This window comes from Talpa occidentalis, unplaced genomic scaffold, assembly GCF_014898055.3.
Source record: "Talpa occidentalis isolate TD23 unplaced genomic scaffold, MPIMG_talOcc4v2.1 talOcc4.16, whole genome shotgun sequence".
Lineage (NCBI taxonomy): Eukaryota > Metazoa > Chordata > Mammalia > Eulipotyphla > Talpidae > Talpa > Talpa occidentalis.
This window is the reverse complement of record NW_023601653.1, coordinates 20,072,668-20,361,025: the sequence shown is the minus strand read 5'-3', so window position 1 is coordinate 20,361,025 and position 288,358 is coordinate 20,072,668. Positions and strand designations below refer to the sequence as shown.

The 288,358-nt window shown below is 36.3% G+C and overlaps 5 protein-coding genes and 1 long non-coding RNA gene across 9 annotated transcripts; 1 reads left to right on the top strand and 5 right to left on the bottom strand.

Annotated features, from left to right (window-relative positions):
* Positions 1-53,881: 53,881 nt before the first annotated feature.
* Positions 53,882-55,747, bottom strand: CCER1 (coiled-coil glutamate rich protein 1). The gene has a single exon (XM_037515236.2). The coding sequence runs from the start codon at positions 55,365-55,367 to the stop codon at positions 54,099-54,101; it is 1,269 nt and encodes a 422-aa protein (XP_037371133.1). The 5' UTR covers positions 55,368-55,747; the 3' UTR covers positions 53,882-54,098.
* A 4,818-nt stretch (positions 55,748-60,565) lies between these two features.
* On the bottom strand, positions 60,566-92,599 carry EPYC (epiphycan). The gene is made up of 7 exons (XM_037515235.2): positions 92,453-92,599; positions 89,662-89,837; positions 69,462-69,630; positions 66,473-66,631; positions 64,717-64,919; positions 63,086-63,181; positions 60,566-61,598 (listed from the first exon to the last, which is right to left on the bottom strand). The coding sequence occupies exons 2-7, from the start codon at positions 89,824-89,826 to the stop codon at positions 61,428-61,430; spliced, it is 963 nt and encodes a 320-aa protein (XP_037371132.1). The 5' UTR covers positions 89,827-89,837; positions 92,453-92,599; the 3' UTR covers positions 60,566-61,427.
* A 21,590-nt stretch (positions 92,600-114,189) lies between these two features.
* On the bottom strand, positions 114,190-121,676 carry KERA (keratocan). Of its 2 annotated transcripts, XM_037513888.2 has the most exons (4): positions 121,589-121,676; positions 121,367-121,417; positions 119,209-120,102; positions 114,190-115,237 (listed from the first exon to the last, which is right to left on the bottom strand). In XM_037513888.2, the coding sequence occupies exons 3-4, from the start codon at positions 120,092-120,094 to the stop codon at positions 115,065-115,067; spliced, it is 1,059 nt and encodes a 352-aa protein (XP_037369785.1). In that variant the 5' UTR covers positions 120,095-120,102; positions 121,367-121,417; positions 121,589-121,676; the 3' UTR covers positions 114,190-115,064. The 2 variants fall into 2 exon arrangements, with proteins under 2 accessions (XP_037369785.1, XP_037369787.1); XM_037513890.2 differs by lacking the exon at positions 121,367-121,417.
* On the top strand, positions 120,534-175,473 carry LOC119247442 (uncharacterized). Its single transcript, XR_005125751.1, has 4 exons — positions 120,534-120,681; positions 169,249-169,308; positions 172,006-172,086; positions 175,406-175,473. It is a non-coding gene; the product is annotated as an uncharacterized LOC119247442 (long non-coding RNA).
* LUM (lumican) lies at positions 148,399-155,647 on the bottom strand. The gene is made up of 3 exons (XM_037513891.2): positions 155,293-155,647; positions 151,895-152,780; positions 148,399-149,074 (listed from the first exon to the last, which is right to left on the bottom strand). The coding sequence occupies exons 2-3, from the start codon at positions 152,757-152,759 to the stop codon at positions 148,920-148,922; spliced, it is 1,020 nt and encodes a 339-aa protein (XP_037369788.1). The 5' UTR covers positions 152,760-152,780; positions 155,293-155,647; the 3' UTR covers positions 148,399-148,919.
* Positions 173,818-204,344, bottom strand: DCN (decorin). Of its 3 annotated transcripts, none has more exons than XM_037513885.2 (8): positions 204,033-204,344; positions 199,990-200,245; positions 187,269-187,381; positions 182,381-182,594; positions 181,263-181,376; positions 179,454-179,547; positions 175,911-176,049; positions 173,818-174,325 (listed from the first exon to the last, which is right to left on the bottom strand). In XM_037513885.2, exons 2-8 carry the CDS (start codon positions 200,210-200,212, stop codon positions 174,131-174,133), a joined length of 1,092 nt encoding a protein of 363 aa, XP_037369782.1. In that variant the 5' UTR covers positions 200,213-200,245; positions 204,033-204,344; the 3' UTR covers positions 173,818-174,130. The 3 variants fall into 3 exon arrangements, with proteins under 3 accessions (XP_037369782.1, XP_037369784.1, XP_037369783.1); XM_037513887.2 differs by lacking the exon at positions 204,033-204,344 and adding an exon at positions 203,952-203,976; XM_037513886.2 differs by lacking the exon at positions 204,033-204,344 and adding an exon at positions 201,029-201,189.
* Between the last annotated feature and the right edge of the window lie 84,014 nt (positions 204,345-288,358).

Genomic DNA, 288,358 nt, shown 5'->3' with positions numbered 1-288,358 from the left:
ATAAATCAATAAATCTTTAAAAAATAAAATAAAATAAATATTTGGTAAGATCAGGAGTGTCATGGGTATGATCATGACTATAATAAAACATACCGATATTGGTGCACATGGGTACTTTGGATAGAAGGAAATGATGCACTCATTTAAATTGTGACATTTTAAGTTGAATATTTAATTGAAACTTGAGTCCTGAGTCTTTAGGGCTGCCTCATGCATTTGGTGGTTAACTCCATGAAACATGAAGCAAACAGATCTATTTAATTTGAATTCTAGGCCTGCTATTTAACACCTTTAGCCCTTAATTCAGACAGTTCAAGACTCTGAAGCTGTTTTCCCATTGTAAAATGCTAACTCCCAGGTTATATAAAGGATTGGAGACAAAACATATTGAGAGATTTTGTAGAGAAGACTATATTATAAGAGCTTGGTGAAGGGTGATGCTGTCCTCCAACTCCTCCTCTTCCTTCTTCATAATCAAGATTATTATGACTATAATAATGCTAGAAGAATGAGTATGACAATAAAATAATTTGGTGCAAAGACACCAGCAGGGAGATGAAAGATGAGGGGGAAAGCAGGCAGTCTGACTATCTACTTTGTGAAGAAATGGTATAGTTGGGAGGAATTGAATTCACTGAGTAATTTCTCAGTTTTCCATTTTACTTGGCATATTGGGTCACAGCTTATGGGATTTTTGTTTTGTTTAAGGCTAAGACTTACTCTCAGAAGACTTTGTCATGAGGGAATTTTAAATTTAAGTAGAATTATTAATAAGAGACTAAAAAGTTATTTGAATCTTATGCACTCAATCATGGGAGATACAGAATGCAACTTGGAATGGAATGTGCTATATTTGTAGATTCAGCTGCATTAAGAATGAATTATAATTACCAATTTTTAGAATGAAGCAAACACTTGGTTCTAGAATGATTCTGCCAAAATGATACAGAAGAGGGAAAGATTCCATTATCTTCCTGCTACTCCATCCCCTTAGCAATATCAACCTGCTATTAAGTACAAAAAGTAGAATTGATTTCAAATGTCTCTAAATTTGTTCTCTTTATAGATCTAAGCATCCATCAATGAGCAGTATTGCAAGCTGATTTCATTAAATATAGGGAGTCAAGTAAACAGAAACTTGAAATCCTACAATCTTGAAATTGCCCATTACTCCCTGTACCTACTTCTTTATTATCTTGACAGAAGTCAAATTAAGATGGAATACTCCAGTCTAAATTGAGCAATAATGTATGTAATTAAGATCATAAAATTATTTCCAAGGTGATAATGGTTCCCCTTGGGAGTATTACATATGTATTGAAAGCAAAACCTTGACTTCATAGTAGGACTATCAGGTTTGAGGCAAAAAAATAAATTCCAAAGCTTGAGACTACAACCCACAGCTTAAAGGTCAAAAGATACATAAAGTGCATATTTGCAACACTGCTTTTCATTGAAATAATTATGCAAAGATTAACCTGATAGTAATTTTCTAAAAACAAGATTATAGTCAAATGCATTACACTAGTAATAATGTAAGAGATGGTTTATTTAAGGGTTCTGCAGAAACTGTATTAGATGATGAAATTTTGCAAGTGAATGTTTAGTAAGTTTTGTAATATTTGTTGAGTTCTCAAACTATATTTTCGAAGGTTATCTTTTCTTCTACATACCCCTAATTCTTTAATTGTAATGATTTTGTGGCATAGTTTCTTGAAAGAATGTCAGAACAAGACAAGCACAAACCATATCATCAAGTCAGAAATTTTACCACATTTATTTATTTCTCAATATGAGGAATATGAAAATTGGGAAGAAAAAAATATTAAAGGTTGTGTTAAATAGTGTCCCAATATTTTATTAAAATTGTCCTAGAATTTTTCCCCTCAAATATTCTATACCACCAAATGCTATTTTTTAATATTACTGTTCTCTCACTAATATGAACATTTTTGCTGTTTTATGTGTTCAACATTTTGAAAATAGAACTTACTCAAATTCAAAATTTGCAAATACTGCTTGTGCATGAGTCGTATTTCATTTATGTTACCTATTTATTAGATATTGAAAACAGTGCACACAGCTCATAGGCATATTTGATAGTGATATACCAAACTCTCTTCTGAAAACAGAATGTTATTTTAAAGCCCTTTCTTTTAAATAAACAACAGTGAAGAGGAATGTGTGGATGCAGATGAAAATTCACCACAACTCAGGATAAAAGACATTCCTGGCTCAATATGTTTGTAAAGTTTCACATAAAGAATACTTCAGATTTAATATAACAGTGTACTTTTTGGTTCTTCTCATAATTTGTTTTTAATTATTTATTCAGTGTTTGACACTAGTACTGTTAACATGAGCATAGTAATTCGTTCATTTAACAATGATGGGTTTCTACCTCCTGTGGTCATGGCACAGGACCAGGGAAGATCAAGTCAGCTATACTGTGTTCTGCACCCAAAAGGAGCCTCTAATTCAATGGGGGAAATAAACAGTACATACCTGCTTTAATAGTCGTTTAGACAAAGCACCATAGCGACCTATAAGAGGAAATAATTGTGTGGGGAGTCTGAGTATTCTTCTTCACACATACACAAGGGTGATCTGTGTTTTCATCTATATATGGTTTCAACCACTGCCTATTGGTTTGCTGCTTCTAAATATTTCTCTTTTGTTCTGACACTCCTGAGTTCAAGATGTAAATATTTAATTCTCTGCTTGCATCTCCACCTAAGTCTTACAGGCAAAATTCAAGTTACTAAAAAGTTTGTCCCTACCAGATAGGAAGGCTTATTCATTTGGGTGAAATAGTATACTAGGAAAACATTCAAAGTTGTGATATCAAACATGAGACAGCCATCTGTGGTTTCAAGTGGAAGATTTTTCCCTATGCAGGCATTTGCAGTCAAGGTGGACACTTTTGATAAAGACACATGAACAGTGACTTTCCTTTTTTTTTTTTTAAAGATTTATTTTTTATTTATGCATACAAGAGCTGGGATATAGGCCAGAGGTGTGGGGGGTGAGAAGATTCACCAGAGACAGAATGGGAAACAGAACAGGCAGTTTGGCTGAAATACACTGCCCAGGGGAGCAGCGGGTGAGACTGGAGAGGTCTGCTGTGCCATGTGGGTCACCTTCCTGGCTGGGATTGAACTTGTGTTGCAGTGGCTACTTCATAGTGCTGTGTCTTAACCCCTTGTGCCATCAGGGAGGCCCCAACAGTGACTTTCTTATAACAGGACTTGAATAATTGGGATCCACTTTTATTTGGGGTTTGTTCTTACAGGAAAAAGGAGTATTGAGTAGTAGATTTGATTTCAAAAGATGATGTAATGGAGACAGCCATTCACCATATCCTCCCTACTCCCTGGCTCTGATTCAGTATGTTTTTGGGTACTCCCACAGAGCCTGACTCCCATTCCTGTCCACTTGGGGTATATCTGTCTTTTTTCCTGTATATTTATCTCCTGAAAATATATTTTGTTTGGAAGATATTTTTCAAGTAAGTGGAAGTTTATTTTTCATTGACTTATTTCCACCTAAGACCAAGTCTAGGGAGTGAAAATCAATAAACTATTGGCTCAACCATTTATCTGACTCAGAGCGACAAGATAATTTAAAGTAAAATGTTTTTTTGACAAGATCAAGCTATTTACCTCCAAATCCACCAAAAATTTATGATAACACACTATATCTAAGTAATAAAAATTATTATGAGCTACCTCTGATTTAAGCAGATTCGTTTTCTTTTTGTCAAATGTACTCTAATTTCCTATGTCTTACAATCCTTCTTCCACACTGAATTTCAAAGCAGTCCCAAATTTCTTATGACCTTTAAGGTCATAAAAGAGTTTTAGTGATTACATTGGAAAGATCATCAACTATGCAACAAAATTGAAGATACTGGTAATTTCTAGTTGCAAATACATCCTACACAGAATAGGAAATAAGTAAGAGACAATTTCTTAGGAAGATGGTAGCAGAAGATAGAGGTCAGGCTTGGATGCTGGAAGACTGAAATTTTGTACTGCTGGGGAAAAAAGTTTATGAAAACCCAAAATGAATATTCTAGGTTTAAAGAGTGACCTGGAGCTGATATTGGTAATGCTGCAAAGAATTTTATATCTGTATGTAATATAGATAGTATGTGTACCATACAGAAAGTCGTATATATTAAGGCAGTTGTAATGATTGTGGAAAGCAGGTAAAATCCAAAGGATGTTGAGAAATATATGTATTACTTTCTATTCTGTATTCATTAATGAAATGACAAATATGAGCAAAGATGTCAAAAATGATTTTTATACTTTTGACTTGGGCACATGAGTATGCTTCCTTCAGTGGTGCCATCCACTGTGTTTGGTTTTGTGCTCTTTTTTTAAGGGACAGAGGAGGGAAAATTAACCCATATTAAGATATGTTGTTTTGATGTCTAATGAGACAATAAGATTACGTATTTAGTTGAGACTTGTTACTTAGGAGAAAGACTGCATTTAAATTAGATATGTGTCAGATCATTTAGTTTGGAAAGACAAGAAATTAAGGAAAGATGGCATCAAGATTTAAGGTGGGGATTAGGGCACAAAGGAAGACAAATAGATTGGATGTAGAAGGAACTATCAGAGAGGCAGAAGGAGGAACATAAAATAGGATAAAAATAGAAGGTGCCTATGTAGTGATCATTATGTGGCAGGCACTATTCTAAATACTTTATAAATATAAATATTTAACCATCAAAAAAGGCTTGTAAAGTGGACATAAAGATTATCACCATTTTATAGACTGGAGTCTGAGTCACAAAGAGGTGAGGAAAATTGCCAAAGTCCTCTCATATCAATCAGTGCTAGAACTGGTATTTGAGTTTGAGTATATAACCCACAGACTTAGTAACTGTTAGCACATGATCTAGGGGCACCCTGTACCCCCAGACTAGCACGTTTTTAAAGATCTGGTCATTTGTGTTCTAAAAGATGAAGCGGACACTTGGGTGAAAGAACTTTAATAGAATTAGTGTCTATAGAGAGGGGCGAAAAGACAATTCCTGTGGCCCAATAAAACACCCCAAATTACCCATCCCCTTGTGTGGAAATGTCCAGTCTAACAGGGTTGACAAAAAGCAGGGGCTCTGAGGCCTAAAAACTTGCCACAAGTGTAAGTTACCTTCTGGCAGAGAACCTTAGGAAAAGGGGTTCTGAAACAGGTTGCAGAAAGCTGGGACAAAGGGAGATACCACAGCAAGATCATGGCTGCCATTATCAGTCTCCCTACTTATCTCTCACTGCGCGTCACTTTCAAGTGACTCTACATGTCTCTTCTCGTGTTTCTTTCCATGTTTCCTTCCCAACAGTAACAGGATTCAAGGGGGCAGTTGTAAAAAGACTTTCTTCTTCTTCTCTTCCACTGCTCCCAGCCCACCTGCCTTCTGAGTTACATTATCTGGCCACCCAGTTCTGTCGTCATTAAGTGGGGCAGGGAACATGGCACCTCCCCTTTACGAAGATGTTTCTGTAACATAACCACAGGCATAGGGGGAGAAACAGATTTGAGAAAAAAGGAATAGTCAGCAGCATCAATTCCCACAAGTTAAATGGAGGACTGAAAGAAACTCATTGGTTTCAGCAACAGGAAATCATTAATATTTTTTGTTAGAGCAGTTGCAATTGGGAGATGAAGACAAAAAAACAAGCTTTGGCTTTGCCAGCTGATATCTTCTCTGGCAACATTTCTGACTTGGAATCCCCCAGTTCTTCCATCCAGGTAGGGGCTTTCCAGACTCAGACACTGAGTCTATATTTAGGATGCAAGCTGTTTATCACAGATTCACTGTGCAAGGAGGAGGGAAAAATCACTATAGGGGGAAAAAGAAATCAAATTGCAAAGCAGAACTAGAGCAGTTTTATCCAATCCCATAGGGAGATGTGGAGGGATTATTACTATTAAAGTTGTTCTACCTCAGGTTAAAATAGTTAAACTTTCTAACCACTCTCAGCGCAGTCGCCAGATGTGGTTCTATGGCATGACCATGCAGAAGGGTGGAGAGGGGGCTCATAACTGAAACAGACCTTAAAAGAACTAACAGCTGGAAGTCATTCCTGACTGAACTATCTGTAGAAGTTCTTTGAATCACCTAGCAATGATTTTTTAAGCTTCTATTTCCTTATATTAAACCTTCATTGTTGGATAATTCAAATTGCTTTCTTTAACCTGACTGATAAATACACCTTAAGCAACTTTCTCATTATATATTAATTGTTTCCTTGATAGCTATCTTTGTAATAGATCAGTAGAATTATGAGATAAAAGGACCTTGTATTTTCATCTTGTCCTTTTTCAGTACCTCACAGAGCATATGATTCATAATAAAATGTGTTAGCAATTGAATAGGAGGGACATTAAGAAAGATTCTAAAGGATGACTAAGAGTTTGCCAGTCAGAGCACAGGACCAAATACTTAACAGCTTGCATGCTAATTAAACTTGCAATCACTATTTTATTTTCCTTTGTGTTTTTTTTTAATATATAAAGGAAATAAATATATATCATTCACTGCACTGTAAAAGCTTACTCACTTCCCCAAACAGAAGTCTCTACAGAAACAATTGGGAGAATGAATAAAATGTACTTCTTTATTTTTAGATAATTCACTTAAAAAAAAAATTTCCATGTGTGCACCATGTCCAGTGAATATTTTGAAAAGTTTTAATTGCATTTGTAATTTTATAAGTTTAAATTTAATATAAAATGGGAAAATAAAAATGACCACATTAAAGATGGTTTTTAAAAAATATTTCTCTATCTTTATTATATAAGAAATTATACATTCTTTACTGCATAATATTTTTGTGGGATTTATTCTATAATAGGCATTATTTCAGTTGCTCTTCTATAAATGGAATAATAATTTATATATTTTTATGAGAGTTAAGTAACATAAAGTACTTTGAGTATAGTGGTTCCTAAAAGATTCCTTATCTTTATAACTTAATTATCTTCAGTTTATTTAAGGAAGGGACTACTTTCTGTCACCATGTTTTCAGTACTTAGATAACTGAACCAGAGTATGTGATAAATAAAATGAAAAACACTGCATGAATCAATAAAAAAATCATTTAAAAGAGTATCTGATCATGATAAGAATTTAAACAATTAGAAATCAAAGAAAAAATCTAGCATCAAGTATCTAAAATAAGCACTGAAGATGTCAATTGTACTATAGTTTCATCAAATATTAGCTCTCAAATGATGCTTGTCCATCATCCAAACAGATTTTCATTCATAAAGTGTGAAACATGACTCAGAAAGGGAATCTGGCATTTACCTACTCTGCTTTCCTCCTGAGAATTTAAGGTCATACAACCAATTTGTGGTAGACTGAGGGTTAGAAATTTAATCTTCAAACATGTAACTCACAACCTTTCTTTCTCAAATATAGTGATTCTAAGGCTACTAAAGTTTCTGTCATCTACCTTTCTAGGGTTGTAAAGTCCCAAGATTTGAGAGGTGTGTGGAATTATCAAAAGTTTCCATTGCTTTCTCCCATTAAACTGAGTTCACCAGAAACAGAGACAGAAAAAAACAATTGGGGGAAATGGTAATTTGGCGACAAATGGTGTAAGAGTGTTCTCTTTATGCCACCTCTTCTTCTCCCTACCAATGAATCTGGCTTAGTTTTCCTCATATGTGTATGTCATTCTCTCTTAGATTTTCCCCCAACCCTGCAGAAGGTTCAGAAATGATTTTTAATGGAAGTCTGACTAACATTTCTGAGTTTATGGTCTTAACAGATCCTCCTAAGAACCTTATGAAGTTCAAAATAGAGTGTCTGGTGCAAAGTGAAATAATTGAGAGTTGGAGTGATTGTAAGGGAACTGAGGACAGAAACCAGATCTCCTGAGGCAAAGTCCTTGAAGTAATTATATAAAACTGGGAGCCAGATAATAGTAGCATGTCCTTCTTCCCCACTTGAATCTGATTTTCTTTCTTTTTAATTTTTTTACTTGAAATCTCCTTCCTATTTCCCTGAGTTTGTTTAATTTTATGGCAAAAAATTGGAGACACTGAAGACAAAAAAAAAAAAAGACACATAGAGACAACTTTAAAAAAATTGTTTGGGGGCCTCCCTGGTGGCTCAAGGGGTTAAACACAGCACTGTGAAGCTGTCCGCAGCCTCTGCAGCATGAGTTTGATCTCTGGCCTGCCAGGGAGCTACCCACAGGGCACAGCAGACCTCTCCTGTCTCACCCGCTGCTCCCCTCAGCAGTGTATTTCAGTCCCTCTGCCTCTTCTGCTCCCCACTCTGTCTCTGGTGAATCCTCTCACCTCCCGCACCTTTGGCCTGTATCCAAGATTTTGTATGCATAAATAAATAAATCTTTAAAAAAAGTTATGTTCGGGCCTCCCAGATGCGCTAGAAGTGAAACCTCACCGCTACCACCTGATTTCCATCCCCAGCCAGGGAGCTAACCCACATATGGCACAGCAGACCTCTCCTGTCTCTCCTGCTGCTCCCCTCAGCAGTGTATTTCAGTACATCCACCTGTTCTGCTTTGCCACTGTCTCTAGTGAAACCTCTAAGTCCCACACCACTGACCTATACCCCAGTTCTTCTACCCCCCCAAAAAAAAGATTCATATTCTCATTATGTGAATAAAATGAGTGTACCTATGTACTATAATGTGAATGATACCTTAAAAAGAATATTGGTGGGTTTCATTAATACAAATATTCCCCAAATTGGTAAAATACTTAGGGAAGAAACTTATTTTTCAAATGTTGGAGGCAATTTTCTATCTTTCTTCCATTTTGCTAGGTTTTCAAGGATTTTGTCCCAGAACTGGGACAAGAGGACGATGAAATCCCATCTTGTCCACACTCATGACTTCAGCTTCTTTGAATATCAGATTTCTTTTTAAACACTCTGCAATTAATCAAGTATAACCAATTTAATTTTGAAGAGCATATGCCAAATATTTCCCATAATTTGCGATGTTCTCCTTATACCCAGTTGAGTTGTGATCTTCAAACTGATTAAGTTTGCCCTTTTCTTCTTGTGAAGCCTGCAGGTAGGTACTGATCCATTCCAATTAATATCTAATGATGATAAACCAAAGACAAAATCCCAGCTAACAGCTTCCATCTGTGGTTATGCATAAAATATCTGCTTCTGGCAAGTGGTACTATATGCAAATTTAAAAAAATTTAGTGCTGCCAGAGTTACATAATGTATTCCTATGTGCCTAAAATAGAGATTTCCCCACTTTTCACCACCTTTCATTTCTGTAATTCTCAGGAACCCTATAAATACAGTTAGAAATACATTTTCATCTTACTTCTTTTTATTGGTATGCTTGTTTTAAGTTTCTCTTGTCATGGTTGCCAATATCAATGAATACATAATATTTTGGCTCTCACAGTAAAAAATATTTTATAAAATATGTTCAACTTAACAAGTATTAATTAAAGAAATTGATATTTTCAGTATCATTGTAACATTCTTAAGACTGGTGCCCATATGTATACTGTGTTCCCATAGGACCTAATATTTAGCATATACTTGCTGCCTTAAAGCCTCTCTATATTGGCTGCCAGAAAAACTGTCCATCCATATGACTCACTCTACTCAGATTTAAAAATGGATGTAAGTAGGGGCCTCCCCTGTGGCGCAGCAGTTGAGCCCTGGCCTGTGAAGTTGCCTGCAGCCTCTGCAGCACCAGTTTGATCCCCGGCCACGGACGAGGGTCCCACATGGTGCGAAGGACTCTCCTGCCATGCCCACTGCTCCCCTCAGCAGTGTACTATGTCAGTCTGCCTGTTCTGCTCCCCACTCTGGCTCTGGTGAATTATCTCACCCTCCCGCACTTCTGACTGTACCCAGTGCTTGTATAAATAAATAAATAAACCTTAAACAAACAAATAAATAAATAAATAAATAAAAATGGATGTAAGTAATGTATGCCATGTGCAACTACACAGCTTTTTAATTTAATTCCTATTAATTCAGAAAGGAAATCGCTCTCTCTCTCTCTCTCTGTCTCTCTCTCTCTCTCTTTCTCTCCCCCTCCCCATCCTCTTCTTTCTTCTCCCCTTCCTTTCCCTTTCTGTCTTTTCCCTCCCTCCCTCCTCCCTCTGTTCTCTGGAGAAAGATTCTACTTGATATTAAGTTGCTCCAGTTTTGGTGACTATGTATTTATATAGTTGCCTAGTGTTCATTCCAAGAGAGCATCATCCTTAGGGAGCCCTGTACTTAAGAGTGGATTATGAAATTGATAAGTTAACTTGACATTAAATGGATGCATCTTGGTGGTATATCAGGACAGAAAAGGAATGTTAGCAACTTGGGAAGTTTCACTGATAAAGGCTTTTATAGCCAGTATATTCTGTATGAGTATATTACTGTGCACCGTGTGTCTAACATCAAGAAACCAGACAGGGTCTCCCTGGTGGCACAGGGGTAAAAGTCTAAGCACTATCAAGCTATTGCCTGCCACTGCAGCATGAGTTCAATCCTCGGCCAGGGAGCTACCCTCATGGCATAGCAGACCTCTCCTGTCTCACCTGCTGCTCCCCTCAGCAGAGTATTTCAGTCAGTCTGCCTGTTCTGCTCCCCACTCTGTCTCTGGTGAATCTTCTCACCCCTGTCCCCTGCACTCTGGCCTACACCCCAGCTCTTGTATGCATAAATAAATAAAAAATAAAGTCTTGTAAAAAAAAAAAACTAGACAGTTATCCTTTAACAAAATAGTTCCACTGTCTGGCAAAAATTATGCCATCTTACTTTACTTGGAAGTGGGTAAACTAGAAATTAGAGTAAATGTGGGGGAAAGTGAGGGGATTTCTATTTAGGCCTATAGGACAAACTATAAAACTTCTACAGTATCTCAGTTTTTTTAAAAGTTAAGTTGGAGATAGATAAGTTTCCGTTGTCTTTTGATAAGATGAAATGATAAAATGATATAGTTTTAAAAATTCATCTCATGGGAAAGTTTATATATTCCTCACATATCATTAACTCCTGAAGTGTATATTTTAACTTGTAAACCATTTGGGCTAATTCTTCTCTCACTTGAGGGGTTCAAATACAAACATTGCTCCAAATGAGAGGAGTAATTTTAAAGGTATATTTGCATAGGTATTGTGTTATATCTGTGTTCACCTTTATTTTATTCATTTTAGATATTCACTGAATATAGGGAGGTGCTCTAGGTTTCCCAGGTATTACAGTGATTTCATGATTAGTAAATGTTCCAGGAATAGAAAATGTGAGCTTTGAGAAGCAAGGGTAAGGCCCATAATGAAAAATCCCCATGGGTAAATGTTATTAGTCTATGGAAATTTTGAAAGGAACAATTCTCTAAGATATATGATTCTCTAAGACATATCATACTTATCATCATACCTTAGATTCAGTGAATATGGAGAGAGTAACTCTGGATATGATGAATAAAGAATTAATGAGTATAATGTTAGAGGAATTAAACAAAAGCTACTGGGCAAAATAATATATCATAGATGTGGTTCAGATGATAGACCTGCAAACCTTCAGCAAATAGAAACCAGTCAATCTCATTGACAGGCAGAAATGCTACTTTATTGGTGAACAGAAATCCATGTTCAGTGTCTTCCTAACCTTCATAGAACTCACTTTTGGAGATACTGCTCAGTCATAACCATCATTTCTTTACTGAGTGATTCCTCCACGATGATCAGACCTGACAGGAATTTAGATCAGGCTCTCGTTTGGCTTATAGACTTGGTTGATTCGATCTGAGTCTCTGAGAATGTATATGTGGAAAAAATTGTTAGTTTAAGTGACTGAACCAGTAAAGCACAAGTTCAGGAAGCATAGAACAAACATCTTTTATCAGTTTTATGAATTAGAGAGGCCAAGTGGGAAAAATAAAGAAGGCTCAGAGAGAACAGAGATGTAAAAACACATCAAGATGGCGCAGCGTGTCTTCATTTCAGTCTGCTGCTGAACTTGTTCCCTGACTTCCTCCTTCAGTTTCCTGTGAGACTGTTCTGCTATAAGCCACCTCTAACTTCTCTCCTTCCCCTCAGGCTCATCTATGTAGGTCACTGCCAGCTAAATCCTAAAGCATAACTCAAGTATGTCTTCTGCTAGACAATTAACTGTTCCAAATTATATATACCCTAAGTATTACATTTACAAGTATTAATAAGTAGAGTCTGCAGAGGTGGACAATATAACCTACTTACATTCTAAGTGAGAAATTTATTACTTGTTATTAACAAAAAGAAATGAAATGCAGAAAAAATATTGTTGTGTTGTTGCAATGCTATTTACATCCCTTTTATTACAGATCAGTCTCAAAATTAAAGTTAATATAAACTTCATTTAATTTTAATACTAAGTATTAAATATTTAAAATACAAAACCCACAGAATTATGATCCTTTTAAGAAACAGATATTTTAATCTTATAAAGGAATAAAAAGTGAATATGATTAAATTCAGAAATTATTTATTCAGTGTAGATAACCCATTTTGTCACTTTGATATGTACCAGAAGCACCTGAGTTTTCAGAGAAAATGTAGAAGGGGAGATACAGGTTACCAATTCTGATATTGCCATACAATTACACTGGTGTTTAATAATTCAATAAATCAATGCTTAATGGTAGGTACCAGGTTTCTCAATATTGGAACAGGAATCTATAGGCAGGCGAGAAGAGGCTAGAATATATTCTATACATGCGGTCACGTATTAGAGTTGGGGCACCAATAAGAAACCATAGATAGCTTAATGTAATATTTTATATATTATGTATGTCATGCATGAAAATACTTTTGTATGTGTGTATGTATGTATGCATGCATGTATGTATGTGTATATACATACATACATATATACATGGGTAGGATGAATATTTATAGTCCCTTGCTCTGTTGACTGAGAGTAACTATAGAAATGATACTACAAAAGCAGTGAGCACCCTTTGCACAGAGACCTTGCTGTCTTATAACATTTCCCAATAAAATGAAAGAAGGCCCCTTAGAGGAGTAATTGATGCTTGATCTGGACAGGAAAAATGAGCCCAGAATATCTCGTAATGCTAGAAAGTAAGGAAATGCTAAAAACAAACAAAATTTCCCATTTTAATGGAGAACATCAAAGGGACATGGAAAATAACTGAGACTTCTCCATGGTCAAATCAGTAATAATTTGAACAAACAAAATATAGCAGTATTAGATTATAGTGTAAAGTATAAAATAAAAGTTTTTATCATAAATAGCTGTTGAATCTTGTGAAATGCTTTCTATGAATCTACTGATATGATCCTATGATTTTTGTCTTTCTGTTTGTTGATGTGAATTGCATTAGCTGATTTACATATTTTGAACCATCCCATTTGGTCATGGTATATGATCCTTTTAAATTAATGTTCATCAGGGATTTTGGTCCATAGTGTTTGTGTGATAATTTCTGCTTTTGGTATCAGGGTAGTGTTGCCCTCATGTGTTTAGAGGCATTCCTGTCTCTTCAAATTTTTGAAAGAGTTTGAGAAGAATAGGTATTGGTTTGTCTTTGAAGGCTTTGTGGACCTCACTAAGGAGTAAAACCTTCTGGTCCAGGAACTTTTATTTTATGGGAGACTGGTTACTGTTTCAATTTCCTTGCTTTTAATTGGTCTTTCAAGTTTTCTCTTTTTTCCCAATGCAGCCTTGGAAGGTTGTATGCTTATAACATTTTTTCTCTTTCTTTAAGATTATCCAATTATTGGCAAAATGATGTCCATAATAGTTTCTTATGACCCTCTGCCTTTTAGAGATGTCAGTTGTAACTTCTCTTTCAGATTCCTGTTCAATTATCACTTCTTTGTGAAGACTTGTTTAACTCCTAAAGGTAAATAGCATTTCCTGTTACAAACTTTCTTAACACAATTAATCTTAACACAATGGAATCTTTGCAGCATCCTTGAAGATGATGGTAATAATCTCCATTTCATAGGGCAGGAAACTGAGAGTCCAAATGAATCAACATCAGATTCCAGAGTTGAATCCTCATCTCAGTCCAATGTCCTTTTTCTCCATGTTAGGCCAAGTTAGTCACCGCTTGCCTTCGGGGTTTCTCTACCACCCCATCAAAATACAAGCAAATTTTTCTCTATTTCCCAAAATCTAATTCATACTTTTACTAAAATAATTTCAAAACCTTTGATTGCTTAAGACAAGACATACTCATTTTAAGTTTCCTATATTCCTGTAATCTGAGAGAGTTAAAGAATTCCAATTTAGTGAAGGAATTTCAGACTTCTGCTAAGCTACAGAGGATCTGGTCCTTTCTCCACCAGCTTCTCTAAAGGATATTAGAGGCATCTTTCTGTATTTGCAAGCAGAATGAAATCTCCCAGAAAAACAAATAATCCTCAGAATGAGGGTTTTCTTTATCAAGCACTGAGTTGATTTTGGTAGTTGTGACCCAAGAATCACACTTTGAGAAAACTTAACTTGGAGACAGTCCTTTCTGACTGTACACTGGCTGACAAATGTGCGTTGTGCAAATTTCCCTTCACCTCTTTTTGCTAAACTCCCCCAACTTTCCTTCCCCTCTTTGTCAATCCATTGACATTAATTAGCAATATATTATTAATAGATGTTATTTATCTGCATTGCCTCCCTATACATTATATATTATTTGTTATATCTCTGGTGATACAGGTCTTCACAACAATGTAGTAAATGTGAGGGTAGGCTTTCTTTAGTAAAAAATAAAAAAGCATTACTCTATTGGCAAAGCATATCCCCAGGCTGTTTATACAGAAAGACGTATCAGTTGTATCAGTTGTCATATTAGTATGGCAAATCAATATTTTTGATCTGCAAGAAACAGAAAGCAAGTGTGTTGGCAAAGAGAACAGAAAAACAATTTTTTTTTTTGGTCAGGCTTGACCTTTATCAAGATGATGGATTGAAATGACCCAAAATGTTAACAGAATACTTTTGTTGAGATGACCAGATAGCACAGTCATAGAAGTAATTACAGCTCAGAACCAAAGCTGATTGAAGTTAGGCCATTTCCCTAATAAAGATGGGACAGGAGGAACATTGTTACATTTATTTCATCTTATATGGATGGGTTTTGGAAGAGTGGTTGAATGAGTTAATTTACCATTTCCCTCTTTTATTAGCAAGTTTTCCAAATAAAAACATTACCATATATGGCGTTTTAAGAACTATCTCTGGTGGAGTCTTTCAAAACATTTGACTATAACCTCTCTCAGGAACTTTACCTTGTTTCTTGAATAACCCCTAAAATAAATACAATAATGTAAGCCAACTTTACCTCAATAAACATAATTAGGAAATAAAAGACTCTCAAATCTATATTTTAAATTCTTATTATTTTCTGAGGATAATCCTCAATCTCTAACACAAATACAGTATACTCCACAAAAAAAAAAAAAAAAAAAAAATTAATTGCCTTCTCAGAATAACTCCCTCTGGACTTAATTCTGAAAATGCTGCTAACATTCTCACAGTAACTAATGTTTAAAATCTGAGGGGAATGCTTAACTTGTCCTACATTAATAACCACACACATCTAATTTTTCATCAAATTATTTAACGCTTTGCCTCATAATATTTTTCTGATTTCATAATCCTGAACTAAGTCTTAACTTCACTGTCAGTTTCTACACATATTATCTAAGTAGTGTTTTATTTTTAGTTCCTTTCTGCTAACAAATTCTCTATACTGTCACTAGATTAGTCTTTCTAGACCATGATCCTTATCTTGTCGCTCAAGTTTTGGATGACTTGCCAATGTCTATAAAATAAATGATTAACCTCATTCCCAGATATCAAAAGCTACTTCTTACTATCCCAACTTTATTCTTTAGCTCCCTTGTATGTAATATTGACAACTATTTAGTAGATATATTAGGTTGAATGGTGACCCTATAAAAGATACCTACCTGGAACTTGTGAATGGAAACTTATTTGGAAAAAGGGCTTTGCAGATGTGCTTAAGTTAAAGATCTACAGATGAGATCATTGTGGGATCAGGGAAGAGAGAAAAGCCATGTGAAAATGTAGACAGAGAGCAGCATTAGCTAAACCAAGAAACATGAAGAGCCCCCAGAGGATGGACAAAGTAAGGAAGGATTCTCCTTAGGGCTTCAGAGGGAGTATGGCCCTGCAGACCACTTGATTATGGACTTAGTGCCTCCAAAACTGATATTGAAGAAGTATCCTTATTTTAAGTCATGTACTTTGGGGTAAAGAGTTGTATTAAAAACAAATAGAATAGGTGAACTGAGTCTTCCTGAAAGTATCTGCTCTTGAGGTTTACCTTGCTTGGGATAATCACCATATTAAATGATAGTTAAAAATGTTAAATGTGGGCCTCCCTGGTGGTGCAGGGGTTAAACAAAACACTATCAAACTGTAGACAGCCACTGCAGCATGAGTTCTATCCCCAGCAGGCCAGGGAGCAACCCACATGGCGCAGCAGACCTCTCCTGCCTTGCCCACTGCTCCCCTCAGCAGTGTATTTCAGTAGACCCGCCTGTTCTGCTCTCCACTCTCTCTGGTGAATTCTCTCATCTCCTGCACCTCTGGCTTACACCCCAGTTCTTGTATGCAAAAATAAATCTTTAAAAAAAATGTTAAGAGCATGTGGTATGCTTTTCAAGCGTATTGAGATTTGATAGCTAATAATTTTTCATTACTAGGTGGTAACACCTAGTAAATGACGTTAAATAATTCACAGTAAAAGCTATTGTTTTCCATTGTGATTTTATAGAAGACATTATTTGGGATGTTTGGATGATCCAACTCCTACATTCTATGGCCTCCTCCCGGAGGTGGCCACATGATACAACTCCGCTAACTAAAATATTAGTTAGCATTTTAAAGCACATAAATATAAGACACTCATCTAAAAATCACATATATTAAATTTTTAAAAGCTTTCACAAATCCTATAAAATACATATTGTTGTGTCTATAGATACGTGGGCATACATTCCATTCCACATGATTTCAAATTTGAGCAGAAGCAGGCTTATTCTGGAACCCATGCTCTTAACACCTTAAAAACATCAAGGTCAGCCTCCCTGATGATGCAAGGGGTTAAGCACCACACTATGAAGCAATCCACAGCCTCTGCAGCATGAGTTTGATCCCCAGCCTGCCAGGGAGAAACCCACATGGCGAGGCAGACCTCTCTTGTCTCACCTACTGCTCCCCTCAGCAGTGTATTTCATTCCATCTGCATGTTCGGTTCCCCACTCTGTCTCTGGTGGATCCTCTCACCACCACCCCTACCCCCACATCTCTGGCCTGTACCCCAGCTGTTGTATGCATAAATAAATAAATCTTTTTTAAAAAATCAAGGTCAAAATTCAAAATATAACTCTTCCATGAAGACTTTCCCAGTCCCCTGAAACTAGAAGAAATCTTTATGACTTCCTAGTTATTTCAGTATGCAGCACTCATGAATAGCATGGACTGACTCATATATACTTTATTCACTCAGCTAGATTGCAAAATGCTTAAGTGAAGTGAATGTATTTTTTTAAAAAATTCTTCTATAGGCACTGGCATAGCATTTTTTAGGTTCAAAATAGATAAGTCATCGAATGAGTACATCTGGTGAAAAACAAAATCAAATATCCATATTTAACACAAATTTAACTGAGGGTGAAATCATTTGGTAAAGGTTATTAAAAAAGAAATTGAAAGAGACCAGCCTTCAGATTTCTGACTCACCAGTGCATTATTCTCTCATCACTGGGTGTCCTTTCACTTTATCCAACACTCTTACAATTTGAAAGAAATGTGTCTGCAATATTTGGTCTTGGTAACCCTTATAAACAATAATTTCCATAAAGAAGAAATGTAAAATAATTAAATCTGAATAAACCCGTATTATATTAAATATTACAACTAAAGTGAAGATTATGTTAATACTGGCTATTTGGTTTAATTTCCAAATTTCAATATGAAAAGACACACTTAGAAAGTTTTAAACTTTGGGAAAACCAAATCGAGGTGCTAAATTCAGTGACTTATTCTATGCAGAGAGAATGACTCACCTCCCCCCTCACTTCCTAGGTTCAGTCATCCTTCTTGAACAACAATTTGTGTGAAAGCAGAATTCTCAAGTAATATGCAAAACCTAAACTAAATCATTTTTTCATGAATTTTAGAGAAAGGTTTTTCCTAGATCCAAATTCATAATCTTTGAAATTTCAAATGATGATGGAGATATATGGGGGGGAAATCTAAAATTAATATTATTCTTATGTTTTTCTTTGTAGAATAAAAAAAAATCTATAGAAAACATTTTAATAAAATAATTCACAAAGAAACAGTATTATCTATCAAATCAGAGTATAAACGAAAAGTGTAGTGTTAAATATTTCTCCCTAAGATGCAAGTCCCTATCAAAAAAGAAGAAATTGTTTGATGAAAGTGAGAACTAACCAAGTATGTTTGAATAGAAGCCATAGAAAGCAATCAAGATCAGAACAAAGCACATCCTTGTAACCAGCTAGGAATGTTTCAGCTGCAAGTAACAGACCTGGGTAATAATAGCAGTTTAAAGAAAGGGTTTTTTTTTGTGTTTACATGTAATATGACATCTGAAGTTTGACAACTATTTGTGATGGTTTTTCAGCTTAGCAGTATCCAGAATTCCATGATTCTCTTGGCTTTTTCCCATATTTCTGATCTTAAACCTAAGGCTTCAATGATCTTCTAAAAGAATACGTGCTAAATGAGCAAGAACCCCTTATCAGACAAGTAAAATTCTTCTAGGAAGTTTCATTTAGTTTGTTCCTTTGGCTTTTATTGGGCAGGTCTTGTCACATGGTCACTGGGGAAGAGGCCATAGAAAGTAGTGACTCAATCATCTATATGTCCAAAAAGTGCTAAAAACCCACAAACTTTAAAAACAACCCTTGAAGATTGACCATAGATATGAAGCATCCAGGAGGGGAGGGGAAAAGAGTGGGGGAAAGGAAAAAAGGGGGTTGGTGAATGATCCACTTGTCAAACTCTTATGTTTCTCCTGTGCCCTTGGATTACTCCTGGTGACAGTTTTCCCAGGTTGAATTCTCTAGTAAGTAGACTCTAAGATGGAGTATTTCCTCCAGATCATTAGGCTGTGCCTAGATGTCAACGCCAGGGAAAGTGTGGGTAAGGAGAAGGGATTAGGCTGAGAAAACTCAAGACACATTATATGCCCAACAACTGTATTGATTATTCCAGCGTGATGCTCTAAACCTAGACTGGCCTTTAGAGTTGTTGCAATGTGAAGCAAGATAGCCAGGTTCTTTTCCCCTTTTATTGAATATTTATTGTATGAGGAACCCCTGAAAGGGGTATGACCTTGGTAACAGTGGCTTTCTGTATCTGAGTTAACTTCTAAAAGGGCTGACAACTAAACTGTTTTTCTCCAGCACAAGTCCTTCAATGAAGGATATAAGCTGACTAAGAGCACAAAGGTAGTAAGAATGTCAGGCTTTTTGGGAGGAAGATCTCAAAATGATGATATCAGAATAATGATTAAATGAAACACAAGTGGCAGGGGGAGGGGATCATCCTGATCTTAAATACTGAGGCATGAGAAGGAATTACCCAAGAAAGGGAAACAATTTTTCTGACTAATGTTCATCATGAAAATTGGAATAAAACCTCTTTTGAGAGGTGTATCATAAGGTATCTCATATTGTGGATAGTTTTGCATGGGCTTCAGTGTCATTACTGAAGAGATGTTGGCAGTAACTAAAGAATTAGCTCAAACTGGTAATAAATGGTGCGGTTTTAATTTTAAAGAGACCTTGTGGGTACAGTCTAGAGAATAGATTAGTCAAAATGCCCTTGATACACATGACAACCTTGCTTGGTTAAAGAAACCACTGCAGGTTTTTGAAGAAGGAACTTACCTGGACTCCTCTGTGTTGGGAAAAAGCACAATACCATGTTGTTATAACAAACACCTATGGGACTCTTCACTTAAGCTTTTCTAGTATATTCAAAGTTAAGGATGAAAGTGTATTATGTGAATCTTGAATCTGCAATAAGTGAGCTAATCTCTCTTTCTATGGAAAGAAGTGGGGTGAAATAAACTGTAACTCTTGGCCAGTTCATGCAACATCTGAGAGGATGGATTGCCAATGGACTCCTTAGAGCAAGCCAGCTTTAAAGAGAAGACCATTCCAGGAGCTAGGCATCAAAGAGAGAGGTGGACTAAGAGACTCCTACTTGGGATATCACCAGGAAAGAGGACTCTCTTGTGATGGGTCAAGCAAACCTTTTATTACTGGGGTACAAAGAGTCTTAAGTCTTTCTTGACCAGGGCATTTGACAAGGACAGGAGCAGAGTGATGAGAATTTGGTGCTGTTATCAGTCTAAGATAAATGTCTTCAAGAGTCTTTAACTAGAGGGAAGACCTGTGTCAGGTTGAGAACACTAAGAGCACTCCACACTGTGTAAGGAACAAGAAGAACTTGGTAGAAAACAACTTCAAATGTGTAAAATGATTATTTGAAAATATAACAAAAAAATTTTAAATCAAAATGGAGGATGCATATCTTGTTATCTAAAAGGGCATACACTGGAGATCACCTGTTTTCTCCTTCCTCTGGTGTATCTGCTTCTCTACAACATAGCAACTTTCTCATTTTATGCTCCTTCATAACTTGAGTTAGTTTATGGATTTTTTTTATTTTCTTTATATCATAACATTTTACCTTAAACTCTGCTAACTGGAATATATTTCATGTGTTTCTTATTCAAAGTTTAAGTTAATAGATGCAATAATTGGCCAAGCCAGGTATAACTTGTCAAGTCAGGCCACAGAGATCACTGTTGTCTGAGCACCTGTCATCGAGGAAGCAGGGGTTGCTACATGCAGCTCAGGTAGCCTGTGCTGCCACAAAGGTAGATTCTGTTAGAAGTAATTGTGGTCAAGGAAGGTGTTGCAGCCAGTATCTAGGTATCAACCAGTTGAAATGTTCAGATAATTTACTCAGAACCCTTTGAGTATGCTCAATGCACCCATAAATTCATTTGCTCATACTCTGGGCTTTGTAGGTAGAAAAAAATGGTTAGATCTTAAGAATGCAGTATTCAAAAAGATGGATGGTTATATTGCATCTGGTTCATCCTCCCAAATGCACTCCTGGCCTTTTCTGGAACCCTTTGTAGAATGAGCCACCAGGAAGCCGAGACCCTGCAGAAGTTACTAAGCTATAGGCTTTAAGAAGTCTGATCTTTTACTGCCCTCTAGTGGGAGTGGAGTAAGCAGGTTGGCTGCTTGCAAGAATTGGGGTTCAAATTTGAATGAATATGTAGGATTCTCATTGTCCAAAAAGAATCACTGTGAAAGAAAGGGAGGAAGAACTTGCTGTGTGTATGGGGTCAAAAAGGAGTCTGTGTAGAATGCCAAAGAGTCTGGATAGAAAGGAAGATCAAGGAGGAATACATAACAGCCAGAAGCCCTGAGCTTGAGAGCAAACGTGTGAATATAAGTCCCCCCACGCCCGCCAAGGTATCAGGGAATGAAGAATTATCTGAATCAGGTTATGTGTGTGTGCAGGGAAGTGCAGGAGGGGCAAAGTCCTCCTTAGAAGAAAGCATAATCTTCACTTGAATGTGATCATGTGATCACCGTACCAAGGGACCGTGCGTTTTTAGTATTTGAACCATTTGCACTCAAATGCATGTCTGGTAGCGTGCCAAACCCATGCCACCTCCAAGTTTCCCAGTGGGATGCTTCCTTGCAGTATCTCCTCAGCTCTAGAATCAATATCTGGAACAAAATGATGTGCTCAGGAATTGGTTTCATGAACTTTAATGTCAATAGGGACCTCTAGACACTAAGTACAACAGATAGTTTATGGGAATTTCTGCATAAATATTGGAAGCATACAATAAAAATAGTGCAATATTCTAAATAAGACATTGGAAAATGGATTTGTGTTGTACTTAAAACAAATAGTTTTCTTGGAGAAACTTAACTGAGCGTTATTATTTGAAACCCAAATAGTTAGCTATAGTAGACCTTATTTATAGACCCAATGCAAAACAATAGGTCCTCAATTAATGTCCTGTTGTCCAATGTCTTTTCAATACTAATGAGAAAAAAAAAAAAAACAGTACTGACTAATGTTGAAAAAAGGAAATTTATTTAAGGACTTGCCTCATTTATGTTGTTTTGCTTAAAAGTCATTTTCCAAGTACCTACTGACAATGTTACATGAAGTTCATGCTGAACTTTATAGCAGAAAAGAGTCTATAGTTGAACAGCTCACTTGCAAATTGTCAAGCTATTGAGTTACCTAGATGAGTATGAACTCATTCTTTAAATTAGAGGTCAAATGCCTGGTGATGGGGCCTCCTCTGGTGGCGCAGCGTTTGAGCATTGGGCTGCCAGGCTGCCCGCCGCCTCTGCAGCACCGGTTCGTTCCCCCACCGCCAGCGAGGGTCCCACAAAAAAAAATGCTTGGTGATGTATAACTTTAATGTTATAACCAAGCTAAATCTACCTAAATCTAGAAGGCCTGTCTCTCTACTGGGACTTTGTGATACATTGATTCTGGATACTTACTGTACATGGAAGTGTATAAGCTAGCTGTTGTGGATGGTATCCAGATGTTTGTACTGTCGAGTAGGAGATTCCTATCCTTTGAGAATAAATCAAATATTTAAGATAATATGCTAGAAACATTATCAGAGAAAAGAGATTAAATTGCACTGTCTTCATAGGACAATCCTTAAAATTGACCAAAGTAATCACTAAAAATGACTCAATAATGGGCCTCCCTGATGGCACAGGGATTAGTCTCAGAGCTATCAAGCTATTGCCAGCCACTATGGTATGAGTTTCATCCCCCACCAGGGAGCTGACTCACATGGCACAGCAGACCTCTCCTATCTCGCCTGCTGCTCCCCTTAGCAGTGTATTTCATTAGATCTGCCTGTTCTGCTCCCCACTCCATGTCTGGTGAATCCTCTCACCCAACCCCCCAGCACACCTCTAGCCTACACTCCAGTTCTTGTATGCATACATAAATCTTAAAAAAAAAATTACTCAATGGGGCCTCCCTGGTGGTGCAAGGGGTTAAGCACCGCACAATAGCAGCCTCTGCAGCATGAGTTCGATCCCTGGCTGGCCAGGGAGAAGCCCACATGGCGAGGCAGACCCCTCCTGTCTCACCCACTGCTCCCCTCAGCAGTGATTTTCAGTCAATCTGCCCATTCTGCTCCCCACTCTGTCTCTGGTGAATCGTCTCACCCCCCACATCTCTAGCCTGTACCCCAGCTCTTGTATGCATAAATAAAATAAATCTTTAAAAAAATGACTCAATAACGTGTTCTACTGTTTTATTTTTTAATTAAAATTTTATTGATTTAGTATTGGTTTGCAATACTATGTAAGTTTCAGGAGTACAGCTTCACCTTGATATAGCTCGGTCCCTCATGGTGCCCACCACAAGCAGCCTGTGGTTTTGTCCATTCAAAGAAACATTAGTTTGGTGTCTCTGAAAATTGGTAACAATGCAAACTTTCATTAGATTTTTTTTTCCCTGAAAATGCCAAAATATGAAAAATACTCATCAAATATACCACAAATCTTTCCTCCCCAGCTCTCTCCCTCTCTTTCAATATATTTCAAAGACACATAGCCAATCCTAAAATTTTTATTTGAGACCATGAAAGATTAGGGCTATAAGAGCTCCTGGGAAGAAACAGAAAGAACTTGTTAGCACATTAACTGAGAATCCAAAGACACTGTTTGGGCTTTTACTTATTTGTAAAAATGTGGCTTTGAATTATGTTTACCAAAAAGAAAACAACAACAAATGAAGGTAATTCACTTTTAAGACTCCTCAGTTCTCATGTAGCCAAATCTAGAATCTATCGATACTTCAAAGATGCTTTTTTTTAAAAATTTGGGGAAATCTTAATATCTATCTTGAGGTAGTTTTAGTGAGCCTGATATTTGCTGATGGAAGGCTGTTGTGTGACTCTTGGCTGTTGTGGTCAATCCCCGTACCACATTTCCTTAGGTTATACTAATTTTTTTTTTTTAAGATTTATTTATTTATGCATACAAGAGCTAGGGTACAGGCCAGAGGTGCAGGGGTTGGGGAGGTGAGAGGATTCGCCAGAGACAGAGTGGGGAACAGAACAGGAAGACTGAATGAAATACATTGTGAGGGGAGCAGCGGGCGAGTCAGGAGAGGTCTGCAGTGCCATGTGTTGCTCCCTGGCCGGCCAGGGATGGAACTCAACTCGTGCTGCAGAGGCTGAGGACAGCTTCAAAAGTTGTGTCTTAACACCTTGTGCCACCAGGGAGGCCCCATACTGATTGTTTTAAGCTGATGATATTCCCTCCTGGCATTTTTCACCTGGAAGTAAAAATAATGTTTGTATCTTTTCCATCAAGATTGTGGGTTGCCATCTTGCTGAAGTGAGAGACAGATGATGTTTAAGCTAAGAATCAAGCAAAGCTGGGAGATAGATTGAGATTAAGGATCTTGATGAAAGGCAGAAGAAATCACTCTTAGAAACAAAATCCTGGGCCACATAGCTTGTATTTCAATTGCAAAAATTTCCACATATCTTGGGCAAGTTACTTGACCTATTTGGAATCTAGACTATTCATCTCTAAAACATCTGTTAGGGTTGTTGTGAGGACTGAATGAGACAATAAATGTGTATATATACACATAGTTATTTGAACAGTATCTAACACATAATAAATGCTGTATACATATTGGATGATTTGATGACTTTTGGTCTCTTGTCTCAGTGAAATGAATATATAGGTCAAAATAACTTATACCTGCTACTAACATATAAATATTTACAACTGAAGTGTACATTTCTCAAACTATGGCTTCTGTGCAACAATTACTATTTACTAAATGCATAATAATTTTAAGAAAAGTATACTATTGGTAGAATGGTATTATATTATAAATACTTATAGAACTGTACTTCATTATCTAAAGAACATTAGCTACTGATCCCCATTTACAGATCCCATATATATTGATGAAATGAATTGGAAAGGCATAAATCAATAAGGAAAAATTAGACTATTCAAGCACATATCATATCCTAAGCAATAACTACTTTTTTCATTGTAAAATAGGGAGTTTAACCAAGTTAAACTAAGATCTAAAACTTAGTTTTGGAACTGAGACCTTACATAGATCTTACATAGATCTTAGATCTAAAAATAGTCTAGAATTGTAGCTCTTCAAAAGCTGTTATTTTTAGAATTATAGAACTTTGTTGCAAGAACAATCATTAGGCCAATTTTGTTTTATATTAAAGACAGAGGCCCAATTGAATTAGTATGATATCCTCAAGATCATTGTGCCAATGTCAGGAATCTGATTTTAAGACTGCCAGAAAGAGGAAGGAGAGAGTTAAAATGGAAACACAATCAAGTAAAATAATAGGTTTTATTTAATTCTTAAAAAGGACAATGAGGAAATTGAAAGCAGAAGGTCTGGAAATCATGAGATTGCTAGAAAAAGCATTGTAAGTACAAGCTTCTAGAAAAAAAAAGAAAGAGGTGTGGTTTACAGCCCAGGTGTAGTTGTGACCTTTCTTTTTTTTCTAATACAATACTATGGGTTATACAAATAAAGATTAGGGTTAAGTACAATTGTTGGGACTTCATTTGCTAGAGGCACAGGTATATAAATTTGATCCAATTGTGCTATTATCTTTCAACAAGTATGTCAAATTTTGCAGTGATCTTAATGTTCTGATCTAAGTAAAGGGTGTAAAGTCTTAAAATTCAAATGTATAAAAAGTGGAACGCATCTGAAACCACAGCTAATCTTATGATAAGAGCAATTCAGTGACTAAGCTGAGACCATTAGGTCAATAAAGATGATAATTTGAGAAATGATATCAGTTATGAATGTTAATTATGACAGTAGCAGTTATAAGTAATTTTGATTAGGTTAAATAAGTATTTGAACAGATACCCAGGGTGGAATGGAGATAAAAGATTGTGTGCCATCTTGCTTTTTGGCCTGATTCTCCTCATTTCTTTAGTCTTCTCTATCCTATCACCACCATTGAATTAGTTTTATTATTGTTCAGAACTAGTCATTCCTTGCCTCCTAAGATTGCATTTAGCTCTAGGCTCCTGGCCTCAAAGGACAGCTGGGATTAAGATCATTTCTTGTTCTGGGCCCTATAGCTACTGCTTAAGTTGTGATTAATATTGCATTCCTTTCTTTGGAATTGAGTCTGAAGCGTGTTTTTCCTTGGTCCCTATCACATCTTTCCAAACCTTTCAGATCCCTATGCTATGGCTTTTCAGACTCTCACAAAGTTCCTCAAAATAGTTCTTTACCTTCCTAAACTTCCTTCTTTGCAGTGATACCTAGTATAGTTCTATTCTCTTAATTCTATTCTCTTACTCCCTAAGCGGAAAATTCTCAAGTTATTAGCCTTTAAAGCTGCATCCCAGTCATGACCCTTTTTCTTCATGCTTTGATCATGCGTTAGAATCTTCTCTCAACTGTTTTCCAGTCCTAGCTGCCTGTGGTTGCATACAATAGCATCCCAAGGCTTAGCGTTGATGGATCATGACAAATAGTCTCATCAAAATGTCAACTGTAAAATAAATCTAAATGTCAACTGTAAAGATTGAAGGAAACATGAGAACAGACCTTCCAATCTCACGGATTGAATAGAACAGTATCATCAAGTCATGAATAGAACAGTATCAGGCAGTGGAAAAGACTAGTTGAAAATGGAAGACAAGAAATTTTAATGATTTGGTTCCTCCCTGGTCTTGTATCTTCACTATGACTTGCTCCACGGACTTGTTAAGGGACATTTTAGGCAGTGTTAATTGTGAAGGGAGACTGGTTTGGGATTGACATAGAGGACTTGAAAAGTTTCAGGAAGGTGATGTCATCAATTGTGCTAATAGTAGAGTAGTAATTGAGCCAAAATCTGAAATAGGAAAGGGACTGCTGTCAGTCTATTACTCTAAATGCTTTAATTATATTTTTATGGAGCACTAGGTTATGGAGAAGCTGAGTGGGAGCATTATATTGAATGCAATCTGTAGGTGAAGAGACAAGGTTCTGAATTGGAGGTCTCTGAGAAGAAGTAACATTGTTATGTGGTTACTTCCAGCATGAGGCGAGGTGAGAAGGCAGGCTATGGGGGTTAAGCATTGTTAAGGAATTAGGCCGCTAAAATGGACACTGACACAGTGAACTGTCTGAAAGAGAAATACGTGAAGGGATAATGCCAAGAGTAATTCTAAAAGACTGATGCAGGGAAAAAAAGGCAGAGACTTGATCTGATAAATATGTATGTATTTTTAATATGGTACTTTAAATGTCCTTACAAATGACAATATGAAACAATGAGAAATTTGATTCTCCTCCTTGGCATTATAAAAAAAAAAGCAGAATAGAATGATTCATCTATCTGCAAGATAGATAGAGATGACAAAGGGTAAGATTTCAGAAAAATATGTTTGGGAGAGATGAGGTATTTTTTTACTCTTAGTGCAGCAGGGTGAATAGGAAAAAAGGTGAGATTAATCACTGTGGATTGGATTATTTAGCAAATCTACAATTGCAATTGCTTATTTTTGTAACAGAAATGACAAAAGAATTGAGGTGAATGCATAGTATGAGACAAAAGCAATAATTATGTTGGGGTGACTGGAAACACTTCCACACAATGTGGAAGATCAGAAAATCTGAATAGTGGGAGAAACTAAAGACAAAATAGAAGTTCTATTAAGTTTTCAATTGTGACATTTGTCCAGTGCAGAAATAATGGTTATCAAAATTGTTTCAATGTTCATCTACATTTGAATTAACTTTTTAAGGAAAGTTTATTGCCCTAACCATCAAATTTATTGAATTTGCCCAGTTCCATAACAACAGCACAAAAGAAAAAAATACTGTCTTGGAAAAATGTTTGGAAAGAGAAAGATGCAGCTTATCTTCAGGAACTTAACTATTTTAAATACAGCAGTGGCTGTACAATTTACCAAGCGCATGTAAGTCTTGTTGGGCCATGGGTCAGGGAGCTTGGAAAATCACACTGCCTCAGATGAGGTGGTATGCACTGGATCCCACCTCCATTTTCAAAAGGACAAAAGTGAAATGGAATTTTAATGCCTTGAACCTCTGAAAATTTCTTTTTATTTTAATTATTTTTTATATCATTGTTCATTTTTAAACAATATTTGCTTCCCCTCACCCCCTCAGGTGTTTCCCCCCCACCCCCTCAGGTGTTTCCATAGAGTTTCCTTCACCAATGCACCGTGCACCATCACCTCAGTCCCCTGTGCTCCTCTCTCCTTCCCTCTGATCCCTCTCCCTCCTCCTCCCTGCAGAATACCTCTGATTTATAATTGTCTGTTTTTGTTTTCTTGTGTTTTGTACTGTTACTATTTTTTTACACTGATGTCTTATTTGGTTCCCCTATATTCCTGCTATAAGTCAGAAGGAAAAAGAAAAATATCAGATGGTTTCATTTACAGGAGGAACCTCTGAAAATTTCTCTTGTCTCATCAACGTAGCATTACTTTGTCAGCTTATAATTTCAATTCATAAGCAGTTAGCAAATGGACTTTAGGATCAGACCCTTTGAGTAGTAATTGGAAGTTCCATTTGTGCTTCTGAAACTGCATAATGAGCTTGTCCCAAAGGCATCTAAGTAAACACTGTTATTTTATCAAATCATATCCATACAGTTATTGAAATGCAAATATAACACAGTGTGGAGTGGGGCGAAGGTTTGAATATTGGCAACAAACAAAACAGAATTCCTATTAAATTTGAGCTGTGACCATTTCCTAATGTAGCAATACTGTTTATCAAAATCCTTTCAATGTACTTCAATATTTTGATTAACTTTTTTAGTAAAGCGTATGGACTTATGGACAGAGTTTATAATTAGATTGTGTATATGTAATGAAGAGGGTCTGTTTGAAAGAGCATACTTCACAATCTTTCCACCACAGGCAAGACATTAAATCAGAACCTGGTGTGCAGTGAATATTTGCTGAAGTTGTCATTCTTCTTGACACTTCGCATGTCCAAGCAGATCTATATCATACAGAGCACAAAAATACTGCTTGTATTTTGGTAGGTTTCATATATATCCAAAGAAAGTTTCAGTTAAATTTCCTTTGATGATATTAACATAGATAGGACTTCAAATTTACAAGTGCCCTAATACTTTTGTTAAAAAGAAATAAACCCAGAGTTAGCCCATGGCTGTTTTGCTAATATATATATATATATATATATATATATATATATATATATATAATTTATATAGATATATAATTTTTTACAATACCTTCTAAGGAATCAGCCCTGGCAGGCTCCCATGTGCACAGAGATTAGCTGAAATTGTTAATTGAAGATTAGCCTGGGCCGGCCACTAGGGCAACAAAAGATTGAACATTTGCTTGTTGTATGAGACTCAGGAAAAGGTCTCAGGATATTCCATTAGATCTGTAATGTGTAGGATAAATAAGATTTCTCTAGGTGTATTTGGGAGAAGTTACACTGCAAGACAGCAACAGCAACAGCAGTCTAATTCAGCAGAATTGAATGTAGTCAGCACAGACTCAAGGCAGTCATTTCACCCCAGGATCTCATTTGGGTTAAGCAGGCCATGACGATACTGACTGTACATTTAAATTATGAGATGGGACACCTACAACTACCCATCATATTGATGGAATTCAGACTTTTTGGCTTTGCCATCATTTTCTTTAGAGAGAGAGCTCAGTTTTTGTTAGTATAATCTTATTAATTGCAAAACTTACCTGATACACATCTTTTCCATAAAGTACATCTTAGGCTTCTTGCACTCAGGGAACACTGGGCAGCACTTCAGCTGGCTGCTTTGGGCTCAATTTAATGAACAAAATTACAAAAAGCACATGACACTGAATAGACTTTGAAAAGAATGCTTGTTTCCAGTATGAGAACTAAAATAAGAAGGCAAAGGAGTGGGCTTATTTGATCTTAGTTGGGATTGAACTGGTTGGTTGATGTAAATATTTTACTGTTCTGTGCATGTCTTCAAATGACCAGGAAAGCATCATGAATATTGATTTGGAGGTTACAAGCAAATTTTGGCATGATGACAAATTCACAAGTTTGGAATCTGAAAATAATGAGGATGAACTGTACAGTGGATGATTCAATCACCAAATAAAGATTATCTAATATTTTATTAATTACTTAGTGCGAGGTTGAAATGTTATTCCCCCATTATTCTTCACCATTTTGTACTAGTGATAAAAACTGTTTATTGTCCCCATAAATAATTATTATAAGTATACATTTTTGATTGCATACTTTCCTCTGCCTGAAACACTCAATTTTTTCTTCTTCATTATTTAATTCCTACTCAATCTTCATAGCTCAGGTTAACTTCATCTCCACCATCACACCTACCTCCATGCTAACCAAGCAACCTCCCTCTGATTTTATACATTCCTTTATCTTGGTACTTGGAATTTAATACATTTTCTTCCTACATTGGAAACCTCATAGTAAGTCCCTTTTGTGCCCTTATTGTAGCCTTAATAGCTAGCACAACTCTTGGCCTATAATACTCACTAAATAGCATGTTGAATTAAACTGAATTAGGAAGGGTATGGAGTTGTTAATTTTAAAAGGAATGAACATGTAATTGAATATTTAAAAAAACTTTTCAAAATCTCAGACCAAGTTGAATATGTTTAAATGAAAGATAGTACACTGAGGAATAAAAAGCAAATTGATTTGACTTGAGAAAGGAAGGACTTTATGCATTCACATATTAAGGGGGGAGGGAATGGCTTAAAATTCATACAATGTGAATTGGATGATTCAGCAACATAAAACAATTATTTAAAAAGCTATCATTTTTCTGGAGTATATTAATAGGAGGATGACAAGCTTATCATGAGTAGTAATCTTTCTTCCAAATTTGGCAATAATCATGTCCTTCTTGAAGTATTTATGAGACTTGTAGAGAAATTGGAGCTCATTCAATGAAGACCAATAGAAGTGAATATAAGGCTGTAGAAAAAAATTAAAAGGACTCGGGACTCCAAGGAGGTCAGAGGATGGCAAGGAGGATCATGAATAACAACTTGTCATCAAGCCCAGCCCAATACTTGGCACAAGGTTCAATAAATAACTTTTTGATTAATTAAAGTACTGAAGTTGAGGCGTAAAGGGCAGAGATCAGTGGTCGTGTATTCATGCAGTAGCCAAGGCTGGATGAAATGGATTAAAATTCTAGAAATAGATGAAAAGTGATTTGAAGGTGAATCTGATAGTACCGAGTAATTAAACATGGGAATGAACTTCAGCGGGAGACATTGAAATATTCTTTCATGTGTATCTGTTAGAATCACTTATGTGATAAACTGCTTTGAATTGCTTCTTTAAGTCCAGCCTACAAACAGAGGACTAGATTAATTGCTCTTTTATATATTTATCTATTTAAAAAAAAAACATTTTATTTATGCATATAAGAACTGAGTGTAGGGCCTCCCTGGTGGCCCAGTGGTTGAGCGCTGGATAGTGAAGCTGCCTGCAGCCTCTGCAGCATCAGTTTGATCCTCGGTCCCGGGCGAGGGTCCCACATGGCACGCAGACCTCTCCTGCCGCCCACTGCTCCCCTCAGCAGTGTACCTTGTCAGTCTACCAGCTCTGCTCCCCGCCCCCCCACCTCCTCTCTGGCTCTGGTGAATTCTCTCACCCTCCTGCGCTTCTGACTGTACCCAGTGCTTGTAAAAATAAATAAATCTTAAAAAAAAAACAAAAAACCTGGGTGTAGGCCAGAGGTGTAGGGGTTGGGGGAGTGATAGGATTTACCAGAGACAGAGTGGGGAGCAGAACAGGTCGATCTACTGAAATGCACTGCTAAGTGGAGCAGCAGGTGACACAGGAGAGGTCTGCTGCACCATGTGGGTTAGTTCCCTGGCCAGGGCTCGAACTCATGCAGCAGTGACTGGATAGCTTGATAGTGCAGTCCTGTGGGCCACCAGGGTTTTAACCACACTAATAGAATTCTAGTATTTACTGCTATATTATCTTTTTAATCTAGAAATCTTGGAATATAGTTTTATTTCATCTATTTAACCTTTATCCATCATGGTTATTTTCATATTTCTCACTTTCACTCACATATATTTTCAGTATGATGAAGAAATAATCTCCATTTTTTTCTTTCTTATTCTCACTTGATAATAGAGTTGAACTAAGGTACATAAAGAAAGAAATCTTCAGTTAGGGAGTTGGCTGCATTTCTTGTATACAGAATAACAATAATAATTTTTATAACTTCTATTAAGAACTTAAATGTCCCAAGCGCTAGGATGGAAACTTTATTTCATTTATCCCAACTGCAGTTCTCTGAAGAAGATACTATTGTAAGTCTTTCATGGATGAAGAAAAAACACTTTTTAGTGCATCAGTAAATAACATTAAGTCACAGGAATTATGAAGTATAGTGGGGGTTTAAATACAGATATTTCTGAGTCCAGAACACAAATTCTTTACTATTATTCCATTCTATTTGTTTATTCATTCATTCATTGATTCATTCATTTAGGATTCAAAATATATTTGTCAAACAACCTACTGTGTGCTATGATTTTTGTAGGTGAGGGGCATAGATTGGGTTTCTCAGGAAATAAACATAGGAGATGGAGGTTTGCTTGCAGGAATTTTATTAGGGTGTGCTCTCAGAAACATTTGACAGGAGTGAAAGAAGCAGAATTGGCAGTGAAAGAAACTGAATTGTAACACAGTTGAAAATAAAATGATATTTGTCTTATCATGAGGAAACTCTAAAACTGGATGGCCTTTATGTAGTGACAAGGGACCTGGGGCTTCACCCTCACCCAACAGTCACCAAGTGAAGACTTCCCTAGGGAAGATGCCTAACTTGATGAGGAGGATCTCATTCCTCCAAGGGCACATTCTGGAAAGGGATTCAGCTTTGGGCAGGTCCCACTTGGAATGCAGCAGTGTGACGCTCATAAGAATATCACCTTCATGGTGCTTCAATGTGTTGTGTGAAAATGGGAGCAACTATCAATGATATTTTTTCCTGCTGCAAGTCATGATGCTTGATAAGGAGAAAAATAAAGAAGGGACGGTCCTCCCTGTTGGCACAAGGGGTTAAGCACAGCACTATGAAGCAATGCACAGCCCCTGCAGCACGAGTTCAATCCCCGGCTGATGAGGGAGCAACCCACATGGCACAGCAGACCTCTCCTGTCTCACCCACTGCTCCCTTCAGCAGTGTATTTTAGTCAGTCTGCCTCTTCTGTTCCCCACTCTGTCTCTGGTGAATCCTCTCACCCCCTGCATCTCTGGCCTGTACCCCAGCTCTTATATGCACAAATAAATAAGTCTTTAAAAAAAAAAATAAAGAAAGAAGGGAAGCAGGAGCTCCAAAGAACAGGATGATGACAGTGAAGTTAAAGAAATGAGGACATAGGAGCCCAGATAATGCAGGGCCTCTGTGATTCATTACAGACTTTGGTATTTATTCTGAATGACTTAGAAGATTGTTTGGAGGTTTTGAAGAGAGGTGTGAATGACAAATTTTAAAAGGCTCCCTATTCTGTGTTAAGAACAGACTGTAGGGAGACAGAGGCAAAAACAACAGGGTAAGAGTTAAGTTTATTGCATGCAGTCCAGGCAAAAATTGGGGGTAGCTTGGACTAAGGTGATGAAAAGTGCTTGGATTCAGGATACATGTGAAAGGTAGAACCAGAGGAATTTGTTAAACTACAGTGTAACAATTTGACCTTCAGCAAACTATTTTATTTCTTATAGCCTTATTGTCCTTTCATAAAATAGGGGAGGAAAAAATCTATTCTATTGAGCAGCTTGTGAGGATTAATGAAAAAATGCATGTGATGTGCTTGGCAGAGTGCCCAGAACACATGGGTCCCCCCCCCAACACACACATTTCTCCTGCTCCCTCCCCTTGCCTCCCACCTTTATCAATGTGCTTTTCCTTTCATAACTACATTTGGTCCTAAAAAATATACTGTAACACAACAGGCCAAGTATTATTAACTCTGACTTATAAATGAAGATTTATGTAAGTAATTTGCATATAATGCCATTCATTTAAATTTTATTCATATGAAACTCCACCCGGAGTTCATGAAAACATCTCAGAACTTAACTCCAATTGCAGTATACCTTCAAGTGTAGAGCGAGGCTTCTTGCATGAGCTGTTTGAAGCCTTCCAGATATCTCCTAAGTCTCACAAGAAACAAAAATCATCCTACTTGTTGGTGAATTTAAAAAGTGTGCTCTCCAAATTTCCAATTGGAAAGGTTTCTTTTAAAGAAACATATGCTATCCCAGCTGTCTGCATTTAATAAAGCAGCCACTGACTTAAGGAAAATAAAGGAATGGAATATAACATTTCAGAGGTTCTTCAGATGCACTGGAGAGTTTTGAATAATGTGAATCAAGTTAAATAAAGTTAGGATGCATGTAGAGAAATTGCAGAAGAGTGAGGGGCCCTATAATATATGTAGAATGCAGGCTTTTGAAGGCAATGCTATTCACAACACCAACATCATTAACAAGTCAGACAAATCACAGGCTATTAAAGAGAAACAAAATGCTATTTCTGTTATTGATGTATATTAAATCACATGCTTATTTATAAGATATTAATATAAGATTTATTTATAACAATATTCATAATGTTGTTCTTCTAGCTCATATCATTATGTGAATAATTATACAAAGACGTCAGTACTTGTCTCTTTATGTTTTACTTCCTCATAATCAAAAGTGGAAATATTTCAGCAGTTTATTGGTGCTGTTGAAAGTTTTATTAAACAGCTTAAAAGTCAAAATCAGTAAAACAGAGAGATCAATAAAAAAACAAAGTACTAAGTTATTAATAGTTACATGGTACTTTTGAGTCAATGACTTGAAATATTTTTCCTATAATTGACTGAGGTGATAGATATTTTATGTTGTTACATGACTTATTTTTTAAAGTAAACATGGTTTTGGACACAGATCGTTCTAATCTCACAGTGCCCACTGAGGGTAATAGTAATAGAACTACTAGGGCGCAAAGGAAGTAACAGGACTTACCTCCCTGCCTTCTTCTCCCAGAGAGTCTCCCCTCTACCGGGGAGGAATATATAAAGTCTTCCCCCAAAAGACAGTGTGAGAACCTCTAGTGAGTTTTAGGGTCAGAATCGTCAGGGGAGCCTGTTTAACCCTCTTGCTTCTATTCACAAACTTTCAGAATGACCAAGGAGGGACAAAAAACCTTAAGTCTTCTGCAATAAGATCTCTCGATGTTATTTTCACAAACTAATGTTTGAGAACCACAAACTTTAACTTTGGGAATAACATGAACAAGTTGTTGAAACTTGCTGACTTTAGGCTACCTGATATGTAAATTGAGGATCAAGACATTACTCCCAAAGTCATTGTGAAGGTTAAAACTGATAAACCTAAAAGAAACATGAATCATGCAATGCTTATTACTATCATTTATCATTATTATTTACTAGAATCCATAGTTATCTGGGCTGGTTCAGTGAAGAAACAAAACATATGAAGATATTTTCAAGAATATATATGTTTATGTAATAGATCATGAAATGCAGACATATTACTGATGTAAATGAAGTCAGAAAAATCTTGGCGGAATGAAAGAAAAATGAGTGTTGGAGGGTCTGGGCATCTCAGTGCAAAGAAAAATGTGTCATGAACCTCCCTGGAGTGTTGGCAGGATGCAGAGTGGAAAAGGAAGCTGTGTTCACTTTCCTCAAATTTCAAAAATGGAAATGTGCTTGTGTGTGTGTAAAATTTTTGGATTGTGCAATATTATCAAAAGTATGTGACATTTACTACAAGAAGGGTGAAACATAGACACAGGGCCATTTAAAATTCTCAAGGCAAAATTGAAACCTGTGTCTACATCCAAAAAATTTATTCCTCTTCCCTGAGAAGGATGTCACTCTTCATGAGAGTAAGGGGTAAGAAAACAGAATTAAAAATGAAGGGGACCAGTGGGCCTCCCTCGTGGTGCAGGGGTTAAAGACACAGAGCTATCAAGCTATCACCAGACACTGCAGCCTGAGTTCGATCCCCAGCCAGGGAGCTAACCCACATATGGTGCAGCAGACCTCTCCTGTCTCACCAGCTGCTCCCCTCACCAGTGTATTTCAGGAGATCTACCTGTTCTGTTCCTCACTTTGTCTCTGGTGAATCCTCTCACCTCCCTCCCCATACCTCTGGCCTACACCCCTGTTCTTGTATGCATAAATAAATATTCAAAAAAGAAATGGGCCAGAGAACAGAGACTTAAATTTAAGTTTCCATTAGTCTGTTGACTCCCAGTTATGACAACAGTCAGAATGGGATCACAAAATAAAGTATTTGAGATGGAGTTGTATGCCAGTGGGGTTAAGTTCAAGAGCCTGCGAAACAGTGAGTGTAGTATGAATTTTCGACACAGCTGAAACAAATGCAGAGTTTAAAGGTGGAGAAGGAGGTAGTGCTGCAGAGACAATGAAGCAATCAGTGGAAAGTTGATAGCAGCCAGGAGGCTGGTAGATGGAGAGAGAAGTGTAGCTGATTCTTGTTCCTCCCACCCTCACCCAGTTCCTTGAGCTCGAGAATAATCAGTGTATGCTCAGGTGGCTTCGAAGGGAGTCACATTCTTCGGAACAGCACAGGATTTAGAAAGACAGAAAGTTCGTTCTATAAAACGGTTGAGAATTCTGGGAAAGCATTTACCATGGTAGGGGCAGGAGGGACTTCTAGGTGTACTCGGTGCCCTCAAACAGGGCATTGCTCTCGAAGGGTACTGGGCACTTGGGGTTAATGCTCTGTGTGCAATACCTACCTCTTATCAGTTTTTTCTTAAAATTTGTTTTGTAAGGGAAATTTGCTGGGAAGATGGAGAATTCCTGAGGGCTTACCTGTTGTCCTGCCTCCCTTGAGTTACCCACTGCTCCCCTTTCTCCCACTGCCCATCAACTGTAGTTACCCCAAGGGGGGGGGGCTAGGCCTGTGCTTGAGGAAGATAAGTCCCAAGGGCATCAGGGAGTGAGGCTTGGGTTCCTGTAAATGTTTGCACTTCCCAGTGGCTTGAGGGAGCAGGCCATATCAAACACAACAAAACGGTGTGACTGGTTGAGAGAGAGAACACAGAAGAAAATATTTTTTCCCTGTTTTCTTGCACAAGGGGCCCTGCATTTCACACTGGGCTCTAGAAATCATGCAGCTGGCCCTGACTGGAGGCTGCTAAAGATAACAGGGGCAAAGAGCAAGGGAGAACAATGTTGAGAAGAGGGTTGGAGACACGCACATCAAGGCGAATTTAGGGGAGGACCATTGAAAACCATGTAACAGGGGTAGGAAGCATTTGCATTTCGAGCAGTGGTCAAGGATGAGATGGTGACATGGAAGTTACTCTGTCCAAGATCCAAGTGGAACTCTGGTTTTTGTTATTTATTTATTTATTTAAATATTTTATTTTATATAATTCTCACATCTTTTTTCGTCTTTGCACAATGTATGCATTTTCATTTTGGTTATATTAACCATACAATTGCAGCCCCCCGCCCCCCTTATTTTGACTCTAGTCCTTCCTTTCCCCACCCCTGATCCCCCCACCACCCGTAGTGTGTCTCTGGTTTATAGTTGCTTGTTGATTTTGATTTTTACTTTGTATTGATTAGTCTTTTTCCTGGTCTCTTATTTGGGTTTTCTAAATTCCTGCTATGAGTGAGACCATCCAGTATTTTTCTTTTTCTTTATGGCTTATTTCGCTGAACATGATCCCTTCTAGCTCTATCCATGTTGCTGCAAACTGCATGTGTTATCTTTTTTGATTGCTGAGTAATATTTCATTGTGTATATGTACCACATTTTCTTGATCCAGTCATCTATTTTTGGGCATTTGGGTTGCTTCCATAGCTTAGCTGTTGTAAATAGTGCTGCTATAAACATAAGGGTGCAGGGTTACTGTTTCTGTGTCATTTGGGTAAATACCTAGGAGTGGAATTGCTGGATCATATGGAAGCTCTATGTTTAGTAGTTCAAGAAATCTCCACACAGCTCTCCATAGTGGTTGGACCAGTTTGCACTCCCACCAACAGTGCAGGAGAGTTCCTTTTTCTCCACAATCTCACCAACATTTGTTGTTGCTAGTTTTTTTAATATGTGCCATTCTCACTGGTGTGAGATGGTATCTCACTGTAGTTTTGATTTGCATTTCCCTGATTACAAGTGATGTTGAACATTTTTTCATATGCCTGTTGGCCATTTGCATTTCTTCTTCAGAGAAGTTTCTTTTTAGCTCTTCTGCCCATTTTTTGACTGGATTATTTTCTTTGTTTTTGTTGAGTCTCATCAGCTCTTTGTAGATTTTTGTGATCAGTCCTTTATCATTTATGTTGTGTGCAAAAATTTTCTCCCATGACCAAGTAGGATTCATTCCAGGGTCACAAGGATGGTTCAACATCCGAAAATCAATCAACGTCATCCAACACATCAACAAAAAGAAATATAAAAAACATATGATAATATCAATAGATGCTGAGAAAGCTTTCGACAAAGTACAACACCCATTCATGATAAAAGCCCTTGAAATTCTTGGGATACAAGGAACATACCTCAACATCATAAAGGCCATATATGACAAGCCAACAGCCAGTATCATTCTCAATGGCAAAAAGCTGAAAGCATTCCCATTAAGATCTGGAACAAGACAAGGATGTCCACTCTCACCACTGCTTTTCAATATAATACTGGAAGTCCTAGCCAGAGCAATAAGACAAGAGAAAGGCATACAAGGAATCCAAATAGGAAAAGAAGAAGTTAAACTATCGCTATTTGCAGAGGATATGATAATATACATAGAGACCCACAAAAACTCCACAAAAATACTAATTCAACTAATCAATCAGTTCAGTAAAGTGGCAGGATACAAAATCAACATGCAAAAAATCAGTAGCCTTCCTATACACAAACAATAAATCTGAAGAAGAAGAAATAAAAAAAAATCCCTTTTATTATCGAAACAAAAAAAAAATCAAATACTTGGGAATAAATCTAACAAAAGAGGTAAAGGACCTATACAAAGAAAACTATAAAACACTGTTAAAAGAAATAGAAGAAGACACAAAGAAATAGAAAGACATCCCCTGCTCATGGATTGGAAGAATTAACATCATCAAAATGGCCATCCTACCAAAAGCAATATACAGATTCAATGCTATTCCAATAAAAATTTCAATGACATTCTTCAAAGAAATAGAACAATTAGTGATGAAATTCATAAGGAATCACCAAAAACCCTGAATAGCCAAAGCTCTTCTGAAAAAAAAAAAGAAGGGAGGGCCTCCCCAGTGGCGCAGCGGTTGAGCTCTGGGTTGCGAAGCTGCCCGCAGCCTCTGCAGTGCCGGTTCGATCCCCGGCTGCTCCCGGCCACTGGAGGCGGGTCCCACATGGCGCGCAGACCTCTCCTGCCGCCCGCTGCTCCCCTCAGCAGTGTGCTTCAGTCCTTCTGCCTGCTCTGCTTCCCGCTCTGGCTCTGGTGAATTCTCTCACCCTCCCACGCTTCTGACTGTACCCAGTGCTTGTATAAATAAATAAATAAATCTTTAAAAAAAAAAAAAAAGAAGGGAATGGAGGCATCCCACTCCCAGACTTCAAACTAAACTACAAAGCCATAATCATGAAAACTGCATGGTATTGGAACAAGAACAGACACACAGACCAATGGAATCAAATAGAAAATCCAGAAATAAACCCACAGATTTATGGTCAACTAATATTTGACAAAGGAGCAAAGAATATGCACTGGAGCAAAGAAAGTTTGTTCAATAAATGGTACTGGGAAAACTGGGTCACTACATGCAAAAGAATGAAGCTTGACCACTACCTCGCACCATGCACAAAAACCAACTCAAAAATGGATTAAAGAACTAGACATAAGAAATGAAACCATAAAATACATAGAAGGAAATATAGGCAAAACACTACATGACATGCACCTCAAAGACATCGTTACAGACACATCACCCAAAGCAGTGATAGTGAAGGCAAAGATAAACAGCTGGGACTACATCAAATTAAAGAGCTTCTGCACAGCAAAAGAGACAATAACCAAAACAAAGAGAAACCCCAAGTGGAACTCTGGCAAAAGCTGTAGTGTGAGCCCTGAATTTCAATGCTTAACTACTGCAGCTGGCCTCTGCCCCTGGTGCCAAATAGAAAGGTGAAAGCTTTTCATAAGTTGGTCTGATAAATCCCACCCCAGGGGCTATTTACTTAGATTTCACTTTAGGTTTGAAAAAGCTCCTTATGTTGAATGCAGCAAGACACTCCTCATATTGGGAGGGTGGAGTGGGCAGAGGAGAGAAGTGCATCTCATTCTAAAAGCAGGATATAGTCAAAACCTATTGAACTCACAAAGGAAAAAAGAAAAGACTTTGATTCCTGACTTTTTGATGAGCAATTGAAGACCTTAATTTGAGGTGTATCTGTAAAATGGGGAGGATGTTGTACCTGTGCTATTTATTTTTACTGCTCAAGGTACTTCATTGTCAAAATATATAGTAAACGTGAAATTGTGTTTCAAATTGTTACATAAACATTAACTGGTACTTTAATTCTATATATTTTAAGGATGCTATGGTACTTAAATTATTTTGTGATGGTGTTAGGAGAGAAACACTGAATTATGCTTCATCTTTGCCAGTGCCAGAGTTGGCACTTGGGGTGAAGAAATGATAAATGTAAATGCAATCAAAGCAAAAGCAAAAGGTGAAGTTCCAAGCAGAGGAAAGCTAAGTTTATATATTAAAATACTGAGTGTGAATGGGTGCGTATCCTAGAAGATATATCTTTTAAAAATGAGAACAGATTAAGAAAAGTTATTTTCTGAATTTTAGAATTTTACTGTATGATTTAATCTACAACTAAGAAATGCCTTCCTTATGTTATTTTCTTTCTCTTTTTTAATATCTTATAGAAGAGTTTAAATGTTAGTGGGCTTAGCTCTATTCACCCCCCTTTCTTCAATTGCCAGTGGGATACTCACAAAATAACTATTGCAGATTGTGGGAAAAGAATAAGTACCAATTTAAAGAGAGCAGTGAAGCAATATTACTAAACAATGCTGCCAGGATTTTAGGAAAGAAAACTATAGACAGTCAAGAAACTAAAATTCCAGTAAAATGTTTCAGTTCCCTTCATTACTAACTGAAACCCCAGCTTATTTCAAACCAATGTTTTTGGGTACTTTTCTCAAATATGTTTTTAAAATATTAAAGTAGATAAATCTACCTATCCAATTTTTCAAGATTTTGGAAACAGAAATTAAAATCATATTGTGTGCCAAACTGTATCCCTATACCCCACGACGCCCTTTCTGCAGATGAAAACTGTAACTAAGATAGGGGAGAAATATCAGGTAAAGGCACTTGGTCAATTCTCTTAGGAAGTGCATCGCTTCTTTGAAAAGATTGCCACCTAGAGGAAATTATGAGTCAATGCAACATCTGCAATGCACCACGCATGCTGCATAATACCAAATGACAGATTTAAGAAGAAAACCATGTAAAATGTTCTCATATGTCAGTAATGAAGTAGGCCACCTAGGAGACACATATTATTGGGCCTAGCATGTGTATTTGTGCACAATTTTGTTTTCATTCTTAATTAGCACTAGAACTGTATATTGTTCTTGCTAATACATTTGGACTTGACTTAAATTTTTTCCTCTATATCTAGAAATATTTTTAGAACAAATATCCTTAGACTGTCTTACAGGGATAAAAATTATATTTTGTGCAAATTTTGCTATTTGAAAATAATCAGCGATTTTTTAAAAAAGATTTGTTTGTGCATATAAGAACTGGAGTACAGGCCAGAGGTGCGGGGGGTGAGAGGATTCACCAGAGAAAGTGGGGAGCAGAACAGGCAGATCTACTAAAACATACTGCTGAGGGGAGCATCGGGTGATGCAGGAGAGGTTTGCTTGCACAATGTGGGCTGCTCCCTAGCCAGTAGGGGAATCAAACTCATGCTGCAGTGGCTGGCAACAGCTTTATAGTGCTGTCTTTAACCCCTGCACCATCAGGGAGGTCCCAATAATCATCAATTTTATTTAGTACCCTGAAAATGTTTAAGAGCCCAACAGGTATACACATTTTTATTTGAATTGTCTTTGAAATTAACAAAATATTTCAAATGTCCCCAATTGAGACCGAGTGGGCTGGGAGGATACTTTGGTTGGTTGGTTCAGGTGAAAATGGACTATTTTTGGATAAATGTCTTAGAGAATCACTCCATTGCCTGAAAGCATATTAATGTGAAATATGATCCATCTACTGATCTTTATAAATTATGTCTTTTACAGACACATGTTACAGATATGGGAGCTTGAAAGAAAGCAAGACATCTTTAAGGTAAGTTTAAATATGATTTAGCAGTCATGACAAATTTTATGTTTTTTAAAAATTACTAACTTGAAAAGTTAACTCTTTAAAAAGTCCCTAAAAATGATTTTAAATTAAATCATATGTTCTGAAGGAAACAATTTTTGCTTAATTCTATGCCACTGCACTGTGAATTTTCACTATGTCAAGAATTATAGAGTAGATAAGAATATAAATGAAAAACAATTTTATGGATTATTTGAAGTTTTCTTGTCTGTGTCTACACTTAATTAGATCAGTTGTCATACTGTTTGGTGATTGGCTATTAACCCATCAATCTTCCCAACTAAATGGTTAATTCCTCAGGGGCAGATAACATGCCTTATATTCAGTCATTTTCAGGTTTCTATTTGGACAATGTTGGATCTGATTAATCTGTACCCATAGAAATAAAGGTTAAATATTTTGAATATATCCTTATATGTATCTATAGCACTTAGAATCATGCTTGACATTTAGGAGGGACACAAAACATGATGGATGAGTGAATGAAAGACCTCTCAATTTGGATCTGCCCTCTGCTTTCAATGTATGTGGATGAACTATAACTCTCTCTCACCAAATAAATAAATAAGAAGCTAATCTACTAGAGAAGGCAAAGGCAGACAAATTGTTCTTATTCCTTTTTAGATTAGCTTATGCATCTTTATAGGTGATCAATAGTGACACACAATGTAGCTAATTTGTCATTTGAAATTATATAATTATATATATATATCTTAGAAATAAGTAACATTTGCTAATAGAAAATATTTTTGGATGCATTAAGAAGAATGATAAATTTATTTACCTGGATAAGTGAACTTGATGTTCAACCACTGCGTAGTTATTTAAATTACCTGGCAGGGCACAGGTAATACTTGCAAGCTATATTAAATTCAATTAGCACTAATTATCTTCATTTTGCAAAATAACTGTGTTTGAGTGGAAACTTTAGTTTTCTATCATACTGCATAAAAATGAGTAATAATGGATTTTCCAACTGCTGAAAAACTCTACATCCTGAAACATATTTGACCTCAGGAATTTTATCTTCAAGGATCTCCCTTGGTGTACATAATCTAGATCAATCCACACCTCTGTCTAGTTCCTATCAACAATGCCTCACCACATTTAAATCCCCATCAAATCATACCTTGTTTTATTTCCTATAAGACCTCTTTCCCCCTAAGTCTACAACTTTGCGAAACTGGCTAAATTAACCCCTGTTCAAAAAGTTTACTGGTCATTACTCATTGTCAACTCTCTTCTAAAAAGTGTGGAATTTGAGAGTGGATTTACAGGGGGGAAAACTGTCTTAAACTAAATGAGTGGAGAGGCTTACAGGGAAGTGTTTTAAGTTAGAGAGACATGAACATGCCATTAGCCAGTAGAAATTATTTTGAAGGAAATATAGCTTCAAGGTATACCGAAATTTAAACTCCTTGCTTTTGTTCATACTTGTGGCTGATTCTGATGCTTGCTCTAGTGACATAGGACCCACAATACTTTACATGATACTATTCCTAATTAAATTTCCTTGTAAGTTTCATCCACATTTCCTATTTGTATTTCTTGCCTGCTTTAATTCCTGATACTTTCCTGTATGGGTGAACTTTTCGCAACTTAAAACACTTAGACTCTTCATTATACCTATCACTGACCTCTTGATGTTGACCACTGCTTTTAGTTTTTATACTGTGTACCCTCCCCCAAACTGTGACTGCCATGTGCCAGCCCTCAGGCTCTCGTCCTACCAATAGCTAGCAATTTTCCATTTCCACCCACTTCCATTAGTGACAGCTGATTCCTAATTTAGAGAACTAAGAACTCTGTAATCAGAGCAAGCTTTATACTTTCACCTTAGAAGAAAGGGGAAACGCACTAGCAAATCACTCTAATAACATGCATATCCCAGCACAGTTTTGCACTTTGCTTCTTTTCTCCCTTGAAAACTTCTCATTGTATAAATAATTTATCACAGAACCTTTGGACATCAATTACTGAGACTCAGCATTTTCCAATAGATTACAATATGCAGTATAGGTGTACAAGTTTGACTTTGGTTATTAACACAAAGTTATGTCCTTAAATAATTAAAACTGAATCTAAAATTTCATCCTACTCCCTCCCATTTCATAGAGTAGAGTTAAGGATATAAGGAAACAGACTGTGTGACCTCCAACCTCTGTCACCTCCGAGCTGATTGATCTTGAGTTCCTCAGCAGCACTTAGCTTCAACTTTCTCAATGGTTAACCAAGTGCAAGGGCTCACACAGGCCCCGGCACAAGGGTAAGGGCTCAGCAAAAATGAAACGAGGAATGAAATAAGTATTGGTTGTTTTCAATTTCTAACCCAGTCACATTAAATTGTAGAATTACAAGAAAATACATTTTCAGTTGCATTAAGAATCGTTGATGTGAACATTAGCAAGGTAGTTCATACACATGATTCTGTGACCCAGCAAATTGGAGCCAAGAGCTTCCTTGTAAAAAGATTCTGTGTGCAGTTCTTATGAGGTTCTACATGCCAACAAGGACATGTCTCTGATATGACATAAGGTGCACTGCAGGGTGAAAGTGAAGCAGTTGAATATATGCTAACCTAACAGTTCCTTCCTTGCTTGGTCTTCTCTAAGTTTTCATACTGAATGTGGCTTTAGTACAAATAACATGAATAATTTGCTATAGTTCCCTGTTATAACTAATAATCACTGTTTCTTCACAGTTCATTTTATTTTTTCATGCCATTTAAAATATTCATGCAAGGGTTCTGATGTACAGGACTCTGCAATGGAAATAGAAAATCAGTTCCTAACTCTATAGAATTTATTAGACAGACAAGAACCCCAAACAGTTAACTATCATTTAAAATGGATAGTGGCGGTAAAGTGTTAATAAGGAGGTAAAGCAGAAATACCCACTACTTCTAGAGGTGCAATGGAGCGAATAATGAATGCATTACTAAGAAAGTTGTAAATGTGGAAACTGCCTCTCAGGCTAAGGCAGAGCCAATCCTTAGTGGCTGATTTATGTTTCCAATGGAAGTGGTTAAGCAGCTGGAAAGAGCTGGAAATGGGAGAGTAATAAAAATATTAATTATCCTCTGGATGCCAGACCAACAAATAAGCAGGTTTTTCTCTTCCTGTAACATGCTGTGCTCTCATTAGTGACTGTGACCATTAATAAATTAAATGATACTCAAGTCTCAGGAGGTAATTGTCTGTATCACAAGTTCTAGCAATGGACAGGTATTCTCATTTTTATTTCTCAGGATTAAAATAGTAAGAATGATTTAGTTGGACAATTTGGACATACAATTTAACCATATAAAGATAAATTCTAAATTTGTTAATTGTCTTCTCTGCTGTCAGTATCAAAAGAAAAACAAAACAGATGTACTGCCGGTGGAGAATGCTAATGTTAATTTGTGGTGTTAATGTGAAAAGGAACTCAAAATAGATTTATTATAGTAATGCCTTGAGATAAGCTTTTCTAATAGTATAAAATTATTATAACTGTATAAAGTTAATAAACCATGGACCTCCAAGGACTCTTTTGGCTCTATATTTTTTCTCTTTATAAACTTAGGTAGTTTGTATTTATGGCTTTATCTCCTAGGTCAAATAAATACTAATTATTAAACACCAAGGTATACGGTGCTTATATTAAAATAAGCAATTATCTTAATATGGTTCCTGGTGCAACACACTTGAAATACTCCTTTTCTATGTTTTAATGTATTAGCAATATATTAATGTCCCAAAAATGCATGCGTAAGTAAAACAAAAATGACCATAAATTTTGGTTCACATGTGAATGTTTTACCTTTGCCACTAGGTGGCGTCTGAACGCTCGTAGTTGTAGCACAAACATTCTGCAGAAGGCAAAACAAAGTGTACAGAAAGGAAAGATAGTTTTATTATCTTTGCTTTGTATTTAAATGTTTGTGTTAGTATTTATCTATCTTGAGGGTATGGGTTTATTACATAAAATGTTGTGGAATTCACAAAAAAATTAAGGAAAGGGAAAACATTAATATTTCTTTTTTAAAGAAAAAAAAGATAAACATTGACAGAAATGTATTCTGGGAATATTATGTAGAGTTACCTCATATTGAATTCAGTTTTCCATTTTATAAAATAATCACTCAGTTCAAGGGAATTCTACAATCAATAGAGAATTGACAATAATTACAATACATAGCAGCATTAAAATTTTGCTTTTGGTGGAATTATTTAATGGCAAATGGCATATGAAATGTTTAATCTAATAATGACTTTGGTAAAATCCACTGTAAATTAACACCAGTTAAAAGTCTTAAATTACTAGAACTAAAAGTGACATGTTAAAAGTTAAAGTTACTCATAGGAAAGAATATTCAAATATTTTAATATAGAAATATCAATTATTATAAAAAGTTCAAGTGCCAATGAAAATATTTCTAAGTAGTATCATCAGTTTTAGTTAAAAGTTGCCTGAGGAATGAGTTAGTTATTCAAGTTTTTCCCTCACAATTTTCCTCCAGATTTGTGAACGTTAATATCCAAATTTACAGGACTGTTCTGAAATGGAGTAATGCATATGTCTGTACTGAAACACAAAGTGTTGTAAATAGTTAGGTGGTGTTATTTCTTAATCATTGTGTGTACATTACAAGCAAGTGCAAAATTCAAGTATTGCAGACAATCCCTAGCCAATGTGTAAAGTCATTCTAAATGTTGTATACAAACTATTAAGGCCTCCAAATATAATACCCCATCCTTGAGATACAGATCAATGGAAACAAACCAGTGACTAGTTAATGCCACAGCAAGGAAGACAATGAGATAATCTGTCTCCTGTGCATCTTTTTACCATTCTGATCTCAAAACTAATAGAAAAAGCCTCAAGTACATTATTCTAGGTACTCACACACTGCATTTAACATTATAAATCTGACCCAATATATATGTTTAAGCATTAAAAACAAAACATTCAAATGTGATATGAAAACATTAGAAGATGCCAATATTAATAGCTTGTCTTTGAATATTGTGAGACAAAACCTTCAATAATGTGGGAGTATTATAAATGATATCCTGTTATCTTACGCACCTTTAAAATTATCCATAAATATTGTATTTTCCAAAGTCAAGTTTTGATTTTAATTACAAATTAAAAGCAACACATTATCTTACCTTTATTTATTCCACTTATTTTTCCACTATACATGTATATATATTTCCACAAATACATAAACATATTGACCAACCTTTTGTTTAGATTGCCATCCTTTGACCGGTATAAACTATTACGTGTTGCGTCGAGCAACACCACAGTGATAAAGACATGGGAGTGGCGGAGCAGGCTGCACAAGGCAGGATGCTGCTGAGAGCAAGATCCTGGCCGTTTTTATTGATATAATAATCATAGAGAATCAGCTACGTGCATTAGGACAAGGAGAAAAGCATGGGTGAAACTCAGGAATGTCATCTAGCTCTTGGGGGACATGAGTCTGCTGAACATGTTATCAGCTTGATGATCAAGTGTCGTAATCAAAACTAGACCCCAGACCCCAGGCCACGGTCCTAATTTTATCAACAAGGCATTCCACTGATCAGCTTCTGGGGCCCCTTGTCATACATCGGTCCTTGGCCTCCCCAGGCGTTTCCAGTCATACCTCATGATGTATGAGTTGGAAGTAAGTTTATGCATCCGTCCTCAGTCTCCCGGGCATTCCCGGTCATACCTCTTGATGCATACCCTTCCCAGAGTGGTCAAGTTTTCTTCTCTTGATTGTATGAAAGGCACTTTGTAAGGTTTGGCTCATATGACTGTGACTGGACAGTTCTGACCTTTGTATAGGAATGCAGGACTGCAGGTAACCATAATGGTGGCTGAATAGGCCACTTAAGTCTAGCAGCCACTTAAGTCTAACAGACCCACAATTAAGCTTTCAGTAAGGATTACAATCGAGACTGGGAAAAAAGAATCTCTTCCTCAGGTGCCACGTTATCAACAACATATAAAGGAAATTCCTTGGAACTCAGGCCAAACTTACTGAAGGAAATCGGGTTCCCAGAGAGATTATTCTAAATAAGACAATGGGGAGATAACACAGTGGATAAACAATTTTGAACTCAAAGTTGTTTTCTAGGGTCTTGTAACAATTTACTTATTAGAATTTCAGGTTATTTTTTTGTAAAAGGAAAATAAAGCATTAGTTTATGGGATGTTATATGTTTATATAACACGTGATGCTGTGTTAAGAATTTTCTGTACCCTCACATTTTTTGAAAGCTTAGTTCTCTGTTCTGAGTTATGTGTATACATACCTGGCTTATTTCAGCTATATAATATTTATAGGAACTTTTACAATCTCTAGGTATAGCATAAGGCAGAACCTTCTTCTGTAAGAATTATGATGCATACATTTTGATTTTGAAAATACACAGTCTAATATCCAGTGCTTGGATAAGAAAGACTGATCCTGACTTGAGTGGGGACTTCCAGCACTAGCCATAAGGCTATTAGTGTCGACCATAAGAAAGGAAACATGGACTGGGTAGATGGGGAAGAGCAGGAAGAGAAAGTGTATTCTGGCAATGAATCAGCTCTAGAAATTTGGTTTCTTCACAGTGTCTATACAGTGTGTGGCTCAAAGCAGTGTATCTGGTAAGACTTGTTCAAGAGCAATCTCACTGTGTTAATGAATCCTTCTGCTAATCATCTTGTGAGATTTTACATGAATAGCTGCTCTAATCACTAACAAGTGACTTTAGGTCAAGGGTCTCTTCTGTGCATTATTAAGTAATAATTATAATTACTAAGTATTGAATATCACTATTCTGAATGTTTGATCAGTATTGGTACATTGTCTTCATAAACTTATTTAATGCCATGAGGTCTGGTCTGCAGAAGAGGAAAATGAGAAACCAAAATATCAGTAACATGCCTCAGGCCACACCATTAGAAATTAATAGAAGTTTTGATTCCATAAACCATAATCTTCATCACTAAATTCCCATGAGTACTCTGCAGTAGGTCTAATCCCTACAGCACAGAGCTTCTAAATCTTTACTGGGTCTGTAGCTTACTCAGATGTATTGCGCCAAAGTAGATTCTAACTCAGTGGGTCCGGGTGGAGCCTGGGCTTTGGCATTTCTAAGAAGCACTCAGGTGGTGCCAATCCCTGGCATGTGAACCCCACTTTCAACATCAAGGCACTAGATCAACAGATTTGCACCATTTTTACTATTTTTTCCCCAGAAGCCAAAATTAAATTTCAAGACAAGTGAGTTTCTGTGGTTACAACTGCAGTATCGCAGTACAGCAGTATTTCCCTAGTTCTATGCATGCCTCTAATCTCACGTTCAGAAATTGAGATGATTTAAACTCTAACATGCAGTTCAGGATATAGTGATATACAGTAGACAGAGTGATTCTTCTTAAGTATAGGGTTATTTGAACTTCACAATAGGCCTGAGTGGTGGTGGAGCCTGATAAGAAAACAAGTGGCTTCCACTGTAGGTCCTAAGCAGAGACAAGACACAGATGCCCACATTTTTCTCCACCAGCTGACTCTGAGGTCAGGCATGTCTCATCAACTGGCTAAAGGTAAATAGGTGGAGAAAAGCCAAAATTAAAAAAAAAATGTTTTTCTTTTTCACTTCCTCCCCCCAAGACCACCTGCAGGGTGAAATTGTATCATTTTCTTCCCAGGGTCTGGAGATTAGGTGTTGCTGGGAAGAGGGTGGTCATTCTTGTATTTATTTTAATGGGACTAGTATGTTGGAATTAGTGTCTTCTTTCTATGTAGATGTTATAGAATTTTTTGAAAACATACTCAGAATTCAGAGTTGATCCTCTAAATGTATTTCATCCTTAAAGGGCTTATATTTTCATAGACCAAAAAAAATCCCTTTATGTTACTATGAAAACAAAGTAATGACAATAAACCAAGAAATGATGTCAGTCACTGGGAAAGGAAAATCCCAGAATCTCTGCATGTTAAAACATCTGAGAATAGACAGCGAATGTGCTTATCAAGCATAGGCTTTCTACATATATTTATAATTTACACTGCTATTTTTCTGACAGTTCTCAAAGGAGGGTCATTCTAGAATTGGCTGTGGTGCTTCATGTCACTGTGTTCAGTCATCAGATTTGACATGTCTTGAAGAAGAATAATGAATGAATTTCAGAAAGTTGTGTGTTGTTGTCAAGTGTACACTTACCTTTAAAACCAAAGACTGGGTTTATTCTGAGCCATGTTGGTACTGGTGCTATTGTGTCATGGAGTTGTGCTGAACAAGTTGTAGAGCTGTCTCCATGGGAACGGAGGACCTCGGAGCTCTGGGCACGCTGGGCAGCAGTGCCAAGAACCACTCCATGACATGTGGTGGGTGGGAAGGTCTCTGGAAAAGTGAAAAGGGTATACTGGGGTGTCCAGCCCACCCACCCATCACTGACAGGATTTAATAAATTTTAGCCTTCGGGATTAGTAAAGGGACTATCACAAAAGCTGGTTTATAAAATAAATGAGGTTGGGTGGAAAATTGGTGATTAATTTCTTCATTTATTTTTGCTGGTGCCTGCTTTAGAAGGTAGGGGTTGTTTAGAAGTGAGCAGATGTGGGCCTTCCTGATGGTGCAAGGGGTTAAGTCTCAGCACTATGAAGCTATGTGCAGCCACCGCAGCATGAGTTGATCCCCAGCCAGGGAGCTACTCACATGGCGCAGCAGACCTCTCCTAACTCGCTCGCTACCCCCCTCAGCAGTGTATTTCAGTCAGTCTGCCTGTTCTGCTCCCCACTCTCTCTGGTAAATCCTCTCATTCCCCCCACCCCACACCTATGGCCTACACCCCTGCTCTTATATGCATATATAAATAAAATAAATCTTTAAAAAACAAAAGTGAGCAGATAACATGGTTGCTGCCAACCTCTCTCATTTCTGATTGGTTGCTCCTTCAGGACACTCTGGTCCTTTTGTCTTCAGTTCTTCAAAGATGCCAAGCTCCTCCCAGCTCTCAGCATTCAGTGTCACAGCTCTGTCTACCCACAGGAAACATCCCCTGCTTCACCGTGGAGTGCTCTTATGTTACACATTTTCATAGTGGTGCATTTCCTTTAGAATATTTGATGTCACTAACTTCTCTAACTCTTCTTTGACTGTCTTTACTATTATACTCAAAAGCAACATGAGAGAAGGGATTTTGCTTATTCGCTAAGGATCCTTAGTTTCCTAAACAGTTGACTCCTAGTAGTTTAGTAAAAAAATGTTGCATAATGGTTCATGAATTAAACTCCTGAGGTATTACTCGTGTTTACAGCCCTTAAATGACTAATGGTTAAAGCTTTATGCATGTGGGGGCAATTAATGTGCTGAGTTATTTTTATGTAAAAGTAGAATCTTCTGCAAGATTATGGAGAAATTCAATCCTCAATGAAAGGATTTTTCAAATGAGAACATACTTGAGATTTAGTGATGAAGTGTCTTTAGATAAAGGACATAAGGGTTATGATTTTCAAGGATTTACTGACTCATCTTATGGGGAGCCAATTTTAAAGAATTTTTACAGGTCACTTGAAACTGCATCTTGTAGAAAATAATTTCTTAGACTATAATTAAATGTTTGACATTCACTGCTGGAGTTTGGAGTGGTGTGTCATTTTAAAATTCCTGTGATGTTTGCATTTTCTTTTTCTTCTATTCATTCTTTTGGTCACTGAAATATTTAAATTTTATAAATATCTAAATTTATTTCTGATATTTAGATAAGAAAGGAGAAAGAGTGCTTTCATTTAACACTTTTAATTTTAATTTAATAGCTCAAGTTTATTGCTGTGATTAAGTTTCAAGGCAAGGAATATAGGAGTAAAATCAACATCCAGCTTAGGTATCACCAGATAGTCTTCAACAAGGAAATAGTAAATTGTGCTTCAAACTATACTTAGAAGTACAGCTTGTCAAAGGTGTAATTTTGTGAAGCCAGGTTCAAATTCTTCATCTGGGGATATTCTGGGAAAGTGCCATAAATGCTATAAACCTTCTAAGTTATGAGAATTGGGTGCCCAAGAAGAAATGTATTACTACATATTAGAATGATGTATTCTTCACATGCAATTGTTTATTGTTTAGACATTAGAAAGTAGCTTACCCAAGCTTGCACTTACACATCTTTCTTTACTGTCCTTTCTTTACAAGGAAGACAAACTGGGAAAGAAAATATCCCACCCCCAAAAGGCCAATAATCTTTTTGAAAAAAAAAATCTAACCTGCAAAAAGTATTTGTATGATTCCTGTGACTTTATGACAAGGAATATATTTAGGAACAAGGCTTAAAAATCTAAGCTATGTTCCACTGTTTGCAGTTACCTTGGATTTTAACTAGCTGTGCAAGTTGACTTCTGCCCATGGGGAATCCTCTCCATGCATGGATTTATGGATTGTTGAGCCATGGCAGAGAACCAGTTCCACAGAAGCAACTTCATGTTCTGAGGAAGATCCATAGTGCTGTGGAACAAGGAATATAAATGAGAGATGCCACAAGAGACCGCAAGTGGGGTTACCAAATACAACTCTCAAAAATGAATTCTGAAGGTGGAAAATCTACAAGGAAAAAAAGATTGTTTAAAAAAGGCATTTAAGGGGGGCCTCCCTGGTGGTGCAAGGGATTAAGCCACAACCTATGAAGCTGTCTGCAGTTCAATCCCTGGACAGGGAGCTACCCACATGGCGCAGCAGACCTCTCCTGCCTCGCTCGCTGCTCCCCTCAGCAGTGTATTTCAGTAGATCTGCCTGTTCTGCTATCTACTCTGTCTCTTGTGAATCCTCTGACACCCCCCACACACCTCTGACCTACACCCCAGTTCTTGTATGCATAAATAAATCTTTTTTTTTTTTTAAAGGCATTTAGGGCCTCCTTGGTGGCACAGGTGTTAAAAACACAGCACTATCAAGGGAACCCCCGCCCCTGCAGCATGAGTTCCATCCCTGGCCAGACCGCTCCTGTCTCACCGTCTGCTCCCCTCAGCAGTGTATTTCAGTAGATTTGCCTGTTCTGTTCTCCACTCTGTCTCTGGTGACTCCTCACCCCTCAGCACCTCTAGCCTACACTCCAGTTCTTGACTGAATAAATAAATCTTTTAAAAATATAAAAACAAAATAAAAAGAGGCATTTAAAAACTGGTCTGTCAGGTAAAGCGCCCTGGCGCACAATCCATAGCCATGACAAACGCTCAAGCGTGGAACAGTCAAAACACGTGGATGTCAAAAATACTAATTGTTTACATTTTGTATAAAAAATATTTTCAGCATTGCCAAAAGCAAAAAAGAAAAAAATCCCCAGTGTCTAGAGGAGAAAACACCAAATGAATATATTCAAAGTGTAGTCACAAAATATTTGGTATTTAATCGTTTCCACGTATACTGGAATCGGAAAGCTTCCTCTCCCCCACCCCCAGTCATACACAAACACAACGATTTTCAAACATTTTATAATGGCCGAAGAAGGGCTGCAGAGGTAGCTTTATTACTGGAACTCACTTTTTAACAAGCTGATAATCTACTTTTGCCTCAAGTCAGTTCCATCCCATTCCTCAGTCCCTTTCCTGAGGTCTAACAGTTCATGTCCTGTGCCGTGAGGAGACCTTCCTGCGGCCCTTTGGGGAGCATCCGTTCCGGGCTTAAATAAGCGCAGGTTAGAAAGTTCTCTCTCTCTTCTTCAGCCCCAATGAGGAAGGACAAAGGCATTTCCAGAGGTAAATGATTTTCTTCCTCTCTCGGCTCTCCCTCCTCCAGGCCCTGGTCTAACTCCTCCTCATCACCCTCGCCTTCCTGCCCCTCCTGCACATAGTCAGCCTCTTCCACGTCCACTTGGTCAGCCTCTGCTCCTTCCCCGCCATATTCCTCCTCCTCAGACTCCTCCTCAGACTCTTCCTCAGGCTCCTCCTCAGACTCCTCCTCAGGCTCCTCCTCAGACACCTCCTCAGGCTCCTCCTCAGACACTGCCTCACACTCCACCTCACACCCCTCCTCACACCCCTCATTTTTCTCCTCTTCCTCCGCCAGCTGTGGGATGGGAGACGAGTTTTCCTCGTCGGGGTCAGGGCTGAAGACCAGCGAGGGATTCTCCACGAAGCTGTACAACGTTTCGGGCAGGTCCGCCTCTTCCTCGCCGCCGCTGGGGGACTCGTTTCCGGGAAAGGCGCCCGTCGGGGAGCCGCCATCTCCCTGGGCCTGCTGCTCGCGCAGCGCCCCCTGCTGGCGCTCCAGCTCCTCCTGCTGCCGCATGTCCTCGTAGATCTGGTTCATGATGAACTGGGTGGTGTTGCGCGGCGCCCGCATGCCCGGCGCCCGCCACCCGTACAGGTTGACGGGCCGCAGCAGCGTGCTCAGATCCACGGGCGGGCTCCTGGGGCAGGAGCGGCGAGGATGGCGGCGCAGCCCGCGGCCCCTGCGCCCCCAGCGCTTCTTCCATCCGGGGGGCCGCGCCCAGCCGGGGATCCAGGGCCCGCGCAAGCAGGAGCAGCAGCACAGGCAGAAGGGGTGCAGGCCATACACCCGGATCAGCTGCACCGGACGGGGGGGCTTCCGGAACCCCAACGGAGGTGGGCGCCAGGGCCCTCCCCAGGGCCTCCAGTTGGAGTACACGTCCCAAGAGGGCCGTCGGGGTGGTTGGAACCAAGGGCCAGGGCCGTGCTGTTGTCTTGGCTGCTTCCTCGGGGGCTCATAGTCGGCCTTGGGGCCATAGCGGTACCGCCGCTTGTAAATCGGGGCGCCTCTGTGCCTTCGGTGGCAGGAAGACCAGGTGCCCAAGTGGGCCGAGGATGCCCAGCCGCCGCCCAGGTTGAGGGGGTCCTCCCTGGTGTCCAGGGTCTCGGTCATGGTTCAGCGAGCCCCGGTGTTCTGGAAGCTGGCCTCGACTTTGGTCAGATGCGACGGCCTGGAGAGCTTGGGCACCCCGACTGTCTGCACGCAGCGCCACGTGTCCGCCGCTGGGGTGGCGCGCCCGCCTCTCCAGGAGGCCCCCTTTTCTTCCCTCCCTTGCTTGCGCACTCGCTCTTCCGTCGGAATCTCTGTCCTTCGCACCAGGGTTGTCTCGCCCAGGTGGGCTGGGTGGAACTGGGGCTGGGTAAGGATGGTGCGGGAGGAAGGTGTTGGTGGGCGACGCGCAGTGGGACCCGCTCCCAGGTGCCACGCACACACACCCGCCTCGGCGGAGGCACGGGCTGCGGCGGGGCAGCAGGGGTCGCGCGTACCTGGCTGCTCCCTTTCACAACCTAGGTGCTTCCCCGTCGCCGTCCTGGCCCGACTGAGGTGGTGCGGGCAGCGGCGGCCTTTAAATACCGGCCGGAGCCCCCTCGTGCCCACCGCGTCCTGGGTTGCCCTGGGCAACAGCCAATTAGGATGGAGATCGTTCTCTCTCTGCGTGGGGGCCAGGTTCTGGCCAGAACCAGGTACCCAGTGAACATTCGCCTGGGGCTTGTGACGCAGTTTTTGAGAGAGGCCAAGCCAGGGGGGACTAGGGGTTATGCTGCCCAATGCAAGCAACGTCTGTAACAGTTTATCTGAACCCTCTGTGCTAGTCTAACATGCGAGAATGTAGGAGATGGACATTCGGCCTAACCCCACTGAAAGGGGCAGGTGGGAGAACCCCAGAACAGCTTGTGAGAGTGGGTGGATAGGAGAGTGGGTAGAGAGTAGGTAGACTGGAAAACAGCACATAGCCTACATCTTTGGGGAGATGGAGGGGGTTATGAGGAAGCTGCTAGGGTCAGAGAAGTGGGCGCCCGCCTTGGCTTATGTCCAGTGCGCCCTGGAACTGCCGGGAAAGTTATCAAGGACGCGAAGGCTTACTGCGTTGGCCCAGGGAGGTGGGCTCGTGACACCTGATGCTCTCCCCTACCCCAAGAGGTAGGGATCATTTCTGCCTCCCAGAGTAGGATGTTGAGTGGGTAAATTGCCTAAATCATGGGACTGATGAACTTCAGGGTTAATATTTAAAGTTAGGCATGTTTGACTCCAGAGCCGAAATTCTTGATAGCGTTGCTACACTCTACTGACCACTCTCTCTAAATCGCACTCTAAAATGAATAAATGAAATCTGTGTGAAAAAGCAGTTTTCTAATTAAAATGCCATGCAAATGTCCATTCGCTACGCAAATGTCCATTCACTGCATTCATTACCAGAATGTAGCATTACCATAGGTTCTTTTTTTTTTTTTAAGATTTATTTATTTTATACAAGCACTGGGTACAGTCAGAAGTGCAGGAGGGTGAGAGAATTCACCAGAGCCAGAGCGGGGAACAGAACAGACAAAACGACAAAATGCACTGCTGAGGGGAGCAGCGGACGGCAGGAGGGGTCTGCGCGCCATGTGGGACCCTCCTCCCGTGGCCGGGGAGCAGCCGGGGATGGAACTGGCGCTACAGAGGCTGCGGGCAGCTTCACAGCCCAGCGCTCAACTGCTGCGCCACCAGGGGAGGCCCTACTATAGGCTCTTAAGAATGAAACTATGCTGTAGTGAAATTTGCCTGTTTCTTCTTTTTTTTAAAAAAGATGAACTCGCGGGTAATTAGGATATCATTTTTTGATCTGTTGATGTGAGCTTTACACAAATAATTTTGGCTGCATATGCTTTCTCTGGGGTGAGAGACATATCTTTCACATTCATCCTTCCTTTTAAATTCATTGACACTATATCGTCTTGCTCTACCCTTCCTCTTCTCAAGCAGCAAAGAGTAATTTATGATTTTTAGTTTTATCAATGAATTGGCAAATTGTTCACCTATAGTAAATCACCCCCCAAAATTGCTACCATATTTTGTTAAACACAGCCATCAGAAATGCAATGAAAGGTTTTTAAAGAATTTTTAATTGGCCTGTAGTTTTTAAAAACTGCAGAATAAAAATGCTCTTATTCAATGCTAAAATACAACATACTTATCACCTTTTAATAAATTGTATTTGTTTTCTATTTTTGCACAACAAATTCCCACTAACTTAGTTACTTAAAAGAACAACCATTTGTTAGTCCAGAGCTTCCTGGTGTCATGGGTCCAGGAACAGCTTAGTTGGGTCCTTTGGGTCCTTAGCCTCTCTTGAGGCTGTGATCAAGGCATCTGGCTGGTTTGGGTTCTCATCCAAGGACTTAATTCAAGAAGCTCTGTTCCCAAGACTTTCATGTTTTTGGCAGAATTCATTTCCTTGTGCCTGTATGACTAAGGGATCTGCCTATTGCCTGGAGAATATCTTCAGTGTTTAGAGGTCACCCACAGGTTCTAGGTTTCAAGAGCAATTTTTTTAGAAGATTTATTTATTTATGCATACAAGAGCTGGGGTACAGGTCAGAGATGTGGGGGTGAGGGTGAGGGAGCGGTGAGAGGATTCACCAGAGACAGAGTGGGGAACAGAACAGGCAGATTGAATGAAATACACTGCTGAGTGGAGCAGTGGGCGAGACCGGAGAGGTCGGCTGTGCCATGTAGGTTGCTCCCTGGCTGGCTGGGGGTCGACCTCGTGATGCAGAGGCTGCGGATAGCATCACAGTGTTGTGCTTAACCCCTTGTGCCACCAGAAAGGCCCAGCCAAGAGCAATTCTTAGAGACTGACCTCACTTCCCTGCCATGGGCTGCTTCATCATGACTGCTCAGATCAGCCAAGAGGGCCTCTGTAGTGCTTTCTAGCACAATGAACACACACACACACACACCTGTATTATAGTTATAAACTTGACAGTGGGAATTTGCAACATCCATCACCTTAGGCCCAGGTCCTAAAATTTTTCAAGAGAAGAGCATTATGCAAAAGCATGAATACTATGAGATGGAAAATCACAGAGGCATGACCTGAGAGTCTGTGTGCCACATATTTCATGTAAATTTAGTATAATATGCCTTATTAACTAGTCATAATTTTGGCTGATTTTAATGACATTGTTGCATTTTGAAATTCTGATAAGTGCCATGTATGATGACATTGGTTATACCTTGCTTTATGTTATGCAGAACCTTATGTTGAGAACACACTGCAAACTTAATGGTTTATTTTGTGCATTTGTGTGACTTGAAAAGAATGAATTCTAACACTTGATGGCAGTAGTAACTCATTCAAGATTAGTCTGCAGGAATCCCTACACAAAACAAACTATGGCACTTAGCTTTTATATTTTATCATGAATACCACATGTAAACTATCTAGAATTGTCAGTATTAATTATTCTTTGTTCTGGTGCAGTGCATTTACATATATTCATTATTTTTTAGCACTTTTTCAATTAGCTTTTAGAAGCCAAACCTCAGGTAATTAAAATTATAAATAAGGTTTTTTTTAAAAATTGGAAATACTTGATACATTTGATCAGAGAAATAAAATTTAACAATTATCTTAAGTGTATATTTGTAATCAATAAATTGCTGTGGAAAATAATATTAATAAATCATATTTTATGCTCTCTCAAAGACGTGACTTTTTCCATCCTGCAGATCAGTACCCATATTTTGTAATGTAAAATCAAAAGTAGTCACCATCTAATGGTCACCCAAGCTACATACCAAGTATTTTTTCCATTTTTTCAAAGGTGAATTAAAGGGATTTTAAATTATTCATTGTTTTCTCTTGATGATTTGGGAAGGTGTTTGGTTTGTAAATTGAGGGGTTCTGTGCATCAGAGTACCATAGTGCTACATTTCTGCTTATGAATCCTTGTGTCATTTAAGCAAACTATGAAAAGAAAGTTAATGTTGTAACAAGGTAACTACACATAAATGTTTCTACACATTTTAAAGAGGATTAAGGATGAGGATTTTACATTCTTAATAGTACTAAGTTTAGATATTAACTACCACCTTTTGAAAAGATTATTAATGCCATCACAATTTAGGATTATTAGAGAATTAGCACATCGTATTGTAGTCACATCTGAAAAACTTGTGTAATTGGTACTGATTAGATAAGAATTATTAGCATGGAAAGGTTTGTTATCAATAGTTTAAAGTCCAATCACTATGGGGAAAGAGAATGCAATGTCCCCCATTTTCTTGGTGAAAATGTAAGTGGGTATAAATCTTTGAGAGTAATTTAATAACATGCATTAAAATACTATTCTTTGACTCAGAATTTCACTTCTATGAATTTATCCATCTACAAAAATCATATATTTATGTTCATGCAAAGGCATTCTTTGCAATGTTATTGTAACTAACTACTAAAAAGTTAAATGTACATCTATGTAATAATCAGGTATGTATTTTTCAGAAACAGTAGAGTTGTCTGTGCTGATATGGAAAAAATCATCAAGAAATGTTTTGAGGGCCTCCCCAGTGGTGCAGCGGTTGAGCGCTGGGTTGCGAAGCTGCCTGCAGCCTCTGCAGCACCAGTTCGATCCCCAGTCACCGGGCGAGGGTCCCACATGGCGCTCAGACCGCTCCTGCCGCTCGCTGCTCCCCTTAGCAGTGTACTTCGTCAATCTGCCTGTTCTGTTCCCCGCTCTGGCTCTGGTGAATTTTCTCACCCTCCTACGCTTCTGACTGTACCCAGTGCTTGTATAAATAAATAAAATAAATCTTTAAAAAAAAAGACAATTAAAAAAAAAAGAAATGTTTTGAAACAAACCAGGTTCAGAATAGTAATATTTTGTATTTTATAATCTATGTTCACACTCACACACACACACACACACAGTGGTGACATTTATATTCGTGTAGAACATACACATATCAATATATATTTATGTAAAAATGGGAAATTATTTCTGAGTAGTTTTTGTTTCTCATGGAAAACTTCATAAAGCTATGCAAGAAGCCATTGTCTAGTTATTTCTAAAAGTGCAGTTTGTGGATTGCAATTGGATGAAACTTAATTTTTATTTTTTTAATTTAATTTTATTTTTTTACAAATTTATTCATTCATACAAGCACTGGGTACAGTCAGAAGTGAGGGTGGGTGAGAGAATTCACCAGAGCCAGAGCGGGGAACAGAACAGGCAGACTGATGAAGTACACTGCTAAGGGGAGCAGCGATCGGCAGGAGAGGTCTGAGCGCCATGGCAGATAGAGAGGTCATCCTCGCCTGGCAGCCGGGGATCAAACTGGCGCTGCAGAGGCTGCAGGCAGCTTGGCAACCCAGCGCTCAACCACTGTGCCACCCGGGAGGCCCTGAAACTTAATTTTTATTGTGTATTCTTTTGTTGCCTTTCAGTTTTTCACCATGTGTCTGTGTGATGATCATACATTTTCTAAAAGATATTAATTTCTTCCCTAATGCGGATATAGTGTCATTGCCTACATTTTCCATTCTCTATATTTTTTTTCACAAGCACATAAATTATACTGATAGCTAAGCAAAGGTCTAAAATGAGTTGAAATGTATTTTTGATGATAAAATATGATTCAAAAAACTGAAGCTAGGTACATTACTGTTGGATGTGGTTATTTGCATGTTGTGACTATAATTAATATTTTCCCACAAGGTCATTTTAATTTTTAAATATTTTTATTATTTTCTCAATCTCTCTAATGGATTTGGAGACAGAAACATGCTTTAGTGGAAAAGAGAAATAGAAAAAAAACTTAATTAAAACACCTAAATCTTGGCAATTTGCCTAGTGTTCATTTTTAATTTTCCTAATTTTCTACGTAGTTTGAAATTGTATAGGATAGGAATCCCTAAATTTACAACTTATATGTGATTTACAGGAGCGTTTATGAAATATATTTTCTATCATTTTGTTTTGCTTTTTCTATACATCTTTTAGTTTACTCCTGACATGTCTTTTTTGTAGATTACTAAATTGCCATCATAGCTTCAATTTTTAGTTATATTGTATGCAATCATGTCTCTTTTAGAATACAATTTGAAAATATCATGCTGAGTTTTGTTTTTGAAGAAAGTAGTAAGAATTGTATTGTTATAGTAGCCACTGGCATGCTAACTGTTATGTGAGATTAGACAAGACTTCCGATAGGCAAACGAGGTAGGCACATATATGCTTGAGGAGTTTTGCTGAGATTGATAGGATTTCCATCCAATCGGATATCTTCGAGTGCCTTTCGAATATAAGTCAAATTTTTAACATTGCAGAAGGTATCTTCATGCATTTCCAGAATGTTGTTATTCTAAAAAAAAATAAGACAAGAGATAACATACCCTTAGTTTTGACTGATAACATAGTTTATTTTGCATCAAACTCATCCAAAAGTGCACCTTACATGATTATTACAGATGTATTTTATTATGCATCTAGTACTTTCTAAGCCTCACCTAACAAAATAGACCTTCTCTTGTTCTTATGAAACTTTTATTTCAATAATGGAAAAATGAGACAAGAAAGTGAAAAAATAAGTTAAAAATTTATTTTCAAAAATAATAACTACTATGAAGCAAGGACAGTGACTGAAAAGTTATCTTAAGAGATAGTTCTGAAGCTGAGACTGGAAGAACAAGAAGACATAAGTATGACAGAGCCGAGGTAAGAAAATCCCAGCGAGAACACCAAGTGCAAATTCTGAGTATTTATTGTGGAATGTTCAAGAATGGAAAGTCAACAAGGCTAAATTGAATTGAGGGAGCATAAGCATTTATCAGTAAGATAAATGGGGTTCAAAACATGATTTTGAAAAATACACTGAATATATTTCCCATTCCATAAAAACACCCATTTTAAGTCTCCAGTTCTGTGGCTTTTAATATTCTCACAGAGTTGTACAATCATCACCACAATTTAAAACATTTTAAACATCTGCCCCCAAACCCATAGATATTAGAAACAATCCCCCATGTTCTTTAGTCCCTGGCAACTTTTAATTTAGTTTTATTTATATGGACTTCCCTATTCTGGACATTTCACATAAATGGGATCAAATACCATCCGTGTTCTACCTGCTAGAATTATATTTTCAAGCTTCATACATGGTGTCAAGTATATTATTGTGTTTAATTGAACATATTTTAATATATTTAAATAAAATATAATTAGAAAATGTTAGATGATACCATATTTGAAAATGGATTTTCACTCGTTACTTCAAAGATGACGTGTATCTTAATGGAATTTAAAATAATGTGAATTTTTAAATAATATTGGCTGAGGAAAAAAAAGAAGTATAATCTTAATCCAGAGAGATGGAAGTCTGTCGTCTCTCAGCAGATAGGAAGCCCTAGGATTAAATTTAATTTTATATAAAACCTAACATCAAATTTAAAATGGATGTTTTTCCCCCTTAAAGCTAGAAATCAAATTAAGTTTTCTCTCTTTCCTCCTTTTCTATTTCCAAGCCTTATGTATTTCTTCAGCAGATGAAGTTTTCAAATTTTTTTCAATCTTTTTGAAAAATAGTCTTTGGAAAAGCTTCTTGACTTGTGTGATAAAATGAGGCATTTTTATTTGGCAAAGAAGGAAAATAAAAGTAAGGTTATCAGAAATAAATTACGGTAGATAGGATCATAAATTTACAAGTATCTTGTACTGAGATTGAGAGAATGAGAGAGAAAAAAAAGATGACATGTGTAGTGTGATATAACAAAGTGCTTTTAGCTTCCCAGTTTCCCCGTTTGCTTTTATTTCCCATGGGGCTGTAGGACACACCCTCATAAGGAATCCTACCTGGAGGTGAAGCGCCCTTAAGTTTTCTGGGAGTGGCAGAGGGATGTGATCCAAGTTGTTATCGGTGAGGTAAAGATGATGTAGATCATACATATCCTGTAAATATTCCAGACACAGGGACTTACTAGAAAGTAGTTGTTTCACAGTTGGTATTTTCCATCACCCTGTCCATGCAACCATTTGTAAAAGAATACCTGCTTGTCTAGGTCTTGTTTTATAAAGTTGAAGCAGATCTGTTTTCAAAGTTAATATACGATTCAAATGAACTTTGGAGGAATTGACTGGAACTAAATATTTCTGGATAAAATAAGTCTTAATTTCTAAGAAGAACCTTGCTTTGTCAACTCTAAGTTTCTTGATTTAAGTAAAGTAGCTACTTCCCACGGAAAGTATTCTGCAATAGGATTTTTGAGGACTTTGCTGAGGCATAGTCAAACTTGCTTTCATGTTATAGGGATGGAGAAATAGGAGTTTCACCCATCAAAAAGCTGGCTCTCTAACCCAAGGACCAAGAAAAGGGCCGCCTCATAAGACAGAAAGCATTTAAACAATAGCAGGTCTACTCCAGGCAAACACACAGAACAAACAGATTCACCATCACCTATGATGACCTCAGCAGAGTGGGGAAACTGGACTTAGACCCTTAAAGGTTGTAATGAGGTGGCCTAGCTCCCTTGCCCATCACGATGGTGTCTCGGGAAGGCTAGTGGAGAGACAGGACTTTGCCTAGTGCCCAGTGTTAATGGATTTATACAGTCCCTGTGATCTCCCTGAGACTAAAATGCTGTCCTTTCAAACAGTATACTAAATTGGTCAACATGTATTTAGAGGAATAGCCTGTCTGGAGTAAGATTGAACAAGGAAACCGGTTAGTTATTGTTTATATACTCTATGCTGTTAATTTCAAGCAATTCATTCTGGCCCCCAACTTTCTTCCTTCCCTTAAAAAACAGAATTCTTAAGTTGAAGTGAATCCATTCTCCTTACAAAATAATTTAGAATGCTCCAAGCATCATCACACCCTGTACAAGAAGTTATTTTAACCACATAAAATGCTCTCCTTAAGTAGAGTTCTTGGAAATATAAAATTGCCAAGCTTTATAGATTATTAGTGATCCAGGCAGCCCCACCACTTCTTACCCCAGTTCAGCTTTCTGTTCTTAATGCTTCACCAGGTTCAGAGTTTACAAAGGCTGTAAATGATGGTGCAAGGGGTTAAGTCTCAGCACTATGAAGTTATCCGCAGCCACTGCAGCACAAGTTCCACCCCTGGCTAGGGAGCTACCCAAATGGCATGGCAGACCTCTCCTGTCTTGCCTGCTGCTCCCCTCAGCAGTGTATTCAGTAGATCTGCCTGTTCTGCTCCTCACTCTGTCTCTGGTGAATCCTCCCCCACACCCTTGCACTCTGGCCTACACCCAGTTCTTGCATGCATAAACAAATAAATCTTTAAAAAAAAGAATTTACAAAAACACAATGTTTTGCCAAAACATGATTAATCATATTGTAAGGTTTATTTTAGCAGTTAAAGTTTTATCAAATGGAATCCCTTTAGAGAAATAAAAAAGACTAGCATTGACAACAAATGGACTGGAAGATGAAAGTCTTTCATATACAAACTTAAAACTTACTTTAAATGCTTCTTGCTTTATTCCTTTCCTTCCAAGTCTATTGTTGCTAATATCTATAAATGTCAGGGTGTTTGGCAATTCTGGGAGCTGCCTTATTTTGTTGTCACGCAGGACAAGCTCTTGAAGCTGAGGCAGCTTTCTAAATGCATCTTCATCAATCTCAGATATTAAATTTGATGTTAGATCAATTCTTCTTAAATCATCTAGAAAATAAAAAGAATGCTCTCGATCATGTTTGCTTGCATAAATCTAAGATCATAAATTTTCCCACATCTAAGCGCATTTAAAAATGAACTTAATTAGGAATGGAAAGTTAATGAAATATTTCTAACTACTTTATAAATATTTGTTTATTTTCAATAGTATTCATATTTATAGGAAAGTGTAACTTTAGCAAGTGGCACATATATTTAAAATAACTTTTTTTGTTTTCCTATATTCCTTATACATTTCATTTAGATTTTCCTCTTTAAAGGTTCTTCTTCCGGGCCTCCCCTGGTGGTGCAGCAGTTGAGCACTGGGCTGCGAAGCTGCCCACAGCCTCTGCAGCACTGGTTCGATCCCTGGCTGCCAGCGAGGGTGCCACATGGTGCACAGACCTCTCCTGCCGTGCCTGCTGTTCCCCTCAGCAGTGTATTTCGTCGGTCTGCCTGTTCTGTTCCCTGCTCTGGCTCTGGTGAATTCTCTCACCCTCCCGTGCTTCTGACTACACCCAATGCTTGTATAAATAAATAAATAAATAAATCTTAAAAAAAAAAAAAAGTTTCTTCCTCCATAATGGGACATTGTGTATTTTTTAAAACCCCAAGATCCATAAAAATCAAAATACACAAACATTTAAGGGAATTTTCAAATGACTGAAATAATTATGAGGACAGTTACCAAAAATCTTCTAAGTTGGCAATAATTATAGTCAGAATTTAGGCTTGGATTCATCAATCAGAAAGAACTGTGCTTTAATGGAAGTTTATTCACACGAGCCAAATCCTACTAAATATTATAGCATAAAAATGCATTCTAACATGTAAAATATAATTATTTTGTTAGGGGGAAAAGGATGTCCTAAAGCTAATTCCATATAGGCTTTGTGGACTCCACCCCCACCCCAGGCCAAAGCCAAAGTCACTGGGAACTCCAAATCCCATCACCACCAAAGGGAAGGTGGCTGAGACCTGAGGGTGGGGTTAAGCAGCCAGGTGGATACAAAAGGCAGACACGTGGGGTTTGGGGATCCCCCATTTTTGGCTCTCCGCCAGCTTGCAGCATCCGGCCAGCTCTGAGAGTGACTTTGGGTTTCCAGGTCGGCGGATCGGGTAGGACGCATTAAAGACTTTATTTCCCTATTTTCTCCCTGAGTTGTACATTTTCCTTATTTCCTCTTCCCTTGTAAATAAACCTTTTATTAACCTTTTGTGTGTGCCCGTAGTGGAGTATTAATAAGTCCCTTTTAAGCGCGCGGTTGAGGACCCACAGCTAGGAACCCGTTCAATATCGGGGCTGCCCTATAACAATTTATGCTTTCTTTTTAATGAAAAATAGTTTATTTGAAAACTTCAGCTATAGATTCTCACAATGACCTTTCATGATTCACTAATTTATCATAATCCAAACAAACCTTCAATTATATAAACAGGAAAAATAATTGATTTATGAGCCCTATTTTGATATTCATTTTCTCTACCAATATTTGACAAAGTGGCAAAGGTTTTAAAACAGTCTGCAAAGAAGAAAAGGACATGGATGTTGTCTTCCATACTTAGGCTTGCAAAATCATCCTTGTTGATCTTCTTAATTCTGTTAAAGCGGGAATAGAAATAAGCAGTGTTCTTGGGCAGTGGTGGAATGGCATCAAGTTCATGGTCATCACAGTATACAGTGGTACTTATACAAGTACACAGAAGGCAGGTTGGAAAGTCTAAAAGAGAGAAGCAAATAAGTTCATGTAAGTCACAAAAGACATTTCTAGGAAATGTGATTAGTCCAGTTTTTAAACAACTTCGGACTCCCACAGAGTATTCTGGTATACTTCCTATTTTCTTCTATCATTTCTTGTACTTAAAATAACTGTTTTTTCCTTTTTCCTATATTCTTTATACATTTCATTTAGATTTTACTCTTTTACTCCCATGATGGGAGAATGTATATTTTCTAAAAACTCAAGATCCATAAATATCAAAATATACAAACTTTTTTTTTTTTGAAAGATTTCATTTATCTATGCATACAAGAACTGGGGTACAGGCCAGAGGCATGGGGGTTGGGGAGTGAGAGGATTCACAAGAGACAGAGCGAGGAACGAGGAACAGAACAGGCAGACTGACGAAATACACTGCTATGGGGAGCAGCGGGCGAGTCAGGACAAGTCTGCTGCACCATGTGGGTTTCCTCCCTGGGTGGGGCTCAAACTCGTGCTGCAGTGGCTGCTGACAGCCTCATAGGTTGTGTCTTAACCTCTTGCGCCACCAGGGAGGCCCCCAAATTATACAAACTTTTAATGGAATTTTCAAATGATTGAAGTAATTATGATGACACAATGAGTCAAACATGCCAATTAAAGCTGTCCCAATAATTAATATATTCTCTATAATCTTTGAAATTTTTATATTAAAGTACTGAATGGATACAGCATGGTTGTTATTTTTATACCTGTTAGAAATTGTTTCAAATGTACATACTAAATTGTGCTTGTTATAAAGTTAAAGCATTTCATCATATTTTTATTAGGTCTTTGGTTCAATATTTAAACACCCCACTAACCAAAATCTGCTTCAAGAAAAAAATTAGAGTAATAATCATTAATATTAATTTACTCTACATGTACTTTTTCGATCCTTTCTATATAAATAACATTGTGCTAACAAATGAAACAGTGGCGTGTGTACAGAGAAGTTCAATTTTATGATCTGATATGTGAGATGAATATTAATCATACATATAAAATGATGTCTATGGTATATGTAATGAAATATCACATGAGCATAAAATAGGGCAATGTGGGCCTCCTTGGTGACGCAAGGGGCTAAGACGCAACCTATGAAACTATCTGCAGCCACTGCAGCATGAGTTCGAGCCCCAGCCAGGGAGCTACCCTCATGGTGCAGCAGACCTCTCCTGACCCGCCCGCTGCTCCCCTCAGCAGTGTATTTCAGTCAGTCTGCCTGTTCTGTTCCCCATTCACCCCATACACCTCTGGCCTTTACCCCATTTCTTGTATGCATAAATAAATCTTTTTTTAAAAAAAGAGAAATCTCTTTAAAAAAAAATAGGGCAATGTGACTCAGTCTGAGCATCAGTTATGATTATTTGAGGACATGATCATTGAGTTGAGACCCACAGGAGATCTTCAGGAAGAGAAAAAGTTGGCCATGCAGTTGGGAGGGAGGAGTATATAGAAGGAAGCAGCAGCTCTGTGTACCAAGTGCCTTCCTTTTGGAGCAACAGGCAAAGGCCCTTGTGCCAGAGCACGAGGCACTGGGGTGTGTAGATATAACACGCACAGGCCCTTGTCTGTGCAACAGCTTCTGTTCCCTATTTTAAGGATGGGAAGGGTTTCCGTGCCTGTTAAGATTGCTGTGCTTGGAGATGTGATGGGAGACTGAAGGAGGACCTCTGGGGAGAGTGGAAATGAATTGTAGTCTAGATTAAAGATGGCAGTAGCTTGGCTACGTAGTGGTAATAAAAAAGCAGCAGGTCTGAAGATACTTGTGAAGCTGGATTATACTAAACATTGATCTCCAACTCTCACTCTTACACACACACACACACACACACACACACACACACACACACACACACACATAGCACCTCCTTCACTAAGGAAGGAAGCAAACAAGATGGTGCAATATTATGGAGGCTTAGTGGACAGCAAGTTTGAAGCAGAAGGGAATAGAAAATTATATAAGGTAGCAGAGATAGCATGTTAAGTTAAGGGCTGAAAAATGGTGCTTGGCTTAGTTGTCTTGGTGATAATAAGAAACTTCATTGACAGGTGTGGTCCTGCTAGGGCCAGAGTCAGATTGTAGTCAATGAGAAGGAAGTCATAGGTGAGAAAATAGTTACAGCAAATACAGACCATGGTGTTGAGATGCTTGACAGTGAAGGACAACATGGGTGATAACTATAAGAAAGATGTGTCTGTGGTGTATGTAATGAGGGAAATTGACTAAGGTGTAGGAAGCAAAAAAGCCATTTCTGCTGTGGAGGACTGAGAGGAAGCCTGTTTTCCATTAAATGCACAGACAAGAATCAGGGCAACTTCAAACCAGTGTTGAGAACACTAACACCGTTGACCTGTGGCAAGTTATATCCATTTTGATCTAATTTCCTGTGTACAGGGAGGTTGCAATAGTCAAATGAGATTATATGAAGTGCTTACCATTATGGAACACAGATCATAAATGCTCATTCAGGGCAAAGTAGTAGTATTGTCATCACCACCATCTACGTCACCTTATTGCCTTGAACTGCTGGGGCCTGATCTTCTACACAGACTCTGATCTTTCTAGTACTGTATCCTTTGCTCTAGAAATGCTTTCTACCACAAAGGCTTTGTGTTATAACACCATTCCAAATTTTGGTTATTTGATTATTTCCACCAGTCCGAAGTGGAATTATTAAAACTGATTTATATTCTAATATGAAATACATTTATATCCCATTCCAAAACTTTCTCTTTGGGCCATGTGGGTTGGCTGTGTAGTTGTAGCTCCTGGTCTCAATTACAGTTCAGGTTGGATGGACCTGACCTTCATTGGTGTGGGGACCCAGAACCCCGGTGAATTCAGGTTCCTGTGGGGAAGAGCCATCGATCAGCCTGGGGGTGGATTCCTCCTCTTCTTCTCCATCCTCCTCTAGCTGTGGGGACGGGGTGAGGAGCTCTCTGTTCCCAGATGGCATCATGGTCGCTATTTCAATCTGGAAGAGAAGTAGAATTTCATCAAGCAGCCTTGTCAATCATACCCTGCATGGCTGAGGCACGAATTTAAAATTTATACCCTGTGGCCACAAGAGGTCGCTCGTGTTCTAAAATTTAACTCAGTAAACCTGCCTGCCTGGAAAAGCACATATGATTCCAGTTACTCTTATTATTTTAAATTCAATTCGTTTCTCAAATCGTAGTAATAGTTTCCAATACTCTTTAAAAACTCCTCTTGCTGTTTTATGCATCTTTATATGCTTGTTCATATCTTAGATTTTAAAAAAATATTATCATTTCTTTTAGGGTTTACCAAACATTTGAAAGGCACATTATAAGAGTGTATTACTGTGAAAGATTAAAATTAATCCAGAGTGTACATAATATAATCCAGAAGTACCTTTAAATGTTCATCCCAAATTCTGTTCCCTTCGAATATGTTAATCAATAAGAAGTTGATTTTTATGTCCAGTACTTTAATCCTTGGTGTCCTAGATTCAAATTTCTGTTCCAATATTTTTGCTTCCCCCAATTGGATTTTACTTAAAAAGTCTTTCTACTAAAATAAAATGTATGTTGAAATAGAAACTATGATTATTATATGCCATTTCTCATACATTTTTGACATTTTTTTGAATAACAAGTATTACCAACATTTGGACATAAAAGATTGACCTTTTTGAGAATTTTAAAAATTAGGAGGCAATTATATGCTAGAAAAAGAAAACTCAATTTTTTTCAGGAATTATATTTTAAATTATGCTCATTTTTCTTTCATGTATATTTTAAGTACTGTGCTGTTGCCCCTACAAACAGTTTGCATTTATAACAACCCCATTCACTCTAAACACTCTTCCCTGTCTCAGTGTCTATTCCTTTTGTTACTCGGTAAATGTCTACCTCGATGACCTTATAAGCTTTGGTGAGAATTATGTACCAGACAATTGGGTTGTAAATAAGCAGACCCCACTTCTGGGGCATAGGTTCCTTATGAAATCCCAGATTCTTCTTTGATCATGCTTATATGATCTCCCGGTCCTTTCTACCCTTTTACATTGTTTGCTTTTATCAAAAAAAAAAGACACAAAATTTCTTTCTAGCTTATGTAACACCAAAATGACACCTGATACAGTACTTTTATATGTAAAGTAAGTTCATAATTAAGTAGATATTTTGTAGAAGTTATAGATAGATGTTTTAGATAACGAAAACTTCTTAAAGATGTACTTATTTAATGTTACTTTTGATAAATTTGGATTTAATTCTTCACAAATGAAAATTATCCCTTTCCCCCCTGCCTTACTTAAAAATAATTGACACCTAACAGGTCCCATGAAATTTCTGCCTATCCAGACCTACTGGATGGTGAACTCTGAGTTATGGCTTTTACCTTTGTACTTCTAGGCTATAGCAGAATAGGTGATCAACCATCACTTACTGAAGTATAATTTAAAATGTTGCTTGTCCAGAATGTATTTAATTCACATCTCTATGCTTAATTTTAGAGATTTTGCTGAGAAGTATTACTGATTGTAGTGCTTACTTCAATGCATTTAGAGCATCATATTAAACCCAAAGCAAATCATACTATTTGGGTACATTAAGAAGCCATACATGAGGATATAAAACTTGGTCAGAAGTCTCTGGTTGGGCACATTTTCTTAAACAGAGAGACATAAGGTTTCCATCTGTAGGGTCAGAATGAGGCAGATTCAGAAGGAATGGATTTGCACAGAGACCAAAAGGAGGCTCCAGGAAGAGAGGAAATTGAGACAGATGTTTCATGGAACAGAGGCAGCCTAAAGGGAGAAACACATTCCAGACACGTTGCCTTGAATCTTTAGCTTTGTAGGAAAAATGTTTGCACATACTTTTTACAGATAATTGTTTTTCCACTGATTTGATGGAAGCTGTAAGATCTCGCTTGTCATCCAATATAATGAGGCAAAACAGCATTTTCGCTTATCAGAAGCTGTTTTGTTCGTGTTTACTTGCTAATAAAATGTGAGTGATGAACATCTTTTAAACCAAGCTTTAAATTGGTTCAGAAAAATCATAGAACTGAAATTCAGATTGCCTTGAGAACTTTTAGCCTTTACAATTGTATTTATTTCTCCTATTGAAATGAAGCAGTTGAAGCTTCTGTCTTTTTCCCTTTTCTGAAAATTTTCATACTGTGATATGAAGTTGTGAGACAAAGCATCAAAGACATAAGGCTGGGGAAACATGACCACTTCACCTGACAGACTTTTGTGCTTCTGCTGCAGAAAGCTCAATTTGGACATAAACACAAATGGCCAGAAAATATCCCTGCCTCCTTTCATTCAAACTATAATTAATAACATTCAAATGCAAATATAATAGAACTTCTCTTGTAAATATTCATTTTCCTTAGTTTTCTTCCATTCTTTTCCCCTTCACTTTGTTTTATTCTGATTTGCTTCCAACTGAATTGTTTAATCCGTTCATTATTTTCCTCTAGAGTTTAAAAACAAAATACAAAGGTGCATGCCTACATATGACCTTGAACTTAGCCATCACTGTACTTGAAGATCTTCTTGACCTGATACTAGCAGGACAAATCTTGGGGCTGACTGATATGCAGCAAGTTGTCTGTTGCTATGCTTTTGATCACCAGGCCTTAGAGAATAAAATAATTTGTGTTGGGGTAGACTGTTTTAGGAGTACCTTCCATGTGCATGAAGGGTGTATCTCTATCAGAGACTCTACCAGAACCTACAGAGATGGAGGTAGAGGGAGGTCTCAGCAGATATCCATCTGGAGCGATAAAAATGCCTAAAGGAGTCCTCAGACTTGCCTTTACCTCATGCCCTGCAGTATGGATTCCATTAAGCAACCCAGCCCCTTAATATAATCTCAGAGTCAGGGGGCTGAAATGAACTGGAAGAGTCTCAGAGATATGATAAGTAATGTAGATCACAACCTCTTGTCTGGAATATAACAATAGTCTAATTACAGGATGTTGAAATCTCCTCTGGTATATATCTTCACAGTGAGAACAAAGTCATAAAAAGACAAGCTTGAATGTGGTGACTTCTACTTAAAATCCTTGTTTTTTCAATGTTTTTTCAATGTTTTTCAATGTTTTAATAATGTTTTAGTTGCTTAGCAGAACTGCCACACGTTGATGAAGAAGAAAAGATGTGTTTGAATCTATTCTGAGAACGTAGCAAGTTACATTACCTCCTTGAATCTTGCTTTATTTATTTGTGAAATGCTAGTATAAATAGTACAACTGTTTAAAATGTGGCTAAAATGGCTAGAAATGTGAATGCATGTAAAACTCTTAGAATAATACCAAACACATAGTAAGCACCATGGAAATGGTTGCTGTTATCATTACAGTAAATTCAAAACTCTTTGATTTCTAGGGTCTTACATGGCTTAGCCCTTCTAGTATCCCCTTCCCTCATCTCATGTCAATTGTACTCTTGCTGCATTGGTGATCTTTAGTTTCTCATATTATCATTTGTTCTTCTCTAGGACATTGCACATACTAGATATTTCGTTTGGAACTCCCTCGTTCTCCATCTCTTTTTCCAAAATTTATTTCATTTGTTAGCAGCTTTTTCAAATGTGTAATTGATACACAAAGAAATGAACAACTTTAATATGTGCAATTCGATAGATTTGTACGTATGCAATCACCTGTGATGTCATCACTACAATTAGAGACGTAGTCAACACCGCCCAAAGGGTCTTGATGATTAACTAACTATGTATCCTTAATAACCAGTTCAAGTCTTCTGCAGGGAATCCTGCAAGGAATGGGCCGTCTGACTTAGACAAACATAGCATGGCTCTCAGAGAATTAGGTACTTTGTGGGGAAGTAACAATTATCCTTATGAGAAATTGACCTTACATTATTAATCCATGAATCAGCTTTCTTGCACATATTTTAATCTTCAGATGATGTTTGCTTGCCATCACTCATATAAACCTACATTCTGCTCTGATTACAACTGATTGTGTTAGTCAGTTGCAGAACCTGAAGGCTGCAGACCATCCCAGGCCTTGTTGCCCTCAGGGAGTGCTTGGCAACTAGGCAACCGCTGAAACTGACAAGTATGAAAACTACCATATGGCCTTCACGTAGGTAGATTATAAAATTCAAGTGGTATTTATTATAATATTCTCTCACTTTTGTGAGAAATGAGCATTATATCAGGATGAAATTTTAACCTAGTTAAACACAATGGCTGAGAAAATCTCCTGCATTCCACCGAACAGTTTCATTTTCCTCCTGGGCACTCAAGCTAAGTACATTTTTCATTTTCTTTAACTTTCAACCAGGTAATGTGGCTAGTTTTCGCCAACTGAATAGGAGGGGAGGGGATTGTTACAACAGATCTAAATCAGTGAACCCCCAAGTGAAGATGGAAAAGTTTTAGAGTTAAAGAAGTTTGAATTCCTGAATAACCTGCCGGAGGATAGTCAGCTTGTTAGCTCACAATGTATATTCTGTCAGCAAGATATAAATTTTTATTGTGTTAAATCACTGAGATTTTAGAATTGTTTGTTATAACTGCTAGGGTAACGGACTAATATGGACTTTTTCAGTTCTTGTATTTTTAACCATTTCCTAAGTATATTGAGGAAACAACTTTTAATATTTTTATGGGTGAAGATATTTCGCATCTATCATCGACTTCAGAAAAAAAAACAAATGCATATTTTTCTTTTGTTTTTCAATCCTCTTTGATTTTTCTTTTACCAACAGTTGTCCTGTGGTCTTGGTTATTTGGTGGAGTACTTACTAAAATTTTATACCACCAAATTTAAGTGAATTCACTATACTTTGATTTATTTTAAAATATCAGGATTTTATTAAGTCAAAATTAATCTATGTAGTGAATAAACACCTGCAAGTCAAATACCAAATTTACTTAATGACTTTTTGTTTATGTCAAAATAACATCCAATAATCAAAACACTTTATTTGACTTGCTAGAATACTATGCATGCATTTATGAAAACATGAATGTTTTCTTAGGTTTTTTAATCTGTTCTAGTGGATGGATAGTTTTCATAAATTCATAACTCCAAATGGTAATGCTTCTTTGTATCCAAAGCAATGTTTAAGTGAAAAATCCAATGAAAAAAAAATAAGAGAGGATGGTTTGAAGGTTTCATAAGAGGATATAAACCCCCTCTAGTCTGTGCCTGTACTGGGACATTAGCATTCTTTTTTGTTTACATATTTATTTTCTCATTTTCTTTACTTATTGTTCAAAAATGGCAATATTCCATTTTTTGTTGCCAGAAAGATTTTTTTACTTCAGTGTTATCCCAGTTTATTCAGGACTCCATTCACCACTCTCCCCTTAGGCTCCAGAAACTTAATCCTTTCAATATCTTAGTTTTCAATAAATGTATCATCTAGGTCTAATTGAATGTCTCTAAATGATGTTGGTAGGGAACTTTGGCAAAGACTTTAGAAACATTATCTAATAACAAAGTCAGTTCATATTCCTGTTCCCTCACTGCCCTGTTCCCCAAGTAAGGATGCCAGAAAGACAATTTAGTGTAGGCTGAAAACAGTAATCTCATGAGAATGGAGGGAGGAGAAGGAGTCAATCACAGTAATTGGAAACAAAGAAGTTGGACTGAAAACCCAGAGATTTGGAATCTTTCAAACTCCAGCTCTTTATTTTATGCAGGAATAATTTAGTGCTTTTTTCGAGTTCCAATCTTTCCTATTCCAGCACAAAGCAAATTGTTCCTTCTAACCCAGCTTTAGTTGAAGCACAAAGAATAATAAATCATGTCTTTTCATATGTAGAACTTTCTGCATAAAACTGCTATTCACTGATGATGGTGATGAGGATGATGGTGTGATTTATATATTATCCCAGGGTAATTATAGACATTTAAATGGGGAAAAAAAGTGCATTTATAGAAGGTCTCCCACACAGGACCAGTTAATAGCCAAGTGCCTTTCAAAGAGATGATTATAACAGCAACATTTTTTCTTCTGTCTAGTATCAGTGGAAAAGTCTTGCAAAATTCCACATATTGAGAAGACTGTCTTTATTTCTTGGGGTCAAAGTTACTTTTTAAACAGGTTCAAGAATGTATTAAACCAGAATACTGGTCTGAGTCCTCTTACTGCCACCAATATATTCTCTATACATATCCCTACCTTGGATGGTCAATGACACAGAACCACAACAAAGGACTTTAGGTCAGTCAATGCTAGAATAGTATATATCAAAGGAGGAGCTGTTTTCCAAGAGTTCAGACTCTTTCAATTTGTTGATGATTATACATTTTGAAGTCATTACCATGATAGAAAAGTCATCCTACCAATAGGAGAATAAACTATATTGTGGGTAATTGGCTTTGACAATTTTTTAAAGATTGATTTATTTATGCATACAAGAACTGGGGTACAAGCCAGAGGTGTGGGGGGTGAAAGCAGTCACCAGAGACAGAGTGGGAAACAGAACAGGCAGATATACTGAAATACACTACTGAGGGGAGGAGCCGGCGAGTTAGGAGAGGTCTGCTGCACCATGTGGGTAACTCCCTGGCCAGGAATCGAACTCATACTGCAGAGGCTGCAGACAGCCTATTGTGCCACCAGGGAGGCCCTGGCTTTGACAATTTTTGACTCTATAATCATTTTCTCTTACACTTGAAATGTACCAATCGGCTTACTCGTCATTCTCTTTTTATATGTGTTGTAGATTAAATATAGTTATAGTAGAAGTATTCTTTTTAATCTGAAATGTCCTGGATTTGATTTCTTTCATATTTATATGCCTTCAGTCTGAGTTTTGAATTCATAGCTCGAAAGAGAACACTTAGAAAATGATTTGATCCAGCCTCAATATCTTATAGATATATTTGGTCTTTGTTAAGAAATGGGGTATATAATATATATATATATATATATATATTTGTGTACATACTGTTTATGACTTTAAATCCCACATTGCATATTAGCAAAGAGCTTGGCATGATGTCATTGGACTGGCTTTCAGTGTCCACCCATCTGGTTCTCATGCTGTCTGCATTAAAGTCAACAATTGCAAAACCTGATGAATGATAACATTACTATGCAATAACTCATGAATTATTTCACTGTCTGTGTCCATGAACCTTAATGAATACAGGGTAAGTCACTCTGTTCCTAGCCAATGTGAGACAGTTTACTAAAACTTGACCTAGGAGTGTTATAATGAGAAATTGATGAACTTAAGGAAGATACAGTAAAAATTAGGCATATTAAAGAAGGCAGGACAATGAAAGTTCAAGTCCAATCATGGTTTAGAAAATATGATGGGGGCCTCCCCGGTGGCACAGCGGTTGAGCGCTGGGTTGCGAAGCTGCCCGCAGCCTCTGCAGCACCGGTTCGATCCCCGGCTGCTCCCCGGCCACAGGAGGAGGGTCCCACATGGCGCGCAGACCTCTCCTGCCGCCCGCTGCTCCCCTCAGTAGTGTACTTCGGTCCTTCTGCCTGCTCTGCTCCCCGCTCTGGCTCTGGTGAATCCTCTCACCCTCCCAAGCTTCTGACTGTACCCAGTGCTTGTGTAAATAAATAAATAAATCTTAAAAAAATAAATAAAGTATATTAGTTGATTAGTTGATTTGGAAAAATAAATTTCTAAAAAAAAAAAAGAAAATATGATGGGAAAACATGCCCAAGGTGTGTTTATTTAATAAATATGAAGCTTTCCAAAATGTTTTGAATCATATCTATAATCTTATCTTTTTAATCTGTGTCTATGGAAGAGTCACACGAGAAAATCTAGAGGACTATATTAGAGGAACAAAAGTCTGGACCAGGAAGAAAAGAGAAGGCACTTATCTAGAACACAGCAGTAGAGAAGTAAAGGAACCAAATTAAGTTTAGCAAAGTGGGCCTCCCCGGTGGTGCAGCGGTTGAGCGCTGGGCTGCAAAGCTGCCCGCAGCCTCTGCAGCGCCGGTTTGATCCCCGGCTGCTCCCTGGCCACCAGAGGAGGGTCCCGCATGGCACGCAGACCTCTCCTGCCGCCCGCTGCTCCCCTCAGCAGTGTACTTCGGTCCTTCTGCCTGCTCTGCTCCCCGCTCTGGCTCTGGTGAATTCTCTCATCCTCCCGCGCTTCTGACTGTACCCAGTGCTTGTATAAATAAATAAATCTTTAAAAAAAAAAAAAAGATTTAAAAAAAAAGTTTAGCAAAGTGATCAGAAGAAAATAGCAATCGATCCAGACTGAAAGAATGGGTCAGGGAAGTCAAACATTGAATCTGAGTCCCACCCCTAGAGATTCACTGAGGCATTAGGATTTTAAGCTCTACAGGTGATTCAAATATGTGGCCAAGGTTGAAAACCACTGGGACAACCATGGTGCTCGCGCCCGAGGGGAGAAGTCCGATATGTCAAAATATGAACAAGGATGTCGGACAATGTCATGTCATTAAAAATTAATTAAAAACCACCCACATGTGTAAACTACTCTGCAGAATAAACTATAGGAGACAGAAATGTTAATGAAGTCCTAGAACTTTCGAAATGTCAGTCGAGTCTTGATGAGAATGTGGGAGAGGGATCGTTTCTCACTAGGGTCCCAGGGGCCATTGCCTTAAGAAACATCAACAGCTGCTTCATTCACTGGGAAAAAACAAAAGCAATGGTACTAAGGGGAACGCTCTGGGAGGCAGGTTTCTTGAATTCCTCAGTAGGAAGCAAGTCACTGGGGCACATAATAACTGGGTTACAGAACCCTCCCTTGGCTGAAAGTTCTGGTAGCTCCCAAGTAGCTCCTAACAGCACACATGCAATACAGCATCAGGTGCCAGAAACTCAGATCTTAGCCAGAAAATGGGAAATCAAAGACTTTGAATATGAAGAGAGAAAGCAGAAGAAACTTCACGTCAGACTTGTTTACTGGTCCAGTGCAACTGTGTGTGTGTGTGTGTGTGTGTGTGTGTGGTGTTGTGTTGGAAAACTGGAATACAACATAAGAGACATTATATTGGGGAAATTTCCCACTTCAGTGCTTATCAGACCACAGATGGATCAGAATGACCTAGAGGGTTTGTTAAATTACTTAAATTGAGAGCTTGATTAAGGCTTTATATCTTTTAGATATATTTTCTTGGCAATTCTTTGTTAAGAAATGGGGTATATAATACCTATCTGTATATATACCATTTATCTCTTTAAAGCCTATATCGAATATCAGTGAAGTGCTTGACATGATGTCTTTTACTGTCCACTTAGCCACTGAACTCCATCCACCATTAGTGTTTCTGGCTTACTAGGTTTGAATTTGGATTTGAGAATGTACATTTCTGACCAGCATCTAGGTGATACATGAAGCCTGCTCAGCAACCACAACTACTCCACTAATGGTAAAACTGCCCCATAATTTAACTCCAAATTTTATTGGAGTTTAAAATTTTCAGATGGACATATTTGCAATGAACATAAGCTGACCAACATCTAGATGAATCTAAATCAAAAATTTTTCCATTTTCTGACTTCTCATTTACCACCAAATCTCTTATTGTGTGCTTGGCTACACTGTGTACTAATTTGGGGATATATATTAATGTCTGGAATAATTATTTTAGGGACTCAACATTGACTTGTTCTTTAAGTGTGATGGAGTTCGCAATCAACACTGCAGAAAGATGGCATGTGCAATTCATGCTTGATTTCTTTAAACATCAATGACACAAAAGATTTGTAAAGAGCTAAAAACAATGCAGTTCTTCCAAAAGAATGACACCTGTATCTGCAAAACTCCACTTAGGTTGTAGTTACCAAAAAGGTCCAGGTACTAAGAATCCAACCAGATCAGATGAAGTAAAAGGAATTGAGGAACGGGAGTCTTTGGACTTTACATTATGAAGCAAGGAATTCTAATTTTGTAGTGCAAATCTGGATTGAACAGGTTTAAATTTTAATTAGCAAATTGTGCTTATCTGTAGTCCTTTATTTTTCCTCAAATACTTCATAGAACTAAAGGAGTTGTATACACATTCATGGGATTTAATTTTTTTTAATTGTATCATTGGAGTATGTTTACTTAACATTTCATTTCACTGCAAAACCTCTCTTAAATGCTATCCTAGGTAACGGCACTCTATGTAATTTTAGATAGAACATAGACTTGAGAGTGAAAATTCAATCTTGTGTATAGACAGGCTGTTGAGATAAATTTATCAATGCTCTTGGATTCATTATAGAGCCTTCTGGGGTCAGAATCCACAAATGGCTAGTGTGTGCTGCAGCGACCACGGGGTAGTGGTTGCCCTGGGGCTAGGTCTCATGAAGAAGGGAGAATGACTGATCTGAAAATGTGCTGCTTTTCTCTCATAGAGGGGCAGCCATATTGGAGTTAATGGTCAGCTTAATGATGCAAGAGGCCCTGTCCTTTGAGGTGGAACTGCCTTTATTGGCCCCTTTATCACCCCTCCTGAGGAAGAATAAATGAATAGGATAATTGGTGAGTAGAAAGAACTAGGCCTGATGGTTCAGCTTCCCTTTTGGGGAGAGTTACCTGTCTGTCCAGAGCATTTACTCTGGTTTGCCCCTCTAGGTATTGAGATTACTGGACCAGGGACTCTTCAGAGGTCTGTGGTCAACCATCTCCCCTGACATAGTCTATTTCTGAGTTTTGTATTGGGAAACTCATAGTGGCTGCACAACTAAGTCATATATTCAACTTAGTCTTCATCAGGAATAAAGGGAATGTTTTAAATTCTGTCTGTGTCCCATTTAAATTTCTCAATGAGTTCTAAAGTTAGGTAGGACATAGGATAAGCATAGAGGGGTTCCCTTAAAACTTAACATTTATTTGGATCTCCCTTTCATGGTGTAAGGGGTTAAATCTCAACACTTTGAAGCTTTTGGCAGCCACTGCAGCAGGAGTTCAACCCCAGTGCTAAGGAGCTAACCCACATGGTGCAGCAGAACTCTCCTGTCTGGCCTGCTGCTTCCCTCAGCATTCTCTTCCACCTGTTCTGCTCCCCATTCTGTCTCTGTTGAATCCTCCCACCTCCCAGCACCTCTGTCATACACCCCAGCTCTTGTATGCATTTAAGTAAATAAATCTTTAAAAACAAATAAACCAAAAAACCTTAACACTTACTGTCCAGACAAACTTCAATATTTTATGTATCTACATGTGTTATAATACAAAAAAACATGCATTTTTATATACATACCTGACATCTGGTCTCATGTGATGTTCTCAAATCTTATTTTTCCTTTGCTTCACTTTCTTCATTTATGTTGTTATATTACATATAATAATGTAGTAGTATAATACATAATAACAAATAATATATGCTTTGATATTGTAGAGAATACAAATAACATGTTTTTATAAAGTATGAGATAATACAATATATGCATGATATTTCAATCTATATTTATATAAGGTGTCTATTTCTGGACACTCTGTGGCACGTATTCTTGTAAGTGGCCTACAGTACCTTTCAGAAAAGGCAGTGGATAAACATACAAGTAAAATAATTCATTTCAGATTTGCTATAAGGTCTGTGAATCATGAGAGAATTGGGGACATCATTTTTCAACATAGGTAGCTAGTGATTGAACTCACAGAACTCTTATGTCCCAATACTTAACCATAGATGTTGCTTATATTTATCTTTTTCACTCTTTTGCATTGTAGTTATATGTGTTTATAGGACTACTGGGGAGGGGGATGGTGCTGAGGGACAGGAAGTGATTTGCTCTAATTTACCTGGTACCATTCAAAAGACTAATAAGTAAATCTATAGTGAACCCAGACCCAATGGAGTTAGTCTTCATCATATTTCCAATTCCACCCCTTCCTTGATTACTGGTGCATAAGCTTCCATGGCTGTTGATTGAATGAGTGACATGATGGTAAAGCTACTAACATCTATCAAGCAATTGCTATGGTCCAGGCTTTGAGCTAAACAAAAAGTTTATCGTGTTTAAGCCTCACAAGGCATCTCATAAGACAGAAGCTGAGGCTCAGAGGCATTGTACACTTAGGCCATGTAGTTTTTGTGACAGAACTGGGTCTCACACACAAGGGGTTTGACTCCAGAGCCTGTGTCACCCAAGTTTGTTAACTCTATGACAAACTGCCTGCCAAGGATGGGACAGGGAGATACTTGAGCAGCATCCAAAGTCAGCGGTTTCTCCCACTATTCTTCATAGTGTTATATTCGTAGTTTAAGTGTCAAGGCAAATCCTGGCAAAAATCTTCACATTTATTTGCTTAGTTTGGGAGCTCACTGTGCTAGTTAATTCCTACCCAGTAAGCCTAGTGCTGTAACAGATAATATTTAAACCATAGGTCAGTCTCCCATTAAAAAAAAAAAAAAATTGAAATTCAGAATGTTATTTGGAGTTTTACCCTAGCCCAGACTATGGTTTTATTAAACATAACTGATAACGATTTTATCTTTCCCCCCAAACTGTCCCACAAAGTTATAATAACTCTGGAAACTATGGTTTATTCTTAACATATGTCACAGTTGGCTGTCAAAGGTGTGAAAGAACTCTGAACTGTTCAGCATGGGTTACTGAAAAGTAATCTCCTGGGCTCACATACTGGCAGGCTGATAAGTGCCCTGGAATTCTGCTCTGGACGTGAGTCTGTGCTCATATTGATTTGAGTGATCTGTATTAATTATCTAGAAGAATGTAATCATGAGTGCTGGCACTGAAAGTGTGTCTTATTTTCTATTTTATCTTGAAAAGGGATGAGGGAGAAATGTGTTTGGCAAAGATTACTCAGTCCCCATATTTCTGACCAAGCAGCTCTCAGTTCAGAAGTATCATTTTACTACTCACTCCCTAAAATACTTTGACAGCTAAGAGATGCTTAGATAGTGTCTTAATTATAATCACTTAAAAATTATTTTTTTCTCATCCCTAATAATCAAATTACTAAATTTTTGAGAAAAGAAACCTCAGTATTGGACAGAGCTAAAAGAAATAAAGATTAGAGAGAAAAAGCAGAAAATAATGGAGACTTTCAGTGCCAAAGACTTGCGTTTGGCGTTAAAAGAATGATTTAAATTTTGCTCTGGAAATTACTACTTGATAAACCTTGGGCAAAATTCTTATCCTTAGTTGTTTTTATGAATGGTGATGTTGATAATAATAGATAATAATGATGTTTTATTTTGAGGGAAAGAATTAGCTTATATTTGTGGTCTCATAAATAATGTGTAACACAAATTCAAATACAAACAAAGTACTGACAAAGACTACCAGTGTTCTCTTTATTTCTTGATTAACCAGCATAATTATATATTTTTGTTGCTTCATTTTTTAAGGTTTCCAAATAGTTTAAGACTCGAATGATTCAGCATTGTTTTTGAAAAAAGCATATGCAATGTCAGTGATGAGGCAGGGTGAGAAAGAAGAGTAGCATTTTCTTTTTTCTCAGATCCTGAAAAGAAAATTTAATTCAGGCTGACTGCGTTAAAGTTCTTTCCTCCAATTAGGGGTGTTTTATATGCAAATGAGATGCTTGAAAGTTTAAAATATATTGGAGTCATTGACCAAAGTGAGGCATAATTTCAAATATAAAGATGAAAGTATGAATATTTCATGATGTGGTATGGTAGCATACAGTATTGTAAAGCAATGTCACCTAAGAAAGTAAAAAAAAAGAACAAACAAAACATCCAAATGAAACTCGGGGAATTTTTAAAAACAGTACTGCAGCTCTTTTTTCTACCAAAATAAGTAATAGAGATATCACAAAATTAATTACTTTTTGTTCAGAAAGTAGATTAATTTTGATACAAACTGCCATTAGCATTATATAGCAATTAATTAAATTTAGAAAATCTAAGATAATTTTTATAGATCATTATCTAAAGTGGAAATTGACTCTGTATGTACTTGGAAATTACATTGATTCTACTGAAGTGATTTCTAATTCATACGCATTAACACATATTCTAAAATTAATTTAATGACACTCTATTATCATGATGACAACAGAGAATCATCAGTGCTCAATTATTAATCGATACAATGTCCTGCACTGATTCATCTCTCATTCTCACCACTCCACTAAATTTAATTTTCATTTCTATAATGAATTATATATTTCATATCTTTCTTCACCTACAAATGCTAACTTTGAAGATGAATTTGTTTCTCTCTCTGAAAGAGAAAAATTGACTTTAATTTTAAGATCGGTGGAGAGTAAGCAAGGAAAGGATGCTTTGTGTAAGAAATTACCATTCTGTCAGTTACCACCATTATTCATTATTAGTTGCTATTAACTTATGGCTGTATATTCCATCTCATTCCAGAAAGTATATGAGACAGTATCTAAAGAGTGCATCCTAATGCCACAAAAAAAAAAAAAATCTATACGAAAAAATTAAGATGACACAGAATTTAGGAAGGAAATATAATATGGATCTAAGGAAGAAGCAGGCAAAAATTAAGCTCCAGATATCTGAGCAAATTGACAAATCATAGAACATGGTGGAGGAATGTTGGAACCCTAGTGGTGGGCAGGGTATGAAAGTGTCCATTCACATAGGCTGGAACTTATAACCCCTAGAGTAGATATAAAGATGTAAACTGACTATATGTCAACAAACATAATTTGGAAAAAAAATGACTAAGTTATAAATCATAGAAGGTTGCAATACATTCTGATACTGAGGTCTGAGAAAAATTTCTCCTCCACATCTCTGTGAAGAGCCTTGTGATGTCATTGCAATGCTCCACCCGTAACACCCTACAGTAAATTCAGTCAAGCAATAACATTCTTGGTGTTTATTGAAGATGCAGAGACACTTCAGGTACAATTGTGTAAAAGCAAGTATTTAAGAATAAAATAGCATAGTATAGGTAAGGAGAAGTCTAATTGTCTGAGTGGAGCTCAGGTAATTTTACTGGAGAAGCAAACTTCATTATCTTTCAGCAGTCTCTATAAATATTAATACAGCCCTGAGTACTTCTCTGGGCAAGATAAATTACTTATAAGCAGGGCCCAGGTCTTTCTTAGACCTTATAAACATAGATAATCAGTGACCCTAAAATGGTACCATTAAAGTGGAAATATCAAGATCAAATACCTTGATGCAAAACACAATCTCAATTGAAGCCACTCTAAGTATACCAAATTTTGAGCTATGTAATCTTCCAACAAACCCTTTAAGGCAAATAACCAAATATTTTCTTGGATCATAGAGGCCCAGTCATGTGTGCTACATGTTGGAGAATGCCTCGTCACAATTATTCTTTGAAGTGCTAGTTTTAAGCCATTCTCTCTTACGGTAATTAGATAACTTGTCTGTAAAGGTTACTTCTCGGTCGTGTTCACTCATAAGAATACTTACTCTTTTAAGAGCATTGGGGAACCTGGCATTCAGGTCAACTAAAACTCATATCAAGTTAAAAAGACAATTTGGAAAATGGTAGAAAAGGTGGGGAGTATGATACAAACTTTTATTAACCTGAGGGGAATTATTTTCTGATATGAGAAGATAATATCATCTTGATTATATTTCTTAATAACTATAATTGTAGTCAAGTTACTGTTCTTTGTCTAAATACCCTCAGCTATTCAATGGTAGTAATTATAGTGCTACATCATTTTGTTGTGAGAAATAAGTGAGAAAATGCATACAAGGTGCCTAGGACTGTACCTGGTATATAGTAAGTTCTCATTTAGGGTTAGAAACTATTCATCAGAGAACAAAAAAAAAAATTTTTTTCTCTTATAGCCTATAACCAATTCTTATTCCTACCACTATAGGAAAATAAAAAAGTGCAGTAAAAACTCCAATTATTTTATGTTATAACAGCAAATTTTTCCACTGACTAATACAGAACATTATGGTGGAATTGCTGCCCTTAAAACCTGCTCTTAACATAAAATTCAGTGGGTCCTAGATATTCTAGATTATCAAAAATTACATCAATCATCAGTCTGGGATACTATTACTGCATACAATATTCCAAAACTGAAATACTTTGATGATACTTTTCCAACCACTGAGGATGTAATGCAAATGTTACCACTAGTCAAAAATCAGTAAAGCTCTACTGAGATTGTACCTCTAGAATTGGAGGTTGTATGGCTCATTGACTAGAAAAATCATTGGACTCACAAATGCAAGTCTTGCAGCAGCATCAGTGAAATTTAATGTTCAGAAAGAAAGTTTGTTAGTACATATTAATATGAATTTTCTGCTGCTGCACAAATCTGCTCCCATTTCTTATCTCACAGTTTTGTCAGAAGTCCAGGAATTGTCTGAGTTCTCCATTCAAGTACTCACAAGATCAAAATCAAAGTGGTGGTAGATTGTGATCTTGTGTGGAGTTCAGAGTTCCCTGCACCTAGGGTACTAAGTTTCTCATGTGTCTCCTGACTGTTAACTTCTCTCGGCATCTACAGACTTCCTGAATGTCTCAATACATGAGCACAGCCATCTTGAAAGTCAGCCACAACAGCTTCCCTCATTAAATCTCTCTCATGCATCACATATTGACCCTAATCTCAAGACACTGATTTAAGGACTCATGAGTTTGGACCATGCCATCTGAAACTACCTTCCTTATTAAATTTTAAATGTGCCATTTAGCATCATCCAATTATAAAAATGATATCCCAATATATTCATTATGTTAAGGATTATGGAGGGGAAGCATATACCAGGGAATGGACCATCTTAGAATTCTGCCTCCCACCATATCAAAAATTTAAAGTTTAACTGGACAAAACAAAGACCAAGTGTTGTACTATATTGGCCTAAGATGCTAAATCCTAGAATTCATAAGAAAGAAGTGGCATGTCTTTTAGAAGTACCACAATCCCATAAATTTATAATTTTAGAATATAAGATTGCCTTTCTAATCATGATGTATATTTTCCACTAAAGTAGACAGAACCATACTATTGGCACTGAGGATAAAAAATTGAAGACTCTAATTTCACTATCATACTTTTTGAATTTTTTTCAACTGTGCTGTCTATGGGTGTGTTACCAGTGTTCACTCAGAAAGTGTCTCAGAGGATTAAGAATATCTGGACCAACCGACTTTAATTTTATAAGGATGAGATAAATAAGTTTACAAGGAGTCACTGGAATCTGAACTTCCATGACTATATTCAAGAAATTCTAAAATCTTTGTAAGAGTGTATCTATTGGTTTTATTTCATATCTTCTCAAAATGAATTTTATACTAGTTCTTTGCAAAGCAATTTTTATTAATAATTTGTTAAGATCTGATCTAAATGTCTTCTGAATTTTGTTTCTTGGCATATTATTTACTCTATCATTATTTTGGGGTATTTTGTATTTCTCTTTTCATATATGTTGGGTGAGTGGGTTGGTCAACTGCTTTTCTGATGATGACTTTGCTACAAAGGATTTTGTTAAGTCAGGGTGACATATATATATCAATTAACCACAAGGCATCTCTAGGTACTCTCTGAAGCTCTGGGTTGTGAAGGATACTGAGTTTGGCTAGGCCAATGTTAAAGAATTCTGTGGAATGAGGTGCTTGTATCATTTAGAGGCTAGGATGTGTAAGGATACAATGCTACATATTTGGTTACATGTAGGAAAGTTGCTATTCTATAATATCAAATACTGAGGAAAGATGGTATACTATATCATCTTTATAGAGATATATTTATTAGTTTTCATTTCTTGATGGTAGGAAGATCTTCAGAATCTCATGAAAATACCTAGGGCTTCCTAGGTAGCAAAAAAGATCTTGAGTGCACAGAATGGCTTAAGAAGGCTCTTTATGATAAAGCTCACCTTCTTCACAATTTTGCCTAGGGTAAACTTGGTCCAAACTGCATCCTTTTTTTTTAAAGATTTATTTTATTTATTTATATGAGAACTAGGATATAGGCCAAATGCGTGGGAGGGTGATAGGATTCATCAGAGACAGAGTGGGGAACAGAACAGGCATACTGGCGAAGTACACTGCTGAGGGCAGCAGCGGGCGAGACAGGAAAGGTCTGCTGCGCCATGTGGGACTCTCCCCGGCCAGCAGGGATCGAACCGGTGCTGCAGAGGCTGCAGACAGCTTCCCAGCTCGGTGCTCAACCGCCTGTGCCACCAGGGGAGGCCCGAACTGCATTATTTTTGTTGTGCATTTGGTCTTCCAAAGTGGGTAAACAGTTATTTTGAGTTCATTCCCTGACTTTGCTCAAAATAAAGGATTCACTTTTGTAATCATGAAACCTCTCATTCTGTAAAATATTTTCTAAATTATAGAGATGATGGTTTATATCTAGAATATATCTATAAATACATTTTATATTGTGTATGAAATATTTGTTAGAGGAATGACAAGTTTAAAGTAAAATATTGGATTTAGTATATAAATGGTAATATGTGATGAGTTTAAAAATATTTTTTATATATTTGTGTATTTTTTCATATTTAATGTATTCACTTACATAGCTTTATATTTATGCAAGGTAGCTAAAGTAGCAAGGAAGATGAGGTAAGCACTGGAAAACATTCTTCTTATACTCTACATTGAAGTATTAAGTTGGAGCCATAAAGCACATATATTAAGATGGGTATTAAGGGCCTCCCCGGTGGCGCAGTGGTAGAGCGCTGGGTTGCGAAGCTGCCCACAGCCTCTGCAGCGCCAGTTCGATTCCCAGCTGCTCCCCGGCCACCGGAGGAGGGTCCCACATGGCCCGCAGACCTCTCCTGCCGCCCGCTGCTCCCCTCAGCAGTGTACTTCGGTCCTTCTGCCTGCTCTGCTCCCCGCTCTGGCTCTGGTGAATCCTCTCACCCTCCCAAGCTTCTGACTGTACCCAGTGCTTGTATAAACAAAACAAACAAACAAACAAACAAACAAACAAATAAATAAATAAATAAAACATGCCTCTATTTAAAAAAAAAAAAAAAAGGATGGGTATTAATGACCACAAATTGTCAATAGGAAATCCCCCTTAGCAGAACAGAAGAATGTAACCAAATGAATCAGATCATGAATATTAATAAGTACTTAGAAAATAGAGTCATAACTAAATGTCCAGAAGAAAGTGATCTGCTGTCCATACATTCTGAAACCTTACTAAAAAGAAGAGAGAAAGGGAGAGAGGCAGGAAGAGAATAAGAGAGTGAGGGTAGAAAGAGAGAATCATGAAAAGAAAAATGAGTGGGGAGGAGATTTTTAAAAACTATTGTACTTATTCTTGTATTTCATAACGAAATAAATAAAAATGAGATTTTTACTATCTTAATAAAGATACCTTATTTCCACATAATTTAAATATATGCTATTTTTCAAAATATTTCATTTCTCTGGCTATCAAAAATAGTTATTCTAAGAAGATTTACACTGAAAAGACTGCCAAAATATGGTATGATCCTGTAAAGGTGATGTGAATTCCCTTTTGGTTTATTTATACTTAATTAGTTTTTGTCAATGTTGTACATTAATTACACTCCAGTTTTTCAAGGTCTGTTTGTTTTCTGATTCAGAAAAATTAGTCTGTATCCTTTAGTTATGTAAAAAGCCTAGTATTTAATTAGGAACATGTCCTATCAGATTTATGTAATGGGCTGTAACCTTGCCAATACCTACATTGCTTCTGAGAGATAATCAGTCATTTAGGAAAACACTTTTGCTTTTGGAATACAGGGTGTTCCAAACCACAGTCCCTTTGTAAGCTTTTTATTTTCTTCTACTTTATTTGAATTTCACTTTTTCCTTTAACCCAAACTTCTTCATGATTGCCCGCATATTATTTTAGCTTCTCTTTTCTCTGCTGATTGCCTTTTTTCTCATTCTGTCTGTACTAACATGATAGAAAAAAAAATTAATTTAAATTTGATGAGGAGATATGTAGGAAATGAAGCAAACTGGAAGGAAGCAAAAGGTTGTCCCATTGTTAACCTCCAAAGGGTTGAACTTATACTGGAGAAAAACTTACAGTGAAAATATTTAGAACATCTCTACTTAAACGGAAGCAAAATCTATTTGAAAAGAACAAATCCTAATAATCCTTCATACATTTGTTTTTAAAAGTCCCAAGAGCAGAAGGAAACAGTTACCTCTGACTGATCAATAGGTATGTTTTCATAGTTGTATAAATTATCCAGGTCTTCCAAGGTGGTGTCGTAGGTTTCTGAGTCATAGTTGATGAGCTCTGGAGTTGGAGCTGCCACAGCAACATCAAAGATGACAAGTCCCAGAACGAATCTTGCTAATGTTTTCATTTTTTTAATTCCTAATCATAAAATATTAACATGCATAAATATTTAATTGATAACAACTTATGAATAGTTTGCATAAAATAGCAATGATTGATCAATGTCAACACACACTGAGAAACTCAAACTGGTAGCTTTCCTTGCACGGATAATTTATAAACATTAAAACAAGAAATTAGGGCCTCCCTGGTGGTACAAGGGGTTAAGCACAGCACTATGAAGCTGTACTCAGCCTCTGCAGCACGAGTTCGATCCCTGGCCGGCCACAGAGTTACCCTCATGGCACAGCAGACCTCTCCTGTCTCGTCTGCTGCTCCCCTCAGCAATCTGTTTCAGTCAGTCTGCCTGTTCTGTTCCCCACTCTGTCTCTGGTGAATCCTCTCATCCCCACACCTCTTCCCTGTACCCCAGTTCTTGTAAGCATAAATAAATATTTCTAAAAAAAAAGACAAGAAATTGTATGGTTTCTGATGACCAATTATATCTGCTGTTTAAATTCATTCACAAACCTATCCATCCACATTTTAACAGTAGATGCTGTTCTTACAGTGACACTGATTTTATATTATATAGAATCATGAAGAAAATGGGATATAAGATGAAAACAATGGACTTATTTACATGAAAGTCTTTACATTACCTACAAATTTTACCATTTACTAAACATTTTGATTCTTTTATCAACACTGGGATATAGGAATGATGATGATGATGATGACGATGATGACATTGACAATGACTCTATCACACTAGTTTTTAAATGAGAAAATCAAAACACATTGATACAAATAGGACTCATAACTATTCCTTGTACTTTTAAGTTTAGAGCTTTTACCAGACAATAATAATATTTTTTTCTTGTGCTGCTTAGTTGCCTCTGAGTAACATCAACACGTGCATAGTGCAATATGTAATAAATTATTATTTCATGCAGTATTTTTCAAAAAAATCTTGACTAAATGGAGCAGAAAAGAAAAATATATTCTCTCTAGTCCTTAGTGTTTTTTCTTCTCAATTGTTAACAGCCACCCAAAGTATAAACTCAGAATCAGTAGAGTAGATGTGGAAGAGAATATTTGGCTAGATTCCCTGAGAGAAAGACTGGCTACATGTGGGTTAGAGAATTCTTTTGTTTTCTAATTCTTTAATAAGCATCATCTTTATTTTTTTCTGTAATAACATCAAACTGTTTTTGGGGGGTGGGGATTTAATCAAGAGCTTATAAGTTTACTTTAGCTTTCTAAGTATTCCTTTAATTTCAGTTTAGAGAAAAAAAACCCTCATGTTTAATTTTAACCATTTGGGGCCTATAAGAAATGCTACCATCATTCATTAAGGAAGTAAAATATTTGTAAAACTTTTTATCAAGCATATCTAATTTTAAAGCTTTTTGCATTTTGGATATACTTCTTGGGTTTTCTTTCAGAACAGTACATGTGGTGTTTGTACTTAGGCATACATATAAAAGGGAATTCATGATAAATATTACTTTCAAACTTGAATGCTTTCGCAGACAAACTAACCTTCAGTTACTTGAAAGAAAGTCTTTATGAAGCAGGTTTAAGCAGAAGGATGTAAAATTCCCCTGAGAATAAGTAGCAGTACAAGGAGTTCCTTTTTATCCCCCTCCTGTGCTTTCTCAAATAAATTTTTTATTCACAGTGGGTAAAGTAAGGCTCTCTTTTACTTGTCTTTGCAGAAGTCCTTGCAGGATTGCAGATTTGGAACTGTTTTATTCAATTACCAACAAAGTCCTGCTTAATAAAAGAGCATGATTTACAAATCCTCCAGAAACCATTCTCCCATATTCAAGTGGGAAGCATTAATAGTGTCAACCACTAACCTAATATTTTTCCTTAAAAAATATTTTCCTTGTCCATTTTTGGCAACTTTCATTGTTCAAAGAATTTATGCATTTTTAATTTATTCTTTTTTTAAATTCAATAGTAACTTATAAATGCCTACAAATTAGAGTTTATTTGCATTTGGTATATGCCCTCCAGTTATCAGCAATAAGGCAGTCTGTGAACCCTAGAAATATGAAGAACATTTATCTAAGTTTAGTTTTAAAGCATACATTTCCTTTCTTCAAGTGATTATATTAGTATTTAATGTAGTGTCTTTGTTGAAACTTAGAATTTGTTGTTTCAGTTAATGATATTTTGAAAATGTATCTTCTATAAAACTTTAAAATATATAGCTTAAAAAGACATTCTAAATGCATAGTCCTTATCATCATCCATATATTTTTAAACACCTGAAATATCACCATTTTCTTCTTTTGATGATGTCTCAACCAATATCAATCAATAGTTTCTGTCTTTACTGGCAAAGAACGTGGTCTGTGTCAGGGCACTTGATTTAAGGAATATATTGGAAATGATTATAGTTTTATTGGCCTCTGTCATAACTATAAAGATCAACTATTTGTTGCATGTTATTAATTCGTAGGTTAATTCAAAGTTTTGTATTTTCCAAGAATAACATAAATATAAAACAGCAAAATTGAGCTGAATCCATTGAATCTAAGTTCACCATGAGATATTCAAGCAAGTTGAATTATTGTTTTAAAGGTTGTTATAGTAGGAGAAAAAGCCCCTAAATGAAGAAGAAAGCAAGTGTAAAAACTTACCTTTGGCTCCTACTTGATGAAATGGCACAAAATGACTGAGGATGCAGAGCCAGTAGTATTTGCCCCTGACCAATGGTTGTGAATTCTGGTCTGTGGGAGGTGGAATTTACAACACTCAATTTTCTGTTTGGAAAAGCTAACCTTGAGAAATGTTTCTCAGACTTTAAAAAACCCAAATTGCTTTATAGTCATCCAACCTAAACAGTTGACTCCAAACTACATAGTATCAGAAGCTCTTGAAATCATGTAAAAAAAAGTTTTAATTGCCAATGTGTCATCTTGAAATTTTTCAATAAATAAGGCAGATTAACAAAACTCCTCTGGAATAAATGACAAATTAAGAAAAGAATAATGTATGTTGGTGATAGTAGAGTTGGATATTTCAGACATGTTCTATTAAGCAATAATTTTTCTAAATCTTACATATCTTGAATTGCTTTCTTCTCTTTTCACATATGTTAACTGAAGTTCAATAATTATGTAAAACCTTGCCTCTTTAATGTTGGGTCAATAAAAGAAAAAAATCAAATTATTTTGATTGCTGGAATGCTTTGAGAATAATGAAGTAATGAACTTTTTGCATGAAAATTTGCAAAAACTATATCCAGAAATAATGCATAAATATGATGAATGTTTTATAATTTTTTTTAAAAAGACTCCTTCCGCTCTTTTATCTACCAGAGCCAAGCAAATCAAATTACATAGAAAAATTTCCCCAGAACAGAAGATTATTTTAGGCTCTTGGTTCCTAACATGATTTGTAAAATTGAGTTTTATTACAGGTGTGGAGAAAAATAAATTTGTGATATTTTTCACCTCTATTCACAGTATAAGAATTCTAGAGAAATATGAAACTGGTATGTGGTGTGTTTTACATAAATCTAGGAGTCTGTTTCTAATCTGTGCATCAGGAATTTTTCCTCACTACAAGAAGTGAATAACTATTGACCTTTGAAAATGACTTTGGTCTTGGGCAAATTTGAGAGGTGGGTCTGTATTCAGGACTTTCATAGCCCTTTGTGCTTTCCCTCGCACTTTTATCCCCTAAAAATTTCTTTGCTCTACTAGTCAGAGTATGAGCATTCAATTTCCCATCATCCCTAGCGCTTCCAAATAATTTGTTCTTAGTATGGGGCCAGTTTTATTTGTCACAGAAACAGTGATGGAGGGTAGGACTACCATGACCTTTCAAACAAGTGAGCGATCATCCAGAATCCTTGCAATCTGACCACATAAAGCCTATTTTCAGAAGCATTTCTGGAAAGAGGGCTGAATCTGAGTCCCTATGATGCGTCTGTTTAGTAGCAACGTCCCACATTGTGTGTTAAATGAGTTCCTATCATTAATTCTCTCAATACTTCTCAACTAGAGTAGTTTTCAAATTCACAGATGGGTAAACTGACACTCAGACATTAAATTATCCAGGTTCACAGGAGACATAAACCTAGAGAAAAGCAAACTGGGTCAAGTTCCCAGATATTACCAAGCCCATCTGAGGCAAAGTCAGAACTAAAAAGGCATGTTATCTCTCAGTTACTTAGGTTATGTTTCAAGGCTGTTTATCTGTCTCTAGTTTTTAGGCTTTTTCAGATTCTTTAGAACAAAGATAGATAGATAGTTCATAAAAACAGATTTCTTCCTTTTCCTGAATTATTTAATCTGTTTACTTAAACCCATTGTCAAGCGTAAGAAAGGTGAGATCTGCCCTTACTTCTGGAGGATTCTGACTAATACTGTGAGATAATATTTCCAGAAATAACATTTAACACTAAACTTTGGTGAACTGTGAATAATTAAATAAATATCTTCCTTAAGCTTTAGAACACTATCTTAAATGCAGTTCTTTCATAACCATTTAAATACCAATTTTCCCTGTCTTAATATTAGATTTGAAAGCAGAGATTATCATTCCTGTTCCTTCTCTTCTTGAAAATAAATACAACTTTTACATTTCCTTATAAACTGGACAGTTTTTAAAGATCATTTTTCTGGTATTATTTGGACCTCCAATATTTCAAAATCTATTTTGAACTGTGGGAGTTCAATATGTAATAATCTCATGAGGACCTTATTTCTATATAACAGTGAGGCAGGATTAATTACTAGTTCCACCCTTTCTTATCCTAGATAAGTTTCTTATAGTTTCATGATAATTTTAATAGAGTCTGAACTTGGTTATCAGAAACCCTCAGGGAATCAGTTATCATGAATAGTTATATTACCTAGCTAGAATCAGAGGCTTTATGTTCTGACTCCTTTTAACCACTCCCCCAAATTTCTTACAATTGTTTACAAAAGGATTTTAAAAATCCTTTTGATTACAACCCTTTACAAAATTTACCCCATCCTATTTACCTCAACAATTAATTTTAAAATAGGCTCTTAATGATTGCCTCTCTCTTTCTGGAGCAGTGATGAGTATTGAGTAGTTCCTTTGGGGACAACTCACATGCTGATAATGTTTCTCATTATTTGAGTGTGTAGCGTTGGTTTGCTTGTTTTAATTAACATTCTTTGAGGAATTTTCTCTTCTGTACTTTTATTTACATATTATGGGACAGTTACTTTCATAGAAACCTTATGAAATAATTAATCTCATTAATTTATCTATAATTATACACCTAAAATGTTTCAGAATTTAAATGATAAAAATTTGAGTCTAGACCATTCTCTCCATTATACAATACTGTGCAATTGATGTTTGACTATAGGTAAACACACAATGGTATTTAATATTAAATACCATTTTTGTAAATCTGCCTTATTTTTGAATTTACAATTTTGATGCAGTTCTCTTTTTTAGCTATAGTTATTTCTAGATTATTTTTTAAAATATCTCAAATGTGTTATATTCCCTGAGTCCTTGAAGGTTTGAATATATCTGTGAACCTTATACTCTAAGGTTAAGTTGTTTGGTAAGATATTCCCAGTTCACATTTTTCTGAGAAAATTAAGATATTGTTTCATTGTCTTTGGGCGCTAAGGTTGCACTGGAAAAGTGGCAAAAAGGAGTTGGGAATACACTATAGCAGTTTTGTCCATAATCACTAAGAATTGGAAGCAATCAAGATATCCTTCAAAAATGAATGGATCAACTTAGAGTAATATATCCATATACTAGGGTATCAGTCAGGTATTTTAATTTAAAGTTATCAAACCTCAAAACACTTGGAGGAGAGTTGAATACATACTGTTAAATGAAAGTCGACAGTCTTGAAAGTCTACATATTGTATGATTCCAAACATGACATTCTGGAAAATCAAACAATAGATACTTTTTAAAAAATCAATGGTTGCCATGGGTTTAAAGGGAGGGGTAGAGGTGAAATCGATGAAGCACATAGATTTTTAGAGTAGGAAAGCTATTCTGTATAATATTGTAATGTTAGATATATGACATCATGCTTTTGTCAAAAATCCACAGACCTGTCAGACATAGTAAACCTTAATATAATCCACATAATATAAAATATAATATAAACTTATATAATATAAAATAATATATTAGTTCATTAATTATAATAAGTGTTCCACAAAATATGTGATAGAAAAAAAATGTGCAGGGTTGGTTAAAGGGTAATATAGAAACCTCTGTATCATCTGCTCAATTTTTCTGTACATCAAAAGTTGTTCTAAAAAACAAATATTCAGTCTTTTCATCTTCTACCAAGAAGACTAAAATAATCCTTCATTCACTAGTTTGCTTCATTTTTATGTACCTACATTTCGACCTCACCCCATATGTCTTCATGGAATTCTTATAAGAACCTAGACAAAATAACAATATCATACTGGCTCAAGGATAGAACATATTTTAGAATGAGGTAATTATTATTATAGGCACTACCACCTCTATGTCACAACTTCTAATTATGAATGGGCTCCTACTTAAACCTGCAGGGATAACCCACACACTATGTACAGTATGTACATGGTTTGTGCTTTAGCAAATATTTGTTGCTAAAGGAAAACATTTGAAACTCAAAGAGTTTTTTATTGGAACAAGAAACCATATTACACAGTATTTATATATATGTTCTTATATTTGTAATGTTCTTAGTACAGCATATCCTCTGATTTCTAACTTTTAAGGTCTACACATGCCTATAAATGCCAGTAGTCTTAACACTTTGCTCCCAAATTTCCTAACTCTGGTGTTTATTGGCTCAGTTACAATTAATATCCAGTCTTCTCTTGGCTGAAGTTAACTTTATGTTGTCTAACTTGTTTAAATCACTTGTTCTGAATTGAATAAGTTAATTCATGTATTTGTTTACAAGATGATGTGTTTTACATCTTGGCTTTCACAGCTGATGTAAGTGAATGGGCTTTTTGCTTTAAGCTTGAGTCTGATTCCAAAACACCATCCAACCTTTACTCTTTCTATGCCTCAACTATTTATTTCACTTGGTGCTTGCAGCTTGAGCTAGCACCCAATACACCTTTTATTTTTTATTTTTTTAAGTGTCATAATGCAAAGTTGCTTTAATTAAGAAAAAGATAATTTCAGTGTACAGCTCTCATTAGCTCAGTGTGATCCTGTTTATCCAATACACCTTTTAAAAATGGCTACTAAGTTTTTCTCTCCTTGTCTCAGGCTCCTCCAATTATAATGATTTGGGAGGCTGTGGAGTGAATGAAAATTCTCCAAATTGAGAAGGTGATTTGCGTTTGAAGAACAAAGCAGGCATATCTCTTAACTATAATTAAAGCTTCTTAAGGACAACTTTCCTACACCAGTCCTTGACACCAGCTATTGATAGAAATTGGGTCAAGAAGTATACACCCCACAAATGGGAATCTTCCTATACCCTGCCTAATATGGGTGGGCACTCTACTGTGAGACTATTGACACCCCATGACCTGGGGGTAAGGTCATGCACAGTTTGTTCTGCTAAGATACATAGAGTTATGTATGGATCATGAATTCAGGTTGATACAAATGAAAGGAACAAGGTAGAAACTGGCTGTCTTCTCAGGGAGGGCAATTACAGGCCACACGTAAGATGGCACCATGTAGGATAAGATAAAAGTATCAGGCTTTCCTGCCCTCCCGCCATCAGGATAGATGATGGATGCCTGCGGTCCTGAATGCATGCCTGATGGCGGGCACCTGGAGTAGGGTGGGGGGCATATGCAGATGGGATTCACCTGGGCTAAGACTGGGCTTTTAAGGGCGGCGTCACGGGGATGCCAGGAGAAGCAGGAGAGCAGAGAAAATGCAGGAGAGCCCACAAAGAGTGAAGACTTGCTGGGGGCTGGGAGGCCTGCCAGCCTCCCGGTCCCCCAGCACTCCTGCCTGCCATGTACCTGGTAAATCCCAATAAAAGCCTGGAAAGCCACTGAGGGCTCCAGGACTCTGACTCTTCCCTTACCCCGTCTTCTGGGATCATAGAAAATCTGCCCTGTGCCCATTCCTGTCCATTACACACCAATACAAGATGTGGTCGCTTTGGTTTCATTACACCAAGTATGTCTTGTGCAATCTTTGGGATATATTTATACTAAAAACATGAGTTCTTTGGTGGTGAGCATACTATGGCAATGATGCTTGAAGGGGCAGGCAGCCTACACTTCTATAGTGGAAACAACAATGTAAACCAATATTAACTCATTCAAAAAACTAAAAAATAAAAATGAAAAAATTGTTGACCCAAAATTCAAATTAATTGAATGTTGTAGGGTAAAGAAAATGTCAGGCTTTTCTGCCCTTCCGCCATCAGGATAGATGATGGATCCTTGTCCTGAATGCATGCCTGATGGCGGGCACCTGGAATAGGGTGTGAGCATAGGTAGATGGGATTCAGTTGAGCTAAGACTGTGCTTTTTAAGGGCGGCGTCACGGGGACGCCAGCAGCAGCAGCAGCAGCAGCAGAAACCGAAGCAGAAGCCGAAAGAGAAGCCGAGAAGCAGCAGAACGAACGCCAGAGAGCCCAGATAGAGTGAAGACTTGCTGGGGGCTGGGAGGCCTGCCAGCCTCCCAGGCCCCCAGCCAGCACCCCTGCCTGCCATATGCCTGGTGAACCCCAATAAAAAACCTGCAGAACTACTGAGGACTCTGACTCCTCCTTTACCCAGTCTGCATGGGATCAGAAAACCTGCACTGTGTCCAGGTCCGGCCCTTACAAATGTGTTGTGTTTTTAGCTGTCAACCCAACTTTTCAGAACTTGAGCAAGAACTGTGAGAGTGACTCTCTTTAAACCTGAACAAATCATTACAAAGATTTCTCATAGAACCTCTGAATCTCCAGAATGACCAGGAATTTAAAAGTCATCTAGGAAAGCAAATGCACAATTCTTAAATACCTCTCAGGGGATATTCAAATGAAGTCTCACTGAAGGCAACTAAATCCACCTCAATCAAGAAGAATTTGGGAGCATATGTGTGGGGCTTTGTGGCTGATGGGATCATGGGAGGATTATTTATCCTTCGACAACTAATGTGATATCTTGAAGTTACCCAAAATTTTATTTTTCTTTTTAAGATTTATTTATGGGGCCTCTCTGGTGGCGCAGGGGCTTAGGCACGGTGCTGCGAAGCTGTCCACAGCCTCTGCAGCACGAGTTCGATTCCTGGCCAGCCAGGGAGCAACCCACAAGGTGCAGCAGACCTCTCCTGGCTCACCCGCTGCTCCCCTCAGCAGTGTACTTCTGTCTATCTGCCTGGTCTGTTCCCCAACTGTCTCCAGTGAATCCTCTCACCTCCTGCACCTGTGGCCTGTACCCCAATTCTTGTATGAATAAATCTTTAAAAAAATCTTTTAAAAAATTATGCATACAAGAGCTGGGGTGTAGGCCAGAGGTGGGGTGGGGGTGTGTGTGAGAAGATTCACCAGAGACAGAACAGGCAGGTCTACTGAAATACACTGCTGAGGGGGAGCAGTGGGTGAGACAGGAGAGGTCTGCTGCACCATGTGGGTCAGCTCCCTGGCCGGGGATCAAACTCATGATGCAGTGGCTGCTAATAGCTTCATAGTGCTGAGATTTAACCCCTTGTACCACCAAAGGATACAAAGTTGCAGGAAATTTTAAGGGCATGTATAGTTTCAAAAATTAGCAGAGTGTAGGATTTGTGGAAGTACATGAAGAATTTTCTTTGGATTATCATGACAAGAGTCAGCAAGTAGTTTATTCATGGTTCTGTTGTAAGTCTATTGTAAGCAGGTTTGTGGCCAACACCTGGCCTTAAGTGTTACCATACATATGACATAAGTGCAGGCAGGTGTGAGTGCCCGATTCAGCCAGGATTCTGCAGGGAATCAGAAACAAAAGAATGTAGTATATATCCTACAGAGATTTATTTTAAGAAACTGCTGGAAATTCAGGCAGTAGTTGATGTTGTGTCTGAAATTCATAGGACAGAATGGCAAGTTGAAAACTTAGAGAGGATTTCTCAATTATACTTTTGTGTCTGGATTTCTTCTGTTCAAAAATCTCAATTTCCCCTTGAAGACATTTCACTGATGAGATGTAGCCAACTGATCTCTTTTACAAAATGCTTTCAAAGCAACTGTAGGGTAAAGGAATTAATCAGGCTTTTTACACTACTGGCCTCTGTGGCTATCACCTGCAGCCTTGATCATGTTGATGCAGAAGGCTCTTGGGAGTGAGGGCGGAGGGCACACGTGCCTAACTGAGGACACCTGGAGGATGGGTGTGCACGCATGCGTGGTGTGCACACTTGGGCCTAGAGGCCAGGGGACGTAAGGGCGGTGTCTCTCAGAGAAGGTTGGCTCCAGGAGAACAGCTATGAGAGGACAGTAGAATGACTACAGAAGAGGCGAGACCACAAGTCGACCTGCGAGAGAGGTGAGAGAGATCCCAGGTAATAAACCATCACCCCCCAACCCCTCAGACCCCAGCCTCCCTGCCTTGCCAGCCTGCAGGTTTGCCACTGCAACAACATACAGACTAGTGTTTGCCAAACAATTGGACATCATTGCATAATAGTCAACACATATTGTCATCTACCACAACCTCTTATAACTGATGTTTATCTAAGGACTTCAAGGCATTTAATTTTTTATACAGGGTGAAAAGCCCCAGAATTCAATATTCACTGACTAAGTAGCCTTGCAAGTCATTTACTCTCTCTTTACCTCAGCTTTTTACCCCGTAAAACAGGAAAAATAGTACCTTCAAAGAATGAATATGAGGAATTTACAGTTAAGTGATATATTACATGCAAAATTATAAGCACAATTTCTAATGTACCTGAAACATTTAATAAATACTAATATCTTTATATTGATAGCTATTATTAGTAACTTGCCATGATTCTTATTAGAATTGATGCTCTTCCCTGGATTATTTACTGGATATCCCTGTAGTGATGAATTCCTCCTTGACCACTATTGCTAATTCCGGTACACTTTCCAAGGAAGTCCCAGATACTGGGACTGTCAAAATGTAAGAAATTAATTACTCCTTTATTATTAACCATGCAAATTGCTGACGTGTTAAGACAGAGCTCTTTGTGAAGCCTTGTGGGTACACCCAGTTGATATCCTGAAATAAGACTGCTCAGATAAACTAGTTATCACTGGAGACTGAAAGGAGGGGTGGAAGAAAGTATAGGAGAAGCTTCAAATTTTTGTTTTAAGAACAGGTATCTGAGAGTGGGTTTTATCTAGAGGAAAAAAAAAAAAAACTGTGCTTGAAAGGAAAAACAACAACAAAAGTAGAAGCATATTCAAAATCCAACTCTTTTCTGTCTGCCTTTCTCAAGTTCACTACTCCCTTTAAAAAGAAATTAAACACACTTAAAACAAGATAACATACCACCCACCATTTTCCCTGCATTTCCTTTTTTAAGTCAAAGAGCTTATGTGTCGATCTCTGGAGTTCCGGCAGAGGTAACAGCAGCAAGGTAGGGGCTCATCAGGGATATTTGAGAAAGGCTCTGTGAGCAGATGGGAAATTGGAACCATTGCAGTTTGAAGGCTTAGGGAAGGTCACCTGATTTTTAGATTCAGGCTTGTGTGTTCAGTGGGAAACTGGTTAAACATAAGGGAAGGCTCCAACACTGCGGTGGTCACCAGCATACTGGTGCAATCAGAGGAACAAGCTCTATCCTGAGCTCACTTTTTATTTCTCACATGGAATCCTAGATGAAGAGTTAGCAAGTATTATACCTGAGAAACTAAATGATGAATTTGACATCACTGCTGTTTAAAAGGACTTGTATGGAACACAGCCAAGTTAAAAACACTGTGAGGGGAAGTTTGTAGTGACAGTTTGAGTCTTCTGTTGCTCTTTCTTAATGAAGGTAAGAGTTGTGGAATATTTCAAACATGTGCTGATGAGCTTTAAAGCAGGGTGAACTTTTCATGAACTTTATGGAAAAATTGTGTTTACACAGTGTTTACATTAAGTAGATGAGTCCCATCATGTCTGTTATTGTGAGGAATGCATGTGGAAATTTCAATTGAGGAAAGGGAATTTCCTTTTAATTTTACTGCAAAACCTTTAGAATTATTCAATACTTAATTTAGAATTTTCATTTCAAAGTTAAATCTTTTCCTAACACATAGACAGAAAAGGAAAGTCATTGTTTTGTGTTTAGCTTTCTGAATGAAATAATAATTTTATATGGCTTGGTATTTAAATTGTGTATGCCCCAATCGTTATTATTTAAAATACTTAATGAAGACTATCTGTGCCAGTTCATACCCTACTTTAGATTAAATTCAGAATAAAATAAATTTTACAAGGTGTATTTTTTCCTATTTAAAATTTTCTGTAATTTTTTCTTGGCACATTTTGTTGTTTTGAACACTACAAGATTAAGTATAAGGACAGTCAGAATTTAAGCACACACTGAAGTTTAGTACAATAACATAGACCCATTCTGGATGCAATGTTTTCTACAACTTTGCATGTCTAATGATAACTTTTGCATTAAGTATTATCTTTGGTTTCAACAAGGATTTATAACTTCTGGGTGGTTTAATTTTATGAAATGAATCGCCGTCAACCCAAGGCTCCAAATATTTCCTTTAAGAGACAATTTGCTGATTAAAGAAGTTTCTGCTTCCTTAACCCACCTGAATATTAAACCTAATCAAACATAGAATGTGCCAGCATATTTACAAAAATGCCCACATTTTGTAATTTTTGTCATTGTAATAAAAAAATTAAGGCATAGATTTATTTATACATGTATTTGATAGAAATGAAAAAGTTTTAAGTTTATAAAATAAGTATAACTGACTTTCTTCAATTGAAATAATAGTTAATTTTAACTAGATATGACAATTATGATATTTGCCAAGCTCATAAACTCAAAAAAAATTCCACTTAGAGCTTTTATCACAAGATTTCTCTGTAAACCTGGCATTGGGCAATGCAATACCACTCTTAGTACTTCTTCCTAGACCATGATTAAATGCTGCATATAGGAATAGTGCAATTGCACCGGACTAAGGTTTAAGTGGCAAAGTAATTATTGTCAGAAATTTGAACTAGGAATTATTGACCTGCTTTGTGTTTATGTCCATTGCCTTTCCCACATTTCTTCTAGAAGTATAATAAATTTACTTAGCAGAAATCAATTGAAATTTGGGAGGGATTGATACTGTCCCTGCCTCTGCTGGCACATTGATGTCCATAGATCTGACGCACGACCAGTACAGAGATGGGAATATATGTCAAGTAGAGTCAAACTGAGTACTTCTTGTGGATATTTTGTTGGAATTATTAATTATGCATTTTTAAAACTGATTCACTAAGATTATATGATTGCAGCTTCGGACTGGTGATATCAGTGTGGCCCATCGCATGCAACAACTGGTCTGATATAGACATAGATGACAGAGATAAGATAGAGCAGTATCATTTGAACCCCTGCAACAACCACTCCTGAATTCAATGGCAAACTCTTACTATTTTTATTTTATATAAATTTGGTTCAGATTTCTATTATAATTTAAAATATACCAATTAATACAGGAAAAAAATGCTAAAAATTATAAGAAATCTGAAGCTCAACCTCAACAGAGAAGGCATCCTTAAATCAAAGAAAATCATGAGTAACCATAAAGAAATCAAAGTTATGAGGGAGCAAAAACTATGAGGAAACATACTGATTTGAGGAAAAGAATGAAGAACAGATGTTTGGAGGCTTGTAAACTGCTGGTTACCATTGGATCCTCCAGAGCTCCTTAGACTCCAGTTCCAGTCCTGTGGGGCTAAGCACTGCAGTGGTTTTTCCATTGTTCCTCACTTCCAGTTACAAGGCTGAGTGTCAGACTTCTTTGGGTCCATTTGTAGCTGTACAAAATGCTGCATTTTAGTTTATGATAACCTGAATAATTCTATTTCACTTGCATCCACAAGAGACTTATTGAAACAAACTATTAAAAGCTTTAAATGAAACAGTCAAATTTCCAACACTTCTCCAACCAGCACAGCATGGTGCCAGTTACAGAAACATTTTAAATAATGAAATTGACATTTTCATCTGAAGATTTTATTTAATGGCCATGTATAAAGTAAAATTTTAATGTGAAAATTCTGAATCTTGATAATTATATCAAAGAAACAAGAGGGAATTAAAAACAAAAGACACCAGATCTAATGAGTTAAAGTCTCACCCGTATGACATAATTCAGTGTCTGTTACCTCCCTAAAGATCATATTTCTTTTTTTCACATTGGGAATTAGGAATGATAAATGTAAAGAAAAGCATGATAAATGTAAAGAAAAGGAGAGAAAATTTTATCATGCTGAAATTTAATACCAAAAATAAGCAGACAATCTCAAAAAGTAATCAGAAAATAACTACAATAACCATAGGGGATTAATAATACAAATAACAACTGACTTTCCATCAAAAACAATAGAAGTTAGATGATGGTGAAGTGTTATTTTGTAAGTGGTGAAAGGATGTCCACCATGAGGTTTATATTCAGAAAATTAAATTCTTCAAAAATAAAGATAAAGATCATCTCAATAAGTGAAAAATAAGTGTATTTGTATTCCACAAAACTATAAGAAATATGAAAGAAAATCCTTTGAAGGAAAAATTTGAAGCTGGAACATTAGAAATAAATATATAAACAAACATAGACTATATTTCCTTAACTTTATTTTAAAGAACTATATGTTACCATAAAACAAAAATCATTAAACTGTATCATGGGAGATATAACGTGTAGATATATGCAATAATAATAGCACAAAGAATGAGAAATAGCATTAACCTCTTTGAAATATGAATCTATTATTTGGACATGCTATATTTCCCTTGACTTATTCCACTTCTTTTTAAGATTTATTTATGCATACAAGAACTAGGGTACAGGCCAGAGGTGTGGGAGGTTATAGCAGTCACCTGAGACAGAGTGGGGAACAGAACATGCAGAATGGCTGAAATACATTGCTGAGGGGAGCAGCGGGTGAGACAAGTCTGCTGCACCATCTGGGTAGCTCCCTGGCTGGGGATCAAACTCGTGCTACAGAGCCTGTGGATAGCTTCAGAGGCTGCATCGTAACCCCTTGCACCACCAGGGAGGCCCTTCCACCTCCTTTATGCTAGATCATTCCCTGCAAAACTTCACACCTTCAAGATTCAAGTCAAGTGTTTCTATCTGTGGCAGATTTTTAAGTACTTGCAGATTGAAAGAAAGAAGTACGCTGGGGTTCATTAACAGCAATTATAGAATTACTCTTTTATTATATCTACCCTGCATGAAAATTCCCAGACAGACACCCTCAAGAGCAGGCCTATATATGTTTCTTTGTATATTTCTTAATTCCTACCAATGTAATTACTTCCTGGTAAACATTTAAATATACACTGAATGAAGAGATGATGGATGGATGAAGGAATGGTTGAGTGAGAGAATATGTTGATGAATGAGGAGGAAATCAGTAAAGAACTTGTACCAAAAATAAGTGAGGGACTACTACATTGGTGTTTTGTAAAGCAACAATCAGACAAAAATGCTACAAAAGCTATGAAATATGGTTTGGTAGCAAATATGGTTTGATAGCAAATGGTTTGGTAGCAAAAATGGCTTGGTAACAATTATGGTTTGGTAGCAAATATGGTTTGAGAAAGACAGGATTTGGAGCCATAGGTAAACAAATTATAAATGAGACTCTAATCATTGTGGAAAAAGAAAATGTGATAATGGAAAAGCTCCCAGGAATCCCTCAAATGCAACCTTTTTGTCCATTAATTACAAAACTTCTAACCTCTAGCAGTCTAAGTCTTTCATCCAAGAAAGCTACCTATTTCTTCCTGTAAAAAAGCTTTTGACTATATAAATGTTGATTGTGAATAGAAAATATTTTAATATGTTACAGAAGGCTTATTGGCTAACCAGACTTTTACTGACTATTTTCATAAATTAAGTTCCTACTGTTTAAAATGAGACTCTCTCCCTGCAAAAATTCTTTATCTTCTGTTTTCATTAACATTTCATTAACATCTGGCATCAATAATATGGTTATTTAGGAAACAATTTTAACCATAAGGGTGTTTTTTTTTTTTCCTGTCTTTTTTTTTTTTTCTTTAGGATTTAGTTTGGCTGGAATTCTAGGTTTATTACTTACACATGGTATCTCTTTAAAATTCAGAATTAAACATTCACTAACTTCAAATCTTGAAGTAATGTTGCTTATAGGACATGAACTATCATGAAAATTTGTGTGAACTATGTGCAATTACTTTAACAGATAATTTGATTTCTCCTGAAGAAAGATTTTGCTTTAGCCATGTTAATTTATTCCTTTTACAAATGGCTTTCTGGCATTGGAAAGGCATTCTATTTTCTATTTAATGAAAAACGATAAATGTGGCATTGAAGGTTTTTAGTGCCTGACAGGGAAAAGAATAAAGTTATTGTAAACATGATAAAAATGCACTTAATCACATGTTCTTGGAACTTAGAACTGGAAAAACAGTTTCATCAATAATTCAGCTCATCATTTCTCACATGACAAAACTCTAAGGCCCAGACAGAAAGACTATTCCAGGTTGTTGTCAACTAGAGGGCAAAGGCAGGATGAGATAAAACCCATTTTTCCTGATCAGTTCTACACTCTTTACTACCAGGACAAATTTGCAATACTGTACAAACACATGTAGTAAACAGTGCTAAAATGTTCATGACAGTTTTCAAACTGTGTCATCACCAATTATTCACAATGTTCAGTTGCCCAATTCACAGAGATAGAATATTGAATTGGTACGAGTGGGAGTAGTCATGTGAACACCCCAATATCCTCTCCCTTCACCTTAAAATTGCCAGAAGTCTTTTCCGTAGTCTTTCAGAGTCTCCCCACAGTGAGTCCCATTTGCCATCATGGTAATTCCTCATAGCACATCCTTTGTTACCTTCATTCACTTCCTCCCTAAAGCTTTGCCTGAAATTACGTCTAATAATGAGTTACACCAACACCCTTGCCTCAGAATTTGCTGTAGGAACAACTAAAATTAGGACCAAAAAAAAAAAAAAAATGGACAGTGAGTGTTTAGACTTTCCAGTTTCTGTAAAGAATTAGAAATTAGAAAGTTGGATTGGGAATGGATTTCAGCATCACATAGCCATTTCTGTTTTAGCAACTATTATTACTCTCCTTCAACAGAAAAAAAGTTAAAATTAGAGAAAGTTAAAATCTAGCTATGTTGATGCTGGCTGAAATTATGCAAACAGCCAGTGATGTGGCAAAAAATATATAATGTTATTTACTTGTCACCAACTACAGGATGTGAGAGCTTGTTTGCTGTGAATGAAGTAAATCAAAGAGAAGCAGACTGATTTTCTTTTTCTTAGTTGATTCTGCAATCATTCTGCTTTCCAGACTAAGAAATAACATTGATTTTTATTTACTATATATTTGACTGATTTGTTAGCGTAGGTGAAATATCTGTTTACAATTTTACTATTTATTGTTTTCAATGTATTTACTAATTTGGTAATTCAAAGTAATAGCCTTTTTTTTTTTTTCTTGAAGCCTATTTTCCTTCTTAATCTCAGCCATAACTTTAGTGACTAGATTATCCTTGCTTAAACAATGAGCTCATTGATTACAGGAACCTGACTACTAAGATAAGACTCTGGTAGGATTTCTAGTTCTAATTTCTTGTTTTTAAAAAAAAAAAAAAAAAACTCACAATATTCTTGACACATTATTTTCTACTTCAATTAGACTGATATAGTTACTTTGGTATTTTGGCATATTGGGTGCTTTTGAAAATTTTAGCTACTATGATACAGTGCCCCTGACATTCTCCTAAAAAAAAGTACGTAGCTCAATAAATGAACCATGAGTAAAGGCTAGCTTTCCACTTAGCAAAGAATATTAGTGATAACTGAATCTTTGTTGCTTTTCAAAGAAACCATTAGATATAGCATTAACAGAAATTAATACCATCACCCTTTGGGGAAAAAAAAGGGGTGGCGGGGAAATGACAAAATAGTAACTAGTAACTTCAAGAGCACAACATTTTTTTTGCAAGAGTTTTATGTGCTTGGACTCACACAATGTTTAATGAATGATATTGTGTAATATGTACCATCTGGAATTAAAATACTTGTCATTTAGTAAAGTAGATAAAGAACATTTGGATATCTTTACAATATGTTGAAGACTAATCGTGTGATTGCCACAAAAGATATATAGAAAGCATTTTTTTTGTCATTATTTTTTTCCTTATGTGCATGGTTTATGAGACACTAAATGTAAAACTAGTTTTCTTGTGAACTTTTTCTTTGGGTTTGCCAAAAAAGAGATGATTTAATTCTTTCCAGATTTGCATAGTTTGATTCTGTTGTCTCTGTGTATGTGACTGTGTGTGTGTGAACGTGCTAAATAAGCTATCATTTTGGAATATTTGTTCTAATTTACCACCATGCCCAATTTAAATTTAGTAGAATTACAACATACTTTTGGCATTAAAAGCCTGAACTAATTATGTGGTGTATAAATCGCAAAGCTGATTGGTATATATTTACATGGCATCTGTAAAGATCATTTTAAATGGATATGGGCTGATTTTATTTTCTCTTGAACATGTTCAAATTCCTAACTCCATTTTATAAAGATAAACTGAGTATTAATCCGTTGCCCTCAGGGTCCTCAGACACAGCTGTTTCTTTTATAAACATAGAAGCTTTGATGTGGCAATTCTCATTTTATTCTCTTGAGATCTTTTCTCAAACATTTGGAATTATTACTCAGCACCAAAAGATTATGTCAGATAATTTAGAAATTGTTGACCATTTAGTTTTGCTGAGAATTTAGATTGATCATTCAGTTTTTGTGAGGTTTATTTGCTTAGACTCTCAGAGTAAAATCTTTCATTTTCATAAGCAATTAAATAGTGTTATACAACAATTCAAAACTTAGTTTCTTTTTTATCAGGAGTCATATATGTCTATATTTACTTGTTAGTTAAAGTAACACTGCATTATAACACTATATAAGTTTCAGGTATTCACTGTTAAAAATCAATATGTTTATATATTACATTAAATTTATTGCTAAAAGGCCATTCTTTTATGATATATTTTGTAGGGCTGATAATTTAGGATTGACTCTAGGAGTAATAGATGTGTTTCCTTTTTTCTGGACTTAGTTGCATTTAAACTTTTTTGAAAGAACCAATTGGATCCATCTATAGCAACCAATGTGACTGGATTATCTACTCAGCAGTAAAAACCAAGCAGAAATATCTGTCTATATTAGTGAAGTAGTGATGAATATTTAGTATACTGAAATATAAAAAAGCTCACATAATCTACTATTGTATACATTTGCCAGTTATAATGTAAAATTCTTAAAGAGTTAAGAAAAGGAAGTGTTGACTTTCCAGATGACTCCAATTATGGTCTCAATGATATTTCCTTCCAAAATTCATATGTTTAAGCCTTTATTCCCACCATCTGGAATGTGACTACATCAGGAGATAAACTCTTTAGAAGAATGATTAAGTTAAAATTTGGTCTTTAGGATGAGTCTTTAATCTGTCTGGTCTCCTTATAAGAAGAGGAAATTCAAACCATGAGAGAGACGCCAGGGTTGTGTGACACAGAGTAGGACCATGTGAGGACACCAAGAGGTGTCTCCTGTCTACAGGCCAAAGACAGAAGCCTCTGGAGAAACCAACCTGCCAACAACTTGCTCTTGGGCTTCTAGCCTCCAGAACTGCAAGAAAGCAAATTTTTGTTGTCTAAGCTACCCAGTCTGTGGAATTTTGTCGTGGCAGCCCTAGCAATCAAACACAACTACTGATCAGAGAAACATATAAATTGAATGTTTTAAAAAGAGATAAACACATTGAATAGTGAATTTAAAAAGAGTGATAATCACATCTAAGATGTCTGGAGTTCTGTAAATTTGAAAGAAAATGGAAACTACATGGCAATTTTAATATTTACCTAAGGAACAAAATTCGTGAATGGAAAAGGATGCCTACTAACAATAGGGAGGGAGAATATTTGGAGAGGACATTTAGAGATGTTGGTAGATTATCTTCAGTGGGACATTGGAGCAAAGTTGCTTGTTAGACCAAATGAAACAATGGGATGTTATGAAAGCATGCATCAGGACATGTCCAGCAGGACACTGACCTCTGAAAGTGAAATGAGCTCCTACCTTTACCCTTGCAAACCTACATGCAGTCAAAAGTCGCTCAGTCAGGTGCCCCACGGGACCATATGCAAGAGCCATCCTTGCTGTAGTTCCTGTTAGATACTCAACTCCATTCTCCCTTATCTTTCATACACACTTCTGGACACTTTGCACACTTCTTGTTCTGGCTTCTGATTTCACCTTATTCCAGGACTCACACACATACTCTAATAGAAGATTTCAGACAACTCTATGACACTAATCTTTAGTGGTTTAATGATGCACAGAGGAGATGCTAAGTTATCACATTCCTTCCAAGACCCCATTGAAATGGGAATTTCTGTGCAAAATTTCTAAAGGACTGAATCCATGACAGCAAAGAGAATGGAGGAGGCAGCCAAATGCGGATGGTATATTTCAATATCCTTTTGGAATTAAAATGGAAATAAGATGGGTATGTGTTACCCTATGAATCAGTACAAAGTTACAGTTCCATATTTGCTAAGGGATGGGTACAGAAAAGGAGTCAGTCTCTTATTGCAAACCAGGAAAACGTAGTATTTGTATACTCATGATAAACTAATATGAAGGCTGCTATGCCATGATAGCAAATGCCACACATTTCATTGGCTAACTACTGAAAATGTAATTTTCATTCAATGCTATCTCCCTCTATACCAGTTGGAAGGGCAGTTCTGTCCCCATCTAGTTCCCCAGAGACCTGCACTGACAAGTGGAAGATCCTCAGTCACCTGGAATTGCAGCATGCAGACTCTTACCCTCCTCACGACAGTGGAATAGCAAAGAGGGTTGCATCTCGGCAATGAGACCCTTTAGCATGGAAATGATTCCTGTCACCTCTATTTACTCCACAGCAGCATGAGCTTGTGTGAGGCTTCTCTGCTTTCTTTCAAGGACATGGTCAAGTTTAATTTTCAGTGTGTCCAGGAAGAGAGGAAAATGGCACAGCGAACACAGGATCTCTCATCACAGCAATGATTTAGATGGGTTCAGTGTTGTGGTTTGTGTTTGCAGTCTCTACAAACTACTAGGATACTATGAGTGAAAAAGTATTAATGTTAACCCTTTTATATATGTCTCTAGATATTTTTCTAAAATTTTATTATGAAATCATTTTTTAATTTATAAAATTATTTTAAGTTTGAAAGAATTTTATAGTGAGTATCTTTATGCCAAGTCCCCTAAAGTCTATCATTAACATTTTGCTATTTTTACTTCATTACCTGTTTCTTCCAAATACATTATTGTCTAAAAAATTCTTTAATGTGTCTTTGCTTAAGAACCTCAAATAATAAAATCAATGATACCAAAGATGATAATCTTATTTAATGAACACCTGTTATATTCTAAGCATCTTAAAGACACTATTTCTTGTTCTCAGAGAAATAAGTGTGCATTTTCTCTGCCTGCTATAAAGAACCATTGATCAAAATGCAATGAGTGATGTGCTAAGCTTCCCTTAGCAGATATACGATTCAAACTCATATCTGCATCTCTATCCTCAGTGCTTTTACCACTGTATCTCGTCATCCTTTGATTTCAATACATCAGAACTACCAAGTCATCCAAATCACTTTCTGTCTTATTCCTCCAACCTATATAATAACAGTGCATGTGATCTAAATTTGTAAAGGTAACTAATCTTGTCTAGAAAATGTTCACTTCATCTTCTATCCATTTCCCTGAAGGCAATATGCCAATTTCTGGATAGCATTCTCAGCCTTTATTCTTACTAACCAACAGCTTTGTAATGTCACTCTTAATGCAAGCAGGAGACCAGTGAGTGGAATACATGGCACAGCTCTTGTCCTGTTGGAAACAAACCCTGGCACCATAACATACGTTATGGATAGTTTTTCAGATGGGTTTTGCAAAAGTCATTCCTGCTAGTCATTTTAGTGTTCTGATCTTTTTCCAGGACACTTTTAGCTTGTCTTCATAAACCTTTAAGAACTCAGGCAATAAGTCTCTTTTCACACGTGAATTTTGTTTACTCAGTTGAATGTCACAAAGTAAGTGGTATTTTTCAAAGATAGAACAATAAATTCAAACTTCAAAATAATAGTGCTGTGATCTTGCAAATTATCTTGTATATTTGCTTTAACATTTTTAAATTCTACAATGTGCTTATTATTTTCCTTCTTTTCCTGGTGCAGAAATATTCTGAGCAAGAAATTCCTGAGCTCTCTCTCATGTGAATAAAGAACAAAATTTTTCTACAGGTTTTGGTAAACATTTATCAATGTTTGCTAAATTGTATATTGTCTTTTATACCAGTCATGCTTCACATATTATAGACATGATCATTCTAAAGGGCACAGTAACTTTTTTAACCTGGGTATGTTAATAGCCAATTGCTACAGGTATATATGTATTATCTAGACTACTCTTTTAAAAAAAGATTTTATTTTATTTTATTTTTTTTATACAAGCACTGGGTACAGTCAGAAGTGCAGGAGGGTGAGAGAATTCACCAGAGACAGAGCAGGGAGCAGAACAAGCCTAAGAACCGAAGTTCACTGCTGAGGGGAGCAGTGGGCACAGCAGGAGAGGTCTGTCGCACCATGCAGGACCCTCGCCGGCAGCCAGGGATGGAACCGGCGCTGCGGAGGCTGCAGGCAGCTTCACAGCTCAGAGCTCAACCACAGCGCCACTAGGGAGGCCCAAAAAATATTTTATTTTTATGCATATAAGAACGGGGGTCTAGGCCAGAGGTGCGGGGGGAAGGTGGTGAGAGGATTCTCCAGAGACAGAGTGAGGAGCAGAACAGGCAGATTTACTGAAATATGCTGCTGAGAGGAGCAGCAGGTGAGACAGGAGAGGTCTGCTACACCATGTGGGTTAGCTCCCTGGAGGGGGTGGATCAAACTCATGATGCAGTGGCTGGCAATAGCTTCATTGTGCTGAGACTTTAACCCCTGTGCCACCAGGGAGGCCTTAAAATACTCTTGTCATTTTTCCACTATAATGGTATATTTATCATGAGAATTATTATCATGTAGTGGTTGAAAGCAGAAACTCTGAAGGCAGGCTACCTGAATTTGAATCCAGGTTGCTATTCAGCAACGACAGGCCCTTGACCAAGGTAAAAATATTTTTAGTGTTCAAAATTTTTACCATTTTGCCCTGGCCCTTTACCCCAGGGTGCTAAAATGAACTGGAGGGAATTCTTAGAGTCGAGAAGGTCTGCAAGCAACATTCATAATTTAGCTTTCAGATCAGGAATGCTTTATGTATCCTTTCTCTTGAATCATCTATCGCTCTGTTTAAAGAGCTCCAGTGGGTAATTCTACCTAAAGTTAAGCTGTCTCCATTGCTGGAAGACTCTGAACAACTATTTGAACATTCTCCTTTAGCTAGAATAAAAATAGTGCTCTTATTAAATATCACCCTTATGTACCCTTCATTTTTCAGCTTCCTAGAATATGTTGTCACCCTGTTCAAATGGCAAGTTTTAAAATATTTATTATGTTTCTCCCAATATATTATTTTCCTTCAGCATTTAGATATCTGATTACCTGTGTTTTATGACAATTTTTATGACATTATTTTCATGAATTTCTTTATGAGATTTTGAAGTTTTTGTAAGAAGTTACTTTTTTTCAATACAACCAATTAATTTGATTTCTTGCTTCTGGCCAACATTTTTTTTAGAACTATGCTCAAATATATGTTATTTATCACTTCTCTCCCACCCCCAAATAAATTTTGGTGTTAATTTTAAGTAGGCAATTATGTACATTATATGCTCTTGTTGGGAATTCTCATCATATTAAGTTTCTCAGAAGCCTTGAACTTGGACTTGAATATTGGAGTTTTATCTAGTGTGTCACAAAAGGCATTTAAGCCTATTTTTCCGAGGAAATATGTATATCAAATATATCAAATTTTATATTTTTTCAGAATATCATTGGAAAATATTTTTAAAAGGCATGTATTATTATCTGAGGGATATTATCCAGATGTCTTACAAAATCAGAAGTCTAAAGAAAATTTTGTTAATTAAATTGTATTTTTTTAACTCAAAATACAGATGTGTTTTTTCAAGTGATGAAAATATAATCTTTTATGTTTACTGGCTGAAAAGGAAAAACAAGGTAGGGAAAACATTTGCATATATTCATGCTATACAAATGGAGATCCTTGTTACCATAACGTTTTTTATTAAAATATATTATTAATAAAACTTATGAGCAATTCCCCTGAAATAAATATTGTGCTTCTGTTTTGTTAGAAATCATTCACTCCTTTTATTGAAAAATGTCCCCAAATTCTGGCAAATATAAAAACTGAACAATTTGCAATGTAAGTGGACTTCAAGTGTTAAAACACTAAGATGGTGTCAGGAATGTATTATAATAAATGTAAAATTTGGGTCTTGTTTAATTGATAGAGAATATTGCTCTATGTCTGAAACAACAGCTATAAAAATAGTAGTGGACTATAAATGGCTATTGCATTGTTATTTGGTATTAAATGACTAGAAATCTCTTACTATGTAGTATTTGATATATGTCATACTCAAGCAACACACCAAATTTGCACCTACAAAAATCATTTAACCATCTGCAATTCATTCTCTTAAGAGGTATGATTAAGAACAATCTCATTTTTCTATTTTCTTCAGATCTTCTTAGCTCATGCTACATTAGTAGTTATCCTGTAAATATATTATCTGCATAAGCAATTCTGAACATGAGCAAATATGTTCTTTCTGCTATACAACAATGCAACTGCATTATTTGGCATTACTAAACTGTGAAAGAGAAAAAAAATATCTTTGAGTTGAAAATCTTAACTCTGTGTCTGTTTTATTAAAGAAAAGCAGACTTTGCTATATATCATCAGCAAAGCATCTTTGAATGGGGAAAAATAAGCTGAACTAATGAAAACGAGAGCCAAGAACAGCTGGAAATGTGATTTTTTTCCTTAAATCTATGAATAATATTCAAATTTCTTGTTAGAAATATTCATTCAATAAACCTATTTGTGATTGCTGAAGTTATTTTTAAATAATGACAGCCTGAAGGAACCTAAAACAAGTCATTAAATCCATTGGGATTGGTGGCTTGATCTCATTTCCATCCAGACGGAGATAGCTAAGATGAGGTCCATAGTGGAAGGAATCTTGTTCTGCAGCCAGTGTGCCAGGGGTAGGGCATATTACTGAGACATTCACACCTGTGGAGGCAAAAGGAGCATGAATGAATGAATTGGAACACAAGAGTCTAAGGGTGGGAAGACCAAAAAACATAAGAAATGGTTCTATGAGAGGGTTAGTCTCCTGGACTGTGAAACTAGAAGAAATAAAACTATTTTTGCCCACCTTGGAGGTTGTGCAAATCTATTTTATAAAAGTTACCCTGAAAAAAAATCAGCAATTTATGTCTAGTCATCTCACTCCATATTCAATCATACTTAGAGCACTAGAAAGGACATATTGTTTAATGCTGTTATGAAAATAAAGGGGTATAAGTTATATCACTTTTCTTCTAGCTTGCAGGAAAGATAAGGCATGCATGGATTACTTAGGATGAGACAGGTAGTATTTAGGGCCATAGCTAGAGATATTTCATGACTGATAATGAATGAGTAGGTGTCTGGGTGGATGGATGGATAGATGGATGGATGGGTACAAAATCAGTCTATTATTAAAGCAAATGTTTGAAAATTATGGTGGGTGGGCTATGATGACTACAACTGAGAGGGGGATCCTACGCTTCTGAAATACAATCTATATGAATGTAAACTCAAGAAATATCTTAAAAAGGCAACATTTCAAATTAACAGTATATGATAACAAGATTTTGAAAAAGTACAACTAATATAACTTTAAATGTGTGATACTTGTAGAAAACAACCTTAAATTTCCACATTTAAAAGTGTTTAATTGGAAAGGAAACATTTGCCAAGGATTGAATTACAAAGAATGTAAGCCAGGAAATATCCCATCAGCCTTTTCGGATGGTTAAGATGTGAGAAATCGTGCACCTGCCTTGGATCAGAGCCTTTGGATCAGTGCCTATGCTGAGATTGAGGAGTATTCAGGAGAGAAGACTGCTAAACAAGCCAAATTTAGCAAAATGTGTGAAATAGCTGATCTTACCCTCAAAATGTATATATACTGCCTTTAAATCTCATTTTAAACTATATTTGTGCAAGAGATCTTCTTTCAGGAGATAAGCCCTGCCAACATGGGTTATGACCCTCCTTTGTATTATGTTGGTACATGGAGAGTCATAATCTATTGAACGTTTCATGCTTACAGCAAGGGTATTTTGCCAGTCTGATCTGATGTCATTTTGTGGATTCAATTTGCTAAAAGTAATGACATTTGTATAGCAGATTTATATTCATTGATCCTTTTTTTCTTTCCCACAAACACCATCACCCCTGACATCACAAAGCCTTTGTCAGGTAATAGTGTCCTCCCTACTTGGACACTGTGATAATGTTGGTCAGACAGGTAGGCTGGGTGCACAGGAAAGTGGCAGGGCTGAGTATCATTCTAACCCTTTTCTTACCACACCAGGTCTCTTCCCTACTAGAGAGAATGGATCTCTTTAGTCTTTAAGGTGTTCAAGCAGATAAATACGTATTTTCATAATTTTGAGTAAGAAAAGTTAACTGTCCTGTAAATTCTGAGAACTCTTCATATAAAAGCTATGTTTCTTGGAAACCACTCTTTAACAACTGGAGTAGATCATGTGGCCAGAAGAACTGAGCACTTTAACAGTTATAACACAGTATGATATAATGTTTGCCAATAATGCTAGCCAGGCAAATTTTTCTTTTGCGTTTGTTTTCTTGCAATATAGAAATGACTGTGCTTGATATCTCTATTAAGAGGAAAATGTATTGATTTCTCTTTGTTGATGTTGCTGCTGTTAAAATTATTTTTACCTCTATGAACTGGTATTTTTCTTAAGTATTGATTCTGAGCAATGAAGAAAAATGTGCTGAGATAGATGAGTGAGAGAAAGGAAAAAAAAATAAAAACCCTAAACTGGGAAGCCCTGGCTGGGCTCAGGTCCTGGCTAGTCTATTTGCCCTCAAGCCTTGAGCAAATGGCTTTACCTGTTTGAGCCTCAGTTTCTTTTTCTTCAGAAATTACTAATCATACACAGACGGTTCTTGCAAGGATTAGTTCTGGTTCTCCAGCAGCACCAATACCACCTAGTAACTAAATGTGTGGGTCCCGTGCCCCTCTGGAGCAACTGAGTCAGAAACTAAGGGTGGCATCCACAAGCCCACATTACAGAAGTTCCCAGAGGATTTTGATATACAGAAAGGTCTGAGAACAATTAAAAAATACAAATACATGAGAAAAACACTGAAAAACTCTCTGAAACGTGATTAGAGGAAGAAGGATCTAGTCTTTGTGTAACTGTATGTGATTATATAATAGCCCAGAGGATCTGCTCCATTGCCTGCTGAATTTTTCTACCTCCCCTCCAAAGCATCCTCATTCTCAAATTCTCAAAGGAAACCCTAATCCACAAATAGGGCTTTGTGTAAAGTCACTTTGAATGAACTTCACACATTAAATGTCTATGGGGAAGACATTTGTTGTTGTCAAATAAGGAAGGCACCTGTAGAAACAGAACTGTCATTAGGAAAACAATACACATATTTAGATCAATATTGACTGTTGTTCTATTTGGTTCTAAGAAACAGACTCAACAATTTCCAACTTTTTTCTCTGTTACATCTTTTGCTTTTGACTACAGGATTCAACAATGTGTCCCATCACCATGGAAAAAGAACTGCAGTGGCAGCAACTGGCTTGTTAGTTCCTGGATTTTGTACTCAAGTGTGCTGTTAGGAAAAAAAAAATCTTGAATAACTGAGTCGTATCCAGTGGAAAAATAGTCTATCCCTATAAATGGGATGTTTATGTGATTATTTGCTTAAAGGGAATTTTAGTGTACAATAACCAGGCAGCACAAGCTTCTGACTATTTTGTGGTATTTTCCTATAAACCATCTGACTTGTCCTCACTTTAGAAATGTATTTTACAAGGTTGTTGGGGAGAAGTCTCCTCAAAATTATCTTCTATTTTGTTTTTTGTTTTTTTATTAGGTTTTTTAAGTCTTATTTATACATACAAGAACTGGGATATAGGCCAGAGGTGTGTGTGTGGGGGGGGGGGGTGAAAGGATTCACCAGAGACAGAATGGGGAACAGAACAGGCAGACTGGCTGAAATACACTGCTGAGGGGAGCAGCGGGTGAGTCGAGAGGTCTGATCCATGTGGGTAGCTCCCGGGCCGGGGATCAAACTCATGCTGCAGAGGCTGTGGATAGCTTCACAGTGCTGTGCTTAACACCTTGCACCACCAGGGAAGCCCTATCTTCCTATTTTGAATCCTTGCCAGATGTGTACCACTGCCTCATGTGAGCAGACCAGGCCACTGCCCACTATGGAGATGCCAAGTTTGTCTTTCCAGGGCTCTAGTCTCTCCTCTCTGTAACCTTACTTCCCTTGATGATTTCTCATCTCTCTCTCCCTCTCAAAAGCTATTTGCAGAAAAGAAACAGGCAACCTTGATAATTACTGTTATTTCTGAGGAATTACCACATTCCAGCGGCATTTGTTCCCCTGAGCAAAGTCTTAACAGGATGTGTCCTCATCACATGGTCCCCGGGTTAGCAATCCCCCTGCCCCCTGAATACAATGTGCTCCAAAGCTGGAGAAATCCATGATCTAATATCAGAGCCTCTAACTAAGGTGGCACCTGTAGCAGCTGTGCCTCAGTTTCTAGGACCTAGGTGCCCCTCTGAAACCACCTTAATGACAATTCTATTACTATTTATGAGGTTGACTATGCCTGAAACACTTTCTTAAATAAATCTACCCAGAGAGACAGAGATACTAGTGTCTCTTCAAAGTAACAGAAGATAGAGACCTATAATTTCTCCAGTAGACAATGGCCTTCTGTTATTTTCCATTTTTTCAATCTGCAATTTGAAGGTTTGGAATTTTGAGTTCATTGAGACTGCCTGAAAATAGAAAAATTTGAAGATACACTGCAAAAAAACTAATCCTGTTAGTTGGGGGAAAATAACTCAAGTACTAATCTTAAAGAGAACATAGAATCAAGGTAATGATCATGAGTATATCATCAAAGACACACCCTCATAGTCACTTACTTTTAATTCTGTTATGATCGAGGTGGAGGTGCTGCAGGCGGGTGCTGATTCGGGGAACCTTTGTGAGTTGATTGTGAGACAGCTGAAGATCTAGAATCGATGATACATCAAAACCTCTTGAAGGGAGACCTGCATCTGATAATTTGTTGTGATTTAGTCTCAGGAAAGCCACTTTGGGAATCACATTGAAATAATTTTCTGGTATTTCTTCAATGGAATTGTTGTCTAGAAACAGTTGCATTGTATTAGCTGGTAATCTTGGTGGCATATTCCTCAGGGCATTCTTGGCCATATTTAGCTGCATGAGGTTCTTGAGACCCTTAAAGGTGTCTCTCTGAAAGGCATTGTCCAATAGTTTATTGTGCTGCAGGTCAAGAAGGGTCAGGTTCTCCAGATTGCTGAAAGTTCCTTGAGGAATTCGGGACACCTTGTTTCTAGCTAATTGCAATTGTTCTAAACTTCTTGGCAAAGGAGAAGGTACCTCCTCTAGCTCATTATCTTCCAGAAATAAGAAAAGTAGCTTTTTCAGTTGACTCAGAGCTCCTTTCTCAATTCCATAGTTAGTTATTTTATTCTTGTTTAGATTTATCCATCTGAGTTGGGTGGCATTCTCAAATGGCTTCTCAGGAATGGTCTCTATCAGGTTGTTTTCAAGATAAAGATACCAGATCCTTGAAGGAATAGCAGGGATTTCTTTGAGACCTCGATTTTCACAGTATAAAGCAGTAGGGAAACTCGGGGGACAGAAACATTCCCTAGGACAATCAAAGTCATTTTCATTGAAATCCTCTGGATCGTTTACCTCATAGACCTGTCTCACACTTCGAGTCCATACACTATCTGTTATAAATAACACCCACAGGATGAAACAGATTGTGGTTGCCATTATAGTACCTAGGATAAGGGATAAAACTGTGAGATGTTTGAAAATAGTGACCTCCAGATAACCATACACCAAAATGATCAGTTAACAACACTTTGGGGAATAGATAAACACGTCAACATTTCATACATAGATATCAGTGAACAAAATTTTATTTAGTAGGGGCTATATGCAAAGCACATTTTGCACACTGAAAATGACTCACCAACTTGTAGCTCTCTAGTTTCAAATTGAATTACAATGAAAACAGAAATGGAAAGTGAATTTTAGGAACTCTAAGTGCTTTTTCCATTTCCAGCTGTTTAATGCAAGGAAGTTAACCAAAACCCATAGCTGAATATGAGTAGCCAAAAGTGATCTTTTAATAACTCAAATTGAGAGTCTGTGTTGCTGCTAAGAAGTAAGCATATGCTTTTACTTTTCCTCCTAGATGAGAGGAACATCTGGATGAGATTTCCCAGGCTCTTTGGCCCCTAAACCAAAGAAATCGAGAGATCAAAGAACGTTTTAGCAGCTGTGGTAAAGGAAGGTTTTCCAGATCTGAAGAAAAGTGTTTGATTAATCTCTTGCTCTTCTGCTCAACTTCTTAGGTAAGTCTTATTTTGGGGTGCAGGGAAAGAATTCTAGTAGAAGTACAGAATAAAGTTGTTCAGCCAAGAAGTTTGAATTATGAACTCTGTATATTTCACAATGAGTTAAGTCATGTATTCAGCTATGGCTTTACTATGGTTGATAAACAACAAAACAAAGCAAAACATGTTTTGAATACAGGTAGAGTCCATATTTTCTGTAAGAAGGCAAACAAAACTAGGCTAACAACAAAACTAGGCTAACACTTACTAATTTATGATACTTCTAGAAGACATAAACCATCTCTAGTAGATAGCAACAATGTTATGAATACAATGAACTCTTCTAATAGGAAAAACTAATCTATACATATAACAGCAGATTTCATTCAACCAGTTAATAATAATGACAGAATAAATTTAACTGATTCCTTAGGAAAAGCAAAATATCACTTCATTTATGAAATGCTGATCTTTCAATTTTGCCACTGCATTCAGATCACTCACAAATGCAGAGCTGTTTCTGCAACTGTCAACGTTCTTACAACTTCAGAATTCTGCTCTGGTCATCTTCCAATAGAGACACATTAAAACAGTCCTTTGTTCAGAATAGGAATTTCCTTTAGTTATTGAGGCTGTCATCCTGCCTCTGATGAATCAGAACAATGAATTCTTTAAGAGTTTATAAAAATGCAAAATAGTTTACCTTACTGTCCAGGAATACACCGTTGAGTTCTGTATCTGGGTCTGTCGTTTGCTAAAAATCAGTTAAGGGAAAAAAAAAAAAAAAAAACCTTTAACTAAAATAACTTGCTTTTCTTTTATCCTTTCGAGTGTCTCATAAGAAAAAATAAATCCTACTCTGACCAGGAACACTTTTGATCTATGGCTTCCACTTTGACAGGGATTCAGGAGCCTGCTTGCTTACCTCAGTCCTCTTGGATCTTCTTCTTCCTTTGCTATTGGTCACTGCTCGTTCATGGTAATGGTTTGACCCAAGTTCCACTGCCAGGCTTTTATGAATCCTTCCTACTCTATATGCATCAGAGACTCCAACTTTAACCCCTCCAGTAACCACTGTACCTTGGTACCAGGCAGTCCAGCACAGAAAATTCTAATTTGAATCCCAAGAACCAATAGCAAAAATTCAGCACAATTTTCTCTGAATTCACATCTCTAAAGATGCTGCATTTTACTGATATGTAAGCTTCATCTACTAGCAGATTACTGAAGGCAGTTTTGATTTCACCTATAACACCAAGAGATTTTAAAGCATTTTCCCTAGATGCTCTTTTTAAAAAACTTAGATGCCAAGAGGTAAAGGTCAGTGTCTCTTGTTTGTATGGAAATTTGTTATTCTTCATATAAAATGGATGCTGGAATTATATTTAACTATAGTATGCTTGATGAAGGAAAAAATATATTTGAAAAACTTTAAATGAAAGCTGGTAAGCTATAGCTGATGCTGGCATGAAACATGGGATTATGCTTTATTTTATGGAAATACATTTTTGTACTGGGATCTTTAATCCAAGTAATTATTAAAATACTATTTTCTCATTAGAACATATGTTTTACATTTAGTCCTTTAAAGACTTTCCTACTGCTGCATGGCTACTTTCACTCCTTTAAAACACAAAGCCAAGATTATGTGTCCCTTCTAGTTCTCATATTTGAGGGGAAAAGTTATGCTTTTTGAGGAAAGACATAAAAGTAAAAATTTTATTTTTTCAACTATTAATTATAAACACTTAGTTTTTCAAAATTTCTCTATTCTGGGATCAGAAAGATTCATTTGTATGACTTATTCAGCATTGTTCACAAAATTATTATCAAGGACAGAAGACAATGAAGAAAAGAAAGCACTGTACTTCAAGAATCTTTTGTGAGCATTACCTCCTTCCTATCCTAAGGCAGGTCAATCAGAGCTCAGTTCTGCCATCTCTAAAGCAGTAGTGGACTACCTCACTGACCTGACTTCATCATAATGATTATGGAAATGTTAGTTTTTCTTAAGTATTAGACTTATACACTCAACTGGGAAATACATTTAAGTTTATGGACTTTCATAGATTAGATATGATTCAAACATGATCGCCTAGTCACTTTGAAGGCACACTCACATTTGAAGGGGATAAAAAAAAGTTACTGCCATACAACAATTATCTATCTCTACTACGTTTTTTTCCTTTTCCTTTTTTTTCTAAATCCTCAGGATATCAACAACAGATGATCTTCAAATCTGTACACCCCACTTCAGCTACTCCCTTGTCTAAATTTCCTGTTTGAGCCAAACTCTCATTTCTAAACTCTACATGTTCATTGTAGGAATATAGAAGAGCACACTGACATCCTCCAGTCTTTATTTCCTGTTCCCATTCCATTCATGACCCACCCACCAATATATGACTTCTAATCTCTGCACTTCCCTAAAGTATCTCTGATAAAAATCAACAGAGATCTTCATATTTATGAATCTATTGACGTCTTTTAGAGTTAGATTACTTCACGTGTGACCTTTGGTAATGTTGACCTTCCAATTTATTAGATGTGTCTCTAGCAACATTTGCTCCTAGTTCACCTTTAGTGACATCTATTTATATCCTGAAGCTGTTTCCACTATCATTTTTTAAAATATTTATTTATTTATGCATATAAGAACTGGGGTACAAGCCAGAGGTGCAGGGGGTGAGAGGATTCACCAGAGACAGAGTGGGGAACAGAACAGGCAGACTGACTGAAATATACCACTGAGGGAAGCAGTGGGCAAAGCAAGAGAGATCTGCTGCATCATGTGGGTAGCTCCCTGCCAGGCCGGGGGTCAAACTCTGTCTGCAGTCTGCAGATAGCTTTACAGTGCTGTGCTTAACCCCTTGTGCCACCAAGGAGACCCCTCTATAATTTTTTTGAAAAGTGTTTGTAGTGTTTAGCGATGTTATTCTGTGCCCCATGCACTTCTTGCTCTATATACATGCCCTATGCAATTTCAGTGTGTTAACTATACCAGCCCAGCCTCTAGAAGACCTGTACTCCATTACATATATATCCCTGCTTTCTAGTAAGCTCCGTCACATCTTTTGAAGGTGTATATCCCAAATAAAATTCCCTATACCCTTTTACTTCTAATTACTCTTGCCATTTTATACCTTTGAGTGATGCTCTCATCTTATTTGGTCTCCCGAATCAATCAGAAATCTGGAAATCATTCTTAATTCTTGCTTATCATTGTATGAACATATGATAACAGTCACATTTGAAAGACTTTAGTTGACATAAATAAAAATGACCATCTATAATGCGTGCCAGGTTTGAGATCATTGTTTCCAGACTGATACATAGGATGTTTCCCACTGTTAATATAATCTCTATCTGGATCTTTCTATTTCTAATACTAATTTATCTACCCTTCCCTGAATGCTCATTCTTGGAGGAAGAGTACTTAAATGGCTAATTGAAACTTCTTAAATGGAATTTCCATAAATCAAAAAGATGATGAAGATGTCTGAATCTTGCTGGCTGTTATAAGAATTAATGAAAGATGCTGGTCATTCTCATCTGACTTTACTTAAGAGGGAAAAATCTAGCCATAGGTATAAATGATGTGACTTAGATATTGTCTGTCTAATCATACATTTATATTTTACAAATCTGTGGGACTTTGGACAATAGTAGCTATTTAATAAATGAATCAATGAGTGAATAAACATATAGGCTATCACTTTGATAGCCATAGAATTTTTTATCAGCATAATTATGGAAATGGTAAGAGTGGAGAATCTTAGAAGTAAAAAAATATGTGTTCAAATTTTCCTTCTGTAACTTATTAGCTGGTTGGCCTTGCACAGTCTATTTAACCATCGAGAACCTACATCTACTCACAACACACCTGCCCTAACTACTACGAAGTTCAAGAACTTTCTGAAAGTCGAAATGGAGGTTATCTATGGGAAAATTTTATAATGAGAAAAGCTAAGGAGAACTTTTAATTAATCTTTTCAAACTCTTTCCTTTGACATATGAGGAAAGTGAGACCCAGAAATTCTTTCAGTAAAGAATGTGGTAGTGGGCATTCTGTTCTACCTGAAAGCACACTTTGTAAAACTTGAGATGGGGTTAAAGTATCGTGTTGTTTATGTTGTTTTAACTTTGTTTTCCTTCTTTTAACATTTTGTAATGTTTCCTATTTGTGCTTCTGCTTCTTCATATAAAAACGAGGATATTTTGCTAAACTGTCTTAGACTTATAAGCTTCCATTCCTGAAAATCACTAACATTTTAAAGATGAAGGCAATCCATGAGCATATAAAAGATATGAAACTATAGAAGCATCTACATTTGTTGGTCTAACATGTATTTTAGTAATGATCCCACTACTTGGGTAAGCTGTCAGAAACTATGTTTATGTACAGTGGATTGGACCTGGCTAAGATAATTTTATCTGACTAGAGCAATTTCAATCTTGTTTGATTAAACTCTGCCAAATAATTTAAATACATAAAAGAAGTCCATAATATACATAATTGGCAATATATATATATGCCTGTATAATTTAAAAGCATCAAAACACATTTAAATTATAGTGAGATACATTTAAGAAGACAAAACTACCGTAAAACTTCTGATAAGGAAAATTTCCAATCCTACCCTTTTCAGTGCATGTCTTATCCCCAAGAGGACGTTGTTTTTCAATTGTATTATGATTTCTTTCAGTATTTAATATTCTTGCTTATATACTTTTGTTTATCATCAGCTTAAAGCATCTGCTATTTTCTTATTAGGTAAGGATTTAACACCCTTGTTTAGTCTCACTCCTCATTCAACCGACAACTTATCCCTTCAATAACTTCTAATTTATGCATATCACATCTTTTAGTTAAATATTTATGACTACACTGTTATGTAATGCAAATATTGTTTATGTAAACAATAAACAGTGACTAGAAATAACAGATACTTCCTAAGATGTGAAGAAACCTCAGCCATTTACTAGAGGGGAGACCTTGAACAGATAATTATCTTTGCCTTAGTCTCCTCATCTGTATATTAAAGATAATGATGACAGTAATAATACCCACACACAGAGTTAGGATTAAAATAAAGTTAATATTTTTAAAGCATTTAGATATTAGGTTCACTTTGTTTTCTCCTGGGAGGTACTTTCCCAGGAATTCTGCATCCTCTTGCTGCAATCTAGTTTGCCTGCTATTACAATGAAAGCACATTTGGTGCATATAATTATATGCACTTCATGGCACATTTCAATTGTCACAATTAATAAGGGTGATAGAAATCCCCCCCTTACAATCTATGCAGAGGTGTTATGTTTGATGAGAGTAAGTGCAGCTCAAATATATCTTACATAACTGACATTTATTTGCAAGAGATTTGAAAAATTCATGAAATGAGTTTTTAATGTATGATTTCTTGAAACATTAACTAAGCTTATGGAGAGTATATATTACAAACAACACAAAAATCACATTGTGCTTAAACACTCTTTTAAAGGATATTTATGGAGATTACAACTGTTGCTTTCTGGGCCTGTGGGACTAGACCTTCTTTACCCTTCTCCTGGGTTAGATCCCTCATTACTTCTTGTATCTTGAGTGTTTTGTTCTTTCTGGTTAACTGCAGTGTTGATGGAGCAAACCTCTGATCACTTCTATGCACTGGTGACTTGTCCAGTTTTGATGAGAAGTCACATGTTTATAAATGTGTTTATTTAAATTACCTACTTAAGTACTATTTTAACTGAATAGTTTTCTAAGTTGAAGTAATAGTCCTTCCAAATTGTGAAGATACTTTAAAAAAAAAAAACCTGTTGTTTCTCAAGTTGAAACAGAAAAGATTGATGAAATTCTGATTTTTCAGTTTTCTTTCTCTTGAAAACATCTGAGGGGTTTCTCTTGATCTTCAGTTTCTGAAATTTTACAATATGCTGTTTTTTTTTAAAATCATTTCTATTTTTTTTTAAAAACTTTTTTTTTAGATTTATTTATTCATTTATACATGCACTGGGTACAGTCAGAAGTGCAGGAGGGTGAGAGAATTCACCAGAGCCAGAGCAGGGAGCAGAACAGGCAGATGGACAAAGTACACTGCTGAGGGGAGCAGCGCAGCAGGAGAGGTCCGCGCGCCATGTGGGACTCTTGACCGGAGGCCGGGGATCAAACTGGTGCTGCAGAGGCTGCGGGCGGCTTCGCAACCCAGGGCTCAACCCCTGCGCCACTGGGGACGCCCTAAAATATGCTTTGAAAGGGTGATTGTGCTCACCCATGGTTACTGCAAGGAGTCCTTTCAACTGGGGAGTTCATGTCCATAATGATGCCACTCAAGGTTTACTTTTTCCTCTTTTTGTAACTCAGTCAATGTACCTCCTGATTAGATGGTCTAATTCTCTTTGTCTTCTTTTCTACTTCTCAAATTGTTCAATGTCCTTGATTTTATCCTGTAACTTTTAAAATTTTCAGAGCATACATATTTATTTTGGGGAAATTTCTCCTAGTTACTCTTTCCTTTCCCTTAAAGTATTCTTTTTTCATGTAACTATTATCTTCTTTTATCTCATTCAAACTAATATTTAAAACTACAAATTTTGGTAGTATTGAGTTTTTCACTTTGGTGATAATTTTATTTCCTTTGATTTTTTTCCTGGTTTGATCTGACCTATAGTTGTATTTGATATTGTATTTCCTCATGATGCTTTGCTGAACTTTGACATTTAATAGAAAAATGCTAATAATCTTATCAAAAATCTGAAAATTGATAAATGCACTTGCACTCTAAAATGACCAGGTATTAATTTCTCTCTCTCTAATGTGTATATATATGTTTATATATAAATTTATGTAAATATATGTATATACATAAATATATGTAAATATATGCATATACACTTATATGCCATATATAAGTTTTGTGTATTGGGTACAAATTGACCAAAAAGTAAGCACCTACTCTTCCTAGTGTACTATTCTTACTATATTTTAAATTAATATTGCTAACATGCATTATTTCTGTTATGGTAAGTGGCAAAAACCCCTGTTTATAGTTTAACTTTATGTCTGAAGCATCCTAATTCTATGCTGATTCTAAAATAGACCTATCATATGATCCAGCAATTCCTCTCCTGGGTATGTGACTGAAGAATGCAAAAACGCCACTAATTCAAAGGATATATGCACACCTGTGTTCACTGCAGTGCTATTGACAATAGCCAAGTTACGGAAATGACCTTAGTATCCTAGGACAAATGAGTGGATTAGGAAGGTGCAATATATATACACAACAGACATCAGTGTGAAAAAATAGTAACAGTACAAAACACAACAAAGCAAAAATGGACAATTATAAATCAGAGACACACTGCAGGGGAGGAGGAGGGAGAGGTCTCAAAGGGAGGAGAGAGGAGCACAGGGGACTGAGGCATTGGTGCACGGGTGCATTGGTGAAGGAAACTCTTTGGGGACTACACCTGAGCAGGTAGGGGAAAAGCAAATATTGTTTAAAAATGAACAATGATGTAAAAAATTTAAAAAAAAATTATAAATGTGTATACATATACACACAAATATATGTATATACATATATACATAAATAAAAATAATTTACAAAAAATATATGCACAAAAGAATTCTACTCAGCTATACTAAAAGATAAACTCTTGCCATTTACGACTATATGGATATAACTAGAGGAGATAACATTAAGTGAAATAAAGTGGCAGTGGGGGGGGAGATAAATTGAATAATTGCATTCATATGTGGAATACAGAGGAACAAAACAAAAGGTAAAACAGGGACCCTAGAATTGAGTTTACAAGAGAAGAAGGAGAGGAGAGGAGAGAGAAAAGGGGAGAGGGAAGCCCAGTGAACAACTGTGGAGGATTATGGGTGTCTTGGTGGTGGGTGTGGTGTGGTCACACACATCTGAAAAGGCTTGTTCCTTTACCTCTGAATCATATAGAATATAAATGAATGTTACCTCAATTAAAAAAAAAAAAGAAAAAAGTCATTACTGATTTTTAAAAAACTCAAAGAATTGATCTGAAGCTAGTAATAAATCCTTTTATTTCAATGTTATCTATGATTTGATTCAAATTTGAGTTTATGGCTCTTGTACCCATTGGTCTGAACTCTACAAGAAGATTTTCATTAGCTAATAAAAAATGTAAAACTAAAAATATCTCTCATTCCTGGGTGAGCTCAGTTATCAACTACCTAGAACCACTTTCCTCCAGAGGCATTTTTTTCCAGATTCTCAAGTCCTCTCCATGTCTACCAAAATAACATTAGCACCACTTCCCATCAGAGGATACTAAGATAACAAACATTCAGCAACTTGAAAGCCCATTATTTCAAAGTTCATCTGTAAAATGTTTCAGAAGTGTTCTCTTACTAAATGACTGTTTGTCAGAACTGAACAGAAAAGAACAGAACAGAATAGAATAGAACAAATGTTACTCAACTCATATTGTCTCCAGTCATATTCAGGAAATTCACTAAAAATCACACATAGTCTTAAGGAAAGTTTGTTGAATTTTACATGTATTCTTGTTTTCCTTAACCTCTTTTCAAACTGCCCTTCCAGCCCATTCCAAATTGGAACTGTATTGTTCCAGAAGTTCACATTAGATGAAATGCCAACTATAGTCTGATTATGTTTATATCCTTCTCAATCAGCTGGTTATAGGAAAGACCCCATGAGGTCACAAGTGTGACTGAATGGAGAGACAAGAACAGAACTATTTGGTCCCATTCTCATCATATTATGTACTTGCCAAATGAGCACTGCTGGCAATTTAGACTAGAATAGGTAGATCAAATAATGCTTTATGGGCAGCTAACATCACGCTGTTGTTTAGCTTCCCCTAGGGTCTAATTTCTCAAAAGAATAATTATTTGTTTACTACAGTGTACTCTTGCTTTGATTCTCTTATTATGGTTTGCCACATGGTGCATCTAGCATGCTGATCTGCATTGTACTCTTTAAATATCATTTAGCCTGATGGGTGAAAAATATAGGATCACTGTGGATACCACTATCTGGGAAGCTTTCTCTTGCCATGGGACAGACCCAAAACTTACAACTTTTCAGCACTGATCTCACATCAAATTATATGTGGCATTCAAATTTCAAAGAGACTGGCCATATGTCCTTAATCCTACTGAAAATATTTTAGCAATTTTTCACCACTTTGGAGAGATATCTCAATTTTCCTTAGACCCTTAAACTTCTATAATAAATCTATAATTTGACCATCCTATCATCTTTTATGATATTTGTCCACAGTGTTCTTCTCATTCAATTGTCTAACCAATGTATTTAGCTAATAAAGTTTTCCCTGTGGATCAAATCACATGATGTCTTATGAGATGGTATTTCTGCTGACTAAATGAGGTACAAAGTCAAGGAGTTAACACAATCCAGAAACAGTACGGCAAAATTATATGCTTTTTCTGTCTGTTGAAAGAAAGCAGACTGCTCCTAGTAACTTTGTTTATTGGGATACAGGAAAAAGACATTACTCAGATCAATTACTTCATACAAGGTACAAAGAACGATAATGATTTGGATCACATACGGAACAGAATTTGTAACAGGAGTTGCCATCTAATTAAACTTTGGAAAATCCATTTTTATCATCTTAAACTAGCCTTTCACTGCCAAACACAAAAGGGAATCTGTTGTGAATCATTAACACTGTACTTTTAAGTGATTGAAGGTGACACCAATATTTCTGATTCTGTTATTGAAGAGGTTTTTAACATTTTTATAGGGTTGGAGGGTTTTTGATTTTGGCTTTCTTTTTTGGGGTACAGAGCTGGTATGAGATATTTATCACTTTGAAGGCCATCTGTTCCAACTATCAATATAGACAATCAAGAATCTAGGAGATATATGTGGGGAGGATATTGTCACATTAACATCAGAAAACCCTCACTAGTGGACTGCAAAAGATCTCTGCACCCCCAGAAATTCGTATTGTTTCAGAACCATGTGTTCTTCCTCAAGGCACGGTCACTTTGGTAATGATCTAGTTTTTTTTGTTTGTTTGTTTGTTTTTTAGTGAAAGATTATGTTTAAGAAAAATAGCACACACTTGTAATAGCATCATCACAAGCTATTAGTTAAGACAAGTTTTCTGCAGTTTCCTTCTTAGAACTATAGATTCATGACTTAACTAAGGTTTAAAAATACAGTGAATAGCATCATATGTCATAACGGCTCATCTAAGTCTCTGATATGCAGTTCTGCAAAGTTTTTGATTTTACAAATCAAATAATTGCACGGAGAACGTCACATCTCTTTCATGCTCAGAAAACACATTCTCAACCAGCCATATTTATTTATTTATTTATTTATTTATTTATTTATTTATTTACTAATCAGCCATTATTAAGTTCTCTTTAGGTCAGACCATTCTGATATGTTAATCCTGATATCAGTTAATGGAAAATATATCTTTTTCACTCATTGGTACTTAAATGACACTCCATTCTCTTCCACTACAGATTTCCCCTTCCTATTGAAACCAAGAAATCAATTTTCATTGTAAAGTTTTCCACCAGCAACCAACAGATATAGCTAATGTGTTTTATCACAATATCAATACTCTCATTTCAAATATATATCTCAATGTTTAGTGAAGTTGGATAGTGAATTACACATTATAAATCCATATTTATCATAGACTATGAGAATTCCATTTTTTGAAAATTTTGTATTTGTGTCTAACATATGAGGGGCTCAACTTCATAAAATACAAACTTGAGTTCCATTTTGTGGTAAATGATTAAGTAAACTAACAATAATACTACCAGATGTTTAAACTGATTTAATTAATGTACAATCTCTAGACGCACACTCAAATAACTAATGTAAATCTGATCTTATATTATTCACTCTCCTTGGTTGAAAATCTTCAGAATCTATCATCTATCTTTCATAAGCCTCTATGATTAAGGAAATTTTCTGAATTCATTTAGAGCAATAATTTAATTCCTGGATTTCACTTCTATTTTTCATACAGAAATACGATGATAATTATATTGCCCCTCAAAACATAATCCTCAGGAGATATGACATTTCAGGTAACTAAAAGTACATGTACTACTTTTTGCAGGTCACTCTCTTCCAGACTTTCATCTTTGAATAATTTCAGTGTTTTGACTTTAACTGCAGAGATAACAACTCTTGCATTCCCCACATTTCCCAATAATCTCAAGTGAGTGATGTATTTCTACTATTGGTCTTGTCAACCAGGATATTAGTCTTTAAACACCAGATAGCACTTCTGAATGTTTTAACCAAAAAAAAAAAAAAAAAGGCTTTTTGAATGGGGGTAGTCATTATTGCTGAACATCATTGAAACAAAAGAGTCCCATCAACAGTCTTGAGCAACATTGCAGATAAATTCTGAACCAGGAACAAGCACTTGTTTGGGTGAACCTGCCACAACCGTCATACTGACTTTATGAGTGAAAAGGGGATTCATGAACTATTTGTCAAATACATCTTAATGAAATCAAGAAGCACATTCTATTTATTTAGCCAGACTTCAAATGTTAGTGAATCTATTAATTATTCATATAAGGTCTTTCTTGTGTTACATTGATATTTTTCATCATTTACCATTTACCTTTCTCATGGCTCTACTCATTCACTCTACTTTTAATGTGATTAGTATACATTCTTTTTGTTTGTTTTGTTTGTCTATAATGTGTATTTTCATATAAATTCATTTTAATTTATATAGATGTCATTGGTCATATCTTATTTGTCTTAATTTTAAAATCAGCAATTTAGGGGCCTCCCTGGTGGTGCAAGGGGTTAAGATGTAAACTATGAGACTGTCTCCAGCCACTGCAGAATGAGTTCGATCCCCAGCCAGGGAGGTGACCCACATGGCACAGCGCACTTCTCCTGACTCACCTGCTGCTTCCCTCAGCAGTGTATTTCAGTCAGTCTGCCTGTTCTGTTTCCCACTCTGTCTCTAGTGAATCCTCTCAACCCCCTCTCCCACACCTCTGTCTTGTACCTCAGTTTTAGTGTGCATAAATAAATCTTAAAATAAAATCAGCAATTTATACTTATAACTCAACTTTGCAATTTGCATATCTTCTCCAGAACTTCAGACTGACACCTTACTTTTAGGAGATATTCTTTGAGAAGCAGCTAGAATGTTGTATAACAATGTTCATTTTGTTTTCTTCTTGGAATAGTTATTCATGTTCCTGGCTAGAGAACACATCCATATTTTCCATATTAATAATTTTGGATAAGGTGTTATTTCTTTTTCTATTAAAATGATACTATTCTAACCAAGGCATTAAGAAAGTAGTTGTTTAAGAAATTATAAAGAAAAAATGCTTAGAGCTATTCTATGGCTGCAGTGGCTGAACTGTATCATAATACTGCTTTTCTAAAATGTAGTTCTTGAATAAAACCAAGTAAAATATGTTTGTAATTCTATGTTTGTTGCCAATTTATAGTAATGGAAATTCCAGAAACCACTGTGAATTTCATTTATTGAATCTGCATTGATGGTTATACAGCCAACCTTTCTCCATCCGGCTGCTAAATTAGGGAAGCAGAAATAAAGTAATTGCAGTTATATTATAAATGATTCAATCTGATGTCTTTTATTCTTTATCCAATTTTTTAAAGACACTTGCTAGTCATATGAAGAAAAGATCACCAACTATTATTTGCATTAAAAATAATCTCATCACTAGCTTTTTCCCGGTGAGTTCAACTGGTTTTTACATTTTCTATATAGTGTATTTTAGTTTTTCTTCCACTAGAAATATTAATAAAGCTACTGCTTTATTTAGATGAAGAAAAAACAGGAAAAAGTTCCTATGTGATTCAGGGTCAAAAAAAGTGCAAGAATTGTAATTTACTTCAATTTCCATACCAAGTACCAATCAGTTTTCAATGATTCAGAAAGTCGAAGGATAAATATTTTGAAGTGACCACTGTCTTTAGTCACTTCCTTTGCCTATAATTAAATTCTAACTTGATGTTAATAACAGATGACCCTCACATAATCTGTTATTTGATGAAGAAAAACAATTTGAAAGATTTTAATAGAAAGCAATATTGAGGAATGTTTTCAATTATGTGACCACTGGAAAACAATTTTAAGCAGATTGCAGTTCCAGACCACTATCAATTTAAGTTAACAATTATTTACAAATGGCCACATTATACCTTGTTAAGTGCTACAAAAGCTACAAGTGATATAGAACAATATAGAAGAGATAGTTTACCCCAGAACTCATAAGAACAGAAGTATCAAACTACTTCCCCACCTATCTGCCTGTTACACAATCTCACAAACTCTATCAACTCCATCAAAGCCACTGTTTCATAATGTGTGATTAAAGTTTTAATGAAATAATCATACATGTAGATTTAAAAAATATGTGGTAGGATATTAGAGGAGATTGGTATATATTTTTTCTGAGATTCCTACATTGTGCAACTGAAATGTCACAAAATCAAAACTTTTCCTCCATTTCAAGTATTTGTTATCTCATATTTGGTATTTAAACTGTGGAGATTTCCATGAAATGGTATCTACCACATCATGGTAACCTTCTCTACTGATTCTGAAGAGGTTATATGCAGAATCCTTTGTGTGTGTGTGTGTGTGTGTGTGTGTGTGTGTGTGTGTGAGAGAGAGAGAGAGAGAGAGAGAGAGAGAGAGAGAGAGAGAGAGAGAGAGAGATAGTGAGCGAGAACTATGACTAAAAATGGGTGTACCTTAGTAAAGAAGAAGGAAATGACCAATATCAAAAATTTTTAAAAGTTTACACTACTTAAAAGTTAGAGCCCAAAGGACTATGGTGATGGTACATAGGTGAATTGGTGGTAGGAATTTCATGGGGACTATAACCGAGTTCAGAAAGCATACATTGTACAAAAATGAAGAATGATGTAAAAAATATATTTTAAAAAAAGATAAGTTGGAAACTAAAAAGAAAAAAGTTCTCTGATTCTGCCTGGGAAGTGTGGTATGTGTGCCACATAATATAGCACATTATTAAATGAAGCCCTTGGAAATAGTTGCTAACACCTTAATAAAAGGACTGATAGAGACTGGGTTTTCAAAATGTATTTTACCTTCCTCCCAAACTACATTGGTCACATGTGTTTAAAATTTTGTACTGAGTTCAAAGATTTTTTTTTTTTTTTGGAAAGAGGTCTATCCCCAAAATGATGTGATTATTGTTATTTTCATGTTTGTATATTTTCTTCTATAATCAAAATTATTCTTGCATCTGCTTGGAATCTAACTAAAAATAATTATTAGAGGAAGAAAAAAGGAAATAATTGATCAAGCATACTTTTTTTTATAGAAAAGAATGCTTGTAAAATAAAGCAAAGTTATCGGATTCTACAGTGAGTAGGCCAGGAATATTTGCCACTAGACATTTTTAGATAGAGAATTGCATATTTTATTTGAAATATTAGAAATCTAAAATGAACTTGCCACATAATTTACTATACATTTCACAAATTTCTCCCAAGCCAAAGAACTTACTTCCAAATAATATTTTCAGCCAAGAGACTATAAAAATTTTCACTGTTAAATTCATTTTCAACTGTTCATAAAGCCTCTAACCTGTTGGCTTCATAAGTTGCCAACTCACTCTCTACACTCATTTCTAGGATTTTAGCTCAAGTTCATAAGTTTTATGCAAGAATATATGCATTCTTTTGTAAGTTCTTCAATAGTCAACTAATTGCATTTCTTTTTGACATTTCCTGTGAATATTAGAAATGTATCCAAAAGTAATTTTAAATATACAACTTAGCCTTCTCTAAATTCTTAAAACAATGACCTGAATTCATATTTTTAAAAAAGTTTCATATAAATTATCCAAAAAAGATAAAAAGAAAATTTTAAGTGAAGATTTATTCTAGAAACTTTCAGTTCCCTTACCTAAGGGAATCTTAATATCACTCACGGAGTCTGTCAAAATGTCACTTACCTAAGCCTACATTTCAGAGACTGAGACCTGAAATCTGGAACGTGTCCAGTGACCTATTGATTCAGATTGTCCAAGCATAACACTCAGAACAAATCTGCTCTATATTTTTTAATCAAACTGCGGCTCCTGATCTCATGTCCACCATTTTCATTTTCCACCAGCTCCTGGGTGAGCTGGGTCTATGGCAGGGATACTCAAAGCTGGGTAATTTTTGTTTGTTTTTGCTGTATTATAATGCATTGCTATATTATAATGTGTTACTTAAACAAGTGGATAGAACAGCATAGAATTTCACTGTCACCTCTAAAATATGGCCTTGTTGCCCTTTAAAATTTAGAATTTTCCATAACCTATGAGGAGAGAGAGAAAAATAGAGCAACCTTGAATATACTCTCTGCCAACTGGTTGCTATGCCAATGTGGGGACTGTAACAAAAAACCTGCATCCTTTTCTTTCCATTTTCACCAGATGGATTCTATCATAACAATCATAACCATTTTAAAAGCCCCTCAGGCTGGGTGGGGTTTGCTGTAGACAAACTCGACTTCAGTGTCTGCAGAATCGCTATTTCTAAGATCTATCTCTTGGGAAACAAACATCACTGCAAAAGATATTAATTAGTCTTTATTGATAATTCATATCATTCTTTCCTCTCATCAAGAGCTTATTCCCTCAGCATAGAAAAAGGAAACTTCATTTCCCTGACCTGTCAAGCACAACAGATGCTTTGGCATAGTTAGCAGACTTCAATTGAAGGTGGGTAGCCACTTTGTGTCCCCCAAACTTAGCCCACTTTTTGCCTCAGTAGTCATTTGAATAATGCTCTAGCTAAGAGGTGTATAGTGAAGCTTACTAGATATGCACAATACAAATGGTTATGTTCCATGAGACAGTGGTAGAATTCATAAGGCTTAGATAAGGAAAGAAAGATGAAAGAAGGGGCAAATAGAAGAGCCTGGGGAAAGGAGAGATGGAGAGAGAGAAAGACAGGGAGAGAGAGAGACAAAGTTAAGAAATAAGTTTAGGTAAACAGAAGGAAATTTTATTTCATGATGGCAGATTAATGACTTTATGGGAAAAGTGTGTTATTTAAATGTCCAAAAAGTATTTGGACATGGACATGGGAATGTATGATGACTCTAGTGAGTGGTCAGACTGGGCTTTTAAAGGGGTGTTGTTAGAATTATTCCTGATGAGCACCACACCAGATATTGTATATGGTTAATAGATATTCAGGTAGGGCCTCCCCGGTGGCGCGGCGGTTGAGCGCTGGGTTGCGAAGCTGCCCGCAGCCTCTGCAGCGCCGCTGGTTTGATCCCCGGCCACTGGGTGAGGGTCCCACATGGCGCGCAGACCTCTCCTGCCACCCGCTGCTCCCCTCAGCAGTGTACTTCAGTCCTTCTGCCTGCCCTCCACCCGCTCTGGCTCTGGTGAATTCTCTCACCCTCCCGCGCTTCTGACTGTACCCAGTGCTTGTATAAATAAATAAATAAAATAAATCTTAAAAAAAAATAGATATTCAGGTAGTCTGGGGGTCTCCCTAGTGGTGAAGGGGTTAAAGTCTCATCACTGTCAAGCTATCACCAGCTACTGCAGTAGGAGCTCCATCTCCAGGAAGGTACCTGACAAGGTGCACCAGACCTCTCCTGTCTCATCTGCTGCTCCCTTCAGCAGTGTATTTTAAGTAGACCCGCCTGTTCTGCTCTTCACTCTGTCTCTGGTGAATCTTCTCACCTCCTACGCCTCTGGCCTATACCCCAGTACTTGTATGCATAAATTAAAAAAAAAATCTTTAAATTGATATTCAGCTAGGCAGAAGTCCTCCAGGGCATGGACTAGAGGTTGGAGGGAACTCAAGAGCATTGTCAATGTTGGTAATCATGGCTAAAAATGTGCAATTGTTGCAAAATCTGTGGATAATTTGATCACATTTTACTATTTTAGTGGATGATTTCATATAGTTTTGATATTTCTAGGAAATATCCTTCCTTTCTAGGAAGATTCTTTAAGGATCAGTTTCTTGCAGAATATGGCAAGTACTGAGGGAAAGAATGGATGGGTGCTGAGAAATAAAAATTTCAGTCCAGAAGGACTAAACTAATAATAAAAAGTCCCTTTACTAAGAAAGTATAAGAAACTGTGGGCCTCCCAGGTGGCGCAGCGGTTGAGCGTTGGTCTCTCAGGCTGCCCGCAGCCTCTGCAGAGCCGGTTCAATCCCCGGCTGCTGGGAGGGTCCCATGTGGTGAGCAGACCTTGCCCGCAGCTCCCCTCAGCAGTGTCCTCCACCTGTCTGCCTGCTCTGCTCCCCGCTCTGGCTCTGGTGAATTCTCTCACCCTCCCGTGCTTCTGACCGTACCCAGTGCTTGTATAAATAAATAAATAAATCTTTAAAAAAAAAAACACAAAAACTATAAGAAACTGTGAGTCATTGGTAATATCTAAACATATTTTTCTCTTACCCACTCATTTAAGACACAAAGTGACAAAACTTTTTTTACCCTCTAGTCAAAAGCCTAAATAAAGCAGGGCTAAAATCCAAAGAAAATAGCTTTAAAAAGAGACTTGAAGTTGTTACATTTTTCCACCCTTAATTATAGTTCAACTTTGGACAAAAGATAGATCTCTTGGAAAAACTGTCTTAAATGTCATAATTCATTGATTGTATTGTGGTTTCTGTAAGAAAGGTGGAAAATGACTACAAAACTCTCCCAAAACAAAAGAAAGATTTTTATGTCATCTAGAATTTGTGCATAATTAATTTATACAAATAATACACAATTCTTTGGATGGAATATTGTAGCCTGCTTTTTTAAAATGATATAATAAAAAGTGATGGATTACATAAGGAATGAGGAATCTGGCGTCCATCAAGTTATTTCTGTTTATTGTAATTTCTTGACATTTGTTTTTCTCTTTGCTTTTCAATTTCCTATATCCAAGGAGAAAAACATATTGAGTGATAGTCAAAACCAAAGATCACCACGTCTTCATCCTGTCCTGCTTGCGTTCCTCTTCTCCACTCCATCTGGAGAATAAATGTGCAAAAGTCAAGACCATACAGAAGCAAAATTTATTTGAGACATTTTATCCCTCTCAATGTTACTTTATAACATTATTGGCCCACAGGGAAGAACCACTTTCTCAGGTTAGTCTAGCAAGCCAGCAACACCGAAGGCAGCCTGAGTTGTACTCCAAGCCCACACCCTAATCTTATTTTTCTATTCAACAGATTAGAAGGGTGAGAGCACTGAGTCCTATGCCTGCATCTGGCAGGGGAAATTTTATTCTCTAAGAGCCTATGAATTTGTAAAATAAGAAAAACACAAACCAAAAACAAAAGTGGAAGGAAATCTAGACAGAGAACAGGAGGGGAGAGAAAAGAAGCAAGTTTACTGGGAACGTAAACTCCTGAATGAGAGTGATAAATCATAGTCCAAAAGCTTAAACTCATTGGTGTCCATGAATCCAACAAATAACTACTGTGATCTATGTGTGCCAGGAGCTGTTTTAGATCCAGAAGACAGAGCATTGGAAATAAAAGATCCTCTGCTTCATGGAACTTGTATTCTATTAGTAGTTAATTCAATAAGAGAATACAAATAGTGACATAAAGAGGGCAGGTGATGACACATGCAGGGGAGTGTGATAGGTTTTTTGAAGAGGTTTCAAAAAATTAAGAAAGCTAGAACAAGGTGACACTTTATAAGAATAGAAAAGAGGCAAACCATCCTAAATCAGTTTAGTTTTTTGGAGTTACAACCAAAATCAATGCTGGCTAATTAAAACATAAAGGAAGAGTCTTTAGAGCGATATTAGTATTAAGGAAGAGAAACAAGCAAATATATAATGAACAAAACCAAAACTATGATGTTAGAAACAAAGTATCAAAGAAATGCTCAAGAGCCCCTACCCAGGGATGAAGGACTTCACCCGCATCTTAACCTTTCTGACTGGGAATAACCCTGTTCATCTCCAGGCTTCTTTTGGAGTTTTCATATTCCCAGAGGAGAGAATATTATTGACAGCTCAAGTTATAATAAAATCACCTATGACCAAGTGAAGTAGGAAAAGAGTGTTATGGGAGTTGGGAGATTCTGCAGGGGCGAGGCCCTTGTAAAATGGTGAGCAGTATGGACCGTGTAACTGAATTAAGGAAAGACAGGAACCAATTTCTATTTCTAAAGCTGAGTACCAGGCTTCTTCTTCAGAGTAGAAGAATAGAGATGAGCCCAGGGGGTTATTTCTACCTGGAGTGTCTCTCTTTGTGCTCTGAGCAGATGCCAGTTAGGATCAGGCCCCTGGAGATGGACTGGACAGTCTGGAACTTAGATTGTCGAGACAGTTAAAGTAGCAACAACCCATGATGAGCCAAACATCAACTTTGCTTCCTTTGCAGGATGGCAGATGCAATCAAGCCCTTCTTTCTATACTTGCCCTGGTGGCTGAGGCTTTTTGTAACTGCCCTGAGTTTCTTGTTCATTAATTAGACTCAATAAATAGATACTAAGACATGCAATAATACACAGAGTGGTCACAAGTTCAGCTATAAGGCTTTCAATCAGTTAAAAAGCACAGTCTCACAGCCCAAAAGACAAAGGTTCACTTAGTCCAGTCTTTTTTGACGTGCACATGACTTATGTATACTGGAGTTCAGACAGGGAATTACTTAGCACAAACTTAATGATGTACTCATAACTATTTTCAGGTTTCTTTATTCTGCACTGTGTGTTCTTTCCACCTTATAAAAACACCTGCTTGTCAAGGAATGCTGCTTACTTTCTTCTTTTCAAAAACGGGTATTCTTGTCTACAGAAAAATTCAATCTTTTGGATGAGACAGATTTGGGTATAAGTCTAAGCTGCAAAACTTATCTGTGAGGTTAAGCTGAATAATATAACTTTTCTGGGCCTCAAATTCCTGTTTGTTTGTTTGTTTGTTTTTTTAATGGGGATAGGATTTACCTCATGGCAGTCTGTGACTGTTAGTGGAGATACTTATATGAAGATACTGAGTAAAACTGTGGATGTTTTTAATTGCTTGTCTGGGTTGTTTGCATAAATTTATTTTATTGACATTTATGGATTTTTCATTGTTTTGTTTTGCCACGGCATAATTACATGGCCTTAGTGGTGGTGAAGGCAGTAATCCAATCTTAGAGTTTTGTCCTCACCCCAAAGTTGAGATACAAAAAGTACAAATGAGAGAGGATTCCTTTATCTAAAGCTAAACATTCTCATCCTCTCCAAGAGGGAGATCTTGCTCTCATGCTCCTGGAATTTGTAGATCTGAGGCTTCAGCTCAGCAGGTGCTGGGATGGGTTTACTTGAGAAACAAAGAAAGCATTTCACTTCTACACTAAAAGAATTGCTTGGAACCTGCCAAACTGCTGCCTGATCCTTCATCTCTCAAGAGAGAATTAGATATAGTTTAGAAAAAAATGTACAAAAATGAAAAACTTTTCTGGTACTAAGTGTACAAGCATCTATCACAGTTATAAATAGCAGTAAAGTGTGTCTCCAATTACTTTTTCAGAGTCTAAGTGAAATTTAATTCTATTTGCTTCTTATGTCTTGGAAAGTATAAAGCAACAGGAAGATAGAGATAAAACTCGGAATGATTGCCCCCTTTGAAACTGAGAATATTTAAAAATATATCTATTGCTAAAAGATAAACTAAAAGTTGTTCTACAGTTACTTCCTGGCAGCTGTTAGGTTTACTTTTACTTTTTCATATTATTATTTTTTTAAGTTAATAACTCAGCCAGTGGAATTAGATAAACAGATAGAACACAGTGAAAGTGTTTTTGGGGGAAGAAAGAAAATACAACTGTAGTTAAGAGCTAAGACAAAGCTAGTATGGTTGAGGGGAGCACAACCTTACAGCAGCTGAAAGAACAATGAAAATGGTTGTTAGTTGGGAGTTACAGGTAATTTACAAGATTATAATCTTCAATAAACTTTCCCCCAATTGCCTTTTAAAATTCATATCTGGAATATAGTTTCAGTGGGCACATTAATGTTTGAAAGTGTTGCATTTATTTGTATTGATGACAGCCTTTTCTGTTAAAAATCTTGAATATGTCTATTTACTAGGAGACTATTGCATTAGTTCAGAAGAGAGATGGTTTTGGATTGGACTAGTGGTGGCAAACAATTAGATGTGTCATGAATTTTGAAAGTCTAGCCAAAAAAAAAATGTGCTGATGAATTAAATATTAAGAAATAAACTGATTTCTATATGCAATATCCCAAGTTTTAAGGTATAGATTAGTCTGTTTAAAATAAATTCAACTGAGTAGAGTAAATGGTCCCATGAGTTAAGCAAAAATATTTTCTGTTCAAAGTTAAAGGCACTACTGGGCCTCCCTGGTGGCTCAGGGTTTCAAGGCACAGCACTATCAAGCTACTGCCCATCACTGCAACCCACTGCAACATGAGTTCCATACCTAGCTTCCCATAGGGCTCAGCAGGTCTCTCCTGTCTTGCCCGCTGCTCCCCTCAGCAGTGAATTTCAGTACATCTGCCTGTTCTGACCCTCACTCTGTCTCTGATGAATCCTCTCACCTCCCATACCTCTGGCCTACACCCCAGCTCTTGTATGCATAAATAAATAAATCTTTTTAAAAAAAATTAAAGAAGGTATATATTCCCTGAGGCAAGACTCCACTTTGGCTTCCTTGCCCCTCCCTGGCCTGGTCCCAAAGGCCTGGGAGTCCCACTTCATTTCTGTTTCTTTTCTCCTCAATAAACTTTTTCTTTCTCTAAACAAACCTGCCTCTTCTCGCGTGCTTGCCTGAGCATTTGCGAAGTTCCTGCTGTGGCTTCAAGAGACACCAACCTGTGGTGGTCTGGTGGCTGGGACTCAGCACTGCTACAGCAGCCTGAGACCCATCCCTGGCTGGGAGACTAGGCCTGGAAACCTGCGATTTCAGTATCATTAGAACAGGCTCTCTGATAGTAGAGATCTGGTCTCAAATGAAGGTTGTAATACATAAAATATATTTGAACTTACATCCTGGTTTTGTCCTCCCTGTTAAGTAGAAATGCACTATATAGATATTAATTTATCTATAGCAGTACACAAAGGGCATTCCCTGAAATATCTAACACATAATTTCTTTTTAAAGATTTATTCATTTATGCATACAAGAGCTGGGATACAGGCCAGAAGTGTGGGGGGTGAGAAGATTCATCAGAGACAAGAATGGGGAACAGAACAGGCAGACTAACTGAAATACACTGCTGAGGGGAGCAGAGGGAAAGACAGGAGAGGTCTGCTGCACCACGTGGGTTGCTCCCTGGCCGGCAGGGGATTGAATTCATGCTGCAGAGGCCGCATATTTCTTCATAGTGCTATGCTTAACCCCTCGCGCCACCAGGGAGGCCCTAACACGTAATAAATTTTAAATACAAGTTATAATTAAGTCTTTTCCTCAGGAAGAATTTCCTTATTGTCTAATCAAAAATCATCACTTCCTCCCCTCTCATCAATTTGGGTAGTTTATTTTTCTTCACATGACTTATCACTACCTGTTGTCACTTCATAGAGTATGTGTTTACCTGCTTATTGTTTGAATTCTCTATGAATATCCACTTTGTTAAGAGAGGAACTTGTTGGTCTAATTTACAACTGAATTCCTAACACCTAAACCATTCCTGGGTTATTGCGGAAAATCAATGAATATTTGTTTAATGAATTTGTAGTAAAAGTTAAGATGGCATAACAGTATTGTTATTCTAGCTTATGACTTTGATCTACAGTTTTATTTTTATTCCAAAAGATTTTGCTTTTATAAAAACTGGTAATAGTTCTGAGGATGTTCTTGAAATTTCTGGCAAAGCGTGGAGGTAGCTAGTTGAAGGTGAGTCTTGAAAGTGGCAGGTTTTCTAAGCTTAAGGAAGATAAAGAGATTCTGTTGGGGGAGAGGATGTTCTGAATGAACTCCACAAACACAGGTTTTATGGACCCCACTCCACCACTCCCCCCAGGCCAAAGTGATACAAGGCACCAAGGACTGCAAATCCCATAATGCCAATCACGGTTATGGTGATGGGAGGCTTGCTGGGAACTAAGGGTGGAGTTAAGCAGCCAGGCTTGGTATATAATCAGAGACAGCTTGGCCTTGGGGGTTGTTGGTTTTTCACAGGCCTTCAGCGTGCTGTTGGTATCCCAACTCAGCGGAACTGGTAGGACACATTCAACAATTTATTACTCTCTCTTTCTCCCTGGGTTAGTCCACCCTTTATTTTCCCTTTTTGTAAATAAACCCTTTATTAACCTTTTCTGTGTGCATCTGCAGTTGAGTCTCATTGTAAACCCCTTTTAAATGCATGGGTGAGGACCCACACTCAGGCCAACCCATTTCACATTGGGGTTGCTCTGTAACAATTCTAAGGCCAGAAAACAAACCCAGCTGCAAAATTCTAAGTATGGCTGAAGTGCTTTGTTATGGCTTGTGGTGGGACTTTGGCAAGAGATGAGACTATGGACATAACCAAGGACAAGGTGACATAAGGTCTTTTGTATTCTAAGGTGCTTTATAAGCTGCACTGAGGTGCCTTTATCATATCGTGAAATTGATAGTGATGGATGATAAGAAAACTTGGAAAGGAGGCATCACAAGGCCAGAAGCTGAAGATAGGGGTGAAAATATTTAACATTGTCATTTAACAAGCTATATAAAAAAAGCAAAGAATCCTGAGGCACAGACTGGAGGTGGGGATATGGAGATTGAGGGCCATTGTAAAAGAATCTTCAGTCCTTCCCAATTGACCTATTCAAAGCAAGTAGAGAAAGAACCCCCAGGTGCCAACCCTAGAAATAATTTAAGAGCAGTTAACAATCCAGCAAAGGAATGCGCCCCTCCCAAAGCAAAGAATACTCTAGCATTGCAATCTCTGCACCTGCTCCTGGCAGCAGCCTTTCTGCCCACCTGTGCCTATGCAGGTGTTTCTTTTTACTAACCTTTTCCATCTGCAGGGCATCAGCCCTCCTTCCTGCTTGTGACTCGTACACGCTAGAGTTTCTCTTCATGGACCTCCCTCAGCAGAGTCATCTCTCCTCCCAAGGCTGCCCGCCAGCCACCATGCAGGCCTCTCTTAGCAAACCTGTCCCCTTCAGGGCAGCCCTTTCTGCCTGCTTGCATCTATGCAAGTGTCCTTTATTCTTCTCTCCCTTTATAATAAAAGGGATAAAACTAATGCCTCTGTCCCATGGAGAAATTCACCTGAGAAACCCTCCAGTGCTACTGAAGGGGGAGTACTGGTGAAACTTTTCCCAGCGTTAACCCAAAGACCCCGCTCTTTGAACCTAACATTTCCGAAAACGACTTCAGTAATTAAGTTGCTTTAGAGTTCAATTAAAATCAAATGAAGATTTTCTTGTGAATTAAATGTTAAGCAAGTATTTATGATGATTGCAAAACCCAACCAAAGAATGTTCTAAGGCTCGCATTATGAAAAATTTGCAGCTCTAAAAAAAGGAACTCAAAACTTAGAAGTTCACAGGGAATGACTTCATAGTCCTTTTTAATACCAACCTTTTAAACTCTCCAGTGTTTCTAAATACAGCTATTATCAGTTGGAGAACTTTTAACTTAGTTCTTACATGTTGATTTAAGAAAATCAACATTCCTCTGGCTCATTTAGTGGTCAATCATGTACTTATGATAATTCTTCACAAACTTCAAAGCCTGAGTGCCTTATAGTTCTCGTTCACAAAAAGGCACAACTGAGCCCTGATTTACAAATGGAGATATTAAGAAAAAAAAAGGAACTTCAGTCCTTTTTCATTTTCTCACAAAATCATAGTCTACAATTAAGTGTAAATTGATTCAATTTCATGAAAAGAAGAATCCATATACATCATTGTTTTCATCCATTCATTGGGTTGTCTATCAAGAGAGCTTCCGGTTTTAAATTCACCCTGTGGTTGATCCTTTCCACTAGCTACATTCTTGAAAATGTAATCAAAATGAATCCTAAGTCATTTCTTTTCCTAGAGGATGAGCTGAGTCACTCTCTAGGGAAAAGCAAAATTGGCAAGAAAAAAGTTTCCCTGAAGCTACTCTTGAGCCTGTTTGGTGGTAGAAGTTGCTCATGATATCTTTGTGTAATTAGCATTTTTAATGTCTTATTTATAAGTAATAAAGAAATTAAGGGTTGGAGAGATCAAATAAGTTAGAATAAAAGAAAAAATATTACTCTCATGTATTTATATTACAAAGATCTGGATTTTTTTCTATTCAGCTTCCCTAGAGACAAAGACTCCTACTCTGTTTGGGATGTCAATCTTTTGGTCATAGTGTCCCACTAAGTCTGTGTTTTTAAAGATGTGTCACTGGCCCAGCATAAGATTCATAATGTACAGTCTTTAAGAATGTTGACGTTTCTATTACATGATTTTCAGTGTCTGTGAATCTGGGATGTTGTGTCTGGCAACCCATATTTCAACAGGATGATTATACACTTGAAATTTTGGTGGTAGGGGGCTAAAGGGAGTGAGATAAAATTCTCTATATATCCTTCCCTCCTAGGGCTATCACAGTGAGTGAAGGACCAAGCAGGAAGCTTCTCTTCTCAGGCTTCACCCTGGTGAGATTGTCCAGGAGTTTAGAAAGGAAACCTGTCCCAACAGGAGCTAACTAGTGCCTTCCCAAGATGCTTCTACAAGAGTGTCACTTTGCTTATTTTGACCCTTGTCAATCAGCCTAAACTACAAAGGGAATCCTTTTTATAGAAGTTATAGTTTTGCTTTTTTTAAAAAATTAATTTATTTATGCATATAAGAGCTAGGGTATAGGCCAGAGATGTGGGAGGGTGAGAGGATTAACTAGAGACAGAGTGGGGAGTAGAACAAGCAGACTGACTGAAATACACTGCTGAGGGGAGCAGCGGGCAAGACAGGAGAGGTCTGTTTTGCCATGTGGGTTGCTCCCTGGCCGGGCGGGGATCAAACTCATGCCACAGAGGCTGCAGATTGCCTCATAGTGTGGTGCTTAACCCCTTGCATCACCAGGGAGGCCCTAGTTTTGCTTTTTAAGGCTTAAGAATATTGTGACTTTGGATAAAGATAAATCAAAGGTTTTTAAAGATGTTGAATGTTATCAGACAATATTCTTTCCCCAAGTGATACAGACATGAAGCTCATTGAAATCATTATTCTTTCTAAAGTAAAATTTATAGAGTATTTTCTGTTATCTGAGAGTAGGTTTCAAAGGATTGGTGGTGAATTTTTATAGACATGGGAAGAAAAGTTATTTTCACGACTCCTACATTACAGTTTACTGGTTTTCTATCTATATGTAGAAAAGACAGGAGAATAAAAAACACACAATGTAGTTTTTATAATGAGTATCTCACACATATGCCTGTCAATTCAGTCTTTAGTGATGATAGTCCTTTGTGACAGACTATTTTACTATAAGATAGAGATCATTAAAATTTTCTATTAAAACATATTCTCCTATGCTGAGATGTTTCTTGTCAACTAGATAGTCAAAGTGATTATTTTTCTAAATTTTACACCTTTCTCTTTCCCATTGTATATGTCTGCATATAGGGAAGAATCCCCCCCTTACCTACCCCCTCCGCACCTCAACATTCCAAGCTCTCGGGGTAATCAAAATGGCATTATACTGGTTAGCAAAGTCGAAACCATTTTTATATCATGCATATGGAGAATATACATGTTTTTTTTTTAATTCTAAAGAATAATGAAACATGCAGGGAATATTTATCCTGTGTTTAGGGACCAGAAGCTTCAAGGATTTCATTTATAGCAAGATGGGGTGTCTTCATCCTTATTCTGGGAGTAAAGATGAGATTCTTAGAATCTGTTCACTGATAAGCCTATACTTGGATGAGGCCACTGACTACATTCTTCTGGGTCATAAAAGAGGAGCAGTCATTAATTCTCCAATTACAAAAAATGGTAGAAGGAGTCAGGCGCACTCAGTGTTCTCAACTCTAAAAACAATTTGTCCCATAAGAAATGGTCTTAGACCCCCTGAGGCTCACAGGGCTTGATTGACCTCTAGTGTCCATATATCAAGGAGACAGGAGGCCTGCTCTGGGCACATTGAGGAAAGCCTATATGGCCCTTTTGGGGAGACAACCCACATTTGGATCATGGTGATCCATAATGTAGAAAGTTGAACTGTTATTACTGCATTGTAAACCCTAAATCTTTGCTGCATATGTATTGACTTCAAGATAAGTTGATCGTTTGTCTAAAAGATCATATCCAAAGTCTTTTTTTCATTAAATTTTCTATTATCATGTTCAATCCTGGATTTATCCACTATTTTTGCCTAGCAATCAAGCAGTGATCACTGAGCTCTTATAGCCAGTTCTTTCTTACTAGCATTCCATTGCATATGAATCAGTAAAACCAAAGGGAATGGAAATAATGGAAAATATCCAAGCAAGTTGTGGGATTTAAGAACACATTTCAAGATGTGTTTAATATCTCTATGCAAGTGGATGCTGGAAGAAGACAGTTTATTTAGTGGAAAATTCTATTTGACATCAGTAAAATATTACATAGAGATTTATTTTGAATTCTAATCTATTTTATTTATTTCTACATGAAAGATGTGTCTCAAAAGAAGTCAAGCACAGGAATGTCATTTGCTGTGTTTTATTTTGCTATTAGCTTGTTAAACATAACATGCAAATAATCAAAAAGAAACATACACATGACTTAAAGTAAAAAATAATTCTAGAAAAGTTTTACTAGGTAAACTACATAAATTGTTAATACTAAAAATACTGCTCTAAAGGTATGTGGCTTTCTGAATTTTGTTTAGCATTTTGTAAAATCAGAGGACTCAATTTACCACCTATTTTTCAGCTGAACAAATTTGAATGAATTGAGATCATTTATATAGTCCATGCTTTTGGGCATATTAAGATTTAGAAATTATAAAACTTGGCTGACTTACAATAAACCAGTAAAGCTTTGCATATCGTTTGACATTAGAGATGTTAAAAACACTAAATTTACAAATAAATCATTGAATTTGTTCCCTATGTGTGTATCTATATTTGTGCTTGTGATGAAATAGGCCTGCCTTTCATCTTTTCTCTTTTTTAAAAAGTAGTAAAATGTTTACAAAACATTTTCCCTTGGAATTTAAAATTCATAGAAGTAATAAACAGCAACAAGAAATGAATACTATGAAAACTAACACGCAAAAAGACATAACCATAAAATGTTGTTCCAGGATTCACCTCCATGTGACTGAAATTAGTACCTATTAATTAACTGTGATTTCATTGGCTACACGTAGACATTCATACATATCAGGAGGCAGGCTGCTGTGAGTGAGGGGGTTGCCATCCAAACGCAAATGCTTGATCTTGGAGTAGGATAATGGACCCAGGATCTTACAGAAGCTCTTTACGTCAAACTCTGAAAATTGAAAAACAGATACAATAATCAATGTGTTGTAGAACATGGACTTGAAACAATTATGGAAAAATCCTCAAATCCCTAATAATATCTAATGGGACTTATTCCTATTTAGAAAAAATCACGTAATTTATATTTGAATTTGGTAGAGCTAAAGGAACACATCAGACGACCAAATGACACAGCAATGTTCAGTAACTATGGTAGATTAGGATGTACAGTGGAATTTTTCAAAGCATGGATTTTATTCATTATAAGTTCTTGATTTAGATACACTTGATTTTGGACAAGACATTTATTAGATGTGTCACGTTATTTTAAGACCTTTCTCAAAATATTTAGTCTAGCATGAAGATATGTAATGTGCAGGCTGGCTGTTGTAGGAATAATCTCACTAAGAAAAGCATCCTGGGGTTTTACAATGTAAGATAAGCACTGACTAGATGACCTTTAAAGAGTTTCCCAACAACCATCTACCATAGCAATGATTTAAAATTCAAAATCATGGAGTGTTTACGATCGGAGCCACATTTTTTTTTTCTTCTGTGGCCAAACAAGATGCCACAATGAAACACTAGTTACATTTTTAGTGGAGATTAAGTCAGATACTTTATAACCGTTGTGTGTGCACAAAAACTGCTTAGTTTGCCCAAGTATGTTTTAGATTAATCTTTTTTTAAATTTTGTTATTTGCTTTCATTCTCAAATTCTGGTTATACTGACTTTAGTTCTCTAAAAGGTCATGTGCTTTGGTGGCCTGGTGTGGTAATATACATTTGAAGATATGTAAGCCCATATCCCTAAATCATACAATGATATAAACCAATGTTACCTCCAAAAATAAAACAATCTTTTAAAAATGACACCACACTCTTTTCCTCTAAGATGGTGCCTTAAAGAAATAATCAAATTCCAGGGATCTTTCTTATGATACCTGCCTCTGGAAGGTCTAAAACTAGAGGGAAAAAATGAAAAACATGGGTTTACTCATATGAATTTTCTGTATCTGGCATTTACCAACTGGTTTTGACTTTGGAGATATATCTGATCTTGTTAGAAATAACATTTATCAAATGTCAATATGTGAAGATTAAATTAAGGTATTTATCAATTTAGGTAACACCATATATTGTTTGCACATAATATGTAGTAAACAATTAGTAATTTCCTTTTAAATTTGTTCTCATTTCAAATTACATTAGGAAGAACTGTGATTAGGTAAATGCTTAGAGTTATAAATCTGAAACATGAGAAATAATCTTTGTCTATTTCTTATGTTGAATATTAAGGGGTCTTTTTATGAAGAGAATGTGGACTATTGGTATTTATGACAAAATAAACGGATTTGAAGATATAAATACTACATCAAACTACCAGTCTACCTGACCAAATGTCAAGGATAAGGAAGCAAGGTAGCCACTCATTTTCACATGACCACATGTGCAGAGAACTGTGTTTTTTATCTCAGCTTGGCACGGAGTGGCTATTGTCAATGTTCTGAGAGCATCTTCCTCATTGTCTTCCAGCTTTAGCTAATACAGTAAGACCTGGGCTTAATACTTTAAATTCCCCTACATATAGACCCCTTTATTGTCTAAGAGAAGAGGGAAGGAATATTCAGCTTTGATAACTTGAGTATTTCCTATATAGAAAATTAACATATGGCATTTCAGAATTGGCCACATATTCCTTCACGTGAACACCACAATCCTACCAATAGTACATGGAATTGTTACTATCATAGATATGACACATTTTTGTGTCTTATTCTTGCTTTTGTTTAATTTTTTTCTGACAGCAAATCCAATATCCTTCTCTAGTAGGACAAGGAAACCAACTTTCATGGTGTAAAGGTGTTCAAGTTCAATAGATTAAGTTGCAGATATTATTGCTTTCTGTAAATCCGTGTTTTCCATTTGATTTTTTACTTAAAAAGCATTAGCCATGAATCAAAGATATTTTTTCTGCCAAGCTCTGGGAGAGTAAGTTGGGGAATTATGAATGTCAATTTTCCATCTGAATCTGTATTGCTTAAATTGAAAAATGTCCCAGAAAATGACAAAAAAAAAGTGAGTGTATAAATGGCTCAGTGGGTCAAACTCCCATCCTTAAGATAAAAATAAAGTAAGTCATCAAGAGAAAATTTTGAAGGAGAAACGAAGAATCAAATGAGGTAATGGGGTACATCTGAAGAAAGGGACCCTATAATGCTATTTAATAAAATATTCCAAATCCCATTATATTTCTTTTCTTCATAATCTTCCTCACAGTCCTCTTAAGAACACTGCAAAGACCACACATAACATAACACACATAACACAACAGGACAACAGAGACAGATGATGGTCATGACAGCAAAGTAATATGCTGAGTCCCAAGAAAAGATGTCAGAGAAGACAATGAGAATACATGGAATGATGAGGAGGAAGGCTCAAATCCACTTCTGGTCTCGTTTTTTCCTCCCTCAGCTGGATTTTGCCAAAGAATAAATGTAAGACACAAATATAAATCACGAATTAGGCAAATAATAGATAAGTATTAAGAGTTAACAGAAAAGGTTTAGTTCCAAATATTAAATTTGAAAAAAAAATATTTAAATTCTATGATCCTAACAGTTTATTATCTGAACACTTCAAAGAAAGACCATATCTTGGATATAATGGAGTGAGAATTCTTCTATATTTGAATTGGAGGAATATTTTGTTGGAGTTTTCATTCACTTAAAAATATGGAGCCAAATGAAATATTTGTGTTGCATAGCTCAGCCATTTCAAAAATGTTGGAAACATCACTCACACACAGGCATAGATTTCTACTTACTTTCAAGTTGATTGACCTCCAGATAGTAGTTTTCAAGGTTTTCATTTACAGGGGGTATTTTTTTAAGCTTATTATAGGAGAGATCCAGCTCAAGCAGGGATGATACATTAAAGGAATTTCCATGAATTCCACTATCAGCCAGTTCGTTATGAGATAAACGCAGGTACTGCAATCCATTAAAATTCTTGAAATATTCCTCAGGGATGCTGCCGATCTTATTGTGGTCTAAGTAGAGAGTTAGGAGAGATACTGGGAGACCAGAAGGCAGTTTTGTTAACTGGTTGAAACTCAAGTCAAGGTACTCGAGTGATTTAAGACCTCTAAATGCTGATGAAATGACATCCTCTTTCAGCTGGTTGTGTTGGAGATGAACGAAGGTCAGGTTGACCAGTCCATCAAGGGAGCCAAGCTTGGTGATCTTATTATGAGTGAGCTGCAGATCCTCCAGAGATTTGGGAAGTGGACCCACTAACTCTGTCAGATTGTTGTGGTTTATGTGCAGCTTCTTCAGTTGCTTCAATTTAGAGAAAACATTTCCTTTTATCTTGGAGTTTTCTAGAAGGTTGTGATCAAGAATAAGCCACTGCAGATCAGTTACATTTTCAAAGGCCTTTTCCTCGATATGGTCAATCTGGTTATTTCTAAGGTAAAGGTACTTGATTCCAGGGGGCACCATCGGCACACTTTTCAATTTCAGTTCATCGCAGTACATGGCAGTTGGATAGCTTTCAGGGCAGTTGCATTCTGGGGCGCAATTAGGTGATGAATACCCATAAATGGATAGGGGGGAATCATAATCATAGTAGACGTGGCCACTGGTACCTCTGATTAATGCCACGAGGAGAGTAAACACACTTAGATTCATTTTTGGCAACTGTCTTGAATCCTAAACAAAGTGGAAACATAGACTGTCATAAAATAATATATACTTAGGAAAAAGAAAGTCGATAGTTTTATTATTATGTATTAAATGCATGGAAATGTGTAGTTGTTATTTTTAGTGCATTTAATGGTGTATTTTAAATTTTGATTTAAGTCTAGGGAAAAGGATGTATGCTTGTAACCTACGGGTTACCAGATTTCTAGTTAGATTGCATACAGAGGTACCCCCTTCTGGGTGAGTCAGACCAAATTGCTCAGGTCAATCTCCCTATGTCCTTCCTTCCTTAAATGCTTTCAGTCAAGAAGTTTCTGGGTAGTATTCACTGATCACCCTGTTAGAACACTGGTTCAATACACCCTTTAAAACCAGAAAAAAAAAATGAAAATGAAAAGACAATTTGTAAACTGTATACTCTACCCTACCATTCAACTTCTTTAATACATTTTATAAAGAAGGCCCTTACAGGGAACTTGGACAATCCATGGTTTTCCTGAAGGAAATCTCTTCTCTCCCTTCTCCCCCACCCCTATCACTTTCTCTTTCTCCCTCTCTGCCTCCCTCAGTGTGTATTTTGGGAAGGGGATGTTTTAAAGAATCTGCTTACTGTTGCTTCTGGGAAGGAGAACAAAATTTTGGGTGGAGGTGTGTGCTCATATTACGTCAAGTTTTGTTTAATATTTCATTCATTTAGGCACATTTCTAAGTAATGTTCTAAGTATATTTAGCATACCTGTTGCAGAAAAACTAATGTTTATTAGTCAGGAAAATTTCACAAAATCTAAAAAAAATTTTAAACTTCCACTGGTAGAGAAAGATGTTCTTTCCCAAGTTTTGAATTAAAGTTTTCCTTTCAGTAACTTACAAGTCTTCTACTTTCTTCATGTCAAAATTTAAGAAGACACAACTTACTTATCTGGAGTTTTAGTGCTATCATGGAATGGAAGTGGGAGAGAAGTGACTATGGAGAAACATCTGTATTCAACAGTAGCATTAGGAACCACGTAGAAAAGATAATATTGAGAATATAAATTGAAAACAATTTGTAAATGTGATTTTCAACTTTCTGGTGACGTACAGGGTCAGCAGTGTAGGTAAAGGGAATTAGGATATAAAGTTGGACTTATGTAGCATGAAATGCTATGATGCAGGAGAAACTGGTAACTCTGGGAGGGAAAACAGTGTGAGGAATACTGTACAATATTATATCTCCCTGTGAGAAGTGGGGTACAAGTGTTTGATGAAGGTAGTTTGGGAAGGTTTTGAATGAAGGCAGTTAGGGATAAGTAGCATTTTTAGTATCAGGAATTTAAATGATTTGCTTTAATATGAAATTATAAATAACTTTAATTTAGCAGATGAAACCCCAAAATAATTTATGAGAAATACTGTGATAGCTGACATACTATATACAATATATGCTCAAATACTTAGTAAATTATTACCTAAGGTTTTGATGGAGTTATTTAGTTTACTTGACCAGATTTGGCCATGGAAACTCTTACATAGTGCCAATGTAATTATATGATATTTAGGTGGGGTTTTTTTGCTGTTTTATATGATTTTTATATTAGTTATGACTTTTTAAATAAGGTAACATTGGTTTAGAATACTGCATATGATTCAGAAACATAAAATCCCACCTCTTCATGTGTATGTTACCATTGTATTACAGTATGTTAATGTAGTAAAGATTTGTCTTGCTTCAATTATAAGATTCCACCTTATTTTGAGCATATACCAAAATAGTCATGGTGAGTATCTATAATGTGAGTATTCAATAGTAATGAAAAAATGCCTTTTTTTTTTGAGAGTAAATACTAGGACTCTAAATTCAAAGAGAGTTTGTAACTATATAATGATTCTACTGTGAAGCAAAATTGCACTTCTAGTTTTTTCAAATTCCTGTGGCTATGGAGGAAATATATTTTTTTAAAGTAAATCATATTTCCCAGAATTTCTTTAAAACACACTCCTTTATATATACACTCAAAAATCTACACCCAAAAATCAAATTTTTGAGATTAACAAAATGGAAATAAGTAATGCATAAGTGTCTAAATCCTTTAGCTTACATTTTATAACAACATAAAAATTATCATAAATTGTAACAAGCCATAACAATCTATTTGTTGAAAAATTTGGATACTGATTGAAATGACTTTCTTTGCTCCCAAACTAGGGTCTAACAATACTCACATGTATAACAAATTTGCATGAAGTAACAAACATCTTCATAGCCATACATTTTCACTGTCTAGTTTAAATAGCTTCTCATTCTAACCCTGAAACTTTTTTATTACTTTGTTTGCCAAAAAAACACTATGTAAAATGTATCTCAAATCCATAAATCATGGAAAGCATAGTAGGAAAAATCTGAAAGTAAATGCTCAAAACTGTAGATTTGCTGTTGACTGGCAATTGGCAAAGTTGCTCTGGAATTTTTCCTGTTCCTGTTACAATAAACACTGTCCCAAACAGTCAGCACCCCCAGTGCTATAGTTAAAGCAGCACTTACCTTGCTGTCTTGACACTGCTTTCGTTAATTCTTAAAGCAGATGCACTGTGGACAAGAATCCACCAATATATGCTGTGAACTCTGTCAGGACGAACTGGCTGCCAGATTCTTAGTGATACAAGAGCTGAAGGGGGTGGGGGAGAACTCAGCCTCCTCACGCCAGTCTCTGAATGGAGTTATGTCATTGTGGAGATCTTGTGGTGTGGCATGTGAACGCGCTGCTCTCTAACGAAGTGCAGGTGGACATGAGAAGGAGGGCCGTCTCATTCATTCCCTATGGAATGGGAGCGAGCTCTCTGCTTAACAAGTCCAAACACCATAGCTGTAAACCAGGAATGAAGCAAAGTGGGGCAACTTCAGTGAGACTCATTCTCTTACAAAACATTTTCCTTCTGTAACTCTGGCTACAGTTAAGTGTGATTCTCTCAGCTAACTCTCATGTTCATCGGAGGGTCTCATAAGTCGTAAATAGAGATAGTTCAGGAAAATGCAAATGAGCTGGGACTCAGCGGAATTAAATCATTTTTGCCCATTACTCTTACAATCTATATTGATTTTCTTGGACTAACTTAATTTTTGGCCATGAGGGTAACTTATAGTAGTTTCTAAGCTATGAAAAAATGCTTCATCCACACTCTGAGACAAAAGATAAATATTAACATTTCCTGTTTGCTTGTTATATTAAAGGGGCTCATTTTATGTTGCTCTTGTCTGGAACCAATCAACAATGTCTGCCTGTTTCTTATTTTGTGTACTGAATTTAGGAATTCACCCAAAACCTTACTTGGGGATAGTGTTCTATAATTTAATGCCAAAAAGCATGAAAGAACATGAAAAAAATAATAAATGTATGCTAAAAATATCACAAGGCAATAATCGTCCACTGTCACTGCATGTTGGCAATATTTTTTCAAAAGTAAAAGTTATACAGTGTTTCAGTCTCCTAAAGGCCTGGTTTGATACATGCATGCTTCTAGTAAATGAGAGAACCACTTAATTTATCTTTTATTTTATGATAATATTTTTCCTCCAATATTTTATTGCCTCATCTTTATAATAACTCTTAGAATCAATATTTTAAGCTGCCACATTGGAAGATTTCCTCATTTAAAATTACAAATATATCACTTTTCAGTTGTGAGACCTGTGTAATGTGAATGAATTTTTATGACCACTAATGTGTTTGTCTGAAAAGTTATTAGAATAATAATGTCTTATTTTTGTCATGGAACTATTAAATAACAAAAGATGGTGGAATTGCAGGGTGATGCATAAGCATATCATTTTATTCTTATTTTAAGAGTAATATAAATGTCTTTGATTTATAATAAAGGAAATGAATAAACTTAGAAAATCAAGAACAAGAAAAGACTAGACCAAGCACACATTACTTAATGACTTTTTGTAAGGAGATAATTAAGACAACTTTAAGCACTAACATTGAATGCATCAATTCTATATTCTAAAATTAAAAATATTTCCACCTACTCCTAAAATATTTTTATGAGACTATAAACATGTTGGGGTGTCTGTCATAGAGATTAAGTGCATTAAAATAAATTAAGCTCATTGTGTAACTGATTATCATCAACATATAATTTTCTTCAATAAAACCATTTTGGTCCAACCAATAACTGGACAAAATTGCACATTTTAAAGTTTATTTCTTGGGTGTGTTATAAGTTAAATAAATTCTACAGTATACACTTACAAACTATATTACCCCATGCTTTAGTCTTCAGAATTTTTATATATATTTAACTTTGAGTATCATGCCTTCAAATCTAATAAATTTTCACATTATCAGTAGTAGAAATGGAGACTCAGGGGCCTCCCCTGGTGGTGCAGTGGTTGAGCGCTGGGCTGCGAAGTTGCCTGCAGCCTCTGCAGCGCCTGTTCATTCCCTGGCCGCCAGCGAGGGTCCCACAAAAAAGAAAAAAAAAGAAATGGAGACTCAGGTATAAATGAATTACTAAAAATCACGTAACAAGTCAATGAAAGAAGTATATTGATACAGTATCTTTACTCCCATGAAGAGGGTAAACAGTTTTTAAAGTTTTGTCCAATTATAACCAGTTTGAACTAGTTTGTTCTGGTCAGAACCAATTTTGTCCCATCAGAGCCATTTTGAAATGGATTTCTATGGTCAGAACGTGTCAGAATGGGTGTGAATAGGTTTGAACTGGTTTTTTTCCAGGCAGTAACTGTTTGAACTGGTTTTATTCATAACCTGAGACTTGTTTTGAACCTATTTTATATTGTCAGACTGGTTTTATCTGGTTAGAATTGGTTTGAACAAGTTTTAACCTGTCAGAACTGATTTTTTTTCCTGGCCAGATACAGTCTGAGCAGGTTTTATCCATTTAGGAACCAGTTTGAACCAGGTTTTTTCCTGGCCTGAAGTGGTTTGAACCATCCAGGACCAGTTTGAACCAGTTTTCTTTGGTCAGAACTGGTTTTATCTAGTCAGAAACATTTTGATCGAGTTTTAACTGAACAAGTTAGAACTGGTTTAACTAGAACCAGTTTGAACTTTCTTGAACTGTTTTTATCTGGTCAGGACCAGGTTTATCCTATTTGAACCATTTTAAAGCAGTTTTAACTGGTCAAAACTAGTTTGAACAGATTTTGTCAAGTCAAGATAGGTTTCAACCTATTTTATCAAGTCAGACAATTTTATCTAGTCAGAACCAGTTTCAAACAGTTTGAGCTAATTTTAACAAGTCAGAACTGCTTCGAAAATTATTGAACAGGTCTGAACCAGTTTGAAAGGGTTTTATTCTATCAGAAACAGTTTGAACAGCTTTATCTGGTCAAGTCAATTTTGACCAGTCAGAGCCTATTTTTAACCATTTTGACCCACTAGTCAACACCTGTTTGAATGAGTTTAAACAAGTTTTAGCCAGAGGAAACATGTTTGAACCAATTTTATATGGAAAGAATCAGATTTTTCTGGTCAATACTGATCTGAGCTGGTTTTAGCTAGTCAGCATCAGTTTGGACCAGTCAGAATCTCTTTGAACCATTTGAAGTGCTTTGAAGCAGTTTGAAATAGTGTGAACTGGCTTGATTCCATTTAATCTGGTCAGAACTGACTGAATCATATTATCTGCTTAGAACTACTTTCAACTTGTTCAGCAGGTCAGAACCACTTTCAGCTGGTCAATACCAGTTTGAATCAGAATCAGTTCAAACTGTCTGAAATATTATGAACCAGATTGAGTTTTTAGCTGGTTGAACCTGTTTGAATCAGTGTAAACAGTTTTAACTGCTCAGAACCAATTTAAGCTGATTTTATTTAGTTAAAACCTTTTTTTATCTGCTCAAAATCATATGAATGGGTTTTATTTGGTCAGAACTAGTTTGAACCAGTTTTATCTAGTCAGAATTGGTTTCAAACATTTTATCTGGTCAGCGTGAGTTTTCAGCAAGTCTGAACCAGTTTAGGTCTGAACCAGCTTAATTCAGTTTTCTCCAGTCAGAACCACATTTTACTAGTCAAAAATGGTTTGAGCCAGTTTTATCAGGTCAGAACCAGCTTTAACCCCTTTCAGCAGGTCAGAAACATTTGAACCACCTTGAAACATTTTTATGGGTAAGAACCAGTTTTTACCATTCAGAAATAGTTTGAATCAATTTTGAAATGGCCAGACCCCTTTAAGCCAGTTTTATCCAGTGAGAACAGATTTTAACCATGTGAAGCAGGTTTGAAAAGTTTTGAAATTTTTTGGGGGGGCGGGGACAGAATCAGTTTTAACTAGACAGAATCAGATATAACTGGTTTTAGACAGTTTTGTCCAGTCAGAACTGGTTTAAACTGATTTTATCTGGCAGGGACCAGTTGTGACTAGTCAGTACCATTTTGAGTTGGTTTGAACTGGTTGGTGCTGGTTTGGAACAGTTTCAACTGGTGAGAACTGGTTTACACTTGTCTGAAACAGTTCAAACCATTTTAAACCAGCTTTAACTGGTCAGTACCAATTTTACTGGTTTTAAACAGAAATGGCTTGAACCCCTTTTTTTAAGGTTTATTTAACCCCCTTTTTTAAGGTTTATTTATACAAGAACTGGGGTACAGGTCAGAGGTGTGAGAGGGTGAGAGAATTCACCAGAGAAAGCGAGGAGCAGAATAGGCAGACGGACTGAAGACACTGCTAAGGGGAGCAGCAGGTGAGGCAGGCGAGGTCTACCATGCCATGTGGGTTTCTTCCTGGCTGGCCGGGAATCCATCCCGTGCCACAGGGGCTGTGGGCAGCTTCACAGCAAGCACTCAACCTGCTGCACCACCAGAGAGGCCCTGAACCACTTTTTTTTCCTTAAAGATTTATTTATTTATGCATACAAAAACTGGAGTACATACCAGAGGAATGAGGGTGAGAGGATTCACCAGAGACAGAATGGGGAAAAGAACAAGCAGACTGAAACACACTGCTGAGAGGAGCAGCGGGTGAGTCAGGAGAGGTCTGTTGTGCCATGTGGGTAGCTCCCTGGCCAGGGATCGAACTCATGCTGCAGTGGCTGCAGATAGCTTCATAGGTTGTGTCTTAACCCCTTGTGCCACCAGGGAGGTCCCTTGTTGTTTTTTTTTTTTTTTTTTATAGTTACAACCAGTTAGAACTTGTTTTATTCAGTCAGAACTGGTTTTATACAGTAAGAACCAGTATGAACCTTTTTCTATCTGATCAAAACTGGTTTGAAGTTCGGGAAATGAAAATATGAAATTTTACAGTGAAGTGTGCGTTGGGATTATCGAGACGAAAATTTAGGAAACTTTTTAAAAGGGTAGAACTATACACTGGAAATCTACTGGCTACTTATGACTGAATCCATGAATAGAAGTTGTATAGCAATACCAAAATTAAAAATAAGTTTCTTTTTCTTCTGATGAACTCTATGATGTTTCAGAGCACATAGTTTTCCAAGGAGCGGAAGTAATTAAAGATTTAACTCTGTGTGTATATAACAGTTTTAAAAATATTTTTGGCTTTACCTATTTACAAATGAACATTTTACTAGGAGTTTAGTAGACATATCCTCATAAAACTAAATTTTGAAAATTTTAACAATCACAAAGTGTGATTTATACTACAAAACTTATGAGGCATGTTTTGAAAATGAGATAATGCTGACTCATTATATTCCACTAAAAACACATTTGTTTCTAAATAGCAAATGGTATAAGCACTCATTAGTTTAGTGTTGAAAGTTTAGGTCCTGAAATTTAATAGGTACCTTTCATACCAAATGTCCTTCTTCTATTATAGTTGCAAGGAAGTGGTTGAACGGAAGAATAAGTAGTTAATACACTCAGATGATACACATTTTCCAGAGTTGTATGGTTTTCCCTAAGCTTCAGAGGAGAATTTCAGAAAATAGCTCTGGGGTTTTAAAATACATGTTGTAGTTGACATTTATGAACCACAAAGATTTTTTTTATGATAATTATTTCAATATTGAAAAGTCAAGTGTGCTTCTAAGCTTTCCTTCTGCAGAATATATACTTTTGGATACTCACCCAAGCCTAATATATTCCAAACCATGCCCAATTTCTTCCTTTACACAACAATAGAATTACCATGATGTCAATAAAAGTCCTAAAGTTTCCAAGAAGAAAATTGTCCAGATACATTATAGTAATTTTGGTAATTATTTGTTAGTTTAAATATGTCTGTACTTTTAAAAAAAAGTTGTGCTTTTTTTTTCAGTTCTTCCATGTGTAGTTGGACATAATTAGATTTTTGGAAAAAGTCAATGATTTCCAAAGTTGGCTGCTGATCAAAATCATTCAAAAACTTAAAAACATACATAACTTCCCAAGAGATTTCCCTTGTAGATGATGATTGAATATGTGTGCTGAGAAACCTGGATTTTTAACAAGCTCCAAAAGTGATTACACTGATCATGGGGGAGTAGATGAGTTGTGTTCTATCCATTTTTCTTTTTGCTTCACCTTGAAGTAGGTGATCTCATTATCCTAAGTTTGAGTTCTATTCATTCCTCTGTTTTTCCCTGTCTGTAGTAGAGATCTTCCCATTCAAATTTTGGAGAACTTAGGTTAATATCAAGCATGGAGAACCTAGTACTTGAAATGATTCCTAAAGACCTCAGATTTTAAATACCTTTTTCTTGTGTGCACTGAACTCTAATCGGAGAGTCCCTTTGTAATTTTTGTGTGTTTTTTTTTTTTTCCAATTTTCTCATGGAAATGGTGTCTCTTCTTTTTTTAAAACTGAAAACTGTGTGACTCCAAAGGAGGAGATTAAGGGTTTAAATAGCAGGACTTTATGGGGGAAACAGAGGTGAATTCAGCATGAGCTGCTTCATGTCTATCCGTCAGTCCACAAATAGTGCAAATTTGAAGAAAAAAGATGGCAAATGACTTAGGGTCTTCAGGATCATTCCTATTGGTCAAACATGACTCGGGCATGTGTGTAAGTGGATTAGCCACAGAGCATTTACTCATTTTATGTTGGTTGAAAATTAAATCTCTAAATTCAGATGCACAAAGAAATTTGGAATTATTTTTTCAATTTTGGTTTATGTTCCACAGACATTAGATGGTGGGAAATTTGAATTTACTAATTGGTATTTTGCCTATTTAAATGATTGGTATTTACTAATTGGTATTTTGCCTACTACTAATTGGTATTTACTAATTGGTATTTTGTCTATTTAAATGCTGTCTTTCCCATTTCACAGTTTAATGCCCTCACCATTACCTTCTACAGCATAGAATCTGAGTGTGGGGAAAGCTTAATGTAACTATCTAGATTCAGAGAACTTAGGTGAGGAAGTAGAGGCTTCTGGGCTCGGTACAGCTATTGTTCTCCCTTTTGTTTTCTTCATTGATCAACGTCAGCAACTGAAGACTGTATCTCCTGAGTTTGCGGTGTCTATCTTCAGGGCCAGTCATATTCCCACCAATCATTGATAATGCATCACACACCACCTCTGTTTGGTTTTGAGCAACATCTCCATCTGGTAATGACCCCCAAACAAATCCCTGATCAGGTGGTGTAGTACTGGAACTGAGGTCAGTGTGCCTGGAGGTATATCGAGGTAGGAGGAGAAGAGACCAGATGTGCTCCAGTATTAGTTGACTGCTGCTATAAAAATTACCACCAATTTGGTGGCTCAAAACAGTATGCATTTTGTATCTTTCATTCCTTTTTTTTAAGATTTATTTTATTTATGCATACAAGAGCTGGGGTGTAGGCCAGAGGTGTGTGTGTGTCGGGGGGGAGACATGGAGGGGTGAGAGGATTCACAAGAGACAGAGTGGGGAGCAGAACAGGCAGATCTACTGAAATACACTGCTGAGGGGAGCAGCGGGCAAGACAGGAGAGGTCTGCTGCACCATGTGCATTAACTCCCTGGCCAGGGATCGAACTAGTGCTGTTGTGGGTGCTGATAATTTCAGAGTGCTGAGACTTAACTCCTTGTGCCCCGTACCTTTCATTCTTAAGCTCCGAAATCCAAAATATGCTTCTCTGGTTAAATCATAGTCTCATGAGGACTGCATTGCTTTGGGGGACACTGAAAGAGGATTTATTCCCTTGCCTTTCCAGCTTTTCTAGAATTCTCACAATTCTTGTCTCTTAAGACTACCATCTCTAATGTCAGTAGTGTGCTGGTGGGTCTTTGTCACATCACATCATGCTGACATTGACTGTCCTGGCTCCTATTTCCACTTTCAAGAATGCTGTGACTACTGTAGACCCACCCAGGTAGATTAACCTAGGATAATCTCTGTTTTAAAGTCAGTTGAGTAGCGCACTTAATTACGTAAACTACCTTAACTCCTCAGTTTCACATAATGCAAGGTATTCACAATTTCTGAGAATTAAACTGTGGGCATCTTTGAGAAACCATGAGTCGGCCTACATCCATCTCCAAGATACTTCATGGGACCACAGTTCATTTAAATAAAATCTCCAAGGTGTCTGATTGGAAGAAACTATTCTTTAGATGTGTGAATTCTAATTTGTTTGAGAATAATTTTTCAAATATCAATTAAAACCACCCTACATCTTCTCTCTTAATTTCTGGGCCTCCCTGGTGGCGCAAGGTGTTAAGACATCTTCTCTCTTAATTTAAACTTTCACATTACAGAACTAAATTTTCTATTTTGAAGCCTTTACTGTTCAGCTAGGGAGATGAGTTGAGATTTGATCTTTAGTAGAATAAGTCAGCTATTACATGGCCAAATTGTGAATTTGATATTCCTTTGGAAACCAGGGAAGAAAGTATAATGAATTTATTCTGGGTCAGGTTAATGTCCTTTCTGGGAATAGACTTTGGAGTAACTTAAAAAGTGCACAAAGTGGATTTTTTTTTTATTTTTTGCTGTGGGTGTGCGGTTTGTTCTTCTCAGAAGTGATGCTGTACCCTCAATTGGGCAACCAGAAAGATGGAGGACATGAGTATTAGTAAGTCTGTGTTTATTTTTGTGATCACTGTGATGGTGACTCAGAGCAGAATCCTTGAATCATAATCCCGTTTTGCCACTTTGAGAAGAAAGAAAAAGGTGGGTATCTAAATATAAATCCAGGGCCTCCCTGGTGGCACAAGGGGTTAAGGCACAACCTATGAAGCAATCCACAGTCTCTGCAATATGAGTTCAATCCCCAGCCAGGGAGCTACCCACATGGCTCAGCAGACCTCTCCTGACTCGCCCACTGCTCCCCTCAGCAGTGTATTTTAGTTGATCAGTCTGTTCTGTTCCCCACTCTGTCTCTGGTGAATCCTCTCACCCCCTAAACCTCTGGCCTGTACTCCAGTTCTTGTGTGCATAAATAAATAAATCTTTAAAAAAAAAAAAATAAATATAAATCCAGCAGTGCAGCTGAACAATAGCATGGACCACAGCATTGAAAACACTTTCCATATTTCTTACCATTTTATCCATGAATATTTTCAGGATCCTTATTAACACTGATTCTCCCCTAACCCCCTCTTTTCCTTCCTACTTCCCAATTATATTCCCTTTTACTGTTCTCTGATGTATACTCTGTGTAGTATATAGTATATGCACTGCCCACATAGACAAAACTAAACAGAACAAGGAAATAAACGAATGGTGTGTACCATTCCTTTTAGATTAAGTAGTGTTCCTTGGTGTATATGGACCACATCTCCTTAATCCACTCATCTGTACTTGGATATGGGTTGTTCCCATAATTTGGCTTTTGGAAATAATGCTCCAAAGAACATAGGAGAGTTGGGCCTGCCTGGTGGCTCAAGTGGTTAAGTGTCAACACTATTAAGCTATCAGCAGCCATTGCAGCAAGAGTTCCATCCCTGCCAGGGAGCTGACCCACATGGCGCAGCAGACCTCTCTAGTCTTGCCTGCTGCTCCCCTCAGTAGAGTATTTCAGTGGATCCACCTGTTTTTCTCCCCACTGTCTCTGATGAATCATCTCACCACCCCTCCCCCCACACCTCTGGTCTATACCACAGTTCTTTTTTTAAAAAAAAGATTTATTTATTTATGCATACAAGAACTGAGGGACAGACTGACTGAAATACACTGCTGAGGGGAGCGGTAGGTAAGACAGGAGAGGTCTGTTGTGCCATGGGGATAGCTCCCTGGCTGGCCTGGGATTGAACTGGTGCTGCAGAGGCTGTGGCTAGCTTCACAGTGCTGTGCTTAACCCCTTGTGCCACCAGGGAGGCCCTATACCCCAGTTCCTATATGCATAAATAAATAAGATGAATCTTTTTTAAAAAAACAAAGAACATAGGGGTGCACACATCCCTTCAAGTTAGTGCTTTTGTGTTCTTTGGGTAGATACCTAGGAATAGAACATGGATTATATAATCTAGTTTGCACATTTTGAGAAACCTCTACAGTGTCTTCCATAGGAGATGAACCAGTCTACATACCTATCCACAGAGTACAAGGATTCTTAAGGAACATTTGGCAAAATGTTCTGAAATTTTCACAGCCTTTGATCCAGTAATCCCCATATTTAGATAGCAAAATACTAAGTGATTTTTAATTAGGATATTTTTCAATACTTAAAAATAACAATGTTGGATGAAATTCTAAAGTAGAGGAGCAAGATTTCAAATAAGTATCTATATATGAAATATATCGTAGAAATGTTTTTATTTAAATAAATTAAAGTGAAATATTTTTAATTTATATTTGTAATATTCATAATTTATATTTGCAATGATATATAAAATATTCATAAATTATAACTATTCAAATTTATGATATAAAATATTCATAATTTATATTTGCAATGATATAAAAGTATGCATTTTCATTGTTATATACATTTAACCAAAAAAAATGATTTAACTGAAATCATTGAAACGATTATGTTCTTGTTTGTACGATTCCATTTATGATGAGTTATAGTTTTGCATAATTTAATATCAAAATTATTGTCTCACTAACAGACAATTCCTAATTCCTGAGTAATTATGAATAATTCCTAAATACAGATAAGTGATTCATTACTTTATGGATCGCTTTTGCAATTATGATGTAATTTTCTAATATATGTGGCCTTATACCAACCAGAAATAAAGAAGTTACCATTTAAACTTATTTGGGCACTTTGGACAAAAACATGAAAACCATTTAATTTTCACATTTCAACAATTATAGAAGCTTTAAGAAGTGAAATATACTTTCTGCGTCAGACCTGAGAAAGTATAAGAAAATAAAATTACGTATCTTACATATTCCATCACACATTTAAATAAATGTGACATGATACATTTTGTCAAGCACCTTTCCCTTCATTTTTACACCTATATTTATTCTCAAGAAAATATTCTTGGTATGCAGAAATGATTATATCATCTCAAAAAAATACTGTTTTTAAATAAATGTAAATCCAATGACTATAGATGACTTTAAAGTAAATATGCCTAGTATAAACCTAGGCAAATCACAAATACTGGTTCACTTTGCCAAGAGGAGTCTTTTAGGTGATTGCTTTTAAATTTCATTAGCTCTAATTTTCGATCTTATCAGTAACAATACTTTACAATTCCTGTGGCCTATTGCCCAAGGTATCCATATAACTCACCAACACAACGCAGTGCTATAGATGTGATCTTTCATTTTGCTTGCTGAAAATAATGCACTGTTTCACCACAATTGCAGTTTTCTGAATTCAGAACCTAACCCAGAGAATTTCATTTGGTTTACTAATTTGGTCCAGCTGTTCAAATGCGCGCACACGCTCGCTCTTGCGCTCTCTCTCTCTCTCTCTCTCTCTCTCTCTCTCTCTCTCTCTCCCTCCCTCTCCCTCCCTCCTCCCTCCCTCCCTCCCTCCCTCCCTCCTACTCTTCTCTCTCTCCCCACCCTCCCTCTCCACAAAATGGAAGTAGATTCCATCTTTCATTAACTGTTTTAAGTAACATACATGATAGGTACCTTTATTATTATCCCCCCATTTTGAACTTAATGTCATAAGTGGATACAATGATGTACAGCTTGGAAACATTGGAAACACAAAAACAAAAACTATTCCAGATTGATATGATCACAGCTTTTACTCTTCAAGATTGATTTTCATGCTCTCAAAAGCTGAATCCAAATCTGAAGGTGTATTCAGGCTTCCACTCTGGGTTCCTGGACCATCAAGTAAAATCTCCCTCAGCTCTGAGACCTGGACGTGTACTAGTCTCAGAGTCTGACCAGGGGTTTCCATCTTTGAGTCAGTGCTTTCCTGTTCTGACTCGTGCATGCAGCAAAGGTTGACTCTCTCTGCATAGGAAGGATAATCAGCTTGGTCTCCTGAAACAAAATCCCATGGACTGTGTGACTTATAAACAAAGTAAATTTATTTCTCATAGTTCTAGTGTAGGGGCAAGCTGGCACTGGGCGCAGAGAACAAAGGGATGGTGGGGGTGTCTCCATGTCTTTTTCAGGATTTTAATGCTCTTTTTACACCATTGTATTGAGGCAACAGGCAGGGGGGCAGAGGGCCACAGTGAAGATAACAGAGTCCTCCCTCCCAGCCCCCGCAAACCTTTACTCTCCGGGCTTTCTGGCATGTCTTATGATCTCTTCCTCTTACAGCCTTTCTGCCATTGTCCGCGGCTCTCTGCTGCAAGGTTCTCTGCCCCTCTCTCCTCTGTGATGCCGCCCTTACATGCTCGGTCTCTCAGCTCAGTTGTGCCCACTTAAGCACGCCCACACTATACTCCAGGTGTCCACCATCAGGCTGAGTACCCTGAGCCCATGCTCCCAAGCGCCTCCCGCATTCAAGGCCTCAGGTTGTAACCACAAGGGCCAACAGTACAAAAGCCTGAGCATCTTCATTCACCCTCCATCAAAAGCCTAGAAGTCTCAGATCACAGTATTCATAAAATCAGATTCTAGTGAGGGCCCTCTTCCTGGTTTCAGGTGGCTGACTTCTCTTTGTATCCTCAACAAGGAGAAAGCATAGTGAAGCAAGCTCTTAAAGAGCACTTATCCCATTCATGAGGACGCCAGCCTCATGATTCCATGTAATACTCATCTCCCAAAGAAGGTTTCCTAATAGTATGACACTGGAAAGTAATGTTTGGACAGATGGCTTCTCTAGGACAGAAATATTCAGTCCATAACATGATGGAAAAGATAAATGTTTGGAGAATGACTATGTAAGGAAGCAGTGGGGTAAAAGGAATAAAATAAGACTATGGTGTAGGAATAGAGACCGTTATCTCTCCCAATTCTGTTAGCAACTCAACTCCTCATTCCCTAGCTAATATATTAGGCCTGTGTCTAATCACATGCCATTCTTCAGTTTGTCTTTCAAAGTCCTTTTAAGTTATTTATTATTTCCCATCTCTTTTTATCAGAATATAAACCAAATTTTATTCTTGGTCGTGAAACAGCAATGAGATTATATCAGTGAATGCACTTGTCAAACAAAAGCTGCATCAGTGCAAAGTAGCAGTGCTATGATACTGTTTTTATTGCTTGAAAGAAAACCCAGAGAATGAATATAAACTGATAAATGTTAACTGAATGTATTGTGGTAATCATTTTGAAATACATGTTTTATGAATACCATATCGTGTCATATACTTAAATTTCTACAATATTATATGTCCACCGTATCACAATAAAACTGAAAAATAGACGGCTGGAAATGCGAGGAAAAACAATTAAAACTTTAATCTGTTTGCTCTTTGCAAAAGCCAAAAAGAACCAAAGTCAAGAATCTGTAGCATTTCCACAAAAAGATTCTTGTTTACATTATTACCTGTTTTTCAATTTTTCAAAATAAGGCTGAAGATATTCTTTCTAAGAAAGGAGTTTCAAAATGGACACTAGATAAGTGGAGAAAATGGGTGCTTTGTGAATGCAATAACATTTAAACCTGGGCTAAATATACCAACGTATTGGTGAATAGTTAGAGATTTCTGCACAAACTCCCCCTTTCAGAAATGTACTAAATCTATAGTTACTCGTCATAGGTAAATGCATCTCTAATATATTTATCAATCAGAGTTACCAAGACTAGAAAGGAGTACTCTGAAAAACAACCCATATCAGTCCAGATGGTGTGAAAAGGGCTTAATCATAACAGCATCCAGAAACATCTGCTCTCATGAGCTTTGTTTATCATTTCCAAGATCTCAGTATAAGCTTGTCCTGTGATTTGTAGGTGGCCTGGTATTTCTTACAGGTTCCAGATGTTTTTTCCTGAAGTCAAGGACAGTCACAGGAAATTAGCTTAACATTATAAATTTTAATCATGAGTGGGTATGTAATAAAGTTGAATTTCATTTCCTCAAAAACCCTTCTTGGGACTTACCTTCTTATTTCTTTAGTATTTTTAAAAGTTCATTGAAATAACATGATGTTCACATTTCAAAGTTCTCTACCAGAGGGAAATATGCAACATATAATGTAATCATATATAATGTATATTATGATATATACAATGTGATAATAAATCACATATAGTGCAATAATAAAATCTTTATTTCTTCCAGATCTACCATCGTTCCTGTCATAATCTGAGTCCTGAGTAAATGTATGAATTAAAACAATAAGTGAGTAAATGATCAAATTAATTTCATTTTTATTTTCTCTCATATGAGCATGATAAGATTGCCAGGACACCCACATCACTACCATGCTCCAAACACAACTGGTTTTGTGAAAAGGGGGGGACTATTAAATTATTTCAAAAGAAGTTATTTACATTTTTTCACATATCAATACCAGATCAAGTAACCACATGGATTTTTTTTTATAAAGCAGTGATTGTTGTAAGTTATTACGGAATTATCTATGCTGGGATTTTACGAATAATGGCTTTGGCTGTGGGGTTTATACAGTTTTCCATGGTTTTCTAGCTAATGAGCTGGTACAGTGCCTGAGGTCCAGTAAGACCTCCTGCAGTTTCAGCAACATGCTTTCTTTATTGAACAGGTCTGTTTATTCATAACTGTCAAACCACCAGCAAGTTATCAACCCACATTCAAGGCAGGCATGAAACTGTACTTTTGTTTATGTGAGCTCTTGAAGGAAAAGGAAATGGGACTGTTTTTATACATTTTTAAACTGGTAAGAAAAAAAACACTGGGATTTAAAAAAAAAAATCCAAAGTCCTTTCTCCTCAAGAGGCTTTTCTTTCTTAGTGTTGTTCATGCAGGGACTGTTTTGGAAATGCTGACAGGATCTTAGCAAAGGCCTCCAGAGGGAAACATATAATATGTTTATTTATCTTAGAAACCACAAGAACATTTCAAAAGGCCAGAATTGGCCCTGTTAAATGTGTTGCTAACATGTACAGTATGATTGCTTAGTTTGGATAAATTCAAGTCACTTAGGAGATTAAAAAAAAAAAAATCTGTATTCTGGCATTTTCCAAATATATGTCTACAACCCAACCTCCTCCCTTGAGCTCTAGATTCCTAGAGGCAAAGCTTCATTGATATCTTCACAAGGAAACTGAATGAGTCTTAAAATGAATAGATCCAAAACCAAATTTATTATTTCTACACCCTCTACCTCATGTCCTCAGTCTTTCCCAGTTTCAGTAAATGATGACTCACCTTCCCAGGCTAACATTTGTGAAATCATCCCAATCTCCATTCCTTCTCTTTCATATACCATAGCCTCTCAGCCTTCCTTGTCCTCTTACCCTTCTGAGGACACCACCACTTTCTCTGCTTTATCCAGGTGAAAATTCACCATGGTCTCTTGATAGATTATTGCAGTAACATCCTGATTATCCTTTATGGGTCCTTCTTGACCCCTCCACTATCCATGTGGTCAGAGATTTCCTATCACAGAGAGTTGAATCCAGCCATTCCTCTGATGAGAATCCTTCAATAGCCTCCTGTTTTGCTCATGAGAAAAGCTAATCTTTAAAGTTGCTTAAAAGTTCGGCATGAGTTGGGTTCCCATGAGCTAGATCTCTGATCTCACGTCACACCTTACAGCTTGTGTCTCTGTACTTCACTCAGTTCACATTTGCTCTTTTGGCTGTTACTACAACCCACTATGAATCTTCCTAATTTAGGGCTCCTTTTTTCTTGTTTTCTCCCATCCATGTATCTCTATTCAAACATCATTTTATCTGCATTATCATTCTCTTTTCATCCTACATAAAAATAGCAAGTTCTATCTTGTCACATGCCTTCTTCTCCAGCCTTGTTTTATTTTTCTGCCTTGTATTTGTCCTGATCCAGAACCCCCCCTTCACAGTGATGTCTGCTTCATGAGAGCAAGACTTTCTTTACTGCATAATCTCAACTACTAGGATAGTGTCAGGTACACTGTGGGCCTGAATAAATGTACTGAGTAGATGAAATATTATGCACTAAGAATTTATCAGCCTCGGGCCTCCCCCGGTGGCACAGCGGTTGAGTGCTGGGTTGCGAAGCTGCCCGCAGCCTCTGTAGTGCCAGTTCGATCCCCGGCCACAGGGCGGGTCCCACATGGCGCGCAGACCTCTCTTGCCATGCCCGCTGCTCCCCTCAGCAGTGTACTTTGTCTGCCTGTTCTGTTCTCCACTTTGGCTCTGGTGAATTCTCTCATCCTCCCATGCTTCTGACTGTACCCAGTGCTTGTATAAATAAATAAATAAATAAATAAATAAATAAATAAATAAATAAATAAATAAATAAATAAATCTTAAAAAAAAAGTTAAAAAAAAAAAGAATTTATCAGCCTCAGACAGGTTGATTGAACTATTTTGTCACTTTGGTTGTATTTTAAAACTGATTCACATTCTATGTTTGTCCATGATGGCCTGAAACTATTTTTTTTAAAGATTTATTTTTATTTATATCTGCCTACAAGAACTGGGGTGTAGGCCAGAGGTGCAGGGTGTGAGAGGATTCAGCAGACAAGAGCAGGTGCAAAACAGGCAGATCTGATGAAATACACTGTTGAGGGGAGCAGCAGTGAGGCAGGAGAGGCCTGCTGTTTCATGTGGGTTGGCTCCCTGGTGGGGAATAAAACCTGGGCTACAGTGGCTGGTGATAGCTTGATAGCACTGAAATTTTAATCCCTGAGAGCCACTAGGGAGGCTCTGGGCTGAAAGAATTACTTCAGTCCTCAAATTCTCTATTGGAATAAGTGGGATGATAGAAAGTACCTGAATGATAAGTGAATGTTACATTGATCCTTGTGACTGGAAGAATAGTTCACTATGCCTATCATTATGATTATCGTGGCTCAGCTGGAGTACAAGTGCCCTGGCCAGAGCCAATATGCTCCTTTCTGTCTTGCTTCAGGAGGAGACCTCATCTCCCTGGCTTTCTTGCTGGTTGTCATCGGTTTGATCAGTGAGATTCTGAAGTGGAAGGACATCAGAGGTAGGAGAGACAGCAGACACCCCACAGAGAACCTCACCTGTCGCAGAAGTTGCATTCCTCTGGGATCACAGCCCCCTGGGCTCCGTAGTTGTCCTCTCACCTGGCTCCAGAACCCTAAATTCTTCACTTTTCATTCAGTTACACGGTTAGGAATATCCTCCTATCATTGCCTATGGCTGGGTGCCCCACCACCTCTTGTTTTTTTGGTAAGAGTCCCCTCGCTCAATCCTCTTTAGTTGAACTCTCCTGGGGTAAATTCTGTTACCTCCCAAACTCTGACTTTCACAAAGAAAGGAGAGGTGCCCACCCTTTGTGGCGCAAGGGGTTAAGACGCAGCACTATGAAGCTATCTGTAGCCACTGCAGCACAAGTTCGATCCCCAGCCAGGGAGATGACCCACATGGCGCAGCAGACCTCTCCTGTCTTGTCTGCTGCTCCCCTCAGCAGTGTATTTCAGTCAATCCACCTGTTCTGTTCTCCACTCTGTCTCTGGTGAATCCTGTCACACACATCTCTCCCCCTCCCCCAACCACCACATTTCGGGCCTGCACCCCAGCTGTCATATGCATGAATGAAAAATCTTAAAAAAAAAAAAAAATCCTGATGTGAGATGTTGCCAGGTATGTGATTACAAGAAATCAGGAAAACTATTTAATTTCTCTTCAGTTCACTTTTCTGCAAAATGGGAATAGAATAGAATAATACTTGCACATTAATACAAAGCATTGTGGAGCTGGTATGCAATAGAGAATCTTGTGAGTTTTCCTAGAAATTTTATGTTAATATGTGGCATTATGCTTTTGTGTCCTGAGTAGGGTAATAGGGAAGATTCTATTTTACAAACATGAGGGAAATCACCCTAAAAATTCAATGAAGGGAGGCAAAACTGAAAGGATTGCAGAGAAACTCAGCTAGATCTCTGGTCAAACTATACCTAAAGACTCATCTAGCAGGATTGTTGTATATATCCCTTTATAGTTTAAACCATTTTAGATTTGGTTGTTAGTATTTGAAACCATTAAAGCACCTAGTTGTAGAAGAAGCAAATTATCTTTACCTGTTTGCTTATTAGATATTGACAGCATAAATGTGCTATTTGATAAATGTTTACTTTGGCAAATAAGCCCATTCCAAGGCTTGGTGAATGTTTTGCTTTAATAGCTGTTTCTAAATATTGAAGAAAAAATGTCTAACATCAAATATTTAACCAAAAGCAATAAATATTCCTAATATATCTAGTAATTATAAAACTGTTCAGAAAACAACCTGGTTATGTACATGATAGTTTGATTTAGTATCTTGGTAACTGAAAATATCAGTTTTCCAGACCAACTGAAAAAGATGGCTTTGTGCCTTATCAACTCAACCTTGAACATAGACAATGTCAGTTACCATACACAAATGTCAAGCTTGGGTATAGAAAAAAATATCTGAGTACATACAATGTGTTATTTTTATCAAGAAGGTAATATCTCATCAGAGTATTAAATTTTGGGAAGATTTATAATTACACTTTTATACAATTGTTTTGAAAGCATTAGTGAATTTATTTTTTTTAAATGACATTAGCAAAAATTTTACATAGCCTGTATTGAATTCACATATTCAAAGGAGGCCTTACCAGTAATAATGGGGATTAATACAGAGCTAGAGTTTGATGAGTGACTTTGTCAAAGAAGCTAACCACTCTAAGTAACAGAAGAGTGATACTTTTTATTTCATTCTTTCTGCAAATTGAAAGAAAAAGCTTTACTAAGTTGTTTACATACATATTTACTCCAAATTTTACATTTTGTGAAATAAGAATATCTGTAGTAGTTCAGTTAACATCAACAGAAAGTTTTAAAAAAGAATTCTGAAAATGGCAGGCAAAATATTTTTTTTATTGTAGGCAATTATTTAAACTGCATATTTGGCTTTATGCATAAGTCATGTGGGAAAATCATCCACATTGCAGTTGGGTTTCCAGTATCTTTTTTTTTTTTCCCGAGTAATAACATTAGTGGGATTTGCCAGGTTATGAAAGTGACGGCTTTCTTGGGAGTTACTTATAGTTTCCGATCTGAATGGCAGAGCGCACATAGACACATCGGAAAGTGGATGGTTGGACTTCCCAGTACCGCACTGGGTTGCTAAAAAGGCTCACGCCCGAATAAGAGGCCTTTTTGGTGTTGTATCCAGGTGGACAGAAGTCATTAGGGCCAATTGCGGAGATGTTGTTGTTATGAAGGTAGACAACCTGCAACATAAAGTAGTGGAGAAAGGTTATTTCCCTCTGAATATCTTATTGAGGCCCCCTTGTGTAAATATTTTATTCAGTTTCAGCATTGTCATGCTTCACTTTGAATGGATTAATACTTTTTTTTTATTTTTGTTATAACATTTTAAAACAATATACAGGATTTAGAGCTGTAGGATCACACCTTCTTGGATGTCTGTTACCATGCCACACCCATAATCCTTTACCACACTTTTTATAAAGCTTTATTTGGGGCCTTGCTGGTGGCACAAGGGGTTAAAACACAGCACTATGAAGCTATCTGCAGCCACTGGTTCACGAGTTTGATCCCCAGCCAGGGAGGTGACCCACATGGCACAACAGACCTCTCCTCTTACCTCCCGCATTTCTGGCCTGCACCCCAGCTCTTGTATGCATAAATAAATAATTTCTTAAGATTTATTTATGCATAGAAGAGCTGGAGTATAGGCTAGAGGGGGGTGGGGTGGGTGAGAAGATTCCCCAGAGACAGAGTAGGGAGCAGAATAGGCAGACTGACTGAAATACACTGCTGAAGGGAGCAGTGGGCAAGACAGGAGAGTTCAGTTGTGCTGAACTCAGAGTTCAGGTCAGCTCCCTCGCTAGGGATTGAACTTGTGGTGCAGTGGTGTGGCTAGCTTCATAATGCTGAGACTTAACCCTTTGTGCCACCAGGCAGGCACCATTCAGCACACTTAATCTTTCAATTTCTCTCTTCCTTTTCAAATTTTTCCCTTCCTTAGTATTCCCATCCCAGTTTATGGCATATCAGTAATTCTAGATGTTCAGGCTAAAAGCATCCACTTTGACCTACTTGCCTCAAATCTAGTCCACAAAGCATTGTCCCTGTTCAGATTGGAACACAATATTTTTCTTCACTTAGAAAATCTTCTCCAAGTTGTCTGTAAGGGTTGCTGCCTTATGTCATTCATTTCTTAACAGAGAAATATTTCCTGACCATTCCATGCTGCTATTCTGTGTCTCAATTACATATCTTTATATTCCTTTATAGCAAGTATCACTATATTCATATTATATATTTGTATTTGTTTCCTCTTCTAGAATAAAAGGTCTACAAGAGGAGTGACTGTCCTGTTTTGGTCAAAACTACATTGGCATTGCCTACTAAAACATGGTGAGTGTTCAATAAACATAAGTTGAATGAATACATGAAGTAATGTTTACTTAGTAAATTATGATATTTACATGTAATATTACATTTTCAGGTCAAAGATAAAATGATAGACCTTTTTATAATATTATATAAAAGGAGACTATAAGACAGTAAAAAAAAATGCAGCATAGAGTATTGGAATTGAAATAAAGCCTCAGAAACTGCAACAAATAATTGATTTCCGCAACAACTTGGAATAGTTGATGGAATAGTCTTAACTAAAACATAATTTAAGTGCCTATTTTTCACAAAGGCAGAATTATTATTCATGTGAAAACATTGAAAATATTTTTTGCAGAAAGATTTCTAAAGAGAGTTTCTTGCCTCACAGCATTCCATAAGGAGGATTTATTCCCTAGATATCCCTCACAGTATTTTCTAGAATTGCATTACCTGTATGTACTTATGTTCTGCCAGCCCACCAGGGATTTTGATCAGCTTATTGTGGTCCAAGTGAAGTTCCCGCAGGTGAGGAGTGTTGGCCAAAGAGCCATTGTCCACAGCAGAGATAATGTTGAAACTCAGTCCCAACCTGCAACAGAAACCAGAAATGATTGCTTATAGTTACAGATGGATGCCTGAGTGACTGGTCAATAGAAATAGACTTTTTTTTTTTTTCATTTACTGTTCCCTCTTACTAAAATGCTTTTTTCCAGGGCCTCCCCGGTGGCGCAGCGGTTGAGCGCTGGGTTGTGAAGCTGCGCGCGGCCTCTGCGGCGCCGGTTCGATCCCCGGCTGCTCCCCAGCCACCGGAGGAGGATCCCACATGGCGTGCAGACCTCTCCTGCCGCCCGCTGCTCCCCTCAGCAGTGTGCTTCGGTCCTTCTGCCTGCTCTGCTCCCCGCTCTGGCTCTGGTGAATTCTCTCACCCTCCCTCCCGCACTTCGGACTGTACCCAGTGCATGTATAAACAAAACAAACCAGCAAACAAATAAAGCATGCCTCTATTAAAAAAAAAATAAATAAATAAAATGCTTTTTTCCAAATTTTCTGGGCTTGGATACACCCATTTATTTTTAACACCTCTTGACATTACCAGGCTGGTTAGGTATCCCTAGTAAATGCACCCTATGCCACCCTCTTGTAAAAAGCATGGCACTTTGTGCAGTGCGTGTTTTTCCTTGAGAAGGGTGACCAAGCAGAGCTTGGCATAATCAATGAACACAGTTGAATAGATTTATATGTATTATGAATGTAATGTATTCATGAGCGAAAACTGAAAGGAATACTATTACTTTGGTCACTTTCGAAATCAAGCAATTGTATATCATATATTCACTGGAAATAAAATTTACAAGGTTCTAATGAGTCAATAAAGCTACCTAAGAAAAAGGCTAACACAATTACTGTTTTGCTCTGGTTCATCAAAGATCATCTGTTTCTGTCAGAATTTTCCTGGTTCCAACACGTCTGGCTCCTGATCTGACCTCGGACTAGTCTGTTTCTTGGCTCTGTTGACACTTCTCATACAATACCACTCAAGATTGGTGTTTGTATGCTCAATTAAATGTATAACAAGTGCAATTTCTATAGTTATGGTGTTTTCTTATATTAAACAGATTTCAAAAGTTAGGTGTTGACTTGAAGAAAAAACTGGTGTACTAAGCATTCTAGAGCTGAATCTCTGCTGAAACCAACTGCTGCCAATCTCATAGGACAGAGCTGGAATGCTGGGATAAGGCAACAAGGTAAGGGAAAAGCACCAGCAAGCTCCAGAGGTGAAAGGCTCTATTGGGGTCCTTCAAATACAATGGAAAAGACTTAGACATCTTTTGTAAGATTGTTTCCACTTGCGTTCAGCTACTCCTTCCAGTCCTTTTGAGACTGAGATTCTTGCTTAGGTAACCAAAGTATCCCAATTTTAATAATGAGCTGATATTTGAAATAATTTAGATTATTTTTTACTGGATTTTAAGCTAGTAGTAGCAGAGTTGATTGATTTTAGAATAGTTCTAATAATATATTCAAGGAAACATCATTTTTCCCATGATAAATTTTATATAAGTAACAAGTCTATATATTCAATTTACAAATTAACCTCCTATATTTAGGATATTATCCTAGATTTGTGAGGGTAAGGAACACATGACTCAAAATTAACAATTCTTTCTGTCAAAGAATATTTCACTTAATTATATATAAATAATACTAATAAGTATATATAGAATTATATAATTAAGTATATAAGTCTATATAGAGAGATATATACACATATATTTCATAAGAATATATAAGAATATATTTTTAAATATATATTTAATAAGAAAAGAATAATTTGCCTGATAACCATTTTATATTTTGCAGTGGGATATATAGTATTTTCTCCCCACTAGATCCTAATAACTACTGATATTGAATATTGGCCTACAACAATGTTCTGATGAGCTCAATTTTTTTGATTCTTTTCACAGTTTTGATTTTAACATCAAAATATTTCGCATGATTTAATATCAGTGAGGAGAAAACAACATAAGGATTGGAGGGCGTAATAGATTTTCCTGGATTTTGTTCCATGAAGAAAAGTGTTTGATAAATAGTTAGGAAAGTTTGATTAGCCAATGAGAAAATCTGCTCTAATTTAAGAAATGGATTTCAAAATCCATTTAAAGAAAAATTTTCGTTTTGATTGATCTTTTCCAACTTTATTGGCTCTTTATGACTCTCTTTGATCTAAAATATATTAATATTATAGAATCTCTAAATCTTCATATCACTTTCATTCCCAAATAACTACTTTTCTAAAAAGTACACATATTATGATTTGCTGTTTTTAGAAATTTAGAATAATATTCCCTACTAGTGTTACTGATACTAGCATGACTACTACTATTAATGCTACTACTCCTACTAACTAATCCAATAGTAATAACTGGTTTAAAAACAGCTCTACACAAAAAGCAATGAAACTTTCCTTCCCACATTATTTTGCAGCTAGAGTGACACAATCAGAAAAGTAGATGATGCATAGTATTGCTGCTAAATAAATTTTCTACATTATAGACTGTGATTACAATAGTCTTAAATAAAGGATTCTTCTTCCTTGAGACACCAGGGTATTACACATACATGTGCTCACTTTTAGCCACTGGGTCATCGGAGAGTATCGACGGAAATTGGAAAAGCTGCGTGATATAATCTTCTTGTCTTAGGTATTTCTCAAAGTTAAATGGCATACTTTCAATTTATTTATTTACCATGAAAATTACATAGAGAAAGGAGTAAGCCAATTTGACCTTACTCTGAGATTCTCTGTAAGAACATTCAACAATGGGAGAGAGATGAAGATCAGGAACAGAGTATTCCTTGAAGATTGAAACCGAAATAGCTTGTCAGCACTCTCCTCTTTTTATTACTTAACCAGATTGCAAATATAGAAAGGTTGAAGTTAGGTTGTAAGGCATGATAGTGCTAATAATCATTTATAAGGAAAATAACTAAGAGCCAGAAAAAAAATTCTTTTGGTAATTTGCTTTAAATGTCCAGAGATACTTGATATTCTTCAGAGAATAGTAGCTACACAGTCTCACAACTATTCTAATACTATACTGTGGGATGTCCAGTATTTTCCAATTCCTGGTAGTTTTAAAAATCTAGACACTGTTATAATTTACTTAACCTTCTGTTTGATGCATCTGTGTTAGACTGTATTGAATGAACATACTGATTAAATCAAACACCTTATAAATAGTTTTCCTTAATTTAAAAATTGTATGTATTCATAAAATACTGATATTGGTAGATAAGACAAATATACTATATACTATTTCATTTACTTTTTATAAAGAAATAATTGGGCAAGCTGATATTTAAGTTATTAGAAATTACAATATGTGGCATAGTAAAATGAAATCAATCATGATGTTTCTAATTCTGAGCATGTAAGCTCTAATACACCTAGCTATTTACTAGTAGAATGTCATGAAAGAATATTATTACTTAGCCAGGTTGTTCAGTCCCTTCAGGCTGGCTGCATCAATTTTGGTAATTTTGTTGCCATCAAGATGTAATTCAGTGAGGGAAGAAGGAAGACCTGGAATATGGAAAAATAAGGTGTTATAGACGCATAATTACAGAACTCAGAAAGACTTTATTAGGACATATGTCATGATTTTCAATAAGATATACAATTTCAAAGTATCAGCATTGCTTTTCCCCTCTTTCCTTCATCCCATTTATAGTTATATATACCTTGGAAATGGTGCAAGCACTTTTTCTACTTTTCTCCTAGATTGATCTTAACAAACACATAGCTGTGTTGCTCCTGTAATAGCCTTTTGTCGTAATCATTGTTAGTATCCCATGTAGAACTGAAGTCAAACCCTCCAACTTAGTTTCTCATACCATTAATAGACTAACAGTGCCACTGACAAAGGATGACAATTGGAAAATGAAGAGATGAACATTTGAAATATAACAAAGAAACTATGTATAAATGAAACCTATTCGTGAATTTCACCAGGTATTTCATGAATGGGCCTCATTAATAATTAACAATGATTTAATGTGCTGACCTTTATCTTCACTTTTACATGTTTCCATGCCTCTGCAACATGTGTAGAAAGCTCTAATTTACATGACTTTATATCAAACTGTTTATACAAAAGGAGTGCACAGGCTTATAATCAAGGAATCTACCATATGTTAAAGCACCTGGGGAAATAATTTTAGATCCCAAATATCCACTAAACCTCTGGATAGTATTTCTTGAGTAGCTGTGCTTTCTAAAAATTTAGCAACAAAATATGAAAGTTTAAAGATTTTATTTCGATTTCTTCCTGCCAGCTGAGGACGTATTGTGTTTTTACACAGCTTTTTAAATAGCATATTGCTCCAATTACAAGAATAGCAATGACTTCAAAGAAAATGGCAAATGGGTTACATTTAGAACTAACATCTGCTTAACAGAAAGTGTTGGTTATTTGTCCATGAGGAACTAGAGAGTCACAAATTATATTTGGTGTGAAATTTTAATTGTACCCCACTGAATTCCTTCAACAATGTCTATTTAATGTAAAAGTGTAGCCCATATTTGATTTGAAATTCATTATTGTTTTCTCTGTGGTAGTATATTTTGTATAGGAGATGCTAAGAAAAGAAACTTCTACATATTAGTTATCTGTTATATGCCCCCCAAAACTGATAACAGCACTCTTCCAAACTTAGTTCATTTAATTTTCCATGGATAAATTACATTCAATAATCCCATTTCATAACTGAGAAAGTAGGACTCAAAGTTACACATATTGTATGTTACCTAGCTGCTAAATAGAGAATATAATCTACTCTCAGGTGACCAAAGGAAATTAAAATAACATGTTCTTATCTGAGGAAAATGAAACAATAGATGCATTATTCTTGTGAATAAATATTAGGACATCACAATTATTCTTAGAGATTCAAAGTAAAAGTTGACTCAATTTCAGAGTTACTTCCAAGCATTATCGTCTTTTTTTTTTTTAATTTTTAACAAAGTACCACTAAGGCACTCTATCTTTTAAAAACCTTTACTTTTTGCTTTGGGATATCATAAATTTATAATATGACATTATTGTCTCTTAAGTTTCATCTTAGAAGGAATTTTCTAGGTGAAAAGAGCATGGCCATCTCTACATTGACCTTGGAGGATGCAGGGGTTACTTAGCATCAGTAGACACACTTGAGCCCCATTCAAATTTCCAAAACTGTGTTTTAAATGTAACTTAAATGGAATTAGATATTCAAGTTCCTTTGGAGAACTTTCCATACCTTGAGGGACAGTGTTTATATTGGTGTCAGCGATGCGAATGTAGGAGAGCTTCTTCATTCCCTGGAAGGCTCCGTTTTCAATTCCAGAGCTCTTAAGAGGGTTGGTTCCCAGTTCTATAAAGACAGTAAGTGCAAAGCTTTTAGAGAACAATTTTAGGATATTCCAAGCAGAACTGTTTCAGCATTAACAGAAATTTGTGTCAGTACAACTTGACTGAAAAGCAAAAGAGAAATTAAAGGATATACACTTCACAGGAATAGCAAAATGGGTAAAAATCCCCCTTATTAAATCAATGACCAGGAAACAAAGATTTATGAGGAAAAAATAGTGGCAAAGCTATCAACAACAAAATGATTTAAAAGTGTCAACATAGTTTTGCCTAGAAATCAACGGGATCAGATGTTTACAAGTCACAAGTAATTCCCTTATTAAGATACTTTCAAATATTAACTAATTTGAATCTAACATGTTGAAAGCCAATTAGAAAGTTACTATTTTTTTCCATACATAAAACAAAACACAGGAATGCATGCTTAAAAGGTTCAGAATAGGGGCCTTCCTGGTGGTGCACTATGAAGCAATCACAACTACTGCAGCACAAGCTCGATCCCTGGCGAGGGAGCTGACCAACATGGCGCAGCAGACATATCATATCCTAGATTGCCTGCTACTCTCCTCAGCAGTGTATTTCAGTCAATCCTTCTGTTCTGCTCCCCATTTCGGTGGGTCCTCTCATGCCCACTGCACCACTGGCCAGTTCTTGTGTGCATAAATAAATCAATCTTTATTAAAAAAAGAGGTTCAGAATATAACAAAACCTCACAGTGGAAAAGTATCCCCCCAAAAATCACTCATTAAACACCATTTAATTCTATCCTGCCTCTTGGACATGTAATAAATAGGGGGGGGTAGTGTAGCCCAGAGATTTCTTCACATTATGAGGTTATCAAGAACAAGGAATGCATTCAAAATCCCATTTCTCCTAAACCTGCTATTGTCATTCCTACAGATTTAAGAAATAAATTTCAGCTAATTTACCATCCTGCAGCTAAAAGTTACTTGGGATCTTTTAGGTGAACCTTGAATCCTGGTCTTAGAATTACAAGAATATCTGTACCTATGACAATCATCTGATTCATTCCACTGAACACAGCTTTTCGCACTTTGGTGATCTCGTTCTCATGGGCACGCAGCTCCTGAAGAGTTTTGGGCATTTTTTCTGGCAGTTCCTTCAGCTGATTCTTGGACAGATAAAGTCTTTCCAATTTCACCAATGGTGCAAATGCTCCAGGACTGATCTTGCTAATTTTGTTGTTGACAAGAATCAATGACTGTAGGTAGTAAATAAAAGCATCATCTTAATTCCAAGACCATCCACAAAGAGATAAAACAAAGTATAACAACCTATCCATTGTATTCATGGACTTAACAGAGGAATCCACAAAATTGAGAGTAATCAGAACATAATTAAGCAGATCATGAAGAGTATGAGGATGTGGGTGTCAGGAATAAAGGGGGGAATAGATGAAATATAGTTACTTTTTTATCTATATCTATATATCTATTTATAAAATAACAAATTCTCCTAAAGATTGAAAATGAGAATAACCTGAAGAAAAATCCAGGGTCACAGGCACTCATCACCCAATTAGCTTTTCAACCTAAAAGTCCATCCTTATGGACCACTGTCATGGATTCCACTGTCATGGGTGGCACCAATTTGTACTATCAACAGCAATGCAAGATGATAAAATTTTCTTGCAGTTTCATAAATTTAGTTATAATCCTTACCCCAAAGTTTGCCATTTTAGTAAATTTTAGTGTAGCTCATTGCTGTATCTTGCATCTCCATGTCACTTGGAAGTCTAAACAGGTTTTCCTTTTATTTTGCTACAATTTACTGAATTTTTTGAAAAATTGTTGATCACAACACTTCTCATTTTAATTAAATTGTATGTCTTAATAACTGTCTTACAGAATAAAGATGTAGTTAAATGATATACAGAGCTTTAATATATTTGTATTCTGTTTTAGCCCTTTTTACATATAAAGGTTTTAAGTATTTTCAGCAGTATAAAAATTTGAGTTCTCTGGATATAGGAAATTACTATTAATCCATTATTATTAAATGTATAGCTATTGCTAAGCCTATTTTTGTACTACCACAATCTGTTTCAATGATCTGTATATCTACAGAATTACACATTTTTAAAAATTTTAATATGCCTTATCAACTAATCTTACGGAAGTAGGATAATTTTATCAACGTTATAGAAACTTGCATTTTGAATTTCAACAATATTATGCTTTTATGTATACATGAAAATACAAAAGGACCAAAAGGAAACCAGAGTAAAAAAACAGCAAGAGATTTTAATCTCAGAAATGTAAGAATGTTTTTTGAAGGTAAAAGCTAGCTCATTAACCATGAAAGTTCTCATGCAGCTCATATAGTTGACAAATTAAAACTTATTACAAGCAATATGATCTCTTAACTAGTGCTAAAAGAGGCATTAGTTGATTAAAACCAAATTCTAAGAAATTTCAATGAATATTCCAGAAAGTTAAAAAATAGGAATGCTGAGGTTATAGGAAATTGATATTAACAAGCAAGCTGTTTGGGAAATATCAGTAAAGTTAAAGCCAGAAGAGAAAATTATCAAGTCTGACATGATTATATGCTTCAAATACTTTTTGTAAACATTATTTAATTTTATATAAAATATTGAGTGCTGACTCAATAATATACAATCTTCTCCAATGTCATGTATTCAGGGTTAACACTCTACCAGATATTATTTTAAATATTTTTATGGTTATTAATAGTAATAAGCAATTATTAGTAAACAGACTTTAACTGTTATTAGTAACAGTAAAATGTTAGACTGCTCCTGAGTTTAGATCTTAAACTTTGACTCCGATTTTCCTTGTCACTTTGAGCAAGTAAATGAACCTCTCTGCACGGCTGTTCCCACATGTATAAAGAGGTTAATAATATTGTTAAATATTATTTAAAAATAATATTTGTAAGAAGTAATTTACTAAATGCATATAATGTACCTAGAATAGCGCCTAATATATAACACTTGTTAGGCAAGTGTGTCCTATTATTGAATCTTTGACAATTTTTTGTTGATTTTTAATGAAAAATAACAATTTTCTACTAGATTTATTATGTTTTAATTCAAAGAAAGTTCATATTACCATACTCTATTTTCCATTGTTTCATGATTAGGATTTTTTTTTTTTTTTACTAATACATAGATATAAAACCACTCTTAACACAACATGTACCATACACAGTGAGTCACAGAGTTGTAAATTAGTAAAATTATTGAAAATAAAGAACATTTTGGGCCTCCCTGGTGGTGCAAGGGATTAAGCACCATACTATGAAGGAATCCGCAGCCTCTGCAGCACAAGTTCGAGTCCCAGCTGGCTAGGGAGCAACCCACCTGGTGAAGCAGACCTCTCCCACCTCGCCCGCTGCTCCCCTCAGCAATGTATTTCAGTGGATCTGCCTGTTCTGTTCCCCACTCTGTCTCTGGTGAATCCTCTCACTGTCCCCCTACCCCCACATCTCTGGCCTGTACCCCAGCTCTTGTATGCATAAATAAATAAATCTTTAACAAAAATTTCTGTATGGAAAACCCCTCCATTAAAAAAAAAAAAAGAAAGAACATTTTATGTTGAATTCTTTCTATTTCACATCTAACTAAATTTTCATTTCTTCCTTATTCAAGTATGGTTTTCCTGGTGGAAATGAATGATGTTCATTTGCATAATAACAAGGATAGAAATGATCATGAATGAGAGAGTAAGAAAAACAGCAGTTAAACATTCACTAAGTGGTTGGAAGCTCTAATAAACTCTCGTCTTCTGCTGAATACTTTGAAGTAGAAAAAGATTGCCAAGATGATGGTTGCTACAACATACTCTTAGGAGTCTTGGAAAGAAAAGAACACATTATTATATTGCCAAACTTAATTAGGACATCATAGAGACTAGATCTTTCTTCTTTAAGGCTATGAAGCACTTAAATTATTCAGGTTATATTTAAATACACAGGAAGTTGGGATTAGAGTAGAAGGATATTCATTTCTTAAAGATTTGACTTTACTGTAAACTTAAAATTAAATGAAGCTTTTTGAGATTTTAAATTTATTGAAAGTAACAATGCTCTTTTTTTTATTACAACCTCTTTTAACTTACTGATAAGTAGTTATTGACAAACTCTATTGGGATCACCACCAGTTCATCCCAGTAAAATCATAACATAAAAAGAGAAAGGAAAAATGAGTAAGGACTCAAGTCCTGTATTACAACAATGGTGATGGATTGCACTGGCCCAAGCTTTGAAATCTCCAGTTCAAGCCTTGTCCTCCCTTGTTTTAGTCTATATCTCTCACTCTAGCAACTTGTATTTTTATTTGTCTGCTCCTTATTGTTCTCGCCTTTCCTCTCTTTTGGCATAGGAAACTCACTTTTCTTATCTTCTTTTCAAAATTCTGCTAATCCTCTAAAACTTTTGTCCCATACTCTTTCAAAACACTGGTAAGAAATTTATCATGATGTCTGTTCCTTTATCTGGAGCTCCTAATATTCAAAATGTATATCATACTGTACTTTTTTTGTTAGACACATTAACAAATTGACTATGTCATTCTATTTTATGCTATCATTATTAACTGTTCCATGGTTTTATAATTATAGTTATATTTATAACATAAATATACTTCGCTTATAGTTCATTGCCTGTTCTTACTAATATCCCCTCAACTAATTTTTATAATGGGAAGAAGAAATAAATAGGTGTGAAGTTAGAGTTTTCTATGTTTATGCTCCCTTCCTTAGGAATTCATTGTAAACTTATCTGCACAGTTAGCTAACTCATCATTAAGAAATTTCCATTTTTTGAAAATTCAAATTTTCATATTGTGTTTTTAATATTGAGCAAAGGTCTGCTTCCTGAAATATCACTCAGTTGTCAACAGGACAATTCTGTAACCATATAATTGAAGCAAGTAAATTCAATTATGGCCCTGCAAATATTTCATTCAGTTCGTTCAATTTAGACATTCATATTTCCATCAATTGCATCTATTAGATATGATTTCTAGATTCTTTACTACCATGATGATCATTCTCTGGATGCTCAAAGGTTAACACCCTTCCTAAAAGGTCTTGCCTACAAAGCAAGTGACCTATTAGAATACAATGTAGAGAGTAAAACTGTTGTTATTTCATTTTTTGCATTTATTTATACTAAATGTACACTGAATTAATGAGAGGAAACCATATCATATCTCCCTTCAGTAAAGTCTTTTCTATGAAACACGTTAAGAGTACTATCTCTTTTCTTAGAACCCTTATTGCTAGAGTGAATATGTTACATAAAAATAGAACAGTGAAAAGGGGAAATCATAAAAACGCATACAGATAAGCTACAACATGCATAATCTGAAATACAAAGTAAAACAGATGATAGGTAGGTGGTAGGTAGGTAGGGAGAGAGAGAGAGAGGAGAGAGGGATATAGATTTGTCACACAATTATATTTGTCAAAATATGGATGATAATGTCTTTATCCTTTGGTGTCAATCTTTGAGCTTTTACAAATTTATTTGCATCTCATAAAAATGAATTTAAAAAGACACAAAAATAGAAAATATTAAAGTCAATCCATTTTGTTTTGTTCCACTACTGAATTAAAATGTAATTGAGAAGATAATGCTTTTTATTCATGAGATGTAAAAGAAGATGAAGGCATAAAGTATTTTTTTTAAATCAAGCAAAAACTAAAGGATATCTGGGGTAGTAAAAATTTGGATGAGTTTTTAGGAATTAATGAATATGATGCTTTGCTTTCTCTATTGCTACCCTAAAGAGAATTTAATTAAGACTTCAGTGCTTATTTCTTACCGTATGGTACTCATAACCGTATCTAAGTTTTGTTAAAACAAAATACTTTGAGTCAGATAGCATTAAAACTAAAAATAATCTTACATGAAGGTTCTTCAGGTTCTTAAAGTCATCATCCTTGATTTCAGTTATTTGATTGTTCTGCAGGTCCAGCAGCATGGTATCAGGGGGGAGATCTTTTGGCACTTTGTCGAGACCTAGCATGAGAGTAAAACCAATGTATGGTCATCAAAAGGGACAAATGAATACAGAACCACAAAGGATGTATTTAACAAAGAAACCAATGTTGCAATGATAATTTTACAATAACATGTTTACCACAATATTAACATCTAGAAATTGTATCAATTGAGTTTAAACTGTCTGCTTTACCATGCAATTTGCAGCAACATGGATGGAGCTGGAAGGGCTCATGCTTAGCGAAATAAGCCAGAAAGAAAAAGAAAAATACTGGATGGTCTCACTCATAGCAGGAATCTAGAAAACTTAAATAAGGGACCAGGAAAAAGAATAACTATAAGAAAGAAAATATCAAAATCAACAAACAACTATGAACTAGAGACACTCTATGGGGGTTGGGGGGCAGGAGTCAAAATAAGGGGATTGTAATTGTAAGGGGAATATAAAAATAAAATTTAAATAATAAATAAAAGAAAATAAAAATTAAAAAAAAAGACACAATTCAACCCATCGCAATAACTTTATCAGAAGTCTGGAGTATAACTGAGCCCTTCCCAAGTCAGCAGGGATTAATAAAGAGACTGTTAATTTTTGACAAAAAAAAAAAAAAAAAAACTGTCTGCTTTACCTTTTCAACCATTTCAAATGATTTTTTAAAAGATTTATTTATTTTTACACAAGAGCCAGAGGCATGGGAGGGTGAGAGGATTCACCAAAGACAGAGTAGGGAGCAGAAGAGAGAGATGGACCGAAATACTCTTCTGAAGGGAGCAGCGGGTGAGACAGGAGAGGTCTGCCGCGCCATGTAGGGCTTTCCCTGACTGGCCCCAGAATCGAACCTGCGCTGCAGACGCTAAGGACAGCATCACAGCTCTACGCTCAACCCTCTGAGCCACTAGGGAGGCCTTCAAATGATTTTTTAAAGTCATAAATGAAATGCATTATTTTCCCACATGTAATTTGCTCTTCTGCAGGAGACCTGTTTTGTTTGTGTGGCTCAAATCTCTTAGTCCATAGTTTGTTTTACCCTTGTTTTTTTTTTTTTTTTTTTTTTTGTGTGTGTGTGTGTTTTAAAGATTTAATTATTTATGCATACAAGATCTGGGGTACAGGCCAGAGGTGTGGGGGTGTAAGAGGATTCACCAGAGACAGAGTGGGGAGCAGAATAGGCAGACTGACTGAAATACACTGCTGAGGGGAGCAGCGGGCGAGACAGGAGAGGTCTGCTGCACCATGTGGGTATCTCCTGGCCAGCAGGGGATCCAATTTATGCTTCAGAGGGTGCAGATTCCGTCACAGTGCAGTGTTTAATCCCTTGTACCACCAAGCAGGACCCTACCCTCGTTTTTTATATTAAAAAAATAATTCCTTTGGTTATAGATAAGCATGAATTATTTGTTAATCTATACCTTTCTATATTAAGATTCTTTCAATGAAGAAAAGTTTTAGTTGAATCATTAAAGATCCTTTCCATAATCCAAACACACTCACAGACCCACATTTAATGTTAAAAATTATATAGGCTTCCTGTCTCTCTCTGTTCTACCTGTCTCTGTTCTCCTTCTCTCCTTCTCTCTCTCTGTTCCCTGTCTCTCTCCACCCTCATCTCCTCCCCTGCCATTCCTTTTTTGTCCTGAGCAGCCAAAGAATAAATGAAATAAATAAAAATTATATAAACATGCAACCAAGTTTTTGTGTCAAAATCTGAAAATCAACCAAACTTTTGGAAGAATGATTCAATTTTAATTGAAATGTCAAAACTATTAATATAAATTATAGATGATATTTTATAACCAATAGATATGTGGCTAATCAGAATAAAATAAATTTGTTAGAATGACTCCTCTAAAAATTATTATATACACCATTACTTTTGGACTTTAAATTTAGATCTGAGTTATTGTTTTTAGTTTTTATAAATGTAAACATATTGGATAACCAAATGTTCCATGGTATTGAAAAACACCTCAATAGTCATTCAATTAGATGTATAAGGATAAATTGTTTTTGATTTAAAATGTATGGCATTTTGAATAACTGATTATGAATGTCACTAGAGAAAAACAGCAAGTGGCTTTGCCTTTTTCTTTTCCATTGGCTTTCTTCCACATTGATGTAATTTTTTGTAAAAAACAAGACACATTTATGTGATAATTTTTATATGTTAGCAATATATAGCGTTAAGTCAGGGGCCTTCCTGGTGGTGCAAGGGGATAAGTGTCAGCACTATGAAGCTATCCGCAGCTACTGCAGCATGAGTTTGATCCCCAGCCAGGGAGTTGACCCACATGGTGCAGAAGACTTCTCCTGTCTCACCCACTGTTCCCCTCAGCAGAATATTTCAGTTAGTTTGCCTTTCTGCTCCCCACTGTGTCTCTGGTGAATCTTCTCAGTCCCCTCACCTCTGGCCTACACCCCAGCTCTTGTATACATAAATAATCTTTAAAAATTATTTTAAAAGAAGAATATATAGCATTAAGTCAGACATTCTTCCTACCCCTTGCCATTATATCTGAAATTGAAAGTGTTGAAGATCATTCTTTCATTCATTCAGCAAAACTCCCTTGCATACCTTTTAGGCACCATCAATTTATTAGGCCATGGGAATGCAAATAATGCTCACATCTTAATGGAAAGTATCATTTAACATACAGTTTTCAGTTAAAAAATTTATGACTGAATATACAGAAACTGTCCAGAAGATATCTTTCCAATTTTGAGTCTTATGTAAACATATACTGATAAAATATCATGGTAGCCATATTCTTACTTTCATTTCTTCCATGATACCTATGCAAAGAATAAAAAATAAGCCACTAATATGAAGGGATATATATACTCCTATATTCATTACAGCACTCTTTACAATAACCGAGTTATGGAAATAATCTAAGTGCCCAGATGAGTGGATCAAGATGTGGTATATATACACAATGGAATACTACTTGGTCATAAAAAAGATGAAATCTTGCCCTTGGCCACAACATGTATGGAAATAGGGGAGTTTATGCTAAGTGAAATAAGTCAGATGGGGAAAGACAATTATTTCACTCATATTTGGAGTGCAGAGAAACATAGCAAAGGAACAGAGAAAACTACACCACAACAAGCCTTAGAAATCTGACTGTAGAATTAAGGCTACCAAAGGGGAAGTGTGGCAGTGGGTAACAAAAGGAGAGGGGACCCAATGGAATATGGTGGAACACTGTGGGTGCTTTGATAATGTGGTATAAGATTTAAAATGCTGTGAACCTATACCTCTGAACTATAAACAATGTTGTAAACCAATGTTACCTCAATTAAAAATAAAGGATAATGGTCAGGAAGTGTATGACTATCTTGGAGGTGGGAGTGGTATGGTAACAACACCTGAAGGGGGTGATCTTGTACCTCTAAATCATATGCAATGTTGTAAGCACTTTAGTAGCAATACCAAAAATTGAAAATTAATGTAATAAAAAATATTTATCTGAATAACCTACTTCTAAGCTTTTCCCAAACATTCCAAACACTATCCACATAATCACCATTTGTTGATAACGGGAAAAAGTCAAACTTCTTATTCATGATCCTTTACCTTTATAAGTTTGCAAATCAAAATATAGGTGATTCTGAACATGCAAAACTATATTCCAAGAAATGGCTACAGAAATATTTCATAGAGAAATAGCAAGAGTGAAGTGTTTTCAGTGATGAAGAACAAATTACCAGAAGGGTTACCTTGTAGGAGGATATTTAACTGTACTATGTAGTTTTGATCATTACCATTTTCAGAAATGTCAGTTTTCTAATTTCATGCAATTAGGAGTGGTAGACTTCTGCCAAGTCTTTGATAATTAGTATTTTCCAACCAAGAAAGGGCACACTTCCTTTCATTTGGATAAAAGTTACTGCCTACCTTCCATCATTACTTTGTGGGCATTTTTGTCAAAGTCTTAATTTCCACTTACACTTACTATTATACATCGTCAACCTTATATTCTAGGGGTTCTCATTTCTTCAATGTCAATTTTCAAATAATTTTCAGCTGTGGAGACCAAAATCTAATTTTAGTTAGATTGTCATCCTAGAATATTTAAATTCGGGACTGCTTGGGGTGAAATATCTCTTTTTTCTAAAGACTTAGGATAAAAAGTCCATCTTCAGGCTTGTTTTGCAGTTTACTTTGAATTTCTAGTAAATTCATATCTATTTTGGAATTTCACATAGCAGCATTTTATCAATATTTTACATTTAAAGGATTCCCACTATAATTTAGAGGTATAGGTGTTACCCCACCACACCCACTACCAAGGCACCCATAGTCCTCCACTGTAGCCCATTTTGCTTCCTCCCCACTTCATTGTCTCCCTCCCAATCCCCCTCAGATTCAACATATGTTTTAAGGCATGCTCTCTTGTCTCATTTCTTTCTACTTCTAACAATATTTTAAAGCATTCCCATTATTCCCTCGTCTATACTATTCATCCTAACTACCCCAGATAGCAATGAGCTCTTCATCCAAACACCTTCTATATAAGCTTGTGATGTATAATCTTGAATTTTAGTTTTCTTTCTATTCTATAAATTCTAGGTAAGCAGGGACAAAAGACTGTTTCTCATCAGAACTTTTTTCTTACTGTTGTACACACAGGTGATTGCTTTTTAGTTGATTCTTTTTGAAATTGTAGTCTGCTCACTGCTGTTCCCTGGTGAAAAGTTCAAGATCTTGGCTTTAAGACCTTTTGTTATATTTTGAAACCATTATCACTTCACATCCTGCTGTCTTTCTTAAGAGTTCTTATTGTTCCTCAGAGTATTTGGATATAACTGGCAATAATAGTGACAGTCTTTTTTTCTGATTCTTGATTAGCTGCCAACATTTTAGAAATGAATGCTACTCACATATATCATCCCCACAGTATGCACCTCAACATGTTTCTTACTGTCCTCTGTGTCTTTATTTGGGAGGAAATTTTTTTAACTATGTTTCTGAAAAATTGCTGTTTCTTTCCTACCTGTGTCTTATCTCTGATAACACTTTCTTTGCATTAAATATATTTCTAGAGGGGAGGGATCAGTTTTAAACCTTTGTGTGGAGAGACAGTTCCTCATTTATGAATTAGTGTTGACAAAAATCAGCAAACAAGAAAACAATCCCATTTACTAAACTGGCTAAGCTTCAATATATAACCCTCACTTTCCAAGAAATAGAAAGTCAAAGAACATGCTAAATTCTACTAGAGAAATTAATTCAACAAAATCAAGATTTCTTCAATAAATAAATTGCAAGAGAAAATGAAATAATTTGGGAAAAATTATAATTTAAAGGACACTTAACAGCTATGACAAATACTCCACTTTTGCAAATCTTAAAAATATCAGGTTTGTCTTTTTAGTCAATATCATCATCTTTAGAATCTGAATTCCCTGAGTTTAAATAAACTCAGCTACTATCCAGATAACCTCAGCCTCTAATTTAGCAACCCTCAGTATCTATTCCTTCATCTGAAAATGCTGAAAATGATGTAGACTTGGACAGAAATATTATAAAGCTAGAAATTACTTTGTGGTGATTAGAAATTGCATTCCTATTTTTTATTTGAACTAAAACTAATTTTGAAAAAGTATAAAAGCTGGTGGGATGAAATAGAAACATTCTATCACCTTTTTTAAAAAACGTTGTTTTTATATAATCTTAATAATTACAATATTTATGTATGATTTTAATAACCATATGTGGTTTTAATTAAATCATTCTTATCGATACTGGTAGAATTTATAGCAGTTCATAAAATATCAAAAGTAAAAATTAAGCATTTTGAATGAGATCAATTAGAAGCAAAGTCACAAAGATATGATTCAATGTCTTTCTTACAGTCTTCAGTAGAAAGTTTAAGTGAAATAAATTTGTTAATTAATTAGAATATAATTGATTTGAGCTCTAAAGTAGTTTGTAGGGGGCATCTAATATTTGTGGCTATTCTATATAAAATAAACTAATTTATGTTCATACTTGTCATTGGAATTGTATATAAATCTAAGTGAATGTGTAGATAATTGCATTTTACAAAGAAGGCACTGCCTCATCTCTCCCATCCTAAACCTATTTACTCTTAATCGATACAAATAGTTCCAATTCCATTAAAAGATGGAGTCAAATTCCTTTCCCTTTGAGTCTGGCATATCTTATGCGTCTGCAACCTAATAGAATGTGGTAGAAATGACACAGAATGACTTTTGGCCAGAAGAGTTTGTCCAGCTGCTACCCAATTCTTCTGGGGCATCTACTCTGGGGGTCAGTCAGGTTCCATATAAGAAGTCTGTCTATGCTGAAGACCACCAGGATGGAGAGACCACTCAAGGTACTCCAGATGACCCAATTACTGAACCCACAGGTGACAGCATCACCAACTACATGTCTTGAGAATGACCCATCTGGCTAAGGAAAGTCTCCTATTGACTAATATCCCAGTCAACACCTGACTGTAGATGCACCAGAGACCCCAACTGAGAATAGTCCTTCTGAGTTCTCAATTTCTCCATACCTAAAATCATGAGCAAAATAAAATCATAAGTTGCAAAATGTTGAGGTTATTTCTATTCAACAATAGGAAGAGTGGAATGGTTCCTAAATTTATTTATTTTTCAATGAGTAAAGTCATTCATGTAATTACAGATTTCCCATTAAAATGCAATTACTTCTCAAACTAGTCTGCATCATGTATTTGCCATCTCCTCCTACCCCCATATTCTATAATAGGAACTTTATCTTCCTGAAAATAAAGGCTAGTAAGAATGAGACTGTTTTTCTACTTGGTCCAGTGATAAACAGCACTGTTTTGCTAGCAAATGTTAGCAATCTGGTAAATATCATGCTGGACAAAGTCCAGGTTGTCCTAAAAGGTCATGCTTATTTTTCCTGCCCTGTGGCAAGGGTCCAAACTTCAAGATGTATTCTTGTCAATTTCCAAGAGTACTTTTTTATAATTCTGTCTTCAATTGAATAATTAGGACAATGGTAATACACTTCAGTTTTTTGCACATGACCAAAATAATAACTAGCTTTCTCAGCCCCACCAAAAATCCTTTCTGCTCAACTCATACATGTTTCCTTCTTTTCCTCCACACTGGCAACTTGACTATGATGGTCGTTGGACAGATTCTAGAAATATATATTATAGAGATAAATAAATATAGATATGGCTATATAAATGATTACTATAGAACAAAGAAGGCAAATGTAGATTACAGTGAAAGCACAGAAATAGACAAACCGTAGAAGCTTTCTCCATGAAATCTGCAGACTAAGTCAAGGGTTGTTTGAATCAAGTGTTAAATATAGCTCATATAGGACTTTCTCCTGTTATTAATTGGGTGAATTGATCTTTATCTTTATTTTCAAGTAAATAATCTTCTTGCTACAATTTTGAAGGAGAAAGTTCAAGAATAAAGGGTCTCCTACTTGTCCTCTTTTACCCAAGGAATTGATATTCCAGCTAACCTATTCCCACCCTGTCCTCTGGAGCCAGGGATGATCTTCCAGAGAAGAATGTATCACAGCTGTGACTTAACCAAATACCTTGATCCCACACAGCTGCCTCTCTATTCCTCCTGGGACTGAGAAGGAAACCAGGGATCTGTTGGCTCTAGGTCAGGGTAAAGAGACAGATGCTTCCTTTGACTTTCTCTGACTCCTCTCTTCCTCCTCCTCATTTTCAACCCCTTGAATCAGGAGCTTTGGTTATCTGGGTCACTTCTGAGCATTAGTCTTGGATCTGAAAATTGTCACACCCCACCTTTATCCAATACTATTTAGGCAACCAACTAGCGCTTGCTCTCTACGTAGTTCCCTTCCTGGACCATGTCTTACGGATGTGCTTATGATATATCTGAAATTTCAAGTGAGAATCACCCTTTGTCACTGATGCTGCAGCGCTGGAGATAAACTATGAAAACAATAGAAATTTCACCATTCTCTCTGTCCCTCTACAAAATAACCCTAATTTGTTCTTGTTTGATTTCATGGAGAGGTGTATTATCAATTTAATGTATTATTCATTTAACTTGTATATGTTTTGCTTCTAGTCAAAAGACAAGCTGGGTGACAGTATATCCCAAGTGGTACCCAGTAACAATTTTTTTTTACCAGTTTTACTAGAAGCAAAATGATTAAAAAGAAGAAAACTCTATGCAATTTAAAGGAGTATTCTTTTTTTTTGTGGGTTTTAAATTCAAAGTAGCCTTTGCATCGTGAGGTACATTTTAGGAATCAGTAGTTACTTGTAATGCTTTACATGACAAAATTAAATGTTACATCTTCGGTATTCTCTCTTGAGGGTCAAGTATGTGATTTGTAAATCATTGATGAACATAAAATAGCCTAATGGTTCATTGTTCGCCACTTGACCACAGTAATTCTGTTTCAACTTGATAAGGCCATGTAATTATTAGAGATTCTGAACTTTAGAAAAAAATGAAAGAATATATCAGAAATAGGCTCATGTTGTTAATTGACTTGGTCTGAAATGGTAGGCTAAATATAACAGACTATGATAATCATTTCTACAATTTTTTTCCTTACAAAATTAAGTTAGACATATTCCTATTTGTTGAATGAGGAACCAGATTTTGAAAGTTATGAAGTTATAGGCAGCTAGTGGTAAAACATGACTTGAGAGGTTTCAAACTGCAAAACCCAAGTTCTTTATAGTATTAAACAATTTCAAAAGGTACTCCAACTCTTTTGAAACTAATTTGTATGAAATGCCTCAATAACTATTACTTCAATTTGGAAGAATAGTCAAAAAACAACGGTTGTCCTTATATCATCTATCAGGGCTGATCGGCCTACAAGCAATGAGTCAGTAATAAATGTTATTTTATGACACTGGATCCAAAGATGAATAGACAAACCAAAGCATAAACAAGTAATGGGAATGATCTTCCTTCAAGACACAAGCACATAAAACAAAGTATCAAATATTAGGATCAAGATTAGGACATTTTGAAAAGATCGTCGGACAAGAATGAGTTAAATTTTGGGCTTGTTATTTTAAGATAATTCTGATTTTTGAATTTGCTCATCCTGCATATATTTTTATATTGTTATTTTAAAATAAATGCTATCATGAAGAGTGAATTATTTTATGGTTTAAGAGGAGATAGAAGAGAAGATATAGGCCTCATAAAATTCTGGTTCAAATTACAAGTTAAATTATAAGTTCAGCCAAACAATGTGCCCTTTATCTGTGGAGAATTAATTACATTTTTGGATACTAAAATATATGTTTACTTTTTTAATCCCCTATGCTTTCAGAAAACATTAGAATAGTATCTGGTAATTTAGGGGTAGGGACTAACACTATCAATTATCTTCCCACTGGTCTCAGTGGTTTTCCTATGGAGTAATTACTAATTTTAATTTCAGTTTTTACTTCTTAGTTTTGAAAGGACAATTTGAAAAATTGATGTTAACATTGTCAGAAATAGTGCTTAATGGCAAAATTTGTCAGAAATTTTAATGAATTGTTTGAAAGTTGCTATTAGAGAAGATCTTAAACATTTTCATCACAAGAAAAAAAAATATAACTATGTAGGATGACAGGTGTTAAGTTGACTTCATGTATCATTTTGCAATGCATACAAATATGGAAGCTATGGTGTACACCTGAAACTGACATCAAGTTTTAAACGGCTTTAACTATTTAAAAAGGGTCTTCGCTATGTTCAGGGCCTTCCTGGTGGAGCAAGAGGTTGGGCATAGCACTGTGAAGCTGTCCACAGCCTCTGCAGCATGAGTTCAATCCCCGTCCAGCCAGGGAGCTACCCACATGGCGCAGCAGACCTCTCCTGTCTCACCTGCTGCTCCTCTGAGCAGTGCATTTCAGTTCATCTGCCTGTTCTGTTCCCCACTCTGTCTCTGATGAATCCTTTCAACCCTCACACCTATGGCAGATACCCCAGTTCTTGTATGCATAAAATAATAAAAATAAATCTTAAAAAAATCAAAATAAAAAGGCATGTTCATATGAAACATTGTATAGACAATAAGATGACAGAGGACTAATGCCTTTCAACTCTGTAGCTCCTTTGTGCTCATTGCAAGCCCTTGCAAAGATCATCCTTAAAAGGACATTTGCCTATGATATAGAAAAGCATTCACATTTTTCAGCTAGAAATACAATTTTTTTTTTTAAATTATAGTAATTCATGCTTCATGTTCATTTTAGATCACTAAAGAACACAAGAAAATAAAATGCATGGCCTTTCCTAGGAATATGTTCCCTCATTTCTTCTTTATCTTTTTCCTTGTCTTCCATCTTATACTCCAAAGAATCATCATTATAGAGCATTATTGAACATCTTCCATGTCCGAGACCTCGCACATATAACCTGATCTATAGGATAGACTGTCCTTTTCCTGACGATGTAAATGTCAAGGCTCGGACCATTTACCAAGATCATGAAGTGACCAGAAGTTACATAATGATTGCAAATGTGGAAACAATTCGATTTTAAGGCAAGTGGATTGGTTTTCCTTTTAAGAAAGTTATTTTATGTTTTAAAAATATCAGTTCAAACACTTGACCATGTATTTAAATATTTATCTGTGGATTAAATAAAAAGTAAGAGTAACTTCGATTGGAACGTGATTCTCTTAGTTGAATATGGTTCCCCCAAACATTATTTTAGGCTTAGTTACTTCTTTCATAGATAAGTCAGTAAGCATATGTGTAATAACAGAAGATTAAATAATGTGAACTTTTAGAAATAAGATAATGTACAGAAAAAAAGTGCTCATCAAAAACACCACAACCAACTGTAACTACAAAAATGTATCACGAGATGGCCAAGTAAATATACTTAATATTTCTTGAGAATTTACTTTTCTGTTTGAGTAATACATTTGGGCTCTTCTTATGATAGACAATTGGAAAACTGCCCCCCATGATTTCATCAGTCAAGTATTAGGAATTATTGATCATGCAAAAAAGGTAAAATTATATTTATGGAAAAATCAAAATTTCAGTGAACTAGCTGGGCAAGTTTTCTTTCCTTAAAAAATATCAATTCTTCATTGTTAATAACATAGATGGCGGGAATAATCATGGATCCATTTAACTTTGTTCTCAGAGGCAAAGTGAAGTTTAACTTGTCTCACAATTTTTAGGAATTGGTTATTTTGTAAATTTAGAAAAGTTCAGATTTGTTCAACACCATTAATTTCCTTCCAAAAGAAATAATGTAGGTGATCTTTAGATGCTTATAAAAATTTCTCTATAATTTATTAGCAATCTAATCCCACCTGTAATGAATATATAATTCAAAAAAGAATAATCCTTATCAGTAGAATATAAGCCATAAGAACAGAGACCATATTTATACTTTCTATCCTTTCCTCCTCATGGCTCAGGAACTGTTCTGACCCATTGTGGGTTCTTAGCATACTTGCTGAAATAATGAATGAATGAATGAATGAATGAATGAATCTAGTGGAATTATCCTGTGGCCTCGTCAAAGCAATTCTATACACCTTTTTTTTTTTTCAGTTTTAAATGTCAGCATTGAAAAACTACCTCAATGTGTTAGTTTTTCAGTTGTTATGATTTAAAATTTTTTGTTTGGTGGGCGCTATATGTAGCTTATTCCAACTGTAGAAATTAGTGGCATTTTTTTCCTGTAAAACAACTACAAATGATGTTCTGAGTAAATATAAAACTTCCAAAATAAGAATCTTATTTATATATACTGTGGGGTTTCCTCCATAAAGAAATACACCAGGACAAAAATCATTCTGTGAGAATTTTTTCCTGTTCTTTTTTTTCCCCCAAAGAGAAAATGTGTCAAAAAAAAAGGAGGAATGTGAATCAGCTGCCATGTAAACTAAATTCATTCCCCTGTGGCCCATCTGTTGAATTTATCTCCTGAATGTATTGCTCTTAGAATTCCCAGGACAAATTTTTCTTGAAAGATGATAAATCAAACTACATTTACAATGTTAAGCTAAAGATATATGCTAGTGATTATATTGACTAGTCATAACTTCCTCATAAATATTTCCTTTAAAACTATCTATAAAGTTTACAAAATGCCAAAGGTAAAGGCCTTACAAAGACCTGGTAATCACAAAAGAATTTTGGTACTTTAGAGATAATTTTCTTGTTTTGAAAGTTTGCTTGTTTAGCTCCTGATAACTCAGCATAGTTTAAATTTAGTAATGTTTAAACTCCATGATCTGTGCTAAATCAGGGCATGCGAGATTCCCAGGTTTTCTTAATATCTAAAATTCATGAAAGCAAATCATCTAATGAATTCTGGAATCACAGAGCAAAAGACATAGTTCTGTTCAAAATTTGACTTGACAGAATGAGTTCCATGAAGCACAGAAATAACTTTTTAAAAGGTGGTTTGTCCAGGACTGCAAAGTACTGGAGCCCTTTTTTAAAAAAGAGACTTCCACACCTCAAGCTATTTTTCTCCCTAGTCTGCTCTGCTCCCTTTCCTCCTCATTAGGTGGCACTGTCTCTCACACTTGGAAATGCAGAGATTAAAACTGAAAATACTAACCTCTCAGGGTAGACATTCCCTGTTAAAAAACAAAACAAAAAAGCAGGGTAGATAAAGAGAGCCTGTACCCACTCACCCAAATCAGAACACTGGACCACACGGAGGTGGCACTGACAGCGGAAGGGACACATAGGTCCCAGAGGCTCTAGGTCATGAATGCCATCTTCTGTGTCTGAGCTATCTTCCGGGCCTGTGCCAGAAGCCTCATCTTCTAGCATAAAGTCAAATAAGCCTCTCTGTTGAAAAGGTCCAGCCCAGGAAACTTGTGCAAGCAGGAGGAAGATGATAGTTGCCTTCATGTTTTATCTCATGTAGTATTACAACCAGGGAACCTGGGAAAGAAACAAAATTTATTAGAGTAGCATTGGTTTTGCTTATGTTTCTTATTTAACACTATGGAGGTAGCATAGAGAAAACAGAAAAAAATATAGTTTGCCTCTTGTTAGGAAACAGAGCATTGGAAATATATTTGAAAGGGGATAAGACACGTTATAGACTTAAGTTGCACACTTGTGAACACTAATTTTAATATCATTTAAAGCTGCTTGTTTGAATTTTGGGTTTGAATTAAGAAAATATATATTCAAATATATATATATATATATATATTTGCAAAATGATGATGGTGTTAAATCATGTTGGAATTTTCAATTTTCAAAGAACACAAACCATGCCACAGCCAATACATTTGTCTGGACACATGACAAATCTCCAATTCCTGCTTCACAAATATCTCTGAAAGCCAATCTCATATTTCCATTTCATTGTATTTATCATGGTGCAGGCCTTTCTCATCACCCTCTGAACTTTGGTAAGAGGTTCCAAATGGTAAATGCCTTGAATACTTTGTCTAAACCAGCCCATCTCCTACTCTGCTGCCCAAGTCATCGTCTAAACATTAAATTTTAATGTATTAATCTTCTACTGGTCTTCATTCACTCTTCTTGGTTTGCCAATAAGGTCCTCCCCTGTGCTGCAAGTAAGATCACTCATAATGTGGTGCCAAATGATATTCTAGCCATATTTCTCTAAATAGATTTATCTCCTTTTCACTCCATTCCCAGTTGCTACCCTCAATATGGACACCCAAATCTACAGCCATTTAAAATGCCTACCTTGTAAGAGAGTTGTAAGGATCCAATGAGATAATTGGCTTTCCTTGTCTACTCCTTGGTTCATCCAGGCAGAATGCTGTGCTCTCCCTATCTGTGCTCCCAAAGCACATTGCTCTTACCTCTTTTAAAGAACTTATCGCATTATATTATGATTTGCTTTGCGTGCTGGCTCTGCCTCCCCCTTCCCAGAAGAAGTGTTCTTTCAGGGTGTGTCCTATTATTCTTTGTTCTGTACTCCAGCCTTACACAACAGTATGCACAAAAATGACTCAATGGACCATAAATTTATTAATAATACAAGTTACCCAATTTGTTCCATGCAACCAGTCTATTTTTTTAAAAACAAAATTATCTTGTTTTCAATATTAAATTTTTAGCATCAGATAGCAAATTGAAAACCTCAACTTGGTATAATTCAATTTTAAAAATAAATTTTAGTGAGTTTCTCAAATTATTTACTCTTAATAAACCATAAACATACACAGAAAACACTAAAACTTTTATACAACATATGTTATTTAGTTTTACCAGTAGGGCTAATCTGTAAACAAACAAAATAGTTTTGACAAATCCATCCACTATTTACCCCTTAATTCAATGTGCACTTACAGATATATACGTTTGTTGCTGAGTTAGTTGTTTAGTTGACTGAAGTAACTAAGAAAATCTGAATAAGAAAAAGTAGTTAATCATATAGAGAACAAGTAGACTATTTTTGAGTTGATATATTTTGAAAACCCACTGAGACTGTTCTAATTATAACCAACACATATTGTAGATATAATCTTTAGTTTCATCATCTTTGAATTGTATGCTTATAACAATACGTATTGAAGCTGCACATTCACAACTAGAATTAAAGCGTTGTTTGGAGTCATACTCAGTTGTAACATATTAAAAGATAAAGTACCCATTAGAATCAAAGAAAATAACTTTTATGTCCTAAACTTAGTGTATCTTTGGGGAAATTTTGCCTGGGTTCACTTGCGAGAAAACAAATGTTTTACAATCTCTTACACGATTATTTTTAGTTTATATTTATTCCTGAAGTATGTCTAGGACAGCATATATATAATACAAGCTTATGGCTTTCCACTTTAAAATATACCATGGAGATTATTATTCACACTTCCCTTTAAGTTCAACATCGAGTTTTCTCAAGGTGCCCATTCCTTCTCAGTTACTACTTTGCCCTTTAAAGGAGACCCTATTGTTCTGGCAACGTTTCCTTGGAGTGGATCTATGGGAGTGGTTTTCTGTCTGTTTCACATTAAAATGCAATGTTTATGGTTTACCACAAGTTTGCTAGCCTTGCATATTTAATGTCTTACAATTTTAGAAAAAAAAATGAAGCAAAGTAATTGCAGATTTAATAAACAAGAATTAATGCAGATGTTGCTTTTTGATCTTTTCTGCAAAGCAGAAAATGTCTGGTTGCTTCCCCAATCCAAAAAAGGAAATGTTGAGCATAAACTCAGAGGAATATTATCATTTATCATTTATATTTGTTTACTCTAGTTAAAATGGTGCGAATTCTCTACATAATATTGTTTTTGGTTAAAACTTTAAAACTTAAAGCAAATAGGCATCTTATAGCTTCCACTACTTAATTTACATCACTTTCTTGGTGTGAGAGTGTGTGTGTGCATTTTAATCCTTGATGCCCTGGGGGGAAAACAATAACATGTCCAGGACCTTAATACAAATTCTTCCATGAAACAGATCCTTTTAATTTAGTGTCATGATACTTTAAGCCCTAGTATCTTAAAATAATTAGTGCAGAGGTTGATACTAATGATTTATTTAATCATTTCCTTCTTTCCTAAATAAATCAGAAAAACAAACAAAAAACAGCAGTTGCCCATGTAGTGACCAAGGAAACTATTATTAAAATCATATGCTTTTTAAATTCTATTAAAATTCCTTTAAATATTCTCAAAATAAAACTCTTTCCGAAATGCTAATTAGCAATTATTCAGTCCATTAAATTAACTCTACCATTCAGATCAACATAACATTTGAACATCATTTATGCCTTTGGTATGACTTTTATCCCTCAAGAGATAAGTGAAGATGTAATTACAGAGCAAAATTAAAATCCCCCAGTGCTAGATGAATAACAAAACTTCCACAATAATAGAACTTATTTAATAATAAGCAACAGTAGCATCTAATCATAAATAAAGGCTACCCGAGGTTCATTTGATTTTTTTCCTCTGGTCAAAAGCAATAGGAAGAAAAAGCCACAGGTATTTACATCACTTTGAACCCACTTAACCAGTGGTCATGTTACCCAGTCTTGAAATCAGAAGAAAAAATAACCTACACCCTATTTTACAGTGAATGTAGCTGATAGTAAAAAGTTCATTTGCATTGAAAATACTGACAGTGTCTCTTTACATTTAAGGAGTTATGGAGCTAACTGTGAGATTATCTTAATTAGGTCTTTAATAATCAGCATGAATATCTCAATATTGATAACTTCTGTGGGTATAATTTTTATTCTTTTCTAGGTTGTAGAATTATACACTAGACCTCTATAACTAGTCATCAGCGTTCAGTTTGCTAAGGTTTTAAAAGTTCTTAAAATATACAAGAATTCAGGAGGGGAACACACTTTTAAATATATCATTCAGCTAGGAATAGTATGCTCATTTAAAATACTTTTCCATAAACACTTCCTAAAGTGCTAAACATTTTATAAGTACAAATACAAAATATATCACTATAGATAATCACAGTGCTAAATTATAGTTTTCTTTTTATAAAAACATCTTTGCAAGAACAGAAAGAGCTAAAACAATTCATTCAACCACTTTACCAAATATTTAACGTCTGTTTTCAAGCAGTACTTGTTTAAAAATGTTCCATAAAGATTACTAAAAGTTTAGCATGATCGTTGTTTTTCTATTCTTTTTCTCACCAAGTAAGTCCTTTTGCTCTCAACTTGAATGAAGTTTTATTAGTCTGTAGCAGAGTTCAGGACAATTATTGAAAACCATACCTTTTAATCCGGGGATTTGCCACAGGAACCCTCAAAGCTGAGATGTAATTACACTAAATTCAGCCCAAGCAAAAGAGTTTGCAGGTGTGGAAAGAGGAGGGGTAGGTGCTGCTCTGTGACTGTCACTAGGTTGAAAACCTCCTGCTTCTACTCCATAGCACAGTTAAAAAATAAGGTTTCCCTCAATGAACACAATCCGGCTGACACCCACATTAGATCATATGGTAATGATATGTCTCTTGTATTGTAGCCAAAAACTTTATCGGCCTTTTTTTCTCCCCATTTGCTTTATTCCTTTTGCATCTGCTTAAAATTCTAAACTCCTTATGTAGTGGAGTGAAGCAACTTGAATTGAAATTTGTCTTATAGTGTTGATTCAATTCCCTAAAATATTGTAACTAAAGGGTTTGTCTCCCCACCCCCAACCTCATTCCATCACCCACCCCTTCTCGTCTTGTTTATAAGTAACGTTTATTATAATTCTGAAATGACAGTTTTTCTTGCTTTCAAGGATGTATGAGTCCGGCAAATGGAATGAAATTAATCTTGTAGTTATTTTAAATGTGGTCTGTGAAAATAAGCAAGTAGGCTTATGTGAAAATACTCATTCGAATTCTTGCTTGCTTTGGGCTGTTTGTGCAAGTTCAAGTACTATGCTGTGGGGGTTTCTCTATACTTTGAATGTATTTCTAAAATGTTCTGGAAGAAAGCCATGGTTTTACATGAAAAGCATGTTATTTATTACTTTCATTACTCCTAATTTAAAATATTTCTTATCAATTGTTTTTGCTTTCTTTAGATAAATAAAACACATAGATACTAAAGTTGGTCACAATTTAATTTAGCCTATATGTGAAAAAGTTGATTTTCATAGACAACACTTTTATATAATCCAGTATTTTGAAAAGGCAATAGAGTTTATGACTCTTCCAAATTTCAGTAAATAGAAAGTAAAAAAAAGTGCAAACACAAGGAAAGATATTTATTTAGCCACTGGAAAGTTTTTTTGAGTTTTTTTTTTCCCCCTAATTCCCCTTCTGGATGCTGCTAGTTCTTTCTATGTTTTGACTTGTATCTTTATGCAGTGGCCCCTAGGCTGTTACCAGGTGGAAACGTGAAATTAACATCTGTGAAACATGAGCACATACCCCTCCAGTCATCCTCTCACCGCCACACTCCCTCGTTCCCTTCACTAGCACTGAAGTCTACAGTCCTATGGTAAATATCCTTTTGCCTTGACTAAACGTGAAGGAATTGAATACCTCAGTCAATATCTACAGAAGGAAGGGTGTTATCATGATACGTTACATTATTATCCAAGCCCCTCTCATTTTAACACCCTACCATAGTCCTCTACTGTTAATTTATTTTAATTTAATGATCACATATCCAATTATTCTGATGGCTTAGAAAAAGGAAGTTTTATTTTCCCTGGACACTGGGACACTCTTACACAGGTAAGAGTCCATGATCCTCTTACCTGGAGTTAGGTAATTTCTTCCTCTAAACTCTTTTTGTATGGCATTTACCTCTTTCTTATGACAAGCAATCTCTTCTTAATATCATGGTTATTTATATATATGTCTTACCTCTAAGGAGGAAGCACATCATGTTCATCTTTGCAGAGCCCTTGCACCAGCACACTCATGGATTATAATGAACTCTCAAGAAACACTTGGTAAGTGACGATATAAAGACAGTTCAGATCATTGATCATGGACCACACCACGGTTATTGTTTGCTGTAGCCCTGGTTTGCTCTTTGTCAAAATCCAACCCTGCAGAAAAAAGAAAGGGTATGTGAAGAATAATGGTAGTAATTTTTCCAAACAGAGACAGAGACTGAGAAAAAAGTTGACTAAAAATTTGAAGCAAAAGATGGAAGAAGTAGATTTGGAGAAATGGAAGAAAATACAAAGCTTATTTTTATATAGTGGACTTATTTTGGTTAAGGTTCACATCTTGCATCTTCCCTCTCATGAGTTCAGATTTCCGTATCTGTAAAATAGCTAAACAGTATTATCAAATACATAATGTAGGAATGAAGAACATGAGTCCAATAAATTGAGTTCTCCATAAATGCTAGTTTTTTTTTTCACTTATAACAAATGCTTGAGTTGAACAAGGAAATCTTATTTACTATCTCCATTTTACAGATGAGCAAACTAAAATATTCTCATTTGTGTCCAAATTCACAGAGCTGGTAGGAAACACAACAGAAAGTAATTCCTAGGTCCTCTTGCACCTAATTCATATTACATTTTAAGAAAAATCAAATTCTTAAGATATAATTATTAATTATCAGAATTCTTAGGTATCATGACCTTAGAGACTAAAAAACTGTGACATAGTTACAATTCTTTTTGAACTTTATATTTGTGGAGGAACAAAATAAAAATTTTAGGATCAACCTTACTTCCAAAACCCCATGGTTTTTACCAAATAACATCTCACTGTAAGATCTGTGGGGCGGGGAGTGAGAGGATTCACCAGAGACAGAGTTGGGAACAGAACAAGCAGACTAACTGAAACACACTGCTGAGGGGAGCAGCAGGCAAGACAGGAGAGGTTGCTGCACCATGTGGGTTGCTCTCTGGCCGGCCAGGGATTGAACTTGTGCTGCAGAGGCTTCAGATTGCTTCATAGTGTGGTGCTTAACCCGTTGCACCACCAAAGAGGCCCCTACATCCATTTTTAGATAGAAGAACTAAGTCACAACAAAGTTATATGCAGTTAAGTCACAAAGAAGTCACTGGGTGACAGAACACAGAATCCAGGTCTCTTGCAATGTAATGCGAAATGGAACAATTTTGAGCCTGGAAACATAGCTTGCAAAGAGACAGCTTAAACTCACCCTGGCTTGGAATGTTTGGAAGGTAGGATTCCCTAAAACCTTGGCTGCCTTATGGATATTTGAAATATTCGAATTCTAAATATATGCCACATCACCTATTGAAACCACTTAACCTGGGACTCCCCAGTGGTGCAGCGTGTGGAGCTCAGTTGTCTGCAGCCTCTGCAGCATGGGTTCGATTCCCAGCCAGCCTGGGAGACACCCACATGGCGCAGCAGACCTCTCCTGTCTTGCCAGCTGCTCCCCTCAGTAGTGTCTTCAGTCTGTCTGCCTGTTCTGCTCCCCACTCTGTCTCTGGTGAATCCTCTCACCCTCCGTGCCTCTGACTATACCCCAGTTCTTGTATAAATAAATCTTTAAAAAAAAATGAAACCACTTAATCCGTGATTTCTACTGACAACCCATGAGCTAACAGGGTAACTGCATTCTGCAAGTTTTCAGAGTTCATTTCAAGGTTAATCACTCTTTCTCACCAACAGCAAAAACAAATGATTTAAATTGTACCTGCCTGTTAAAGATATGAAGAATACCAGAACTTAAAAGGTTTCCTACTGACACCCTTTTATTTCTAAGAGGTCTGGAAGCAAGTGATTATCATCACAAACCTGATGTGAATGGTTTATTCTTAGATTAACTCTTCAAAGTTAGGTCAGAGCCTGGAGAGGTTGTCTGGCTCATCTTGCATCCCTAGACAGATTTTCTTCCTTGACCAAGAAAGACCATTTGGGTGGAATTTAGATCAGCCCTGAATATGGGTAACTCAAATCAAAATGTGGTAGTGAAAACTATTACCTTGGACATCCTCTTTCTTTCCTCTATTCTGTTGACCCATCACTAGTTAGCCTTGTGCTTAGTCCAAGTAATTTAACTTCTTAATCTAATGTGTATGTGGTTTTAAAAAGGTCGATACATAAAGCGTTTAGAATTGTGCCTGACACAACTCAAGCAATACTTAAACAACTCAAGCACAATTGTGTCTGATCAACTCAAGCAATACTATCCTTGGGTACTGCAGCACTATAACCAGACTGCACCCCTTTCCTAGCCCATGCATGGTATTTTCTGCCTGTGTGAGAAATCACCTAATCCATGACATAGTTGGAAAAACAGCAACTCTGCAGATAGATAAGTTCTGGCTTAGCTTCTAAGATCAGGAGACTGGGTGCATTCAGGGTGGTGTGGTTGTAAGACTAAGCTCTAGTTTAAACTTAAACTTCTGCTTTGTATTTGTTAAAGAACTCCTTGGCTTTCTTTGTGCATAATATTTTACTGGTTTCCACGTCCTGCTGAAATCCATTCATGGACTTTAAAGGACTCAGAGACTCCAGATATACTCTGAGCAATAATACAGAAATAAGAATAGACAAGGACTGGGAAATTATATATAAAAATAAGGAACATTTACAGAGGTATGTGTCTCTCTTTCACCAAGAGGTATAAATTTCCTGAATTCTCTGACTCTTTTCTTGAAGGCTCAGAAACATCTCTTTTCTGGCAGGAGATTTATTATCCTATCCATAATAATGACCATTATGGGTCAAATTGCCAACATTTATAGAACAACCAGTAGTTTATCAAGAAAGGCTCATACTTCTCCACAAAATAGAGGTAATTTCCAGTAAGCTATCAATCTGTTAATCAATTGCTAGCAAATATTGACTAAGGTACAACTTTGGGGGAAACAATACTAGGTCCTGTGGAAGAAACCTAGAAACAAAAAGTGTAAAGGGAAAGGCATGTTATTCAGGACGTTTACATTGCAATAAGGGCGTAGTGCGATGTTTCACATACACATGATGTGTATACATATACTGTAGTTTAAGATTCTTATACAAAAACACTTTTAATACACATTATAATCATAATTTCTAGTCTAAGGTAAGTATAATGTAATTTAAAATAATTGCCTCTGCATGTCAAAGGCTGGGTCGGGGGAGAGATCAACTTTACACAAGAGTAGCTAGGTAAGTGTTTATACAAAACAAGGTACAATTTGAGCTGAATCCTGGGGGCTTAAAAAAATGTGAAAATAGAGACAACTATAAACTTATTTTCTATAATTTATAATAAATAAGTATAAGCTTATTTATTTTTATTGAGATCATATTGGATTATGATGCTGTAATGATTTGAAGGTAAAGGATCACACTTAGTGACAAATTTTGAGCCTGGGGGAACAGCACTATCAAAGCCTTGGCAGTGGGAAAGAAAGAAACTAGAACAAAATCGATGTGATTTAAGTGGACACTTCCTTTCAAGAAGCCATAAGCTTTTTTATGAGCCTTCAATACCCAGTAACTACCATGGTGTCTGGCAAGTCTAAGTCACACAATAAATGAATGTTGCATGTTTATAATAAAAACTAAAGGTTGATAAGGAAAGAAAGGAGAGTCTGAATGTGGAAGGATTGAAGGGCTGTCATGAGGCACTTATTTTATTCATTCCTCAATTCAGCAAATATCCATTTGGTGATTAACAGATGCCATTTTTACTGTGGGAGTAGCTCAATGTTATGAAAGATATTTAAATAAAGTAATAGTAGCATGATAAATGTTTTAGTTTAGCAAATCAGATCTAGCAAGTATATACAGGATAGTGAAAATAAAATCAAGGAAACGAGTTAGAAAGTAATATTTTAGTCTTGGTGATTAGTATCTTTGTAATGAAGGATGAGTGGAACATGGGTACATATGGAAGAACCAAAATATAACCCCAAAAATCAAAATTAGAAAAAGGAAAAACATAATGTCTTAGTAACAAGAAGTATAGCAAATATATAAGATTACGGATAGGGAGCTGATGTGACATTAAAAATTAAAGTTTAGAGGACTTATTCTGTACCAGGCATTGTGGCTCAATAATTATTATTACTGAGGTATAATTGACATAGAACACATTTGTTTCAGCTGTATAACATGCAGTATATAAGACCTGTTGCCATCTACCCCCAATCCCCCAAAGTAAGCTCCTTTAGAAATGCTGAACTTCATTTTCAAACTGAGAAACATAGCCCAGGGCCTCCCATGTGGCCTAGGGGTTAAGTCTCAGTGCTATCACTACTGCGGCCTAAGTTCAAACCCCAGCAAGGGAGCTAACCCACATATGGCACAGCAGACCTCTCCTATATTGTCCACTGCTCCCCTCAGCAGGGTGTATCAGTAGATCCACCTGTTCTGCTCCTCACTCTATCTCTGGTGAATTCTCTCACCCTCCTCCACACCTCTGGCCTACACCCCAGTACTGTTATGCATAAATTAAAAAAAAAAATACCCTATGTGAAGATGAATGTTGAAACCAAGCACAAAATTAGAAAAAGAACAATGGACAATGTTGAATTATAGAAAACAAAGATCCTTATGTGTAATTTCTTTAAACAAATATCACTTCTCTTCAATAGCTTTTCAGGGAGGTAGCTTAGAATAATAGCTGAGCATGCAGACCTTGGGGCCAGGAGCTCAGGTGTGATTTTTGACTCTCCCAGTGATTATCTAGGTAACCTTAGGCATTTTTCCCATTATGATAACATCTCATGTTGTTACACGAAGTGTAATGAGGATAAAATGAGTCTGTATTTGGAAAAGATTTAGAATAGAACCTGTTATATAAAATAAGCTATCTAAGTTTATTATGTCAAGTTATGAAAAATTCAGAATGGATTAAGGATTTTAAGAGATTTTCTTCTCCGTGCCTCTTACTCATATTCTAGCCTGAATGTTATGTCCTGTTTAGTTTGGAAAATTGAAATGCAGGTCATGCCTGTGTAGCATATTTATTGCACAGCATCTATTTGGTCTGTAAACATTCTCCTTACAGTTTACCCTGTATCCTAGGAAAAGTGAATGCTCTCCCACAGAATACAGCCCCCCAGAATTTAACTAGGAAAACCAATGAAAAGTTTTATTCTAATGTCTATACTGTATAAAATGACTAAAGTCAAAAAACATTTTCTGAGATAGTTAAAGCTCCTTAATTTGATTCAAATTGTCTCTTCAACAGCAATAATTCATCCCTGGCAATTTGCTTTGTTGAGGCTGTTTCTTTAATATTTCATAAGATGACTTTTTGATGCAGATTTATTTTAATATGACAATACAGTGAAAAACATGTCTTCTCATCTGAATCATGAATGGTTTCTTTTTTTTTTTTTTTGGGAAACAAATCCTGTATTTTGAATAAATCACTTTAAACACTGGAGGAAATATCATTTTTAGCAATAATTTATAAGCCCATCTTTTATAAGTGATGTCTGAAAATATCACTTTTAAAAGCATAAAGTCACCCATATGTGAGCTTACTTTATAATTATGAGCCTACAGAGATAACAAAAGAAAACTGAGGCCTGATTGCATTTGGTGTTTCAAGTTTAAATCAAAAGGTTGGCTTCTCATGAAGCATCTTCATTCCTGGAGGCCAGTTTCAATAACTTACCGGCATTCCTCATGGTCTGAAAAATACTAAATCCAACTAGAAACAGGGTATTTAATTTTTCCCATAGACAAAAACCATAGAAGTTTGTTATCAAAACAGCTCTTTACACAGTTGATCTATTAAACTTTGGAATGGCAAGAACGTGCTTTAACTGTCCAAACAGAGTAAAACCTGTAGTGAAAACTACTGAGAAACAACTGAAAAGATCGAAGATTTTTGGTTATTAATATGTAGTTGCCAATCTTTGCAGCTGACAATTAAAATGCAGTGACACTAATATTACGCTAGCAAGTACTTAATGATGTCATCACAAATCAGATGGTTGCAAGGACTGTGGTTTTATATATATTATTTATTGTGGTAAAAACTGGCATAACATAAATTTTGCCATTTTACGTTTTAAGTATTCAATTTAGTGGCATGAAGCACATTTATAATGTTGTGCAACCATCACTACTAATCATTTCCAGTACTTTTTCATCCTCTTGAACAGAAACTCTGTACCCTTAAAGGAATAACTCCACATTTCCTTTTCTCAGTCCCCAGTAACATCTGTTCTACTTTCTGTCAATATGAATGGGCTTATTCTAGATCACTCATATAAACAGAGTCATACATTTTTAACATAGGAGAAAAATTAGCTTTCCTATTTTTTTTTCCCAATTTAAAAGGAAGAGAGTGGAATGAAAGGAATCATCATCGGAAGCCAAAACCAGGTAGCTTCAAGGGAAGGGCATCTCCTAGGAGGACAACCTGGTCTCAGTAAATAAACACTGATAGTGAAGCTTGAGCATTTGCCATGATTATGTCAGTAAGGCAAATTGATTGGAGACATCTAAAATCCTTTATCGACATTAGTGCAAAAAATGCATAACAGTTAAACAGAGCTTTGGTAAAAAATAATTAATCAAGGCAGCTTTATATTTGTTTATTTGTTTGGAGGGCTTAAACAATAGAACTTTATTTTTTCTCTAGGGCCTCCCTGGTGACACAGGGGTTAAGTGTTAGCACTACCAAGGTATGGCCAGCCACTGCGGCATGAATTCAATCCCTGGCCAGGGAGCTAACTCACATATAATACAGCAGACCTCTCCTGTCTTGCCAGCTGCTCCCCTCAGCAGAGTATTTTAGTGGAACTACCTGTTCTGCTCCCCACTCTGTCCCTGCTGAATCCTCTCACGCCCTTCCCACGTCTGGCCTGCTCCCAAGCTCGTGCATGCATAAATAAAATAAATCTTAAAAAAAAATTATTTTCTCACAGTTCTGGGAGCCAGGAAGTCCAAGATTATATGCCAGCAAACTTGGTTTCTGTGAGAGCTGTCTTCTACCTTGTATAGAGTGATGTCCTCACTTGGCCTTTCTTTGGTACAAGTGCCTGGAGAGGGCACTGGTATCTCTGCTTTCAAGGAGAGTGCACCCACCTTCAAATCACCCATAGTCCAGCACCGTGGTCCATCGTGCTTCCTTCCCTCTTTGTTGTTACCAGTCCTCCACCCCTTCCCCACTCTGGATGGTTCAGTTCTATAGTCAGTTTTCAAGGTTTAGTTTTTAAGCTTGTCTGTATCTGACCCTTGGTTTGGTTTCTCTATATTCCACATGTTAGTGACACCATCTGATATTTATCTTTCTCTGTCTGGCTTATTTTACTTAGCATTATCCTTTCCAGTTCCATCCATGTTGCTTCAAATAGCATGAGTTTTTATTTTTGACCACTCAGTAATATTCCATTGTGTACATATACCACATCTTTTTCATTGACTCATTTGTTTTGGGGATATAGGTTGTTTCCATAATTTGGCTATAGTAAATAGTGCTGCAATAAACATAGGAGTTCAAGTTTCTTTTTGGTTTAGTGTGTTTTTATTATTCAGGTAGATGTTTTTAGTAGTGGAGTTACTGGGTCATACGACAGGTCCATTTTTAATGTTTGACAAACCCCATACAGCTTTCCATAACGATTGGACTAATCTACATTCTTACTGGCATTATAGGAGAGTTCCCTTTAAGAGAAGGAATCTTTAATATCATCAAATGTTTATTTACAAAATTATCCATTAAGAATATAATGTGAAGTGCCTCCCTGGTGGTGGCGCAGTGGTTGAGCGCTGGGTTGCTAAGCTGCCCGCAGCCTCTGCGGCACCGGTTCGATCCCCGGCTGCTTCCCGGCCACCAGAGGAGGGTCCCACATGGCGCGCAGACCTCTCCTGCCGCCCACTGCTCCCCTCAGCAGTGTACCTCGGTCCTTCTGCCTGCTCTGCTCCCTGCTCTGGCTCTGGTGAATTCTCTCACCCTCCCGTGCTTCTGACTGTACCCAGTGCTTGTATAAACAAACAAACAAACAAACAAATAAATAAATAAAAAAACATGCCTCTATAAAAAAAAAAAAAGAATATAATGTGAAGACCAGCTAATGCATCTGGAATGGTGGTACTGACTCATTAGCATATGGATACCTTCATTTCTCCACTTAGTCCTGGTAACTGAGTTCTAATGAAATATCTGTGTTTTGTGACAGCAGTTCTCTGAAAAAAAAAAAAAAAAAAAAACAAACCTCAGGGTATATCTGATGATAAAATACAAGTTATGCTAATTTGACATAATCAAATTAACCTTTATTTTGATCTATTTAGAAATATTTTCTACAGAACCAAATTATTCTGGGAAAGTACTAAAGACAATATCTTCCTTTGAAAATAACATCTATTTCTGTAAATTGTTTTTAAAATTTCTCTAAAAATGCTGGAATTCTGATGTTAAAAACACCATTTACATGTTTAAACTCCAAGCTAAAAGGCATGGCAAAAGTGTGTTGTAGAAATAACTTCAGAAAACAAAAATCAATATTGGACAAAAATTACCTTGGGTCAAGTAAAGTTATTTTCATTCACAATTTTCTCATTGCTTTATTTTATAAGTAATCATTGGACAAGCCTTGTTTTTCTTTGAAAGAAATTTATTTTCTTAGAAAGGTTGTGGGAGTATGGGACTCTGAATCATGGAGACACATAATTCATAAATTTGAAGGGTAGCATTATAGCACGTTTTTACTTGCAAGTAAATTATACCCCGAAGATAAAGGTAATATTGCTCAAGTTGGTGTTTTTTTTTTTTTTTTTTTTTTTAACATACAGTTTCTTGATCTATACCTTGGCTAAAGGTTAATTTATTATTTTTTTTTTATTTTTAAGGTAAAGGATATTAGCTTGCAGGAAATTATTCATTTGTTTTTGATAATTTCTATCTGAATAAAAGAAATTGCAATAGTTTTGAAACAATTCTGCCAGACACTTAACATTGCTATTCCAGAAATTAATTTCCTTCAGGCCTCATTATTCTCATATTCATGCATCTTAAGCCAAATTTATTGACAGCTACAAATTCCATGTGATATGCTAACATTATCAGTGAAGAAAATGTTCCTAAACTCAGATTATTTGATCTGAACACATATGGTTTCCTATCCTCTTCCTATTGCTACGAACACATTTGTTGGTTTTATGTAGTTGACAGGGAATGTTAAGGAGAAATTCTCCAAATAAATGCTTCATTGGGAGAGGCAGTTCATGAAAGTTTGCTGCTGCTATAACAAAATGCTTAAATAGTGGGTCCTGGATTTGGGATTTATCGTGGAAGGCAAGAATACTAGTTTAAAAAAAAAAATGGAAAGGAAAACAATATGAAACTGGAAAAATGCAGTCCATGTTACCCACTCATAGTAAAAATTGACAGTTACATCAACAAGATGATTTTCAGGCAAATATTGAAACTCGAGTTAATTGCTTTTAAGTGGAGGAACTGGACCCACTTGTTTGAAGCTGGCTGATGTCACGCCATTTCCCTTTGTTAACAGCAGAAACTCTGTGAATCTGAAAGGTGTACACCTTTCTGAAGAGGGTCATTGCTACTCACTTCCATCATTCTGGGGCCATTTTAGATTATCAAAGGTGAAAAATGGATTTTGATATGAAATTTACCAATTTTAATTATTTGCCTAAATTTATTTTGGAATATTCTAACATCTAAACAAACACAATACTAGGAACACACACTCCATAATCCACCCACATGCAACATCTGAACTTTACCACTTTACATTACAGTCATTATTATATCTTCAATATACATATATTACAGGTGGTATAATATATATTACTATGCATATTACAACTGGCATTTGTATTAAAAATGTGCAAACTTTGTGTCTTAGGGTACATCAAGAGGAAAAAAAAACCAACTCTCTCCCACAATTGTTATGAGCATCTAGTGAAATAGTGGCTGGGGGCAGTTTAGACGCTAGCTCAGGGTGCTGACCCAGGGCTGTGACTAGAATTCAAATCCAGCTTTTCATTGGTTATTCCTTACACAGAAGGAAATGCACTAAATTAAGGATTTCAAAACATGAAATTCACATTGAAAGACCTCGAAATACCCATGTACTGACTTGGAGAGAATATTTCCTAGTCAGGAAAACATCCATATTTAAAATTTAGTTCTTCAGTAATAGCTGTGAATTTGTGAAAACATCTTCTATTTATCAATGCTACCTTTATTTACACTATGTTTTTTTTTTTTTCCTGGAATGATTACTCAAAATTTTGCAAGCTAGTCTGTGGATGAATACATAAGAAAATATTTATCACTAATGACATAGACTCATTTCTGGGAACTTCCATTTCATAAAAGAGTGTGTTCCGCATGTGGTTTATAAATTGTTTCTCTTACAAACATGGGTAGAGAAAGAAATCTCAGATCCTTCAACTGCTATCCCAGCAGTTCCCCTGCCTGTCTGTGACTATGCAGGTGTCTCTCTTTTTGCTTCTCCTTTTCCTGCTAATCCTGTCCTTTTAAAATGTAACAACAACAGCAACAAAAATTGCCATCCCAGAACTCCATGCCATATCTGAATACAAAGGCAGTGATCTTTAAAATCTTTCTAAATTCTAGCTTCCAAACACCAAAGAGAGGCAGAGGTGGTTACAACTGGTGTGAGGAAGCAAATAAAATTCAGAATTCTGCATAACCAAACACCTTCCACCAACTGATTCTTAAGAAAAAAATGGAAAAAAATATAGCACAGATGAAGCTTAGACTATATTGCTATGAATTCCTGTGAATAGATCAAGGGATGATTGATATTTACAATTTTAAAGCTATCCCATCTGAAGCCCAGGACACTACATGTCCTTAGGTTGAAATGAGATCTCTTTCCAAATGGAACTAAAATAAAGGGTTGATTTCTACTAAAAGGAATGGTCACGAGGCAGCTCTATTACAGAAGGAGAGCTTATGTCCTCAAAGTCGTAATGTAAGCTATCAAGAGATGTTTTTACTAGTTTCTAAAATAGAAAAACTTAGTCTTAATGCTGGACTTTTTCACCAAAACTGTTTTGGTTTAGTACTAGATTAAAAGGTTGAGTTAAATGGACTTGATACATTGTTTTTGGAACATTTTGCTTTGGAGTAATCTGTACTTTTGTAACCAGTTTTTACTGACAGAGCCACAGAATGACAGTGTGGTTTAAAATTTTCTATGAAGCACAATGTTTTCATGAAAAAATATTACAGAAATGTCATTTCTTTGCCATGTTAGTCAATTTCTCCAAAAGTGGACGTCACGGAGGTAAGAGGGTTCACACATCTCCCATATGTTATTCTCCAAAAGTGGATGTCACGGAGGTAAGAGGGTTCACACATCTCCTATACGTTATTGCTCAAAGTATGTAAGTGACATATAATCCATTTAATTCAAGATATCTTTCTTGCCATTCCTGCACACTATCTGGAATTCATGCCATCTTACCTTCTATCCCAGTCCTTAGTGCCCATGCCTTTGATTCAGTCCTTGCTTATTTGGGTTCAGGGAAAGTGTGTGGTATAGGAAAGAAGTATTTACCTTTAGAGTCCTATCAGTTCTTATTGCTACTATAACAAATTTCCACAAAGTATGTGTCTTCCAACAACACAAATGCATCATCTTATAGTTCTGGAGGTCAGAAATCTGAAATGGCATAAGTGATCTAAAATGAAGAGGGTAGGACTGTGTTCCTTTCGAGAGACAGAGTAGAATCTGTTTTCTTGCCTTTCCCAGCTTCTGCTGTTATCTGTACTCCTTGACCAATAGCCTCCTTCTATCTTCAAAGCAAACAATAGCTGCTATAACCTTTCTCACAGCACAACCCTAAGATATACTCTTCTGCCTCCCTCTTCCCCATTCCATTACTCTTGTAATGACATTGGCTCATCAAAATAATCCACAGTACTCTTTAGATATTAAAATCATCTAATTAGCAATCTGAATTCCATCTACTGCTTTAATTGCCCATTGTCATATAGACAACATAGTCACAGGTTACCAACATTTAGACTTAAAGAAGTGAGGTATTCTACCTACTGCAGAGTTTAACTCAAATTTGAATCATTGTTTCTCTAATATTTGTCACATTTTCTATTGAAGGCTTGGTTTCCTGAATAGAAAATCAGGATATTTGTGCTTTTTGGTAGCAATAACCACCATTTATTAACCATCCTTTTTTTCTGGGAATGTGTTCAATTCAGATGAAGTTAAATGAATTTAAGTTCATAAGTAGTGGGGAGTGCTTTCCAATTCATTCTATTTTTTCCATTTTTATCCCAGGGCTGTGGATAGTAGCAATCATTGCTAAGTGGGTTTGATCTCAACACCTCAAATTTTCCTTGAGATGGTTATCCTATGTTAAACTGGGATTGGGAGTGGACATAGAAAACAGATGGCATTGCCAAACTCATTTAGCCATTCACCTAAATCACGACATCCAATTTAGATTTTACTGGCCATAAGGCTGGTATATTTACTCTATCACTTTATCACCTTTATATAAAATGACATTTTTGACTTCCTGGAAATTCAGTATTTCATCTGTACATCAGATGTACAGCTAGGTATCAAACACAGATCTGACAGCAAAGGTCCTATTCTTAACGGTTAATAGTCTATGCTTAGATGCTACAATTAATTTATGGTTTAAATATTGTATAAGGCAATACCTCATACTTAATAGTTATTCAACAACTGTAAATTACTTCCCAGTGTGTTGTGTATAAAAGGAGAATCAAATAAAGATGTTTACTTCCCAGTGTGTTGTGTATAAAAGGAGAATCAAATAAAGATGTTTTAATGTTGTTCAAGATTATTATTATATTAGCCCTCAAAGTACACAGCAAATAATTTTCAATCTAAAAATTTACTTTTTTTATTCATTTATTGGTCCCTTCACTCATACATTCAATTATTTTTTTTCTTCTAAGAGAAAATATAAGGTAAATTGAATAAGACTGAATTTGTGACATTCATGCTTCTAAGTCAATGATGGAACGAATTCATCTGTGTCCCTGTAATTCTCAGAATTAATCTCTCATTTTCTGATATAAAATACCTAAAGAAGGTGAACTGCTAGAATTTATAAGAAATAATACCATGTAGCTTTGTAGTCATAATTTTTACTTTTGTAGACCTCAGTATGAATTCATGTTATCTAACATACTTTGACCTAAGAGTCAGTATTTGATATTACATCTTTTATAATATTGAGAAGGCAAGGTTCAGGTGAAATTTTACTGATTTAAAAAGAAATATCTGTGGACAGTACACTCACCAGCATTATTAGCCTTCCAAAAAAGCTAGCTGTTAACACTAACGACAGATATTCACTGTTACAGTTGATGATAAGTTTTACAGATCAGTAGATATTGCTCAGGACATCAAAGGCAGGATGAGGTCAGCTTGCCTCAAGGGATTAGTCTGTACAGCTATTGGTGTTCTTGAGGGAAAACAGTGACAGATGTTGTATCATTCACTTTTGTTGCTGGGCAGATTTATTCAGGCACTACACTACCATGTAGCTAATGTTGAAACCAGAATTTCCACATGTAAAAAAAATACACTGTTGGTTTAAGATATATGAATACCTGCTGCATCATCTTATGCTGTAATAGTCAAATAATAATGTGGAAATTTTAGTCTTTTGGAAAAATAATTTGGAAAGACAGCCCTGCTTTGATTTTCTAGACTAGAAATTTTTCTAAGTGCTTTTATACATAGGCTCCTTCAATACTTGCTTGAGGATGTCACATTCGCAATGTAGGATCACATAATGATGAAGAGACTAAGTTCTGGAGGCAGAATACCAGAGCTTGATTTCTAATTTATCTATTTTCAATGCACAATCTTGAGCAAGTCATTCGACTTCTCTAAAATGTATCTGGATATAATATTTATTTGTAAATCAGATTTATCAGTCTGACAATTATTACAAACTTTTATAAATCATATCTATTAATATTTTATATTATTATTATTGAGCAGAAGCAATACATTGAAATTATTTATGTGAGAAGACTTATCAAGAGACTATGCAAAGGTGTGGCCAGGCAATAAAGTAATAGGGGTAGGGGCCAGCACCAGTGGCAAGAGAGGGAAAAGGTGAGGTGCTGGTGTTACAGGAATCCAGGAAAGCTGCAGTTTTGGGGGCAGATGGGGTTCACTTTGTAAGTGCTGTTGTGGCAAAAGCAGAGGAACAGAACCACTGATGTGAGCCCAGCTGCTAGAGAGGGTGGTGAGGCAGATCAGTCCTCCCCATGCCCATCAGTCTCCTGTCGTGGAAGATGGACACTAAGGAAACACCATGAAGAAGCTGATAGAGGGCCTCCTTGGTGGCACAAGGGGTTAAAATGCAACCTATGAGGCTGTCCGCAGCCTCTGCAGCATGAGTTTGATTCCAGGACTGCCAGGGAGCAAACCACATGGTACAGCAGACCTCTCCTGACTCACCCACTGGTCCCCTCAGCAGTATACTTCGGTCAATCCGCCTGTTCTGTTCCCCACTCTGTCTCTGGTGAATCCTCTCACCCCCTCACACACACCTCTGGCCTGTACCAAGCTGGCTTTTGCTCTGTCCTGTCCCTATGGAGCTGTGGCCTCATCCAGCCCCTTTGCTCCTGATGCCAGTTACTCTCTGAACCTTATGAGATTCTTCCTGAAATCAGGGATCTTGAGGCCACCAAGTCCAAAGGCTTTCTTGCACTGAAAGCATTCTTGGTCTGGCCCCGTAGTGGGAAATCACTGCCAAGGATGCTTTGATGTGAAGACATGTTGAAGGCCTGGATGTGATACTCTTGGATCATTTCCAGTACTGGCAACTCTGCCATGAGCAAACAGGCTATCTCTCTGCTTTTCTCTCCCCAAGACACACCCTTTAGGTGCACATATTTTAACCTCTTTTTCTGGGTCCTTAACAAAAAGCTCTGAAGAGAAGAGGGTGATTTGTTAAGTGTAAAATAGTTGTCAATAGTTGTCCTCTACATCAGGAAATTAAAAAAACAAACAAATCTGTCTTTCATGTATTTTAAATTCTTTCATCCACAAAAGTATTTCAGGGGAAATTAGATACTGGTATAATGTATGATTAAACTGAAAACATGCTTTTTAAATAACATCTCTTTGCTGTCACTTAGAAGTAGTTAAATATAATTTAAAGCAGAAGATTAATAAAAAAGACAAAGTAAAGTGGATATAATATTGACAACAAAAAAGCAGACCACAAGTCATAAGCAAATTTCTAACTCAGCTACTCACTAGTTCAAAGAACTCTCTTTACCTCACTGAATGATATAATCTTTTTAAAATTCTTTCATTTCTGAAAGAAATGAAATTTAAAATTTATCCTGTTCTAGAAATGAAATCACATACCAAATATGAGAACTTTGTGGAATCTTGAAGCAAAGATTGCTTCTCTCTCTTTCTCGCTTTCATCCTCTCTCTCTCCTCCTGTTGTTTTGTTTTTTGTTTTTTTTTTCCCCCTTCCTGGAATATTAAGCCCTATAATCCTGGTGTTTGGTTCCTGAGTTCCTATATAGTTATGACATTTGAGAATCCAAAGAAATTAAAAACATCTACACAGATAATAGATATTTTAAAAGATATAATCTTTTTAAAATATATTAAATATATTTAATTTTAGCCTTTTTTCATTCTTTGTGCAAAATTATTTCACTATAACTATATTTGAATATGATTTAGTTTTCCATCCCTGGTTGGTTTTACAGTTTCTTGCTAAGTTAATAAAGAATAATATTGCTTCAAATAAGTTGACTGATAATGGCAAATGCAGTTATGCTTTTAGTAAAACATTTAAAAACTATTTACGCTGATCATAGAAGAAGAATGATATAATATACCAGATGGAAATCCACTTACTCCTTAGGGGTCAGGAATGCAAATAAAATAGCTATGTAATAATGTGGTCCAGCTGTACTCTGGGGTTTAGCTGAGGCCCCGTTGTGATGTGACATCTGAAAGATTTTTCATCACATATTTTTCCAGCTGAAATTTGTCTTGCCCAGATACAGGATCTGCCAAGTAACAAAAATCTACACAGATGCTAGATTTTAAAAAGAATGGATCTCTACAAGTTAGGAATTGTTTAGTAACTACTACTCTACCCCTGCCCCACAAAAAGGAATTTAATAAATTTTTATACAATGAACAATAAAATAAGCAGATTCTACCCTGTTCCAGGAGTTTAGCTTTATTACACATCAACAGCCCCTGCTGAAGGGTTGTGGATATGAGTGTGTTTAAGTGTACATATGTATGCACACATGCAATATGTGTTTGGGTGTATGTTTTCAAAATATGGACCATTATTGCAAAACTAAAAACATGCTGGAAATGTATATTCACATTTTCATTTCTGTTGAAGAAACTGCATGCTTGGTGATTCTGCATCATTAACTCCTTTTTATACTGCCAGATGAGTCAGTTGGCCTAGTGAACTATGAGTTAGAAACTACAAGTCAAGTGAACAGTTCAAGTCCAGATTCTCCCATTTGAAGGCTTTGTAGTCATGGGGACAGCCATTAAAATTTCTGAAGCTGAGGTTCTAAAGTGAATAAAGACATAGACTAGAGATTCTCCAAGGGCCCTGTGAATTCCAAAATATATTGGAATTTATTCTAATTTTAGATTTCAATTATCCTTGACTTATGCTGCCAAAAAGGCCTGTACAAAAATGTTTAATTTTTACTTTGACTTCATTTTCATGTAGTTACAGGTTTATAGAAAAATGTTCAGGTAGACACAGAGAATATGTGTATAATCCCTCTCCCTTCTTGGAGTTTGTCCTATCACTGACGAACCAACATCACTCATTAACTAAAGCCCATACTTTGTGTAATGTTCACCCTTTGATTGCATTTATTAAAGTCATTTGTTTATGGAAACTCTAAATCATTGCTGGTGGGGATAGTTTTAATAAGTCAATAATGTCACATGTCCACCATTGTAGTATACAACAATACTAACAGTGTCCTGTGCTGTACCTATTCTTTCCTGTTTCCCTCTTCCTCTCTCTAGTCTTGCCTTTCCCAGAATATCATATGGCTAGGATCATACAGCATATAGACATTTCAGATTGGGTATTTTTTTCTTAGCAACATGCATTTAAAGTTCCTCCATATTTATTTGTGGCTTGAAAGCTTATTTGTCTCTATCATTGAATAATATTTCATTGTATAGATGTACTAACATTTATCCATTATCCTATTGAGACATTTGGTTGTTTCCAATTTTTGGCAATCATGAATAAAGCTGCTATAAACATATGTGGCAGGTTTTCATGTGGACATAAGATTTTAACTCATTTGGGTAAATACCTAGGAGCATGATTGCTGGATTGTATTGTAAGACTATGTTTAACTCTGTAAGAGACTGCCAAACTGTCTTCATGACTGTATCATTTTGTATTCCCACCAGCAGTGATTGCGAGTTTCCATAAGCAAATGTTTTCATTTTAAGAAAGACAATCTACACAAAGTCAATCAAAATAGATCCTAATTATGAATATTTTAATAACTAAGCATCAATTAGCTTATACATCTTATCTTTGGAATGATTGTTTGGTTGCATATATAAATTAAAAAGCATTAGCTCTATGTCCAAAGTGTTATTTTACAGATTTTACTATTCACTAAAATATAATATTCCATATGCATAAAACATCATGGTTTTGCTAAGACCCTTTAAGAACACTTTTAGTTACAAGTGATTATGTTTATTACATTTCATGTATGTTTATATTACTTCAAGCTATATATACAATTGAGGATCCCACAAATTTATACAACACTTCTAAGATAATCACAAGCCATGTTGATATTATATAATCTCGGTATTTGGCATCTACTTTATACAGATGTTCCCTGGTGATCATACATGTCTTAGTGAGGTACAAGAATATAATATTTAGGATCCTCCTGTATAAGGAATTAAATTGTCAGGACTAGAATCTAAACTTTGGGGCATTATATTCTTTTAAAAATAACCAAGCTCTTATTTCCACTCTGCCTTCATTTATTTCCACTCCTCCTCAAATCCAAGGTTCCAGATATAAAGAAATACTTGGCATAAGAATCTCTGCTTCAGTGAAAGTTCTAGAAGCCAGTAATTTATAAGTGGATTTCGATGTGGGTTTTTTAAGAGTCAAAGTGGTTGGTCAAGTTCCCAGACCTGCAACTTCTTTGCTATTTGAAAATGGATAAGTCATTTAGCTTTTATTTGTTTCACCATTTATAAACTTTTACCATTTATAAAATATACTTACCTCAGATTTGGTATAGGGATTAAATTAGAAAATAAATGCAAATATTTTAGCACTGCAGATAACAATGAATGCTAATAAAAATTAGTGAAACTGACTGACTCTTTTCTTTCTCTGCCTCACTAATTTTTATAAGGCACATCAGGGTTTAGCTCCAAGAAATCTTCTCCCCAATGAACAAGCTGAGTTATTTATTTGTGCATACAAGAACTGGGATGTAGGCCAGGGGAGAGAGGTGAGGGTGGTGAGAGGATTCACCAGAGACAGAGTGGGGAGCAGAACAGGGGGATCTACTGAAATACACTGCTGAGAGGAGAAGCGGGTGAGAGGCGAGGTCTGGACACCATGTGGGTTAGCTCCCTGGCCAGAATGGAATCCATGCCACAGTGGTTGATGATAGCTTGATAGCACTGAGACTTTAACCCCTTTGCCACCAGGCAGGCCCCTCGGTCACTGTCATGTAGTTTTTTTAAAAAAAGATTTATTTATTTATGCATACAAGGGCTGGGGTATAGGTCAGAGGTGTGGAGGGGGTAAGAGGATTCACCAGAGACAGAGTGGGGAACAGAACAGGCAGATGGACTGAAATACACTGTTGAGGGGAGCAGCAGAAGAAGCAGGAGAGGTCTGCAGCACCACGTGGGTTGCTCCCTGGCCGGGGATTGAACACGTGCTGCAGTGACTCGAATAGCTTGGTAGATTGTGTCTCACCCCCTTGCACCACCAGGGAGACCCCTCACTAACATTTAAATCCCTTAATGTGAGAACTCCATTTCCCTGTTATTGTCAATATGGGGCAGATTGCAGTTATATCACTTAAGAGTATTCTGGTTGAAATTACAGATAAAATAACTCAAACTCAGGTTTAAACCAACAAAGGAACTCAATGAGGTCAGTAACTGAAAAACAGAAGTACGTCAGGTTTTAGGTAAGGCTTGACCCAATATCTCTTGACATCACAAAGGACTCAGTTCCTTCCACATCTCCTTGACATTTTTTTCAGTACTGTTTAAGCCTAAGGCTGTTTTCTCTTGGGGTTACAAGATGACTGCTGGAGACTGCTAGCAGTTACCAAGCAGAAAGAGAGATTGTTTTTTTTTTTTAACTCTCTAGAAATTATAAGAAAACTTATTCCTTAGAAGCCCACAGGAAACAGCTCTCATCCCATTGACCTGAATTGGATGATGTACTCATGCCTGAAGGCCAGAAGCATGGGATGTATCTGTCAACTTAGATCAACTGAGTCATACCTACACTTTGGAATTACTGTCCCCCATCCACACAGAGCAGTATAGAGAAAGTGGAAACCAAAATAAAAACAGCAGCCAGAGTAATTAAAGTATTAAATACAGTAACACTTTCCCTTTTCCAAAGCAGAAAACTGAATCAGAAAATATCTGTAACCTCTGATATTTGACTTCTATGAGAAATGGCAATATGCCATGTTCCCCCCACCTCCTTATGGCTACGCTCTGAAATCAAATTCAAATTACGTAAATGGGATCTAATCTTTGGTATGTATAATGCATACTGACTAGACAACTTGAATTTTAATAAGAGCTTTATGAGCACATAGTCCTGGTTTATTTTATTTACTGCTAAATCCCTATTTATAGAACAGTCTCTGACACACAGGACAAGCAATAAATAATTTTTTAATTAATTTATTCAGTTAACTAATAATTTCAGTGTTTGCTATTTACCAAAAGAGAGTTCATAACTGCAGAAATTGGGGGTGCAGAATGCTCATCTTTTTTTGTCTAGATTACTAAGATGCCCAAAATTTATTAATGATCAGTTTACATGACATTCGGGGTAAAAAGAAGCAAATAAAACTCAAATGTTGCAAAGAATGTGTACATGGAGTAGCTACATCATAAGACAACTAATGAAGACATTAGAAGTAGCCAGCCAAAAACTTTAGACTTACATGCTAGGAGACAGCAGAATTAACCCCTTCCAGACTAGTCTCACTATAGCAGTCTGAATGATGTGCTAAAACCTAGTTCAACATAAAACTGCTCTGCACAGATCCTGCTGTTGCTCATATAAACCAGGTACTTTCTGACTTATGGTCTTTGAACTATTTCCTTTTGCCTTAAGTAGTCTTCCCTTCCATTGTAGAGCTCTGCTGGAAGTTAATGCTCTAGGAGGCCTAACATGGCAGCCCTATCAAATGCCTATGATGCCTCCCATTTACCATACTCTAGCTTTATTATTTCCATAGCATTTGTTATCCTCTCACATGCTATATATTTTTGTCAATATTAACTAATTTTCTATCCTCTCCTTCAGAATATAAGCTCCATAAAAGTGATGATTATTGTTGTGTTCCCTGATTTATTCTGATGTACAAAACAAGACTTAACATGTAATATTGCCACAGTACTTATTTATTAAATGAATGATTAAATGAGCTTATTCTGTGTTAACACTTTTATTCAAGTCAATAGTTCAGGCATTTCCCAGGAAAAAAAAAAAACAGTAAACCCAAAAAAGCACATTGAGTAGCCTTGATTTTCAAATATGCTGTTATTTATCTATCTCTCTTGTAGACTAGAAACCATCTTTTGCCAACAAAATGCATTTTGAGAACCATTAATCCTTTGATTTTTTTGCCATTTTAATGAAATCCAATTGTCAAATGAAACTAAATCATATAATAGGCATAGCAGTGACTCATTCATAGCCAATTTTGTGTTTTTAAACACTGAACCAAGGTCCAAGTTTTCTGCTCAACTTTTTTTTTTCCTTTATTGCTTTATTGTGTAAACAATCAGGATTGAAACTTGAGTTTTTCCGATAGGATACTGCTAGGTTTGAGGATTGTAAATGTGACCATATAACAGTATATATTTTTACTTGAAGACCATGTATTCCTTAAAAATTATTATCCTACATTTAAGCTTTTAAAAAACACTGGTTTATATGAGCAACAGCAAGGAACTAATTTAAGGTGGGAGGGAAATGAGTGAGTGAAATTGTACAGTGTTAACTATATAGACATTAATGTTTATATGAGATATACGTTCTCCTTGGTGCATTGATCTTCTGAACTTTATAAATCATTACCAGTTATATATTCTTATTTGGAAAATAGTTAAGTGTATTCATATCTGGTGATTGTTTTAGTACATTTGGGTTGGTCTAACAAAAATATGATAAACTGGGTGGCTTATAGGTGATAAACATTTTTCTCACAGTTCTGGAAGCCAGGACATGTGAGATCAGTGTTCCTGTGCATTCTACATCTGGTGAAGGGTCTCTTTCTCACTGACGACTATCTTCTAACTGTAATCTGACATGGAAGAAGAGGTTGGGCAGTTCACTGGGCTCTCTTTTAAGGGCATTTATCACTGTCTGAGGGCTCCACTCTCATCCTTATGCCATAATCACCTGCTAAAGGCCCCAGTGCCTAGTACCATCATTTTAGGGGTTAGGGTTGCAACATAGGAATTTTGAGAGCTCATAAACTATAATCTACATAGAATCTACAGTAATGATCACTTTGCTTTGTATTGGTTTACAAAGCTTTACTCTTTGATGACATTTGTTTTTGTTTTGCTTTGTTTTCTTTTTCAGAATCCCTGCTTCATTTATGTTTACCATATGTTGAGAAAGAATAATGACTGAAGTCTCCAATGTTATGATTTTAAACTGCTTGGATAGCTTGATTTTCTTTAGACTGGGCCACATATTTTTCATGTGTCTGGCTGTCTGACAGCCTGTGACACCGTACATTTTTCAGAAATCTCAACCTGAATTCGTCTAAAGTTTGCTCTTTAAAATTGGGAAATTTTAATAGTGTTATGAAACCCTCTATTTAATTCTCCACTTCTTTCATCAACAAACATTTTTCTTACACCTTATATAATTTATCCATTCTTTACTCAATCATTTCATTATATATCTTTAGCCCCTAACATGAGCCAGGCACTGTTTTGAAGAAATATAGTGGTGAACAGCATTAACCAGTTCTCTGCCTCAGAGCACTTTTGTGTATTTCTTCACTTCTTGAATCTGGAATCATTCTGTGACCTCACTTGACTGATAAAAACAGGATGGGAGATTCTTCTTTTGTCCTATGGGGAAAGTTATCTATAATACTAGGGCTCTGAGAACCCTGAAATTACCATTCTATGAGAAAGACAAGCTTATTACACAAAGGGACCATATAAGTGAAGTCATCCTGGAAATTGATAATTGGTGTCCCCCCAAAAAAAACTTCCCAATTGTGACCTTGAACAGAGGCATGCCCCACCAACACTGGCTCAAATAGCAAAACTGTGATCAAATAAGCAAAATATTTTAGGCCACTAAGTATTGGTGTACATTGCCATGTGACAATAGACACCAAAACACAGTATCTTTTCAGATATAGTTGATTTTAAAAAAAAGTCAAAACTCATCAAACATCTTCACCCCCACTGGCACACACACAATTCTGCTATTTGCAAGATCCACAGACAATTTGGTTACTTATGGATTCTCATATAAGAACTCCCTGATTTCTGAGAAATGCAAATTAAATCACAATGAGATACCACCTTACACCAGTGAGAATGGCACATACTAAAAAACTAGCAACAACAAATGTTGGTGAGGATGCAAAGAAAAAGGAACTCGCCTACACTCCTGGTGGGAATGCAAACGGGTCCAACCTATGGAAAGCTGTGTGGAGGTTCCTGCAACTATTAAAAATGGAGCTACCATATGACCCAGGAATTCCACTCCTAGGAATCTACCCAAAGGACACAAAAACATTAATTCAAAAGGATACCTGCACCCCTATGTTTACTGCACCACTATTCATAACAGATAAGATATGGAAACAACCCAAATGCCCAAAAATAGATAACTGGATCAAGAAGATGTGGTACATACACACAATGGAATACTATCCAGCAATCAAAAAAGATAAACTACTGCCATTAACAGCAATATGGATGGAGCTAGAAAGCATTATGCTCAGTGAAATAAGTCAGAGGAAAAAGAAAAATATTGCAAGGTTTCACTTATAGGAGGAAGATAAGGGAACCAAGAAAGGGATCAAGGAAAAAAATAATGACATAAAGACCACAACAAAGCAAAACAAAACAAAACAAAACAAAAAACAAGCAAACAGACAACTATAAATCAGAGACATTCTTCAGGGGAGGGGGAAGCCAAATAAGGGATCGGGGAAATAACAACAACAACAACAACAACAACAATAATAATAATAATAATAAACAAAGTTAACAGGAAAGCATAAATCAGAGACATTCTGCAGGGGAGGAGGAGGGAGAGGGATCAAAACTGGGGAAGGACGAGCACAAGGGACTATTGTGATGGTGCACGGGTGAATTGATGGTGGGCATTTTAAGGGGACTACACCTGAGAGGAGAAATATTGCACAAAAATTAACAAGGATGTAAAATAAATAAAACAAATACACTTAAAAATTAAAAAATACTAAGTGAAACAAATCAGATAAAGAAAAAAAAATAGAAATCCCTGATTTCTAGCTACAGTTCCATAACTTCCTAATCATAGTTTTTAATTAAGTAAGTTAGCTGACAGAATGTAGATGTTATTCTAGAAAAGCAAGGTTGCTATAGAATCACCCTTTCTGCTTTGATATTTTTTTTTTAATGCTGTAGGATTTCAATGCTATTGAAAATATTTCTGTGACTGTTTACAATAGCTAAGCTTTGGAAACAGCCCAAATGCCCAAAAATAGATGACTGGATCAAGAAGATGTGGTACATATATACCATGGAATATTACTCAGCATTCAAAAAAGATAAACACATGCAATTTGCAGCAACATGGATGGCGCTGGAAGGGATCATGCTCAGCGAAATAAGCCAAAAAGAAAAAGAAAAATACCGGATGGTCTCACTCATAGCAGGAATCTAGAAAACTTAAATAAGGGACCAGGAAAATGAATAACTATAAGAAAGTGAAAATCAAAATCAACAAAAAACTATGAACCAGAGACACTTTTTGGGGGTGGGGGGGCGGGAGGGGAGGGATTGGGGTCAGAATGGGGGGTTGCAATTGTATGGGGAATATAAAAATAAAATTTATTATAAAAAATTAAAAAAAGAATATATTTCTGTGAAGTACAAAACGTTAACATTTGTGACATCTTATTGTCATATATGTTGATACTGTAATAACTCTGACAGAATGCTATGTTATATACATTGACATTATAATGACCCTGATGGAGAGGCGGGGCAATTAAGATACAAGGACTTAAAGTTATGAATTAAAAAATCAATCTTCTGTTTATGAAAACAACAATAAGGAGGTACTTGAAAGGCAAGGACAGATAAAACCTGGCTGCAGAGAGACCCTGCTGACATTAAAATTAACAGGTGTTCTTGATAATACGCATCTGAAAAGTGGTATATAACAGGCACTAAATTTAAGTTCATTTGAGATTACTATGGACTACATTCCCATGTTCTCGAAACCTTCAGGTGTTCGAGAGAGATTCTGGGGACTTGCATTCTGAGAATTGGCTCTTCCCTCTCTACACACGGACAGCTTGCCGGAATGCTCTGGGCTTGCCTACCCGGCATCACCAGTCTCCAGGCTTTGCCAAAAGCTTCATATCCTTCCCCATCTCCTAGCAATTGATTTGTATGCTTAGGTTGTCTTTATGCATATTCTCCCCAATAAATTCAGTGAGATTATATGTATTTGCACTGAGTTGTGAGTGAAACCTTCTCACTTGGTGAAAGTTAGCACTTTAGTGATGCAAACATAACACATGTCATATTGGCTTATTTTATACTAACAGTAATAAAACAAGGCCTCCCTGGTGGCGCAGGCAGTTGAACAGAGTGCTGTAGAGCTGTCTGCAGCCTCTGCAGTGTGGCTTTGATGCCAGCTGGCCGTGGAGATACCCACATGGCACAGCAGACCTCTGTCTCGCCTGCTGCTCCCCTCAGCAGTGTAGTTCACTCAGTCTGCCTGTTCTGTTCCCCGCTCTGTCTCTGGTGAATCCTCTCAACCTTCTGCACATCTGGCCTGTACACTGGTTCTTGTATGCATGAATAAATAAATCTTAAAAAAGTAATAAAACATTAATTTAATGGCATTCATCTATTTGGGACCAGTTCATTGATATCCAATAATCTGGGCAAGAGTAGAATGAATACAAATGGAATGATAGAGAAGATGTAGTCACTGAGAAATAAATTTTGAGATGGATCTTATGATTTATACAAGTTTGGCACAACCTCCTAGAAACACATTACAAACTAGATAGTTCTAAGATGCATAAAAAGACTACATTTATGCAATATTAAACTGTTACACTAAACACATGAAGGTCATACAGAAAATTTGCTAGAACATGCACAAAAAGAGAGGCTGTTTTTGGACATTTTAACTAACTGGACGAATTAAGAAACAGAAACGATATTTTTCATGAGTTGGTTTACTCAATAAGCCTCAGGACAGTGATACTGTAAACACTTAACTCAAACAAATGCAATGCTAGTAATGGTCCTAGTCACAGAACACTCCTCAAGGGTTATCTGATGTTTACAGCAGAGAATGAATGTGTGGAATTGTTTGTCGACAATTTTGAAGACAGCTTATTGCTAAGCTTCTCCCCCACCCCCAAGAATTAGGACTCATCTTGAGGTTTAAGATACCAGAAATCCATATTACTTTACTCAAATTTAGGAGCCTGATGTGTCTCAAAACTTGTGGCTCTAACTTTGAAAATTTATTTTTTCTTCCCAGGGTTTACAAAATGAGTATAAGTACGATAGCAAACTACTGAATCTTACTAACTTGAACTTTCCAGACTTCCTCACCACTTCAAGCTGCCAACCCTCTTCATGTCATCTGAAATGACCCAGAGGGTGCTCACCCATGACACATCCCCAAATTTCCAGTTTGAGCAAACACAGACATTTGATGAAAGCTAAACCCAGAACAACATGCCTAGAATTTTCTGGAATTAAAAATTATTACATTCAAAGACCTTAGATCGGGTAACAGTTCTTTCACACTTTGTGATCAATAAATACTATTGTTTTCATTCATTCTTTTATCAAGTACTGTTAAGTACCTACTCTATACCAGATACAAAGGGACATTATAGAAGACATGGGAAAAATCAAAGCCCCTTGACCTTATGAAATTGATATTCTGGTGGGTATGACAGCAATAAGTATGTGAACAAACTACATAATTTCAATAGCAATATATGAAAATTTAATTCAATCAATTGTGTGAACTCAGCAGTGTTTCTTAACCTTTCTATATATTAATTTTTAAGATGTCAGTGAAGCAAAAGTTATCTTAGACTTTGTGTGAGGTTTAAATGAGTTATGAAGTCAATGTCTAGAAAGCATTTGTGTTTCAAATGCATAAGATATACTAGGATGTCAGACATGATATAGGGTGGGAAAAAATGGAAATAACCCAATTTTTCTCAGACGGAAATGGAATGGATAAACAACATGCAATCTATTCATATGGTACAAAGCTGCCCAGCTATTAAAAGACACATATTAGACTTTTTAAAGAGATCTTAAAAAATAATTTGAGTAAAAATATTACAAAAAATATAACATGATGATATATTATGGAAAATATGTAATATGATGATATTAACAACATAACATTCATGTACATGTGTGCAGCAATATTTTTTAAATGATAAATATATATATATCATATCCATGATGCTGAATGTATTTGGGGAAGGAAGTAAAAACCTAACTAGGGAAAAAATAAGAAAATTCAGAGAATACTGCACCTGTACCTAATATGGATTTTTCATTTATTTGAAAAGTAAGGTGTGTGATATTCTGAATTTAAAAAAGTGAGAAGGAACATGCAGGGGAGAAAATATGTATTGTATAGATAATTGAGATATGTATTATATGGGGAAAAAAGTTCTCATGAAAGGAAAACTGCATATTAGTGTCCATTCATTCTACATGGCAATTGCTTTAAGTTTGATCATTCATTTCCCCTGACTTAGCAAGATTTTGTAGAATGAACGTATTATTGGATTTTGGCTAGTTACTGTTTTTGAAGGAAGACATATTTACTTAGGAGAATTCAGAAATTTACTTAGGAGACATATTTACTTAGGAGAATTAAGTAGATTTTCTCACTATTTCATTTTATTTTTCTTTACTTAATATTTTGCTTATACATTGTTTTCAGTCAAGGACTTCACATCTGGGATACAGCACAAAATCCCTAACTGCTACTCTTGAGCTTAATTCAAAAAGTCAGAGCATTCTAGTACATTGTCCCAGAACAGCTGACACACAATTTCTCCCTGCCCTACATATTACAGACACTTGATTGATTTTCACAGATTCCGAAGTGGTCATTCTTTATGGGCTCTTTATGTTACTAAATACACACATTTGTTTAACATTGTCAGCCTAAATTCTTTCCAGCTCTGATGGATTTTTACTCTCACTGAGTGCTTACAATCCATGAACATAATCACTAAGTGAGGTTGTTAAGTTCCCATTTTCCATCGCACATGAGTAGCTACTTAAGACGTGGCCTGGGATGGGTGTCTCTCTCTCTCCTCACAAACCAAAGCTATTTGGCACATTTGTCTTTCCTTACTCAAATAAAGGAAATGTTTTGCTGGTTAACATCTTCATTTACTATATTCACTGCATGAAAACCAAAATATGCTTAAAATAGGAATTAGTGGTATAGCTATTTAAAGTTCTAATGAAGCAAAACAGATTAGCTTTATCGCAATGTCTTTTCCTTGCTGGGGAATTATCAAGATACAATAGAATGCAAATTTTTTTTGGTTTTTTTGGGGGAAACATATTGCATGTGAGATTTTTAATATTCTCTCAAGATTTCAGCACAAATAAGACCCCTAGGGAACATGTATTTAAAGAAGTTTATGAGTATCCAACCAAGAGGTGTAACATACTCCAATGTTCTGTTACATTTCAATCTCCAAATGATGATTTTGGACCCCTGACTAGAAATATTTTACAAAAGATTGAGGGTAATGTTTAAAAATTAAATACTTGTTTACATTGTTTTTCTTCTTTCCTAACCAAGCACATGGGTCATGACACACCCCAAGTTCGGGAGTTAAGTTTAATAAGGATCTTGAAAAAGGTAGCTGAGACTTCTAGGATCGCAGAAATAATTTTGCCACTGAAATAGATAAATTAGTAATTGAAAAATAAGTAAGGCTATCTGAACTCCTAGAAATTTTTAATAAAATCCTTCTATTGAAGCTCATTCCTATTTTTCTGTTCCCATATGTAATTACCTTATAATATGGCTTGTCTCTTGTCCTTCCCTTTAATTTTCCTGATGCTTTTCACTCTTAGGTGATTAGCCCTCACAAAATTTCCTCTATGTTTTTTTTTTTTTTTGGTTCAGTAATCCTGAGTCAAGAGAATGTTAGTAACTCACGTCTTTCTAAGAAACTCCTTTAATTCATTCTCACTTTTCTAATCAGTTCTGTTTTCCATGTCTTCTGCACTTTGCATATACAGTTTTCACTATATAACCAGATATTTCTTCATCTTATTCTTAATAATTGCATTATAGCTTAATGAAAGCACATGTGATTCCACCCCTCAAACCTTCCACCACCATCAACATGTCTTTTTTTTCTGTGTCTTGCCATTCAAACCACAATTAGTGACAATAAACCAGAGTCAAAGACAGATGGCATTGGTTATAATCAAGAACTCAAAATTTTAGCAATTAAGAAGACAGATAATATTTATTTAAAATTGTGACAAAATATTTAAATGATTTCTACCAAATGAAAAGAGATACAATGTTGGCAAGATTTCATCTATTTTATCAAGGAGTAGCATTTCATCGTGCATATATACCATATTTCTTAATCCACTCATCTTTCCTTGGCCACTTAGGTTGTTTCCATAACATGGCTATTGTAAATAGTGCTGATTAGCAAATACTTAGAAAATCTCAATTGCAAGTAATAGTGTGGCTAGAGATTTGATTAAACAAGAATGTGAAAGCCAGGTAATGTGATTTTCTATGACTTCCTAGGGAATCTAAATTTTGTGTTATACCCAGAGAGACTTTAAGTTGGTTAGAAATGTGAACAGAATGGACAACTTCAATGGTCAACATTATGTTCAAAGTAATGAAAATGAGGGATGGTGCAGAAGTCCAAGACTTAAAAAGTTGGTGTGAAATGGTGCTAATATGTGATGGAGGATACCCCGTGCATAAGAATAAGCAAAGGAGTCAATAAGAGCTTGCTAAATAAATGATTTAATAATGCTGTCTGATTTCTTGCCTGAGAAAGAGAAAAGCATGAAACTTGGAAGACTGCACTTTTGGGTCTTTGTCCAAATTCCACAGAACAAGAGCAAAGACACATGAGGCAGGAAGGGCTCTGGGCCATACCACAAAGACCACCGCTATCTGCAAATCTGGTCGGAGGGGAAATTGGTTGGCCAGAGGTAGATATGAATGGACCCAAAAACCAATCATCAGAGTTAAGTAACAATTCTCTGGGCAGATTTACCTGTTATTCTAAGTAAAAATTCAAGTTCTGCACACAGTGGTTATAGCTTCACTGCAGGAAGTATGTTCAACATTCCAGAAAGCGTGGTTTTACTGTTCTAGGACCTCAATTATAGAAAATATTCAGAGGTAATTGAGAGTTGGGAAGTCTACATTTTAAATTCCCTACTTCTATGACTTACTGTGGAAAGTTTGAAAATCATAACATATTAAAGCTAAGAGGAACAGAGAAAGAAGTTTTCAGATGAGGATAGGTATCTCAAACTTGGCCATTTTGACTTCGATTGGCTGTCTTCCTGTTGTCTCTTTTTAAATACTAACTTTCTTTTATCACTGCCAAGTGTTTCCAATAACTTTTAATATATATAATCTTGAGTCCCAAATCATCTTTTCTTATTCTTTAAATCTTAGTGAAATTTTATTCTATTAAGTAGGGAATCCTGAATTTTTACTTTAGCATGCAAAACTACCGATTAGACAACATTCTATCGGAATCCATTCAACTTGAATGAATGAGCCAATTAGTTTAGATGTACTATGCAGTTAATCATGTAATCCAAAATACACACAAACATGCAAACATATTCATCATATTAGTATTCATTAACCTTACTTATCTATTGTAATTTTAAATGGTGAGATGACACCTAACCTAATTATATTAAAATGATATAGCATTAATATACATTCATATTTTTATAGGTTTGAACTAAATATGGAGCAATGAGAACACTATATCTTATTATAATACTTGTGCCCCATTATCATAGTTATTAAATTAGCTAAGGTTTGGTTAAATTTGTTGTGTAAACATGAATAGATGATATCACATTCTTAGAAAGAAAATATATACCCAAAGTGGTAAATATAAATATCGCACAAATTCTTTACACTACTTGAAACTTGCACCATTTTTCTGGTAAGTACAATATATTTTAATGAAATATATAAAGAACATAAAATTCTGTACAAAAACTAAACTTTTAACCAATAGGTCAGTGGGACACTAAACATGTCAGCAAATATCACCAATTACAGATTCAATCCATTTTATTGTCTCTTTTGTTTTGTTTTATATTTTGGAATACAAAGTTGTCATTGACCCTGGAATAAGTATACATTATTGGGATTTGGTTTATCCAAAACAGCATGCACTAAACTATGCTAAGTAGAGGTTTAAACTTGCAAATAAAGTTGAAATGTTACTTTAGTTATAGACATGTAAGAGAAAAAAAAGAATGAATTTGCTGCTCCATTGCCAATGTCTTCCACATCAAGGGGATCAGGTCAGAGATGTCACTAGTGTGTTTTCCCCTTGTTTTATCTTGCACCTCAGAGGCTCTTTCTCTTTCTCTGCCTTCTTTTTCCTCCATGCATAAGAGGGACAAAAAGTCACAAACATTTGAACATTTCAGATTGAGTAACTGTTGGCTTTTTTGTAGGTCAAGCAAGAAGTGTATAATCTGGAGAGACATTTTTTTTGGTCTGTCTTACTAATAAGAATCATGGAACAGTCATAGGTTTAGCTGCTGAATAGCATGTTTTATTCCTGTTCTGGAATCTCTCCATTTGAAAATGCAGGTAATACTTTGTACTACTCATTTCAGAAAATTCTGTGTAGTATAGTCTACATAGTTTCCTTATCTGTCTTTCTTTTTCAGAAACTTTAAGATTCTTAGAAATACTACTGAAAGGAGAGAGGGCAAAGCAGTCAGGTGGGAGAAAATTTTATGTCGCTCCAAGTAGAGACTAGAGAGTCACAGATTTTGCAAGTGTTTACAAACCAAGAGTCTGCAAGCACATAGATAGATGGGAATGAGACATAAGGAAGAGGTTACCTTGACACTGGAACTCTATCAATATTGTTTGCTTAAAAATCCGTAGGAAAAAATTATCATTTTTGATAGCTGAGTAGTATTTCATTGCATACATACGCCATATCATCTTGAGCTACTCATATGTTTTGGGACATTTAGGAAGTTGTTCCCATAGCTGGGTTACTGAAAATAATGCAGTGATGATGGGCCTCCCTGGTGTCACAAGGGGTTAGGCACAGCATTGTGAAGTTATCCACAGCCTCTGAGTTTGATCCCCGGCCTGCCAGTGCCAGGGAGCTACTCACATGGGGCAGCAGACCTCGCCTGTCTCTCCCGCTGCTCCCCTCAGCAGTGTATTTAAGTCAATCCACCTGCTCTATTCCCCACTCTGTCTTTGGTGAGTCATTTCACCCCCCAGCACTTCTGGCCTGCACCCCAGTTCTTGTATGCATAAATAAATAAATCTTAAAGAAAAAAACTAATGCAGTGATAAACAAGGGAATGCAAACTTTTGCCATTTGTGGCAACATGGATAGAGGTGGAAGAGATTTATACTCAGCAAAATAAATCAGGAGAAAGACAAACACCAGATGATATCACTCACCCATGTAATATAGAGAAACCAAACAAAGGGCCAGATAAAGTTGAACGAAAAAATTAACCTTTGAATGCTGACTATAGAACTAAGAGCTAGATGGGGAGAGGGGAGAATGAAGTGGAGAGAAAGCACAACGGACTATGATAGTGGACTGTGGGTGCTTTGGTGGTGAGTGGACCATGGCAACATTTGAAAGGGAGAATCCTGCATTTCTAAAATATCAGCAGAGACATAAACCAATTTTACCTCATTAAAACAAATTTAACTTCTTCTTTTCCTATTTGGATTCCTTGGATGTCTTTCTCCTGTCTTATTGCTCTGGCTAGGACTTCCAGTATTATATTGAAAAGCAGTGGTGAGAGTGGACATCCTTGTCTTGTTCCAGATCTTAATGGAATTGCTTTCAGCTTTTCACCATTGAGAATGATACTGGCTGTTGGCTTGTCATAGATGGCCTTTATGATGTTGAGGTATGTTCCTTGTATCCCAAGAATTTCAAGGGCTTTTATCATGAATGCGTGTTGCACTTTGTCGAAAGCTTTCTCAGCATCTATTGATATTATCATATGGTTTTTATATTTCTTTTTGTTGATGTGTTGGATGACGTTGATTGATTTTCGGATGTTGAACCATCCTTGTGTCCCTGGAATGAATCCTACTTGGTCGTGGTGAATTATCTTATGGATACATTGTTGGATTCTGATAGCTAAAATTTTATTGAGGATTTTTGCATCAGTGTTCATTAGGGAGATTGGCCTGTAGTTTTCCTTTTTTGTGTTGTCCTTGTTTGGTTTTGGTATTAGTGTAATGTTGGCTTCATAGAACGTGTTTGGTATTGTCCCTTCCTTCTCAATTTTTTGAAAGAGTTTGTGAAGGATAGGCACTAATTCGTCTCTGAATGTTTGGTAGAATTCATTTGTAAATCCGTCAGGTCTGAAAAAATGTTCAACATCACTTGTAATCACGGAAATGCAAATCAAAACTACCATGAGATACCATCTTACACCAGTGAGAATGGTACATATTAAAAAAACTAGCAACAACAAGTGTTGGCGAGGGTGTGGAGAAAAAGGAACTCTTCTGCACTGTTGGTGGGAGTGCAAACTGGTCCAACCACTATGGAGAGCTGTGTGGAGATTTCTGGACCTACTAAACATAGAGCTCCCATATGATCCAGCAATTCCACTCCTAGGTATTTACCCAAAGGACACAGAAACATCAATTCCAAAGAACACCTGCACCCCTATGTTTATAGCAGCACTGTTTACAATAGCTAAGCTTTGGAAACAGCCCAAATGCCCAAAAATAGATGACTGGATCAAGAAGATGTGTGGAATATTACTCAGCATTCAAAAAAGATAAACACATGCAATTTGCAGCAACATGGATGGCGCTGGAAGGGATCATGCTCAGCGAAATAAGCCAAAAAGAAAAAGAAAAATACCAGATGGTCTCACTCATAGCAGGAATCTAGAAAACTTAAATAAAGGACCAGAAAAATGAATAACTATAAGAAAGCGAAAATCAAAATCAACAAAAAACTATGAGCCAGAGACACTTTTTGAGGGGTGAGGGGCGGGAGGGGAGGGATTGGGGTTAGAATGGGGGGGTTGCAATTGTATGGGGAATATAAAAATAAAATTTATTATTTAAAAAAAATTTAAAATAATTCATAGAAAGATAGTGTTGCTGGGCAGAAAGGTTCTCTGAGATCTTAGACTCTAGATGGCTAAATGGCAACCCCATATGGACAAAGGGCCCCTGGACCTTAAATCATCTGAGTGGGAAACAAGAAATAAGACTGAAGATTTTGCTCTAGCTCAAGTTATAGTCAATCATTGATTTAAAGGAGGCATTGTGATTTGACATTTCTTCATGTCCAATTTATGGAGAAAAAGTCATTATCAGGATCAATACTCGGTATGTGGCTGTATTATGAACCCATGATTAAAATCAAAATACTTCTGGCTAATTTACAAAGAAGTAGGATAATCATTCATGGAAATTCTAACATGAATTCAATTTGCCCCATGTCAAGGAAGGTATGGCTGCTTTCCTAATGAACAGGTTCAACCAAATGTTTTGATTTGCTGGAAGCAGTGCTGGTTCATGAAAGTTGTCCTGGAAAAATTATTAAGAACATCTTTCATAATTAAAAGTGTCCAAATTTGAATGATAAATGATTTTGTCTACAGGAAAATATTCTGGCTTTGCTCTTCGATTTATAAACATTATCCTAGGTATATGTAGTTGTCCTAGCTTCTAAATAGTAAAAGTCATTAGCGTAAGAATCTAATTTTCCATTTGGAGGAAATGTATAGTAATCTTTGAATAAATATGAAGTATTTTTAAGAGGTACTAAAAACAGAATGGAGTAACAAAAATGCTATAAATTTCTTAACCTAGTTTTTAAATTTTTTTAATTTTTTTTCAAATAATATTTTATTGTTTTTTATTCATGTATTAGTTTATATAACCACATTAAATTTCATATTGTTACCTATATTCATGTAAAATGAGTATTATTGCCTATATTCATGATGAAAACTGAGAGTTGATAGTTAACTTCTTAAAAGCTATTTGGCTAACTAGGGCTAGAACCAGAATTTGAAACCCAATTGATATTAATTTTCACCTATACCTTAAATCATACCAATAAATTCATTTTCTAAGTGTCTTGAAAATTTTCTTAACATGCTTAATGTAAGAGAATAAAAAACTAGGTGCAATGTGAAATCCAAGGATAAAATTGCCTGTAATATTGAATTTCATAATATTATATAGGAAATACATGATATGCTATAAATGAATGAGTAAATGCATATATACACATACAGATGAATGATTACCTAGTTAGTTAGCTAGCTAAACTGAAATATGGGAAACTTTGACTTAAAAATCCCTCAATATCATTTAGTTTCATATAGATTGTCTAGTTTTCACATAATTTTGTACCATAGTAAGAAAGTTTTTTCAAATAAACACAAGCTATACTTCAGAGCCAAATAAATATTGAATTAAGCATTGATTTTGCATTAATGATCAAAAAAGAGTCATATTTTTAGATCTAAATAAAAATATGCCTTTTCCATCATTTCTTTTGGATACATAAATTATGTTAATTGTCAATATGAGTAAAATATTTTTTATGGTTGGTATATATTTTCCACATATTACTTTTTCTCATATTCGGATCTTTAACTGAACATATGAAAATGTATCCATGGTTGAGAGCTTCAAAAAATAGAACATTTTAGAATGTCTTGTTAGCTTAGGCATACAGTTATGCAAAATTCTTTTCACTTCTGGCAAAAACAATGGGAAAAAAGCATTAATCTCTCCAGGGTGAATTTTGGTACCTCCTACTCTAGGGAAGTCCAGAAACACAAAGTGAGATCAGAAATTTTCACTAATTTCTAAACCCTTCTGTTTCTCCCCATTCTGGCAGTGAAATGTGGAAAATATATTTGTTCAAGGGCAATGTGAACTTTTTCTGAACCTTTCAAGACTTCCACTCTTAGTCATAGAAAAACAGAACTTTTTGGTTCTTTCTTAACTTCAACTATTAAAGTCACTAAGGAGTCGTATAATAGCTTTCCCAGTCTATATCCAATCAGAATTCATTTTCCTTTCTTTACTTATCACATTGTAAGTAATATTATGCCAAAGTCAGGATTCATAAACATTTCATCAAAGACACGAAATCAGTTTTGTTGCCAGAATGAAATAGCTGATATTCCTAAAAAATATTTTTCTGCCTCCCAAGCTATTTAAATCAAGCGACCATTGAAATAGAATGATGGCTAATTGACTAAATAGGCTGAATTATTTTTTTAAAGGTCAAAGTCTATTATCCTGTTTGTTTTTATTAACTTCCAAGTTTGTTTGGTCATTTGTGGGAGATCATGTGAAGTCAGAGATTGTTTATTTTATGAATGGAAAAAAATTTGAAGGCTGGAGGCAATATTTGCTTGAATGAGTATTTTGTTTGTTTGAGTCCTAACATTTTTTTAAAGATTAAGTCCTTCTAAAACAAGGATTCTCAATTTATTATGGTTAATAAAAAATGGGAACCTGTATAATGTTTATTTACAAAATGACTTACCTATATTTAAATTAAACAATAAGGGGCCTCCATAGTGGCCTAGGGGTTAAGTTTCAGAGCTATCACTACTAAGGCCTGAGTTCAATCCCTAGCCAGGGAACTAACCCACATAAGGCACAGCAGACCTCTCCTGTCTCACCCGCTGCTTCCTTTCAGCAGTGTATTTCAGTGGATATGCCTGTTCTGCTCCCCACTCTCTCTGGTGAATCCCCTTACCTCCCTCACCTCTGGCTTACACCCCAATTCTTCTATGGAAAACAAACAAACCAGGACCTCCCTGGTGGCACAAGGGGTTAGGATGCAACATATGAAGCTGTCCACAGCCACTGCAGAACAAGATCCATCCCCAGCCAGGGAGCAACCCACATGGTGCAGCAGACATCTCCTGACTCACCTGCTGCTCCCCTCAGCAGTGTACCTCGGTCGATCTGCCTGTTCTGTTCCCCAATTTGTCTCTGGTGAATCCTCACACCCACAAACACTGCTAGCCTGTGCCCCAGTTTGTGTATACGTAAATAAATCTTTTTTTTAAAAAAAGAAAGAAAACAAACAACAAAAAACCTAAACAGTAGGATCCCTGTAGAAAAAGAAATACACTAAAGGGAAATCAACAGTATCTCTGAAATGAAGAAAAGTGAAGAGAAAATGCCCTTTGCCCTTCCTTCCTCAAACCCTCTATTTCATTGCTTACAGGGCTTATCCCTTGTGTTTTAGCTACTCAGCTGACAATACACTAGAGTGTGATGGAAAGTCTTAGATTGAAGATTTTTTATTTCCTTCCATGCAATTATTTCGTAGACGCCTACAGTTATTTTAAGAAAATAGTGGGCTGATGACATTACTATTAATACATATTAACACATTCATAATACATAATAGTATTAACATATTACTTGAATTTTCCACAAATATCATCTTAAAATTATTCTTTTGTTTGATTTTTTATTATTTATTATTTATTTATACAAGCACTGGGTACAGTCAGAAGTGCGGGAGGGTGAGAGAATTCACCAGAGACAGAGCCGAGAGCAGAACAGGCAGACTGATGAAGTACACTGCTGAGGGAAGCAGCGGGTGGCAGGAGAGGTCTGTGCACTATGTGGGACCCTCTCCCATGGCCGGGGATCGAACTGGTGCTGCAGAGGCTGCGGGCAGCTTCGCAACCCAGTGCTCAACTGCTGTGCCACTGGGGAGGCCCCTATTTGATATTTTTTAAAAGGAACTAACCATTACAGAACACAACAGCTGAGCATGACTCAGGCCCACTCTGATCCAGACCATATTTTCTATCCAGTTTAAATGTGCATGGTTGTTTCCATTGCTCTGTGGCTTTAGAAATATCAGGTTCCCATTCAAATTTCCTTATATAGTTTCCAGTACTTAAAAAATGTATAAAGAACAATTACTTTATAAAGTGTTTAAAAATCTGTGCAGTTTGATTTTTGTGCATGGTGAGAGGTAGTGGTCTAGTTTCATTTTTTCGCATGGGTCCAGTTTTCCCAGCACCATTTATTGAAAAAACTGTCCATGTTCTTGTATGTTCTTTGCTCTTTTGTCAAAGATCAGTTGTCCATGTAAGTGTGGTTTTATTTCTGGGCTCTCTATTCCATTCCATTAGTCTGTGTGTCTGTTTTTATTCCAATACCAAACTGTTTTAATTATGGTTTTGTAATATAGCTTCAAGTTTGGAAGTGTGATACCTCCTTTCTCCTTTGTTTTCGTCAGTAGGGCTTTGGCTATTCATGGTTTTTTGTGGGTCCATATGAATTTCATCAGTATTTGTTCTATTTCTTTGAAGAATGTCATTGGAATATTATTCAGCAATCAAAAAAGATAAACTCATGCCATTCACAGCAACGTGGATGGGGCTAGAAGGAATTATGCTCAGTGAAATAAGCCAGAAGGAAAAAGAAAAATATCAGATGGCTTCACTTATAGCAGGACTATAGGGGAACCAAATAAGACATCAGTGTTAAAAAATAATAACAGTACAAAACACAACAAAGCAAAAACAGACAATTATAAATCAGAGACATCCTGCAAGGGAGGAGGTGGGAGAGGGATTGGAGAGAGGGAGGAGCACAGGGGACTGAGGTGATGGTGCACGGGTGCACCTGTGAAGCAAACTCTATGGGGACTGGGGGTGGAGGAAGCAAATACTGTTTAAAATGAACAATGATGTAAAAAAGTAAAAAATATTAAAAATATATAAAAAATAAAACTAAAAAAATAAATAAAATTGGTGGTTTGTTTTCAAGGATGTGTTTCAAGAATCTCTGAATTCATCCATTCCTCACACAGGATTATATATCCTTGATTACTATCCATGAGAGAAGATTCCTTCTTTTCCTTGAATAGAACATGACAGAGCAGGCATTTACTTTATGCAGATTTATATTATATGGAGGACACAAGTGCAGGGGCCAGAAAGCTTTCTTCTATAAAAATATTTTAAGCTCTGTGATCTCTGTTAAAACTAGTCTACAATTTGTACTTTATCCAACTTTCATATATCATTAGCTGTCTTTTTTTTTTATTTCTTAAAACTTTCGGTGATTAAAAATGTTCATTCTTAACTCACGGAGCATACAGAAACAGACTAAGCCCAGATCTGCCCATGAGTTGTGGTTTGGTGACCTCTGACTAGTGCATTGATTAGAAACCTGAACCTTGAAATGAGCCATTCTAGATTAGAACAAAAACTCCACCACTTATTGTAAAACACTACCCCCTCAGTATTATTTTTTTTATAGAACGCAATGTGTGTTTAATAAGGGAAGTGTTAAGGGGCCTCTCTGGTGGTGCAGGGGGTTGGGATGCAACCTATGAAGCAGTCTGCAGCCTCTGCAGCATGAGTTCAATCCCCGGAGGTCAAGGGAACAACCCACATGGCGCAGCAACAGACCTCTCCTGACTCGCCCGCTGCTCCCCTCAGCAGTGTATTTCAGTCAATCCACCTGTTGAGTCCTCTAACCCCCCACGCCTATGGCCTATACCCTAGCTCTTGTATGCATAAATAAATCTTTAAAGAAAGTAAGGTAAGTGTACTCATAGGAAGCAGCTTCATTATGATCTATACTTTATTCTGGTAAAGAAGTAAATCTGTCAGCTTTATGTATATTCTGTATAACAAAACAGTAGCCAACTATTACCTCTGGTAAGTGACCTTTTGCAAAACTTAAAGCATTTTCATTTCATTCTCTCTCCTACCTCAAATCATTCTGATTTCTTCAGCTTTAACTTAGAAATACTATTTTCTTCCAACTCCTTAATCATGGTCTGGAATTCTTTTAAACTCTGAAATGTTTCATAATCTCCTGAAATGGTAATGCCAAGAATGAGCTGAATTTTATGACCAAGTGGTAGTCATTTATTCAAAGTCCTTGAATAACCACATGAATAATTCCCAGAAAAATTGCTGATTGAAATTTTCTGAAAATGTAATTATCATATATAAAGCTTTTTTCCCAGAAAGAATAAAGTGTTTACATATTATTAAGAATAATTTTTCTATATTGCATATTTGGTGCTATTTGCTGTTTTTTGCAAGATTTCAAAATTCAATTGATATTTAAAGGATATCCCATATGATTTATTTCTTTAACTAACTACACTGGCGGTGCTCATAAGAATTCCCCTTTTTCCTTTTATTTCCTCTGTATTTTTAACAATACAAATTTATTTATAAATTATCACTGCAAGGGTACTTCAGGTTTTATTTACAGAATATCACCTACTTTCTTCTATCTTTCCCCATCCATATTGTCTGTCAACCACCAATCTTTTCTCCATCTCTATAATTTTGTCAGTTTGAAAAAGTTAAATAAATGAAAACATAACATATGTAAATTTTTGTCACAGACCTTTTCATTGAGTATAATTCTTTGATATTTATGAGTTGAATCAATAGTATAATTTGTTCCTTTTTTATTGCTGAGTAATGTTCCATGGTGTGGATATACAACCATTAAACTTTTCATTGATTGATCAATACCTAAATTTGTTTCCAGTTTGCAGTCATTAAGAATAAAGCTATTGGAAACATTCTTATACAGGTTTTTGTTTGTTTGTTTGTGAATACTACATCTCATTTCCCTAGAATATAGACCCAAGTATTCAATTGCTAGGTTACAAAATGACAGCATGTTTATTTTTAAAAGAAACTGCCAAACTGTATTATAGAGTATATGTAGCATTTCACATTCCTACAAGCAGTGTGTAAGCGGTATACTGTTTTCACATTCTCACCAATATTTTTTTTTTCACTATTTTTAATTTTAGTCATTCTAATGATAGTAATAGCTCATTGTAGTTTTAATTGAATTTCACCAAGACCTAATGATGTTGGACAGGCATATCTTATCTGAATATTTTATAATATTCCTTAGTAGACAAAATTGACTTTACTTTTTGTGTCAAGAAAATATGAGTAATAGTAGTCAGACTAGAGCATATAGTAAAGCAATCACTAACAAATTTAAGGATAGAATGTAATCTATTTAACTTTGACACTCTGTCTAATAAGACTACTGACCTTACACATATAAGTCAACCTATACTATTTCATTATGGAGCCCTCTATTAAATTTAAAATTAGAAAGTTCTTTTCTTGGATTGGGCTTTTGTGTTACCCAGTCACTAAAGACCTATAACTAAGGGAGAAATTGGGGGATAGTCTTCCTGGTAGTGTTATTATCTAATGAATCACAGCTGATTTTGTTGGCTAAAATATCTCTGAAGAAAGTTTTATAACATGTCAAGGGTTCAATAATTGCTGAGTCAGTACATCTTTATATAACAAGAAAATAAGAAAACTCTGCAGTAAGCATGTTCAACAAGGTTTTAATTAAAAGCAGTTCTACAGCTGGCAGCAGACTCTGTCCCAACTGTTTTTATAAAATTCTTCAAAGCATTTTAGAGTAGTCTTTACTTTTACTTATTATAAAGGCAGTTGCATTCTCTCAACTGATAAGAATCATTTTCATACCATATAATTAATAGGGTAACAAATTTACTTATATGTTATAATCAGCCAGCAATGGGTGTGTATGGAATAAAAAACCCACCCTTATCTCCCTAGTGTATGACCTCAACTTTGGAGAAGATAACAGAATGACTTATGTAAGAGATTAATTCCTGATGTTTATGGACTTCAACTCCACAGATGTGCTATCTGGTCTAAAACAGAAAGGGGGTGTTTGTTCTTCCAGATAGTGCCTTATTTACACATACGCAATGTGTCATGTTTTTAAACATGTCCTTAAGTATAAACTCTATTAGTAACTTCCAATTTCCATCTCATTGTTGTCATATGACATTTTCTTTTTCATCCTCCCTTGTTTTATGGCAAGTGGCTATCTGACATTATAAAGAAAATGCTAATCAAAAAAACCTACAGCTTTTCAATTTTCAAAAAGAGCGTACTACGTTTGAGGTTTTATAAGCCATGTTAAATGTCTTCAGTTCTCCAGCAACTTTGATAAATTACTTTAAAGAAATTTTGTTATAAAGAAACAAATCCCCAGGATATATAGTTGTCTCATTGCCTCATCTCCTTATTTTTCACATGATTGCCCTGGGACTCTTTGAGAACATCTGGGAGAGCTCTAATTACAAACTCTGAACTGTTTTCAGCATAGAGCAGTTTGTAATTCTGATTTTCTTTCATGCTGATTCTTATTTTCTCATTCCTTCTTTACTCCATTAAGTAAGATATCATGTTGCAAGATTTCTTTTAAATGGATTAAGTAAACTTGAGTTCCATGTAGTTAGGTTTTCTCATCACCAAAGAGAAAACCTTATATAACAGTGTTTATTATATTGCAATTGATATCATATATGGTGAGGCAGTTTAATATAGAGACAAGGAATATATACTACAGAGATCTTGAGTTGCAAAGCCAATGTCTTAGTTTCAGTATTGTAGCTCTGGGTGTAGTTACCATAAGACCTGATTGAAACACTTACTAAAACCTTTTACTAAAAATGTTAACATGGAATTTATCAAAGTTAGAGACTAGATAATGTTTTGTCCCTATGTGAATATTAATGCTTAACACAGACACTGGCCCATAACAGTCAAATGTTTCTTGAATTGAATTTGTAGACAATTAATCGTCAAATACTTAAAAAGAAACAGATTGACATGTTATTATTTTTAGATTGTGGATACCATTCCCATTTTCAAGACATTTAGTAAAATTTAAAGTATCTAAAGTTCATTAGGTAGGCATAAATTTTGTTATATGTGATATTAAGATAAAGCTTATTATTACTACCTTGTCATATTGCATCCTTGTACTGAAAATAATAGCAATAATAGCAGTAATAATAGTTAATGCTTATTTAGAATTTTTGTGCATGCCTACCATTTCACAACCATTATTTAATAATCTCAAAACTATGAGATAAAGTATTAATATTCAATTATGTAAGAAAATGTATCAAAAAATGGAAAATTCAAGTAATTTCCCAAAACTCCATGATATAATTTGAATTCAGACATATTTGACTCCCAAACCTGTATTCTTAACCTTTCTTGATGGAGCTAGCATCTGGTAGAAAGGAGATAAAAATTATTCTAATCTCTGATAATAGATTTTTATGCATTTGGCAAGTGATTTAAGATATTTTGGACACCTTTTTGAAAATAAAAGTGGAATGGGCTTCCCTGGTGGTGCAGGAGTTGAAATCTCGGCACTACGGAGCTGATGCCAGCCAATGCAGCACCAATTCGATCCCTGGCCGTGGAGCTACACACATGGCGCAGCAGACCTCTCCTGGCTCACCCACTGCTCCCCTCAGCAGTGTATTTCTGTCAATCTGCCTGTTCTGTTCCCCACTATGTCTCTAGTGAATCATCTCACCTCCTGCACCTCTGGCCTGTACGCCAGCTCTTTTATGCATAAATAAATAAATCTTTAAAAAAAAAAAGTGGAACTAGTTAATATGTAAAGTCCTTTTTAGTTTTAAATGTAATAACTCAAAAATCATAGACTGTTAACTTCAGGCATTTCTTTCTAGCAAGAACGGTATATGTCAATGAGGGAAAAATCATTGCTGTACTGCAATGTACTCTCACTTGTGGCCAATAGGAAATAAGTGACTTATGAATTATGTCGCTATTGACACTATAGAAAATACCAGAAAATAAGATAGAATTAAAGCAGGAAGGGATCTAAGGATACACTGAAAAAAAGGCGCTGAAGTTACAAATAAGGAGAATTTGAAAAAGAATTTATGACTCACCCTAGTTATTTTGTTATCAGAGATTGAACTACATCCAAAATTAGTATGAGATTTTTTTTACTATAATCTAATGTTGATTCCCTTCATGAAGATCTTAAAATTCAAAAGAAAGAACACAAGCATAAGTGGTGGTATAAAAATGACAAATCCCTGAAAAATCTGCATCCCAGACCAAACCTGTTTACTCTAGATTCAAGCAAAAAAATTTCATTGACACTTCTTATATATGCATGGCTCCCGACAACAAGGACCTTCTTGTTTAGTGGAAGAAATAGGTAAATAAATGGACTAGAAACTAAAAGATTTGTTGTATAACTTAAAAGCATAATTAAACATTGGGTTTTACATTCATGCTTAGCAGTGGGCCTCCCTGGTGGCCTGTGGCTTAAGTCTCAGCTCTATCACCCCTACATCCTGAGTTCAATCCCTGATTAGGGAGCCAACCCACATGTGGCACAGGAGTCCTCTCCTATCTCTCCCACTGCTCCCCTCAGCAGTGCATGTCAGTAGATCCACCTGTTCTGCTCCCCACTCTGTCTCGGGTGGAACCTCTCACCACCCCCACCCCGTACCTCTAACTACATCCTAATAAACAAACAATAAAAACAAACAAATATTTATAAATTCATGCCTAATCGGTAGTAACCTTAAGACTTTTCCTAGAATTTTGATAATACTCCTGGATGATCAATAGAGATACAAGTCCTGCAGATACAGTCGTAGAAGAAAGCAGAATGTGTGATGCTGCACTGAGTTGTTCTCAAGCTTGCATGTTCTCCCTTGGCTCCTCTTCAGGCATTGGGTAATGTCAACTATCGTGTGCAAGAAGGAATTTTGAAAAGGGTAAACAAGAAATTAAAAAAAAAAGAAATGGGGATAGTGAGAAATAAGAAGGATACATAGAATAAAATTAAAACTGGAAGGACAAAATACAGACTATTAAGTTATTTAGTTATACTTCTGTTACATATATATCGGAAAAAATGACCTAAGAAAGATAGAAAACTTTATTAAGAATAAAGAGAGAACACTTTCTCTACTCCTCTTTGATGAACTTATTCCTCCATTATATACCCCAAAATATGCTACTTCCTCAAAGCCCTATTCAATCCATGAGTGACCCCTTAAAACAAATTGTTTCCCCTACCCCAAAGAAATATGGTACTGATAGAAACCCAATGACACAACATTCTGCCTTTACAATGACAACAGTACCTTCATGCACAGTTATATATATTTTTTTCTTCTCTAAGTTTCCAAAAATGAAGATTGTGTGAACAATTTTAAGCCTAAAACTCCCATCTATATTTACGCCCCTCTCATCTCCAGATGCTGGTTTATCTTTTTTTTTTACAGGACCCTTGGTTCTAGTATAGATATATACTTAGTCTTGCCATTGTTGAGAAACTTCTTCTATCTATTAACTATATTGTTTTCTAGCTAGCTTTTTAGAAAATGTCTACCTTGCATTTTCCACTCATAATAGAACTGGCAGATAATGAATTACCTAATAACCAAATCCCTTCTTTGTAGAACACTATGCCCATGAATTCTCGGATTGTCTTCTTACATTCTGATTCATTTACTGGAACTATTTTGCCTACTATTTACATTTCCATATATTTGAGTTCAGATCTCTTGTCTGTTTATACTTTTCCCCTAAGAAATTTGAATTCCTAATATCTGCATGCTGATAACATTCAACTTTGCATCTCTACTTTAGACTTTTTCTGCAATAAAATCTACTGCTTACTATACAATGCACTAAATTCTCTCACTAGAAATTAAGTTTTCTCATTCATCAGTAGGATTTTGTTGCTCTTTGCCTGTTTTGGTCAGGGGCACACGTTTCCCAAGCAAGAAACATGGGGATCAAATCAACATCCACTCTTCACTACTCAGCTTCCATCATCTACTAGAGAAATAGCTTCCTATTCAACTCCGCTTCTTCCTTTTAGTCTTTTCCTCCTCCATTCTTTCTGCCACATGTTGCCAAGAGGGATATCGCTAATAAAAGTAAAATATAAGTCTGATCATGTCACTGTCTTGTCAAAATTCCCTAACAGCTTCCCATCACCTGCAGGATTAAAGTATTGCTGAAATGTCTTTGGCAGGTATACAAGAACTTGCATGTTCTGGTTCCTATATACTTGTCCAGCCACATCTAGCTTATTAATTAAACATTTTAGCAGTCTCCCAAAACTTAATGGTGCTTGAAGCACTTATACTCTCATGCATGCTATTTCCCTCTGTCATCCAGGCTTTCTCTCGTTTTTCAACTTTGGAACATTCTTGTGCTTCTTTCAAAACCCAGTTAGAAATCAGCAATCAAAGAAATGTGATCCCTGTTCCCAGACAAAATCCATACCCCTATCTCTGTATTATCAGTGTCTCTTAAACCTACTTTTATTCTTGTACTTTTCACATATTACTGTGTGTTTGCCCATGATATTTCTCCCCTGCCAACCCGTGACCTCATTAAAGGGAGGGACTTTTCTTATTTCTATTCCTTGTACCTGGATCAGCCTGATTTATATTTCATCTCCACAAATGTTGACTAAAATGAATTAAATTACAATGCATTCAAGACATCGTGAGAAACTCATGTTATATGACGGCACTCCACTTAGTAAAGGAATGAGAAAAACATGCCTAGTAATGGTTTATTTAGGGATCTTGATTATTGCACCATACCTGTAGCTGAGGAATTATCGCATATTGTATATAAGAAGATTTCTGTATTTTTCATATGGTGGGGAGAGCATAGTCATATCAAGGAGGCTATACTATTGATATTGATATTACAAAAGGACTAGGGATTCTTTCACACAGCACATCAAGAATAATCTGCTCCTCATTTTCAGGAATGCAAAAGTGGATGAAGCCACAGCTGGGACCTCTAGGAAGGTATCAGGATATATCAGTGGTTTCAGGAAAAGTAGCAGATGGTTTAAGAGCTGAAGTTGGAAAATCAATAAGGAAAAATAATTGTTGTAAGGTCAAAGTAATTCATAAAGCATGAGCCCCAGGTGTTATTTTAATTAACTGACAGAGAGCAATTTGGTAGAAATAGGGACTAACCAATGGCATTTTATAGATATGACTGAAGAGGTATAATGGAATAAGACAAGCTCAAGCATTACTATTTCATACAATAAAAATGTTACCTTTATGGAGAATTCCGTAGCATGAATGAGAAATTACCTGAGGAGGAGATATAATCTAGAAATCACAGTGACATGCTTGGGTTCTAAATGGATTGTAAACATAGTCTTAGTCACCTAATCTACATTGTGATATAAAGGGAAGAAGATGAGAAGAAATGATACATATGTAGAGTGTTTATAAGAACATTAAAATTAATACAGGAAGAGAGAAAATACATTTATAATTTGAGAGATAAAGACTTTAATATAAAAATACTAATTTGAATGAGGAAAGGAATTCTCTCAAAGTTTGAAGTTAAAAATGTGATGTTACTTGGTTTATTCTTAAAAAACAGGATGCAGTTGTGGAAAGTTTGTCATTACTAGTTATAAAGGAAGAATTAAAAGCATAGGCATAAGTATGTTCTACTGCTTTTATAATAGTGTAATTATAACAGAAATTATACTTCCCATTGCTAACGACATATTAAAATATAAGTGAATCTTTGATTTCTTTGGGTTGAATCACAGTGAAGAATACATGGAGCTATCAATGTGGAGATTGTAGTGCCAGACCACCCAGGAGCTAATTGGGCTGAGCATGGGGTGTGTTTTGTTTGGATGACATGTGAGAGTTTTCTGGAAGAAAGAAATTTTCAATGTGCTGTGCTAATCTATACACATATGTCCTGGAGCATTTAGTGAGTTCAAACATGTTTATTCACCCTTCTGTGCCAAATCAGGGAGGGCAAGATGTTTCTAAATGTCCTTAAACCAACAAATCAAAGGATCCTTTGGAAAATTGTGATCTACCACTCAGGAGCCACACAAAACAATTTATGGATTAACCCATTTTTTTCCCTTTGGCATTCAATCTCAGTAGTGCCTCTGCTCAGTTCTAGAAGTAAGAAGACTGAAATGTTAGACTGAAATCAAAGTGTGGCAAGGTGTCATAAGTGATAGGTAAATAAGTTTACTCATGATATTTTGAGAATTTCCACATGAGCATGTGTTGTGTATATTTATATAAAGTTCTCACCATGGTGCCAAGTGATGATCTAGGGAGAGTAAATGTGCTTACCTCCTAGCAGAAAAAGACAGTCAAAAAACAGGAAAAAAATATTAGATTGTAATAATTTTTAGAGAGGAAATAAACTGGGTGACATAAAATGTCATGAAGAGAGGGTTTTCTTTAAGTGTTGTAGTAGATGTAATTAGTTTGAGTTTATCTTCATCATAAAGCAGGCTACTAGGGAAGGTGCTATTTGAGCACAGTGCCTAAAAAAGTTAAGTTGTATGTAAATGTGAAGTTTTAGGGAAAGAATAGTTCAGGCAGAGGATCAGTATATATTAAACTCTAATCAGAAAAAAGTGAGGTATGTTTGAGAGAGTGTGGTGGGGGGGAAAGGTAGACGAAGATGGAAGGTATAATGGTAGGCAGAGGTCGCACCATGCATGACCTTTTTGGCCATGATAAAGAGGTTGATTTTAACTACAAGAAAATTTGGAAGCCATGTAAAAAAGGGTAAATGACCTAGTCTGATTAGTTTTATAAAAGAATGTTTTGAAATAATCCTGTCAAAAAATGGGCAGAATAGCTAAGAAGAAACTTCTCTGAAGAAGAAATGCAAATGGCCAACAGGCATATGAAAAAAATGTTCAACATCACTTGTAATCAGGGAAATGCAAATCAAAACTACCATGAGATACCATCTGACACCAGTGAGAATGGCACATATTAAAAAAACTAGCAACAACAAATGTTGGCGAGGGTGTGGAGAAAAAGGAACTCTCCTGCACTGTTGGTGGGAGTGCAAACTGGTCCAACCACTATGGAGAGCTGTGTGGAGATTTCTGGACCTACTAAACATAGAGCTTCCATAGGATCCAGCAATTCCACTCCTAGGTATTTACCCAAAGGACACAGAAACATCAATTCCAAAGAGCACCTGCACCCCTATGTTTATAGCAGCACTGTTTACAATAGCTAAGCTTTGGAAACAACCCAAATGCCCAAAAATAGATGACTGGATCAAGATGTGGTACATATACACCATGGAATATTACTCAGCATTCAAAAAAGATAAACACATGCAATTTGCAGCAACATGGATGGCGCTGGAAGGGATCATGCTCAGCGAAATAAGCCAGAAAGAAAAAGAAAAATACCGGATGGTCTCACTCATAGCAGGAATCTAGAAAACTTAAATAAGGGACCAGGAAAATGAATAACTATAAGAAAGTGAAAATCAAAATCAACAAACAACTATGAACCAGAGACACTCTATGGGGGGTGGGAGGGGAGGGATTGGGGTCAAAATAAGGGGGCTGCAATTGTATGGGGAATATAAAAATAAAATTTATTTAAAAAAAATGTTTTGGTTGCTTTGTGCAAAATGGAGTACATTACGGAACATATCAATTGCTTGAATGGTGGCTTGGATTGGGGGTGGTAGTGGAAACTGGGAAGATCGTACATCCCAGAAGCAGTTTGGAGGTTGATGGACATCTGGCAGTTTATATGTGACAAATGAGCTGTGGTTCACAAGGGGAAGAGGCAGACTCTAGATTTTGACTTAAACAATTTTGACTTAAATGACTGAGTGCATCTGCCTTCCATTTTACTGAAATAGTGGAGGGTATAGAGGGAAACAGATCCTCAGAAGAACTCAAGAGCTCTCAGTTAAGCTTGCGATGTTTCTGGAGCATCTAAGATAAGACACCAAGTATGCAGAGATAACTAAGCAGGATCCCTCGGTGATGTTTGTAGATCATTACACAAAGGGAACCAGTGACAACTCCCCAGAGGCGGCTCTTTTTATAGACTCCACACAAAGACTCACAATATGCTATATGTAGTGCTGCTGTGATTTGGTCCAGATTCTAAGTCTAAATGCCTAATGTATCTTCCAAAATGTAAACATGAATTATAGTACATGGGATCTGCAAAAATTAGAATTTTCCTCCCTCTAAGCATTACCAATCTATACCTTGTAGCATATTTCCATTATGTTCAGTTGGGAATCATACGATCTTTCCAATCCTTCACCTCAGGTGACCTGCTTACTGTTATTTTCGAAAGAATAATCCTAGGGGTTACATTGCATAAGACTGTTCTTTACTTGACCTGAAACATTCCTTCACTCTTAAAAGACAGACAGGATGTGGCCTAATAGGAAAGGGTTCATGAAGCTCCATCCCGAGTACAGCTGGTGTCCATTCGCAGCCTGTCTCTGCCAACAAGGCTGAGAGATGGCTGTTCATCTGAGAGTGTCAGACTGCAGCTGGGAAGGTGCAATTCTTTGGGAATAGCCTCTAACAAGGACCCCAAAGTGGGTGGCATGTTTATCTTTCCCCTTGAAAACAAAAGGTCAACTAGAAACAGATATTTCTATGACAATAACACATTCAAAGGAGATGCTGAATCCCACCAAATGCAAACCCAGGGGAAGAAGGAGAACAAGTTGGCCCACTTTGTGGAGGCGGTATCTTGGTAGTACATTGACTCACTTTTCATTCAATGTAATTCCCATCTGAATTTATACAGGATGAAAGGCTTTAGTGAAGGAAATATGTGAAAAAAAGTGAATAATGTCCCCAAAGAATGTTGTCTTTGATCAAGTTCTTAATTTGGTATTAATAAACAAGTGATCGTCCTGATTTTCAAAACAGACATTTTGTTACTACTATCCATGACTTAATCTAGTTTTCCTTCTATTCTTATTGAAAAATCACATTTGTAAATACTGATTAAAATTATTTTGTTTTGGCATTGTGGTTCCATTGATCCAACCTATTTTATCCCACCACACTTCTGCTAGTTTTTAGTGCCTAAGAAGCAATATATGAAATGTGGAAATATTTCATCAACACTGTCTAATAAGATGGAGATGGAGGGACCTCCCTGGTGGCACAAGAGGTTAAGACACAGCACTATGAAGCTACCCACAGCCAATGAAGCACAAGTTCTATCCTTGGCCAGAGAGGTGACCCACATGGCGCAGCAGACCTCTCCTGACTCACCCACTGCTCCTCTCAGCAGTGTATTTCAGTCAATAGAACAGACTGTTCTGTTCTTTACTCTGCCTCTGGTGACTCCTCTTACCCCCCACACCTCTGGCCTGTACCCCAGTTCTTGCATGCAAAAATAAATACATTTTTGAAAAATAAGATGGATGGAGATGGAGAAAAACTAAAACAGTGAGAAGGAGGAAATCCAAAGGAAAGAATTCTTAATATTTAAAAGGAACAGAAAAAATTGAAAGTATGAGCCCGCAGAAGAGTCACTTGTCCAGAACAGCATTTCATGTCTTTTTTTCAGTGTGAAAAAATGGAGGCAGATTCTGTAGAGTGTTACAAAACTCTCTCTTAAGAATAACAAGGAAAGGACAATATAAATTATTTTTATTTTAGTCATCACAGATACAATGTATATTAAATGTGAATTCTTCAAAAAAATTCACAAGGGTATGGAGAAAAGGTGGAATTTTCTTCACTACTATTTGTTCATTCCTACTGTAGAGAGGATTATTTCTGTCCGAAGTTTGTTTTGTCATTTCCTGGAGTTGTTACCTTAGCACTTTGAAGGGAATTGGAGAGTAGGCAACATGAGGTAGTGGAAAAGCTCCATGTTGGAAAGGTTGCTCACCAGTTCTGCCACTCTGTGGCTTTGGGAGAGTCAATTAGCTTCCTTAGGATCCTGCTTCCTGATGTGTACAATGAAGTGGCTTCAGGGAAAGGTGTGGTGGGACTTACCACCAGCCATGTGGTGCTGGAAATCCGTGGACATATTTTGGCAATGTTGTCTGACATAATGACTGGGACATCTTCCTGATGCTTGTTTCCCTGAAAACAACATTTCCATCGCACAAAGTAAAACTACTTTCCCAACCTAAATCCCATTACTGTCCTCCACCCAGGAAAAAAAATGAGCATTTCAGAAGTTTTCTTTCAATGGTCAAGTCTGGGGTAGAATGGTTATTGGTGATATCAACCACTACCAATAAGTATTGGTTTACCAAGCGAATTTCCTTCATAGAAACACATTTTTTTAATATTCCATAAGTGTTTTATTTACATGTAAATGGTTTTCTTTGTGTTTTAATCCAATAGCCATTAGCGAAGGTAGCATTTGAGTGTAGAAATAATCTGTTATTTTGGGGATTTCTGTTTCCATTTTGCTTTAATTTACATGAAGATAGTTTGCTTTGCAGCCAGTTGTTTTGATTCTTCTTTCCCTCCTTTTTTTCTTTTGCTATTATGTGCATTACATTAGTTCATTTTCCCTAGAAATTTGCCTGTAATCACACAAACAAACGCCAAAGACACAGTACACTGCATAGTAAATGCGCGCTGCAACTTAGAAGCTTAAAGTTGTTACACCCATGAGATTTTTAAGTATTGTTCAATAATTTTTCCTAAATTGTTCCACATGTCCCATGAGGCCCCAGGAGTCAAACCTATTTCCTATTAATTTTATTTCTTTTTTATTATTATTAAAGGTTTATTTATTATTTATACAAGCACTGGGTACAGTCAGAAGCGTGGGAGGGTGAGAGAATTCACTAGAGCCAGAGCGGGGAGCAGAGCAGGCAGAAGGACCGAAGTACACTCCTGAGGGGAGCAGCGGGCGGCAGGAAAGAACTGAGTGCCATAATTTTATTTCTTAAAAGTCAGATTTATAAATTGATCTAGTAGCAACAGTGATCATAATCATGAGGTTTAGAATGATACATAAATATATATACAATGCAAATGGAAACTTCTAGTTTACTACTTCTAATGCTTTCACAAAAATCATCTTATGTGACCCTCACAACACATTTGTGAGGTTGGGCAGACCAAATACTATTATCTTCATTTTATATATTTGAGAGAGGACATGATGAGTGCAGAGTTAATATACAAAGCATCATCTTATACCAAACTCATTTTCTTCAAGGATTTCAGAAAACACCAATTTTTCTTTTGTTTTTTCTTTTTTTTCTTTTTTTTTTGTTGCAAGTACACTTAATCTGACAGTTTCTTTCACACAGCAATAAATAGCATTTGTTATCTTTGAGGGAAAGCCAGCTGGTCTCCATCCTAGTCCTGAAGTAAACAGAAAGCTGTCTGCTTGCCTGGAATCTGCTTCTGCTAATTAGAGAATTTGTGCTCTGTTTCACTTTCAGGGCTTCTGGAAAATAGTAGTTCCTTTTTCCCCTCAACTTTCTACACAGCTTAGTGGTAGAAGCTTCTTCTTGAGAGCCTTTCTTTCTCTCTTTTCTGGGGGTATTGTCACACTATTATGTGAGAAATTCCCTAAGATCCAGGAATTCTGGGGAGCAGAAGTAAAAGAATGTCTGGATAAAGAACTAAGCCATGCATAGGATGAGAGTCATAAGTAGTTTTCATTTTTATTCCAACTTAAACTAAAACAAAGGCCTAGCAAAAGCCTTTGAACTTAGCAGATTAATGTAAATATACCTCACTAGTGTTTTAGTTGAAAGTCCTGCAGATCAAGAGATAATTTCACTGTAATTTGTTTAGCCAAGACTAAGATATTGAAGTTTTGAGTTTTCACATCCAGTTCCTTCCCTATTTTGGTTAAAGAATATTCAATTTTGCCAAGAGACCTCTAGATGCTTTAATATAAATGGATGCCACAGAAGGTCAGGGGTAGAATAAAAGCAGTGGAAAAATATATAAAAATAACAAAACCAAAAGGTAAGGGAGAGTTTGGGGTAGTTCAGATAGAAAAGGACAGTCATTTGGGGAGAGACTCTTCTTTATGAAAGAAGTTTTAAAGTAAGAGATAATGAAAGGACATGTATTAGAAGTTTTTCCAAGTGTTAAGAATACATTTTCAACATTCCACTTTTTGATAATCTCAAGAGTGAGCCCAGTAAAACTCCAAGTGCTTTAAGCAATTGGGTTCACAGACTGTTGCTTATTTGAAATGATGTAGCATTAGACCATGAGAAAGCTAATTTTTCTGTGTATTATATCTTAAGGTTGAAATTGTTTTTCTGAAAGAGTTATCAGTGCATTCATCATATGTTCAAAAATTCTTACTCCCCAGAGTTTAAATTTTTTCACATGACTGCAACTGTAAGAAGAATGACATTGTGGTATGCATGCTAATCATAAACACATCTACTATTCCTAATATTCATTTTCCCCCTTAACTATCATGGAATATTTTTTACTTAATTTTTCTTAAGTACTTTTCTTTTGAAACTTTTCTTGTTACTGGTACTCATATATTGAAAAAAGTAAAATTTGGAAAATGAGAACTATTTTTTTTTTTCAGGTTGGTTCAATACTAGAATATCTACTTTTCTCCCAGAATGTGAAAGACAGACAGGAGACCATGATATAGTCGCTGCCTTTAAATATATAATACTGTACAAATACAGTGGCACACATCACGTGAGATGAAATGTGGTAAATGTCACACACACACTGATGCAAGTCTGGAAAGAGAAGAGCACCAACACATAAGGCCCCTTAAAGTCATGCTGTTGCTTCCATTTGTTATTCACTGAGTCCTGAAGAAATTTTGGAAAAACAAGACCTACTTCATTTCCTGCCTGCACTATGACTGTATTAAAGATTCATCTTTAGGTAATAATGGATTTTCTAAAATATGAGTAATTTATTTCTTCCTAAAATCACATATGCTGTCCAAAAGTCTCTACTATTCCAGGAATGATGTGGTTTTCAGGAATCAGTATTTCTCCTAAGAACTTCCTGCTAGTAAGGACAGTTGAGTAGAAACTCTTCAAAGTTCTCTCAGTTTGCTTTCTTGGCCAACCGGGTAGATATTCCCTGGGATTTTTCACATCTTTCCCTTTGGATAGTTTGATTAAGTGTTGCTTTTATGCATGCATGCTCTTGGGCCCAGTTATGAAAAGTGAAATTAAACTAAAAAAGGTATTTATAATATTAATTCCTATAACTGGAACAAAATCAAGATGCTGTGTTTTTCATATTCAGACTAGATATGAGCACTTGGTATCCCTACTCTGAATATGTGAATGAATATGATAAATGGTTAGTGAGTATAGGTTTAAACATAAAATGTTGGAGGTTAGACCACAAGACATTTTTGAAGTTGACATTCAAACTGTATTTTGTGACTGACTTACTGTCAGTCATCAACAAAATCCATTACTTTTGACACATGGTCTTCATTTTGTGACTTTAGTTATGTCCTTGATTATGTGTCCCTCATAGTCCTAGACTGGCTCTTTTCTCTCCCAGTCATTCCTAATCTGTCTTCACTTCCACAAACTGCTTGTTCCAGGCCACTCTTGCTCCTCAATGAAAACATCCTCCTTTGAATGCTGTGTTAACAGAATATACCAATTTGTGCACATCTATCTGGTGCTAGGTTACTTCATTCATTTTATTTATTTATTTTTATTAAGGTAACACACAGTTACAACACTGTGTATTATTTAGGGGAATAGATCCACACCTCAGATGCAGGTCACCACACAGCCAAAGCATCCATGGTTTTACTCTACATAGCCCACTGGGACCTCTCTTCCTTTGTTCCCATACCCACAGGCCCTCCCAACCCCCACTGATCTAATAGCCTCAATTCTACAGTCATATTTCAGTAGTTATTTTGGTTTAGTTTAGTCTTGCTTCTCTATATTCCAAATAAGCAGGAACATTTTGTATTTGTGTTTCACCTTTTGACTTATTTCACTTAGCATAATTCCTTCCTGTTCCATTCATGTTGTCACAAATTGCACACGTTCATCTTTTTTTCTTTTAATAGATAATAGGATTCCACTGTGTATGTATACCACCCCTTAATCCACTCCCCTGTCCTTGGACACTTAGGTTGTTTCCATAACTTGGTCATTGTAAATAGCGCTTCAAAGAACTTAGAAGGACCTATTTCTTTTCAAATTAGTGTTTTTGCATTCTCCAGGTAGATACCTAGGAGTGGAATTGTTAGGTGATATGCTAGATCTATTTTTAATATTTTGAGTAAACTTCATATTGTTTTTCAAAGGGGCTGTACCTGTCTACATTCCCAACTGAGTACTAACATTCCTTTTTCTCCATATCCTCGCTGGTATTTGTTGTTTCTAAAGTTTTTCATATGGGCCATTCTCATAGGCACAAAGTGCTTGCTCATGGTTTTGATATGCATTTCTCTGCTGATAAGGGAAGTTGAACATTTTTTCGTATGCCTATCGGCCATCTATATGTCTTCTTTGGAGAACTGTCCATTCAGCTCTTCTACCCATTTTTTGATTGGGTTCTTCTTTCTGTTGTGTTCTATGAGTTTCAGGTAGATCTTAACTATTAACCTTTTCCAGATATCTAATGAGCAAATATTTTCTTCCATTTGGTAGGATGATTGTTCATTTTAATGATAGTTTCTTTCAATGTACTGAAGCTTTTTAGTTTGATGTAGGCCCATGTGCTTATTATTGTATTTGTTTCCTGTTATTGGAGTCTAGTCCCCAAAGACATCACTGAATCCAGTGTCATGGAGTGTTTTCCCCTGTCTTTTTATAGTTTCTTGTCTTATATCCAATTCTTTAATCAATGTTGAGATCATTTTTATGGATGATGCTAAAGAGTAGTCTACTTTCATTTTACTTTATGTGACTGTCTAATTTTCCCAGCACCATGCGTGGAAGAGACTCCTTTCTCCAATGCATATCTTGGTTCCTTTGTCATAGATCAACTGTCCATATAAATGCGGGTTTACTTCTGGGTTGTCAATCTTATTCCATTAGTCTGTGTGTTTATTTTTATTTCATTCATTTCCTGAAGTGTTTCATAACTCTCTCATTCTAACATTACCATCTACTCAGTCATGATTGTTTCAGTAGCTACATAAATGAGCCTACCAATTTTTTGGTGTGTCCCCTGATATCCAGTCCTCCATTGGCCTTTGCCTTTCACCTTATCTGGCCAATTATTCTCATGGTCATTCTTTAAAGTCTAAAATTATCAACAAATGTCACCCTTCATCATAATTTTAATCACTCTATTTTTTTTTTTTTTTATGCTTTATTTATTTGTTTGCTGGTTTGTTTGTTTGTTTTGTTTATACATGCACTGGGTACAGTCAGAAGCGCGGGAGGGCGAGAGAATTCACCAGAGCCAGAGTGGGGAGCAGAGCAGGCAGAAGGACCGAAGTACACTGCTGAGGGAGCAGCGGGCGGCAGGAGAGGTCTGCGCGCCATGTGGGACCCTCCTCTGGTGGCCGGGGAGCAGCCGGGGATCGAACCGGCGCTGCAGAGCCGCGCGCAGCTTCGCAACCCAGCGCTCAACCGCTGCGCCACCGGGGAGGCCTTAATCACTCTATTTTTGACCTCCACTTCCCTCATACCCCATTTGACAGCTGTTGTTCTTTAGAATGTCATTGCCTCTGACACGTTTATACTTTTCATTTAGAGTCTGTTATCTACTTTACAATCATTACTTGGTATATATTTTCAATCCAATTTCCTTTTTTTACTTCATCTTATATGACTGGCAATATCACTATCTTTATTAAATTCCCTTTCCAGTAAGTAAAGGATCAATATGGATAAACATGCTGAAGAAAAATACACAAACATCCATCATCACTAACTTCAAGAGTGTCCTTAATGATGAAAGGAAAATATCATGCTCCCTTAATTCATTTTCACATCTCTTCCAACCTCCAAAACTTTCCTTTACTCTCATTTCTAGCTGATGTCTTTGAGTGTTATTCCAATGAGACAAAAAGCAAACAAAAAGGCTACTCCCACAACTTCTCACCACTTCATATCCCAGTCTACCTATTTGCATTTCCTGTTGTGATTATGAAGTTCTGTCTTGCACTCAAGACAAACCTCTCAGTGTATTTCCCACTCAAGGGCAATTTTCCAGCACACAATCTCTGCCTTCAACACCTTTATTTTTTTCCTACTCTATGTTATATTCTATTTGACTTACAAATATGCTAGTCTTTCACATTTTAAAAATCCCTTTAATCCCACATCCTCTTGTAGCTAACACCATATTGTTCTGTTTCCTCTTTATAGTATTACTCCTCCCAAAAGTCCTATTTTATTCTTATTTTCTAATTTTTCCTTAAATCAATTTATTCAACACTACCATCCACCACTCCACTGAAACTCCTCTTAAATTTTTTTCACATCATTAATTCTTATGGCCCTTTATAACCTATTCACAGCATTTTAGAAAATCTTTCTACTTTTTAAGATAATTTATTCACTCTCAATGTTTTAATTTGCTCAATTATTTGACAATTTCTTCTTTATCTGCTTTATTAGTTTTTCTTTATAGCAATAACTTCTAAATATTAGACTTAGTCATCAGATATTTTCTTTACTTTCTTCTAGATTCACTCACATTTTATCATTAAAATCATGTATACTCCCAAATTTTTGCTTTACCTTGTCCTCTCTCTTTCAACCTCCAGATTCACATGTCCAGTTTCTCATATGACACTCTGACTTGTATGCCTGTAAGCATCTAAGTTTAATATGTCCACAATTTAATTACTGGTCTTTATTTCTCAGTTATTAAATATAAAAACTGCTTCTGCCACAATTTTACCATATATCTGTCAATGACCACATCATTATTTCAATAGCTCAAATTCTTGATTCATTCCTAATTATTCCTTTTTTATAACACCCCACATCTAATTTTTCCTTTCAAAATATAGACAAAACTCACATCACTGATAGCACCATGGTACCATGGAGATACTCAAATCACCACCATACCTTTAGTAGCTTATTAAAAGAGCAAGATCTTTTTTTCTGTTTTCTCTACCTAAACTTTCCCCATCTCTGTTCTTTGTTTTGAACACAACATCTAGACAAAGTCTATTAAAATATAAATTATATCAAGTTTCTGAGATAGCTAATTGTCTTCCAGCAGAATCATTTTCCAATGAGTGCTAAAAAATCACTTCACTCTCTTTCCCATTTCATTGGCTAATTGAAGACAGCAACCAGGCCTAGATGATGATGGTGGTACCATAAGAAGAAATTTGGGTATCTCAGTTATCACAAAGAAACAATCATGAACCAAAGAGGAACACCTACTTTGGACAGTTACGTGAGTTTATTAGATTAATTTTATAATGTTGGGTATGCATGTTCAGGAGTTAGTAATAATTTAACAAATAGAGTAATAACAACAAATACATGCTTTGCTTTCAAAATCCTCAATTTATATAGAGAAAAAGTTAGCCAGAGGAGCTATAGCATCTGTCTCTCTTCTACCTCTCTAATCATATTTCCTATAATATTCAGCCTGTATTCTGCCACACTGATTTCCCCAAAAGCATAAAGCACTACCACATCTCCCAGTCTTGGCACTTGTTCTTCTCTGGCCTTGGGAATGCTCCTCCTCTAGGTATCTGACAGAGACATTCTTACCACCTTCAGGTCTGTTCTACTTTATCGGAAGCCTCCCTCACATTCTTTCTCAAACATCAGCTCTCACCCACAATTGACTTACTGCCCTCCTTTTCATCTTACTCAGTTATTTTTTTTCTTACTACTCAAGCTACTGACATGTTATATAATTTGTGCACTTGTTCATGAGTTTTTCTGCCATGTTAGACTTGGTATATATTTGAAGAATTAATTTTATTGATTTCTCCTAACATATATTTATCTAATATATTTAGCATATATTAGATCAATGGAATAATTTTAAATTGATCTAAGCTCTCACTTAGAATTGTCAGTGACTCTCTAAGGTATTGCTTACTCAGATTCCACTGGATGCATCTCTGCCACTCATTACATAAATCCTGATCCCAGATCATAAGTAAAGTGCTATTTAATAGTGTCAGAAATTCAAGAGAATGACTTCAGCATTGTTTGCCAATTCATTTTGTTCATAACATAATTAAAATTCTGTCGTGTGTGTGTGTGTGTTTGTTTCAGAACTTTACCTTCTTAAGAAAATAAAACAGGGCCTCCCGGTGGCGCAGCGGTTGAGCGCTGGGTTGCGAAGCTGCCCGCAGCCTCTGCGGCACCGGTTCGATCCCCGGCTGCTCCCGGCCACCAGAGGAGGGTCCCACATGGCGCGCAGACCTCTCCTGGCGCCCGCTGCTCCCCTCAGCAGTGTACTTCGGTCCTTCTGCCTGTTCTGCTCCCCGCTCTGGCTCTGGTGAATTCTCTCACCCTCCCGTGCTTCTGACTGTACCCAGTGCATGTGTAAACGAAACAAAAAACGAACAAACAAACAAATAAATAAATAAAACATGCCTCTATAAAAAAAAATAAAAAAAAATAAAACTGATTGTCTCAGAAGAAACCCAAGCTTATGCATTGTTCTGAACAACAGATCTCTTGACAATGTCAATGAAATGAGATTTTGTTTTAAAGTTGACTCATCAAGTTAGGAAAAGCATGGATTCCAGGATGAGGTTACTCATCAGGAATGAAGCCATCACTGTGTGTAACCCATACCCTCCCTCCTGCTCCTCAAAGCATTGTGCATGTGCCTTTCTCTCTTGAGTACTGAAGATATGTATATCACTATGGGACTTGTTAATCATTGCAAACTCCACCCAAAGTGAATATCTGCTAGAATAAGTTTTGGCTGCTCTTAAAACAAAAATAACAATAAAATATTTTACATCAATTTTCTTATCCAACTCACTGCCCTTCGACATAATCCCTCTGTTTAAATACTTTTAATAGTGAGTTAAGTGTGGCTTTAAATGGGAATTTGATTAATATAATGTATTCAACACTTATTAAGACCTTGGTTGTTATTAAAATTTAACCCTACAATCACAACTCAGGGAGAATTTATTGGAGGTAATCAAATGCATTTCTCTTCATTTCTCTGATTATATAAATACAAAAATAAACACCAAGACAATAACACTTATAGTTTAATGAGCTCTAACTGTGCACTGAGCAGTGTTAGTTATTTACATTTCCTTTATATCCCTGATAGATGTCAGCAAGAATCAACACCTAGGCAGAGACACATGATTTAGTAGGAAACAGTTAAAAAACTTGAGGTGGGGAAAATTAAGGTAGATGAACAGCAGTTTAATGACCTGGCTGTCAAAGAGAATATAGGAAATAATACAGCTTATTTCATGTGGAAGTAGTGCCTGAAGTGTTAGTTATTTACATTTCCTTTATATCTCTGAAAGATGTCAGCAAGAATCAACACCTAGGCAGAGACACATGATTTAGTAGGAAACAGTTAAAAAACTTGAGGTGGGGAAAATTAAGGTAGATGAACAGCAGTTTAATGACCTGGCTGTCAAAGAGAATATAGGAAATAATACAGCTTATTTCATGTGGAAGTAGTGCCTGAAGTTCTCCAAGGTTCAAGCGTAGGTTATTGGAGTCAGAATGTGTTGAAATGTGTATCAACAAATAGCCAGAGGAACTCTTCAAGGTCTGTCAAGGTTTAAATCATTAAGTATTGTACAAGCACAGCCACATTAAAGGCTAGGTTTTCTCTAGGGGAAAAAAAAGGTAATTTTTGTTCACTTTCTTTTGCTTCTTTATTGATATTTATTTTGTTTCCTTTCCTTCCCTATTTCTTCCTTATTTTCTGCCCTTCACCTTTTTCTTATCATGTCTTCCTTTTCCCCCATACTTCATTTACGCACAAGAGTTCTCACTGATTCATTCAGTGAATCTTTACTGAACATTTAGTATCTATAAGACAAGTCTGTTAGAACCAAGAAAGTTTACTCAGCAAGACAAACCTGATTCTATCCCACATGACAATTAGAAACTGGTGGACAAACTTGACATGCTCAGGGAACACAAATATACTCAGTGTCACTTAAATTTTAAAGTAGGCAAATATGAAGAAATTAAGATAGAAAAGAAAGCAGAAATATTTCATGGGGGGGTTAAATTGGATAAAGAATTTTAGTCTTAAGCTAAGATCAGTGAGAAACCATCAAAATATTTCAAGTTTGGAGATGATATGATTTGTGTTTATAAAAGAAAAAGCTCACTTTGTATGGAGAATCAATTAGTAGAAGGGAGAAATGTATAAGGAGACAATAACAAGTGTACTATTGCTATGTTCCCTATAAAAAGGTTGGTAACTTGGAACAAAAAGGTGGTAATGATGGTATGAGAGAATGTTATATGACTGTGGAGGTGGATTAAAGAGGAGATGGAGATAAGATTTTCCAAAAAAATTTAAAAGGTAAACTCATCTGAAATTATAGTCTAACTGTACCCATAAAAATGAAATAAACAAACACTTTATTTTCTCCTCCAGCTTCCAAAACAGTATCTGTCCTATATATATATATATATATATATATATATATATACACACACACATATATTTTATTTTTTAATTTCCTCTCCTCTTACTCATCCTCTTTAATGTGGTTTCCATTTCTCTTTACTACTAAAATGATTTTAAATATAGAGTCAAATAACCTCAGTAACCTACAAGCTGCAGGACATTTTTCAGCCTTGACTGCTGAGTATCATTAAATTCCTCTTTCCAGAACACACTTTTCTGTTGATTTCCATGACCCTAAAGTCTTCTTTCACCCTGTGGCCACTTTTCCCTGTCTCTTGGCAATCTGACACATAGTTCTCTGCCTGGTCATTAATTGTTGTTACTTGTCATGGTTCAGGACTATACCCTCTTCCTTTCCTTTGAAGTTGGGACAAGGTAAGGATTCCCAACATTGTACAGGAGTTTCTGGCAAGTGCAATGGAAATGTAAGAAAAGTGAAAGCTATAGTAACTAACAGTAAAGAAAGAAAATCTCATCATTATTGCAGGGCATAATTGTGTTATAAAAATGTCAAATAATCTACATACAAAATATCAAAATGACTAAGTTAATTTGACAAGATCACCGTACACATCAATATACAAAAATCGGTTATAATTGTCATTCCAAAAACAAACTGAAAACACACATTGGGGGGCCTCCCCGGTGGCGCAGCAGTTGAGCGCTGGGTTGCGAAGCTGCCCTCAGCCTCTGCAGCACCGGTTTGACCCCCGGCTGCTCCCTGGCCACCAGAGGAGTGTCCCACATGGCATGCAGACCTCTCCTGCCACCCGCTGCTCCCCTCAGCAATGTACTTCGGTCCTTCTGCCTGTTCTGCTCCCTGCTCTGGCTCTGGTGAATTCTCTCACCCTCCCGCGCTTCTGACTGTACCCAGTGCTTGTATAATAAATAAAATAAAATAAATAAATAAATAAATAACACAATCTTTAAAAAAAAAAAAATACATTGGGAAAAACAACACATCTATTAAAAAAATGAGCAACACTGTCTAAGAAACCAAAAATTATTGTGAAGAATTAAAAGGAATGACAAAAAGAACAAAAGAAAACCTACGCTAGAGAAATATAGACTTAACAATATTACCATAAATTTAAAAACTCAATGTTGCAATTATGTCAGTCCCCCATAAATGGTTTATAGATTCATTTTTGAGCTAACAAAATAAATTTAGAAAATTAATAGGGTCCTAAGTCAACACAGAAAAATCAGTTGCCTTTCTATAACCTAGTAATGAGCTACCTAAAAGATTGCATTCAATAGGCAAAGTATAGTGGTAAAAAAAGATCTTCCTGGAAAAACTTGATATTCACATCATAAAAACTATCCACTTTGAAAATGAATAATATGCAATATTACTGAAATGAAAGTAAAAACATAGATAAGTGGAAACGTAACCCATATTCTTAGATTGTAAGATTGAAGATTGTTATGTCAATACTTCTCAAAGTGATCTACACAAGCATTGCTATCTTTATGAATGAATTCCCATGACAACTTTTTGCAGAAATAGTAAAATCAATCCTAAAATGCATGTCGAATTTCAAGGAACCACAAATAGGTAACACAATCTTGAAAAAGAACAAAGTTGGAAGACATACTTTCTAGTTTCAAAACCTACTACAAAGATACTGGAATCAAAACAGTGTTGCACTGGCATACATATAGACATGTAAACCAACAGAATAGCACAAGGAGTCCATAAATAAATCATTGTTTGTATAGTCATATGGTTTTTGATGAAGATCCCAACATCATTCAATAGGCAAAGTATAGACTTTAAAAAAAAAATGGCCCTGGAAAAACTATATTCACATCTAGAAGAATGAAGTTGTACCCTTACCTAATACCATTTGCAAAAATTAATTGAAATAGCTCAAACACAAAATACAAGAACCAAAATAAATTCTTAGGAGATAACATAGGGCAAAATCTAAGAAGTTGATAATAATTTATTTGAAATGACACCAAAATCAAGGAAAAAAAGCAAAAATAGACAAAGTGAACTTCATAAACATTACAAACATGTGTACATCAAAGAATACTATGAAAAATGCTATCAATAGAGTGAAAAGTCAATATGTTTGTGGGAAAAATATTTGCAGGTCAAATAATAATAAAGGTTCATATCCAGAATATACAGTGAACTCCTAGAACTCAACAATAAAGAAGCAAACAATTTGACTTGAATAGACAGTTCTCCAAACAAGATATAGGAATGGCTGATAAACACATAAAAAAATATTCACCACCACTTATCACTAGGGAAATATGAATCCAAATCATAACAACAGCAGATATAATATCCCCAAATTGGAAAAAAATCCTGAATAAATTTCAGTAATTAAAATGAAGCAATTAGATATAGGTAGTACATATCAATATGAGATATATAGTATTCCCAAACAGACACAAAAGAATAGACATTGTATTATTCCTTTTGTATAGTGAATACACAAAACAGTATTCAAAGTTAGAAAAAAAAAAGGTTAACTTTTAAGGAAAGGTTGGATAGTAATTTAGAAGTGGTTTGATGGGGGCTTTCTGGTGACAGTCTGCTGATCTTAAAGTGGTTCCTTAAATGTGTGTTTGGTGTAAATTAACTGAAGTGTGCACCTATATTTCTTGTACTTTTCTTTAGATATTGTCTACTTCATAAATACATCCTAATTACAACAAAACTACAATTACCTATTAATGAAAAAAGTAACACAGTAGTGAGTTGTCTATATGAAATACATTATAAAACAAAATTGGAACAAATTGCCAGATGCTCTAGGTTCCAAATATATAAAGGTATCCTAAAATTGATGAAAAATAACTAACATGGAAATATTCTTTTCCTTGTAACCTCATACTTTCAACTTCAGCCATTCAGAAGTCCTGATACCTGTTGTTTCTTGTCCACTTTCATTAACTTGCCTTGAAACTGGTCTACCTATGCCTGCTGTACTTTTGTTATAATTGCTTTTTACATCCTACAAGTATTTACAGCGTGTTAAGATGGTTGTGCAGCCAAGTTTACAGGGGTTTCTGGTAATTCCCTTCCACTTACAACACTTTTATCTATTAATTTGTTGTAGTTCACTGCTCAACTTTTGTTTACTTTAAGATTTCATCTAGGTTCTTTATGCTTTGCCAGCACCCAAAGGCACACTTTTCTCTTGATGCATTCCAGTTTCCATAGTACTATTTGTTGGCTTGATTCTCTAAGAGACAATCCTTTTATTGAATTACAAAGACTTTAGATTTAACCTAATATAAATGTTGCATATTACTTGGGGTCCTGGAGAGCTTTAGACACTCCGTGAAAGAGTGGACCTAACTCCAAGTTAAAAGCAGCCTTCCAAATGCACATTCCTCTCAGTGTACTTTGTCATCATATGATTTATCTGCTCTGGATTCACCTTGACAACCCAAATCCTATTCTTACTGGATCATTTTATTTCCTCTGGGAATTTTAGTAAACAACAGCTGGTTAAGATCACTCATTTCTCTCTCTCTCTCTGAAAGCAATATTCTTATTTTAAATTTCAGACTTTCAAAGTTACAATGGCCCCCCAAATGTTCTCATGATGAAGTGTTGCCTCTTTGATGGCTCTTCACATGCTACAGAGATAGTTTAAGCTAGTGAAATTCCATTTTAAAGTTCAGTCCAACCTGTTGTCAGAACAAATCTGCCTCATAACACTCCCTCCTCACAGGCAATGATCAGAAGAGTCCTAAAGAAAATGTCCAGTCTAAATGTCACTCCCAGGCCTCCCTGGTGCCACAGGGGTTTAAATCTCAGCACCATCAAACTATCACCAGCCACTGCAGTCTGAGTTTTATCCCTGGTCATGGAGCTAACCCATATGATGCAGCAGACCTCTCCTGTCACACCCACTGCTCCCTTCAGCAGTGTATTTCAGTAGATCCACCTGTTCTGCTGCCCACTCCACCCCTGGTGATTCCTCTCACCACCACCCACACTGACACCTCTGGCCTAGACTCCAGTTCTTGTATGCATAAAAATAAAATACATATTTAAAAAAATTGCCACTCCCTCCCACTCTCAATAACCACTAGTTTGTGTAAATTACAATCTCTTAATACAATCAACTGCTGTTTGAGCTTTTACCTCTAGTCTTTCTCACTGCATCGCACTTCTGACAGAGTTGTTTATTGAAAACAAGAATCCAAGTTCCTCAGTTCCCTCCCTAAAGTATGTTAATGTTTTTCCAGTACCAACAAGAAAAAGGTTAAAGACTTAATATGCTACAAAAGTCTCCCCCAAGTCATTTCTGCCCCTCTTTCTGATCTTGACAATTCTCATCCAGCCTTGCTCTTCTCCAAAGATGGTGGGCTTTGTCATGCCTTATTGCACTTGGATAAACTATTTTCTTTGTGGGAATAGATTTCTGACCCTGTTCTGCTTGATGGATGCTAACTCATCCCTTCAGACTCTGTTCAAGTATCACAAGCTCTGAAACCTTCCTAATTCCTTTGGCAAATAGCTGTTTTATATTTTTCTCTGCATGGTGCTTTCACAGTTCTTTTTTAGAATTTATCCAGTTATATTTTAATCATCTGGTTACATATTTGACTCCCTCCTTGTCTTTGTATCACTGATGTCTTCAAGGTCAGGGATGATAACCTGATTCCCACAATGTCAGGTTCAGTTTCTGACATGGAGAAGGACTTCATTGTGTCCTTGTTGGAGGACAGGAGTGATGGATACACGGAGTTCTACCACAGGCATCAGCAGTCTGAATATTTCATAAAGCCTCTTGTTAAAACTTGACTAAGTAAGACCAGGAAATGAATCAGGGAGATGTCTCTGTTATTTTGTTTAAAGAACATTCTCCCATAAACCTCTGTTGAGATTCAGTGGAAAATGACATCAATTTCCCTCACTACAATTGTGGACTGAACAGTGATGCCAAAATTTTCTACTTTTTAAAACTAAAATTGTGGTTACCAGACTGCAAATTGTCTCAAATCCTAGACTCCTTTCACTGTTACTAAATTCGGGTTGCCTTTTTCCCCCACTCAAAAATGTGATTTTACTGCAGAAGTTCTTAGAGAAACCTGATACTAGTGAATTTTGGTTCAAAGCATAAATTCTGCTGCTCGGTTTGAGATTTTTCTCCTCCATTATGACCAGGATTTATCTATTACAATCATGACACATAACCTACTAAAGAACTAACTTTTGAGTCTACTATGGTAGAATATAGGTATATGTAAAGAGAGAAAGATTTCAGTCCTTTCCCATAGGTATGTATTTCAGGTAAGGGATCTGATGTTTAGAAAGCCTAAGTTGCTTCTTACTATAAACAGTCATCCTGATTTGACTCAGATGAAGCTCACTCAGGTGAATGGGATGCATTCTCTGGTTTGCAAATGATGTAGTTTATTATTGTTTCTGAAACTGCTTAGGACTACATACTATCTATGTTAAAAATGCAAATCACAATTCAGAAGATCTATGGTTTATCATGAGTATTAGGATGCAGAATTTTCCATTTTAAAACAAGGAAAGTGCCAGCAAAGCAAGAGGGACAGGTCACTTTATCATGTTTCCAAGTCACACATTAACTGACAGATACAAAGTTCAAACTCAGCCCAACACATGCTCCTAAATTTTATATTCATTTCACATGCCACCTTCTTGACTTGGATTTCATCCATAACATTTATTTCTACAAATATCAATGATTATGTTTTTTTACAGCAATAGAAAAATATCTAGTGAAGTAATTTAACTGAATTTAAAAATATGTATCAGTATTATAGTTTTATTCCAACTATAGATATTGTCTTCTAATTACGTGCCAAAATTACTACCAGCTAACAGATTTATTTTGCATGCTGTTACATTACAAAACATGTTTAATTGTTGAGACTCTCAAATTAGACTATCACTCTTTCACTGTGAAAACAAGTAGTCCTTAGTTTTTATCAATGCTTTTAAGACCTTTAATGTTCTTCAATGTGCCTCTATTATTTCCCCAAGCTACACCCCTGAAATATGGGGTGTAGCTTGGGGAAATTATTCCCCAAGAATATTATAGAGATTTGCAACATATGATGAAGAGGAGAAACTGTAATACTTGCACTGATTTAAAGAGAAAGGAAATAAGCCAATGGGTGGAATATGGGGGTGGGGGTGTATCAGGCCAAAATGGATGAAAGGACAGTGAAAGTTTAAAGAGAATTGGAGAAAATAATAGTCATTCTACTTTTACTAATGAAAGTATTCTGCATTGGAAATGAAACAGTGGAAATGGAACAGATGACATGGAAAGAATTTCATCTGTTTGACCATGATGCACACTGAGAATAAGAGTGTTTGTTAACTTTGAATAAGGAGAAAGAGTATAAAGACCACAATAATGAGAAGTGAACCCCAAGAGAAGCTAGGAGGTTTGAAGGCACTAGGATTTGAATATAAATCACAAAATACTTGAGCTAACTCAGGTGAATGGGATGCATTTTCCGGTTTGCAAATATTGTACTATATTGTTGTTTTTGAAACTGCTAGGACTACATACTATCTATGTTAAAAATGCAAATCACAATTCAGAAGATCTGTGGTTTATCATGAGTATTTGCATAGCTAACAAACTCCTAGGTTATATAAATTGTGCTAATGAAGGTACCACACTTGGAATAGCCAAGTAGAGGGGTATTTGGTTTCCACTGTTATTCTGGGGATGAAGAGGCCTTGTGATACAGTCATGAGTTATTCTGATGAACTAGCTGTTAACATAAGAGACTTATTTAGAATCTGAAGAAGTAAATAAATTCAAGGGAGTGATGTTTCAGGGAAGATCCCCAAAAAGGTTAAGGATACCAAAAAACAGACTTGAAAAATCCTCAGGCAAGCTGTAGTTGAGAAAAGTTTGGGGTATAGAGAAAACTGAGTCAACATGCTTAAGAACAAAAGAGCAAGACAGAGAGTGCAGTGCTTGAAATCTGTGTAGAGAAGAATAAATGTAAGCAAAGTTCTTAATAATGAATCAAAAATGAGTGGAGGCAGATGAGCCTGGGTCAGGGTGAGGTTTAAGGACTCAAATTGAAAGGGGAATTTAAAAACATTAAGTGGTAATGTCTGCCCAATGTAGGAAAGACCCAGAACACATTAACAGAACAAGACACAAGATGAAGTTTAGGAAAAGGAAAATTTAGATGTTTTTCAGGTGCTGGCAAAAGAAAACCGTCGTTATGGATGTCACAAATCATTTTTGGAAAACTAGTGACCTTTGCTGAGGGCAGAGGACAGGAAAGGAAGTGCATCTGAATCCAAGAGGAAGAAAGAAAAACACAAGAGAATTGATCTAGAGAAGTGAGTGGGGCAAGAGTCTGGAAATGAGATGTCAGCTGTGTTTTGAACTAAGACCAACAAAGAAGTCAATGGGCGAGCTGAAAAGGAATAGGTCCTGGATCAAGGGGAAAATGCAGGAAAAGTCACAGGAAAGAAAAAAAAAATACATGGCAAAAGGTGCCTTTACAAATTAAGTTCATGTCTCAGGAGTGTGAAACTATTCCCCTGACTCCTATACAGTGATATAAACTGATACTACCTTGATGAATACATTAACAAAATTTAAATCACAAAGTTGATTCTATTTATGACTCATTAGAAGATGGAAAATGATGACATGGTTCAAACTGACAAATTCTAACTACCTCTTTTAAAGACAGTGGGGAAAGGATTGCATCATAAGAATGGGAAGTATTTTTAAAAGCTGGAAAGAGCAACAAACAAAGAACAAGGGAAAGTAAAGTGGCAGGGTAAACCGTAAGGACCGATGACCAACCAATGGGAAAGTATGACACAGAACAGAGAGAGGGAAATGAGTACACTTGTAAAATATAGGAGCGCCATTCTTCACACTCTTATACATTTATAGCAATATGTTATCCCACTTCCTTTCAAAATTTATTGCAGGGCCTCCCCTGGTGGCACAGCAGTTGAGCACTGGGCTGCGAAGCTGCCCACAGCCTTTGCAGCGCCAGTTCGATCCCCAGCTGCCTGTGAGGGTCCCACATGGCACACAGACCTCTCCTGCCACCTGCTGCTCCCCACAGCAGTGTATATCGTAGGTCTGCCTGTTCTGCAACCCGCTTTGGCTCTGGTGAATTCTCTCACCCTCCCCTGCTTCTGACTGTACCCAGTGCTTGTAGAAATAAATAAATATTTAAATAAATATATATATATATTGCAATATGTTATCCCACCTCCTTTCAAAATATATTTTACACTGTTAAATCAGATAGCAAAGTGATAAAAAAAAAAAAAACTGATATTGTTCAGGAACAATTGCAATAGAAGAAAATAGACCTCAGGATAGCATGGGGCCTTATTCCAAATACAAGAAGGAATGGGGATTTATAGTTAAAGAACAGGTTGGAGAGATCAGTGGAGAGACAATTACTGAAAGGAGTCATCAAGGGTTTGGGGGCAGGGGAGAATTCATTCTAAACAGATCAGAATTCTGGCTGAAGACAGGTCAGCATAACCTGAATTCATCTGAAGGGTGGAAGTGCATGAGGAAGAGATACAGATCAGATGTTGAAGGTTGGTTGGAGATTACTGATAAACTGACCTAGCAAAATTCTTGCTAAAACTGGATTATACACACCTGAGCACAAGGCCCAAGGATAAGATCTATCGGAAACTGAGTCAGAGGACCTTAACTAAAGTTTGGTCAAGGAGAAAGTCTATGTGAGAGACAACAAATCTACTCATTCTCAGCCTTGGCTTTCCCAGCCTTCCCAGTATTTGATCTCACCATTTCCCAAAGACCTTTTCTTTTTTCATCATTGCAAACAAAATACTAAGTTCTTTCCATTTTTCCCTTTTTCTTTCAGGTTCTGGTAGACTGACTGAGATGATTAAGTATCTGATAAATGAATCTGAGTTGTCAAAGTAATGCCAAGTAGTAGTTTCTATCTCATTCCTTCTACATATGTCAATAAGACGAGGAAATGGTTACATAGGGATGACAGGTCCAGAAAGGAGGTAACTTCATTTTGACGGTGTTTTCAGCTGCATATACTCCTTGGAAAGAAAATCAATCCTGCGTGATAGGCAGCACTGTAATTTTTAAACATCGGATAGGGCTTGGTCCATATCCAATTCTGTCATTACTCAATGTTCTCAAATCTATTGCAGAGTTTATCAGAGGAAGGAAGGGAAATTTTCCAAAAACAAATAACCACATGAACCACAACTGATTATGATGTATCTCATAAAGGAAACTTTTGAGAAGTGCAGATAGGGTGAAAATGCAGTGATTATGTGTTAAGAACAAAAGGGAAAATGATCAAACATTAGAAATACAAAAAAATTAGTAGAATATACACACAGAGAAATATCTGATGTCTTTTATGATAGTTTTCATAGTAGAAATGCAGTGATGGATCTATTGCTCAAGATATTTTTGAAACATTTGCTGGGAATTTTTATCAGGATCACTTCATAAGTCATACAAGGAAATTATTCTCATAAAAAGTATGGTCAATGCCTGCATATTTACACATTTTGTCCATAGCCATCTGGATTCTTTTTATTTTAAACAATCAAATAAACTTATTTATTTTTGAAAGGGTCTTTGAATGAATATAGATGAAGGGATCAATTTGTCAGGGTGGAATGAAAACCTAAGTATTAACATTGAACATTGTTTTCATTTGGAATTGTTTTAAGGACCACATTTCCTCACTTCTCACTAGTAGTGATTTCTATTGGAAGTCCTTTTACAAGGCAAAAAAGAAAAAAAAAAAGCTTGATTCATGATTTCTTTGGAATAAACAAAATAATATATTCCCTTTGTGATTTCTTTCAGCATGACAGGGAAATGGTTCTGCAGAAGATTAACTTGGAACAATATATTAATTGTCCAAGCAGCAACTTGCGTAGTAAACTACATTTCTGGCAATTTTAGTCATCATTCAAAATGGAAATAATAATGTGTTTCTGATCAGGAAAAAAGATGGAATCCCAATATAGGCTGAACACTCTGATGTCTGGGTATGGAGTTGTATATCTATCATGTTAAGTATTAGCACAATATTTTTGTGTTCTGCCCTCCAAGGGTGAATCAAAACCACTTGATGAGAAATGACCTTTCCTAATAATGGGAGTATTGATCATAACCACATGTGTAAAGTATTCCATTCTTTAGTAGGTCTCTTTTTAATTTTCCTTGACTAATTCGAAATTATGTACAATAAGGTCAAATTAAGAAGATGCCAGTAAAAAGTTTATTCTTCAACAAATCCCCTCTAAACATTCCTATTTCCGGCATTTTAAGAGCTGCATTCCTTGAACTTTAAGAGCTCTTTGGTGATTGTTTTAGGACAAACCAAGGGAAAAATAACTTAGTCATTAGGTTTTGAACAAAACTGTTCTTGTTGTCTTCTATCTACACAGAGCTTATATTAATTCCAATCCTGGTGAAGAAGTTTATATTTCTTTTTTTGAAAGAAAAAAATTGGGTGTATATATAATTTCTAAAAAACAAAAAGGTAGAAAAATATGCACCATCTCCTCAAGAAGAGAGAGTAGCCACATGGTTAAGACTGAGAATTTTGGAATATAGACCAGGTTTCAGATTAACTTTTTCTCCAAAGTCACCACTGTCACATTGAATAAGTGACTTATTCAAACTCTTGGAGTCCTCTTTTTCAAATATTAAATGTGGGTGATAGCACATCCCTCAAACTATCAAAATGGAGAATTATGAAGATAATACATATATCCACAATGGCACTGCCTAATACATAAGTAGTTTAGAAAATAATAGCTGTTTATTATATATTATTCAAGGCAATTAGAAAACTGAGCTCAGGCCCTCCTGAGGGGACAGGAAATTGTAGTGGTATTTTCTTTGCCTCTATTTCCACGTTGATAAACAAAAAATGTTGGGGAGGACTTACTGATATCTACCCAGGAAAACATCCTTCACCCATTGTGCACATAGCTGCTTTTAAAGAATGTATCTCTTTTTATTAAGGTGCTCACTATGGGAACAATAACAAAGCAACAAGGAATGGGGACTCCCAGCAATTCTGGGATACCCAAAGACTAGCAACAGGGGAAAGTCATTTCCACCCATAACATCAAAATTGAGAGACAAAAATGGTGTTACCAGAGTTCATTGAAAACTGGAGTTGATAGAAGTGGGCTCCTGGTGGGAAAGAAATATGCAATCATCTCCATGGACTGGGTAAGGGAAAAAGTAGGGGGCAATGCTCTACCTCACAGTCTTTACCTTCTATCTCGGTCCACTGGGACCTCTGTCTGATTCCAAGCAGAAGTCAGCTGGCAAGGGATTTAGAAATCAACCTTCTAAAGCCTACATATGGTAGAGAAGGCTGAATTATAGACTGAGGAGGCCAAAGAGAGAGCAGCCAAGGATGCCCTGCCATTCTCCAGTGCCAAGTTCCTAGCCAAGTCTCAGTAAATATTCCTCAGGTAAAGGTGATTCATTTCCAACTCAATAACCATGCTGGTGGCCAAACCAAAAGACCTGGTGGCCAAAACCTTTTTGTTTTGTCAACTTGTGTTGCATTGCCTGTCATCTAAGTTCTCACAAATATAGAACAAAATGGACTCTTACAAGTACTTCGCCTACAATTAGAAACAATTTTATATCTATGTACATATACATAGGTGTGTGTATATATATATATACACACACACAACATATATACATACATATCAGTTGAAACTGTGTTTGAAAAATAAAAATGTATAAAATATAATTATAAAAATGAAAAGCTTGATCCAAACTTTTCTGGAAGATAACCCAAAATTTTGTTTGTTTCCAAGATTTGGGCAGAATAGCGTTTTTGACTACATCCCACAAGAATGCCTTCATTGTAACAGTTTAAATGGTTTTACTGGAAACATTTAAACTGTTGACACCACGGATTTAAAAAATAAAGAGATGGCATTTCTCCATGACTTCATTTTTTGTAGAGGATATAAAAATTCAGAGAGATAAAAGACAGTCTCTATTTTTTAAAATATTTCTAAATAAAATATTTTGCCAATGTTCTTTTATACATCCATTCATTGTTTCCTTGTTGATATTTAATAGTCTAGGATTGTTGTGGAAAATTCTTCAATCATCAGTAATTCTAGGTAATTTAAAGTTTCAAAACTGAAAACTCAATTTAAAAACAAGTCTCTGATATCAAGAAACCCAAAATGGTGAGATTAGTGAAATTTATCATCATATGGCAATATAATGAAGATCCCTCTCAATGAAAATATCTTCTTTATAAAGAACTCTTTTCCATCTTACAGGAAAACAAAAACAGTATCTGGCATTGAATACGCTGGACTTCAGCCAAAGGATTGTTTTTTCAGAACTGTCTCTTTCCTTTAATCTGGGCAAGTTCAAGCAAAATTATAGTTCCCTAGTCTCCCTCTAATTTCCAATAAGTCCTTTTGTGAAGGAACGTCAGAAGATAGTCACTCAGACTCTTGAATTCAAGATAGGGTGACATAAAAATCTTTGCTGTGGGGGTGGTGTGGTGACATACAACTGCAGACGTGTGCTCCTATACCTCTGAATCATGTATAGCATTGTAAAACCAATGTTACTTCAATTTATTGGATGTTCTCTAAATGATATCAAAAAAGAAGTTTGCTGCCTCTATTGACATCATATTTTGGATTAAAAAATTCTTTAAATGCAAAAATTCACCATCTTCCCACTTAACATTAGTTTGTAAAATAATGGAAACAATTTACTTTCACACAATTAGTTGCTATGTACACTATCTTGTCATTTTCAAATGAGATCACCTTTTGCACAGGTCTTTTGTTTTGAGTGACTAGGTAGTATCACAAAACGGTTGGCAATTACAAATCACATTTTGCCAAAGATAGAATCAGAACAAAGTGAAGTCTTTCATGGCAAGTCACTAAATAGTTGTTACATGCCAAGTGATTGCAATGCTATGAAGTCAAAATTAATGCAAATGAAAAGCTTTAATTACTGTTTTTTCCCCCTCTGTCAGGTTCTTTTTTTTGTTCAAGAGTAATTTGTGAAAAGTAGTTTTCTGCAATGTAATTGCAATATAATGAAATTATATATTGGGGAGAGTTATTATAGTTTGGTACTTTGCTCATATCAAGGACATAAACAGATCATATAGTTTCGGTTCTTAGATATTTCTGTTGAGAGTCGAACAATGGTAAAAAGATAAGAAGGAAGCAGCACCATGATAATTGCCAACATATGCCTTAAGTGTTCACAGAGCAATGTGAGCCCAAATATTCCACAAGGTTTCAGAGAGCATCCGAGGTGTGAGCTGGTGCTACAGTAAGAGTTACCCAGCATATTAGGCAAGTAATTTATACTTGGTAGCTGTCAATCAATGTATGGTCTATTTTGGTTTTGAAAATATTTTTAAAGCAATAATTCAGACTTAGAATGTGTCTATTGTACATAAAGTTTCCTTTTAATGACAAAATTTGCCTATCTCAATGTGGACAAATACACACTTAAAAAAAAAAATTGGGTAGTTCAATACACTGTGGTGTGGCAACACGCACTTGAAGAGGTGTGAATCTATACCCCTAAAGGACGTACAGTGTTGTGAACCAAAGTGACCACAATGAAAAATAAATAACATCATGTTGCTGCTATGAGAAAGTAGGATGTGTTGGATGCTTGCATAAGGGAGAGTTGTATCTATGCTCCCTCACTTGATGGAGAGATCCCCAAACCACAGCACAAATGCAAATGATTCCAGCAGAAACCAGTACAAACAAATATGCACCCAATTTCCAGGTGTGAATAATTTAAGAATATTCTAGTGCTATGTAATATAAACTGGGATACATTTTAACATTGCAAATTGACTCTTCAGCTAGACATTTAAGGATTTCTCTTCTTTTTGTAGTATCAAGAATTTATTTTTCAAAATTTCCAGACTGGTCATACCAGCAGAGAGTCATAAAACTACTCGAGAGAATGCCAATTTTTTTTCCTTTGACCAAGAGTTTCTCCTTCCCATAATTACTTTCACTAAATGATAACTTTCTAGATATTTGATTTATTTTCTGTCATACAACTGACAGGGGCAAAAATAACTACTATGTTTTCATACTAATCTCCTTTAAAAGTAAATGTGAGAAACAGAATACCAGAAATAAATGTTTCTCTTTTACTGCATTTTCCACTTTTTTTTTTCAGATGAGAACATTAGAGTCCAGAAAGATAAAGTCATTTACCCAAAGCCACAGAGCTAGGAAGTCGTCTGCTCTGAACAGGTTATATTGTTTCATTACACTGGATAATGCATATCATTCAATGTGCTATGCAAGAAGAGTGTGTCCAAAATGCATGCCTAGTAAGTTAGGTCAGGAGAACCTTTGAATTTAAGGTAGAAGAAGAAAACCTTGTAACAAAGGAACAAATGGATTGTAGATAAGAAGATTCTTCCAACTGTTAGTGATAAATTGGAAAGGAGTATGCCATCTTAGATAAGATTTTTGTTGATTTGTCTTGTTTTTGTTTGGTTCCTTTGGCAGGGCAGATAAAGTGAAAATAATGATGGGGTCAGGGCAGTGCTCCATGAATAACTGGGGAAAAGTCTCACCAAGAGATTTCAGTAAATTATATCCCTGTGATAAATTTGATTAACAGACTAAGAAAATATGGCAGCATTGCTGGAGGTTTATGTTCATGAAGAGAGGATAACCTGTAGCTAGATTCATTATGAGTAGATACAATGCCGTCTGCTTAATACAATTTGTGATTAGAATAATTGCAAGTAGGGCCTCCCCGGTGGCGCAGTGATTGAGCGTTGGGTTGAGAAGCTGCCAGCAGCCTCTACAGCACCAGTTCGATCCCGGCTGCCGGGCAAGGGTCCCACATGGTATGCAGACCTCTCCTGCTGCCCGCTGCTCCTCTCAGCAGTGTACTTTGTCAGTCTACCTGTTCTGCTCTCTACTCTGTCTCTGGTGAATTCTTTCACCCTCCCACACTTCTGACTGTACCCAGTGCTTGCATAAATAAATAAATAAATAAATCTTAAAAAAAAAAAGAATAATTGCAAGTAGCACAGGTATCTGAGACCCAAGAAACATAAAAATTCACCCTGAACTGATAACATGTATATGAGGGGAAGAATCCTATCAGCTTCATACTGAGTGAATCATGACATGGGTGGAGCATAGGCAAATGACATGGTGCAAAGAGGCAGGGAGGAGCCATGAGGCAGCCAGCACAAAGTCCTGTGGGAAGGACAATGGATGCTTTGGTGATGGGGGACCTCGGGTGACCACACCTGAGAGGAAAAATCTTATACTGTCAATACACTAACAAGGTTGTAAAACAACAGTACTTCCTCACCAAAATTTAAAAAAGTATATGGTATAGACACATCTAGCAATGGGCCCAGTTAAAGCCACTTGACTGAGGGGTTGTGCTATCAAATTTCCAAGTACTGTTGAAAAGAGAAAATCTAAGTGAGACCTAGAATTTGGGTAGCATTCAGTTGGGGGTGTCATACCACTCAGCACACCCGGTATCATTGGAGAGCATCTCGATTTAGGTGTGTCTCAGTGAATCATGCTCTTTAATATCTGAAATGATGGGGGCTCTCTGGTGGCACAAGGGGTTAAGCACAGCACTGTGAAGCAATCCACAGCCTCTGTAGCACAAGTTCAATCCCCAGCCGGCCAGGGAGCTACCCACATGGCATAGCAGACCTCTCCTGTCTCACCCACTGCTCCCATCAGCAGTGTATTTCAGTCAGGCTGCCTGATCTGCTCCCAATTCTGTCTCTGGTGAATCCTCTCACCTCCCCCCACCTCGCATCTCTGGCCTGTACCCTAGCTCTTGTATGCATAAATAAATAAACCTTTAAAAAATCTGAAATGCTGCATGCTACTCATGCTACACTGATTGCTAGCACATTATGTGATTTTATTCATCTGCCAACTGACAGACATTCTATTCTTTTTTTGTTTTAATAAAAAGATCACTTATTTAACTTATATTTAAGCTCTATCAACTTCCTAAGAATCCAATATATTGATAGAACATCAAGTGCACATAACTCAACATAGGGCCTTCCACCACTTGGCTGAGAGCTCTACCAAGAAGCCTATGAAAAAACAAAGACAGCTGAGTCTTGAACAGCACGGCTTCAAGCTGCCAGGGTCCACTGACATGCAGACTTTTTCTAGCAGAGACTTCTGCATTCACTGATTGAAAGTGCTCAGGGTTGATAGAGTCTGCAGAGGTGGAGCCTGAATATACTGAGGGGGCACCAACAGTCAGGGCCCTAAGCATGAAGGATCTTGGTATCTGTTGATGCATACAAGGTACAACTTATTTGAAATTTCACTGACAGATGTCTGTAGAAATTAGAAGTTGGCACAAACCAATCACTACTCTGGTTTGGTAACAGAAAAAGTACAGGATTTAGTAGGAAAAGTCATGGATCCAGTCTCAGGACACCCGTTTTACTATCTGTATTATTTTGGGCAATAAACTTCCATTTCTTAATCTATATAATTATGCCAATAATATTTACTTTTGTTAATGTAAATGGTTTGACAAGCTCACTCCCTTTTCTGATTAGGCTCTGAAAATATGTGCTCTCCTTCTGCTCAATTCATTCTCACAGAATATCTGGTTCTTTTTTAATTATATAGGGCACTGTGTGTCTCGCAGATAGTTCTCCATAGACTTTGTGAAATGTAATTGAATACTGCACAAAATCAAGACTAAATAAAGCACTCACAAAGATATATTGAACACTCAAAAGTGAAAAATATTAGAGAAGGCGTAGGAGAGAGGGGAGGTGAGAGGACATAGAAAGACATAAACTTGATCATTTTTCATAGCTGGTTGTAAATTTGCTTACAGGCCCATAAAAGTATGAAACAAATGCTTCTAACCATTACATGCTGGATGAACCCATCCATGATGTGTGTGACCTGTGTCATACTCTCTTCACACTCTACCATCAATGATCTAGGTAACAGCGCCATTTCAAGAGGACTTTCAGCAATAACTTCTATATATGCCCTGTCCAGTACAGTGGCCACTAGCAACGTGTCACTACTATTGCTGGAAATGTGGTTATTGTAACTGAAGAACTACATTTTACATGTTATTTAATTAAAATTTATTTAAACAGTCACAATTAGCTAATGTTGCTGTATTAGACAGCACAGATCTATAATGCACATGGTTAATGAAGGACCATATTCCTTCCCAGAGAGGAGAGGGTCTTCCAAGATAGCATAGTGGCTCAAAATATGTGCCTGAGAAAAAAGAATCATTATTAAAGAAACTCCAATTTTCAAAACCATCTGAGATTTTGTTTTCTATAATTTGACTTAGCACATTTCACCAGAAGTAGAAGCAGAAGTCAGCTGTATTCCACTGAACTCAACCCATTCCCATTCTGGGACTCAGTTTCTTCATCTGTAAAATGAAGTGGTGGGACTTATTAGATCATATTTAAAATTTTTTTCGGCAGCAAACACTGGAGCAAATCTAAGTCTCATCTGTTAATTCCTGTCTCATCACCAGAAACTCTCCAACATGTTTTCCTTTCCCTCTGTGCCTGACCTTCTTTCTCATCTATTCACAGTTCAAAAGATTTCTCCTGTCTTAATGATTTATCCTTCTGGATTGATGCTGTCAGAAAAGTTTGTTTAGATAGAATCCAGACATATTTGTGTGTTACTTACTCATTCTAATTAAGAAGGGCAGCTTCAAGTGGATGAAAAAAAAAATGAGAACTTTAATCAAAGATCACAGGGAAAGAAGAACATTATAAAATAAACTTGGGCTCAAGAACTCCAAATCTCAAACCAAACTAAAACAGGAAGTATGTTTTTCTATCACAAAATCACACAACTTCTGATTAGAAGGATTCTTTAAGCATAAAGGAGCTGCAGTTACAGAAATGCAGATTTCAGATGTGGCTGCTTGGAGCTGGGGGAAGAAAAACTATTATGAAAACTCTCTCTGGTCCCTCTGGCTCCCCTGGTTCTCTGCACCCTGAGAAAGAAAAAGATTACACAAGCGCCACCTTTCGGAGAAAAGAGCAATAGCAGAAAAATGGACAGGTTTAAAAAATGTTTAACCCTATTTCATCTTACATTGAAAAATGAAGTATTAAATATAATTTCTATCTTACTGCAATGTCTAGAAGATAAATATAAAGAGGTTTAAAATTATTCAACTTAAAAATGTAATGAAAGATTAAAATAAAATCTAGATTTTGTTTTCCTCATTTTTTTAATGGCAATAAGTGAAGCATATCTGATTTTGTTTTAAAACAATGTCTGAATTAACCACCAAAGAGTAACACGCTATCCTAAACTCTGATTTCATCGTTTTCTTTTAGACTTAATGGATTCAGATCTGTGGGAATATTAATTATGTGCTCCCATTTACTCCATTCTAGTTAAGATAATATTTCACTTTTAGTAATATCAGGTTTTCAGGATTTAGGATAGAAAGCCAAAGGCAAATCCCTTTATTTTGCTAGAGCAGAAAATTCATATTTATTTCATCCAAAAACAGGGAGAAAAGGGAATGTTCTAAGTTTCCTGAAGTTGGAGAGTCAAAAGCTTTTATTATCCTATAAAACATGGTAAGCAATATAATATAATGATTTCTTATTATATAGATACTATTCACACAACCCAGGCATTGTGAGCAATCTCTCCATTTTTGATCACTGAGCAAGAGTCTACAACTGAACAATTGTCACTGCTGAGCCAGGAATGGAGGGCTTTTGCTTTCCACAATAGACAATACCTGGAGAGACTGGTTTGTTTTCCAATGGGAACCCTGAGAAAAATTTTCATCTGAGGCTGTACCCCAACATCCACACATTTGATCTTCAACACCATGGAAATGGTGGCAAAAAGTGAAAGGGGGAAATTCTTAGGGGGAAAGGATGTCCTGAGCTAATTCCATACAGGCTTTGTGGATGCCACCCCCACTCCATCAATACACCAGGAACTACAAATCCCAGGATCCCCAAAGGGAAGTTGCGAGGACCTAAGGGCAGAGTTAAGCAGCCATTTTCTCTGTTTGTAAATAAAAACCAGCCATGTTAGTGGGATCAGGCACACTTAGTTCGTGCTCTTGGCCAGGCAGGTTTGGTCTTGAAGGTCATTTGGGATTCCAGGTGGGTGGAATAGACAGGACACATTTAAGAATTTATCTCCCTCTTTTTTCCCTGAGTTGTAAATTTCCTCATTCCCCTTTCCTTGTAAATAAACCTTTTGTTAACCTTTAAAAAAAAAAAAAAAAACCAAAAAAATTCAAGTTCAAAAAATAAATAAATAAAAATAAATAATTCAGAGGTGGCGGTAGGGGTATATCTGAGTTTCATGTTAAGTGTTATTACGATATCCACAAATTTAACTTCAAAGCAGGTCTTATGGGACTAAAATATTGAAACCATAAATATAAACAACCCTCTTCATTAAATGTCTTTAAATCCATTCTCTTTTGAAGGAAACTTTCAAGCACAATTATTTAAAATCATAGAGCCAAATCTGATAAGTAAATGTTTTCTTCCATATTTTTATGAGTTCCCTCTCCCAACTCATTTTGTTTGTACAACCATCTACACAGTCAAGAATTAAAGTTTTCTGATGTTCAACTTAAGTTGTATTCCAAATCAATTTCTACATTCCTCCCTAGAGTAAGTATCTTAAAAGCTCTTAAAATTTTCAGATATGAAATGAAAGCTGCCCATGTAAATATCAATCATAAAATTTTAAAGAATCTCCACTATAGATCTACTATACTGACTTTTTGGATATCACTTTCTTCCCCACACCATCCTATAAAAGTTTAACAAAATTATTTGCCCTGAAAATAAATTTGTGAGAGAATGATTACTAAAACAGCATGCTGTGTTCTGTGCTCTGCCAGCCTGAGAATGTCAGAGTTAGAGTTAAAATTCCTCAGCACACCCTGCTGTGGTTGTCACTCAGCTCTGCCTTTCCAAAAGCCTCAAAATAGCTTCTAAGACTCGTACCATGTGTGCAGCAATAATTAGGCTTACCAGAGTGCTTTCTGCTGGACAATATCTTTGGCATAGACAAAGCCATAAAATCCATCTATTTTACACAAAGCTATCCAGCCTTTTTGAGTGCTTTAAACCATAACTGTAATATCACTTGACAACTTGGCATTCTCAAGGCTGATTAATGGGAACTTTTGGATCTGGAATTTTATGCATTTTTTTTCCTTTTTGGTACATCTACTAGAATGTGGCAATCAAATCCATAGTACACATCCACAGTTTTTGGATGAAATAAAATAGTGAGGGCAAACACTTTAATGGTGTTACTTAGAACTGATTTTTACAAATTATTTGGGACCTCAGATGAAAAGTAAATATCAAGACCTTCCAAAGAAATTTAATATCTTGAATGAGCTTCTGGGAGTCCAAAGATAGCATCATATTATTTCCCTAATTAGAATCCCTGGTCTCTTCTTATGGGAGCATGAACCCCTTTACTTATACATATATACACACACAATATTTGGGGTGACTTCCTGGCATTTAATTTGCACCACAGATAATCACCAAAGATGCAACCAGATGCATCTAAAAAACGTGTCCTCAGATTCTGCCAACATAGACTGTGTAAAGTAGTGGAATTATCATTAATGACTGGAGAAAATAAGTGAAGATTTAAAT

Bases quoted from the DNA above. Each gene is read 5' to 3' on its own strand.
- KERA (XM_037513888.2), bottom strand. From the start codon at position 120,094: ATGGCAACCACAATCTGTTTCATCCTGTGGGTGTTATTTATAACAGAT. The intron at 115,238-119,208 runs GTAAGTGACTAT...TTGCCTCCACAG, and splicing joins CGATCATAACAGAATTAAAA to GTGTGAATGTCTCAGTAATA.
- CCER1 (XM_037515236.2), bottom strand. From the start codon at position 55,367: ATGACCGAGACCCTGGACACCAGGGAGGACCCCCTCAACCTGGGCGGC.
- DCN (XM_037513885.2), bottom strand. From the start codon at position 200,212: ATGAAGGCAACTATCATCTTCCTCCTGCTTGCACAAGTTTCCTGGGCT. The intron at 179,548-181,262 runs GTATGGAAAGTT...TCCATATTCCAG, and splicing joins TATAAACACTGTCCCTCAAG to GTCTTCCTTCTTCCCTCACT. The intron at 174,326-175,910 runs GTAATGCAATTC...TTTATGTTGCAG, and splicing joins CAGAACATAAGTACATACAG to GTTGTCTACCTTCATAACAA.
- EPYC (XM_037515235.2), bottom strand. From the start codon at position 89,826: ATGAAAACATTAGCAAGATTCGTTCTGGGACTTGTCATCTTTGATGTT. The intron at 69,631-89,661 runs GTAACTGTTTCC...CTTCTCTTCCAG, and splicing joins TACCTATTGATCAGTCAGAG to ATTGAAATAGCGACCATGAT. The intron at 63,182-64,716 runs GTAAGTTTTAAG...GAATATTTACAG, and splicing joins TAAAGCAAGAAGCATTTAAA to GATATGTATGATCTACATCA.
- LUM (XM_037513891.2), bottom strand. From the start codon at position 152,759: ATGAATCTAAGTGTGTTTACTCTCCTCGTGGCATTAATCAGAGGTACC. The intron at 149,075-151,894 runs GTAAGTAGAAAT...TTCAATTTTCAG, and splicing joins GGAGGTCAATCAACTTGAAA to AGTTTGACGTAAAGAGCTTC.